This window comes from Larus michahellis, chromosome 1, assembly GCF_964199755.1.
Source record: "Larus michahellis chromosome 1, bLarMic1.1, whole genome shotgun sequence".
Taxonomy (NCBI): domain Eukaryota; kingdom Metazoa; phylum Chordata; class Aves; order Charadriiformes; family Laridae; genus Larus; species Larus michahellis.
The window spans coordinates 92,930,495-93,170,155 of NC_133896.1; the positions used below are offsets into that span (position 1 = coordinate 92,930,495).

General features: G+C 42.0%; 4 protein-coding genes across 5 annotated transcripts; 2 read left to right on the forward strand and 2 right to left on the reverse strand.

Moving 5' to 3' along the window:
- Positions 1 to 39,780: 39,780 nt before the first annotated feature.
- SPAG17 (sperm associated antigen 17) lies at positions 39,781 to 148,649 on the forward strand. Its single transcript, XM_074593394.1, has 48 exons — positions 39,781 to 39,968; positions 48,405 to 48,545; positions 48,940 to 48,999; positions 63,841 to 63,972; positions 67,675 to 67,873; positions 72,141 to 72,335; positions 78,237 to 78,418; positions 81,378 to 81,533; positions 82,252 to 82,333; positions 82,695 to 82,816; positions 83,731 to 83,868; positions 83,951 to 84,064; positions 85,524 to 85,674; positions 87,376 to 87,606; positions 89,935 to 90,023; positions 91,264 to 91,380; positions 92,855 to 93,009; positions 97,966 to 98,150; positions 99,804 to 99,898; positions 101,223 to 101,453; positions 102,699 to 102,810; positions 103,328 to 103,456; positions 105,307 to 105,420; positions 109,435 to 109,643; positions 113,225 to 113,345; positions 116,148 to 116,527; positions 118,136 to 118,265; positions 119,854 to 120,101; positions 120,421 to 120,565; positions 121,716 to 121,870; positions 122,806 to 122,982; positions 123,556 to 123,683; positions 124,659 to 124,789; positions 126,492 to 126,619; positions 127,019 to 127,201; positions 129,232 to 129,345; positions 131,516 to 131,561; positions 132,320 to 132,413; positions 132,864 to 132,917; positions 133,681 to 133,783; positions 134,541 to 134,637; positions 135,927 to 136,025; positions 137,989 to 138,140; positions 138,627 to 138,796; positions 142,026 to 142,086; positions 144,499 to 144,643; positions 145,846 to 145,983; positions 148,263 to 148,649. The coding sequence occupies exons 1-47, from the start codon at positions 39,873 to 39,875 to the stop codon at positions 145,980 to 145,982; spliced, it is 6,633 nt and encodes a 2,210-aa protein (XP_074449495.1). The 5' UTR covers positions 39,781 to 39,872; the 3' UTR covers position 145,983; positions 148,263 to 148,649.
- Positions 148,650 to 151,130: 2,481 nt separating this feature from the next.
- WDR3 (WD repeat domain 3) lies at positions 151,131 to 172,305 on the reverse strand. The gene is made up of 26 exons (XM_074593395.1): positions 171,921 to 172,305; positions 170,163 to 170,372; positions 169,585 to 169,703; positions 167,839 to 167,917; positions 167,402 to 167,497; positions 166,841 to 166,951; positions 165,703 to 165,804; positions 165,472 to 165,569; positions 164,463 to 164,558; positions 163,898 to 164,128; positions 162,956 to 163,049; positions 162,476 to 162,577; positions 161,546 to 161,631; positions 160,952 to 161,087; positions 160,179 to 160,235; positions 159,368 to 159,468; positions 159,105 to 159,216; positions 158,855 to 158,989; positions 157,223 to 157,273; positions 156,485 to 156,550; positions 155,555 to 155,647; positions 154,941 to 154,988; positions 154,060 to 154,103; positions 153,442 to 153,570; positions 152,553 to 152,646; positions 151,131 to 151,929 (listed from the first exon to the last, which is right to left on the reverse strand). Exons 1-26 carry the CDS (start codon positions 172,089 to 172,091, stop codon positions 151,768 to 151,770), a joined length of 2,823 nt encoding a protein of 940 aa, XP_074449496.1. The 5' UTR covers positions 172,092 to 172,305; the 3' UTR covers positions 151,131 to 151,767.
- Positions 172,235 to 195,780, forward strand: GDAP2 (ganglioside induced differentiation associated protein 2). 2 transcript variants are annotated; one of them, XM_074593397.1, is made up of 15 exons: positions 172,275 to 172,408; positions 173,039 to 173,111; positions 174,044 to 174,290; positions 175,838 to 175,977; positions 180,129 to 180,282; positions 181,824 to 181,912; positions 184,346 to 184,422; positions 185,473 to 185,632; positions 187,294 to 187,444; positions 188,412 to 188,488; positions 189,839 to 189,915; positions 190,478 to 190,617; positions 191,192 to 191,246; positions 194,547 to 194,690; positions 195,034 to 195,780. In XM_074593397.1, the coding sequence occupies exons 3-15, from the start codon at positions 174,115 to 174,117 to the stop codon at positions 195,079 to 195,081; spliced, it is 1,488 nt and encodes a 495-aa protein (XP_074449498.1). In that variant the 5' UTR covers positions 172,275 to 172,408; positions 173,039 to 173,111; positions 174,044 to 174,114; the 3' UTR covers positions 195,082 to 195,780. The 2 variants fall into 2 exon arrangements, with proteins under 2 accessions (XP_074449497.1, XP_074449498.1); XM_074593396.1 differs by lacking the exon at positions 173,039 to 173,111 and having other exon boundaries at positions 172,235 to 172,408.
- A 31,793-nt stretch (positions 195,781 to 227,573) lies between these two features.
- Positions 227,574 to 233,097, reverse strand: TENT5C (terminal nucleotidyltransferase 5C). Its single transcript, XM_074593398.1, has 2 exons — positions 233,041 to 233,097; positions 227,574 to 230,296 (listed from the first exon to the last, which is right to left on the reverse strand). The coding sequence occupies exon 2, from the start codon at positions 230,268 to 230,270 to the stop codon at positions 229,098 to 229,100; it is 1,173 nt and encodes a 390-aa protein (XP_074449499.1). The 5' UTR covers positions 230,271 to 230,296; positions 233,041 to 233,097; the 3' UTR covers positions 227,574 to 229,097.
- Positions 233,098 to 239,661: the final 6,564 nt, after the last annotated feature.

The following is a 239,661-nucleotide window of genomic DNA, read 5'->3' on the forward strand; positions in this document are numbered from 1 at the left end:
TAACTGGGACTCAGTCTAGTCCTAGCTAAATGCTTACTTAGCAAAAACCAGCAGCCTGCTCCAAGCAAAAGTAAGAAAGGCACATTTTACACAGCCTGGAACAAAGAGGTTAAAACACACTAGAAATGGTGAGCTGGTTGTCATAGAATCATAGAATCATTTAGGTTGGAAAAGACCTTTAAGATCATCGAGTCCAACCATTATGACATGCCTTTGCCCAGGATCCCTCTAACAGAACCTCAAATCTAACCCAAACCATGGTGTCCCCACAGCACAAGTTCCTTTCCCTCCTTTCCAACCCAAGAATTATCCAACATGTCATACAGGACGTGTTTCAGACGTAAGGATGGTAGAAGATGCCACCTGAAATAGCACAAAATTCTCCATCTAGAAATGATTCACCTACCATGTTACTATCTGCCTCCAGCTGAGGAACATCCATAATCTCTGGTGTACTATGCTATCCAAAACTCTTCTCCAGGCTATCCAACCTGGTTTGCCAAGTGGCAACTCCAGACAAGGCATCATCCTATAAAGCTGCAAAGTTTGGCTATGAGATACAGGACATTGCTGGTTGGCAGCAGCAGTGTACTGGTCTCCAGACAGTATCTTTGCCTGTACATGTGAATCTAATGAAAGCTGGATACAGCTACACCTTCATTGCCATGTCTTCCCTACTTCAGCACCCTACAAAAACACATTTAGTGGTAGTAGGTGGTGAAGTGAGCTACAGAGAAAGTCTACCTGTGAGAGTAATCCCAGGCAGAGGTAAAGATGGAGGGTGCTAACTGGATGGAAGTGAATGATTGTTGTGAGAAAACCAAAGGGAATTCTCAGCAGGAGGCAAGGGGATGTTCACACTCCTGCTCATTATTTGATTTTCCTCACCAAGAGAGCTTGTGGTCCTTCACACAGGATGGACAAGCTGTTTGTGTCCCAGAGGTGCCTTCAGATTCTCACAGCCCAGCTATCCTGAAGGAGCTAAGAGCCAAACCCTCTGAGAGGACAAAAGGTGGAGTGATTGTGAGCACTTCCAGGTGTACCTCAGTTTTTGTCCAAAATAATCCAGGTGTCAAGTGTGCTGCTCTGACACCAGCCTTGGTTTTCATGTGCACAGACAGCATCACCACAGCATCACAATGTCTACTCATGCTCTGCCCCGTAAGCCAATCAGCAGCAAAGCCAAATTGTGAATAGACAGACCAGTGGCTCAATTCTGATGTTCTCCGCTTGGAAAAAAGTTGCCAGGCTTCTCACAGTGGCTGTGGCTGGTGCCACAGACTGTCATGATCCTTGTTCTGATCCAGCTTGTTCTAGAGGGTACTGCAGCATGTGTCTGCTCCCAAAAGTATACTTCACCTCTGCTCTATAGGAACTCAGGGCCAAAGTACAAAGGGCATATGGTTCTGTGTGGCTGGGTGACAGCTGCATGATTCAGGGCAGCAGGTCATAAGCAACATTCCTTAAATCATAGGCAGGTACTTTGAGTCCATGATGACTGATGTCTCCTTGGGAGAACAGCGTGCTGGCCTGGCTGTGTCTGTCCCTGGTTGCATAAGAATGGATGTAATGAACTGAGCTGTTGTAACTGGTGCCAGCGGCCCTGGGTCTCCAAAATAATCCAAAATAAATTATATATTCCTTATGACTGACATGATCACAAAACATCATAGGTGCAGTGTGTGGGGATGCAAATGCCATTCACTACCCCTTCTACCGTGCTGCTGTGAAATCTTTTTTTGGTGAATAGTCCCATTCAGTAGATCCTGACTTGGAGCAGTATAGCTGAAGGCTAACTTGCACCACTTGGCCAGAAGACACTGCTTTTTCTTTTGCATGGAACAATAAATCAACACCAGAAAACCCCAAAACAACAAAAAGGAACAATGTAAATGTAGACAAAATCTCCCAAGATAAGTCTAGGTGGCACATTGCATGAAAATCATAGGCATTAGAAACAGCATAGAACACTTCACCAAAATCATTATTGTGCTGTCAAGAAGCAGGAAATACTAGCTTGGTACTATCCTACGTACTGACTTAGCAATACTACTCTTGAAGCTAGTTTTCATAGAATCATGGAAGGGATCTTAAAGATCATCTAGTTCCAACCCCCCTGCCCTCAGCAGGTACACCTTCCACTAGACCACATTGCTCAAAGCCCCATCCAACCTGACCTTGAATGTTTCCAGGGATGGGGCATCCACAACTTCTCTGGGAAACCTATTCCGGTGTCTCACAACCCTTACAGTAAAGAATTTCTTCCTAATATTTAATATAAATCTCCCCTCTTTCAGTTTAAAACCATTACCCCTTGTCCTATCACTATACACCCTCGAAAAGACTCCTTTCCCATCTTTTCTATGGGCCCCTTTAAGTACTGGAAGGCTGCGATAAGGTCTCCCTGGAGCCTTCTCTTCTCCAGGCTGAACAGCCCCAATTCTCTCAGCCTGTCTTCGTAGGAGAGGTGCTCCAGCCCTCTGATCATCTTTGTGGCCCTCCTCTGGACTTTCTGCAACAGGTCCATGTCCTTCTTATGCTGGGGGCCCCATAGCTGGATGCAGTACTCCAGGTGGGGTCTCACAAGAGCAGAGTAGAGGGGCAGGATCGCTTCCCTCAAACTGCAGGTACACAAGCAAAGCAAAACAAGGAATTCATTCACCACTTCCCATTGACAGGCAGGTGTTCAGCTATCTCCATGAAAGCAGGGCTCCGTCACTCAAAATGGTTACTTGGGAAGACAAACACCATAACTCCGAACATCCCCCCTTCCTTCTTCTTCCCCCAGTTTTATATGCTGATCATGACGTCATATGGCATAGTATATCCCTTTGGACAGTTGGGGTCAGCTGTCCTGGCTGTGTTTCCTCCCAACTTTTCTTGCATTCCCAGCCTACTCGCTGGTGGGGCAGTGTGAGGAGCAGAAAAGGCCTTGAGAGCTCAGCAACAACCAAAACCAGTAGTGCGCTATCAACATCACTCTCATCTGAAATCCAAAACACAGCACCATACCAGCTGCTAGTAAGAAAGCCAACTCTATCCCAGCCGAAACCATGACAACATGTCAGATTTTACTAGAAGGAGCCAACAGCAAGCGAAATTCAGTTTATGATCGCTTCGTTATAAAACAAAATTCACAAGTACCTTCCCCACTGCTTATTGCTTTTACAGACTATAGCCAAGCTACCATTAAGTTGTATGTAAGTCTAACAGGGAAGGCTGTCTCTAATTTATGTTGCTATGAATCATCCAGTAGACTTCTGCTATTGTATAAATACTTACAATGCTAAGGACAGAAAAAGCCTTGAGTTACTTCACTATGCTCAGAGAAACTCTATGCATCTGTTGTGGAAACCATGGGGAGGCCAAGGAAGGCACTGGTCAAAGCGGATGAGACTGCCCATGGAAATGCACCATGGGCCTGAATCAGAGAACCTTCTTTCCGAGTTGTTTTCTTCCTTTCTCTACTTTTTTTTTTTCTTTTTTACAGGCGATTTCTCTGATAATCCTGCATGCTGGTATTACCAGCAGCACACAAGTGTGTCTAAAACCTTGACGACAGTAATTAATGTATTCCATCAGCACCCATGTCTCACAGCCAGCTGTTTTGTTGTGAAATCTGCCAAGCCCTAGAGGCAGAAAACTGTGCCCCCTCCTTTCACTCCATACAATGTCTGGTGTAACTTTCACTTAACGATTAGTGGCTTTATTCAATCCATCAGCATAGGGCAGGGGTTACACTACTCTCAGGGGCATCCAGCAAAACCTGATCTGATAGAAAGCACTCTGCTGAAGGAGAAGTGCCTATGGAAGAGTAGCTGCAGGTGGAGAAATGAGAGAGGAAAGAGGGGAGGCCTTTTAGGGAGAGAAATACCACTTCTGTTCTGCTTAGTTATCAGAGCATACAATAGGATGCCTGGGGAAAGAAAGATCTTGGCTGTCAGAGTAAGCAGATAAGATAGGAGCTATGCTTGATTATTGCAGTGACCACCAGACTGTGCATCTGGGCTTTCTGTCTTATTCTATTCCAAGCAGAGTTTGAGAAACTTGTTTTGTACTGTCAAGACCCTGTAACTTCCTTGTATGGAAAGCTCCATTGTTAATTGCACTTAAAATTGGAATGGAGCATTTTTATATACCATATTTATTTGCCAACCTGCAAACAGAAAAGGAACTTCTGATCATCTATAAAGAAAACCACTTGTTTATCCAAGATTTAGAGGAGCTAGAAATGGAAAACCACCTAAAAAAAAAAATCCTCTTTAAAAAAACCTTTACACTGACTAATGAGTTTATGAGTTATTAAGGTTACTGTTGTCCTTCTCCGATTCACAGCAAGAATGTGCATACAAATTAATTTTCCATTAATATTGTCTCAGTGAAAGCAAAGAAAACTCAGACAAAGAGATGGGACTTGAACTTTGCCCTCAAAACAGGTAGGTTTATAACCTTTCTCAAATCAGTAGTATCAAGGCAGTAGTATCAAAGCATTCTCCACCAGAAGCATTAAATTTTAAACGTGGCAGACATGAATGTTGCATAAGCTCCTGTTTTCTCTGGACCATTCCCCAGCCAAACCTACATGTCTTTCTTGGCTGCTTTAGAAGTCCTTCAAATCCACCACGTATTCCCTTCCTGAGCAGTGCTGCAGACTGCAGTAGTCATTCCTGGTTCCTGCCCCCCGAGTCCTTTGTTTGCAGTAGCCCTCTCTAGCTTAACTCTAATTTAACTTGCATCTTTTGCCTTGTCTTTGCATGGTAAGTCTATGTGCTTTATTTCCACCTTCACAACTCTGCTCCTAATTCTCTCTCATCCATGAATCAGGAAGGCTTCTCTGTTACCAACATTGATTTACTGGGTGGATGAAGAAGGTGTTCATCCTTCCATCAGAGCTGCCTGTTGCTGCATATACACCTACATCATCTGAAACAGTTGTTGCTGCTCAGCCTCCCAGCTCAGAGGTCAGCGCTACTCTGACAAATGCTGCTGATGGCAAATGCCTTCTACCCTTGTGAAGCTAGATGTTTTCCTGTGCTGTTGTTTTCCTTTCAGAAATTTCCTGGACTCCTCATATTTAGGAGCTTTGCTTCTTATGTCCCAAGGTTTTTTTTATTTCCAGGACCCCTCTCTTTTAGCCAGACTTTGGGTCTTCTTATCCTCTTTTATCTAACAAGTAGCAAAGTTAAATTACTTTCATAAAGCCATGGTGGAAAAAAGCAATAACTTTCTAATTTCTAGCAGAAAACTGAGCTTAACACTTCACTGTAAAACAAAAACAAACAGTGATGCTACCGTGTGTGTGTGTGTGTGTGTGTGTGTGAACGTTTTTCATAGACTTTCCAAAGTTTGCCAGACCTGAGCCCCAAGTCCTAGACCACTTTGACCAAAGAGTGTGCAACCTCATTTGATCCACCACTCTTTTGCAGAAAAAGGAGAAATTGGCCCTTACTGATCATTACTCTAGGTGACAAATACCTTCAGTAGACAGGTGCGGTATTTAAATAAAGGTAAAGACTCCCTCCTGTGGAGCTTGTGAACTCTGCAAAACCCTAACAGGTTATGAAACTGCACTGCAAGGGAAGTCGTTAATACTAAACAGTGTTCAGGACAGGCATTAGCTTTGGGAACAAATTCCAAAAATATTTAGGCAGTCAGTCTGTGTCGGTGGCGCCTAAGTCTAAATGTGTTAGCCTGAAAAAACAGATTCAGCTGCTCCCTACATCAGTGGGCAGCTACAGCGAGGTGACTGTGCATCGCTAAGCCATTTTCAGAACAAATAACGATGGCTGCGATGCCGTCTGCCACCATATGTCATGGGAGGTGCAGGGCTGAGGGGGGCTGCTGAGGGCATTTGTGGGCTTCTGGGGAACTCCTGCCCCATGTTCATGCTTCTGATGACTGCTTGGGCCTTCACGAAGACCTTCTTCCAGTCAAAAGGGATAAAGAGCAAAGAGGGCACCTGTGAAAGACTGTGTGAATGAAAACTGGAGGTCTGGCAGATGAAGTCTGAGCTCCAGAGGCAGCTCAGGTTTTAACAAAGTTTCTCAGTTATTTCCAGGTGTGTGCGGACCCTGCTCCGGCACAGCCAGCCCAGCTCAGTACCCACTTCACACCGAAGTCCCCCTCCAGAAACCAGGCACTGCTCCGTACCTCTCCCCTGGTGCTGGTGTTGACAGGCATCCCTTCAGGTGGGCTCCACTCCTGCCCCATGGTGGAGGCCACCGAGTGAGGGCCAGTGGGCCCGGCCAGCACGTGGAGGCCACTATGGCTGCTCTCCCTCTGCCTCACCCCAGGCTGCAGAGAGCTCCAGGGCTGGAGGAGCCGCCGCTGCCTGACCATCCCCACCTGGCAGGCCTTGGCAGCCCCTGTGGTGGCCCCAGACCTGGGCCTTGCCTCTGCCCACTGTGGCTCCTGCTGCTCCTCCTGCCTCAGCCACACTACCACCTGCTGCCATGTTGCCCTGGCAGCCTGAGGGCTGTCGCAGGGCACAGGGACACTCTTGAGGGCAGCCGGAGGAGAGGAGGATGCCACCTCCTTGCTGCCCCTGCTCAGCCTCCTTCCCTCATCCAGGGAAGGACACAGTCTTCAGCTCCCTGGAGCGCAAGTGACCCTCCTCAGGCCGCCTGTCCCACCTGCACTGCCCTTCCTCTACCACTGCAAAGGGACTGCTGCCTCCATGGCATGAGGGGCTGAGGGGCACAGGGCAGCCTGGAGGGGCTCCAGGTGAATCAGCTCGCATCCCTGCTGGGCAAAGGACAAGGCTGCCAGCGAGCAGGGGCACAAACACATCACCCGTGGCTGAGCAGACTCTGCCATCGGTTTCTCCCCTGTCGCAGCCTCGATCAGTATTTGAGAAGAAACATGGGATGGCTACAAAAAGCCATCCAGGATAGCGGCTGAGGGGAGAAACCCTTGAGATTGCCAGGGCTCAAAACAAGGCAGGACGTGAGGGTGGGAAGCCCCCAGGGGTGCTCGGTACAGCTGGGGGGATGCATTTGAGGGGAGTTCAAGACCGGTAGCAAGTGCATGTTGGCAGCCCAAAGGAGCCAGCTTCTTTAACTCCTTCCTGATCCGAGACTGGCCATTTAGTCTTCCCAGAGGCAAAGGAGGCCTTTGTGCATTTTATTTCTCCCAGAAGATCTGCAGTCAGCTCTGCCATACACCTGCCACCCTGCCAAAAATAACGTAAACAAGGTCTTTCTGTTTAGTCTGTAGCCAAGAAAATCTCTGTATATTTTGAACAACTCTGGCCCTGATGTTCAGGGTTTTTTGAACACACCTTTTTTTTTTTTTCTCTTCTTTCCTTTCCTTTCGCTTCTGCTGCATTTAACTGCTTGTAGATGATGTGTTCTCCTGTATTTATGCACAGCCTCCCTTCTACGGGTCCAGTGTCAAACTCTGAAGCATGACTCGAAGGACTGCAATACTGCATTTTGGGGCATCTGAGCTTGAGAGCGAAATGTGCTGGCGACACTAACAGCTCTGCAGCAGTGTTGGTGCTTCATGTAGAAGACCTGAGTAGCTCTGTGAAAAGCGAGGAATGCTTTTACTGATTTCTTCAGCTGCTTTCTTTGGATAGACAGTTATGTGCTGCTATGGAAGGAAAATGCACCCAGTAGGTAGAAGGCTGTTTTAAAACATGGTAATTGCTTTTGCTGTAGAGAATTATTTTAGTATTATTTAGGATTAATGTCACATTTCAAAATTCCCCTATTTTATTTCTTTTTTTTTTTTTTTTAGTATTCCTTGAGCAAAAAGCATCTAAACATATCACATAACTGGAAACTTTTTTCCCTTGCATAACTAAGGAACTTACAATGGGATTGTGGTCAAGCTTTCTAAAAAATTTTACCTCTGGAGCTGAGACCATGCACTGAAATGGGAGATTATAATAAAAGTCCAAACATAACCTTAATGATAGGTTTTGCTGTTTTGAAAGCTATAATATAGGGTAACTATTTGTACCAGCCCAGCATATGGGGGACTTCTTTTGTCTCTGACACTTACAAAAGCTTCCTTTGAGCTAGGAAAACATCTTCAGGTTACTTATTTGAATCACCAAAAGAAAAGAAAAAAAGGAATAAAATTACAAGGAAAAAAGGCTTATCAACTCTGTCTAGTTCAACAAGCTCCCAAAATAGCAAGAGAACTCTGCCAAACCTCTAATGCCACAAAGTTCACTTATTCCCTGACCTGATCTTATGTTTTTCATTCCACACTGGGATAGAAAATTTCACTAGGCCCTTCTGGAGCTGCACGTCTTGTCATGTATTGTCTACTCTTTCCATACTGGGAACACCTATGGTCATAGAATAGTAAGAGCAATGAAGAAGACCCAAAGGAGGGAAAGACGGAGAAAAGGATGGTTAAGTGGAAAAGACAGAAGACGGGAGAGCTGAAGTGATACACAAATTGAGAAGGAAAATACAGGGGATGGAGAAGAGGGGAGGAAGGTGATGAGAGGAATAGGGGTGGCACTCAGAAAGGAAAGGGGATTATGGAGAGATATTTTACTTTCCCATCCATCTGTTAGAAGCAGAGAAAGCCATAGAATTGCACTCCTCATTTCATTGTGTACTTGGTGGAATTCTCCCATCTGGTTTGACATACCAGCTGAATCTACAATCCACCCTGTAGGCTCTACAAATATGTCAATCAAAATGACCTGCTGTGAAAGCTGTGAGAAGGCACTCTTTTGTGTTATCCTCACATGCATGTTAGACCCACACAGAATCCCTGCTGTATCTTATTTTCAATCACAGGACGTTGGAAAGCTCCTGCAGATGTTATTTTTGCCATGCAAGTAAAGGAATATTGTGATGTGACTAAACCATGAAAGATGAGGAAAAGCCATGAAATGGGGTCTGGTGTGTGAGCTAGCAGAAGGGGATCAGTCACACATGGGAGGCTCTGACACAGGACAAGCTCAGCACTCTTTTACATGACTCATTCTGGAACCATGGAGACAACCAGCTTTGCAAATATTGCTAGAGAGCCGATGATGAAATTGCTACAGTCAACCCAGATGTTCCTATAAAGAAGCCCTTCAAGAAACTCCTGAAGCATCAGTGATGGCCAAAGAAAACTTCCCCATTATACCACAGAGCAATTTAAACAAGTTTCACTATCCAGCTGCAGGAGCTTTCTCGGGGTTCTGGTCTTTCTTTCTTTTCCAAGATGTTCTTGGACCCACAAAGTCAGTTTGGTGATTCAATAACAGGTCTAAATCCCTCACCTCACAGGAAGTTTGAGGAATAGCTTCACTGTGTTGCAACGTTAACTTTAGATTTATTTAAATTCTGAGGAAGCTGCCAGACATATGCAGCCTGCTTGGCCTGCCATTGCCAAGCTGCGCTTTATCTGGATACTCACAGTTATATAGGCCAGAGGCCAGTCCTAGAGCTATCTCTTACTTGTGTAAGTAGTGTTCACAATAGGTAAATGAAAATTGTTCAGGTTTGCACATTTCTATTCAAATAACATATACTCGAACTCCCTGTTGGTACTGCAGATTACATGAAACTGTAAGCTATATGAAAGTAATCTGAGGAATTTGCCCTGTAAAATGTCAGATTTTTCTTCTCACCTTATGACCAAGCTTCCAATGGAGAGACAGAGATTTTCTCCCTGAATAACAGCTCTATGTTTTCTTAAGATCATTCCATTCGACTGCCTTTTCATCTTCTGCCATATGATTCCTTCACATTTCTGTTCCCATCAGATATAGTGGGAGAGAGTCCTATCTTTTTATTATTATTATTATTATTATTATTATTATTATTATTATTATTATTATTATTATTATTATTATTATTATTATTATTATTATTATTATTTAAGCAAATAATGCTATTAATTCTAATGCCATGCTGTAAGTTGACCTCAAGTGAGAAATTCTGGCATTTCTGTGAAGCGGATCGAGTCAGTACTTTCATATTTATGATACACAGTGGCACAAGTGAAATCAGAATTATTTTGTGAGCATGCTGAAGGGGAGGATTGTAGTAGGACATCCATCATCTCAGGGAGCAGTGGCAGGGTGGAGACTAACAGGAAAATACATAACAAATACATAATAAGGAGGCATTTGTCCCTCTTTCATAAAGTAAAGTCAGGAGGATAGTTTTCTTGCAAGTCCTTCACACTGGCTCGGAGAAAAGCATAAATGCCCAGTAGCCTTATTAGTTCTGAATCTCCTCGTTCTGAACATTGGATGCTAATGCCTTTTCATTAGTATCGTACTTCTGGTATGTGATCTTCTACAAAAACAAGGTGGCATATAGTTCCGTTTCTGGCTCTTCTGTGAAGAAAGGTGCATTATTTCAGAATAATCAGAACCTTACCAGAGGATGCCTTAGGAAATGTTGCTACTATTTCCTTCTGACAGGTAGTCACAACTTAAATAAATGTGTCTGGGTAGAAAACTGATACAGCAGTGAACACTTGTGTATGATCCCTGATAGAGTCTTTGGATGCTTCACTGATTAATTCATTTCAGCTTTAACCAAGTTGCTTTACTGGCCCTGCTGAAGTTAGTTAAGTTTTCAACTGGCCTGCAATTGGATCTTAATCATCCATCTCAAAGGTATGGGGAGACAATTTGAGCCAACCTGATGACTCACTGTCATGCTAAGCAGGTCACACTTGTCCGAAAGGGTTGCGTAAGGGTGGGGGGAGGGAGTTCACCAGGATGAAGCTAAACTGATCTGTGCTGATCTCCATCAAGCCTCTGTCCAGCAGTAAATCAGACCCTGTGACACGAGTAATCAAAATAGAAATCTGATGTGCTAGTGTCTTTGTGAGCTGAAGACTGTTCCTTTCTTTAGACAGCAGACTGGTAAAATGATGCCTCACGTAAACTGAGGTTGAAACACTTTTAGTAAGGCCTACTGTATCAAGCAGATTTTCTGTTCATAGTGAGAACACTGAAAGTACCGTGGGGGTTGGTGTTGCTGTCAAGTTCTGATACAAAGAATGCCAGCTCTCTCATGCATGTTCTGAGAAAACCAAGAGCCTATTTTTGATAAGAAATACAGAAGAAATGAGAAAAGTTGACTTGGGTTCAGTTTGTGCTTTCTGTACATTGGGTTCTTCAGCATTGGATAAACAGGTTTTCAAAGTCTGAATAAATAAGCAGCCTCTTGACGTCTCCTTCTAGAGGATGTTTCCCTACAGTATCTTCTCCAGGAGCCTTCCTTGCTACCCTGCTTCACAAAATTCCCCTCTTCATTCCCTATCAGATAACCAAGGTGAAGTTTTAAATAGGGGAAGCGTGGGATCAGCTACGTAGCCTCATATGGGAGAACTGCTCTCCCTTTCCTCTTTTCCTGTCATATGATCAGATGCACGGCCACCACATGCCAAAAATGCCAGCATTCCACATCATGTGAGGGGCACACATGAGGTCACATAATGGGGAATAACATTCAGCCATGTGACCAGCTCACTCCTTATCACTTGATGGAAGGAAAGGCTGCGGGGATTTTAGAAAAGAGGATAGCAAAGAAGAAACTAACAGAAAAATTAATCCAGCAACACACTCCCTCCACAGCCACCTCCAAAAACACCTTCAAGTGATACTTTCTCCTACTGACGGGCAGCTGGAAGGGCGTCCTAGCAGAGAATGCCTTGGCCATGTCTTTGTCATCATGTGGCTAAGCTTTAGCAATGTCCTAAACTTTGGAAAGAAGCCTTTAGCCCATAAGAAATTCCAGCTACGTTCAGAGGGGAGCAGGCTATCATTTCATCTGTACAGATTTGTGAGACATGATTTCTGATTCCCTTGTGCTCTGGGTGTGTACTGTAAAGGCATGCAAAATCAGAATCAGGATATAGGAAATTAGGATCGATACCTTCTTTACCATCTGCTGCTCCACATACCTGTCATGCTTTATATATAGTCTTCTCTAACATAAAGACATAACTAGTATGTTCTTCTAACTTTTTAAAATAAATAAAAATTACAATAAACATGTTTCTCCCTAAGAAGCAACCTTTTCCCTTCTTCCACTCCTCTCTCCACTGTTCTGGAATACTTCCTTTGCCCATGCATTCTCTGACCCACCTCTGGTACTGTCTACGGCATGCCTCCTTGGATTCCCATCCCTTCTGTGCAAGAAAAGAGTTATAGGTCCTGTCTGAACAAGGCGCAAGGAGCTGCATAAGCAGTAAGTGGTATGGCTGATGCTAATAAGGCGGAATCCACATCAGTAAATCCACTCATGAAGTACCTCATCTGTCCTCAGATCATGTGATGGTCTCAAACTTAACATAACTAGAGCACAGATAGGAAAGTTTATATATTTGACAATTCATTCGGAACGAATCTTACATAGCAGGATATGAGGACTAGGAGAGAAGCCTAAGCACATATAACTTCCAGGTACCAAGTCTTTGCATCAGATAAGACCCTTCCCCTCCCTCCAGCTTTTTGTCTCCATCATCATTTTACCTGGAAGGGGACTATTTTGAGTTCTTTGTATGACGTTTAGCATAGCTTGATCTTCGTCCCATCACAGAGGCCTCTGAGGTAATAAGTACAATGACAATAGAGATATATATTGAGTGAAATCAATTGTGCCAGTCCCATTGTTTTGCATGTCCCAGGACAAGCAATGGGAGAAGTTTGGGAGCTGCTACTTTAGCAAATAGCAATGTAAGGATGATCATTCCTTTGGGGCCTTGTTATCTGTAACTTTTGCCACCTCAGTACAGTAGATTTTTGAACTGCATTTCCCTATTAGACCATTGCTTCTTTGAACTTACAAGTGTCTGTCCCGTCAATCAAGTTCCCTGCATTACCTTCCTCTTCATGTCACACCATTTCCCTTCTGACCAAAAATCGATCCTCAGGGGTTCAGGTTGGCAGCTGCAATCCAGCCACTGAGCTGCACTCAGAGCTGTGAGGGAAGGGCATCAGCCAAGCAACTCCCCACACATGTACTTTTGTGGGAATAATTCAGTGTAACATGGGTTGATGTTTCACAGAACAAACCATGTCAGTTGACAGTTCAACAAACCAATCTCATCAATTTGAGGGCATGCATCAAGGGTTTTGCTTGGGCAAGATATTAAAAAAATAAGGAAATATTCACTATTTCTGATTCACTTTTTTTTTTTTTTACAGGAGAAGTTTTGCTGGTTGCACATCTGTGGTTTGATTTTGGAACAAAAATGAATGTTGAAATATTAGGATCTCCCAGAATTTCATGCAATGTAGATAACGGGTCCAATTGCAGTTCCTTCTGATGCAAAATGGTTGCTAGCAACCAATTGAAGAGCTCCACTGAATTTTTCTGAAGTGGAACAACAGTCATTATGTCTGTTCCTACTGCTCATCACAACCTGGCATGAAGCATTTGGGCCAAACTGAAAAGCCAGTCTGTGAACTGCAGCATCTGGGAATAGAGATGTTTCCTGTCCTTCCACTTCTGCTTAAAAAGGTTGTGTCTCCAGAAAAGGACGAAGGCAGAAATGCCAGAGAAACGTAGTATCTTTGGCCATCTCAGCAGACATTCAGTGCACTTCGTCAAATGAAGCCCTTGTGCTCGCTGTACTGCTGGACTTGCATTCCAGGAGAGACATCTGATTCCCTCAGGTGAAGGCTATTGCCAAGATATTTCTGTGGTTGGCCTTTGGCTTTGCAACACACATGACAGCCCTCTGCTCACCTGGCAGTGTCTGCCTTTTTGTTCCCTGACATCTGGAGGAACTCTGTGATATGACTTTGTGTAATATAAATGCGATTGAACACTAATAAAAGAGGAATGTGGGTTTGGGTTTGTGTGGACATTCCAGTACTTAGCTTTTAATTTCTGCACAAATGTTTGGACTGAGCTGAGGTAGGGTGCTTCCAGTATAAAAAATACAATATACCTGAAAAATTCCAATTCATTCACTGACAGTAAGCATGGCCTCTTGATATCTGTAAGCTAAAGCTAACGCTGAAGTGTTAATGATAATGATTATTATCTGCATATAAAATTAACTGAACAGTCAGAGTTTATATCAGTGTTGAATCACTTCTCTGTGCGGCACGTTGTGAACTACATTTTTTTTCCCTAGCTGATCATTCTTCTCAACAAATTTTACTGTGATTTTTTACAAAGAAAGTGGAAAAATCTTGATTTGAAGAATACTCACACCTCAGCTGATCAATCAAAACTACCAAAACCAAAAATGAGATTATATGTCCCAAGAAGCTGCATATTTTATCATTTGATTCCATTATATTTTTAAAGAATGTTCATTTAAAAAGTATTCACAAAAATAACTTTTGGGGAAAAAACCTAAAATGAGCTACTTCAAACTCATAAGCCATTTGCTATTAACATTTTCCAATTTGAGATCAGACTTATGAGAGTTAATGTAGAGTGTACTGAGATATCTTAAAGGACAGTATGACAGAACAGTGAAGTAATATCTCTTTCCCACTGGGACACTTAACCACAAACCGATTGAGTCCAAAGTGTTCTCAATGAGCTGATCTTAGAGCTGGGAATGAAACTTCAGGCTTTTGGCTTGAAATCTGCCATTCAAACACTATTAAAATAATGAACACAAATAACGGAGCAATAAATAGTACTGTTTGTGTGCCAGGCATCCCCAGATGATACTTGCACTTAGCAAAAAAGGGAGACATTTAATTATATGAAGATTTTCTGCATTACGAATTTCAGCCCTTGATAGCATCAGCGTCTGAAAGCAGCAGCTGTGCAAGCAGCAGCAAAATCCACTCTCTGCCTCGATGTCTGATCAGAGTGAATTCTAGAAACATTGTCTTTTGTGAACTGTGTAAGGGGCTGAGATTCCTGAAGAAACAATTATGTGTCCAGCACTTGACAGCCTCTGTTCCCAGAGCATGTCTCCTGTGAACAAAGCAAGGTACGTGCAGGCACCGAGATATGGAGATCCCTACTGTGGGTGCTTCCCACCAAGCTGGGAAGCTAACCGGCCTTGCCCAGCTGTCTCTGTCTCACATGCAAATGCCACCAGCACCTGAACAGAGCAAGTGCCTGAAAAAAAAGGGCATCACTATTCTGAAGAACCCCATGAATGAAAGAGGCCAGCACATGACTGCAGACCTTACTTAATAGCATGAGTATTTAAACCTCTGTTTTTTCTGCAGTAAAACTGTTATTATCTGAACCCTCCATCTCGGTTCCAAATCTCTGGATTTTATCAAATTCACCTATTTTTGAGAAATTACAAAATAACAAAATCCATTTTGAAGGAGACAAGGAATAAAATCCTTCAAGAAAGTAACAGTTCCCTTTAAAAACCTGGAATGAGGCTCCGATCTGCAGTGCCAGATTGCAACAATGGCAAAGGAAAAAGTCATCAAGGAAAATGCTGACTTCATATCACACCTGATGGTAACAAACCCAGCTGCAATTTCAAGCAGGGGAACGGTACTTCTCCCTCATTGCTTTAAAGTGTGCTCTGTTTTAAAGTTCCTGCTAAATTTGACAGTTTAAAGGGGCATTTAATGGAATTGCTCCTTGTACCTTCTGTTATGCTTTAGCTCTAGAAGGAGAACTTGCCAGTTTTGCTGAAGTCATGCCAGGAGTATGGCAATGTGCGCTATGCATGATCATCCATTTGGGACAGAAGCGAGATGGTCACTTGCACAGACCTTTTATAGCCATCTGAAGATCGAATGACCTGCTGTGGTTCTAATCAGGGCTCAGCTCTGCGGGAACTGCCAAAAGTAAAAGGCCAAAGGAGAGAGAGAATTCAAAGCTCACATCATAACAGCAATCAAGCGGGGCCATAGTTACAGGCAAACCACAGAAATGAGCAGGGTAAAAGAATTATCCAACTATCACAGGCACATTAAGGCTGGTCGCATTCCAAAGCACTCATTACAGCACTCCAGTGTGGCTCCCTGTACAGCTGGTCAAATAATGCTCATCAAATAAACGATTTGACAAATTTTGCAGAGTTTCAAAAATAAATTATCAAAAAAAAGTGTGCTGTTTTAATTATTCCCACAGCTGTAGTCTTGCAAGTCTAGAAATATGTTCAAACTCGCCTCTTTCTCTCCACTTGCTCACTCTCTACATTTTCTTAATTCACGCTCCCCAGTTGCACTTTCTGAGCAACCCTGTTAAAATAAGTCTCTGGGTGCACATTGCAGCCTTCCTAAGCAACTCAAAATAGCAACGCAGCATACCTTGTCCAGTTCTCCTGCGCACCCCTAAGTTTTAATAATAAATCAGCATGTCCGTGCACATGACAAAGCCCAGAACATCGAGGGTTTCTCCCAGACAAGTTACACATCCAGTTGTACTTCATCAACGCTCCACTGAAGTTAATGGCACCGTGTTGATTTACACTGCGTGAGGATCTGCTCCATCATCGCAATGACTCAGGTCAATGCACATTTGAGAATCAGTCCTGCTTAGTTGCCTGCCTGAGTTTGCTTCTCTGTTGTCTAGCACACTGGATTTTTTAAATAAGTACAATCCTGCAAATTTATGATCTCCCCTGATAACCTTGTTTGATAAAAAATACAGAGGATGTATTTATTGAATTTAATATTTTTTTCCTTTTATTAGCAGAGCCATCAAAATGGCTATCTCTACATATCAGTGTATACTGAGTGCTTCTCCCAAATAACTATAAAATAACATGTCAGCGAATTTCTCCCAGTTCTTCTGAGAGACTCTCAATGACAACCATGTTTGTACAGCCAAGACTGTGCAGTCATCCCTGAATGCTAGACCTGACTGATTCAGTTCTCCAGAGCTCTTGCTTGAAGGCCCTTCAGTTGAGAAACATGTTGGCCAAAGTAATTCATTTTTTCACTATGGTTAGAAACAAAGACACAATGGCAGGAAGATAGTTTATTCCTTAAAAACGAACAGAATTTCAGTTCCTAGCCCCACTGAAACAACTCCTTCCATAGCATCAAGTGTATATTTAATTAAAAAAAATAAGTTAATGTAGAAACAATTCAAAACTATGCAGATACATTTATTAAATTGTTTGATTTTGATTGCAGATTCAAAGTTCTTTTGCAAGAGGTCCCAAATACCTGTCAGATCAGCTCCTGCTCTTGCTTCGAACCAAAGCTTCCTTCTCTTGAACAGTGAAACTGTCAGTCGACAGAGGGAGGCTTCTGACCATGGGAAACAGGAGCCCGGCTATGACCGGGGCCAGGCTGCAGAATTTTACTGTCTGGTGAAACAAATGTGAACGTTCAGTCTTGCCACTTTCAGAATTAAATGCAAAACCCAACTGTTTGGAAGTGTTTGGCTTTTTTTTTTTTTTGTAATAATACTCTTTGTGATGCATTCATTTAGAAAACCAAGCCAAACTTAGCGTTTCCTCATAGCAAAGGAAGAGGATAAATGATTTTTATCACTTACTTACTATAGTCATGATAACCAGGAACATACAAGCATCACGGTTATTAGCAAATTTATACTGGAACATCATATTTAGGTTCAGAAGGAACTTAACACTTCACTGTTGTCCACTAAGAATGTATATTCTGCATATGCGAAACACACATGAATACAAGCCTCTCAAAATTTCTCATCTCTTTTTGACTACTTTTTTTAAACTTGACGAATCGACTGTGACTAAGAGAGGAAAATGGAGAGATGTGCACTATTTCTTTAAATCTGGAGCAGGGGAAGGTCATATGCAATAATAAGCCTAGAGAGCAGATTTGGAGATAGATCGATTTTCCTTAATCTAATAAAGTTGAAGGGCAGGGGGAGGAGGGTGCCTGTACTGATCCATATCATTCTGGTAGTTCAAGCCCCTCACAAATCCTCTATCAAAATGGGTGTTAAGCAATGTTGCAGTCTCTGTGGGAAATTAAGTTGTGGATTGTTCTTTCGATTAGGACAGGAAGAGTGGTGCGTGCTGATGGAGGCTGCATTGGTGATTTTAGGCACATGGCCAATATATATTTGTTAGGATCTGGACAAAGATGTGCCAGTTCACACCATAAAAACTCCTGAGTAGTCAAAGTAGTTCAGTAAAGTCAGTGGAAAATTCAGTGTAAGGAGAAAGGGTTCAGAAACAGAAACCAATAAAAACGAAAGCGTGTGTCTAAAATGGAATCAAAATGTTAAAAGCAGAAGTAAAAAAAAGAGCATTTTGACCTGATTCTGTATGCATTGCAAGAGTTCTTAAAACACAAAATCTTACGCATTTTACCTTTCTTTCTCTTTCCTCAGTTGTGTATTTTTTTCACCTCTTTATATCTTGCTACACAGGAGTGGATTCCAACAGCACTTTTGTTATCCAAGGAGGAGCTTTCAATTCTATCAGAATATTCAGTCTTTAAAATATGGAAGAGGGAGGGAAAAGGAAAAGGGTCTAGGAGTGAGAGATGCCAGAAGGCACCAGACTTTTTTTTTCCAGATGCAGAATTACCATCTATTTTGATTTTTATAGGCCAGTCTTGAAACACGAAGGACATGCTTGAGTCCTACAGGGAGAACAGGGTTGGAGAGACAGTTATGTGGGGCAACGGAGTCAACAGGAAAAGCAGGCAAAAAAGTGTCAAAGGTAAACAAAGCAGAGTAGGCGTGAGCACAGATGCTAGGGAGGCTGTTAGGGAAGAAGACCCCATCGAGATCCTAAAAGGGCTGAGAGGCAAGTGAGGAAGAAATGGAAATAAAGAGAAAGAAACTTAGAGAGAGAACTATAAGAAGGCAGTGCTTCACAGAAAATGTGCCGTAAGAGCAGCTGAGCGGGTGAATAAGTGCATTGGGCCAGTGCTGAAGAGGATGAAAGCAAAAAGAAATCTACGCTCAGATCAAAACATCACTGATGCAAACAGTGAAGTCATTTAACATAAGGACTGGGCACCATAGGGTGAGGGAGAACGAGGTGGACAGATGAAAATTCAGAGAAAGAGACAAACTGGAAAAGGAGCAAGGAGGAGGTTCATCAACAACAACCAACCAGGATCCTCAGTGCAGAAGTTGAGTCAGTCTTTGTCATCAGGAGAGGACTTGGTCCCGGTGACAGGGAGCAGGACCAAAGAGAGATCGCAAGGTCTAAATGATCATTTTAATTATCAAGCAGGGATTTGAGAGGAAGCAAATGGAGGGAAGAGGTAAGAGGCATAAAGCTGGACAGAATACCTTGAGGAGAAGCAGAAGGTGTAGGGAGAGCATGGTATTTACAACCTGCATATTTCTTCCTTGAAATGATGAGGCAATTTATTTTGGAGAGATTTATACTTTGTGGAGGGCAAAGGGGCTGTAGATGATCTGTCTCATGCAAGTTACATTTGAGCCATCGGTGTCAGGTGGCACAGGAAGGGTTAACTTCCAGTCCCACCAAGCGGCTGTACAGCTGGTGAAATGCATCTGTCAACAGAACTATTACTGTCATCCCCAGATCAGCACAATGTCCTTGACCCTGGAGGTCAACTGCGAGGCATTAGCTGTTACACAGACAGAGCTGTCATGCTCCTGTGGGAACCGAAAGGTTACAAGACCAATTGGATCAGCCCAAGAAGTAAAACCGTCCCTCCCTATCCAATAGTGGCTTAGAGGCGCAGGTGAAATGCAGCGTGACGGAGTTTACTCCAGCGCCTTTTCCCCTTGGAAACCTAGATTTAAACACTCCTGTTCAAAAAGGCAAGGAAAGGGACTCCGGTTATAGTCCTTCATAGTCCCCATTTATGGGCATCACAAAAACATTGTGGTTTTTGCTGTGTGCAAAGCCTGCGCTAGACACTGAACGGCTGAAGGCTGGAAGGAGGTGGGAAGTAGATTTGGAGGGGGGCACCCCAGGGCAGGCACAGCTAGGGGGAAACAAGCAGCATGGAACAGAAGTTGTAGGACTGCAAGAGTGAAGAGCTGCAGGACAGGACTAAGATGTTTGTGCTTTCAACCATAAGAAGATGAACACAGGGATTAAAAACTCCTTTTTGAAGTAACTGCTGGCGTTGCCATTGACTTCAGCAATATTTTTTTTTTATCATTTTGTTTACAGTGCAGTCACAGTAACAACTTCTCGTTCATAACAGAGGCAGAGGCTCTTAATGTCACATTTCTCTGAAGGGATGTGAAGTCTTAAGGCTAAGATTTCATTAGCAAACAATTTCATTAAACCTCCTCTGATGATATATATAGGCATATAATCCAGTGCTGTTCATTTGCCAGGCCTGGCAATTACATCCCAGCTTAGCTGAAATATTATCTAAATTGCATTTCAAAACGGGTGATTGACAGTGGAATGGTAGCATTTACCTCAATACTAGAATATGGCAGTGTGGAAGGGAGATGAGCACTACAGAGAGACAGAGGAAGCAGAGAACAAAGGCAGAAAAGATGAAAGGAAAGGGAAAATAAACAGGTTCTCCATTTTTTTTTGTAAACTGATAGTAAACTGTTAATCTGGCAGCCCATCGTTCAGCTTGTAGAAGTGCCTCCCCTCTTGCTCCTCTAACTTACCTTTCCCCTCAAGTTTTGTTTGGTTTGTTTGGTTTTTTTGAGGCAACCTGCATTAGCAAGACATTTTTGCGTTACTTATATCGGGAACAACCTCCCACTGCGTGCTGCGCAGGGAGAGGACTCTACCCTTTTGTTCGTCTCTGGGTTCTGCAAATCCTGCAGCACTGGTGAAGTTCGCTCAGTACACGCAGCAGGTGGAAGCTCCCAGCCCCGCAGCAGCTGCGCACAGCCTTGATCTTCAGGTTTTCACACACAGTCTTCAACCTCCCCTGCCCAAGCCTCCTTCCCCTGTTGGTTTTTTTTTTTTTTTTTTAATGCGGAAAGCAGTAACCCTCTGGCCCAGCTAGCCCCCCCGCTATCAGATTCCACCAGAGGAATTCTGGGCACGAAGCTTCACAGGGCAAAGAGGTCTCCCGCCCTCTCTAAATGTCTCCCCCTCCCTCCCTCCCTCCCTCTCTGTCACTGGGAATCCACCCTTATCCACTGCAGTGGGGATGATATTTTTGAATTGTGTTTATTTGTTGGCACCCTGGTGTGAAAGCACTTCCCATCAACTGCATATTAATCTTGTCAGCAGTTTGTGAACGTTTTCCTCCCTCCCTGCTCTAACTAATTTATGACTTTTGGGTCTCTTGCTCCCTTCCATCCCCACCTCTCACTGTAATTAAAGAGAAATTAATCTTCCTGATTTTTGTTAGAGTGACTCCAACCATGTCAAAATGGTAAGAAAGGGACTACTTTAGCCCTAGGAAGAGTGAACTTAGGAAAGTTGTAAATTAACTTTTAGAAAAACATAGGTGGTGATACAGGTATCTAGCCATTACATGTTTGGATGATCTTTAAAAGTCCTCGGTCATTTATCACTGTACTTCTTCCATTCATCCATAGCCACTGGTTTGAACCTCTGCTGGGTTTTCCTTATCTTGAAAACCCCAGGGACACTGCAAACACACAAAACTGTATCACTATCATCCTGAAATCTTGGAGACCATTAGCTATATTCATTGATACAGCTTTTTATTCACTATATCCTAACTATCACTATTAATTCTTCTGTTACTTGATTATCCAAACATACCTGGGCATTTTTTGCAATCCACCACTCATGGTCCCTATTTCTTGGGTACATAGCCCACAGTGATTTTTATTTCAGGGCGTTTTTGGGGAGCTGAACTGAATTTAGTTGCACTCAGCAATCTTCTTCAGGAAAAAGCACTATTAAAAGCTCTCTGGCTGATGGGGGCAAGTGCAAAGGGTGTGACGCTGTTAGTGCATGGGGACATTGACTAGTTGGAATTATAGAGGAGGTAACTGAGAGTGCCCACCACACAGGGAGTGCACATCCTGACCCCCCACCCCCCGCCATCAGCGAGGAAGCAGGTCTCCCCATTCCCTTGGCAGGGCGGAACTAGCAGTAACCCTGTTCCTTTTTTTTTAACTCATTTGATGGTCGCTTCTGATGAGTTGCTCCAGCCTTTCACTCTCTTGGGCTGGTGAAGACTCACATGTCCACATCAGTGTGGACCTGGTGGTGGTGGGTCCTGGACCCACTACCAGAACACTCGACTATATCTAGGATGGATACTGACAGTTTGAAATAAGCTGTAGTTCACTAAAAGTGGAGCTGATTGCTTATATAGCACCCCAGGCTATATTGACCATCTTATTTTCCCAGGAACCTAGCTAAATAGCCCAACCAAATGCAGAGCTTGGCAATACCTTCTAGTTCCTCTATGGTAAGAGCCCCCGTTACCTGGAAAACTCAGCACATGCAGTCTCAGTCTTCCAGATCTGCAACAAAGATGAGCATAATTCAGAGAAGCCTCTGAACTATGCCCATCTGTGAGCTAACTAAATGTCTTCTGTAGCTGTTTGGCATTCATATGATGGTAGTAACTTTTGCAGGGACCTAGCCACTGTGCCATTACAATTCATAATTTCATTACTTCAGAAGCAGATCATTGTTATGTACTAGGGAGAGGGCTATACTTGAAAAAAAATGATCTGCAGAGATGGGCGCGTGAAGTTGCCCTCTCAAGAAGCATCTTCCTGAAACCACATGTCCCCAGGTCCCTGGGATTTGTACCACATGCCTAGTAGACTTCAACTTTTTCCTTTTGACTGAAAACAGACAGGACAAACCTGCATAAAGCATCCCCTCTTCCCTGCATCCTGTCCCCACTGAAGCTAGAGAAGGTGCAATGACACATCCATACCCAGAATCTCCAGATCTTAATTTATCTTTCCTCCATCATGGTGTCCTAAATTGCCCAGATCTGTCAACCTTTTTGGTACACCATATAAATCCTTTACACGATTAGTGTTTCAGGAAAAGGGTCAGATATAGGATAGAAGGGAAAGAAGGAGCTTTTATCAGGATGAAGGAAAGTGGACAGGGGTTCGAATTTATAGTGTTGGGCTGTCAGATGTTTTGTAAGAATTTGATATTGCTAAGTACTTTATCACTGATGTATTTGCATTTCTATTGTTTTTACAAAGCAGTAAGGCAAACAGACATCATCCCAAACTGAGAGGCCAATGGCACATCTGAAAAACAAGCAACTTGCTTCTTGGGGACTGAAAGTAAATTCTTATTTTTCTCTTTGTTGGCGAGGTTTTTCTACCACACAGTGGAGCTGTCTGCTTCAGGCAAACTCTGCCTCCTTTGGAATATCAAGAAAAATATCACGCTAAGCACTGAAAAGTGCAGCAAGGTGAGTAATCTTGTACTGGTTGAAGACTAGAAATGTAACAGGCAGAGGACACGTGACCCTCTAGATGCTTTAAATTCAACTAATTCCATAACTCAGCCTCTTCTGCATAGATTTCATTTGCTTCCTGTCCAAATGCTCATCTCCTATTTCCGCTAACAACTCTGCTTCCATTCAGAGCACTGCTATTGTCTCTGCTAACAAATTTGCATCAGTTGCAAGTGTGCCACTTTGTTATTTATGTCAGCATCATCCTGCTGGGATTAATAAGTCATTGTGTATCCCAGGGCTGCAGCTATTTCTCTTATTTATGTTAATGAGTCCTGCATAAAAGGTTTTGCCAAAGTCTCAAAAAGTGTAAAATTGATGACATAATCGTGGGAGAGTCTACAGGAATATTAAGAAGGATTAGGATACTATCAACAAATCAGGTTTTAAGTATTGTTCCGCTGGGCAAGGAGTGTTTTCAATTAATTTGTAATTAAATAAGGGAAGCAATTTAGTGAACTCAGAGAGATATTCCAGCAAACGGTTTATCTCATCAGTCTGAACCTCACATTCCTCCAGAACAGGATCATTGTTTAGATCTTGGGCATGTTATATGATCCGACCTATAGGAGTAATTTAATAAAACATCAATATTTTCCTTCTATTAACCCTCAGTGTCATGCTGAATGGAGAGAGTTGCCTCTGCCTCCCTTCACAGTCCCCATTAGATCTGCACCCTCTCTAACTAGTTGGACAGGTGTTATCACTAAGCAGCTTGGGGCTTTCAAACATAGACAAACCAGACACATTCTCCAGCAAATTTGCAGCACAGCAGTAATACATGGATGCATGAAGACGAAGCAAGGGAGGGACAGATAGAGAGGGCAGAGAACAATGAAGGGGAAACACACCCTGCTTTCACAGTGGAAAACATGGTGTCAATTGAAGAGATTTCCAACTAAGATGATGGGATTTGCTTCTATTTTCTCAAAATATTCTTTATAAAATCCTTTCTTCAATCAGACCCAGAAGTATAAGGTAGTTTAAGAGGACCTGAGAAGAGATGAGCAATTCCAGATGGGGTTCTATGCATGAACATATTCAGGGTAGGCAGAGCAGGGATTTGTTGATTGCTTAAAGGGCTTAGTGCAACAGCTGGGCACATTTTGTATATGACGAAAAATAAGTGCACAAATGAATGCTGATGTCCAGACATCTGGCCTTATAGCTATTGTTCTTGGCTCTTCTGTTTTTTTCATAGCCAGAGTTATTCCATGGAGCAGATTAAGGGGGGAAGAAAATTATGACATGAGGGAAGAGGAGCCAAGAGAAGAGATTTAGGAGATAATTAAGAGGTAAAGCAGGAAAGAAAAAAAAATAAAGTGCAAAGGGAGTATAAGGAGACAGAGGAGGAGATGAAACCGGTACAGAACTGAAGAATAAAAATGTTGGGGACAAGGAATTAGAGAAGGGATTGAATGAAGTAGGAGGAGACAAGACAAGCAGAGGGGTAAAGAGAGTACCATAGCAACCATATGTTGTTAAAGACTTACTGCAACCGCTGATAAAGGAAGGAAGCCATAGACACCTTTGGCATAGATTCCTTCCTTTTCAAGTCTCCACTCACTTTGGCTTCTCCTCTCCCTCTCTGTCCCTAGCCTGCCCCAGTCATTGTCATACTCATGATAAGACACTTAAATGGAAAAATCAACTTAAAAAACTGAAAAATGAAATTATGGACTTTTTTTTTGCTCATATTGAACACGTTCTGATAAATTTGTTTATTTTAGAAGCTGTAGTGGTACTAAAGTTCAAAAGCAAAACGTGGTCCTGTCAGAAGGAATGGCTTTTGAGTCAGGAGTGTTCCTCTTTCTCTCCTTGTGAAAACTATCAAAGCTTGGCCAAGTTGAAAAGGTCACATTTTGATATGCGCAGGTCAGAGCTGTGCAGGTGAAGTCACCAGGGATTTTGTGCATGCTCTGCATACATCAGAAGTCAAGTAGGTTGCTTCTTATAGACACTGCTTCTAAAGTTAGTAGTGGTAGGACAGACTCCCTCAGGATTGCAATGATCTGCAGATGGCACTCAGAAAACAGGGCCTACTGAATGGAAGCGGATGTGGAGGGGAGAGGGAAGGAATAAAAATCCAATTGATACAGAGCAGGAAATTGTCTGAAGCATAGAAATTACAAACAGGAGTTGTTTGGATAATGCTCAGGGCAGGGATCTGAGGAAAAGCAAAGGCTACATGCAGAAGAAAATAGGAGGAGGAATCTGAGGAGGAAAGACACAGCTTGAGGAGAAGGCTGGAGCCACAAGCTATATTGGAAACCTGTCAGATGATGAGGTGTGGCAGTAGAGATATCAGTTCTAGTAGGCCTTGTGTTCAAGGTAAAGGAGTTGGTCTAGATCAACCCAGAGGCTGGAGAGGGTGCAGAGTACTGAAGGCAGGAAAGAGGGTGAACGCCAAGGGTGCATGAAGAGTCTGAGAAGCTGGAGTGGTACAAAGCAACAGAGATTGCAAGAAATGCAGGTAGGGAGAAATTATTTGTAAACTTAGAGAGGCAGAGAAACATTGATCAGGGAACTAGTTGATGCTGGTGACACAAATCATAGAAGGGAGTCAGGAACAAGCTGAGCCAAGAAACTGGGGCAGGGATGGGGAGAAGGGATAGAACTACAACATGTATCTAAGGATGGGGAAAAGACAGAACTGCAGCAAGGACCAGGGAACAGAGATGGGGCACAAGGATCACAGCTTGTTTGGAGCTGGCAGAGGGGATCCCCTTTGATCACAGTCCCCATTGGAATAGAGTCCACATCTCACCACTCCTCCCCTGCCATGGAGTCTCTCTGAAATGTGGTAATACGAATTGTATGACCTCATCTCTTTTTAATGCTCATTCACCTACCAAACAGCAAACCTCTGCTGTTACCAGTTACTCCAGTTAGCTCAAGTGACAAGGGCTGCTGAAAGTGATCCTAAATTATCAGTGATGGAGTTAAGGATGTCAGTGTGATCCTACATGACTGGTTTATTTTTCCTCAAGTCCACCTTTCCTTTTTGAAGCCTAGGAACTTAAACTCAGAAAAATATTTTAAGAGAATACTATTAGGCTGTTAAGGTCAAGGGCTTTTAGGTTGTTTAAAATAAGGTCAGCATTGTGAGGCATTGTGAGGTCAAAAGTATGAGGTTATGCTACTGTAAGAATTTAACTCTGTTGTTCTTACAGTTTCTCCTATGATGCTGTATTAATTTTGAATTTTTATCTAACAGTGAGCTCAATGTCCAGTTTGATTTTTAGTACAATGAGACACAGTGCTCAGCATATCTGGAAATGGTTCCAACAAAAAAATAATTGTCTGTGTCCTTCTTCAGCTACACATCCCGCAAAGAAAATGCTTATGACAAGAAATATCTCATATAGCTTTCAGGGGTTCTCTCCTTCTCTAGAAACATCTCCTTTCCCACTCCAGCAGCTGTGGTTCACCCTATCCCTCTCAAGCTCCTAGAGGTAGGTCCCTTTAAGCTATACAGTGGCCTGGGTACTTTAAATACTGCTTGAAGAATCGGATCATATTTTCCAGTTCCCATTTAATAATGACTCCTTATCTGAGTGTGGCTCAAAGAAGCCCACCTTCTCCGCCCATATGTGAAACAACCATGTGCTGCTATGTCTAATTTTCGTCAGAAACCTGGAGAGAGATTGCTTTCCTTCTGGAGAGGCCAGGCAGGACTGGGTTACAAAGCAACATGAAACTTCGGGCACGTAAGAATTGCCTTGGTTGTGGTGCTGGGGTTTTGTATTTATAGTCTGCCCAACTCCAGGCATGGAATGCAGCCACAGACTTGGCTTGTTTATCTTTGTTTTTGTTGCACCAACACCTATAAATGAAACAGAAACCCCACAAAAGGGTTTCTGAGCTTAACCGCTTCTGAGCTTTTGCCCAGCTGTACAACCTCTGTCTTTCCCTCAGATAATTATGGAAGGACCAGAGGGTTGATCCTCAGTCATATATGAATCTTCTTCTCTGCAGAAGGGAAAAAAATAGTTCTTAAGAGGAGCCAAACAAGACCAGAGGATGTGCTGTAGGAAACAACAATGCCTGGAGCCCAACTTATGGCTTAGGCAGGGCCTGGCCAGCATCATTTGCTTTCATTACAGATGATAAAGCCAGAAGAAGCCATTGTGATCATCTGATCCAGCCTCCCGCATAACACGAGGCATAGGACTTTCCTAAGTTATCTTATCTCCAAGCTATAGCATCTGTTACAGGAGGGAAAAACATCCAATCTTGCCTGGAAGCTTTCCAGAGAAGGGTGTTCATCACAAGGCTTGCTAATTGTCCCCAGCCATTAGCTGTGATCCACATTAAATATGTGGGGCCTTGTTTCCAGTCTGAACCAGCCTGTCTTCAGCTTCACCCCCTGCATATCATCATGCTTTTGTTCACTGTACTGAAGAGGTCCAGTCCTTAGTCTGCCTTAAATGTCATGCTTGAATGATAGGAAGACTCCACTGAATGGTGTCATCTCAGCAGTGCAGCACCATGAAAGACCATGGACTTGAACACCAACCACGGAAGACCGCCCCGTCTCCGTATCAAGGGTTGCAGAGCATCGCTCAGAGAGCCCATTTCTTCTAAAGTCCATGGGGACTCCTAGTGGGAAAGACACCATGACTTTCAAAACACTGGAAATTGTTTATAATCGAAGTGATCAATTATAAATAGCTCTCGCTCATTGTCATGTGGCCAGCTTAATTAAGTAGCGCAGAGCGTGTGCGGTCACTCACCTCAGATGATAGAAAAATCTGTATTGGGCCTTTGCCCTAATGTGAATTTCCTGACCTGACAGATGGGGATTGAGTGTCTGTTTATGCCAAGAGGAGTTGGCTAACATTTTTCCTCTAATTACTAATTATACCAGTGAAAGGGGCTTTACGGCCAGAGTCCTGGAAATGTGAAACTCGATCATCAGAGATTTGCAGGAAAGATGGAAGATTGATGGGTGACATCAAACAGCTGACAAGGAGGCCAGGGCAGCCAGACGGACAGCAGCTGCTACAAGGGGCTTCAGGGGTGGGGGGGCAGCTGCTCAGGGTGGGCAGGGGTCCGTGGGGGAGCAGCACCGAGGGGGCTGAGCCATTTTAACAGTTCACCCCCCCCCCCCAGTCATTTCAGATATGAATGGGTCTAATCTCCCTGGGCTTGAGGCTGCGTGTGAGAGTGCATCTACCAACAGGTGATAAGGCAAAGCAGCGGGGCTTGAAGGCAGCTGCCGCTGCAGAGGGGCATCAGCTCCAGCTATGGCAGAGGGCTCCACAGGGCACTGCGAACACCGGACCAAGGAAGAGGAGCCGGAGGACATAAATCAACTCTTCTGGGCCCCAGGTTCCCCAGATCCAAGCCTAAACATCAGTGTGTTCATTCCCTGAGGTCCCAGGAAGCCTACTGTCCCAACCTGCTATGGAGTGAGACCAAGGTCACCACGAAGAGATCCCTGCAGGGCAGTTTTCTTCTCTGAAGAAGACAGGAGTTGCATACTCTCATTAAGCTGCATTGATTCCTATTTAGAGGTCCAAACCCAAATCACCCTGGTGGTCTCTGACTCGATGGTGGGATCGGCACATTGCCTGATTCTCTGAGAGATGTTTGGCCCAGGCTGGGCTGTGTTACCCCCACCCTATTGGCATCTGGCAGGCTGGAGACTGGTGCTGCATCACAGGGCTCATACAAGCTCAGTCTCCAGTGGTCCTGCCACAGCGTACTTCAAGTGGCCTCCAAACAACTGCCGTTTCCTTGGCATTCTTGGGAATCATGTGGATCAGCTTCCAGAGCTTCCTCTATGGGCTCCCTTGTCTAAACTGCAGATCTCCTCCTAATTACAGCCACTCTGCCAGTGTGACTGTCCACAGGGAGACTCCCGTGCTGACAGGAGGCCTTCTTCTGCTGAAGGACTTAAACCATCGTCTTGAATGACATTCCCTGAGTGGACCTAAGAGTCGTGGTGCTGGTACAGCTACTCTTGCTCCCAGCATTATTGCCTGCTCACCGGTGTCACCCTGAAGAGGATTAATTATCATGGCATGAGCCCACATCACTATGCCAGCAAACCGCAGCCCACATCCTGCCCAAACCCACTATTGTAGAAAGACAGCAGAGTGACCACTGGAAATACATAAATTGTGAATCTGATGGGGAGTTGAGAGAATACTGGCTTTCACTGTCCTGGAGCAGTAGGCATGTGGTTGATTTGTGTAATGTTAATTGAACTTTATTCTTGAAAAGGGCCATGCAAATGGTGTTTGGTTTTGCATTTCCCGAATGTGAAAGAAGCATGTAGACAAATAGTGAGCCATCCTCATGAAAACTGATTTTTGCTGGATGTAAGAGAGCACGCAGCAGCAGTAGCATAGGGATGAGCAGCTTTGTGATAACAGGAACTTTTTCACCAGTACAGTGAGATGAATTTCAAACTGGTATAGTAAACAATGCACATGTGTATTAATACATAAATAACCTCTACTGCCACCTAGCCAATAATTGAGGTAGCTACCACGAGCTCCATCTCACGTAACAAGCCTGCCTTTCACCAGATTTGGCAGAATATTATAATAATTATGAGTGTTTTCCAGAGCTCTAGATCATAAGTATATGTTTGAAACAACCAAATGATCACATATTACAGTTTCATGGTTCAGCATGTACAGTGTCATCCCACTGTTTCTGGTCCAGGTGGGTAGCCTTCATCTGAAGTGCAGTTGGAAGGATACCACAGGGGCTAACTCCGTAACACATACATTCTCTTCCATGAAGGAGCCTAGTTATCTAGTCTACCTAGGAAAGGCTGCAGTCTCCCACACTGACGATGTTTGCATTTCTGTGCTAGTACTTCTCATAGATAAAAAATACTGAGCATCTGTTAGCTTAGAGGAGAACAGTCTGGCTCTTTCACTGTGTAGAAGACAACTGTCATCAAGAATCGAGCCTGAGTTTTGCAGCTCCAGCTTTACGAATGCATACAGAACCACACTGAAAATATGGATATTTAACATTACAACTAGTTTTGTATTGTCTTATTCTATTTTTCTTTCTTCGAATTATGTTTTAGGCATACTACTGTACAGAAGTGTCTTATGTTCTTTGAAAAAATCCAAAAAACCAAAAAAACCCACAGGCTTTTTGAAACACCCATCATCAAATCCTCATAAATATCCTAGAAAGCAGCTGGGCAAGACATCCCCAGCTTGATCTTTATCAGACTGATAAGCTGTTCTTTTAAAAAGTCTAATGCAAATGATTTCCAGGGCTTCCCGTCTAGGTCAGCAGCCTTTCAAAACTCGATTAAAACATTCTATTTCCCCACTGACTTGAGGATAACAAATGGATAAAAGTCTGCGCATAATGTTTCCTTTCTTTAACAATTCTTTAAATTCCAAATATGTAAGTGGAGGTCTAGAGCTCAGCATGGGAGGATGGGCAGACAAATAGGTTAAGGCAGGTCAAGGTATCTCAGTTTAAAAAGACATTAAACACATAGCGCAGTCCCTAATGGTAATATTGCCATGCCCCACCAGTACCATGCCCCACCAGCAGTGTATTTGCATGGGAAGAACGGGAATTATTTTCTCCCAGCTTCAAACGCCTGCCTTTCAGTGCCTTCCCACCCTTCATCACACTTCCAGCTGCACGGACTGCTTGTTTGTGTGTAGCAGCAGTGATGCAGCGTGCCCCAGGGTTCTGAGCTCTGTCCCTGCTTTGTTCTCTCCAGGCCTTCACATCCCCTCCATAGATAAAATGAAGAACAGGAATGTACTCATTCTTTCAGAAAACCACGCTGTTCCTGGCTAGTTGACGAAATAATCGATGATGGCATAAATGCAGCCTTGAGGAATGCCTCCCAAAGGCCAAGCTGCATCATCAATAGTCCTTTCTCATGAACACTCACGGGCAAAGAATTTGGTTTACAGCACTGTAAAGCTTTCCATCATTTTGCCATACTTCTGAAAAGCAAAAAGGACAGCACTTTCTGCAGGGAACTCCACTCTGCTTGGCAGTAAAGATCTCCAAGTCTCTGATTTGAACACCACCCTACTACGTTTAGTGGATCAACTGACTAATGTTTCATTAAAATCTATTAGAACCACGGGATGAGAAGTGCTGCCAATCATATCTACTACGTGTTGCTACTCCACTCATTCTAGGCAGAAAAGAAGAGTAAGCCAGCTCAGTTTGCCCTGTTTTGCCCTATTAGACAGCCCTCTAATTAGATGTGAGTATACCTCCAGTGATCCAGGATGTGTGGCCGAAGGTGTGTGAGCCAGGTACATAAGCTCCGACCATTCAAGGTCTCTGGGGAGCTAACTGCCTACAGATCTGGGCCTCAGCCTGTTGTTGGAAGCATCTAGAATTACTCAAACTCTGATGGCAAGGTCTGAATGAGGTAAGTGTTGAGCTTTAGTAGTCAATATTTTCCTTGCTTCAGAACTGATCATCTTTTCCCACAGCTAGCTTACTGCCCCAAAATAACAGTGATATATTTGCACCAGCTTGGAATCCCAAGTACTAAGCTCTAAAAAAGAACATAAAGTGCTGATTGAACCTTTTGTGCAAAAGCTACGTTATGATCTCTGAAATAAAATTCCACCACCTCTGAAATAAAAACTACCCTAGAAGTGATTCAGTTTCAGAGTAACCCTTTATTACACCCAAACTCTCACACTTCTTGGTGGCATAGCTCTGTCTTTCTAGCGTTGTCAAAACATCATTAGACCAGAAGACAGCCTTTCAATTTCAGTTCATTAATTTTCTGTCCTGGAAAGCAATAGTTGGTGTTGCAGAATCCAAAAAAAGTTCAAAAAAATCTTGCAAATGTCAGACTTTTGTATAAGACGAAAGCAGACAAGTTGCACTTCATTGATCCACACTGGTAGTAATGGCACTCAAAGTTTACTGACGGTAGTTTGCAATAAAAATAACTAATTCATCAGTGCTTTCTTTAACTTGTTATTGCTTAGACATCACAGGATTTTGTGGGATGATGAGGAAAAGCAAAGATCATTCAAGGCAAACGGAAGAGAACGTTCAAAAAAAAGCTTTCTGTTGGCATTTAACGTATCTTAAAAAAAGCTAAGAAATTCTGCATTCTTTCTTTTTTGCTTACAGTCTTACTTTGTCATACCTGATGACAGGCAGTCACAATGACTTTATGATGTTCGTGTACTCAGAATATATCCATGTAGAACAGAATTGGGTTTAGACACCACAGCCGGTACATTGGGACGAACTGCCGAGCTCAGCAATTTATCTCAAATCTCTCCACATTATTTTCAGACACTGACTCGTACCTCTCTTAAAAATCACTAGATACAAAATAAGCATTAAGGATGGAATGATCTGAAAACACCGGCACAGGCAGGTCAATACACTGGGAGCATGGCCAGATTTTAGCTAACTAGTGTACCTTTTCTATTAATGGCCCTCAGCATTTTGCAGCCCTGCCACAGTAAATGTTTTGCTTTGTCTGAAGTAATGAGATGGAGAGAGAGGGGAAAAAGGCGTGATTTTTCATTCTGACTGCTGTCAATGCGAATTAAAGTATTCGGCTGATGGGAATTAGTGCTAACACAGTTTGTTAACTAAGAAAAGTGCTAATTAGAAATCCTTTTAAACTCGATCTCTGTAATGATATAATGTAAACACTTGCTGCATTTTCTTTGCTTAAAGCTTACTGAATCCATAGGAATGGCTGGTCATGACAGAAGCTGTACGATGTTGATGGTAAGGTATTACCGATTCTTCTTTGCAACTTTTATTTATTACACAACACCTGTCAGTAGGAAGTAGAGCTTTTACATTAAAGCAGGTGTTAGCATCTGATAGGGATGAAAATATTGTTTACCTTCCCAAAAATTATTTCATTTGCTCTTTAAATAAGGAATTAGTTTTCCAAGAATTTTAAATTAAATCTGCTCTTCTTCAAATAGCTAATTTAAGAAATGCAGAAAATACGACAGAGCCTTGTTTTTGCTGTTATTTGCAGAAAGAAAGACAGCACAAATTCTTTCAACTTCCCGTATTGTTAAGACTCACTAAAATCTTGCACACAGGATAACTATGCAGACTTCAGGGGTCAGGAAACTTTTTTTCTGGTTACTTTTGCATAGTGTCCATCCAAAGAAGCTGAAGAATAATACTCCATTAGAGGTAATTCCACAAAGGTAAGCAACGTTTCATAATACTTTCCATTGCTCACTTACCTTGGTAGGAGGGTGCAAGACGAGGTCCTGGCAGGCAGAGACTGCTCATAGCCTGCTTGTCCCCATCACCTGGTTCTCACTGTGCTTTTCCTGATAATAGCTGGGGCTACAGCACTTGCAGGGGGCACTATATAGGTTCAGGGCTAGATCCCGATGCCCTCTAGAATAAAAAAATTCCCAAATTATCTACAGGAGTTTCTATAGGATGGCTGGCCAAATTTTAGGTTGTGAACTCAACTCATTAGCTATCACAGTACCTAGCCTTCCCATATTCTTTTATTTCTTCTGTCATCTGGGACATGGTGGTAGTGGTGTGCTCAATGAAGTGCGAGGGAGGAGGCACTCCAGCACAGCTGATGAGGAAGAGGACCACATCTGCATAAATACTTTTGTTGGAGCGCTGTGTCTGGAGCTTGCAGGCTGGGGTGCTTGGCAAGTGCGTAACAGACCACATGGACCAGCTGCATCCAGAAGCAAGGACCGGCAGGAGAATGGTGCCGGTCCTTCTAATGTGAAAGACCTGCTCCTGCTGGGAGATGCTGGCTTTGAGTCTTTGTGGTGCTACAGTCTGCTAACACAGGCAGGGCTATGTGCTGGCCAGGGCAAAGTATTTCAGGGGACTGAGGTCCAGCTTGAATTTTGGAGATGCAGAAGAAAAGCTTGTGAAGTAGGAATGACGCAGGTGGAGAAGAGAGAAGCACAGGATGCTGTTCTGGTCTGAGGTAAGGAGATGATAGTTAGACGTCAGGTTTATGGAAGAGTAAAGGATTTAGTGGATGATAAGGTAAGGCATGACGGTGTTTTGAGATACAGTCCTAGGACTGGGAAGTTTAACCATGGCTGTTCTATAAAGCAGATTTTAGGAACAAGTAGGACTGAGAGAGACAGGTGCCAAAATAGGGTAGGAAATGGTCATTACTTCATGTACTTGCCAAAACTTACTCATTGAACTAGATCTACCGGGGAGCGTATGTGGTCAGGAAAATAGACTGGAAAGAAAGGAGAGTGAATTAAAGTTGAAGCGACAGTTTCAGAATTATATATATTGCTGCAATGTAGCTATTCTACAATTTGACATTACCCTCGGAAAATTCAGTTAAAAATCATTCAAATATGAGTTCACAGAATTAGAATATCAAGGTCAAAGAATTGTGGTTCTAGCCATTTAATTACTCCAGTTCCAGTTCAGATTGTATGTATTTTTATAAACAATCTCTTCCCCTTTAAAAAATAAACAAACACACCATGTCCTTCAACCACTTACCATCATTTTCAGTGCAAACTCTGGCATACATTTCAGGTCTGGCTACCCTCCATGGTGTTAGTGTTTGGTTTTAATGGATTAGAAACATTTTTATTTTTGCACCAGTAATGGTATAATGTTTCAGATTCCACTTATTTAGACTTTGCTTTGTTTGGCTGTTGAGAAAGGCTAGTGGTTAGTGCTCAGCACTACTGTGTGAGACTCCCTTTCTTGACAGCAGTAGGAGCGAGGAGTGCTACAGAAGCAGATCACCATAGAGGACCCTCTAGCCTTACAGAAACTACTCCTTTTGTGCCAGAAGAAAGCAACGATACAGGATTTGAAAGTGCAGGGGAATGGGGCGGGGGTGGGGAGTTAAGCTTTCTGCAAGGGTGGGAAAATGTTTTCTGTCGATTTATTTCATTAGGGAAAAGAATAAAACCTTGTGATCTGTTTTGGAAGGGGCAGGAATAAAGACTGAGATATCTGAAATTGGACTATTTTGCTGACTGGCAGCACTGAACTGCTTCCAAAATTCAGTTACCTAGAGACAGTAGAACTACAATACCAAATGCAGAGGGAGTCTTTCTTTAAAGAGACTGTTGCACAGCATCCAGCTGGAATTTGGAAGTCATTTTACTGACAGATGATAATGGATTTCATTTCGAGCTTTGCCAGGAATCCTTATACCATTGGCTATGGAGAAGAAAAAGCATTCTCCTCGCACATACATACACGTAGGAAAGCACAGACTACGAAAGCATCTTTTCCAAAATTAAATGCAGGGCCTTGTAAGTCTTTTTTCCCCCAGTAAAACAAAGTTGGTGGAACCTCTTAAATGTAAATTTATTTGTATGTATAAAGCAAGTTTGATCTGTTCTGCATGTTATGCTTGTGATAAACAACAGAGGCTACATACATTTGTAACTCGGCTTGAAGGGAAATATTTGAGTGAAGAAAAGAAATGACTGGCCAGGCTGACACTAAATGCCAGAGCTGGAGGGAGAAGGGAATATCTACAACTTGCTTTGATTTTAGCCACGTTATGAGACGGGCAGGCTTAAATAGGTTAGTTCTATTAATTTGTGCACATAGTGGCCCAGCATCAGAGGGCAGGCCTTGCCATGTGGCAGATGGACTTGACTGAATTGTGTTGTCTTTAGAGTTTAGCTCTGCCCTTTCTCTCTGACCATCCCTGCATGTTCTCACAGTTCAGAAAGCATCTAGCAACCCTTATCTTATTAGGAAGGCCCATTACAATCTGAGGAGGAGAGTTTATTTTATTGGTTCATTATGGTTAGCACTTAGTCTAATTAAGAAATTACTGACCTTTGGCGCTAGAAAAAATATAAGCGCACCAGGCCACATTCAGAAGTGGAGTGCATTAATGTATTTACACTCAGCTTAACTTTTGTCCCTTTCAGGGCATGTGCATTTAAATTTACTCTTAGAAATAAGCTTTCTAGATCCTAAAGCTAAGACAGATATTTGGTCTGCATCCACAAGGCCAATGCAGTCCATGTGGGAAGCTTTATGCAAATTATATAAATGAATTTAGAGACTGAGAAATAAATTATAAGGAATCATTTGGTGGCCAGAGCAGCAACTGTAGGCAAAGACCTCCTACGTCCAACTTGGTATGTGAGAGTTCAGGGAGGCTGTGGAAACACATGCCATAGCTGCCAAATCTGTGTAACTTGTGAGACAGTTGTGTCCTGGGGGGTTGCAAACTTCAAGCAAAAGCTGTTCCCAGCCCAGATGCTGCAGTGCTATGAAACTGGAAAAGAAAGCAAAATGAGTTTTATGTCCTTCCCCTTCTCCCTTTTTGAGGGAAAAAGGACTGAACGGTGTTCTCTTAAAAGAAAAAAAAAGTGTACATTATTTCTTTTTAATACCTTTCTCCTTCTTTTAGAAATATAAGGAATATGAAGGACTGTTTTCCTTAGCAGCGCTGAAGGCCATGTTAGCTGTTCTGGACAACCTTCTGGAAAGTTTTCTAAAAAGGAAACAGGTTTCTGAAGCCATAATTCAGGAAGTCTCCCCGCTTAAGAAATATTTAAATCTTATGAAAGCAATATAAAGCAATTAAGTGTGTTCTTAAGGACTCAAGCAAAGAGGACTCTTTACTCACTTCTCAACTGAAGGCGAGAAGTTGATGGTTCTTACTGAAAAGATCATTTTTTCCAAATATTTGTCAAGCATTTAAAATAAGCACTTAAAAGAAAAGCAAGCATGATTGAAATTAATTCCCCTCTCAGTCAATTAGGCTTTAATTATTTAAGATCCAAAACTTTTACTAGTTCTTTAGTCAACTGTAGTCCTTCAGGAAATCAACTAGAGAAGACATGACTTTTACAACTAGTTATGCCTTTCCACTCCCCACACTTTACTGGAGAACAGGTAAGTGTAAATGTTCTTTAAGTCATCCTAAAATAAAAGGCAACTAGTGTTTCTTCTTCCTGAAGGAGGTAAAGAGTATACCTAATTTTTAAATATTCCTTTTATATTATTATTAAAAGTGTGGGCATAGGAACATGTTATTGTGTCTAGCTACTCTGCAGTATTAACCGTGCACACTTTACCCTGCTGTGTAAATTCAGAATCCACAGGGTCATTAAACCCTCTCCCAGTGAAAAGCAAGCTACCTTCTATTTACACTGAGGATTATTCAGAATTGCAAGTGTATTGTAAATTCACAGCTTTGATTACTCCACTCTCATTTGTTCATGTATTCACACGCTATGTTTTCTGATAAGACAGAAAATAAAAGGCTGACTTTATGATTTTTAGGTTGCCACTCTCCCTGAAAGTCTCACTATAAATATTCTTGTCATACACAAAGTCATCACAGATTTGCCCGTTAACTCTTGCACTAATGGTAGACCAAATTTCGCTACATGGAAATGTCAGGCTTACATGTGTACATCCGGTTTTTGTGCAGAAGGTACCCCAAACTGTGCATTGTCTCTCTGGAGCCTTAATTTGCCTATTCTTCTCATCTGAGGTGTATCAGTATAGTTGAATTGCATTCAGTTTTGTTAATACGAGTTTTAAGATTGCAGCAACTTCATCTTTTAGTTCTCTGAAGGAAGCTGGTGGTTTTCAGATGGCTCGGAGACTGGGTGTTTTATTGTCCAGACCATTTGGAGGAAACAAAAGATGTAGTTTCCCAATATTTTTGATTTGTCTCCTTTGTCTGTCGGAGGATTTAACCAAGAGCATTTCAGTGATCTGCTTTACAGCTTGGCCTACAAGCATCTTTGGCAGCATGACCAAATGGACAAGGACAAGCAGCCAAACAGGAGACGTCTTTAACTGACTTCACTACTGTAGAACCTATTTCAGGGCTGTAGGGCCCTTTGTAATAGGAAGTAAATAGAATTTCTTCTCCCCTTTGTTGGGGAGAGTAGTGGAGGTCATTTTAAATGAACTGGTATAAGCTCCCAGTGATCGGCTGTCCTACTTCACCTTGACTCACTATTTGCTACAGCATCCAACAACAATAAACAGCAAGTTATCTAGATGCATTTATTAAGACGGTAAACTGCAAAATAATTTCCTTGAAATAATTGTTACTCATCCAAGCAAACACACAATAAATACAAACAGGCCAGTTCATGGTTCTCGCAAGTACTGTTCATGTTTTCTGAGTTGTTTGTAGGCTGATGTTAGTGTTGCTGGTTTTTAACCTTCCTAATGATCCTGAGTGTATACATACAGGCGTGGGCATAATGAAGCAGTTGTCATCTCCCACAGACATCACAGTAGTGCATGTTTCCAGCCATACCATCAGGATCTGGGTGCACAACCCTCTCCCGTTGATCTTCCTAAGCCCTGAAAACCAAGCCATGAAAAAAAAGAAGGGTGATTCATAGTAAGGTTATTTGGCACCATTACCTGTGCATTCTGCCCCATACCTCTGTCCTGTTCTGCTGCATCGACTGGCGATCCTGCCCTGCTCCTCCTTCACATGCTCTCTCAGTGCTACTCAGCAGGCACAAGCTGCATATCCAAGATTTTAATGAAGAACAAGGGTATGGTGAGAATGTCACACTGCCTGTTTCTGTGAACAATTGAAGTTGATTTTTTTTCTGGACAACAAAAGAAAACCTCAAAAAGAGAAAAATGGACACCAGCCAAGAAACAGGGTGGGGGAAAATGTTTATGGATGTTGGCAAATCTACTGTGCAGCTTTCCCATGTTATAAACTACATCACTGTCTGCAAACCCGGGGAAGATACCCGTCTGCAATCTAAGATGGTATGAGACTTGCCTGTTACATCCCCTATGAACCTAAATTCCTACTTCTCCATTAAAACTGTGAAATTAAAGTGTTGTATTCAGCTAGGTCGTTATCATCGCAGAATGAAATTCTGACTAAAGCAATAACGCTCTGCACAGCAGGGCTTTAAGGCTCTGAACAAAATTAAAATAAAAGATTTGGAGGCTCTGAGCAACCCCAGTCGGTACAAGGGGGGGTTGGGGGAAGGGCAGCATGTGGTTTGGGATATTTTCACCAAATGTTAAATCACACAGAATATTTCACTCGTCTCCAGTGTGAGATCACGACATGACTCCTCTGTAATGAATTCTTTATCTTGGCAGCTCTCCTGCTTTCTCCCAACGGTGCCTCCCTCTCCCCTCCTGGTCCCAGGGCCGTAACATATGGTAGTATTTGCACAGCCATGTCGGCCCGGGAGCCGGCCGGCCTCGCCGCCCCACACCTGCGCGCTCCCCCGCCTCGCTGCTCCGCAGGCGGCCGCGGCTCAGGGCCCGCTCCTTCGCCCGGGCTCGCCGGTTTTGAGCAGCCCTTGGGCCGCGGCGTTTCCTTCGATGGCTGTGCGAGGCCCGGGCCCTTCCCGCCCAGCTTCGGCGAGGCCTCTCCTTCGGGCAGCCGCGCTGGAGGCGGCTCTGGGTGGCCCAAGGGCAGCAAGGCCCCTGCCGACCTACCGCAAGCCCCGCCAGGGCGCTTCGGCAGCGGCTAGGCGAGATGGCCGCCGTCGGCGCAGGAGGCGGGCGGCCGGGGCACACATACCCGGGACCACCGAGCACGGAGGCTCCCCCGGGGCGGTCACAGGGCTCAGCCGGCGGAGGGCCCCGCGGGCGGGAGGCACGGTACGACACGAACCGCCCCGCCGGTTGGGGCGGTGAAGGCGCGGCCGGAAGGCGTCGCCCCGCGGCAGCCGGTCGCCACGGCGACGCGTGGGGCCGGTCTGCCTGCCCGCCGCCCAGCACCGCCATGGGCCCGAAGCGGCCCAAAACCGGCGGGGTCGCCTCGGCGGGGGCCGCGGCCAAGAGCTGGGAGGCTGCGCTGGTGTCCGCCCACCTCGAGGAGGTGAAGGCAGCCGAGGGGCAGGGCAGGGGCCGCCAAGCCCCGGACCCGAATGTCGGGGGTGGGTGGGGGGAACCAGGCCTGAGGCGGCCCTCGTCGCTCCTCCGGCCTGGTTGTGGTGGTGTCGCTGCTGGGGGCTCCGCGGGGTCGCCAGGGTGGCCCCGGGGGAGGGAGGCGGATCGTCCCGACGGGCGGTGGAGCTGCCCCTCCGTTGCCCCCCGCCCCGGCCCTCAGCAGCGGCCCGGCGGGTTTCTTGCTTTTCCTCCTCGGCGCTTTTCTTTCTGGGGCGCTGGGTACCAAGTTTTGGCTGGGAGCGAGCTTTTTATAAACTGCTGAACAACGAGGTTTGATGGAGGTGCTGACACAGCATTAACTGTAGCGTTGAAAATGCGAGGCTGTAATTTTCCTGCCCGAGTGTGTGCAGCTAAAAGGCACTTTTCTTCTTTTTCATTTTCTTTTTTTTTTCCTTTTTTTTTTTTTTTTTTTACAGAGTGTGAGGATCTAAAGGCATATTTAGGTTTCCAGGTTCTGTGTAAGCAATGTAATTCTAATAAATCTTGACTTCCAAAGAGAGAATTTGGTTTCAAAACAGGGTAGTAGTTTAGCAAACAATAATATTTATCTAGCATGTGTTTATCTAGAGCTGCTTCTGCAAGTGAGACAAATGACTTCCGTGGCTTCCTTGTTTGGTGGGTTCCTGTTGTGCCCTATTAAAAAAAACAGGGTGGTTTTTGTTATTGTTGCTGTGTTTTTGGTTTGGTTTTTTTAACATGCCAGCAGTTCTGGTTAGGCATGAGGACTTTTGAATTCAGGAGAAGGCTTTTAAACTGATCAATCAGTTTTCCTGAAGATGATGCAGATGTCCAGAAATCTTTTAAATACTTACTTGCTTTTGCTTTTTTATGGTAGTAACCATATGGTACAAGATTAGCCAAACAAAATAATTTTTTGAAGGTGCTCAGCTAAGGCTGTTGTTACCCATTTTTCCCTAGAACGTAGATTTTTCAGCAGGGTTCAAAGGCGCTTGAGCCCTTTCTTGATTGTGAATCTCACCCGTACTGTCGGAGAACCTCCCTGAAGCATGAGAAGGGGGTGGAGGTTCAATCTCCATCACCTACTCAGTTCCTGACCTTTCTCCCGTGCTTACTAGCAAGATGCCAATTAGTGATTTATTTATTTTTTTAATTTTTTTTTTCATAGTGCTGTTTATTGTGGTTGTGGATATTGTCCAGTGAATTCACTGAACAAAGTGCTTTGTTTACTCTGCTGCTTCTACATGTAATTTATTACATTTGTTAAAGGCAAACCATTATATTGAAGTATTCTAAAAGGTAGGAAATAAAATGCTCAAAACTTAGGAAATGCCAGAATTAGGATTATTCAGGACCACACATTGAGGCAGATGGAAAGAAATGTTGAATTTGTTCACTGAATGGGGCAAAAATTCTGTAGGAAAAAATATGAGATTGCCTAATTAAAGGTTATGGTAATGCCTATTCCGTATAGGCAGTTGGAGGCTGAACTAAGATTTCTTGGTTCCTTAATTTTGGTATTGCCCAACTGTTTTCCAGTTAAGTTTTCTGTCTTGCTATTAGCCAGCAGAGCCTCGGGAACATGGGGAAAAACCGTCTCCCTGCTGTGGTCAGCTTGAACTCAGGCTTCTGTGATGCTGGGCAGCTGCTGGAATTTCTTATTGCAGGAAGGTTCTTATTCAGCTCTTATAGTCGTGGGCAGGAGCGTACTCGGTGCAAAAGTGTCAAATGCCAACAAATCTCTTCTGAGCATGTGTGAATCAAGATTCATCAAGTATGGCCAAATGTTGGTATACTTAATGTAAATAAACGCGGTCTGTAAAAGCACATCTCTGACACAAGCACGGCTGTGCTGCCGAATGTATTTCCTTCCTCTTGAACACGGAGGGAATTGAATATCTTAATTACTTAATCACATAGGGTTTTTTATTAAAGGATAAACACGATTTTTTAAAATGAAACGTCATTCTGCAAATAATCTAACCACACTATTCCATCCCCCTCCCCCCCCCTCAGTAATCCTATAGTATACAAGATTTAAACTTGAATATGTAAAGGTTGGGAACCGAAAGCAGCCTGTAAAAGAGAGTGTTGATCAACTTTAATTGTAGGTGTCATGAGACACAGTGCACAAAATTATTTCTTACTCCTCCTCAATATTGTATGTGATATACTGTGTGAATCTGAAATTATTTGGGAGATGACAGGAATTCCTATTAATTAGATTTCTGTCCTTGTAATTAATGTATAAAGAATTTTTAAATCTTTTACTTGTATCAATTTAGAGAGTATTCTTTCCCTTTAGTGGAGTCAAAGGGAATTTACTAGAACTGGTTTTAAATTGTACCAGATAGACTGAGCAATGAAATTTCACATTTTAATGTGTGTTTATGGCTTACAATGTTTTATTAGCCTGATCTATGAAAAGGAGTCATTTTACCAGTGGTGTTAAGATTTTATGGACGGGTATGCTAACTAAAATATGATTTAAATGGTATTTACTAACCAAATAATTGCTTTTACTAAACGCACTGTGAAAACTGGCAAACACACAACTTAAAAACACATACAGCGGAAATATGGATTTTGCAGAGCCTCACATTATGGTTTATATATATCTTTTTTTTGTTTCTAATGTGCTACGCAGAAGAACATGGAGCTGCAAGTTGTATTTGTCTTCAGATATTTGTCAAGATATTTTGATTGGGTTCACTGCAGTATTAAATTACAAAATATAAATTAAGATTCTTAGGTAGTTTTAAACTTTGCCTGCTTTAAGTAGTTAAAGGGCGATATTTGCTAAGTGAAAGGGGAATTCTGGGCAAGTACAGCCCTTAATTGAAATAACTGTTATCTATTATGTGTTCTTATTAGCTAGTATAACTAAGCATAGCAACTGGAAGCCACGTTCTGCTCTGACTTTCCATCTGTATGCTTTCTCTCATTTTACTGGCATTTTAGGGCCTGAAAATTGAACTGAAATTAAACCTTGTAAAACCGTTAAAAATGTTCTGAATAGGATGGTTCCACTTTTGATTACTATTCATACTGCTTCCCCTTCGGAGAGGAATTGACATTCAATTGAGCTTTGAACGTCTCTGACCTGCCCAGATTATACAGCAAAAGCTCAGGCTCTTAAAAACAGAATCTGTTAGTAATACACGTGTGTGTCAGGCAGCAGATAATGAAAGCGGGCTTGAAGATTTCTTGGCAGTAGTGCCCCACACAGTCACTACGTTAGGGCAAGAAAATTGCTGATGAGCAACCTTTCCCAGTAATGCCAGCTGTGTTTACTGATTTACAAGCTCCCTCATTGTTGAAAGCAGAGAGTGTGAGAGGTAATATCGCTCTGAGTGTTCATAAATCACTAATAAATCTCATTATTTCTGAGGCATTACTTAGAAATCAGGAGATTAAAGAACTCTTGCTGTCTGATGCTCAAATGTTTGGAGTTCAAGTTTTCAAATGTTTCTCTTCAGCCATTACAGTTAAATTCGAAATGGTGCTGTAATGAAATGAATCTACTAGTTGTGGCCTTAAGAAAAAAAAAACCAAACCTGCAAAAAAGAACCGCCACCAAAACCCCATCAACCAAACAAAAAACAACCACCAAAAAAACCCCAAAAAACCCCCATTAAATACCACAAGAATAAGTGATGATGCAAAATGACAAGATACTTAGATTGCCTGGAGATGGAGGTGGGGTGAGATGGCTGCTTGGTGCTTTTCCTGGTCAAAGAGAAACTGGTACTGCAAAAATAAACAGCATACCTGACTTGTTCAGATGTCTTTTCTACAACAGCTACCCTTCTGCATCTAGAAAATGAATTAGAAAAAACAAGATATGTTTAAAAGCAAACAAAATTTTGTGACCTACATCTGCTTTTTTCGTCAATGTGAATTGAAGTGAGAGATTTTTTTAACATACCTATGCTATTCCAATACTACTATGAGAAATAAGATATGTAGCCTATGTGTACTATTTTTTAACAGAGAGAACAAAATCAGGAGAAGATGGGACACCTTCTGTGTTTTCTGAAAACAAGGATTTTGGAAACCTGCTAGCTGCTTACGTGGAGCTTTTGGCGTTAGGTGGGATCTCTTCACTTGAGGGACATTCAAGCTTACCGCGTAGACGGTTATTCTAACACTGAGGGAGAGTTTGTTGCGTTTCAACTCTTGACATGGCCAAGAGTTTTAAACAGGGGGGACAGTGTCATTTGTGACAATGATTGTCACCGTTATGTTTTCCAGTGAGAGTGGTCTGGCCTCCCTTTAATTGGAACTTGTTTCAGAATGTTTAAGGAGTATTCCGTTACCAATGCCACATTTCCAGCTTCAATTTTTATTTTTTTTCATTCATGTTTGAATCAGCATCGTTGATCTTGTGGGCTGTCTACTCCCTGCATTTTGGTCATCTTTGTTCACAGTACGTAATGCTAGCGTTGTACTCTCAATGGCAGCCCCCCTAGACTGTTTCAATGCTTTTCCAGTAGTTATTTTTATGGTTTTCTCTATCCTGTTCTTTAAGCTGGGAACCTCATTTGAGGTAGCCTTAGGGTCACTAATCTATCCTCTTTCAGATTCTTTCTCAGGTCTTGCTTCTACAATAACATTTGAAAGAATTAAACTAAGTAGAGGAGCAGTTGTACATTGAGGGAGAAAATATTTTTAAAGTAACCATATACATTTTACTACTTTTCCGTCTCATTTTGATGTTGTGATTTTAGGTGGTGAGCTGTAGAAGCAGGGTCTGTTTCTTCTCTATCCTTCCAGTGCCTTGAACATTAAGAATGCTGTTATGGTATTGATAATATAAGGGCAATATTGCAAAAAGAATAGATTTTTAAGGTCAGAAAAGAGCATAGTCAATTAAACACCTTAAACTATATACTAATGCTGCACATGTGCTGTCCTTTTTGACTTCAGTGGCTGTTCTCAATATTCAGCTTTTCTGAAAAATGATCCTCGAGGGCTTCAAGACTGGTCAGACTAGAAATAGGTGACATGCTTTTAATTACTCTGGGAATTCTGGATGATTATTCCCTGTTAAAGCGTGTGTAGCTATTTCTGGTATTTATCTATCTCCAATTCTCAGGTATTGCACCTTTTATTGCAAAAGGAATATTTTTTTCTTCATTTTAAAGCTAAGGAGGTGTGGACTATCTCTAATACTGTTTAAATTTTTATGCAAAGGACCTTGTATTGAGTTGCATATACTTATGTCGAATTAAGTTAGGTGGGGTTATAAATTTTCACTACCAGTTATCTTGTAGAGGCTGATTCCATGTATTTTATTTTTACTATATTAGCCAGTGTCTTGCCTATGCTATAAATAGTCTCATAGCTGTTCGGTGGAGAAGCTTTAGCAGCTTGTTTCTTTGAAGAAGAGAATTTGGGGGGGGAAGAAAACGTGGCACGCTGATGTCAAGGGCGTACCTTTTGCTGAGGGCATACATTTTTCTGAGAATGTTTGTGTTTGGATAAATCCTAACTTCTTGAAAAATTAATTTTTCATGAGTGGGGCTTACCCTTTGGTGCTTGTTACTGCTGCTGTGAAGGTGGGCACCACAGCGGAAATTAGGAAAATTCTCTCTCCGTTGCTTCTAATGCCTTCCAAGGAATGCATAATTATTGTGAAGGAGAGTCTCATTGCTCAAACATAACTCTGAAAGTGCCTGGGAAATACTAGAGAGGGTAGAGAATAAGGAATTTGGAGAAGGAATCAGGATGGAGAAAACTGGAAGTGGGATCAGATAATGAAACTAGGGACTATCTGGGCAAGGAGACTGAGGATGAGAGCTAGGTGAGCAAGTAACAGATGTGGGAAGTGTTAGGAGAAGTGGCGGAACTCAGATGAGGAAGAGAGAGTGGAAATGGAAGGAGAAATGAGCTAGAGACAGTTGTGACCACGGAGTGGAAAGATCAAGAAGAGACAGGACTATAAGGAAGATGGGTTTCACAGACATCGCTTTTGCAGGATGATGTTAATCAGTGCTAAGCAGGTTTAATTTGTGGGCACCAAGATACCATCATGTTTTAAGGAGCAACTGAAGAAGGCATAAGGCAGAGGTTTTAGAACTGTCTGATGGAGATTTCTTTGCATATCTGACGAACTGCAGAAGCTGTGAGAGCTGGCTCTCTATTGCTGCTGGACCATGCTTCCCCTAGCATCTAGAGTAGAACCTGACATTCATGAGTTTTGCTCTTCTTGAGCTGTCAGCATCTGTCTGTGAGACTTAACAGGGCCTTGTTCCCCTCTTTTGGTGGTCCTCACTGAAGTGGACACTGTAGTGATATCAGTTGCTCCATTAGCTTCAGTAGCTCCATCACGTTGCATGTGGATGGTTGTTCTAAAGGCTCCGTCTCTGCTGGCAAGCCCTGGGAACACCAGGATACTGCCACATGACAGCATTTCAGTCTCAATTCTGAAAGCCTAGAAAATTATGCATTTGCACACACTCTTCAAGGAATGGTAAAGTTTTTGTGTCTGATTCTTGGCAGCTACACAATGACAACTTTAACTTGAATTCAGATCAACTGCAACTCCTGTGCACGTGTTTTGATGATAATATTGGAATACCTAGCTCTTTCATAGTGCTTTGCACTGGTAGCTATCTTGGCAACTTTAGGCAGGAGGAGGTATTGTCCCCTGTCCTACCCCCCCCAACTAGAAAGAGGAAAAAGAAATTCAGTGTACTTGGTGCAGTCCCCGCACAGGCCATTGAGCAGTGCCTTCTGCCCCAGCTCAGCTGGACGTTCTCCTTTCATAAATTCCATCATGTTTGCATGCTCCTAGAGCATCATTGATACACTTGCACTTTCCTGTATTTTGTAATTTTAAAAACGTAAGGTTTATTTTGTGCTGCTATGAAACATCAAGGAAGTTTATGATACGTGGAATTGTAGAGGCCCTTTTGGATTAGGTATCTGCTCTGTAGCTACTTGCAGTTTCAGAAGGTCAACTGTTGCTTTCTCCCATCCCAAGTCATCAGTTACTCAAATTGTAAACATTTAGATAGGCTTTTTTTCAGCTAAGAGAAGGAACAAATGAAGAAGAGTACAGTAAAACTGGAAAAAGAAACTTCTTTTACCATTTACATCTAACTTTTTTTTTTTTTTGAACGGTCCTTTCCCACTACCATGAATTCAGATTTTGTTCCTCTTTTCCACAAGGACTTTGTATGTAATATACACGTATGAAAATATTTCCATAAAAATCCTAAAGTTACTACCCTTTCTTAAATTTGCCTTCAGAGTCTTTACATGCTGTGATGCACGCTGGACTGGTATGTGGCTCTGCTTAGCCTGGTCCTGATAGCGTGACAATGTCTTGTGACTACCTTGATCTCACTGAATCTCCTTCCATATTTACCTTTATGCAGCTTTATTGATATCCTTGCAGTTTACGCATGCAGATTTGCAATGAAAGAAATGATTTGGTGATTCCTGAAGAGCGTATAGCACAACCGTTGGAAGTGCTTATGGTTCAGGCACCACTGATGCTGATAGAGAATACTCTGGAGTGAGATGTAAATTTGCTGGAGGTAGCCACTCACTTTGTGAAAGGGATTCCAGTAGGTTAAAGTAGAAGAAATGGGAAAGAAGGGTAACCAGCAAAAGTTACTTAAATTACACCATTTTGAAGCTTTTGGGGGATGTATATCACTAAATAACATGTTCCAGTCTTCTCTTGTTCTGCATTTCTTTAATGCTGAAATCGGATTTTTTTTTCATAAAAATATGTGTATTTTACTGCAAATGTTTGAAAATGCTAGTGTTTTTCATTTGTCAATGTTGTAGTGAAATATAACTTGACATTGATAAGAAATTTGTTGTAGTTCAGAATACTTAGTGAAACCGTGTAAGAACCACAGTATGCATAAATATACCCTCATAAAATAGCGTACAAATAATGCTACAATTTTCAGAAAACGGTATCTGGGCATACTCTGATTCCCAGGATAAGGGAGCTGAGATTTGTTTATTTTTTTCTACAGCAAATAATCACAATAATGCATATATTCAATGACAGCAATGCAGATATTCAAAATGCATTTCTTGTTTGCTTACTGAACTGTCAAATCTGCAAATGTAATTTAAAAGTTACTTTATCTTTGTGTGATGCTAATGCAGCGTTTGCCTGCGGGGAGGCTTGTAAGAGTTTTTAGTAGGCATTTGTGTTTTCCATAGCATAATGCTGCCACCTGATGGCAGAAAGAATTGGGACAAGGTAGTATGTGCTTTTTGTGGTTGTATACGTTTCGTTCCAGTGTGATTCATACAGTAATGTTTAATATGCCTTAAATAGGGTAACTATCTCTACAGGATTACTCCTTGAAACTGCAGAGAAGCACTTTTGTTTGCTTGGGTTTTAATACCTTAAATGTTTTATTTTGGAAAGTAGGATGACTGGAAGCCTAGCATTGCTTTCGTTGTTGGGACCAAAATTGAGGATGAAATCCACACCAAGGCCCTGTCTCTTGCTGTGCAGGTGCCACAGCGGAAGCTCTTCAGTGTGATAACACATGAAGACATTTTCAGACAGGTATTCCAAGAAGGGAACTTTTAATAACAAACCAAACTCTAGATCTCGCTTCTAGATATTAATTTCTTTGATCTGTTGTAGCTAGAAATTTCATATTCAATTACATTACTCTGTGCAAGTTTTAAAAATTACACTAATTCATAGGGGTTAAAAATGGAAAAAGAAAACCTTACTGCATAATCTGGTCTGCTCCCTGTAAATAGTGAGGTGTTGTTGCAGACTTTTCTTCAAGGTGCTGATGGGAGAAGCTTCCTCCCTAAGGTACAGGAGTACCATAAGATGATTCCTCACTGTTTCAGAGTGTCAGTGTAGTGTTTGCAAAAGGGAATAACAAGTAAAATAATTTGTGTCAACTTAAAATCTTCTCACAGGAGAATGCTTTATTTCCTTGCAGATCAGAGAATCTGGGAATCGAAAGGGAAAAAAGGATAAGGATGTGCCGATGTACTATGAGGTAGGTTAAAACATATATTGCAGAGTCAGTGCTCCTTTACACTGAAGTAAATACAGCTGTGTGATTGTGTTATGCATACCTGAATAAATACAAATCTATTGGATGTAGCTGGTAAAAACACAACCATCTATATACTTAAACTGCTTTCTTTTTGGGATACCAACGGTGTTCTGTTCAACTGCTAATTAAGTGAGGATCGAGATGTCTTTTTAGGGATATGAGTTCTATTATGTTAAGAATGTGTTAAGTGGTCATATTTTTATGGTGGTGTCACAAATTACAGAAGAAAATTAGACTCTGCTCTCTCAGATGCTCTCAGTAATTTAGAGATTTATACCTTCATTCATGGGAATGCAGTCCCATAAATGAAGCACTATTTCTGTGTGTATCCATTGTAATCTCAGTTTGGCGTTAAATTCTAACCTGGTTCGTCTAGTGGGGTATATCGGTGGGGTTAGGAATCATGCTTAGTACAAAGAGTACTTCCTCCTACCTTGTTAATGTTTTACTTACAGCTTGTGAAAGGTTATAAAATCCTGTGATTAATTAGAAGATTGTTTAAAATTTTCTCAGGTAGAGTTTTATGGCCCTACAGACCTGAAGCATAAAGAATTTTGGATCCCTCTAAAAAGATCTTGTTTGTGTTTTAGTTCTGCAATGACTAATAAACTTTTTATATGTCTCAGCTTTCGGTGGACTTTATAACAGGTCTTTTTAGTTGCAGTCTGTTTTTCAGTAATGCCAGACTACTATCTGAACAAGTCCCATTGGAATTATTTACCACTGACATGACTGTGAAATTTATGCAATTAACCCTCTTCGTTTAGGACTAGCCTCCCAGGCAAACTCACCGTTACATTACCTGGTATGTAAAACCTCTTCAGTCCTACTAACAGAAGAATTTTGAAGTCTAGCTCTAAGCAGAAGCTTTGTATGATACCTGTATTTAATTACTAAGAGCAATTTTCCTTGTGAAGTGGATACTTATTAAATTCCAGCTGTCAGTGCTGTGTCTCATTAGCTGCTTACTTTACTCCTCAAAGACATTTTTTTCCTCCCCTCCTTTAACAGAGAATATAAAATGCCTGTTCTGACCTTTTGCTTGGACTCAGTTTCCGTTCTGGCTGTAGCAAATTAAAAGATTGATCATGTTGCCACAAGCATCAAGATCCCGCCTCTCTGGGCAGAATTTGCTCCTGAGCATTCACTTAAAGTCCATGTGCAGTTTGTGCAGTTTCCTGGAGAATTAGGTGTCTAACACCTTTTCTGTCGCTGAAGTGACCTGATGGGAGTAGGAGTCCTGGTTGGTAATTTTGTGCTAATTCCAGCACTTAATAAAATGATGTTAGGCTGAGTCTTTCATAACGATGCTGTGGAAATTATTTTTTTTTCTTTGTATATGGAAGAGAAAATGTTATGCTTCCTGTAAAATACCAACAGATTTCATAATGAATCAGATTAATTGTACAGTTTTTCCAACAGACACCACCTAAAACTACAGTATGTTTGAATAAAATATATGCATTTTATAAGCAAACGTATTTTTTATGTTGTTTTGTCAGCTTTCTATTAAGGTTGGTAATGTCGTGTGTAATTAACGTGCTTTACCACTACTAAATATTTTAGTGTTTTAGTTTCCAAAGTTTGAATTTTGAAAATGTATTCAAGCCTAAATTTTCCATACTAGATTTGTTCATGAGGTTGATTTTTTTAAATTTTTTTTTTAATTGAAAATTCTGGTGAGATTGAGTTCAGGGGTTGTATGGATGGAATTATTCTTTTTTGCTCTGTAAGAGTTGTTTTCCAGTTTTGTTGGACTCAATGGGACAGGGTCAGGAAAGTTGCCTTTGTGTTACCCAGGAAATTTTGAGACGGAGTCTTGTCCCATACTCATAAGGGAACAAGCTGGAGCTGGGGAGTAGTACATGGTGAGAAAAAATTAGGAAAGACGCTGGAGCCTCATGTGGCCCCTTCATGTGAGAAGACTGGAAGTAGATAGATGGTGTTCCTGGAAATGGACAGTTGAACAAGAGACACGGCCAGGAGAGAGAGAGGGATGGAAGGAAGAGAGATGTGCAACCATATTGTGGTTCTGTCAGATAAGTTGAGATGCTTGGGATAAAGGATCGTGGGAAGATGAAAAAGGCACAAGTAGCAGAGAGGAGAGCAGTTTTGTTTGGATGTGGATCCCAGAACACTGCCTTCAAAATGTGTCCTTGTGCTTGTGAAGTCAACAAAACTGAAGTCCTTTCATACTGCTCTGACTTATCTCCAGGACAGTCATTCTGTGTAGCCAAAAAGGCTTACTTGCAATTAAAAATATTAATCTTTATTCCACTACGAGTCAAGAATTAATATATTAATTCTGGTTTGTCATAGCAAGGCTCCTACTTATAGTTGTCAAACTTAATATAATCAAATCAGTTGTCAAATCCAAATTATGGCCCATTCTCATCCTGGAATTTTGTGTTACTGGAGCAGAATAAATCAGTTGTAAATAAGTATTTCCCAGCTGTTAATCATTAAGTAGATAGCCAACTAATTCTACTGGCACCTCCTACATTTTGAGGATGGGAGGCAGCATGAACAGTGTGCACTGCACTCCAGAAATCCTCACTAGACTTATGATTCCTTGAGGACAGGTATAGGTGAATACAAATTACAACAGCTCCTAGGCATGGCATAGTTATATAGAGAGAGATTAAAAAAACCAACCCAAAACCAAACCTAAGGAGTAAGTTAATCTTCTGACAGACTTGTATTGTATGCTGTGGAAGAGTGAAAGTATGCTTTAAGTAGAAAAAATGGACACAACTCAGGGTAAGAGGCCATTACACAAGTGGAGTAAAGTCTGTGATAGCAGAAATTCCCATAACTTGCCAAGGGGTGGGAGGAGGTGGCTGGAGAACCACCTGGAACCACCTGAAGAACCTGTAAAGGAAGAGGTAATGTACTTCCACTACTCCACATGTAGCAGAAGTAGTTGGTGTAGATGAAAAGAAAGTTTCCTGTAAGTGATTTTTTTCTTTTTTTTTTTCTTAATCCTGCAACCTGTCTTCAAAGATGCCTTTTTTCCTCTTCTTCATCTTTCCTTCCCCTGCGAGAGACAGAGCTTTGAAAAGAAGTTTTCCTTCTCCCTTCATCTCTAGTAAACTGACCCAGTGCTCTCTGTGTTCTCAGTCTAGGCTAGGGAGGGCTTGGTAAATTCCTAGTATTTTAGCTTACGTTGTTACGGTTTATGCTGTTCTGGTTTACAAAAGGATTTAAATGGGAGTTACGTTGCTTCTCTGAGAGCTAATTTTTCTGGTCAGGTGTGAAAACTTCAGACTTGTTTTCCAAGTGTAAATGTGATCTGATTTCCCAAGACACCATAGTGAATGCTACATAAATAAATAAATAAATATGCATGAAGTAAGATCATTAAATAGTTTTGATTCTTCTTTTTTTGGTGAGAAAGGCTGCTGTCAAGAAAATTTCTAAACACTGTAGGCCAAGAGTTGGATTTCTTACAGTGTTGCTATCACCAGTTTGTTTTATGTTCTGTGAAATTAGTAGATAGATTTGAATGGCAGAAGAGACTATTGTGACCTGTAGCACAAGTCATGGTGTTATCTTTCAAAAATAATCTACGTGTTGAAATTTTTTAAATCAATATTCAGTGTTTTTTCTAGAAGATTGAAAACACTTGAGTATCTACTACAACTTAATTTGTTTCTGGGGAGGACCTTTCCTGATGAAAGTTACTTCTAGTTTCAATGTAAATGTATGTTTCAATGTATGGCTTACAGACATATTTACTAAATTAACTGTAAGATTTTATTTAATCTTCTCTGTGTAGAAACTTTGAGATTGTGTTCAAATTGTCCCTTAATTTTTCTCTTTATTTAGCAATGTGTAATAAATTCCTTCATGTTTTTGTTTTTTTTTTTTTTTTTTCAATTCTTTAACAATTTCTGTGAATCTTCTCTAACAGACATTTAGAATTCACTATTTTATTTCATGGTGGACACTGAATGGACTTAGTGTTTTTGTTAAATACATGTCAAATACAAGCATAACATAATTCATGTGCTACTATTTGATAGCTCATTGTATAGAAATCTGAAGATTGTGTAAGTTATCTTGGCTGCTAATTTTGGATTCATTGGTTTATCCTTGACCATGGGTCCTTCCCGAAGTTTCCACTTTACAGGTTTTCCATGCTGTAAATTTGGCCTGGCTTCTTTGTTCTGAGATTAAGTCTTGTAATTTAACAAAATGAAATCATACTGCTTTCTTGTACTATGCTAACTACATTAACTAAATGTATTTGTATGAATGAGTTTTCCACTATATTCTTTATATCTCTCATGGTTATTGTGTCTTCTGGAGATCTTAGGATTGAAGACTTTGTGTATTTTCCTAGATCACTGACATACTTTTAAATAGAGTAGTCTCAATATGTTGTGTGCTTCAGACCCCACAAGAAATTCAGCTGTTTGATGGTGACTCTTTGTTTGTAATTGCATTTTTAGATCTGTCAGTTAATGAGCTTTAATCTTTGTCACTGCTTTCTAAATCAATAGTCAAAGAATACTTAGGGAATTCTGCTTTTTGCTATACCATATTATTTATTTCAACCAGAATTGCAGTCTTACCAGAGAGAGCTACCTTCTTTTTTTTTTTTTTTCCAAAAACAACAAAATATATTCATCATCCAAAGAGTTCTTCAGCGACCTGCTTTTAAAAATTCTTTGATTACAATGTCCAGTTCTACTGTTTTTTGGTATGCCTAGCTTTAAAAGCTGCCTTTTTGCAACTTCCTGTTGATACAGTTGGAAATAACTGCTTATTAATGAAGGGATACAACCATATTGTCTGTTGTTTTTCCACATATAGAGCAGAATAATCACTGATTAGCCCTCCATTTCCTGCATCTTTATTGACTCTTCTTCTGTTTCCATTTAATACTAGACCAATGCCATGTTAGTGATATTTTTTCCTGATACAGTTTAAAAAAAGATAATAATCTGTTATTGACTTTATCTCTGCTCTGTCTTTCTCTTATTTTTCTTGCTTTTTTTCCTTAAATCTGAAATAGTGAGGACTTTTAAATCAGGCTATCCAGGATCTTGTTACCCATCTGATTGCACTAAATTATCTCTGATTCTTGCATGTGAGAAGAAAGCAAACAGTAGCTTGCATATCACATGCTGGAACTATTAATATTTAAACAGAAGAGAATATAGAATTCTGATTACAAATTGTTCTGCTTGTTGTCATCACTGGCTGAACGCAGGACCTGTTTGATGCTCCTCTTGACTTGCTTCCAGATCTGCATGGCAAATGGTTCTCATACAAAACCTTGCCTTATTTTACCTCCTTGCTAACAGGGAAGTAGTATCAACTGTGATACTTCAAATTTTCTGGACTGATAAAAGCAGGAGAAGTGCCAGTTTTACTGTCTGTGTCAAGATACGTAACAGTGAACGGGTATCACCAGGCATACTGAGATACCAGCCTAATTGTGCAGTTTCAACAAACAAACCAGAGAGACACCCAAATTACATCTTTCTACTGCCAAGTGTAATATTCACAGTTTTGCCATTAAAATCCAGTTCAGTTGAGTGCTTGCTTAATTAGTTCATGCTTTGTACAGCTCATTTTGAGAACTAAAAGGTTATTGGTTAGAAATAGAATTTTGCATTGTTTTAAAATTATTTATATGGTACATGGGCTTTTTTCTTTGTTTTGTTTTGGTTTTTTGGGGTTTTTTTTTTCACTGAGATTATACTGTCAGAATCCTTAGGAAATTGTGTAATGTTCACAGTACTTCTTGCCTTAAAAGGCAATAGGCTGTAGCAAAGATAGAAGGGTCTTTGGGTTTTCTAGGTGTAACTGAAACAGATTCCTCTCCTGTCACTTCCAACGCAAAATACATGAACCAAGATACTAAGACCTTCTGTAGGATAGTAAAACATAACAATGAACAAGCTGAAGTGGAAAAAATGGAATTAATTTAGCCAGGAAGCAGTTGATGTAAAGCAGTTTATAAGCATTTCTATGAATTAATGCTTTGCTAGCAGTGTGTAGAACATAGACTTATGAAGTGAGGGTTGCTGCTGGTAAGACTATTTGAAGTGCTGGTCACATCATCATGTAAAGAGGTGGTCTGCTTTAGATTGGAACTAAGCATGTAGTTCCTGCTATAGGGGCTCTTACTACATTGTGAAATTTTATACATATATGTATATATTGTGTTATAGATGTGATTATATGATGTATAATTATATCGTATAGTTATCTAATAGATATATTTTAAATATATATTAAAAAATACATGTGCCTGTGCATAATTACTCAAAAGTACCTTCTATTACTCACCCCAGTGATGTGAATTTCATTCAAGAAACCAGTTAAGAATAGCTGTTCTCTTTCTAAATAACTTTTATGTCCTCTCTTCAGTAGGTGTTAAATACCTCATACCTTTCTCTTATCTTAAACCTTTCTATTGTCTTATGTCCCTTTTAGGATGTTATAGTAAACTCCTAGGGTAGAAAAATAAAAAGTTTTGGTTTTAGCTTGATGTGAAAACAAAACTCTTAATGTCACAGACATAACACTTACGGCAAGGAATATTTTCACCCAAAAAGTACGAGTTGTTGTGAGTTGTGTGGCATCTGGAGGAGACCAAAGACTCATTAGTAGCCTGGATATGTGTCACTGAAGAAAAAAGGTTCAGAAATAATGCTAGTCAGGAGTATATTTAAGGAAGCCTTTTGGTTTCTTGTGGAAACATATAATCAAATGTGACATATTTTTATGGAAGTGTATAGTTTTTGAAAAAACACTATCAGAAAGGTAGGCATCAAGAATAGGCTTTCTCAAAAGTAGACACAGCCGTATTAAAACCCAAACTTCTCAGTCTAAAAATGTATGTCAATAGAATTCTATTTTGTAATAAATGTTAGAAAGATTTTGTTTTCATTCCATTGTAGAACAAAATTAATTTTAAAAGTTGTTGTAAAATGGAACAGCGCAGGAGCCAAAACTTGTCTGGTGTCATTGTTTTGATGAGAGGGTTTGACAGTAAAAACAACTTTGTCAGCCGTGCTGAATGGTCAGAATGATAGGAAGATTTAATTTTATTTTTCATTCCAGTGCAGAGCAAAACAAATACTGCAGTCTTAAATGTCGTAATAAAATGGAACAGTCAGCTTTTCTCAAGTTCTGTTGTGTGGATGCAAGTTAAGAGAATTTTGTTGCAGAAGGACTTGGCCCTTACGCTGTATGGCTATGCAGAGGATTAATGCTCAAGAAACAGTTGGGAATTGTCTTTAAATGAAGATGCCTTTTAGGGAGGTACTGGCTCAAGGGAAGCGTAAGGGACTTTAAATCCTGCAGTGAGCACTCTCTGCTCGTCTGTTTTCAGCTCTCTTTTGTTACCAAGGTCCTACCAGGTGTATTGTAGTACAGAATATAGTATGTTTTGTAAATGATCCCACTGGACGAGGTGGTACATTTACCTGAGATATTTATTGTCTTGTTCCTAAGGAGAGTTTAACTACTCTGCCTCCTGGCAGTTTACTTTAAAAGATGATAAACCTAAGTTAACAAATTTTTTCCATAACAAGTTTCACAGCTCCCATTGGTATTCAGCAATTTGTGAATATGAATGAGCCTAATGGAAGACTATCAGTGTCTATGTGTTAGCTGAGGTTAGATTTACCCCCCTTTTTATCACACAGGAGACCTTTACAAGCAATTCTGTTTGCTTGCTCTGCTGCCAACTCAATAGGGGCAATTTATGGCTGTGCCAAACTATTCCAAACAGGCACTATCACACCCCAGGCCACAAGTCTTTGGCATTTTCAGATGAACTGCAAACTTGGGTTTTCCACATTCCTCCTTGATAATATTAAAGTATTTCAAGATTTCCTAAATCTTGAAGATTTTACTAGAACTCACTGAGAAAAAGCCACACGGGCTTCTACCTGTCCTGCTTGCCTTAATTCTTACTTCATAATGCCTTTCACTGGTGGACTTCTTAGTGCTTGCTAAATTGCTTAGACAGACAATGGCCTTGCTAGCACCAGTATCCAAGACAGTAGAATATCATTGTCAAATGCCTTCTTATAACTTGGCCAAATAGAAACAAAAGAAAATGTCCTGACAAAAGAAAAGGCATTCGCCTGGGTTCGGCTGCCTTTCCAAACATGAAGATCTCACTAGTTCTGTGTTCTATATGCCAGTCCAATATGGATGTCTTAATGACCTGAGTTATCCTAGTAGCATGAGAAGTGTGTGTGATCAGGTAGATAATTCTAAGCCTCGGATAACAGCAGAGAGATTTTCATTTTAAATATAGGAAACCCATGCCACCTAAAAAGAATAAAATATTACCCAGAGTAAAGACATACCACCATGTCTCTGCATCAGCCTTTGCCATTGTCAGAGCATCTGATGCCACTGCATGATCAATAGTGACCTGTGTAGTCCTTTGAGTTATCAAATCATATGCCTTCCATTTGGGATTTATTTATTCCATGAGACTGAACTGTTCTTGCTATGAACCAGTCAGTCCTAGAAATTGCAGTTGTTTGCAATCAATTTCTAAAGTCTCTCCAGTTCAGTATCCCTTCCCACAGACCCCTTTAAGGACTTTGTGTCATGTTAAGAAGTACCAGGATTTCTAAATGCTGAAACTGTGGCAAAAAATTTTGAGCTCCTGCAGGAAAACAATCTGTGTCTTCTAATTTTCTGTTTTCTAATAATCTGAGAGGTCAGATTCTATTATTTACATGAGACAATTGAATGTGTTCATCTTTTCTTTCTGTTTCAGAATAGCAATTCTTCTTCATAATCCTAATTCTAGGATTCTAGAAGCAATACCGTCTACATGTATTATTATTTTATTACTGTTAGTTGTAATTATTTGGCCTGAACATTTGGCCTGAAACTACTGAACATTTATTTTCTAGGAAAGAAACTTGATACCTTTTGAAATTCATCTATCTATTTAAAACCTGCTTTAGAACACTGCTGAGACTTTCTAGATTACAAGGTTTCCTGCATGCATACAACTTGGTATAAAATGTACTGCTTTTTCTGTGCAGGTTTTGTTGAAATCTCTGTGTAACTAGAGTAAACAGCAATTATGTCTGTAAAAATGTCATCCTTAAATTGGTAGAGGGACCCTCTGGAGTAGCCAAGGGAAATGCTGTGACTATAATTGGTTAATTAAGGAAATAGAGTGTAAGACATTTTTCTCAAGTAGAGCAACTAATTCCAAAATCCTCTGTTGCCAAAAAAAAAAATATGCCCAGAGCGCTTTCGCAAAGCCAGACCAAGGTGGAAGGGTTCTGCCTAGGATTTTTGTGGTGCCAAGCCTACAAGGCCAATGGGACTTCCTGGCCCATGAATTCTGAGGCGGCTTAGGAGGCTCTGGCATGTAGCTAGATGGAATCTGCCAGCACAAGGGTTGATGAGACAACTTTGTTTCTTAAATCTTTTTGTTCAACTTCTGGGTTCTCTTCCTAGCCAGATGCAATGTTAGAGAAGCGTGACAAAATCATTTAGCTTTGCAACGTTCATTGTGTTGATCCAGTTGGCTGAAATGACTGGAGAAAATTTACTTCTCAGAAGCATAAAATATTCTACTCCACAATGGAAGGACTTGCTGGGCAGATTCATACCACTGAAATGTAAACACTTCAATATTTGATCATAGCAATATATCTCTTCTGAGCACAGATCACAGCAGGCTGGCCTGTCCTCTCTTTTAAAAAAGGTCTAGGTTTTGTAGGAGTTCTTTAGAAATCACTTAAATGCTATTTTAACTATCTCCCCCAAGTCAGAGTGTTAAAAGGAAACTGGTATCTGAAGGGTCACGTAAGAAAACCTTCCCTATCCATAAAACTCCTTCTTCCTGAGATAGCAATGCTACTAACTGATCTTTGGAATCACTGGATATTTGTATTGTATTTTTTCTTCCTTTAAAGCAGTCTGGTTTGTAGCAGTTAGGTGGTCAGGGAGCCATAGGAAGTACATGTCATAGATGGTGAGAGCTTTTGTATGACCTCTTTAATAGAATCATAGAATTGCCCAGGTTGGAAGGGACCTTTCAGATCATCTAGTCCAACCATCAACCTAACTCTGACAAAACCCATCACTAATCTAAACCATATTTCTAAGCGCTATGTCTACACGTCTTTTAAATACCTCCAGGGATGGTGCCTCAACCACTTCCCTTTCAGTGTAAAAATTTTTCCTAATATCCAGTCTAAACCTCCCCTGGCGCAACTTGAGGCCATTTCCTCTTGTCCTATCGCCTGTTACTTGGGAGTAGAGTCCAATCCCCATCTCTCTACAGCCTCCTTTCTCCTTTTGTAGAGAGCGATAAGGTAAGCCAAGGTGAAAAGTCATCCTAATTTTTATGTGTTTTCTTGTTTTTACTTAAGTTAGATTATTCACCTGTTTCTATTTCTACTATTTGAGTACTTGTAACACTAAGACACATACACTGTACACGTCTTAGAAAGTTCTCATTCTGCATTGATGAGATTAAACCAGTTAAGGTATGCCCTCAGATTGCACATTTTCTGTAGAAAGAGGTTTAAAGAACAGACCTTCTTGCAATGGATATTTCTAACTAGATTTCTGCTAACCAGATCAAGCTGATGTGGCAAAAACCGGGCTCACTCATATGAGTGACAACATATTTTTCTAGGGCACAAGGAGCCATTGCTGCTGCTTTGAGAAATGTTCTCACAATAGAAAGGCAGATATTTAGTACATGAACAGCATTTGTATTTGTTCAGTATTGCTCACTAGTCAAAGTGTCCTATTTTTATTTTAGTAGGTTGGTTTGAAAAGGAATCTGAGGGGCAGAAGGAGTCATCAAATCCACTTTAATAATTGTCTGCAATACGTGTTGGTACAGTCTTCATTGATTAACAAAGATGATTAATTGGCTTAGCTTAAGTTTTACGGTCTACCTTGTGGATAACAACTTCTACATGGAGCTCTGTTCAGATATGCAGTTGATTTTACTGATTTACATGAGTCCTTAAGCTCAGTTTGAATTGTGAGTCATTAATTCACCAATGAAGGATAATGATTAAGCAACTGATCTTTTGACATCATAGTTGGGAAGAGGTTCTGAGAGGAAAAATGAAATTAGGTGAATGGTCTGATAGTAGAGACTAAATTGCCTTTCAGCACGCTGCAGGTGTGATCTGAAAGAAGTTGTTTCAGTTACCTCAGTGCCTTCCTAGCATTCTTTCGAAATGATTGATTGTAGTATGCTATAGTCAATGAAATGACATCAGCAGATTCAGAAATAGTATGTGTAAAGAAGTCGTCTTTGGACACAAGAAATTTATCAGTATGACACATGCAGTTTTCCTTCTCTAGTCTGTCTTGAAAGCTGCTTGTGAGGGGATTGTGATACTGATACTGAATGGCAGATTGTAATAAGTGAAGATCACTTTTTTTTTGGGGGGGGGTATTAGCTTGCTCAGGAAGATACATTTGAACAGTAAATAATAACTTGGTTGGTACATGTCATCCATATAGCCTCTTGACTGATGACTCTCCTGCTTCAAATTGGCTTGAACTGTGTCAGCTACTAAGGGATTTGAATTAACTGAGGAGTTCTCCTACAAACTATTATGTTTCTCTTAGGAAGTGTTATGTGAGTCTGAGGTATATGTGGTGGCTTGGATTTCTTACAGTTTCAAGAACAAGAGGGAAAACAGGGCTTTAGAAAGCTCACCCTGGATATGGGAGAACTACACTATGAAATGGGCTGTCCACTGTTCATAGCAAGTGATGCTACTGCTTCCAAGCAGTGATAAAGCTGTGAAAGCTGATAATGCAATTAATCACTTCAAAAGCTTTTCTGATTATGATTTAGCAGCCACAATGGTTCTGTATATTGAAAAGGAGGCCTTTCAAAGAAAGATACCATAAAGACTCTGGCTTTAAATGTTTAAGGCGTGTCTCCTCTCTCAATGGCACTGGCAATAGTATAGTGTCACTTACAAGCACTCGTGCAGTGTTTGAATAGCTTGAAATACATGCCCTTTGCACCAGGCAGCTAAATCTCTGCATGGTTCATACTGCCACCATATGAGATCAAATACTGCATCACTGAAGCCTTTCTGCACTTCGCAAATGAGACCCCTGCTGTGCGAGGAATGCTAAGTTTCCTCTTCTTTTAAAGGAAAAGAGGCCCTACCTAACCAAGTTTGTCCATCCAAGTTTCCATGGTTTCTCACATAAGAAAAAGGTCATCACTGGCTGGCTGAAGTATAGCCAATCTGAAATGAATCCACTTCATAGTATCCCAAAAAATTTCTTCTGTACTCCTACCAAGTCTTTGTCTTCAGTGTTTGTTTTGTTTTTTTTAAATTGTGGCTCTGTGGATTCTTAACTGTTTATGCCAGGTGCCTGCATAATTCACAGGACAACAGATGAAGTAAACATGCTTAAGTGTAATAGATTTAATTTAATTTATTTACTGTGCACAGATTGATCTATGTTCTGTCTTTAAACTAGCAGTGATGAAGGAATGGTTTTTATTTACTTATGCATACAGCAGATTTTACATTGCTGTATGAAAAACTCTTTGCTTCCTTTGTATTGCCAAATGTAGTGTGCTCATTTTATCTTTGTCTTATTTGTCTGACTTCTCTCCACAGTCATGTACTGTACTCCTCTTAAATAGTTTGGTTTATACTTCTCTAATGCTTCACATAAGAAAATTTGTTCTTCCCACCCACTCAGAGTTGTCCAGCTCACTACACACCTTGGAGAAGTCTCTTCATTTCTGCATTCTCTATCTACGAAATAGGAATAGTCATGATGCATTGCTTTTGACTGGTAAAATGCTTTGAACTTCTCAGGAAGAATGGGCTGTAAAAGAGTCGAAGCGTTCCTTCCTTCTTCCATGAACAATAAATCAGGAACTGCCATTGAGCCAGGTTACTATATATACACTTTTCAGGAATCCTTCCAGAATCCCTCTGTTTCCCCTCTATTGTGTTTTTCAAGAAATGTGCAACTCATCTAGATTAGGCAATTGGGAAGCATCCCTTTCCAAAGGCTGTTAACACGACTTCTGCAAAAAAAGCTATATGAGAATTTTTCTCTCTAAGGGATAATATGATGATATTTCTACCAAAGTCTCTTTCTTTCAGAGCACAGATTTGTGCAGCTAGCTCTGGGTGACTGTTTTTTCTTGGAATAGCTAGTAGTTTCTACTGTGCCTACAGTCTGTGTGTGTTTTTAAGTCAGTTCTTAAAATATCCTTGGTTTTCTGCTGTGACTCTGAAGTCAAAGGGAGTCTTTCCAGAAGCGTTCTATGGTTGACTTGTTGAGATAGTGACCAGTAAGTAGTCTTACTCTGAATATGAAAGATGTAAAGCAGAACTGATCTGAACTATGATGTCTTTTCCTATGTTTATGTTAAGGAGATCATCAGATTTATTTGTGTTGGAGGGGCAGGATTGCTTTGGGAGGGTTTATAAATGCAAAGATCTTGGGGTTTTTGTCTCTCTATATGCAATTCGGAAAAAGTCTGAATGTTAAGAGATTTCTTTTTCTGTACCTTGCTTTCATTTGTATGAAACAATAATTCGGTATATAATAGCCTGCATTCCATTTTGGCTTTGTTTTATTCAGAGAAGCATTTTTAGTGGCTACATTTGCTTACCTAGGTTTTACTCGAGAAGTGGAAATTTTTAAGCTGGGTAAGAAGCTATGAAAGCTCAAAGCTAATGGTGGTGTTTGCATTAGACAAGACACAGTTCAGTGAGATGCAGTGTGCACCTTCATTGTCTGAATGCTAGCAAGCAAAATTGACACCATATGTGCCCAACTGTAATTGCTCCAAGAGGGGAAAAGAGAAACATGTCAGAACATTTGAGTAACACCTAATTCAGCTCATGGTTATAAATAAAGCTGATGGTTGCTTAAAAACAAAAGTAGGAAAATATTATGGTTATATTATTCCTCAACAGCGCTTCCTACATAGGTGGACTTTATTACAGAGACAACACGAGTGAAAAGAAACATATAACAACTTTTTATGGTATTTTTATGTTATTTTATTTTTTTCGCAGTAAATAAAGTGGTTATGAGGCTCCAAGGAAAACGGCCCAGATGTTAGTGAGTTGTATGAAATTTAGTGGAAACAAGCTGTAAAAAACATAGTCATAAAACAGCCTGTCAATGCCACACATCTGGACAATGCAGCTGTATGTTCCCGCTGCTGTCATCACCCTAAGAAAACTCAATAGCCTTATTTCACCCCAATTAGTCTGCATACCAACAGAATCAGAATTACACAGCGAGGGGGTGTATTTTCACCAAGACAGACCCTCTCAAATTCCCTTCAAGAAGTTTTTATCTTTCATTCAGGGCTAGTGCCTCAGACACTAGTCACTTTGTAAACAGTACTCCAAACTGTTCCCCTTGATTTGCTATCTGTTAAATGCTTTTTAATTTATTACTTTATAGTAAGTAGTTTCTTAATGTTGCTTCTTTGTTTAAAACCTAAAAAAATGACATTTTGCTGTGAGAACTGTGTGTCTGTTGACCTTTACATAAATCATAGAAGTTTTTCTCCATTCTAGTTTTATCTCATACTCTAGCAGATATAACTTCATCTGAGGTCTTAGGAACCGAAGAATAGCTATGAGTCTACTGAGATGTTTTTCTGAATGCGTGACCATTTTGACCCATGCATTGTACAATGTGAGACAGCACTTCCTCATTTCAGCATGCAAAATATGTATCAAATGCAATATTAAAACTATATAAGTAAAGTTATTTTGTTGTGGTTTTTTTTCTCTGCAGGTGATAGAAGTAGCCAAAGCTATTCTGGATAGGGGTGAAGAAATTCCTATAACACTAATTGGAAAGCTGTTGAAATTTCAACTGCTTTGTCTCAAACAGAAGGACCTTCAGAGAAGAGAAGCTGAAAAGAAGGTATGCCTTAGGGAGGATGCTCAATTAACTGTAGGAAGATACTTATATTCTTTTGCAGTTTCCATAAATTCAGTTTTCTCCTCATGCTTAACCTCCTAAATCTGTAAGTGAAGAGAAGTGGGAATAGAAATTTATCTTTTAAGTTAATTGGAATTTGGGGAAGAAGCTCTTAATTACTCAAATGCAGATAAGACGGCGGGGGGCAGTGGGGTTGGGGGGGAATATTGTGCAAGAACTCTTTGCTAGAGTAAAAACTACGTCTTAGCTGAGTCTTAAGACCAATAGAAAATAGAGCTAGAAACCGTCCTCCACTAAATATATCTTTGCTGAAGTAAAGGTAGGAGAGGTTATTACATGAGAGTTAACAAGGATAGATGCAGAGCAGCACTATGAAGAAGTTATTACCGTGAATCACCTCTCTGGAGGAAATTCGGAGAAGTTATCTATTCCATCCTCCAGCACTAAGGCAGGATAAAATTCACATAAACTATTCCTGGCAGATGTTTGTCGAACCTCTTCTTAAAACCTTCCACTGCTGTGCTTTCATTTTTCTATGTCAATCAGTATTACTACTCAACGATCTCTGCAACGTAGCCATTTGGAAAAGGTTTCTAACCTTATCAACCCTCCTCTAATTTAAATCCATTTACTGCTTCGCTTCTCACTGTATATGGGGACAACAGTTCTTGCCCTCGATTCTGCAGAGATCTATTACATATTTAGCTAAAGAGATCCAAATATATGTCATGATTTCTAGTTTTTGATTATGCTTATTCCTCTCCTCTGAACTTTCTCCAGATAGTTCATATCTTGAAGTCTGCTTCTCAGAACTGGGTACCACATTTTCCAGTGTTCCCAAAACTTGCTTCTGCATATTCTCCGAGGTTGTCACTGCTAGCTCCAAGATTGCCTCAGTCAGATTGCTTATGTGTTTGAGGAGGAATTTCACCAAGCTTCCACAGGGTCACAATCAGACCAGATCTCTACTTGCTTTCTAACATCTGTAATTAAAAAAACCCCACAACTTACTGAACAGATGGTCTTTGCTATAGTCCTTTTCTAGGAAACATTTATGCATCTGAAGACCATTATCAGAAATTCATATAATTACTGTAATAGTTTACCCTGTTAATTGATCAATAATGTAGAATCCGATGGCATGGAGACCTAAGCAGTCTATGCATGTAAGAGATGCACAAAGAAAATGGTTTCATGGTTTTTGTGTAGCTGAAAAGTCTCTAAATTTCTTTATCAATAATTCTATTTGTGGGAATAATTGGTGGTTGAAGTATAGCACACAAGTACAAGAACATTAAATGGTAGGTAATAAACTAAAGTTGTGTCCTGTTCCCATAGAAGTCAATTGCAAAACTGATTAGCAAATTATAATGTAAGCCACAGGAATATATGAAGAATCTGAGAAAAAGAAATGTGTTTTCAATCTGAAGAGAAGTTGAGAGGCTGAACCTATAGAGCAGATTTTTTTATAGTGAAGGGAGAAAAATTGGCTTTTCCCTTTCTTATCAGCATTGACTGATAGCTAAACTGTAAAACAAAAATTTGAAGTTTAAAGATTAGGCACTTCAATATTAAAATGGTGCCCTTGGATTTGATTTTTCAAGATTATTTTTGTAACTATAATTTTATTTCCCTAGAGAATTGGAGGATAGGTGATATTGAAAGTTGAAGAATCTCTGGAACGTACCATTTCTTCCCTGTTTTAGCCAAGCAATCTGGGAAAGTTGTCACCTCTTCCAGGTTATATCTGTAACAAAGCGTGACAGGCAAACACGAGAGCAGCAGCTAAAGGACAAAGACAGCGTCAAGAATTGGGAAGGCTCTTGGCCGTGACGATGCTCTGCAGTACAGAATGAGCAGAAGCTGGCTTTTAATTTAGAATTCTAACTCTAAATTGTCTGCCTTAAAATTTTTAACCCTTTCCAACTAGCTTGTACAGTACAAGTTCCATTGCCAACAACTCAGGGGTTGAAAAGAGGATTTTACTAGCAGATCAGTTCTCAGAAAGCCAACGTAAGTGTCCATTGTTTTTTAGAATAGACACCAATATAAACAAAAATAAACCATTATTTCATTAAGATCAGAAGCTTGTCATAAATTGACAGGTGTATGCATTTAAATTAATATGCAGAAGAGAAGTATCTCTGAATTAGAAAACTGTTTGAGGTAGTAATATTCTGTAACATGAAGCTTAAAATAACAAAATCACAGGGTGTAAAGCTAATGGAAGATTAGAAGCTCCACAAAAAGCTGCACCCCGTAGGGAAGGAGAAATACGACATTGAGAGGAAAAGGAAAGAGCCCTAGAAAGGGGACCTGTTACTTCCTGAGGTATTAAGGTCAACTACTGTTTTTTGTTGAAATCTTGGCAAGTTCTGCTTTTTTGAGACTTAATTATGTAAAATGATGCAGGCGCAATAGATAAAGCCAATTGCGAACTGTGTAGCGTGATGATTGTGTTATCTCTTTTGATGTGTTCATCAGCTTAGAATTCAAAACAGTACTATCAAACTCTTTGGTTTGAAATGTCCGAAGTGGAATAAATTTGAAAGAAAATAATGAAGGCATCCAAATCCTCCATTTCACAGCACTAATAGTTTTAAGAATCTCTTGAAGACATTTCTAAATTTTACAGAAATGGAATGCATGAAGAAGGGAAAAGCAGGAAAAAAAATTCTGCTTTGGTTTTGAATTTGAACTACTACAACTACTACTACAGCTGGAAAGTCTGCTTTTCCAGCTGGATCTAGGGAAAGCAACTGTATAGAGTCAACTGCCCTATTTCATTTGCATGGAGAGCTTCTCTCATTGCTTTAATAGCCTTTAAATTATCACCAGCAGAATGGTAACAGTAAGTTAAGTTAATATCGGTTTATTGTATTTAATTTAGCTTTACGATCATTTTGTCATTCTTGCATAGTAGGTATGTAGTACTGCTGCTGGGTAGAAATAAGATGGAGGCTTTCTTACTCTTACAGCACCTCGCTTTACCTTAATATATTATGGATTATTTTAATTTTAGACTGACTCTGAGCTTTCTGGATTTATAGTGTGAGGCTTTGGGATACTTAAAAAATCTTTTTTCATTCTTTCCTCTTAAATTACTGAGCAGAGCTTAATGTAGGTGTTTTTGTTTGAAAATAATGAGAATAGCTGAGTAATATCCTGTGTGAAATGAGCACAAGACTCTTGGTTCTAGTTTATGGTAGACAGATATTTACATCAAAGAAAAATAGTGCTGGTACCATTTTACACCATACTCAAGAGTGTTAACAGAGATGCTAAAGACTTAACAGAAATTTAATTTTGTCTTGCTTCCCTTCAGTCCGTGGAAGGTTAGTGGCTGATGCAAGTGCTGTAGTGGCAGTAACATAACCACAGTGATTCTTTACTCATCTCTCTACCAGTATGCATTTGATTAATTTTGTAGGTATAATGTCTACCTACCTCTCACAGTTCCTTTTTAATGTGAAGTCTTAACACTATGATTTAGTAAGAATATAATAAACTGAATGGTATGTTGAGAAGGATAAAGCAGAATGTTCAAGACAGCTTCACCACATTATAGTGGCTGAGAGGGAAAAGTATTCAAATAAAGAAACTGAGACACTAAAATTTTACAGCAGTCTGCCCTTTGTTCTGCACAAAGGCTACAATGAAAATTTAGTTTATTCATCTTGTCAGGCAGAAGAAGAGAAACAAAAGGAAAAAGATGGAGGGAAAGAGAAAGCTAAACCTCCTGGCAAGAAGGAGAACGTTCCCAGTGCCAAGACAGCTGAGAAAGAAAAGAAAGGAAAAAAGGCAGAAGTAGCACCAGTCACTGTTGAAAAGGACACCCAATTGAAGAGACGGGGAAAAGTGGAAGAAGAAGACAAATACACTGGTATGTAAAAAATGCAAATATACTCCTGATAAACTTGCTAGAGATCTTGCAATGTAGCTTCTAACTGCGTACTTTGTTTTGTTCCATGTTGAAAGATCAAGATCTATTTGGCAATATTAAAGCATTGCCACTTTGCATTTGAAGAGGGCACTGTGTTCTCCAATTGGGATAGGTCGTGAAGTTCAAGAAGTAGAATACAGATGAGGTGTATGTAGCATGTCAACATCAAAATGTTTTGGCATCTTTAAGACTAAAGAAAGTGGCTAAACAAAGCCTACAGAAAACCTTTCTTACCTAAAGATTTCAGAATAACTAAATGCATTTGTGTCAGTATCCAAAGGTGGCTTTCTCCTTGTATTATGAAGTATAGCAGAGTTCCCTACCATTGTCTGTGGATGAAGCCAGGTTCTGTACAAAGGGCAATGTGATTTCATTTGCTGTCAAAACATGTTGATAGAACTGAGACCTGAAGAAATCTACTCCAGGAATGAGATATACGAGGTAAAGAATAATATGCTAACTAGTGCTGAGAAAATCTTTATTCTTAATACATGGCATCCATGGTTACAAATTTTACTGGAACAAAAAATACTGGAGAATATGCATAGCTCTCCTCATTAGATCACAGCTATATTTAATTTGGACCATAATATGTTTGAGCTACATCAACATAAACAGGATCTTTCCTGATGGAGAAGCACTTGCTGATTTTTTGGATGCATCATGTCTACCTGCTATTCCCTAGGTGAACTGCTGCAGGCTTTCCTCATTCTTTCATCAGACCTCTGTCTGCGTCTCATTCAAGATCAATGGCACTCTTGCAGCATTTAAAAAGCATCAGTTCAGGTGTTTAGAGCAAGTCTGAGTCTTAGTGACGCTTACAAAAGTACACAAGAACAGAACAGTAGTTATCTGTGCGTAACTCTGCATTTTTTCAGATAAAGCTTGGCTATAACATAATTCTTTTGATGATTTTAAGGTTTTTCAGGACCTGAAAAAAGTGTTCAAAGGAACATTCATGCCTTCAGGAATCCAAGCTGAAGTGATGTAGAGAACTCATGTCATCGTACTAAAATTGGTACAGAGTGGCTTTGAGTGGGTAGTAAAGTGCTTCCACTAGGCCCCGTAGAAACAATTTTACCAACTCCAACATTTTTGCTCCCTACTGCCTTCAGGGATGGGCAGAAAACATTAGGTACCTGTGTAAGATATCCATACTCTGCTGCCTTGTTAAACACAGTTAATGAGAAGACAAAGTAAGGAAAACACAAATTGCCTTCAAAAACTGACAGCCAGGAAAGGTATCCTTGTTTAGTATGCTTCGTAGTTCTATATTATGAACTATTAACGCTGCTGTTAAACTATTTTTTATTGACTAGGATTTGTCTCATTAGTCGCAAGGATATTTACAAAATAGCAATAGTTGCAGATTACCTCAAAGGAGAAGTTGTTGAAGTGTTTTCTGCTTGGTCACTTGTGCTGTATTTAATTTTGCAGTCATGACTGTACTGAGCTGAAGCCATTCTGAACAACTCACCACATTCATTGTGCATCCACACAGTTGGGCTTAATAATAAACAAATTGATTCTGGCTCATACAAAAAAAATTGTATTCAGTGGATCGATTTCCAGTCTGAAGGCAATAAGGAGCTAACTAACAATGGGAAAGGTAATCTGACCTTGCAACTTCCTTTAGTCATGCTGAGGAAGACAGTGAGGAGGAACCTCTAGCCCTGAGAAGGACAGCACCCCTCAAACCCTTCACTACAGGCTACAGGAAAAACATAACTGTTGTTTTATGGAGAGGTAATTGTTTCTTCCTTCTTCCTGACAGTTCACCTAGAAGTCCATGCCAAGAGAAAATTAAGTCACGTATTGACAACACTTCTGGAGACCATTCTAAATGAACATTAAGTGTGGTGAAACAACTGTGTCAGGATTTTCTATCTTTCCTCAAGAATATGGCAATTAAGGTTCTCAAGGACTTCACACTGAAGCTTTTGTTTGTGCCTTGGGACAAAATGGTGCCAGCTCTGTTTCTCACTGTCAAGAACACGTAGATCTATGAAACTTTTCTACTCAGAGTGTACTACTTTAAAAATCTTCATGCACATTCAGTATTTTGTAGTCTGAGCAGAAGACACAAAGAACCTTGGGTGATCCTTAAAGTTGATAGAGTGAAAAAAGTTTTCAGCACTCTTGGCCAGTCTAATAGAATCATTTAGGTTGGAAAAGACCTTTAAGATCATCAACTGCCAAGTGCACCACTAAATGATGTCCCTAAGCACCACATCTACATGTCTTAAATACTTCCAGGGGATGGTGACTCTACCACTTTCCTGGGCAGCTTGTTCCAATGCTTGACAACCCTTTCAGTGAAGAAGTTTTTCCTAATACCCAATCTGAACCTGAACTGTTTATATTTGTTTTAATATAGCTGTATCAAGGAAAAAAAACCACAAAACAAACAAACAAACAAAAAAAAACCCCAACAAACTAACGAAAGAGAAAAATGTCACAATTTTTACCCGAGAGTAGTCTGAGCTATTGATTTTATATGTCTTGAACTCATAGTCAATCTGTATCTGTTTCTGGTAGCTAACAGCCATGTTATCATTCATCCCTAGTACATTATCACCTTTTTGAAATGGAATATTTCTGCTTTTGAGTAATCTTGAGATTACTTGCATTGATGTCTTTCACCATTGGAGTATGAACTAGTCACTGATTATTAGAACTGACTGATTGTTATCAACTTGTCACAATTATTAGCATAATCATAACTGTTGACTGGCAGGCAGTCTTCTCCAGCATGTATGCATTGTAATTTTTGGATCTCTGTAAGTCACCGTGCAGATGTCTGTCGTCTTTGTTAGAAATCATTAATGCTCAGTAATTGTATGCACTTGCGCTTTTTCTTCCTGCAGTAACTGAGGCATCAAAATATGTGGTTCGCTTTCAGTACTAGCAGTGATACAATGGACTAGTTTTCTTCTGGTTTTGATTTTGTTTTATGCATTTTATGTACTGGACCATGGTGGCTGCTTCCTTAGTCAGTCTTTCTCCAAATTCCTAAGTTCTTTTATGTTTATCTAATGGTACAAGAACAGGAGAGACAACCATGTTGCCAGCCTGCTGCTCCAGGCGGTGGCAGCACCTGCACAGCCCTGGCTATGTGCCCAAATACAGGAAAAAGTGCCAGGCTACCTTTCTTTCTCCCCTGGATGAATGAGTCCCATGTGCTGAGGAGTGGCTGAAGGACTTTTAAGTGTGTTGCGTTAGTAGGCATAGGAAAGAATCTTAATTCTAAATTGAAAATAAAACTTTGTTTTGTTGTTAGTGCAAGATAGTCTGCACTAATTATATGTGTTTCATAGTTGATGAAAGATACAGGAGCTTCAGCAGGCAGTTTCAGTTGTCTCATGATAAATAACCATGCTGGATGAATTAAATAACGTGGTACCTGTCTGTGGTACCTTTCTTTCTCCATGGGCTGTAAAGGGAACCTATGCAATTAATTTAGGCTAGAGTCAAGCTTCTAGAGGGCTCATTTTTATTTACAGGATGCTTAACATTTTGCTTTGGTACTGAAATGTTGCTATGTGTATTTCTACAGAACTAATAAACCCGAACAGGGCAGGCGCTCAATGAAACTTCTTATCTGCACTTCAGGATGAATTTGGGTATGCCCCTTGCCAACTAAAAGGACTAGTGTGAGCTGGTATTACTGGCTGATGAGGATTTTGACAGGGAGTCCATCTAAGCAAACATGAACCTGTTGGGCAGAGAGCAGTCAGCAGTGAGTCAGCTCATACCTGCAGCTAATCCTTCAGAATTATTACAGCTAATGTAATCTCTCATCTAAGACACAGTAATTTACTCTGTGTGTGCTCCCTGGCCAGCTTTATGCAGGATGAAATAGGATAGCTTAAACTACCATTAGAGCATGTGAATATGTCCTGACACTAAACTCCTTAAAGAGAAGCAATTACAGAAATGCTGCTACAGGTAGCATTCTGGTTATAATCAGTTTTTCTCCAAACAATTATTACTTCTAACTTGTATTCTTCCTGCTGACTTCTAGGTGGTTTGCTACAGAAGACTTCAGTCTAATGCACATAATATTTTGAAACTCGTATGTAGTTGTCCCAATGAGGTTATAAAAGGACCTTAATTTGCAGTACCCCTATATAGTCAAGAAAAAACTGAATTTTGTTTAGCTGTTGAATGTCCTTGCTCTAGTCTGTTTTTGTTGTGTTTTGAACAGATGATGAACCAGATGATGGTGCCCATCATTACTTTATAATTTTGGATTTCCACAACCCTCAGCTGTTGCCTGTGATGTCTGATCTTGGGATTAACATTTCAAGTGTAATTAGAATTTCTTCTGAGAATTATAAGCCGTTGCAGACATACTTTGAAGCAACTAAACTTCAAGGAGAATCTTTACTTTCACCCACAGGTAATCTGGTCATAAGAACAAAATTTGTGTAGGAAAGAGACTGTTTTATATCCAAGCAAAGACTCCTCTTGCTGTGTTTTTCACTGTCTCTGTGCCTTGTGTTTGTGCATGCTACCTGTGAGCAGCTGTGTTTGCCAGTGCAAAAATGGTATTGCCATTGTTTGGTCGCCAAACCAAATGATTTGCCAGTGCAAAAACTTGCCTGAGCTGGACAGTAGAAAGAGGGATTGACTAAGCAGGCAGTGGTTGCAGGCATAGTTTTCTGCAGCAGCCGCCAAAGAACAACATTTTATCAAATGCGTACTTCTATGAATCATTACCCAGAAAGGTGTGTTGCTAAGCAAACTTAGCTCATTTGGTAATTTCAAGGTAATTTCAGTGCACAGCTGGCCACTTTGGGACTGTGGCCCCACCCTACAATTGTACTCAGCTGTCCCGAGGCTGTAACACCTCTCTTGAACTGAGGTCCTGGTGAACAATAAGCTACGTATGAGTCATCAATGAAAGCTGACCATACTGAGCTGTAGAAACATAGCCAGTAGATCAAGGGAAGTGGTTGTTCCCTGTTACTTGGCTTTCATGAGAACAGAGTTCTGGGCTCTACGGTACAAGAAAGATACGAATAAACTTGATTGAGTCCAGCAGACAGCCACTCTATGAAGAGTGGCTGAAGGACCTTGGCTTGCTTGATCTGGAGAAGAGAAGGCTTACAGGGCACCTAGTAGCATCCTTCTGACATCTCTGAGAAGGTTACCAAGAACACAGAGCAAGACTCGTCATTGAGATACATGGAAGAAGAAAAAGTGGTTGTGATCACGAGCGGCCTTTAGAAATCCCAGGCCCCAGAGATGAGGGGAAAGTCTGGAGCAAGGAAGACATACCCTTGGTGGAACAGGATCAGGTCAGGGAATACGTAAGCAAACTGGACATATGTAAGTCCATGTGACCTGATGGGATGCACTCACAAATACTGAGGGAGCTGACTGTGATGTTACTGTGAAGCCACTGTCAATAACTTTTGAATTATCATGGCAGTTGGAGAAGGTGCCTGAGGACTGGAGAAAATCAAGTGTCACTCCTGTCCTCAGAAGTGGTGGGAAGAACTTAGGAAACTAAAGGCTGCTCAGACTCACCTTGATCCCTAGGAAGATTATGAAACAGCTAATCCTGGAAGCAATTTCCAAGCACGTAAAGGACAAGAAGTTGGTCAATCAATCAGCATGGATTCACCAAGAGGAAGTCTTTCTTAACCAATGTGATAACCTTCTATGATAAAATGACTGGCTTGGTAGATGGAGGGAGAGCAGTGAATATTGTCTGCTTCAACTTCAGTAAGGCCTTTGTCACTGAATCCTCATAAAGAAGCTGATGAAGTATGGGCTGGATAAGCAAACACTGAGGTGGACTGAAAACTGGCCTAGCCCAGAGGGTAGTGATCAATGGTATGAATTCTGCTCAATGGGAACAATTAATGATCAAGATAGTAGGGCAGAATATACCCTCAGCAAGTGATCTGATGATACAAAACTGGGAGGAGTGGCTGAAACATTAGCAAGTTGTGCTGCTCTTCAGAGCGACCTTCGCAGGCTGGAGAAATGGGCTGACAGGAACCTCATAAAATTCAACAAGGGCAAGGGCAAAGTCCTGCACCTGGGGAGGAATAACCCCACGCACCAATATATGCTGGGGGCTGACCGGCTGGAAAGCAGCTTGACAGAAAAGGACGTAGAGGTCTGGCACTAAGTTGAATGTGAGTCAGCAACGTGCCTTTGTAGCAAACAAGGCTAGTGGTATCCTAGGCCGTGTCAGGTCAAGGGAGTTGATCCTTCCTTTCTACTCAGCACTGATGAGGCTGCACCTGGAGTTCTGTGTCCTGTTCTGGGCTCCCCAGTACAAGAGAGATATGGAACTACTGGAGAGAGTCCATCAGATAACCACAAAGATGTTTAAGGGACTGGAACATCTCTCATATGAGGAGAGGCTGAGAGCTGGGAATGTTTACCCTAGAGAAGAGAAAGCCCCGAAGGATCTCATCGATGTGTATAAATGCCTGATGGGAGGGTGCAAAGAAGAGGAAGCCCAGCTCTTTTCAGTGATGTTCAGTGATAGGACAAGAGGCAATGGCAAAAACTGAAACACAGGAGGATGACTTAGCCTTTAAGACTTAGGCAATCACAGCACCAACTGGTGGTCTCAAAGAAGTAATGTCATGTTTGAATTTGTATGTTGAGCTATCTTATCTCTGGGAAAAGAATGAAAGGCAAGCATAATTTCCAGCTTCTTATAGGTTTGTTATAACTTGTAAATTTTAAAGATAATGTCTTACTAGAAAATAGTTGAAGTGCAGAGAGCAGAAAGCATGGGTTTGTTTAATATAATTTTATTTACATAGAATTAGAAATAGGCCAGGTCACTAGGAAGGAGAATATATGTTTATTATGAGCCTACTGACATAAAATCAGAAATGCCAAGATACAAGGTGGAGTGCAGAAGGACCAAGTTAAATGTTTGTCTGCTGCTCAACAGAGAGGAAGAACTGACAGGAGGTAATCCTGAGAAGGCGGGCAGTGGTTAATGTTTGGGGGTGCTTTTTGTACTTTTTGTTGGCATGTGTGTTGTGGGGGGGGTTAATCTGTTTTCATTACAAATACCATTGCAGACAGGAGATAGTTATAACTAACCACAAGATTCAGCTTCAAATTGTGGAGGAACAGGTAAAATAACTGAGTACTACTTAGGTAAGGCAAAGAACTTTTCAGATCAGCTGATTCATAGAATCATAGAATCGTTTTGGTTGTAAGACACCTTTAAGATCATCAAGTCCAACCTAGCACTGCCAAGTTACCACTAAATCATGTCGCTCAGTACTACATCTACATGTCTCTTAAATACTTCCAGGGATGGTGACTTAACCACTTTCCTGGGCAGCCTTTTCCAGTGCTTGACAACCCTTTCAGTGAAGAAATTTTTCCTAACATCCAATGTAAATCTCCCCTGGTGCAACTTGAGGCCATTTCCTCTTGTCCTATCACCTGTTACTTAGGAAAAGAAACTGACCCCCATCTTGCTACAGCCTCCTTTCAGGTAGTTGTAGCAAGCGATAAGGTCTCCCCTCAGCCTCCTTTTCTCCAGGCTGAACAATCCCAGTTCCCTCAGCTGCTCCTCATAAGACTTGTGCTCTAGACTCTTCGCCAGCTTCATTGCCCTTCTCTGGGCACGCTCCAGCACCTCGATGTCTTTCTTGTAGTGAGGGGCCCAAAACTGAATATAGTACTCGAGGTGCAGCCTCACCAGTGCTGAGTACAGAGGAATGATCACTTCTCTAGTCCTGCTGACCACACTGTTTCTGATACAAGCCAGGATGCTGTTGGCTGCCTTGGCCACTTGGGCACCCTGTTTTACTCATACTCAGCTGTCTGTTGACCAACACGCCCAGGTCCTTTTCCACCGGGCAGCTCTCTAGCCACTCTTCCTCAAGCCTATAGCACTGCATGGGGTTGTCATGACCCAAGTGCAGGACCTGGCACTTGGCCTTGTTGAACCTCATACCATTGGTCTTGGCCCATCAACCCAGCCTGTCCAGATCCCTCTGGAGAGCCATCCTGCCCTCAAGCAATCAACACTGCTGCCCAACTTGGTGTCATATTCCGATTAACTTAAACTGTATTCTATTTAAAGATTGCCTGCCATTCTCATTTATATTTGAGAACTCATAAAGAGCAAGTGAGATAGTGGAAAAAGCGCTGTGAGGAAGAGGGAAAGGAACACAAATAGCCAAGGCACTGTAATCTGCTTAATTTCTGTTTCTGGAAAAGTACTGGAACAAATAATATATAACCACTTAAAAGAAAAATGGGGAGATGAGTAACAGCTAGTGTATGCCGTTCAAGAACAAATCATATCAGACAAGTTTAATTTCCTTACAAAATGAAGTACTGGCCTTCTGAGCAGAAGAGTAGTTTGTGTTGTATATTTGGATTTTAATAAGGCTATTTCACATGATCCGCAGTGAGCAAGGTAGGTCTAGATTAAAATAAATATATAGCGGGTGCAGTCTCATTCAAAAATCTTGGCCTCTGTAGAGTAACTGTTAAATGTTTACTATCAAATAGAAGAATGCATGGAACGGACTCAAGGGAATTTGTGCTAGGTCTCGTATTATTTGATATTGTTGAGGGGGTTGGAATAAGGGTTGTGATTCAAATGCAAAATATTCTTGACAGAATAGAGAATAATAATCTGGAAAAAAGTTATTCCATTTAATATGGACAATGTAGTATGCTTATACAAGAATAATTAAAGGTACAAATAAAGGCTAGGAAACAGATGGCTACATGACAGGTTTGAAAGATAAGCTGTTATGCTGGCTTCACAAATGAACATAAGTCAGCAATATCACTATGCCGCTAAAAACCAAGTACCATCTCCAGATTATAAATTAGAATATGTCCTAAAAAGATACCCGAAGTAATCTTATCATGCAAATCAACAGTGAGGTAAGACCCTGTAAGAAACGTGTGCCAATCAGAAAAATGCCAAATGATGGAAAGAAAATTATTAGGGATCTCTAAAATTTTACCTATGAGGAAGAAATTGGAATTGTTATCCTTAAGTTTAAGAAGAAAAGGCTGAATGACGTAGTGGAGAAATTATAAACATTTTCAAGTTTGTAAAAGAGTAGGACAGAAAATGAAGAGTTTAAATTGCAATAGAGAAAATACAGTGTAACCGGAAGAAACTTTCCACAAGGTGAGGTTGGCGAAGTACTGATGTAGGAATATTATTGAGTCTTTGAGTCTTTTAAGGTTATATTAAGACAAACATCTGTCAGCAGTGGTGCAGGCGTAGTTAATTGTGCCTTGGAGCAGGCATTAACTCAAGTATTTTGTAGTTGAATGACTTATAAAATAGATTGTAGTTGATCATTTCAATAATGTACAGAGAAACCTTAAGACAGGAAGACATTAACCTGCAAATGGAATTATTTTATAGTGTTTCTGTTGTTCTTAGTATGAATGCACATGAATTGTGGATTAGAGACCACAGCTTTCATGTTCTTTTCCTTCCGAGGTGTTTGCATGGCTTTCATTTTGTGAAGTACCAAGTCAAGCACTGTTAGTACCCTTTCAAAGGGTTGGTTTTGTGTTCCTCTAATCACTCTAGTAGCTATGCTACTATTAATTCAGCTTTTCTGAGAGCTAACAAGAGAACTCAGACCAATCTCTCAGCCTGAAAAAATGGAATTCATTTTTCTCCATTTCTGCTGGAAACGTGTGACCTGACACATCCTAGTGATTCTAGGATTTCCGTTTTGACAGTGATGGTTCAGAATTGATACACATTGTATTAGTATATACTAGATGCTTCTCTTCTGCTGTTATATGATGATAACAGATTTTTTTGTGGCTTTTGGTTTTGTTTTTTTTTTTTTTTTTCAAAATCACGTAGTGTACTGCTGGGTACTGTCTCATTTCTGTTACTGAAAACTTCAAAGTAATTCAGTTCCTCTGTGGAGTTGTGCCAGATCTTCTGCATTGACAGTTTCTCCCAGCTCCTGCACCTTCTTTGGGGGTTACTCATGAAAACTTTAATTCATTCTGAGAGGATTTACATGATGAAAATAGACTTGAGTAAAGAAAAGTCTTAGGATTGTAGGCAAAAGAATGAAGAGGGGAGGCAGCAGTCAAGGGCAGAGCCCTTTTTTTTCTGAAAGAACTACCATGTTTTACTGAGACTTTATCTTCCTGGAGTTTTTTAATCCCAAAGTTGGGCATCAGATTTTTGCTGGGACTTTGAGGATGGGAATATTTCAACAATACTTATGGAAGACTAATACATGACTTGTGTTTTGTGTAAAGGGAGACATTGTACCATGATTTATCTAATGTTTACACATTTTAGTTGTAGAAGCAGAGAAAAGAAAGAAAGATGAAGCTATCAAAGACCTGGAAACATTTTGGAAATACCTGGAGCCAGTTCTGAACAGTGGAAAGCATGGATCAAATCTCTTTGATATTGCCAGACTTCATCACCTAGTTAAGGAGAGTGCCTTTCCCCCTGATTGGTCTGACAGAGAAATGCTGGTCAGTAGATTCTGCTTTCACAATGCATGGCATGCTTTGGGGTTTGTAACATTTAAGACCAATTTTGAAATGACAGGGATTTTAGCTTTGTCTTCTATGAAACAGAACCAGAGTAGTTAGTATATTTGTAATCTTGAACAAAAATTATTTCCTATGTATCCAACAAGTTTATTCAGCATGTATTCACAAGGAGTCCTTTGAATAAAAATACTTGACTTGAAGTTTCTTAATATCGTAGGCCACAACAGCAGAGTTTTAAAACAATCTGAGGTATTAAATTTATGCGGCATCTTTCCATAGGCCCAATTTGGACTTCATTAGAGAATCAGATGTCTGTATGAAATAATACAAAAGTTATATTTTTGTCCTCATAACAGCAAGTCTGCTTACTGCATCTCAGAATGGTCGCATGAGAACAAATTAAAATGCATGCAAGAGTGCTTTTTGATAGTTGTTTTAGCATACGCAGTATTGCTTCTTATCGTCCAACCTGAAACATGGCTCTGGCTTATTACTCATCGTGGCCTGATGAGTCATGACTATTACCGGGCACTACAAGAGAAAGTGAACCATTAAAAATTTTTCCAGACTCATGTATAGTGAGGTAGAAGGGTCCAGTATATTTCAATCCACAATAGCAGCAGTAAAAAATACAAACTACTAAAGCAAAATAAAGCAAAATGGCATAATTTAACCTACTGTATTTGTGGTCTTATATTATTGGGGTTAAAGGACAGACTACATCCTCCTAAACTTATCTGTAGTACAATAAATCCTGTATGTAGACAATCTGGTGAGCTAGGAAGTAGCTTTGATCCTGAAGGGATCAGAACTGAGTTTGGCTAAATCCACAGTGGTTTCCAAGGCATTCACTAAAAATGCCTTAATAGTGGAAATGTGTAGGCTTGCTACTTACGACATTACTTATCATTGTACTCTTGATAGAATCTTAAAATACAAAACCTATTTTGGGAAAGAAGCTTTTTATCTTGTGTGTCTTCCCCATAATCACATTTTATAGGGGACTGTTGCTGCTTGTGAATATCCTGTGAGCAGCTATATTATAGCTGAAATAAAAGAAAAATTATATGTCACTGAAAGCGTTTAAGCAGGTTTTAGTTGTAATTGCATATTCTTGTGTATCTCAGAATTCAGCAGAGCCCTAAAGAAATAGGAACGTTTGTAAGTTTTTAAAGAAACAGATGGGAAGAATATAACTTGTGAAATCATGGGTGGATAGAGTAAGTCTGTTCTGGTGGACTTGCTAGAGAGTCTCCGAGTCCTAGCTTGCTGCAACTCTGAAGTCCAACATATGCAGAAGGAAAACTATTGTGACAAATTTTTAGACATCAATATAAAAATGATAAGAGTATTACATACGGCAAGTAGTCTCCAGATTTCAGATCTTTAGAAAGGAAAATACTTTCAAAATTCTTTTTCATTGTTCAAGAGTCACTAATGGTCAGACGCTGTAAACTTTTGACAAGCATTTGTGTCTGTCCTGAGAAGCAAGGAAATTGAATCACAAAATTGTAATTATACTAAACTTTGCATGTGTCACATTTAGTAATGACAGATTCTGTTAGTTGTGACTTTGTGAAATATCTTCTTTTGTTTAAAAGATTGAGGTTTCAAAACACTCCAGTATTTTAATTAAAATTTTCCTGTGCTCTCTCTTAAGTAATATATGAAAAGAAGGTTTTTATACTAACCCATTCTTCAGAAGAGTATTGAATTGGAAAAACAAAGGTGCAAGAATATTAACTCTGAAAATTCTGTTTTCACTAGTAGAAATTCTCTCCCAAATATCTCCTCTAGTCTTTAAATATTATGAAAACTGAGACGAGTATTCCACAACTGATCAGTGATTTGGCGTACTTGTTTTGAAGTGCCATAAAGAGGGTCCAAGTTGAAGAAAGCAGATGCTTAATACTCCTTAAGGGTCAGTTAATGTATTTAGTGCTTAATGATAATTGTGCTTCATGTTTTATTTTAGGAAACTTAAAATTGAGACATACAATGTTGATAGCCACCTCTTAGAGGCAAACTTCTTAATACAAGAGGCTTCCCCTACTTTCACAAAAGTGACAGAATCACTCAAAAAAGGACTGTTGACAGAAATTGTGTAAAAATTAAAATAATTTCATCTTTTCCACAATGTATAGGATGTACAGGGTAAGAATACGTCCATTAAAGCCATTGACCCTTGAGAGTGGCATGCAGTCTCAGACAGGGTTTTGGTATTTGTACAAAAACATTTCACATTTAAAGTAGCAGTTGCTATTATTTCTTTTATTCCTCCCAAGCTTTGGTGAAAACCACAGTACATCACCTCAAGAACCTTGACTCTTTCCTTGTCAGGCTTTTGCAGATACAGCACTCTCCCTTTGGACATTTAGGCGGTATGCTGACGTTCCTTTGCTTGCACAGCTATGGAATTCAGAATTCAGTTCTTGAGGCTTTCTTTGTTTTAAAAGGGCAATAGATAGAAAATAATATGAGATGACATTGATTACTTGGTTGCGTTTTTATTTTTTATCCTTCTAGGGCAGGAGAATGGTTGACCTTGCAGATATGCTACAGGTTCATCACCAGTAGAAACCTACACATATGATGTAAAACAATTATGTTAAGTTACTTCTCTCATTCCTTCTCATCCAAAAAACTAACCTAAATTCCAGTTGCAAGAGAGCAGACCTTGAAAGGTTACTGTTAAGACAAGTTAGACTTTATAACTGAAGCAGTTAGGCGACGCTCAGTCCATACTGTGGCACTGTTTAGGCAAATAAAAACAAGGTGGCCTTGTTTTCTTAGGGTAACTCTATAAAACATCTTGTATTAGTGGAGAAAAAAAGTCCCTTGTCGATCTGCTGGTCAGAGAGCTAATGACTTATGTGGCTAAGTTACATGACACTTCTGTATGCAGACTTGATCTTTTGTATATGTTTTTCTGTCATAGCTTGCATTTGGAACCGTGCTGTTTGAAAGCATTGCTTGTTTAATGTATGACTGCCTGGACTGGAGAAGACAGCATTCTAACTACTTGGAAAACACAAAGTTTATCAATGTGCCTGCATTATCAGAGAGAAAATCAACACAGCCACCTGTAACTGAGGCAAGGATCCTTCTTTTCTTGTGGAGAATAACTAGTTATAGGCTAGAATTGCCTGTCTTTAGTTCTGCACTCAAAAATTCACCTTGGACCATCATTCCGTGGGTAATTTTCTGTGAATGAGATGGGAATTTTTCTCTTCATCATTTAAAAACTCAAAAATAGAAAAAAAATGACCCAGCACTGGGGAAACAGGAAAAGGAAAATTTGAAGGATCATACAGGCATAAGGTATCACAGGTGTTAAAATTCCTTAAATAGCTTCTGATGACACTTTCTTGCATATGAAAAATCAATATGCCTGCACAGAGCTACACAGAGCTATTGTGTCTTGTTGCAGATCTGTGAACTATCAAAAAAAGATTATTAGTTCTATGCAAGATCAGTTTATGTTGTTCATGGTAGACAAAACTTAAGTAGGCAGAAGAAAGTAGCTTATTAGGACATGTACTAGTGGCAGGGAAAAAATGGGTTTACTCCGTCTGTAGCAGTACTGCTGCAGTAGCTCATTTAAAGCATTCATAAAACTACATTCTTGCTATTTTGTTCCATTCAGAGTTAGGTGGGATTTCCCTCCCCTAATACTAACCATTTAAAAGTTTAGTATCTAGTCTAGGATAAGTAACCAAAGCTAAATGCAATTAATTTCTCCCACCTATTTGTGCAATCCTAATTTGTTCTAATGGTTCTGAGGTTTTTTACCTTTATTTTTGTTCCTTCAGGTACAATCAGCATCACAGATTACACCTTCAAAGAAAAAAGGGCAAGCAGAAGAAATTCTGCCTACAGTAAATTTGTCACAGGGTATGTCTAAACGATTAAAGCACTCATCTGTAGCTGTTCGTTCTGTCATACCGTTCATTCATCTGACAGCACAAATCCTTGAAATTATTTGCACAGTAAGCTGAAGATGTGGTTCAGGGTTGTGAGAGTAGTTTCTTGGTGAATACATTGTGAAAGTCTCTGCAAACTGCAGTGGTGATAACTAAGCTCTTTAGAAAATCACTTTTTCTGTCTATTCCTAGTCACAGTCGGATTTGAGAGTTCTACAGTAATGGGCTTCATTAGTCTTTTTTAAGAAAAATTGTCAGAAGGTTGAACTGCTTGGTAATAGAAATTGTAATTTCTAAAGAAATTGATCTTAATGTTTTATCTCTTATAACAGCAGAGGAAGAAGCTTCTTTTTTTAATACTTCTGTGGACATGAGGTATTACAATGACTTGCTGAGTCAGATTCCTGAGGAATGCCTTTCTGTACCCTTATTGCTGAACTGCATGTTGGAACAGGTAGGAATATTCTTTTTATAATTCCTGTGGCTAGTTCAACTTAGACTTGGTATATTGAGTTGGTCAAAAATCAATAAATCCATCTGTTTCAGCCTAAAAGAAGAGACTGTGCTTGGAGACACTGACCAACGAGGTTCAATACAAAGGAGTCACAACTCAAAAGTGACATCTTTGGTTTTCTTTTGTATTGTGCACTTACCCTGTATATACAGTGTCATTCCAAAATAATGTTTTCAAGACTACAGATTCAGTGCGATCAAATGAGGAAAAAGGTGTAATTTCTTAGCTAAGTCAATAACCAGTTTTCATGTTCTGCAACAATGTTACTGATACTGAACTTTCACTGTTTTACTCAGTACAAAGGTTTTAGTGCAAGCCTAACATAAAAGTGGCATGTATCGATGCTAGTGCTAGGCAGATCTGAATCCTGTTGAGTTCAGGCATAATATATGAGTTATCAGAGACCCACAGTATGATTTGGAAATCCTTATTTTAGAAATAAAATTTCAGCACAATCCTTTCCTTTTTTTTTTACTTCTTTGCAATTTAGTCTGAAAATAGACTCAGGCGAAAATATTCAAAATAAGGTCCAACACCTGATACACAATTGGTTTTTAATTATCTTTGTTCATTAACAGTTCTTAATGTTTCAAGTTGTAAATATTTTTCTTCTCATCCTTCCAAAAGTGAATAATAGAAGAAAACATTTAATTCTGTTTTCCATAATAATCGTTTTGGGCAGGAACTAACATGGAGAACCAACTTCTGCTTGGTAGAAAAAAAATTGACAGTTTTCTTTTCTGGCAAAATTTATGAAGGTGTGTTTAGCTTATAGCAGAATCTGTTTGGTAGTTTTAATGAAGTTAAGCAGCAGTCATATTGTAATGAAAGCTAATATATATCATGTTTGCCAGGTTATTGCAAGTGAAGAAGACCTTACACCACCTAGTCTGGTGGTACCAGAGCCTCGGGCAGATGGGCTACATCATACCATTGCAGATCATATAGCCTCTCTCCTTCCTTCTCTTTCACTTTCTGAGAGTGAAAAAAAGGTTTGTGTTGTCTTTTGTTCATTTCCTAAAATGACAAATAGATCTGATTATTGGGGTTTAATACATCTTTCTTTTTTAACAGAATCTATATGAATACCTTTCTCCTAAATACAGTGAAAAAAAGACTGTCACGCCCAAGTACCCTCTCTTATTTAACTACCATGATACCATGGCTCAACGGTTGCACCTGCTGAAGGTATAGCGCTACCTATCACATATAAACAGTTCTAAAGTCCACAGGCAGAGAATACTCACTGCACTAGAAAAGGTGGAGTGGTGTTTTTACAAAGCAGAACAGTATAGCCTAGACTTTTCCTAGTGAGAGAGACACACTAACACCTGTTTAGTCTGCTTAAGAAGCAGTGAGTTACTGCTACTGACAGAGGACACATAACAAACATAGAGCATTATTTTTATTTCAGTGATCTCTGCATTATTGATAAGAGCGTTTAGCCTTTGGCATAGATGAGAGATATTACAGAACTCTGTTGTTTTACTGTAGTCAAATACTGATGAAACTGTGGAAAATGAGTTACTAACTTGGTAACAGTGATATACCTTGTAGACTAGATTAAATACTTAGATGTAGAGAAGAGTTCTATATATAAGAAAATATACAGAGGTTGTTAGTGAACATAAGAAGCGTATCCAGGTTGGCTAAGAACTTGGAGCATAGTATATAACCACGACATTGACGAATTCTAACAAAGGCAGAAAGGTTCAGCAAATGCAAGGTTTGGGATTATTGCAAAGTAACAGTTCCTAGAGTTTCTGAACCAAAAAAACGCTGTGAATTTCTCAAACTTTTCCAAAGCCAACATGTAGTTTTACCGTTGAACATGGAAAATACTCTGAAGGTAATACAAGTGATAATACAGTTCTTTGGCGACCGTTGATTAAAACACCATTCAGAAACAAATCGAGCCTGACACATTGTAGGTATTCAAGCAGATGGCAGGACTGAGCAATCACCGAGAGATGCTCTTAGCAGGCATGTGCTTTGATGTATTTGATGAAGATGAAATTCAGGATATAGCACAATGTTTGAGGAGTGAATAGAGGAAAAAAATTTGGAAGATACAGTCAAAGAAAAAAGTACTGTAAGTGCATAATACTAGAAAGAGCGAAAATGAAAGATACCAGTAAGTCTCAAAAGAAAAATCCTTAAATATATAGAGATGCTGCTGTCACAGACTAATCAATGCGTTTACAGACTTCATTACTACGAGAAGCAGCACAGACCAGCTGAAAGATACGTGGAAGTACCTACTGCCCATATACTGTATGATCACAAGGGGAGGTTTAGATTGGATATTAGGAAAACTTTCTACACTGAAAGGGTTGTCAAACATTGGAACAGGCTGCCCAGGGAGGTGGTGGAGTCACCATCCCTGGAGGGATTAAAAAGACAGGTAGATGTGGTGCTGATGGTCGTGGTCATGGTCATGAGGGTCATTTTTTCTGCCTAAAATATCTGACAGCATGACTCAAAAACATGTTGTGATCACATGCTCAAATTTAAGTTTATGTCCAACTGACTTAAGCACATGCTTATGTCTTTTGCTATAAAAAGACTTCTTTATTCAAACATAATTTTTAGAAATCCACTAGTGTGAAAGTTTACTTTAACTCTGGTACTTTGGTTTTTGTTCCAGGTCCAAGAGAACTTAAATCCAGAAAAGGTTGAATGTGAAATGATGGATAAACTGCCTCTTACAGAACTGACGCGTTTCACCCTTCCTTCAACTGCAGACAACACTAAACGCTTGGCCAGAGTTCACGAGCTCATGCATTATTGTACCAGTGGTAAAGTGATTTTCTTTTTCATTCATATAACATCCATGTTTTTCTTCTGGTTGATGATCCTATTAAATAGCAGGAATTTTGGAACAAGTTTTTTCAGCTGCCCAAAACCTTTGCAGAATTTCCCATTTTCATATTCTGGCTTATACCTTAGCCTACTATACAAGTTAGGGTTAACTTTAGACCTCAGTTTCATGGTTAATGGAAAAGGCTATATGAGTATTAAATACTGCGTGACTAAGAGCTGAAAGTATGTTAAAACTCATTTATTTGTATTCAGAAACATACAAGCACTTACTAAATCTGACGTAAAAAGAGTAGTTGTACAAACTGCTATTTTGATCCTAGGACATAGAATGCATTTTGGGAGACACTGACGTAAACTGTATGTTTATTTACCTACCAAAACGCTTTTGGTGAAGGAGCATGTGTATCTTAGGTGGAAGATTTTTACTGGGCAATAAATGTTTTTCAGAATGTATTCTGTGCAAGCTGTTGGTGTTAATAATGAAATGGCTTCTACAATAGTCCCTTTGTCAAACCAAGAATACATTCAGTTCTTCAACCATAATCACTTCTGCAGTTACCTTTTCTTGGAGTGTGCGTGCCACCATGACGTACACTGTGAAACAGTCCCAATGACTACAGAAAGACCCTTAGGTTGTTTCGAAAGTTTATGCTAGACTACTAAGAAATATAAACATCCAAATCCCTTTGGTTACATTTATGCCATCATATAAAGCACAGGATTTGAAGGTACTTTCCCAGCTATTCAGTCTTGTAATCCCTTGTGTTGGATTTATTTACGCTCGCTGCATTGTTTCTAGTCATTGGTATGTTCATTTTGGACACTAAGCTATTAAGGTATCCTGTATTGCTGTAGCGTTCCAGCTGATGGGTATCAAATTTGATGGCCTTCACTGGACCATACTATACTGTCAAACTCTCCCAACTGTTAACTTAGCTAGCAATGTCTTCCCTTTTGTCAAGAAGGTGATTGATTTGAACAGGAAATGAGATATACAATATTTTCAAGCTGTCTGATGTGCTTGGGTGTTTAGCTACTGTAAAGAGAAAACACTTCAAACTAAAAATACTGTTTGTATGATTTGGGCTCTGAACTACCTGTCTTAAAATTCAGTCCTTCTCGTGATTACATTATTATATGGACACCAATGCATACAACCATAAATAGGATTTATTATTGCCTTTGCACCTTGCACACTTGTGTGTAAATTATGTGTAAAATTTAGTCTGAAGAGAAAAAACAAATTTGATAATTGGTTTGAGAAGCTAAAGATAATAAAAAAGTTTATGATAATGGAAGCCTTTTCATGAACAGAAAAATACTAGTTGTTAACTGGTTTGATAAAGTCTACTCAGTATTTTAAAATCAACATAATTTATATAAAGTTAATGAGCCAGGAGGTATTCAGATGTAGGAAGCACTTCATTTAAGATGGATTAATAGTCAGGCATATCATTTTGCAATTTGGAAGCATCCAACTTTGAATGCAGTGTAAAACATAGCTCACATAATTTGATCCAATACCATTAAGGAAATTGTTGTTGGCTTTTGCACAGTTGCAATTGTTGCTTTGCACAGTTGGCTTTTGCCAAGAACAATACACTTACATAGTCCTCTATTTATCTTCTTCTGAGCTGTAAGGACATTTTCAGTTCATGATTATAATTCTTTTCTAGAACTTCTGAGTCGGGCTGAAGTAGAAAGAGCCTTTAGAGTGTTTACTTTTGAAAGCCTGAGGCTGACTGGGCTGAGTGACTCTGGTCTCCTGGAGAGCTCTGGATCTATGGTTGGAGGTGATTCTGAAGTGTTTTATATCCCTTGGGATAATCCAGCCAGATTTGCAAGACAGCTGAGACAAGTCTTCCTTATGAAAAAGAAGCTTAACGGGAAATCTCCAAGAGGGTCTGGTAAAAAATTCTCTGTTTACATTACTTCTGAAGAATTTGAATCCACTGTTTATTTCACTATATGATTTGTTATTGTGCAAATCACCAAATTTTCAAGTATTGTATAGTCTGTACATCAAGTATCTATGTAGGAATACTAGATAAAGACAAAACCTAGCTATTTTGTATGACGACAGTAACAGTTTATTTAAGCAACTCTTTAAAATGATATCTGTAGAAAAGTATGTACTAGAAAACTGTATTATTGCTTATAACATCAAATATGTTTTATAGACATAAAATATTGAAGGCATGCTTAAATACCTTTCTGAATACAGGCTCTTGTGAGTTATGATGGCAGCCAAGTCTTTACAAAGTCAGGAGCAACCACAAGGTGAAATCAAAAGTGATGCATGAGGTTAATTAGATGTTTACTAGTGATTAAGTATTAGGAAATGAAAAGAATATGCAACTTACACATGAGGACTCTAGAAGGTGATACAAAAAGTTGAAAATTAAAAAAAGGTGTGCTGTATGTTGTAATGACACATGCATGCATTCCTTTTCCTTTTAAATTTTTTCTTCCACTCTTCCGTCTTCTTTCACATGCAGCTTAATCCAGTGTAGAGTTTTGACATTCAAAATTTTGGGGCAAATTCAGAAGTAACAGGGAAAGAGGAACATATTTATTAGATGCTGAAGAAATTGAGACCAATGAAAAGAAATCAGAATAAGGCTAACATAGTAGAACTGATATCATAAGGTAGAAGTTTAAACATCTAATTTTCATAGTCACATTCGACTCTCTCTGTATTTGGCCAGAAATATGTGAAAACTCTCAAGTTAAAATCATAAAGAATGTCTGAGCTATGTTTCAACTTCATCAGCTTCTCTTACTTCATTTCCAGTCTGTGCAATTAGTATATCTTTAGCAGGTTACTGTGTGGCATTTGAGCCATTATAACTATCTCATTCTATTAGAATGGGGAAGTTTTAGAGAACAAGAACAGAGATGGAGAGGACCTCTTGTAGACAATGCAGAGTGAATTTTCTGTAAGTTCTACATTTTTTCCTGCAGATTCTAACATAAGGAAAAGTTGTTGGGTTGATTAAAGGAGCAGCGTTGGCCAAAAAGTAACATTAAAATCAAGTGATTATTTTTCTGGGACGCAACAAAAGTAGAAATGATGTCAGTGTAAGCAACGTAGTGAAGCAGTGTTTCCCATGCTTTCCTATTATAGATGTCTAGGCAACCAGTTTAGATGGGATCCTTTCCTTAGAAGGCTGGAGCAGACAAAAATGAATCCTGCTTATCTGCCTCTCTACTGAATTTTGGGAACCTTTTTTGAGCATTGTTTTGTTTTACTTTTATACTAGTCACAGTACTAAATATTGCAGTTACAAAACACAGCTGCCAACATTTTAACACTTCTGCAGCACAAAAGCAAATACCAGGAACAAAAAATGTTTGCTTTCAGATTTCTTAAATCTTCTAAAGGCACTCAGTAAGCAGGTCTAATTTCCTAGAGAAGCAAAGCCTAAAGATATGTTTCTGGAAGCTGAGCTGGTTGTAAGCCACTTATGAACAAATACTTTCTGGAGTATTTTCTCCCAGGAAGAGCATTTTTCCTGTACGTGTGAATTTTGATCAAATATTAGTGATATCTGCCCTACCTCAGAGAGTAAAGAATTCTGTGAAAAGGAAATTATTTCAAAAAATTATGAGAATATAGAAGTTAAAGTCTACATGTGTTCCTGTTAATATCAGGTGCCCATTGTAACAATGGAATGGCTGGTCAGATCCTCAGCAGAAGTAATATTCTGTCTGTAGCTTATAGAACTCTATAAATCTAATGAATTTAAAGTTTAAAATTTGCATTTTTAAAAAAATATGTGAAAATATAAAAACAATTGATGTGCCTTCTTTTTTTATGTCATCTGTACCAAGGAATGCTCATTATTGTTTCCCAGATAGTACGCAGAAAAATGTTTCTTCATGTATGAATCTGGAGGACACTTCTTAGAGTATTTTTAATGGTTTTGACCATGCAAGACCAGCATAGATAAAAAGGGTGATTTGAGTGGGTCTTATAAAGTGGTTTTTGGTTTGGGATTGTTTTTCTTTTTTTTATTTAACTGTGCGGCACTTGTCCCTGGATTTTGAAGTGCTCTCTTAGGAAAGAAGCGTAGCAGAGCTGATCATGTATTTACAGAACTAGTGTCATAAAAGAAAACTTCAACTTGATGGCAATCTCATCAGGGAGGCTAAGGAAATTGCATCACTCCCACCTTGGTGTTTAGGGCCGAAATTTCTGGTACACTTCTTAAAATTCTGCTTTCGATTTCCAGGATATACAGAAACAAATGGCAAAGATGGAAGAGATGGTCTGACTGATCCTGTTTTGAACAAAGAATCAGATCTTCTTATTTCTGATATGGCAAGTGCGAGGAACAGAATAAACTGTGCTCTCTAGCATAGAATCATAGAATGATTTGAGTTGGAAGGGACCTTAAAGATCATCTCATTTCAGCCCCCCTGCCATGGGCAGGGACACTTTCCAGTAGGCCAGGTTCCATCCAACCTGGCCTTGAACACTTCCGGGGATGAGGCACCCACAACTTCTCTGGGCAGCCTGTTCCAGTGCCTCACCACCCTCACAGTAAAGAATTTCTTCCTAATATCTAATCTAAATCTACGCTCTTTCAGTTTAAACTGTTACCCCTCGTCCTATCGCTACACTGCCTAATAAGGAGTCACTCTCCACCTTCTCTGTAGGCCCCCTTTAAGTACTGGAAGGCTGCTATAAGATCTCCCTGGAGCCTTCTTTCATCCAGGCTGAACAATTCCAAGTGTCTCAGCCTGTCTTCATCTGCTTATCTTCATGGCCCTCCTTTGGAGCCCCTCCTGTGTCCTCATCCTTCTTGTGTTGAGGACTCCAAAGCTGGACACGCTACTCCAGGTGGGGTCTCACCAGAGTGGAGTACAGGAGTACAATCACCTCCCTTGACCTGCAGTCCATGCTGCTTTTGATACAGCCCAGGATGCATGAGATAGCAGAAGATACTGTTCAATACCAGGACATGTTACTGGGGATTCCTTTGCAATGTTGCATGCAAATGTTAATTTTGTGAGGTTTGGCAAATAGTGACATAACTTTTAAGTGCTATGAAATCACTTTCTTTGAATTCTAAGGTGATGGGTCTTGGTGAAGCTACTAATGACAATTCTTTGCTGGTTTCACTGAATACCAGGGGTCAAATACTAGCATGAGAGTTTGAGAGAAAGTGCCAAACTGTGTCACACTAATAAACTATGTAGTTTGGCATTGTCAGAAAAACCTGCCTGCTATACAGCCCTGGATAAATACAACCATTTTAAAATTACTTCACAGGACATGTTTAAATATTCATAATTGCTTACAGAACTCAAAAACTTACAACCGAATAATAAAAATATTTAGATTATGTTTGCCATAAAAAAGCCAAGACCAAAAACCTTTGGGAGTAACTGTGTTTTTTGTTAAATAGAGCCATACGGATCTACACATGTGCAGCATTATGCAATTAACAGTGATGCAACATGGGATGCTGTCTATTAAGTCAAAAATATTACAGTTAATTTAATACAACTGACACTGAAATGTTGATATTCATTATTTTGTTTTGGTGTATTTTGAGGTGAGTCTGGAAAATGATGGCCTAGGACCAAACTTAGAAGAAATTAAAAAGACACAGAGGCTTTGTTTGACAGACTGGAGTTTTGCTGAGCATTTTCAACCCCATGTTCTTCTTCAGGTATCTGTGAACTGACAATCTTATACATACAGTCACCTCTCAGAATGCTGTACGAAGAATTAGTAGGGGAGTACAGGGTATTTCCTTGCTAGATGATTGATTCAGTTTTATCCCTTTTACATTTTTACTGAAATTGATTGTTCTTTCGCTGCTTTTCAGTTTCTTGTGTGAAATATAGTTTGTAATGGGTTTTTATTTCCTAGTTTGGCCAAAATGCGGCTGTCCTTTTTGGTAGTGAGTCTTTTAGCTGAATGCGTGATGGAGACAAAATGATCTTACCCTTAGGGGTGATCTTCCCTGGCAGTTTTGTGACTCATGAGTGCAGTGTATGTGAAAGCATACTTTGGAAATACCTATGCAGTAGATGTTTTATGGACAAATAGAAAATTTTGTTGTCAAGCTTAATTTATAGAAGTCTTGCAAGCTAAAGACTAAAACTTTTCATCTTGCAGAAAGACAGAACCACAAATGTGAAAGATAAGTTCAAGTGTAGATGGCTTAAGTTGGTAGGCCTTCTCCTGGGAGGAGTGGATTATTAGTTCCTGTGCTGCCTTGAGCTGCAATTCTTATTTCCTCCTGACACATGCTATACGTGGATGAAGGAAAGGCTGGTTGGGCTTTTTCAGCACCACTTCAGTATGGTCATACATTTCAGTACATCGGGAATTCCTTCTTAGGAAACATAAATAGCTAATACTAACTAAACTGTCAATAATTAGTGAACCTGGTCAAAGAATACTGATAGAAAATAACTGCAGCAGAAAATAACATTTTGTAAAAATATTTCCTTATATTTCATATCACATCTGAACATAATTTTTACACCAGCTGATATTAAGGTTTTCATGTTTCAAGGGAATATTTGTTGATAGGAATTATTTCAGTTTTATTTCAGTTGCATAGTTCTGTAAAAATAATAGTTTAAAAGAAGGCTTTCTTCTAGCTATAACTATAAAGTAAATTTCAGCCTGCAGACAATGTAATCATTGAAAATGATGGGGCAGTACAGAACAGGGTGGAATAATGTAGAACACACTAAATCTCAGGGATGTGCAGGTTATAGTATGGCAAATTGAATACTAAGTAAACTTAACGAGCTAAAAGTAAATTTGTTTTCTTTTTATCTGGTATATGATAGTTCTGCTCTTATTTGCTATTTATTTATTTAAATACTTTACTATTTGAATTTGTTTAAGTATTTGTTTAGTATTTAAATTTACTTGTTTATTATTTAGCCAAACTTTTTCATTCATGGTTGGTCTCAGAAGAGGGAGCATAGTAACTGCCTCTTCTCAATATGAATAGCAGTGGAGTTTCAATTTCCACCTGCCTGAATACTTCAGATTGCAGGAATCCAAATGCTTTGCAGGAGGGTGAAGCTCCGAAGCACCTTTTGCTAAAAGCTGTACTGTGTAGCACCTGTTCATAAGCTTCTGTCTGCAGGGAACATGTACCTTTTTTCTTTCCTTTTCAGGTTCTTCATGCTGCATCCCAAGAATATAGATGTATTGATTCCTTTTACCATACCCAAGATAATTCTTTGCTAATGGTTCTTCACAATCCTATGAATCAGTATCATTTGTGCCAAGAGACTTGGGATGTTACATTGCACTCTAATGTGGGATTCAGGTAACTGATTTTATCTTTCATGTCTCATTCACAGTCATTTTCAATTAAAGCCCACATGGCTATGCTTGAGGCAAAGCTTTGAAATTGAAAGATACCATGATGTAGCATATTTATGAGAAAGCAAGTCGCACCAGTGGAAAACAGTGCTATATCAAAAGAATTCTGTTGAGACAAAGCTTTTCCGAATTAGGAGAACCATGCAGTAACTGTATGTGACTCCTTATCACAAACTATAAAAATACATATAATGCACACATAGACTCGAAGTCACATTAGGGATATCCACATCAAGAAAATTATGTTGAGGACGCTTCAGGTGAAGGAGGTTAAAAAGGAAAACTGTGTCTAAGAATTTAATTATCAGGTTTTTCAACTATGTATACACAAATTGGGCAAGTGTCACTGGGAAAGTTTTTCTAGAAAAAGCTAGAAGCCCTTTATTAATAGTGGAATAATTTTTTCACAGAATACTATATTCTTCTTAATTCCTTGTCACTATGTGCTTACCAGTTAGAGGTATTGTCCTGGTTCCGGTGGGGATAGGGTTAATTTTTCCTGGTATTCCATGCCATGTGAGCCACGCCCACCCTGAGCTGCCGGGGGAGGGGGCAGGAAGTTGCTGCTTAAAAGCGGGCTGGGGCGTCCCGGGTCCCGCTGGTCGGCGAGCGGCGGGGAGCGGCGGATCCGTAATCGCGTTTGTATATTCCCCTGTCCGTGTTGTTGTTGTTGTTGTTGTTGTTGTTGTTGTTTGCCTGTTCCCTTTACTGTCCTGTTAAACTGCCTTTGTCTCAACCCAAGAGTCTTGCCTTTTCTTACGATTCTTCCTGTATTAGGAAGGCGTGAGCGAGCGGCACGTGGTTCTTTGTTGCCGTCTGAGGCTAAACCACGACAGGTATGCAAGTGGGGATTTATCCACTATTACGTCTTTTGCCAGTGTACCTATTCATTTTGGAATACAATTTTGCACTGAAACAGCAATATGAATGATGTTCTATTCCAAATAATTGTATGAAAATAGAATATGTGTCCATGTATTGTTACGTAAAGAAGCTACAATGCCATGGAGATACAGCTGAGCTATCTTTAACCATGTCATTTTGGTGGTTTCCAGATCAATAAGATTTGATTTACCAAATAAAATTTCAAGTAAATTATCCAATGGACAAACACCCCCTACATCCCAATTTGTCTGCAGGCATTGCTTTCTAATTACAGTGCCTCATTTATCAGAACACGGGAATCTGTTAATAGCAAATTTTTTTGGTACCTATATATTTGAACAGGGTTTGAATGCTATATAGGCAAAGTGTGCCTTCCTGAAGACATTGTTTTGTATTGTATTTCATATCTTTGCTCTCAGTCAAGGAATTCTGTGTGAGTCCATCTCAGCTTTCCAGGTGCTTGGACTTAAATTATTTGCCATGAAAAGAGGCCAGTGTGATTAGCAATGACTGGGACCAGAGCCAGAAGAGATTTATCAGCAGAAATACACAGTTCCTTGGAGAAAATGCTGGCTGTTTTATGGTTGTTGGGCAAATCCACTAAATGTCTAGTCAATCGACTTTTTTGCATGTATATAACAGATGAAATCTTCCTCAAAAGATAGTGAAAGATAGTGTGTTCAGGTAAACCTGTGTCTTGCATTCAGGTAGACCAAGGCAGGGGGTCAGTGGTCTCAAAGTCTGTTACACAAAAGTCTGTTGGAGCCCAGAGCAATCTTCTTTCCCAGATATTCTTACCCTTCTTTGGGGCACTGGACATTAAGGGCCTGGTACAAGTTGCTTAAACATCTGGTGCCAGTCTAGGTGCCTGGTGTTATCTGAGATGTCTGCACAGGGCTGACACATGTGACATGAGACCCATAGGAGACCCATACTCTTTGGGAACAGATACTGGAGACCAGGTCACATACCCTAGTACATCTAACATGTCACTTGGTGTTTACATACACTGGCACGTCATGCCAGTGGCATATTGTTGTTCTGTTGTCTGTCGGAGCAGATAGTGGGGAGCCAGACCTTCTCGGGAAGCATTTCTTCTTGAAAGAAGAACTCTTCATCTATGGAATCCTAAACCAATTGGCTGGTCACCTTGAAAGGCATTGAAATAGTCAATTCAAGGCCAATTGAAAAATGGGAAGAGCTCTTCCTACCTGGAAAACAAAAGTTGCTAATTTTGCATCCAAAAAGGAATGAAGCAGATTCTCTGGTAGATCCATTATAGTTCAGTTTAGGATGGAATAGCTATATGCTTCCTCCTTCTTACTCTTCCACATACACTGGAAACAAGTCTTGGACATTAAAGATAGCTTCTGCTTGGGGCTTGCCATCTTTGTTCAGTGACACTTCATAGGCTTCTGTTTCAAAGCAGCAAGGAGTCTCTAAAGAAACTGGCATGAAAGCTAACGATAAGGTTTGGCTTTGCTCTTTTTTCATAGAAATACGTCACTGCTATGTATGCTGCTTAGTATCTGTGAAGAGCTACAGGCTCTCACTTGCTTCTGTTACGTGGCATCAATGCCTGCCTTTTCTCTGCAAAGTAATCAGCGCATTTTCTGACCTTATTCAACCTTTTTGCTAAAGATAATTTAAATTTCCAGACAAAGTATCATAAATATTTGCTAGTGTATGTTTCCAAGCAACATAACACTTCTGTGGAAGACAGCCTTTAAATACCTGGAGTGCTTGAAGCTGTTGCCTGCATTAGCTTCCAGATCCTGCTTAGTTGCCAGAAACAGGCACAAACCCTACTTCTTAATTAAGCAGTAGTATTACTAGTTTTTACCTTTATATGAAATAACTGGCTCCTGATGAGTTTAGTAACAATATATTGATTTTCCTTTTATTAAAATTAACTATCATTCTGATTTTGGGAATATATTTAAGAGCCACAATTTCACCACAGGAGACTTACAAATACACAACAGATGCTGTGCTTGACTGTTTCTCTGTTGGGAGTTCTCTACCTGTGTTTACTTGTTACTTCTTTATTGTGATATCTTATAGACCACAGACCCACTTTGTAGGGCTGATCCATACTTCATGTCTGGAATATGCTTCTGTCACCTGCTAATCGGTTGGTTACAGTGGGTCATTGTACAGCAAATTCTCATGCAAGGGGGAAATTAAATTTCTTACGTTGCAGCAATTTTTGCTCCTGCAGATCCCAGTTACCCTTCCTTCTTCTCTATGGATATCAGGTCCCATAGTTCATGTAGAACATCCAAAAATTCAGGAATTGTGCTGTTCAAAGAGTAGGCAGCAGGAGGCTGCATGTGAAATCCAATGAATGCTACTGACTAAAGGGATCCAAAGGCATGGGCACACGTACCTGCAATGATATGTGTGTGTAAAACATTTCAACTCTGGTTAGGATAAGTGGCCACTCTGTCAGGAAGCCAAGTGAATTCAAATCTTATCAAATCTATTCTTTTGCTCAAAGTTAATCTTAATGACATTTGTTTACTGTTTCATAGTAAACACATTACACAAGTTACTGGAAAAGAATAATCCTTTCTGAGAAATGATTCTGAGTCAGACATTGGCAGTAGTGACATCAGAATACATATTAATAGAATGTGTATTTTTGACTTTGAATGACTGTTTCATTGCCCTAAAATATTTTCCACGCGAATAATCTCTTTTTTATTTATAACGTATATTCATTTTCAAGTTATTCCAGTACTGGCAACTCTAGGTTCCAGCCTAGTTTTGCCTTTTGTTTTCAACACCTTTGTTTTTTTAGCTTCTACGCTTTTCTTCAGATACAAGCAGAGTCAACTTGTCCCTACTGAGTGTACGATCAACAGTTTCTCCATGCAAGTTTCCCAAAGCAGGCTCTACCAACGTTTCAGGAGCTGGGAGAGACTTGTATATCATTAAGCTGTACATGAACTTTGTACATCTCCAGTCTGTGTAAATAGCCTACATATTAATTCTCTTGGACATACAACGTAATGCTACAGTAAGAACTTTAAAACTGTCATGGGGTCAAGAATTGGTTGTGCCACCTACAGGTTCGCAACCAAAAACTGTGATGCATACAGAGGTTTTGAATACCATTGAATCATCTTGAACTTATAAATGCAAAACATTATGAAGACACAACAACTGAATCTCATGCATTCTTTAAAAGGCCCTTTTAGTTTTGCACACATGAAAAAATATACTTTAAAGAATTATCGTAGCACTCCAAACAAGGAGTTGAGTGGCAACTGCTTATAAGACTTACAGGGTTCATCCGACGACTTTGGAAGCAGTTGTTCACAATCAAGTAGCAGTCATTTAGCAGTCATTTCAGACACCCTCGGAAGATGAGACAATGCAACTACCAATACCAGATGCAAACTCTGGATCAGTTTGTCATTCAGTGCTCACTTCAACTGCTCATTGTGAATATTGTTAAGTTACGCCAGGCTACGGTGCACTGATTCTCTAATCTGCATTTCAGTGACAATTTCCAAGCACCTTTCTTGTCATGTGGATGAAGAAGAGCTAGGAATTAAATAGAGCAACACCTCCTCAGTTGCTGAACAAACAAGTGAAGTGTATTCTAAAAGACAATATAAATCAAGAGCAACCAAGAAAATAAGCTATCCTGGTGGTAAAACAGTGAGGAGGAGAATTAGTCTCAACCTTTCTTAAAATGAATGTCTCTGTTTTCTGACTTTCTGGATTTTATTTGAGGGCAGGCATTTTTTGGAAGACAAGTTTCTAATATCTCTGCAGATAGGAGGACCAAAATCCCAAACGTAAGATATATTAAGCAAATACCAGCCACACAAAAATACCAGCTCCTCTGAAAACTGAGTGAAACCCTGTCAAACACAAGCCTTTTCTCAAAGGTTATAAAATAATATTTGTATAAGAAACTGAGAAACCAAGGGATCTTGTTTGACCTGAAATCATATAAGTGAAAACTTTATTATGGTAAATAGAGGACTGTCATGCTTTTCAGAAACTATCTCGAGCTGGTGGCCAACTCAATTGAAGACTGGGTGAAAGAGGAAGAAGCCAAATACCAAGAAGAGAAGATGGCTAAGGAAATAGAGTCTCTTAAACTGGAAAAAGCCATCACAGAAGGACCTTTTGCACTGTCTTCATGTGCTGACAAAAATCCTGGCCTCCCTAAGAAAGACAAAAGTGGGTATCTTTTTGTTTTTTCCTAGAAAATTCATTTTTCGTGTTGAGTACTGAGACCCAAAGCTGTTCAGAGGAGAATTGCATCTATTTTTTCATGCAGTAACCTTGTTTTGTCATCTGTATAGACATAAATACGTTTTGAAATTAATTAAATACACATTTAAATATTCTGCATTGTCCTCTGTTCTGAAAACTGAGACCTTTAATGTCAATTTATGTTTACAATAGCTGTGTTTATTTAATGGAATTACTTTAAGGATTACATACAAATATGAATCTCTCTTTAGATGACTGAACATATGAAGAGTGAGCAGTAGTTAAAGTTGGCGACGCAGTTCAGGAAAATTCCTTTTTAAAAGGGCAGGATAAAAGCTGGAAGTCAGCAGCTGTGGGCTAGAAGCTAAAACTGGAATTGACTAGACTGCAGAGCAAACTTTAATTACAAGCAACATTTTGGATAGTGAAAATTGTAAGCAGTTAATACAGTAACACTTGAGCGGGCAGAAAAATCTGAAAATCCACTTTGACAAAAGAGAACTTTTGTCCAATTTGTCTGTTTGTGTATTTAGATGGCATTAACAATGATTTGTTGATATTTAGCTTTTGCTTTTCCCACCTTCTTTGAGAATGTACTTTGAAACCTACTATTAGTAGCAATTAGCATTTACAAAAATAGGAAAGTTATTCCTCAGCCCAATTAACACGTCTGATTATAGTTTGGAAACCGAAAGGACACTTATAACTTCTAAATCATAATCTGTACCTATCTAGCTGTCACGGGAGCTTAGATTTGAGTCTTGCCCGTCTAGTGCCTCATGACAGATATTCATAGAGAAGTTCACTGGCTGGAAGAAGATAATCACCTCTAGCTGGGACGTGCAGATGGGCGAGAGTGTCTTTTTAGGTGATTTTAGTTTCACTAGCACTGCTGTAACCCACACTGCAATTTTTACTTTTTAATACAAAGTAATTTAACCAGAAGTTTCTGACAGTGTACTGTAATCTTTTCTAGCAGGTAAATATTGGGTATCCAAGCATGATATAAACCCACACACGTAGAGGGATATCCTTTTCATGAGTCATAGGTGCTATAAAGCCCTAATAATAAATAGGGGATATGGTAGGTGTTTCTTTTGTGAAGGTTTGAAGGGTCAGGCGGTGTTTACTCACTTTTTTGACTTGAATGGTTGTAATATCTATGATTCTGGTATTGAGCTTGTTCTGGCTTTTGGTGAGCTGGTTAAAGCACTGGATCTGAATTTTGGAAGAGCGGTAGTAGCAAAAACAATAAATACTGCTTGATGTTTATTCAGCATTGCTCATCTGCATAAAAAAGACTTGTTGCAGGAGCAAAGCCTTCAATAACAAGAAGCAGAGAGTCATTCTTTAAATACGTTGGTACATTGTTTAGCATATTTGGTCCCCAGTTATGACAATCAAGTAATACTAGTTGTTCTTCTAACTTGAACAGTCTTTCTATTTTATCTCCAAAAATACTTAACACTTTCATTATTCTACTTTTGTATTTTTACTACTTACAATATGAATTTTTTTATTTACTTGCATTTCTTTGATATGCATTTTTCCATTTTTTAAAATTATTCCATTTTCATATATTTATAACCTCATTTATTCCCAATTCATTTCTCAAAGGTAGCATGTCAGGACCTGAGAGCCTAACAGAGACTATTCCAGAATCTCCACCTAACAATGAAAAAAGTCCCTTTATCAGAGAAGGTTCGCTAAAGGTGAGGCAAAAATATGTATGTTTCTGAAATGAACTAAATAACACTGCTTTCCCAGGAAGGTAAGCCTTCGTTCTTACATAGACTTGACTCAATCCTCTTTGCTATAGCTCTTGGCTATTTTTTGTATTCTTTATTTTATGTTTTCTTTAATTTACTCCATATTGTTTCGGTTATGTTATTTTCTTAAGGTTAGACTATTTGGAGTTAAACTAGACATTCCAAAAGCAATTCATAATTGCAGTAGTAGGAAATGAGAGTTATGGATAATATCCTACTTCTTGTTGGAAGTTTTCTGGTTATAAAGCTATGAGAACATAAGATCCAGATTCATGGAAGTACTTATGTACCCCACTCCTACTTTTACTATCTACATCTCTTTAAAATTAAGGAATATAAATATGGCACCTCAGAGTTTCCTTATGACAGAGATTCCCATTTTATAGATGTAGACCATGGTCATGCACAACAGATGAAATTACTTGCCTAGCGTGACACAGTAAGTTTCTGGCTGAGGTAGAAGTTAAGCACACATAAGATGAGAGTCCTAGCATTGTCAGTATATCTGTTACTCTGCATAAATCTGGCTTAATTGATATTGTACTCCCCTGCTTTTTTGGACTCCTCACAACTATAGAATGTCTCATCTTTCTTATAGTGTGTAATACTCTGCACTTAAAGTACTGATATTGGAATGTAGATATGAAATGGTGTTAACCAATTCCTGGACACTCAACTTGAGCTGGCGTGGCTCAAGTTAGGCTAATGCCTAACTTGTAACTGTGAATTTTTACCATTTCTTTCACAGAAATGCTGGTGCTTTGGTATGCTTAGAATATAAAATGCTACAAAACTCTAAATACTCTGGAAAATCTCACATCTCTCTTGTTGTCTGATACAAGGTGTTAATTCTGGCATCGATACCTCATTCCTCTTTCTGTAAAAGCATAAAATCATTTTATCTCACGGTTGCATTTTTGGAATAAACTAATACCAGTGATGCATTCTGATTTGGTGATAAGTGTTGTGGAAAAGTGCACAACAAAATAATTCTTTTATGATTGAATGTGTAAGATACAAATAATCATCTGATACATCTTCTGTGGCCAAGAATGACTTATCCTGTGGATTGGATGAGTCAGTAATTTTATGCAAAGTGTAGTGTGTAATATTGTAAAACCGTAGGCATGTTTGGAAAACATGGGGGTGACTTAGAACATTGGTTCCTTTGAGTTTGTTTAGTTGCACTCTTTTCAGTGTGCACATACGAAATACCTTATAATACAAAGAGAACCACAGTCAGTTGAATTCCTAACATTTAATGTAGGCTTGGAAGGAGGAGCAGGACCAACTACTAGAGGAAGAACAACTTAAGGAAGAAAAAAAAGGAAAAAAAGAAAATTTGGGAGGTAAAAAGAAAGGACAGGAGATAATACATGAAGAAAGTAAAGGTTCCAACAAGAAATCTTCCAAAGAGAAGTTTAAAGATGAGCCAGCAAAAGCCGCTGAACTTGAGGATCCCAGCATCCCAGAACCACATTCTGAGAAAGTTTACAAGGTAAGGAATCATATATTGCACGGAAGTGCGAACTATTTATATATAGGGTCAAGACACAGGCAAAGCTATTATCCATTGTGAAATTCGAGTTCAGGGCAAATGAAGCCTAAGTCAGTTTTGTTCAACTCCATCATTTTAGCAGCAGATCCTTTCTTAAAAGTTTTGGAAAGCAGTTTCTGATGTTTAAGATTATCCTACCTAAAAGTATTTAATTAACTTGGATGGTTTTTAGTGTATATGCCATGAACACAAAGATAAGTTGATCATGGTTTTTTGCCCGTGGAAAATATAATTATGGGATTAATTTTGCCTGAAAACGTGATTTTCATGGGAGAGAATAGGAAAGGGGAACATAAAGACCTGTTCCAATGCCTATATCTGGGGCCTGCTAGACCTAGTTGAAGTTCTGCCTGTCCACATTGGAAATCAAGTAAAAGGAGTTCACTGTTTCTTCCATTTCCTGATTCAAAATTCATGGAGTACCCTAATACAAGGTATTCTGCCTGTTAAATTAACAGAGGGAGATTTCTTACAGAGGGGATTCTTCATTAGTTTTTGTTACTTATTAGTAACAAAAAGAAAACTTAGAAAAGAAAAACAATTAGAAAACTTATTAGTTTTCTCCAAACAGTTTTTAGGCATTTCGCACTGGTTTATATTTGCAGAGTCTAAGCCTTGCATCCAAAACTTGTAGGTCGATATATTCTAGTCTAACCTTGCTTGAATATAGAATTCAAACTCAGAGATAACGTAACACCAGTACGAACTTGAGTTCGCTCACCTAATTTTTGCCAGTTTTTGGTGCTTTGGAAGGCACAGCAATCTAAGAATCGGATTTAGTGTCTGAATTCCAAAATCTAGAGGGTGGAAAACTGAATCTTTATCTGCCCTTTATCTGATCACATGACAATGTACTTTGTCTCTTTGTGCTTGTCCAAAATTTGTCTTTCCTTGCCATTATGTGTTAAGCCACCAGTCTACTTGCTACTCTTCTGTTTCCATGAGGGTCCATAGCACTGAATGACCAGATTCTGCTCTTGTGTGTACTTCACTTAGTAACTGAGAAATTATTTGGATAAGAGAATAACATGTTATGTATTTGCTAAAGTTTTTATTACATTAGTTAAATATCTAAGCAAAAAATGTTGACCAGAACAGTGGGATCCTGAGAATCTGTCCTTCATTTGCCTTTTTCATAGCTTCTGCCTTTCTCATTTACACATAATCTAAAACTTGTTTTTCCAGTTTCTTGGCTACAATACAGGGGAGGATCTCATTCAAGTATCAGGAACCAATCAGTATCTTTTCCCATCTGATGGAGGACAGATTCATGTAGAGAAGGTAGAGTTTGTAAAAGGTGATTCTTTAATTCTTTATACTTTGCTTTGACTCGGTTACTAACTGATGGCGTAGTTTCTTAATCCATAAATGCTTTTTCATGTCTTAATAGTAGAAACTCAGTTGAAGACATTGTGAGAGTACCATGTAATTCCGTATTAGCCTCTATCACTACTAATATTTACATTTTACTGTAGTATGTTGACAATTGATAAATAAACGAAGTACCAGAAAACTAGAAATGAAGAAAAATCAGTTCATATTTACCTGTTCAATGGCAACCAATGCATGATATTACAAGAATGCGTGTTCCAGTAATTTGTCCAGTCAGGACAATTTTCAGGAAGTTTTTGAATATTTAGTCTAAACTCAGCAAACCTTAATTTTGCCTTCCTGGTCTGCTACTAAGCAAGTCAGTCTACTTCAGAGCAATTTTGGTTTTTATGTGCTTTATACTTGCAAGTGCAGGGTTTTTTTGCATGTGGGGCAGTTCTGAAGCCTGGTGGGAGCAATAATAGTATTCTGTTGCTTTGCAGGTCTAACTTTGGTAAAGGTGAAAGTCATAAAAGACAACCACAATTTCTTCATTCATATCACAGACCCCAAGGAAAACTTAAAAGAAATCGAAGTTCAAGAAATTAATGAAGAACAGAAGATTAGATCAGGTTAGTGGATTGACATCACTGATACAAAGAATTAATAGTTTGACATATTTAGTAATTGAATGCAAACCTTATAAACTATCAGAAAATAAATCCCTACTAATGGCAGACGGTAAATAAGACCAGTGTTCTGTAAATAGAAGTAAAAATCCAGTTATCCAACTTAAGCACCATGTAGAGAGATCTTACTAAGATGTAGAAGCACAGTACAGGACAACAGGTGTAAACCAGTCTCTTTTCCAAAGCAAGGAAATAAATGCCAGGATAAATGCCTGCCCGCAAGAAGGGAATATTACCCCCTTTGAAGTGGGCCTCCTTTTGTGGGTTGGATGACCATAGCGTTAGTGCCTCTTCAAGACCTTTGCTGTGGAAACAGATATTTCTGCAGTTCAGCAACTTCTACTGCTGGTTGACATGTTGCTAACACTCAGAAAGCATTGAATCCAAATCCTTTCTGAACTGAGGTGAGAGTGTTCCCAAGATGAAAGCCAGTCTGTAACAATTTCTGTATATATTTGCCAAAACCACTGTGGAATTGCTGTCACTGAACTGAAGAGTGTTGGAAAAGCGTAACTTCTGGTAGGTGTGTTAGCTCTTTTAGTCTTCACCGGTCTTAGAAAGCATCCTGCTCTTGCTCCTCTCCTTGGCTTCAGGTGCCACCAGTGATGTAATTGTAGGTTGCCTGAATAGAAAATTTCATCCCTTCCGCAGATGAGATGTTTCTTGTCTGCCCTTCTGAAAGCAATCTTGTATCATTCTGGGGTCTGCCAAATGGTACTTTCAATCACCAGTATGCTAGCATCTGAGGCAAGTTGTATTCACTTGGCATGAGTGAGAGGCTTTCCTCCTGTATAAAGAGGAGTACCTTATAGAAAGGCAGTAGGGAAGACAAGAATCAATCCACTCTGATGCTTGGCAGTGGCTGAATGGTAACAGTGGTAAGCTTTTACTGCAGTCAAAATGTCAAAAGAGCATCCTGCAGGTGGTAGTCACCAATGAACATTGCAATAACAGAGTAAATAGGACCAGACGAGGTCTCAGTAGTGTGCCTTGTTGATGAAAGAACTGGGAGATGGCTAGGAGATGGGTGCCTGCCTTAGCCTTCTTTTGTAGCCTTCTCTGCTGCTCCTCACAGTTTTAAGAAGCTGTTCCCCATTTTGGAAATCCCAAGGATTTCCTTTTACCAGCAGAACGTTTCTTTGAGGCAGCAGGAGTTGAACTAGACTCAAGGTAGGTTCCAGTGTCACTTTCTCGAAGGTGTTACCTTGCATAGTTCTTGTGGTTTCCAAGGATGACATGCTCATCACATGACATCTTGTCCTGCACCTCTAAGTGAGCGTGTCTCTTGATCCACTTTCACAAACGCCAGACACATCCTTGGATCTAATTTCTCAACTTTTTCTCCTTTCTTTTACTTTCTCCTTCAGGTACGGTCCCTGTGACAATATCTGACAGACAGTGTCTTTTATTAGTGCATAGGCTACGTGTGATAGAAATGAGCAGTAAGCCAAGTAGGGAACAGAAGTAGGGATTCTTGGCTCCAGAACTAGGTTCTCTTGCTGTTTAAATTCACAAAGACTTTTCACTAGTTGTTGCTATTAAACCTGTTTTTACAAAACTAGCTAATTAGAATGCAATTTCTAGATGAAAAATCGCAGCTATGTTACACAAAACTGAATGTGATATACAACCCTGTGAATGGAATGATAAAGTTTTCCCCGTCCCATATTAATCTATTTTACAGGTTAGTTATCCACATTGATGTGCCACTGTTCACACCAGTCATTGGTTTGCAGGTCAGGTGGTTCTGGTATGTGTTGCTATCTTTAAAATTCATTCTAATTTTTTTAAAGGAAAATTGAAAAATCAAAAGAAAGCTGTGAGCAAGTTTGGATCGTTTTCAGCCACCTTAGAAAATGGAATCCAGCTGTCCCTGAGCTATTATGGACCTACAGGGAAGACAGCAGGTAAAGTAAGCAAATAGAAGAGGATATTTGAGAACCATAGGGGGAATTTGGGTTTTTTTCTTTTTTTTTTTTTTTCTTCATAAACTCCTTAACCCAATAATGTGTTGCATGCAATTCTGCCTTTCTCAGCAGCTGTTACTACATGGTGGGGAATTTTCAGCAAGGCTCAAGATGATATTACGCTGTCAAGAATATTCTATGATTTAAATTTCAAAATGGAGGGAGGTCTCCATGGTTTTTTTACTTACTGTGAAAACATAGCAGTGCAAGGAGAAACTTGCAAGTATTGTTATTAAGTAGCCCAGCAAAATCAGCCAATTAGTTTGAGCCAAAGAAAATGTGATTTGCTGAGAAGTCTTCTTGGCTTTCCAAGAAATAATATTTTTGTAAATTTATATAGGTGATTATGGACTATTTCATTCTATGTTAGGAGTTGGACTTTAGGTTACAGTTGTGCAGACATAATGAGGGATTTCTCTCAGCCTTTCAACAAACACATTCACCAACTGGAAGCAATTGCTTCACAAAACCACAGTGAAAATAGCGTCTGCTTTTACCAAGAGCTTTTTGTTTCCATTACATTTGAAAGGCCACTGAAACCATCATACGGATAAAAGTGAAACCCTCCTCTGATCAGGAAATAATCCCAGCATTTTTCAGCTCCTAAAATACGAAAACATTTAATTGAATGCATCTTTGTGTGGACTGTGGTAAACCATTCAACTATACACTCAGTTTTTGTTATTCAAATACATTATAAAAATTAATTACTAAAAAAGGGCTTTTTAAACTTGGGCCAAGAGAGCATCCACGGTGTAGTGGACTGTGAAAATTGTATTTTGGCATAAAAGAGAGACATGTCTAATTAAACACCTATATGTCAGCTGTGACATTCAGGCTTTTTCACGTGTACCATAAGCATCCTGTTCTACATTAGCATAATTCTATGTTGAGTTTTAGTGCAGCACTGCTGACTGGCATTCTTTGATTGTTTGCAGTTTTTCTACAATGACTTGCTTGTGGCTAATTTCCCTTGTGGGTGTTTGTATCGTAAGAGCTCAGAAAAATTCTGACCAGAAATATTCTGGTTTAGACTATTCTCATATGCCGTCCATTCCTGGTATAGAATGGTATGCCATGTAATCCACAGTTTCTCTGCACAGATTGTTTAGATTGGGTGTGAACTATTCATTTTCTCTGCATTACTGTAAAAAATTTCTGGAACCTCTCTAATACTCATTTTTCTTACTGTTTTTCTCATTTTGTCTCTTCCCTATTCCTTTTAGGGAAGCTAAGGTGACAAAAGGCCTCAGGCTGTTTGCTGGCTTTATGCGTCTTTTTTATTTCTTGGTTAAATGTTAGTATTTGTTTAAGTTTTGAATTGTTTTTCTTTTTCTGCAGCACGACCAAAATCTAATTTCAGAGCACCTTAGAACCAGACCTAGAATTAAGCTTCTCCTCACTTTGTGAATCTGGCACTGCTTGAGCACCTGCGAGGCTTTCGCCTCTGGGTATTATAGGTCCTTTGCACTTGCTCTTTGTGCCTTGATGAAATCATGAGAGTCCAATTCCAAGTGCTAGAGATCTGTATGTGTGTGCAGGAGGATGGAAACCTTCCTTAATCTGACAGTCCTCTGGAATGTCACATCTCTCTCAAGATTTCTAAAGACACTTTCCCTCAGTCTCAACAATCCACTCTTTTTCATTGTTGCCCTCAGGCACTGTGTTCTCATTTTTTAGATCAACCAGATTGAAGTAGTAGGTGAAATCTCTTAAGGGGTCAAGAGCCTATAAGAACTTCTATTTCTAAAATCAGCAGAAAGTAGTGTTGTCTGAAACTGAGCATGCTCCACTTCACAGCATGAGTAGCTGGGAAGGATAGCTCCCCTCACTATATGTAAGAACTTGCTTATATGCAGTTTGCAGTGTTCACATGGATATTTATACTTGCCTGACAAGACGGATTACATTCACCAATTATTTTATTGGACAGTTGCCTCAAAATCCTTCATTTCATCTATCCTACTTCTCTGTGGAGCGTAGCTCTGTCAAAGTTTTAGTCAGCGTTTTCTTTTCACCATCCACCTGGAGATGAGTAATACTTGTTTATTCCATGGCCGTGCTGTCTATTAAATGTGTATCAGAATGGACGCTATGGGGAATTTTATACTTTTCTGTTTTATATAATTAGCTGAGAATTTATCTCTAGTATATTCCAGATAACACAGTTCTGTTCACATTTCCTCAGCCTTCCAATAAGCTGTAAAAGCCACACAGCGTAAATTACAGTACATGAAAGCAGAGCCATATAACAAAGCATCAGATTCTCATGCATCAGGCATGCATCAACTAATGAAAATGGGGATTTCAAAAAATCTTTGTGGCGATCTAAATTTTCCTTTCAGGACGCGGATATATTCAGATATCTCTGCATTTTACTAATGCTGGCACCAAGACAAAAACAGAGATTGAAGGCTTAAAAACTGAGGCGGAAAGCTTGTTATCCATGGATTCCATCACCAGATGATCTAATAGTTTCTTCTAGCCTTAGATTCTTAAATTTTGGGTCACCTTTGCAGTTTCCATAAATCGAGAATCATCCATAAGGCAAATGAACATGCAGGGAGCCTTTCTAGTAGTTTAGAACTTTATTTTTAAGGTGGTCTCCACATTTTCTTATCTGCAGAGACTAAACCATCTGTGTCAAAACCTTTCTGGAAACAGTGGACATAGTAGCACTTAGGCCTACCTTTTATCTTTTTCAGCCAAAAATATACTAACGCTTCATCTGTGTTACAGAAAATGCTACGATCTCACACCAGAATGGTTCTATTAGCATGCTTCCGGATGCATTTCTTTCCTTCTTTGTCTGAATGTGATCTGGCTTGCAATTTGTCAATGAGTTAGTTAACTGTTCTTTGCCTGATGTTACCGGTTTTCACATTAGATAATGATGTTGTTCATTAGAAGAAGCAGAATTACAATGTAATTTTACCAAAACAAAAAAAATAAAAAAGGATTTTTGTAAGTCTTCCTAAAGACATTCTTGAAATGGCTGACTTGTTAAACTTCATACTTTGTAGACTACTAAGCAAATCAAACTTGCTTTATTTATTTAAAAAAGGTTTTCAAAAGATGGTTTCTGAGATCATCACTGGTGTTTTCATTTCTTATCTGTATGGATGTGGTTAAGATGTGGATAAGAAGTTGCTCCATCTGGGTAGCAAGTTCTCCAAAACAAACAAGAATTCAATTACTTAAATTGTCTGCATGGGAAACAAGGTGGTATTTCATGAGTTGTATGTTTTGGACTTAGGTGCCTTCAAGCATGAGTAGGTGATTTTATAAAAATCTTTCCAAAAAGCGTTATGGTTAGAGCTGGCTGGGTTTTTCTGATTAGGCAGAGGTGTCAGTTCATTGAAACAAAAATGTTTTACAGAACATCTAAGTTTGTATTAATTGTATTTTCAAGAAGGCAACGTGACTTCATCCTGTCAACATGCTTAGCAGGCTGCCCTAATGCTTGTCCTTTAAGAATTGGGAGAGTCTTAGCAAGTCTAGATCATCTGTATCCTTCTGAATCATTAGAGCAAAATAGAGCTATGTAGTGCAAAACTGCTAGAGTTGGTCCATGCTGGATCTGCCCATGATAAAGCATAACAACTGTGATAGTTTCCTAGATACTAGACTCAAAATGTTTCTACCTATCTAGGTATTCTGGAGGTAGAAGAGAGTTTTTAAAATTGTATTTTCTATTTTTGAAAGGCAGATGATGACTTGTAGGAAACAATAGGTTCAGGATGTATTTTAGGCTGACAAGTAGTCAGTCTATAGAAAGATTTTCTAAATAATTTCATATATTCAGTCCCTCTATCTGAAATAATAAACTCCCTCACCGAGGCTGTTATTTCAAAGGTAAAATTCAGTGTACAAATTCTTGTTAAAAAATAAAATGTCACCATCTGCATGTATGAAACTTAATTGCATTAAATATATTGCTTTTCCTTTTCTTAGATGATAAAATAGATCCTGTCTTGGCAAGAATTTTGAACATCCCTTCTGTTCATATTCCAACGATGATTTCTCCTGTTACATCAGCTTCAGAAAAAAAGGATAAGTCCATCAAGCAAAAATCAGGAAAATCTCTGCCATCTGCAAAAACAAGCCGCAGCAAAATAGGCCCTTCACCACCTGATGACCCAGTAAAGCAAGAACAAGGAAAGGTGGGAGAATAGGCATTATGCAATGAACACAGAAAAGAAACAAAACATTCAAATACCTAAAGTTACACAACAGGATCATATGTTCTTCTCGCAGGGCTTTGAGCTGTGCTTTAACAAATTCCTAACAACTGATGGTGCTTCAAAGGATATGTTTACTCTTCCAGTTGTTCTCAGATGTACGTATTGGCAGCTGTTAATGAAGCTAGCCTTTACAACTCCACGGTGTAGGGCAGTCTGTCTTCCACAGTCCACGTACTTTTGTCAATTTTGTCTTTACAGTTACACCTGTTACCTTATTATCTCAGTGACTAGAATTGCTCTAGAAATCAATTTTTAGTTTAACCAAGTAGGAGAGCTGTTCTGTGCCTTCCAAAACCTGTATTGGAAAGTCTAACCAAATAGTAAATTAGTGGAGACAGTTTTGCAAAAGCTTGCTCTGCAATTTGGTCTTTCCAGCTGATCATAAGCTAGGGAAAGGACAGTCTTCTGAAAACAGGCATAATCAGAACACAAAGCAATGAGTTCCATGAACAGTTTCATGTAACGCTAATGTTCTAAAATACACTGTCTGGGATAATTCTTTAATGATAGTTATGATAAAAAGCTATCCCCTTTAACCTGATCACATTACAAAAGAGTAGCATTTCTAGATAATGTGCTTGTTAAATGTGGTTCTTAATATCTTTCCAGACTAGCTGCAAAAATATTTAAAGCATATAGCAGTGAGTTTTCATTTTACCCCTACTTGGTTCCAACTTTAATCAAGTATGGCTGAAATGAAGCAGAAAGAACTGCTAATAAAATGTCCCGATTCTCACCCAGAGACAAATTTCTGTCCAATCTGCTGCATGTAATATTTTTCACGACCAATTATTTTCCATTGACCCGGTAATTTCTCCCTCTCGTGTTCTGCTTCTTCCATAGGCTGGTGGATGATATGTAAAAAACATGAAAGGCACCAGGTCTGACATCTTTTCCCGCTCTGTTTTCTCTTTTGTCCTGTTCCTCAGAATTTCTCCATGGAAAATTAACAGTAGTTCATACAACTGTGGTGGCTTCCAATTCCAGAGGCATTTCATGAAACTCTACTTCAGTTCTTGCTACTGTTTTCTAGGGTGCTGCCCTGAAAAGGTTCACCACCTTCTGGTCTAAAGATCTGAAAATTTCTTTTTCAGAACTCTGTCTTGCAAAACTGGTCTTTTGTCTGCTCTGGTTACTTTTGGCCGCTTCTCTCTTGCTATGGCTTTACCAGAGGCTTATAAGTTCTCTTCTCAGTTCCCTTTGCAAAGGAGGTTGAATGGAGATCATAATTCTGTTGTCAGACCTGGGCTGAACTGTTCAAAGTAGAATGGGCAATATGGAAATGAAGGGTTAAATGCAGTTCAGGTTTATTAGAAACAGGAGATAGTTTCCATTACAAAGCAAATGAGAGGAGAGAGTACTAAGAAAGACAGCAATAAGCACATACTGAGAGTTGTAAGAATAGCTTTGGAAGACTCTCTAAACGCAACGTACCTATGCTGCCTCCGTGGTGCCTAGTGGATGAAGTAATGCTGTGGCACTTGTTTCAACATGGATTCTGTCCATATCCACAAAAAGTCCTGCTGACCTAATTTCAACAAGTTTAGCTAGGTATTTAAAGAGCATGAGCATGGAAAGTGGTGTAGGGAGTTGCCAAACAGTGCTCCTCATAACACACAGCACAACATACAAACAAACTCTGTACAAACAAATACCCCTACCATTAACATTCTGCCAGGAGGACATCTAAGTTCTTCCTTTTCCAAAAGACTTTTTACTAGTTGGTTTAGAATGTCTTCGGACAGGCAGTATCCATGTTAGTGCATATAGCACCCAGCTGTGTGAGTCTGCAAGTATTTTGGAGGACAGGATTAGAATCTGGAGCAAACTTGACAAATTCACATGGATGTGGTCTGTAAAATAGGATGTAATTCAGTAAGAATAAGTGCTAGGTTCTACAATTACATGTACATAATCATATGTATTTACAGAATGTGTAACGGTTCTATCAATTACAATTCTACAGAAAAAAGGTCTGAGAGTTGCAATGGATCACAAGCTATACATAAGTCAACAATGCCATCTTGCTGTGAGAAGGGCAAAGACCACATTGAGGTGAATAAACAGGAGTACAGTCTACTAAATATGTGAAGTTATTTTCCATTCAGGGCTGGCAGAGCCTCAGTTGAAGTATTGGGTCCAGTTATGGATACTGCACTGCAAGAAAAATATGGGTCACACTGGAGAGTTTTAAGGAAAGTACCAAGAAAGATCAGAGATCTAGAAAACTTCACCAGTGGGGAAAGATTAAAAGGCTTGGCTTGGGTTTGTTTGATCTAGAGTTGAGAGACAAAATAGCCTTCTGTAAAGAGCTAAAGGGACACTATCGTCTCTTATGCTAGCCCATATAATCAGAAGAAATAATCAGAAATAAACTAATTTTTTGCAAGAGATATTCAGGCTAACTGATAGGAAAATGTCAATAAGGTTAAGCAAGGTAAAGCACTGGTATAGATTGCCAGGAAACCTCCAGCCCTGGAAATTTTTAGAATAGGTTACATTAACATTTTTCTCTAGCGATATAGGTAGACTTGATTATTATTTTTTTTTACCATTAGACTAAGAGAAGTAGGGTTGCTTCTGTTACTTACACCTGAGGGTTACTTCTGCCCTGTTCTGTGACTTGTGCCCAGTGATCCTGTGACTGCAGTCTTAGGGTATTGGGAGTAGCCTTAACTGCCCAGTAATATTATGTAAAGTAACCATAAAATGTACACCATCCTTTATGCTGAAAAACAGATAGCAAAATATCTGCCAATTTTCTATTCCTAAAAATCAAGACTATAGGGTAATACCAGGAAAAGTTCTCTCTGTTACCTTTGTCTGCAACCCAAAGTTGTTTTCATTTTACGACTACTGACATAGTGTAGTTCATCATCACATAGGTTTTTGGGGGGATGACATTAAAGGGTCCATTATTGTATTTTTTCCAAATGTTCCAGGGTCTTCAGACATTCCTTAGGTCAACCTCATCTTTTCTAGTCATCAGAACAATTTCCACTACAGAGCAGTGCAGAGAGGATTACCCATTTTAACTGCCAAATATTCCTTCCTTTCCCCGTCTCAAGTCAGTGCTGTATTTGCAGCAGACTGGAAGTACTGCTCTGCTTCTCTTTTGTGCCCTTTTAACGATTATAGGCAAAGTAACTGATGTGCAACTTCAAGAACTATTTCATGCTCTTCTGCTTCACATTATCTATTTATTGTCATTTCATATTGACACTGTGCACAAGATACCATAATGACTCAGCAAAATTAATAAAGTTGGGAAGGGTTGTTCTTCAAGGGTTAATGAAGAGGAATGAAAGAAGCTAGCATAATCAAAGAAAATAAGCTAATGTTTCCACTTCAGAATCGATGAACTCTCAAAATGTTAAAAATGAGTGGTAGAAAGCACTTTGGTTTTTTTAAATGTTTTGTTACAACTGAAATCTGTACTCTGTTTTTTTCTGTAGTGTTTTAAAATGTGGAATAAAACTAAATCATTTTTCATTCTGTAGATGGAAATGGAAGAACCAGCTTCCCAAACACAAGTGACATCAAATGCTCTTGCTTTCCGAAGTTTGAACGTCTCCTGTCCCAATGGACTGGTATTAACTTTCCTTGGTGAAAGTTTTGGAGGTTAGTTTTCTGAGCCACTGCAAAGTAAGGAATTTAAAAGAAGTTAAAATTACAGAAGAAAAATATTTCTGCCTTGATTGATTTAGATGTAGCTATTAATTTTTTAATGTCTCAGATTTCTAAGTTTGACATAATGTCTGTTTAATAGTATTTGCAACATAAATAATGTGGTTTAATTCAAACAAATGTAAAAAAATCTAGAATTGCAAGTTGTTGGACATAACAGATTGGGGGCAGGGAAGCAGCAACCCAAAAAAGCACATGGAGTCATGTTGAATAATCAGTTGAATGTGCATGTGTATCGGAATACTAAAGAAAAATTAATAAATTCAATTCATAAATGCATATATATTGAGGAATCTTGAGTGCTAACAGGAAGATTGTTATGTTACCTATATCTTCACCTCCTTTGGAGTCGTATGTACTGTTCTTAAGTCCACAAGACAAAATGTTCATATTTTGAAAGATTCAGCGAAGAGTGACAAGAACGATTAAAGCATTGGAAGGTGTATCTTACAGTGAGCTCATGTCACCAGAGAACTCTAATTAACAAAGAAAAGGTCAAAGGAGTGACTGGTGCCAGTCTGGAAGGACAAGGAAACAGAATTTTTGGTGATAGCTTGTAAACACAGTATACAGAGGTATTACAAATTTCAGGGGCTTGAAACTGAAAAGTAGTACTTTGTGCTAGATTTAAGTTGTACTCATTTTTTAATGGTAAGAGTGATTAACAAAACTAAGCCATGCTGTAATGGACTCTCTGCTACTGGATATTTTACAGTCAGGTTTTGTTGCTTTTCTAGAAGATATGATCAGTTTTAAACAGAAATTATTTCACAGAAGTCCTTTGATTTATGCCATCCAGTACATATAGAGAAGATTGTCATAATAAGCCTTTTTACCCTTATTGTTGAATTTCCTTTGGAAGACTGTGCCTGACACATCCCTCTGCAATGATTCCGTTTCCCAGTGTTTTTGAGAATCAGCTTGAGGTTCATCTATGCATACTGTGAACTGTAATAAATATCAGGGGTTTGTAGTCACGCTGTTAGGTTTTGAAGCAAACAAATGTGAATTTTTTTGCTGTCATCTGGTCAATTTTAAAAACAGCCATCTATGGTATGTGATTTAATACCTATGTACAACCAATCTGTCCAGCCCAGACTATATTGGAGATATTGAGTATGTGAAAATAGATCAGCACAACTGCAGAGGTGCCCATATCCAGGAATAAACCAGATTTATCACACACACACCAAATACATGCTAGCAGTAATTCCAACACATCCTATGTGGGAGCTGCTGCATAAAACCCAAGAGAATCATTTCTGTTCCTGGCAACTGATGGAACAACATACCTCTTAGAAACCAGCCAACTGTATATAAATTAATAAAAAATAAGGATTTTTTTATTAAATAGTATTAATAAGTGTAGTATGGTACACAAGGATCCAGCACAAACTTACAATAATTTGAGAGAGGAATGCCTCGATTAATTTTTATTTTTTTTGGCTACATAGACCTGAATTGCTAGCAAAAGCTTCCCTCATTTTTCTTCTCAGACATCTCTTTCCTTTTTATATAAAAATCATAGAATCATTGTACAGCCCAGGTTGGAAGGGACCTCAAAAGATCGTCTGGTCCAGCCTTTTGTGGGAAAGGGAGCTATCTAGCACTCTGTCCAATCACATATTGAAAACCTCCACCAATGGGGTCTCTACCATGCCCCTGGGGAGGTTGTTCCAGTGAATGATTGTTCTCACTGTAAAAAAATTCTTTTATATTGAGATGAAACCTCTTCTATTGTAACTTGAACCCATTGTCCCTTGTCTTCTCCCTGTGGCTCTCTGTGGAGAGAGAGCCTCTGTCCTCTTTGTGGGCACCCTTTAAGTACTGGAATACTGTGATGAGGTGCCCCCTGAGCCTTCTCAAGGGAGAAGAGACTTAAGTCCTTCAGCCTTTCCTCATAGGACAGGTTCTCCAGCACTTTGATCATCTCTGTGGCCCTCCTTTGGACCCTCTCCAGTCAGTCTGTGTCTTTCTTGAATTGTGGGGGCCAGAACTGGACACAGTACTCCAAGTGCAACCTGACAAGCGCTGAGTAGAGTGGGATGATCACATCTCTGTCTCTGTTAATAATGTCCTGGTGGATGCAGCCAGCTTGGCAGAGTTTGCCCATTTAGGGTAAATGTGCTCTGATGTGAAGTAAAGAGGGTGCAGAGGGTTTTCAAATACATAGTTTGTCAAAGCGCTTAAGTTGAAGTGCTGAATAGTTGAGGTGAACAGACGCATGCACATAGTCTCCTAACACAACTACCATACCTATACTTATCAGCACACTCAACACATTTCCATAATTTAATCTAAAAACCTTATTTGTTCAAGTAGACAAAATATCTAACTTCAGTTTCTATACAAACTCAAACTTGGTGAAACTCAGTAACTTTTTTCACCTTTATGGGGCAGTTAGGAAATTCCTCTCAGCTAATGTCAGTCTTCTAAAAGTTCAAAAGTTCAGCATCCATAATAAATCCATCTTCAAATTTCCCTTATTTTAATTCGGAAAGACAGACAGGTCCATAGGGGGATGCAAAATTTCTAAATAGATCACTGCTTTGAATTGTTCTCTGAAAAACATAGTCTGTCCCTTACATTGTGGATTACAGAGGAAGCCAAGGAGGGTTAGTCTTACTCATCTTAAGTTGCATACCTTGTGTAGACACCATGATACTCGGTGTTTAGCACTGTTTGTGTGCTGAATGCGTGCTACATGGTGTTAAGTAATTCAGAATTTCTTTGTAGGTTTGAAAGGTGAAGCCACGACAGCTGAAGCTGAGAAAGAGGTGGCTGAAAAAGAGAAAAGTGAGGCCAAAGCAGATGAAGCCAAGGAAGAGGAGGTTGAGAAAGGTGAGGCCAAAGCAAATGAAGCAAAGGGCGAAGAGGTTATGGAAAGTGGAGAGAAGGAACATGAAGTTACAGAAGGTGAAATAAAGCACGAAGACACCAAAAGAGAACAGGCCAAGCAACCTGCTCTGGAAATTCTTGTAAGGCAGAGTTATCCCCAAAAGGTAAAGAACTCTCATCTATATACATCTGTGGCAAGGCAAACAGAACAAGAGGTGTCAAGAGTCATCACCAGTCAAGGAACTGTCATAAAGTACATGATTGATGGATCTACCCAGGTACGTTTAGCAGAATTCATTGAAAGCAGCCTGCGTGTGTGATTACCCTTGAACTTGTGCTTGTCAACCAAGACAAATGTCCAGTTTGTAGGTGGAGTTAAGTTACCACTGAGTTACACAGCCATGTGACGACTAAAATGCTCTTGCCTTTGTTCAGAATCAGAACTTAAGGCACATAGGGAGATTTAATGATGAAAATTTTAGGCATGTGAAGATTTTAGGCAACTTTGGGATTAAGAAATAGTTGAATATGGTTTTACGAAATACATTTCTGGAGTTAAACATCTAAAGTGTGGATTAGTTGGGCTTTGGGTATTTTTTGCAACACAAAAGTATCCATATATTTTTTCAGTCATCTAAACATTCATATGGGCTCCAGAAAAGATCTGAACTGTTCTTCAGTCCTGCAGACACTTTTGGGTGTCCTAAATTTTCGTCAAAAAGACTTTATATTACTAAGTGCCGTCTTTGTTTACATGTATTAAGGTTGCCCAGAATTCTGGTTCCTTTTAGGTGCTGTAGGCTAGATACCATCTTTGCTGATACTGTAATCAATCTACAAATAACTGTCTTTCTAAAGTCTAATGTTCTAGGTGTAGTTAGCAAACAGACAAAAAGAGTAGTCATCTGTTTTGACTCAGAAACTGTAAAAAAGATTCCTTATTTCCTCAAGGCTTTTTTCTGTCTAAGTAGACCACAACTCCTAGTACAAGTTCTTTATATCCATTCATTGCATTAGATCTTAAACCATGTAGCTTGGATTTCTGAGAAACATACCCATCTCAGAAATATGGAGCTAACTGCTGTATGTCTATATATTCTCAACGTACTGTCTCCTGATAGAAGAACATACATCTTATGTGCCTAGCATGATCGTACCATAGTCTTTGTATAAGCAAATTATGAGTGTGTCCTTCTTTATATTAACTTAGTGTTTGTGACTCATCAAGAATATATTGCATATAGATAAGCATTCAAAAAAGAAGAAATATTTAATTACCTTACAGTAACTCTAGCTCTTAAGATGTTTCTATATGTTTTCCATTTGTTTTGCATATTGTACCATCTTCTCCCTAGAACATCTGTACTGTATTTGTAAATGAATTCAGGGATGATTGTTCCCTATCACATAGGGAACATGCATATCAAGAGTTGAGCGTAATCACAATAGATCTCAGAAACCAGCTATAACATGAATAACCGTGACTTCTTTTTGTTAGCTGTCTTGGTGGCTAAAAAATTAGCAGCAATCCTAGACAAGTGGAATACCTGAGTACAGATCAGTAGGGTGATACAGATGCATTACCATTGCTACAAAAAAAGAAAAAAGTCAACAACCATTCACCACTTAAAAAGTCAAAGAATAATCTTTACTGTTTACTTTTATAACGCCTGTTCATTACTAAGTAGAATCTCCATTAATTATTTTTGTGAACTGCAGCAATTAGGAGTCCTTTCAAGATGGCTTCTTTATTTCTTGTATTCATTCTGAGAGTCTTTTACTTTTTTTCCCTCCATCGCTCACAATATTCTAGTGACTGTTCTTTTGAGACTTTCTATTGGTGTTTTAAGTGATTATAACCTCTGGTGTGTCCTTGATTGCTGTAGATTCTGTTTGCTGATGGCACAGTGAGTAGGAGCCCTGATTCTGGCCCTGTCCTACCACCACCTACAATTTCAGATAACATGCAACTAATACCAGAATTGGAGCCTTCACCTGAGACCAGCACTAAGAAAGGTAACATTTGCAGTGTTTTGGACAGATTTAAAGTTAGCAGGTCTGATGATACTTAATAAAGGGCATATTTCTTTAGTCTGAAAATTCTGCCAGTGTGAAAATGCAATTTTATCTGTACTCAGGTGCTGCACACTGCTAATTTGTTACCTTCATATCAAATCATTTCTCTCTTACTCCGGATTTCTTTTTCTTCTAACATGCTAGGGCTCTAATAAGTAAAAGGGTATGTAAGAATTACATCGGTAGCAGAGTGATTCAACACAAAGTATTAAAAAATAAATCCTTGCAACTATAGTGGTGTCAAATACTTCGTTATGGGTTACACAGTTTTTAGTCTTAGTATTGAGAAATACTTCTGTCACAGAGGATTCACTGTATATTTCTTTATCATTTTATGTATTCCAAGGCACCTACTACTGGCCGTTATTAATTGGGTTGTATGGACTTGCGGTCTGTCCCAATATAACCATTCTTACATTACTTTGTTTGGCTGAGAAAGAACCAAATAAAAGTTTACTTCATACCTCAGAGAGTAGTCTGAGATCAGTCAGTGCTCCTTAGTGCAAAGAATAATTATGAACTGTCATCATATTAACATATAATTTATTGGAAGTATGGGAATAAAAATTGCTGCCAAAGAGAAAAGTTTGTCAAAAAGAGACTTTCAAGTCATCGAGTCCAGTCCTTGTTCATAGGATATTCCTTAGGATAACTGGAAGGATGTTGGAGAACTTACCTGACAAACCACCTATTTTTCAGTCTCAGTATTTGTGGCTAGTGTATATCCTTTATTCCGTATCCTTTATTTATGAACACTTTTTCCCCTCCACCTTTCCTCTCCACTGCTTAGTCTTTACAAATTTGTAGTGAGAAGTTTAATTTCTTTTTGGCTTTGGTTTTTTTTGTTTGGTTTTTTTTTTTTGCTAGGATGTATGTGGTGTAAGCCTTTTAGTCTCCCCTCTGGACTATGCTATTGTCTTTTGCATTTGCATATGCTTAGTCTAAGTTCCTTTTCTTGAATATGGGAGACCAGAGTTCTCTATCACATTCTTAATAAGGTGTCTCCATTAGCTTTCACAATGTGATCTCCCTCCCTTTTCTTCTGGTGCACCATGGGATTGTATTTGCCTTTTTTGTCACTGTATTTTCACACTGATAACTTGTGGTCATTCTGTATGCATGATACCTCCAGGTCTTTCTTTTCTTCTACTGTTGCAAACTTGTCTGAAGTGTAAGTTATTTTATTCCTTTTTGCATTAAATTTAATTCTAATAGGCTGTATCGAATTCCTATTACTTCAATATTCAAGCTCATGGGACAGTTACGGATGCTTTTTTTTCTGTAATCCATTCAGATTTTCTTCTGCATTGATAGTGTCTTCCAAAGTCATGTCATAATCAGATGTCATTAACATGCTGTTCACTGTTTCTGTGTCATTAATGAACATTAAATACGATTAGTTCAAGGGTACACCCTTGAATAACAGCGCTTGTAATTTTCCTCCAGCCTGATAAATAGTTCTTTCAATTCTGTCAAAACCAATACTCGCAGAAACTCTTCACTTTATTGATTTTGTCTTTTGCCTTAGAGAATACCAAGCCTGATGCAGAAACAAAAAAAGGAAGAGGCAGTGACAGCATGTTAAACCCAAACAAGGATGAGTTCTTTGAAAGTACTGTGCAGGGTCTGGTTAATTCTGAGCAACCGAAGGAGAACCAGGCAGGAACCTGGATAACAACAGCTCCATCAGGGATTCGAGTGGGCACAGAGGGAGCAAAGAGAATGGATCTGAAGCCGCTCTTAATGTATCAGGCAACTGACCCAGCTGAGGGAACGGTATTACCATTTTTGTGTTATTAAAGCAATTTCTACTCAACTAAGGGACAGGGCTGCCATCATATAAGTTGTAGGATTTGTTCTTTGAACATATATCCTACAGGTTGTGTAATAACCTGTAGGATAACGTAACATAACACTGTTACGAATACAAAAGCTTTACATTTTAAAGAAAATGTGAGTCCTCGGTCTCTGAAGTAGACAGACTTGCAGTAGTCTAGCTTCATCAGGGTTTCAGTACATAATGCGTTATTTTACTGTTGTTGCTGTTACAAGTATCACAGAGCTAATATAAATGAGTATTCCTTCATTCTTTCAGGTTATGACTGTACGAGATGATGAAGTGATAATTGTTGAGAAGCTGGATGGCAGCAGAGTAGTAGATCATGCTGATGGTACTAGGATCACAACTTTTTATCAAAACTGTGAAGAAGTTTTTGTACCAGAGGGTAGTGAGGAAACAGGTAAAATCAAAAGAGCAGCGCTTATCTCTGCTGTATCTTGTGAAGCAGATAATTGTCAAAATTACCACAGAAGGTTCATACCAGATAATTGTCAAAATTATTAAAGAAGGCTCAGACCAATAGCCTAGATAACAAATCGACAAGTGCAGGCTAGGCTTGGTTTGTCTGCTTGGTCTTTTTTTCCTCAGTATTCAGTGCAAAAATTACATTGTAGCAAACAAGCAAATTTTCTTCTTTCCATGTATATACTTGCATGACCCACCTTCACCATGAGAGCACAGTGCCTGAGTTCATTGCCTGCTCTGCACCTACCCTGATGCAACAAGCAAGCTGATTTGATTCTTAACTGAATAGGCGTATAAGGACGAGGGTATCCTCGTGTTCCCCACCCACATGGACTCACCAGCCTCAGAGGGATTCAAAATTTGATTGAATATGGCAGTGGAAAATGCCACACCTAGTAGAAGTGAAACTCCATTCGCCTGAAATAAATGGTGCTAATAGTCATCTGTGTTTCTTCTGGCTGGCAGTATGTTCTATATACTTAGTTCAGTTGCTGGATAATTCTGTAATTAACGTGAAGTTTATATTTACTGTGTGAGTGTCAGGACTGTTCCATTCAAACACAGTAGAAAGTTCTGGTTGTGGAACACCTCCTTGTGGGATTTTAAAAATCAAAACAATGACCTTGAACTAGTTTGTCTATTAAATGGGAATGCAATAGCCAGGTTAATGTACCAGTTTAATTTGTTTTCTCTCATGCTGAAAAGGAATTTCTTCACATCTTAGAGCTTGTATCACAGGCATAAAAAATTTCTGTGGTCCAACTTGTATGTTACAAATATCCAGATCATTACAGTTGGTACTCTACTTGATAAATTAGGGAGTACTCTCCTAACCGCATCGTCCGCAGATGGTGACAGACATTTTTTGCAGTTGGGTTTTCCTATATTCAGTGCACAGTCCAAACATTTGAAGATTGCTTATTGTTTACCTAACATAAAATTATGTGATAAAGGATCTTATGAAGTCTGAGGGTCTTTTACTGAGGAGATAAAGGTCCAGCCTTATAAGAGAAAATGAAAATTGTGTCTTAAGACTTTTCCATGGTTCACGTGCTCCTGTCTAGTTGTTCTGTATTGATTCTTAGATAAACCCTCAGAAGCCATCACAAGGAAGGTGAAATGTGTGCAAGTAGAGAATCCGGAATTTGCTACTGTTATAACAAATTGTGAGGACGGTACCTGTTGTGCCATCTTTGGAGATGGGACGTCTATTATAGCAAAGCCACAGGGAACATATCAGGTGGGAATTATTTTTAGTTTGTGACAGTGAAATGTTCCTAGTTCCCTGCCATCAGTGTCTCTTACCTTGACTGTTTTAGCTCCCTTCTCTATGGCCTTCACAAATCCTATGACTCCATCTATTTTATACTCTGCCAATATTTAGATATTAGAGGTCCCAGTCAACTGTAAGCTGGCAAATCTCCCACTTTTCAAGAAGGGTAAGAAGGAAGACCCTGGTGATTATAGGCCTGTCAGTCTCACTTCAGTGCGTGGTAAAATTATGATTATTCTGGGAGATACTGGAGAACACTTGAGTGACAACACAGTCATTGGTCATAGGCAGCATGGGTTCATGAGGGGAAAGTCCTACTTAACTAACCTAATTTTCTTTTATAAGATTGTAACCCATCTAGTTGACCAATGGAAGCCAGTAGATGTGGGGTTTTTTTATTTTAGCAAAGCTTTTGGTACCCTCTCTCACAGTATCCTTCTGGACAATATGTCCAGCGCACAGCTAGACAAGTCCATAATACGTTGGGTAAGCAATTGGCTGATGTGTCGGGCTCAAAGAGTTATAGTAAATGGGGTTATATCAGGCTGGCAGTCCATGACCAGTGGGATTGTGCAGGGCTCAATTTTAGGGCCAGTGCTCTTTAATACTTTAATGTTTTTATAAATTATCTGAACACAGGAATCACTTTAAGTAAGTTTGATGATGATACTAAACTAAGAGGAGCTGTGGACTCCCTCGAGGGTAGAGAGGTTAACATCAGCCTAACTCCTGGATCTCATCTTCCTTTTTTCTCTCCCTGTAGTTCCTCACAACTGGGTGATTCAGTAGTAAAGGTCTGAGAACTCTTCTCTTGATATGCATCTGTTCTTCATTTTCATGGTACCTCTAAACTGAAGATTTTGACTTTCAGAACTGAACCTCTTCCCTTCTTACTGTGACAGGTTTTACCCATCAAGACAGGCTCTCTTTTCATTGATGAAGATTGCTCAGCAATTTATACCCATGAAGTTTATGATTTCATCAACAAGAAAGAAGAGAAACAAGCAGGGATATACATTATGAAACACACTTCCAGCACTATTTGTGAGATGACGGATCCTAAAGGAAATCTTTTCAGGGTAAAATACATGGAAGGAAATGAGTTTCTGCATTTTAAGTAATTTTTTCTTATAAATATCTCTCAAACAAGCCTTGTAGTACTTATTCTTAAAGTAGCCCAGCTAGCCAGAAGGAACAGCTCCTGAATCAGATCTTTGAAATGTTCTTGTGGATGTGATGGGTCTCTTTTTTTGGTATTTCCCCTTTCTGGACAGACTGAAATAGAACACATGGTCTACAGTTTCTCACCTCTGAAGTTACCTTAATTAGCATGACTTGTCTTATAGCAAAAAATCATCTCTGCAAATGAGGATTAAAAATGAGAGAGGATATTGGCTTTTCAGAATGTCTGTAGAAACACACATAAGGGAAATTTGTTGGAAAAGGAATGATTCAGTCTTTAAAGTCATGCTGTTTGTGCTGTGATCCTTTCACACCAAAGAGGTATTTTTGAGCTAGATTAGTACTTAGTTTGAGTTCAGGAAACATCATCTGTCTGTTTCACTGGGCTAGGTCATATTACAGTTCAGCAGCAAGTTACTGTTTTAAATGTATCATGTAATTCAAATCATTTTATGTAATTTCTACTATAGGTTATGGCTGATGGCAGCACATCTGTGTGTGTTCCTAGCATTGGCTCTGATGACAAGGAAGACAGAAGTTCAGCATCAGCACTCCCCAAAGTTAACAAACCTATCACTTATGATGAGCATGTCCCCAGGTAAACTGCACAGGATTCATAGGTTTACACTTTCTTTCTTCGCTATGCTGTATTTGGGTACAGGATTTGTAGATTTGAGCTTCCTTTGTTCAGTACTCTGGTTTTGCACGTTATGGTGGGTTGACCTAGACTAGCTGCCAAATGCCCTCCCAGCCACTCTCTCACTTTCCCTCCCCATCAGAACAAGGGGAAATATAAGATGCAAAAGGTCGTGGGTCAAGATGAAGAGGAGGAGATCACTTTCCAATTGCCGTCCCAGCCAAAACAGACTTAACTTGGGGGAAATCAATTTAATTTATTGCCGATTAAAACAGAGTTGGATGGTGAGAAACAAAGATGAAAACTAAAACACCTTCCCCCGTGCTCTCTTTTTCTCAGACTCAACACCACTGCCTCATTCCTGACCCCTCTACTTCCTCCTCATCCCAGCAATGCAGGGGTGGTTGCGAGGATGGGAGGTTGTGATCAGTCTGTAACAGCGCCTCTCTGCTGCTCCTTCCTCCTCACACTTTTCCCCTGCTCTACTGTGGGTCTTTTCTGTTGGCTGCAGTCCTTTTGGTTAAACCTGCTCCAGCATGGGCTCTCCATGAGCTGCAGTTCCTTCAGGAAACATCCACTGTAGTCTCCTCCACAGGCTGCAAGGGAATCTCAGCTCCTGCACCAGGAACGCCTCCTCCCCCTCCTCCTTCTCTGACCTTAGCATCTGCAGGGCTGTTGCTTATACTTTTTCCCTCCCTCCACTGCCTGTATGGCATTTTGCCCTTTCTTACACGCACTTTCCCTGAGGTGCCACCACCTTGGCTGAGGGGCTCAGCTGTGCCCTGCAGGGGGTCTCTTGGAGCTGGCTGGGACTGTCTGTGTCCAGCACAGGGCAGCCCCTGGCCTCTCCTCATGGAGACCGCCCTGCAGACCCCCACTGCCAACACCATGCCTCCTATGGCCAATACAATCCAATGTGTGCGGCTGGCTGCATAGGTTCTTCATCATCTACGCGGATGGTTCTGGAACCGAGCTCCTGCGGAGCAGGGATGTACACGAGTATCTTGCTGAAGTCCGTCGTGATCCCACTGCTGCTGTCTTGCAGGATCCTGTACAAGAGCGTCCAGGTAGGAAAATTTTATTTCTTTTCCAACAAACTAATAACAGAAATAATTACAGAGGTGGGGTCAGGAGTTTCAAAACTCTTATTTGGACAGGAAATTTGAAAATATTTTTCTCCATGTAGAGAGGCGCCCACACTTCTGGCAGTGAAGCATGGGGAAGAAGAAGCTTGTGGAAAGCTTTGGGAACAGAGAATTAACTGAATGACACTGTGAAGGGATGAGTGAACAAACAACTGGCATATCTTTATCAGCTCTCAGACATGCAAACAAAAGCAATTACCAAATGCATAGATTCTCTGTGTATTTACTGTCAAAAAACATTGCATGTATCGCAGTCTTCATTAATCATATAGCTCTATTTATCAATGAAGACTATGATACTCTGATATTGACCCTTAGTCTGGCTGTTGGAAAGGATAAAGAGATGGTATTAAGAAGCTGGAAAAATATGACCAATATAGGGGATGCCAGTAGTACATGGCACCAACCACCTCATAGCAACAATAAAAAAAGTAACATCCTGAAATGATTGGTTATCATTGGAACATTAGTCGGAGATACTGTGTTTCTATAAAATACACTGTGGTGTAACAAGTGGATCCTAAGAAAATAAATATATCTTTAAAAAGACAGGAACATCTTTTTCTGTCAGGTTCGCCTGGATATGGGGGGGATAATAACAATAGTTTGCTTCAAGTCATAAAGTGCTAAGACATTCTTCTCAAAGATTTATATCATAAGCATGGGAAACAACTTTCCTACCTAGTATGTTTATCAGGTTTTGCACATTTTTAAATGCTGCTTCTGTTCACAGTAATGACCGGCTCCCTGTTGTACGAACTGAATGAAATGATTTTGCTATGGGAAAAGGAAAAGAGAAAGGGCACTGAGGGAGATGGAAAGATAGGGAAGGTGGAAAGATCAGGAAGATGGAGAAGATACATAGCCAGTGAAAATCCCACTCAAGAAAACCTGCTCACAACCAGCAGTCATTCATAATAGTAGCACGTCTGCTTTTCCAGACTTCATACTCTACCTTGCTCAATACTGGCTCAATTAGCCTTGACACCAAGGCTCTACAATTTTGTATCATTGTGACAAACTGCCTCAGTGATCGTATCCGTTTTGAAGGCCACCTATCGGGTAGATAATAGTAGATTAAGTAGATTTTCAGGTTGGGTTGGAAAAAACATTTTTAAGAACATTAGAATTAATCAGAACAATAAAAAGAGATAAAGAATCATCTCTAATGGAAACCATCCAGTGATCAGATTGTGAAGTAAAAAATACAGAATCATGCAGATTCTGAATATGATGTACTTCTGAGATTAGTATTCGGTAAATATGGGTCAATGGTCTGCTCTTCTTTGTTTGGGATGCTCCATACACTATACAACCGAGCTGTTACCCAAGACTCAAAGCAAGTAGCATAGACAGTCAGTTAAACATGTAACATGAGTAATCTGAATTTGTCCACTATTGTATAATTACTTCAGTGATCCAAACTCATCCAACTATTCTATAATCAGTTCAGTGATACGATATTATCTGTAGCCACAAGTATTGTATTTTCACATGGAGTTTTACCACTTGACAGTAAGATTTTTTTTATACTTAGGTAAGTATATTTTTCTGGAGGTTTGAGACACTTGTCTGTCATTTTTGGAGTTGAACTGATTCTTAGCAAAATGTGTCTTTGAACCAGGTGTTTTAAGTATTACTGTCCTCCGCCCTTTGGCGGAAGCCTCGCCTTGGGTAATGAAGAAAGAACCAGAGAGTATTGTTCCTCCAAATCTTCAGTCAAGTACCTGGGACACGTTTTCTCCTGTCGAGGTATAATTGTTTCAAAATTGTCCTTTGCTGCTTAAGCAATAGATGTTTGTCACAGTAGGGTGGGAAATGGAGCTCTAAACAATATGGCATTGTTAAGTCCAGTATAGTCCAGTATATTAAGCAGGCAAAGCAAGGGGCAGGCTGTGTCAGCGAAAATGTAGTCACCTTGGGCTTCTTCTACTCTCAGTAAGGTGATATACCAATTTTAAGGGGAGTTTTAGAATAAGTTTTAGAATAGATAAATTGTGCCCAAAGAGTATACCGGCTTTATTGCCTTGATCTGTGGCTCTACAAGGAGAGCATGTGCTTTTCATGTGAGACACACATTGCTGATATCTGCGTTTAGTCAGTAATATAAGTAGCCTCTTGCTCTTTTTTCTTTTTCTCATCCATGTTCAGAGGAAGATCACAGATCCCTCAGTCAGAACACATAGTTGGAGGGGTCTCTGCATTGGATCCAAAGAGCAGACGCGCTTGCCAGTACCCGTGCGAAAATGTCCCAAAAAACTGCAAGTTCGTCAGCTGTTCCAGTATGAGCCACTCAGTGATGAACTAAGAGAAAAGCTGCAGCTTTCCCTTAAGGTAGTACAGTCACATTTATTCATTCTTCCAGTGAGCAATAGAGAATGGACAAGTTGCGTGACATGAATTTGCCATATTTGCCGGAGACAAAAATTATGCTAGTTTTGAAGAACAATCAGCATTTCATATGTAGACAGGTGCTCTAAGAAGAGTGTGTTTCTGAAACAGCTTAACCGTTTTCACTCATCTCTTGTGAAACTTACTTTTCTGGGCAAATACGTTCAGTAAACATCACAGATGATAGTACACTAACAAATAGTTTCCTTTCTGTCAATATTGGTTATCTATTACTCTGCTTTTTCTTTGTTGAGAGTTTGTTTTCCTTCACAAAGGCTTAAAAACTTAAATCTATAAAGTTATACATGAATTTCTAACCCACTATAATTCTGCAGTTAACTTGGTGACCAGGTCACTGAGACACACTCTGTTTTGGTTATGTATTTGTGTTCATAAATCAGTACAGAACATTTCCAGGTTCAAGTCTGGGTATTGCAGACTGAATTTGAAAGTTAACAGCATGTGAAATTTGTGAAGGTAGTAGCATATTGTAGCCAGTTAGATTATTTTCTTCTTCACATCATTACATTTCAAAGAATGCATGCTTGCAATAGAAAACACTGACAGCTGTTCAGCCCTGGCATGTTTGGGACATGCCAGTCTATCAGAATTAAATTTTACCCTTTTACAGTCTATAAATGATTCTTTAATTTGCATACCAGTCTCTCAAGGTAATGCCATAAATAAAAGTTCTACACCAAAATCCCAAGGTGTAAGTATCTCCGTTGACCAGATCTGTTGTTGGCTTTTAGAGAAAGAATGCTGTTTGTTACATTAGGAAGGAAGAATTGCAATTACTGGCGCTGAGAAAACATTTGTAATAATTGCATTAATTTGCAATGTAAGTGTCCTCATTGTTCATATATCAGTATTTAATTAATGGATCTTTCCAGAAAAGAAGTATCTTAAATCTTTAGCCAAATATTCACTTTGTCAGAACTAAATCAAGATCTAAACAAAAAGGTATTCTTCCTTTCTCCATCTCCTTTAAGATTTAAGAGGTATAAAGGAATGAAAAAGAACTGGTATTGCAAAGAGATTGCTTCTGCAAACCCTGTCTATTCATAAAGGTCGGTACTGCATGTAGCTTTCTACCACAGTGGTGTGTTAGGACAACCTTCTGTTAAGGACCCTTTTTTTACATCCAGCTGATCTTCTAAAGAATAAAGAAGTGTGGGAATAGAGAAGTGTTCTTTTCTGTAGCACTTAGTGTGATTCTGGCAAACTAAACATCTGTCTAAAAACAGAGCTTCAGATTTTTTTCTGAACCTAATTTTTCAGTTATGGTGTTGTAAATTTCCTTTTCCCCAATAGGAGATCAAATAGGAGGGAGATACAGATCACGAACAATGCATGTCAGAACACCTTTTCTTCATTAAGCTGACCTTAATAATATAATTGATTATTATTAATAGCAGCTATTTACTCAACATATTCGTTTATTCTGTCATGTAGTTTACTCAAACACTTGCACACTCACTCGTACTTGCTTGTCTGGTGCAACAGTTGGGAGGCCAAACCTACCTGCCTACTGGGAAGCAGGCAGTCACGCTGATGCACCGGCACATCTAGGTAGCTGTTGGATGTGGTCCAAGTCACACTGTTCATCGTGGGTGCTCATGTGTGCTAGTGGCATGGTAGAGATTCAGCAGACTGTCGATGTCCTTAGACTATTAATTCTTGCAGACTCAGCAGTATTGCTAGTCTTCAGAGTTGATTAGTCCTTGCTAAGCTTTCACCTGCTACCTTCTCAGCATGTACTCCTCTCTTTGACCTGTTGGGTTTCTTAAAAACTATTTCTCCATGCAGAACCTTTAGATATCTATATAACCCATTCACACAAATTCACAGAAGGAGCCTTTATGATATTGAGTCCATTACTTCTACAGACTCTTTTCTCTATACATGTGACCCTTAAGTCTACCTCTGCAAAGAAAACGTCTGCATCTTGTTCTTTTTCATTGTTCTACCAGGAATATATAGACAACATTTTAAAGCAGGAAAATGAGCTGGAAGAGATGAATGTAAAAGAACTAAGAACAGAAGAGGAACAGGAGAATGCTGCAAGTCGTCCTGAACTGGTTATGGTGAGAAAGATACAGTTTTTAACTACTTCTTCCAACAAAGCCATTGCATTGCATTAAAAGTGTCAGCCTTAAAACACATCATTGTCTGTGAATAAAATAGCAAATGTTAGGATAGCACAGTGCCAGCTCTGCTGTAGTTTAATGGTAAAGCAGAGCCACACTCAGCCTTCAGCTGAGTGGTGCTACTGCCATTTTGGGGAAGCAGTGCTCAAAACAGTTCAAGAGTTTCGCTCTACAGATTGATATATTCCCAAACGCACAGGCCAAAATTACTGAAATGCATCTATCCACCAACATTAGGACGAGAATGTTTCCAGTCCGTTGTCATTGCAGCCGGGACACTTGTATTTCAACCACAGCCACATCCACAGTGAGAGTTTAAACCCTGCTTTTGGGATAATCCAAAAACAATCTGGAGGGATATTGTTATTCCTGGAAAAATGTACTCTGCTAATTTAAACAGTTAATTAGAGCATGAAATGAAAAGGGAGGGGAATAGGTAATGGGCAAGGTGGGTAAACAGGGGAAGAGGAAGAGGGACTTGGGGTAGTAGTCAGGAAACAGTGAGGTCAGTGGGAGATGAATGGTAAAAAAAATTGGAAAAGTTCAAGCAGCAGAAGTGGGTTGAATGAATTAGGATGAATGAGAGAAACACTGCTTACATCTTATGTAAAGAGTGATCAGTTTGCATTATTTCAGTTCTTTAAATAATTTGTTTCCCACAGCTTCCTTTAAATCTGGTACCTTGCATGATGTGAATTCATGCACTAGATCTTTAGTAGTTATTAAACACTGTTTTCTTTTTTAGCCTCATTTAGGAAATACTTTTATTTCCATTTAATCAAATAACACATATATAATGAATTCAAACATACTGAATTAAAAAATCTGGCATTTGAAAAATAAGATCTATCCATGTTAGTGTAAATTTTCACTTCCAGATGTTCTATCAAACTTTCAAAAGTGAGTGTATTCTAGTAAAGAAGCATCTTCTTAGCCTTAGAGTCTACCTTTTAAACCTTGTCTCAACATGCAAAAACATTAGGATTGAGATCTTTCCATTTTTAAATGCTGTTAATTTAGTTTTCCTAGCTTTCTGGATAGATCTATAACTTTACTTCTTCCCCTCCACCCCGTACAAGCTTAAAAAAACCCCATGTGATTCTAGAATTTGTCTCTGAACTTTTTACCCAAGTTAGCATTTTCATTTGCTGAAACTAAAGCCTATTTTTTTATATTAATTCTTTTGTATATATATCTTTTGCTCGGTACTTTCAAGTGACATACAAGTCTTAATGAGAGTAGAGAAAAGAGGTATCTAGCAAGAAAACAGGAAGGAGCTCACAACTCTTCTGGAAAGAGGAACACAGAGAAGTGAGCTATCAGTAACTCCATCTGCCTCTATCCCTTAGGCACACACTTAATTGCTGTGATGAGATCCAGGTACTGAATCTCACATGCTGCTCTGTTCCAATGAAGTTATCTAGTAACTAATTATTGTTGATTGTCCCAGCTAACACGATTCACGTTGGACAACTCTTTTCTGAGCAGTAGAGTCTCACTGTGGACCGGCTGTGACTCAGAAATCAGTGTCACGCTCGTCTCAAGTCTCCGTTGTTCCCCAGCTTTATTACAGCCTAGACTGCCTGGTCACAGGAGCTCTGGTTTCCATTTAACTGCTTCAGGGACAGCATGAGAATAAAGGAAAGAGCTTAGTTTATAGTGTCTTACGCCTCAAACACTTTACTGTAAACAAACCACAAGAGGGCTTCTCAGTAACGAAGCCTACAAATTCCTCAATGCATTTACTGTTTGACTTCTTGTTGTGACTGTGAGTTTTAGATCTAGTTCAAATCCTTTGCAGAAGGATTCGAGTTTGAATATGAACCGGATTAGTTGTTTTAATAAACAGCAACTGTATAAAATACAAAGCCATCTGTGAAGTAGGTCATCAAGAAGGAAACAAATACCTGTTTAGACCAGGGAAATTGTACTTCATTTCCTTTTTCACCACCTTGTGTTTTCTGACACACTGAAGTACCTCCATTCTTGTAGTCGCATTCTGAGGTAACAAGGTAACGCTTGTTTAGGATAGGAATCCTTTGAGCAGGATGCTGTTGTTGTGAGGTCTCTTTCTCACATGGTCACAGTTATTTCTTCTTCATTGCAGTCCTTCCCTAACTGGGACAACTCATTTGAAGATCTCAGTGATAGAGGTAATAAAAATTGAATATCTGTCTGTCAAATATTGTATTGTCAATATCGTAACTCTCAAATACTCAAATCTCCTAAGTTTTGCCACAGAAATTTCTTTTCAACCAAGGATATTTCTTTGGACTCACAGTTTAGGTGCGAGGCATGAAGGAAACAACACGTTTTATAGAAGACGTCAGGACAGTGCAAGTCTTTAGTAAAGCCCCAAAGCTGGTGACAATCTTAAATATGGAAAGATTGGCTTTTCTCCATTATACATATTGAACTAGTAGTTCCTTCCATGAGAATGTTGATTGTGACTCCTTCACAGCCACAATTAAGCACAACCCAAGTAAGCTAAAAGTAATAAAGGTCCCTGAAAGCCCATATTATTTTCTTCAGCTGGAGACAGAGCCATGGAATGTTGCTCCCCAGTCCGAAAGTGGCTGAATATCAGCAACTTTTCCTATTCACAGGTATTTGATTTGTATCTTGAAAGCACACAAATATATTTCAGGAAATACAGGGTAGGGGTATAAATGTTATCTGCTTCTGGTTCTTTCTACCTTAAATTGAATTAATTTCCTATCTGTTCATGTTCTGAACTTGGTTTTGGAATGAAGTTCTCTCTTCCTCTTCTCTCACACTAATAAAGAATCTGTAGCTTTTCATCAAGTGACAGAAAGATGCATTAAAAATACCTCCTTCTATGTTTATTATTCATTACATTTAGCAGTGCTTAGCAGAACATGCACATTCAATAATACTCTTTATCTTACAGCTCGTGTAACTGAGTTGTACGAACAGGCAGTGGCTTCTCATCACACAGAGAAGACAATCACTACCCAAAGAGAGGACCAAGAGCAGAGGTTCAGGTAGGACAGACCAGTGAGAACTGATGGAAATTGTTAAATAACACGAAGGATGGAACCAAGCACACAGGCATGGCAGCGTACTTTACTGACCGTTATTAAGGACCAGGACCCAGATCTCTAGATACATATAGCAGTGTTTTACTGGCTTTTCCTATGATTATTTTTCCCCTCTGTGCCTCTCATTCCTTATCTCAAAGATTCTTTAAAAATTGTTGGAAAATTATTTTGAGGGTTTCTGTGATTGAATAATATAATAAAAATGCAGATATGAATGAACAACTTTGCTGCAAACCATACAAATCCAAGTCAGGAGTCACCTGAGATGTTAATATAACATACTCTCATAAAGAGAATTTTCTTTCCAGGGTGATCTTGTAAATATTTTTGTGCTTATAAAACATTATGCTAGTGTTCTCATTTTAACTACTTTTTTCTTCCCTGATCATTCAGCCCAGAAGGAGTAGCACCAGTGTCCAAGTGGCAGAGCAGACTAGAAGAGCACAGGTAATGGTATTAGTAGGACAGAAAGTTAATGATTTTAAGAGCCAACTTAAGCCTGGTTTTGGAAAGATTGATAGTGATTTCACCAGGTCTTGGGTAATGGTCCAATGGTTTGCTAGCAAATAATGGGGTGTTTTCTGCAAGAGAAATGCTGAATGGATGGTTTAACACTCTCTCATTTTTTCAAAACCTAGCAGTATTGCTGGTAACTTGCACTGTTTAAAACAAGGCTGAAGTTTGAAATCTTGTGTTCTTTTTTCTGACTCTGCCACCAGCATGGAAAATAATTTATGTTACTATTTTGAAATGCTGATGCTTTAGGTTAAGATTCAGGTATTCTACAAATCCTAGCTGATTTTTCAAATAGAAACCCAGACATGTGTCTCTGAAGCTTGAGAAGCTTCAAAGCTTCTCAAGGCAAAACAGTCCCAGCTTTCTCAGCCTATCCTCATGTGAAAGATGCTCTAAGCTCTTAATAATCTTTGTGGCCCTTCTTTGGACTTACTTCTGTAAGCCCCTGTCTTTCATGTATCAGGGAGCCGAGAACCAGACACGGTACTCCAGATGTGGTTTCACCAGTGCTGAGTAGAGGGGAAGGTTCATTACCCCTGCCTCTCTGGACCTGCTGACAACACTCAGCCTTTATCTGTGCCTTTACCAATTCCATTCCTCAATGTTTTAAATATAACACTGAAAAAGAGGGTGAACTCAGTTATAATGCTTTTTTTCTTTCTTTTCCTTACCAACAATGTTAAAACTTACTTAGGAAAGAACTTGATGAAGAAAAGAAGTTCTTAATGGCAATAAAAAACAAAATAATTCCTCCATATTTTGAATCAGAATTCGGCAAGGAGTTTTTCCTGAAAAAGGTAACGTAGCTGAAAACTGGATGAGTTTGTGTTAGGTCAGGTAGTTTTTGCCATAATCCTACAAAGACACTTGTGGGTTTACATCTCAGCCTCAATGTATCTCAAGAAACCATTACAGAGGGCAGTTGTGACAGAATCAATACTGGAAATTATATGCCCTTGTCAAAGGAAACGTATCTTGGAGACAGTATATGTTTATTGAGTAAAAACTCTGTAGATTCCTTACATAAACTTTGGAGAGAGTCTGATTTAGAGCAGAAGCTGAACCTCAAGTCTTTTCACTTACGCCTCAAAAACCTCTCTCTGCTAACTAGAAAGCACATTAGTAAGACTAACCCTCCTGGGTTAAAGGGTGGCCATGGGAACGTTCCTTATGTAATCTCACCAGATAAATGCTGTAAGTGCATAAAGTATACTCAAAAATGTACTTTGGAATCTGAGGTATACTTATGCATATCTTTTTTTATACTTACCATAGGATCACAGAATGGTTTAGGTTGGAAGGGACCTTAAAGATCATCTAGTTCCAGCCCCGCTGCCATGGGCAGGGACACCTCCCACTAGCCCAGGCTGCTCAAAGCCCCATCCACCCTGGTCTTGGTTCTGCTTATTTGACTCCTTTGCAACTCCCTTCCCCGCTCCTCCTTTTCTTTTTTTTTTTTTTTTTTTGTGGCAGGGGGGAATGAAGGGTGTCTGCAGGGTTTTTTTCTAAGTGTTTAGTTGGGATTCCTAAGCCCCCTTTCTTTCTTTTCTCTAGTTTCCTGATGTGGAAGCACTGTCTATGGAACTTCCTCCAGTTCAAAAAACCCAAAGTGGTAATTTCCCTCTAGAGAAGAACAAAAAACCCAGTAAAGGTAATCTACTGTCTGGCAACATTTTAGTGTCTTCTTCATTGTTTTATCCAGTTGTCTCATTTCACATTGCAATTAAATTTAAGATTACATTATCTGAGCCCATGTATTCCCAGTCGTTTTGACACATGAACTACTTGCACCACAATGGCTATCTCTATTCTGATACATGAAACATACCCAGCAGCACTCCCTGATATTGAGATCCACCAGCATGGAGTAGGCTGTGCAAATTCAGTGTCCCAGAAGAAGATGGCCTTTTCCCTGGCCAAAGCTTGTGTACCCAAGAGTGTTTCTGGCGTGACTGCTAAGTGGCACAGTCGGTATCATACCAGTGTTCTAACAAGTTAACAGTGTAGATTAACATATTCCAGTACCTGGGAATGTTCCTGTTTAATCCACTAATATAAATGTGGTCTATGAGACTTCTATATTTAGTGTGTTAAAGAGCCTTGGCAGACATCATTGAATGTGGAAGCACCATAGGCTTTGGATGCAAAGCTGAAGAATTGTGCTATGAATGAGGGGTGGATGGATGAAAAATGCTCAAGAAAAACTTAATGGAACAGACAATAGCTGGGGGGATGAGCAAGAACCGAGGAGGCCAAGTTTAGAAAAAGACTAGTATGACTGTAGGAAAAAAACAATGTGAGATTGAATTCTGAAACTCAGTGGCAAGAGGGGCAGCTTGGGGACTGGGGCAGAAGCGATATGGAATAGGAAACATGCAGGCTAAGGATAGTTTGGAGGATATAGCAAGAAAGCAGTGACTGGATGATGGGAAGCAGTGAAAGATTGAACCGTCATCTTAGGTCTGAGCTTTACAGCATTGAGAGGAACACTTCAGTTGTTTGAAAAGCAGCCCTGAGAAGTTACTGAAATCACTCAGTGAAATTAGAAGTCATACACAGCAACAAATCATTATCAGGAAAGCAGTACTCCATGGGGCTTTATCAGACCCCCACTAATTCCCATATTTCCTCATTTTGCAATCACCATATTGCAGTCACCGGAAGACCTGTACTGGATTGTCCGTTAGCCCTTTATGGCGCAGTTAGCCAGAGAACAAGAAATGACCAATCGCAAGATACACCTTTTTGATCCCTGCTGCCCAGTGGTGCATAATGTCACATGCAGAATTTACCTAGCCTTTCATGGTTATGTAGATAGAGCTTTCAAAGGTTGTTTAAATTAAAGCGCCAAAGACTTTCTGATTTTTTTTTCATGTGTTTATGAAAATTATGATGATAATGAAAAACACTTGTCACAGTATTCCATTATTTTCCCTTTAGCATCTGAATGTCTCAATACCATGAGGGATTCCTCACTTTCACCTGGCCTTCCGCTGCAGGCTCATTCTAAACAAAATGAAAGTTCCAGCAGCACAACAGGTAAAGCTGCCTTCCAGAATGTAGTTTGGAGCAGGTTAATATCTATTGTCTTAACTTTTGACAAAATATTTACAACAGAAATTTAAATATGCCTATCTCTGTTCAGCATTCTGAATACATCTAAATGCAAGGCTGTCAGAAAAGGAAGGAGGTATAAAACTAACGGAAGAGATTTTCTCCTCCATCCTAGGAGGCTGCTATAACAACATGGGGATAATGGGGATGGTAGAATTGCAGACAAAGCCAAGAAGTAATTCCTCTACTAAAAAAAGTTGCACAAGACAATTTTTGCTGTTCATTAAGGCCTGTAACAGAAGACTCTTGAACGGAGTTTGCTGTGGTTAAATGGTCTTTGCCATTTAAACATCCCTGTTCAGTTTTGCTTTCCTTGCTACGTCTACTGCTATTCGCTCTGCTTATGCATCTGCTTGTGGTGGTCATCAGCCTTGGATGATCACCACTGAAGAGCCATCAGTCTGCTTTAATTAGCCCCAACCTTTGGCTCTCACATAATGCCACACCAGCTGAGCTTTGGCAGTGCGTACTTGCAAAATCTATCCTTGCATCCCATAGTTAGCTTCCTTTCTCCCCTTCCGTTCCCTTCCACGCATACTGGTACCCTTTCTTAGTACCTCTGAAAGACACCATTGCCTTCAACTTCAACTTCAATGCTCTGAAAGAGCCGTTGCCTTCAAACTTCCTAAATTTCCTCTGTTATTTATGCATAAGCCATACACCTTGGGGTAGATGTACTAATCTGTACTTCCAGAGCCACAGGGTATGTAATGAAAGGAACAGCAGCTTGAGGGTGGTGGAGGGAGGGTGTGTGTGGAGAGAGAGATGCCAAAACTACACTAACTTCTAATGTCAAAGCATAAACGTTGCTTACTTTTAAGCAAAACAAGCAATGCTAGTGGTTTTTTCCCTAATGTCTATGCTTAGCTGTTTTTTATGAGCTCTAGGCCATTTGCTGTGTAGATGGGAAGCCCCTCTCTACAGCACCCGCAGTTCTGTTGTCTGGAAATAAGAGAGGAATCTCTCAAATAGCACCACTCTCAAATAACATTTCTGCCTCCTCACAATGACTGACCAGATTTATCATTCCATCTAGGTGATGCCTGCAGTCCAAACTGAGAAAAACAATTCTCTTCCATACAAAATACTGATCTAGAGGTTGACCTCTGGTGAGAAGACAGCCACCATAATTGTCTTGTGTTTTCACTTCAGAGGTTATCAGACTTTACAATTAACTACATGAGTCTTAGGCTGTCAAGCAAAAGAGGTTGTATTTGGATCTAAGTTGCTCTGGCCATCCCTATGCTCAGCCTATCTCCATTCGGCAGTAGAGCACAGTTCAAGGATGAAAAGATAGCTAAGATCACCTTAACCCCAGAGTCAGAATCATACAGGTCATCCGTATGAATGAACTGTTGCATTCAAGACAGTAAATCCTGCCCAGAGACAGCGCTTCCTAGTTGGTTGTGCTGGCAGAGCTGTACTGCTTTGGGGCCCGGATTGGAATTTGTTGTTGTATGGACGTACAGATTTGACTTGACCAGCCTGGGTGTTTCTGCACAACTGATCATTGTGCTGTGCAGGCATGCCTTGGGAATAGTAATGTTCTCAATTTTGATTTTAGTGCTTGGGGGTTTGTACCTCCTCTTCTGTTTTTAATCATGTTCACAACTGTTTCTATCTTCATTGCGAGATGCCACTGAGATGCTTCCGACTAATTTTTTCTAATAAATACTGTACAAATTAACTTATTAGTTACATTTTAATTCTTGCTACTATTAGGGGATTTCTTAAGGATTTCTTAACTAAAAAGTGAGACCAGTTCTTCTGTCCTTGTGTTAATTAAATGCTTTCATAGAAAATAAAAATCTTATCTGAACAAGAACTTCAGGATTAGGCTGAATATGATGCTTAGGTTTTTGTGCTTTTGGAAATCTTTCCTTTCCAGACCTAAACAAGGCTGCAAGATCACAAGAGACACCCTTTCAACATAAAGTTCAGAGCCTACTGGTGAATGCTGCAGGACAGCCAAGAAAAGAGAAAGTGAAATTACCATCATCCCTTCAGGGGAGAAAACCAAATTCCATACCAAATAAAAAGGTAAAATAACGTCTTTTTTTGTTAATAATAATATCCTCTCAGTCATCTCTTTTGCATAAAATCTTCACTCTGGAGCAATACTGGAAGGTATTTTGAATCTGTTTACTGAAACATAGTGGTTGCAATTTATGTGTAAGTTCACTGGCAATTCTGAAAGTACCTTTCCTTTCAACTATTAAGACAAACTCGTACGCCAAAAGCACAGTTCTGCACCAGGCACCCACATGACAGCTCTGATTTCCAAAACAGCAGAGCTTCCCCCGTTCCTCCTGAGACATCTTAATGGCTTAGACTGAAAACTCGAAGCAGTATAAATTTGCAGACAATACTCAAAGTGCTTCTTCAGTTTTTATTTTAATTAGGATGTCTTTTTGTAATTCTTCAGGATGAGTGGACAGAGGTCAAATGCAGGTTAGGTAACTCTGAACCTAACTTGATGGCCACCAACTTTCTCTATTGTCTAATATTTTAATTCTGTTTGCAAAGATAGAGGATCCTGTCGCAGGAAAGGTCAACACATCTTCTCTTGCAACAACAAGACAGCATCTTAGTGGCTTCCATCTCATTCCACCCAGAGTGACGTTTGGAGTGCTAAAGGAAGGCTGTACCTATGTAACCACTGTGATCCTGAAGAATGTTGGTGTGAACTTCTCAAGGTTACTTTGAATTTTTAGTACCTTGGTTTTTAACTGTCCAAATATGCACTACTTGTTAATTGTCAACCTTTTGATCTGATTAACATGAGATAACAAATGGTATTTTTATATTTGTAATCATTTGATAATGACTGACCGGATAGAGGAGAGGCGATAATATTAGAAATACTTCAGCATTATTTGCATATTAGTGTTATTATGAAGACGGAAAGCAGTAAGGAACAGCAGGTGCTGTATGCATAGTCCTGGCCCATCGCAGATGATTTACTGGTTCTTGGTGAAGTTCGCAGGTTCAGGGACCAAAGTCTTTCATGGTAAGCAATATTACATTTGGTTTTGGGAAATGTTGCTGGATGCTGCAAGTCAGACAATCTAAATGGGCACAGGCATATTCAGGCAGACACGTGTCTTTAGCCACATTGAGAAACAGCTCCAGCGATGACACTGGGAACAAGCAGAGGACAAGGATGAAGTAAAGCATTTATTTGTGCACACATTTCCCTGAGTGTCACCCCTGTCAGTGTATGGGACAAAATAGCACCGCACCGTGTTCCAGTGAGGTGAGCATAAGTGAAGTCCATTTCTAGGTTAGCGGTCCTGCAGCTTGTCTCTCGCCCTGCATGACAAATCACAGGAAATTATTGTATTTACCCAGCTGCCATTTAAAGAATATATAAATACAGTAAGAAAATGCATGTGATTGCCCTTCTGTACTAGAATTCCCCTCTTGAGTGTCTGCACATATGTTCATTCGGTCACTCCTGCACCAGCACAGTTCCTGTGGTTTTACTTTAGCAGTATTCAGACAGGCATGATTATGACCCCTGTGCTCCCAGGGGCCATACATGTGACAGAAAAGAGGGCAAAGCATATTTCTCCCACTCCGTTTGCTCAACAGCACTTGCCTCAGCTGTGCTATATGTACTTTGCTTTTTAGCTTAAAGGAGAGCCTGCAATAACGGTCTCTAAATCCTTACAGCTTCTGAGCTCTATCTATGGTTTGTCACTTCAAAATAGCTTCATTTGAATGGCTACAATCCCACCCCATGGTTTCAAGAATTGCAGTACTTAGTGGGAAGCTTTAATTTCAGATGGCTCAAAAGCCCCAAAGCCAAAACCAAGCTTTTTAAATGCCTTTGTTCTAAGATAGCTATTCCCACCAAAGTTTTCCTCTTGCTCCCACCTATCCTCAATTACCTGCTGCAGCTGGAGAGGTTCTTAGTTTATTTAGCAGTTAACTGAAAGCTGCTATTTAGGCCAACTTCATCCATTTGTCCTAATGGACAGTTATATACTGTCCTTTCAGAAACTTAGAGTAAGCCAGGCTTGGACCACTCCTGGGCCTTTTTTCTGCTAGACCCCCAGATCTAGCAGAAAAGGAGAGGGAGACTAACTGAAAGTGTGGAAATAAATGTCCTACTGGCATGTTGGTCTAGGTCATTCAAAAGCTGCTTCCTCTTAGCACTGGTGATAAATAGTCCTTGGGCTTTCCTGCAACATTAGCACTGGATAAGGAAAACAGTTAATGAGGTGAATAAACGTTCTTGAGCTTGAGCGTGCAAGTCTCATGACCCTGATGTGCTGCAGCTTCCGGATGCCGTTTTCTTTGGAGCACTCTTCACGTGAGCAATCACCTGCCAAACTTCCCTTTTCTGGATGTAGGTGACCTACAGTTTGATGTGCTCTTGAAAAAGAGAATTGAGGGAGGTGTCACAGTGACACTATCTCATCAGTCACAGCACCCCTTTACTATGGTACTGCAGTGCTGGAATGAAATAAACATAAACATTTATGTCTGACATTTGTTGTTCCTTCTCCTTGGGTAGCTAATTGTCATCAAAAGAGGAGCTCACAGGAGACTTATCCTGCTGGGATCATCATGATCTCTTGTGAGTACTCAGCCAACTAGCCACTTTAGAAATCTGTTCAAGACCAGCTGAGAGATTACTGTACACCTTCTTCCATCAGGATGGATGTCAGAGATGTTCTTTTTTTTTTAAATGAGCCTAGTTAGAGCTATTTTTTCCTTTAATGCACATTAAAGCATCATGGTGCATGCCATGATAAATCAGCACATCACATACTAACATCCTAGAGCTCAAGTTGTGCACGTTACTTTTTCTTTTTTTTTTTTTTTTTTTTTAAGTGACAGGGTACTATATATAAGCAGTCAAGGAAATCCAGCTTATCTTTTAAGCCTTTTACTTGATGCTTTGAGAAGAGAGCTAAGTGACTAACTAGCTGCTGAATGACAGCAGAACATGCTGAGGGCAGGAGTATGGCCAATGGTGGGCAATTCAGAGCTACATCTGCCTCGTGCTGAAGCCAAAACTTTTCAGTTACAGGGTCGGTAGTTAACTATGTGACTTCCAAACTGTCCATACCGTAGCCTGAACTTGTTGGGACATCCTGTGTTTCTCATAATAGCCAGCACTCCAGAGAAAGTGCAGGAATTCTGACAGCCAGTTTATAAATCTGACAGAGCTTTCCATAAGATGGAGCCATATCCTAGGAATGCCTCTTCTACTGCCTTCCCTTTAACAGCTTCTGGTGCAAATGCATGCTGGTAAATGTTCTTCAGGTGGAAACAAAAATCTACAGGATAAAGTCTAGAGCCATGCAAAAGTAGAGGTCATATCTGCTCTAATGATCTTTAGAGATCCTAACAGTGGAAGTCGTGTGCACGGAAGGCCTGCACAGAGGTGAAACAATCAGTGAGAAATGAAGAAGTGAAACTACTGCCTTAGCGGGTACTGTGAAATTAAAGAAGATTCACACAAAATTTATAACGGTATCATGCCCTCTGCAACAGAATCATACCAAAGGACGTTAAATAAAGATCATTAAGGACTTCTGTGTATACAACACACAGGTGTTTGACAAGAAGATGTTAATTTGTACTTCAGCTTCCTTTGTGTATGCAGGCTTAGAATGCTGATATTTCACATTCTATTGTAAGGACCAAGCAGTGTAACAAGCTCTTTGGAGACTTACTTTGGGCCATTAATCTGTTCCTTTGGGGTTTTTTTTTGTTGGAAACCTGAGTCTTGGCAAGAAGACCAGGAATATCATTGTAGCCCAAGTTGTATATTGTGATGGGAAGGATGAGCTGACAAGGTCTGTTGCTGTTTGCACGAGCAGAGGAAGAGCAGATGGCCTGCTTCCCAGCAGTGCCTTCTGCCTGCCTGAAACAGTTTCTGGCAAACTGATTCTCTTCTCTTTCCGACAGGTTTCGGGTGAAGCAACCACCACCGCACACAGGACTGAGAGTGACGTACACACCAGGACCTGTAGGTTACACATAAGATCTTTTGGGTTTTTGCTAGACTCAGCTGGCTGCTAGGTCATCTAGGGTGTCCTCTCATAACAGCTGTCTGAGAATAGAGATGGCAGGGTACATGATTTGTTTAAAGTCACTGGAAGTGATGCTGCCTTCCGCTGTCCCTCTGCTGCCTTCAAGCAAGCTGCCTGTGTGCTCCAAGTCTCAGAGCCTGCACCAGAATGCAGAGGGAGAAACATGTTAAATTTAGTGGAAAGCAGTAGATCAAGCACTGAGGTTAAAGGGAGCTTTTTTGAAGCAAACAGGATACTCTAACACTACCTCTGAGTTTTCTTATGTTTAGGGTATTTGTTATATCTGTCCTATCTTAGGCCTAGACTTTATCTTCTGTCCTGATAACCTTCAAGAGCTGAACCTAGTAAACTCTTGCCTCAACCGTTTCTTCCCTGCTTGCAACTGTTCTCCACTTTAAGTCTTTTATCTAGCAAAGCACCACGGCATATGAAATTTTCCCATTAAGTAGGAAGCTTTCATGCGTTCTTCTTTTGTTCAGTCTCTCTCTTCACCGGTATGTTGTATCTGAATAAATATTGTGCTGGTCATTATCCCTGCAGCATCCAGATAATATCAGGGAACATCCTTGCCAATGCTTTTCCAGGCATGGAATCAAGAAGGAATGACTTGTGCAAGGAGGCAGTGCCAGAATGCAAGTTAAACCTCCTTATCCAAAGCCCTAGCTACAACTCAGTGCTTAAAATCATAGAATCATAGAATCACAGAATAGTTTGGGTTGGAAGGGACCCTTAAAGGTCATCTAGTCCCTGCAATGAGCAGGGACATATTCAACTAGATCAGGTTGCTCAGAGCCCCGTCCAACCTGACCTTGAATGTTTCCAGGGATGGGGCATCTGCCACCTCTCTGGGCAACCTGTTCCAGTGTTTCACCACTCTGACAAAAAAAGTCTTCCTTATATCTAGTCTAAATCTACCTTCTTCTAGTTTAAAACCATTACCCCATGTCCTATCGCAACAGACCCTGCTAAAAAGTTTGTCCCCATCTTTCTTATAAGCCCCCTTTAAGTACTGAAATGCTACAATAAGGTCTCCCCAGAGCCTTCTCTTCTCCAGCCTGAACAACCCCAACTCCCTCAGCCTGTCTTCATAGGAGAGGTGCTCCAGCCCTCTGATATTTTTGTGGCCCTCGTCTGGACCCGCTCCAACAGGTCCGTGTCTTTCCTGTACTGAGGGCTCCAGAGCTGGATGCAGCACTCCAGGTGGGGTCTCACCAGAGCAGAGTAGAGGGGCAGAACCATCTGCCTTGACCTGCTGGCCATGCTGCTTTTGATGCAGCCCAGGATACCGTTGGCACACGTTGCTGGCTCATGTCCAGCTTTTCGTCCACCAGAACCCCCAAGTCCTTCTCTGCAGGGATGCTGTCAATCCCTTCATTCCTGGCCATATTGATACTGGGGGTTGCTCCAACACAGGTGCAGGACGCTGCACTTGGCTTTATCGAACCTCAGGAGGTTTACATTGGCCCACTTCTTGAGCTTGTCCAGGTCCTGCTGGGTGCCATCGTGTCCCTCAGGTGTGTCCACCATACTACTCAGCTTGGCATCATCACCAGACTTGCTGAGGGTGCACTTCATCCCACTGTCTATATCATTGATGAAGATATTGAACAGTACCGGTCCCAGTAAAGACCCCTGAAGGGACACCACTTGTCACCCATCAACATCTGGACACTGAGCCATTGACCACTACCAATTCCTCATCCACTGAACAGTCCACCCATCAAATCCGTATCTCTCCAATTTAGAGAGAAAGATGTTGTGGGGGACCGTGTCAAAGGCCTTACAGAAGTCCAGGCAGATGGCAGGAATAATTCCATTCTCTTTTCCTCTCCACACATCCATCCCTTTTCTATCTCCTTTTTCTCCCTACCTCTATATTCTTTTTAGAATAGAATAAAATAAAATATTGTATTCAAGTTGGAAGGGACCTATAATGATCATCTAGTCCAACTGCCTGACAACTTGAAGGCTGACTAAAAGTTAAAGCATGGTATTAAGGGCATTGTCCAAACACCTCTTAACCACCGACAGGCTTGGGGCATCATTTGATTCTCTCCCAGCTGTCCCAGTTCCCCTTTTCCCTCTGGAACCTAAAAGGAAATTTAAGGAGAAAAAATGCAAACACATGGCAGTTTTCTTTCAAACTGCAACGTAAAGAAACATTGTTTTATACAGACCTTTCTACTGAAACAGATAGGGGGTAACTGGCAAGCACAATCATGTGTGCTGGGCACTAAGTCTTTAATTTCATCAGACAACTCAGATCAAGAAGCAGCTCCACAGACTGCTGGAGGGGACTATGTACGAAACACGCACCTTACCTCCGAGTAATCCTCTGTCTCTCCTAGGTGGCAGCAGGCTTGCAGGTTGAACTGGAGATAGAGATTTTTGCCATGGTAATTGGAGGGAAAGATACTGGTGGCCTTGAAGAAATTTCCCATGATATTGAAATATTAACAGAAACTGAGACTCTTCTCCTGCCTGTGAGAGCAAATATCCTTTGTTGCCTTACTTCCCACACACACCTTCTAGCATCAACCCTGGGGACCGTCCACTTGTCCAGAGCCTTAAGCATCATTGCTGGTGCAGGCTGCTGAAGTAGCAAGCTTTTCTCTCCTTTTCAGAAATGCATAAATGGGTGTTTTCAAAAGCACAACAAACAAACAATTTAAGATTATGACACTAAAAGCAATTTACATCAGAGTAACAGGTTTTTGAAAAGTGGGGAAAGGAAGAATGGTAAGCTCAGAAAGATGTGGCTTTTAAAAAAATAAATGAAAATAATAGTAACTCTTTTCCCACCACCCCTAATGGAAATCCTCTATAACGTTTTTTGAACCTATCTGGTGGTACAGCCTCACGGGCAACAAAACCATGTATCAGCTTGGATACTATACAGACAAATGAGACAATCCCTGTGTCAGCGGAGGCGCAAGAACAGAAGTGCATGAATGCTATCAGAAATCAGCCCAGTTCAGTGGGCTTTTAACTGAGGATAGAGGTGGAGTAAAAGAAAACAGCAAAGTCAAAAACTACTATTTCTCTTTCCTTTTTGCTCCAGAAACTATAATTATTTTTTAGATAAAATTACAGGCTCATTTTTAAGGGCAAGTTCAGAAGAAAGTGTGAAGTTCTGTTTGACTTTTAACCAAATTTGCACTTAAAAGCCTGGGAGAAGAGGTCTTCTGGAAACCTACAAAAGAAGTAGCAAGGCAAGATGCATCCAAACACACCAGAAACTTCACTCTTGGTAATGGCCGCCTTTACCAAAGAAAGGAGAACTTCAAGGTCCTCTGAGACTCACCAGAGTGCTACCTAACAGCAACTCCATCAAGGCCTAAGATGCTCTGGAAGTGTCATTGGAACTCCCCAAATTTACTTCATAGTGACCCAAACAAGTCTTTCATGACCATTACTGCGGAGCTGAGTGAGACAGGACTGGTGGCACAGCAGCAGAAGCAGACCCTGCTCTGTTTCCACTCACGCAGTCCTCAGGCACGCAGTTGCAGGCCAGCCTCCTAAATACGTGCCCTTCCCCAATATTTTACCTGGTCTTTAATCTTTGAGCTGAGGGCAGTAGTCCAGATGCAAGTTACTTCACAGATTTATTTCGAGAATTTATTCCAGCCTCCACACATATTATTTTAGTTACATAAATGTGCAGGAATGGTTCAATCCTTAACATTATATTCCACCTGTGTTAACCAATGACGCTTATGAGTGCCGCCCACAAGGATACCCCCAGGGTGGGATGGCAGCAACAGTCCGGGCAGTTCCTACAAGCTCCAAGCCGCGGTTCCGGATTACACTACCCCGAAAGCTTTCCAGTTAATGTAAGTACTGGATGCAGTGATACCAGCCGTAAATTAAAATATGTTTGTTTTACCTCCTCTTGGCTTCTGATCCACATCATCAACAAACCTCATGCAACTGACAGCAAAGCTGTCATGCACACACCACACAGACATGACTAATTAAGACAAGAAAAGGGAAGCTGCGGATGGCATTAACCAAAGGACTCACTGCGAGAGATGTACAGATTACAACTGCGCACAGCAGAGCCTCCCCGGTCCTGTCCCAAATCCTTCACTTAACTGTCTCCACATTAAACACATCATTGAGCCTCCTGGCAGCAGGAGGCTGGATTTATTGCAGTTAAGCCCTAATAAATCAGCCTCTCTTTAACACTCTTCACTTTTTAAAACCGTGTCTTGCTGCTGACCCTTTGACACTGACGGCAAGTCTAATAAGGGGCAGGAGTCTTACAGACAGACAGGGCAACCTTAACATAACAAGTTCAAGCACACACAGCCCTCTGCACACATCGTTCCATACAGCACACTTCTGTAGCCTTAGAGAATCAGACTATATGGAGAATGGGTAAGTCTTCCCTGCCAACAAGAAAGCCTTATCGGGAACTTCTCCCCAAGCCACCAGGCAACATACTGAACATTAGGCTGGTGTTTCATCTCACCCATATCAGCTCAGGCACTCAACAACACAATCGATGGTGACAGTTTATAAACAGGAACCCTATGGATGTTTCTTCTCTCCTCAGCTCGAGTCCCCGTTTGCCTCATATAAGTAACACTGACATCATCTTTTTCTTTCAACTTTAACATCTGTAAGTCTGCCATGTTATCTTACAAGTCAATAAAGAAATCCCATCTGTATCTCATTTCCTCTCCTCTGGAGAAAATGAAAAGTGACCACGTCAGTCAGTTCTCAAAAGAAACTTCTTAGAGACACATGCACCTCTGACTGCTGCATCTGCTCTAGGACTGCCCAGAGTACATCAAACATAGCGGGGGTTTCCCTGTTTAAATATCTTCTTACCTTTTCTAGTGGGGAATTTTACCCCGAGAGTAACGTGCAATTATAGTCTAGAAGAACAGCAAATTTAATGCCTTCCAGCTTAGGAAGCGAAGCTCACCAGTGAGGGCAATTCAGACAAACTTCTCTCGCTTCATGTTGAAGTGGAAGAGAAGCAATCACCCAGTCAGTTCAAATTTCAGTGAGACACCCTCTTGTTCCGACAGTCCCAAGAGAAATTCTGATCAGTGCCATCTCCCATTAAAAGCTCCAAAGGGAGAGAAATTAACTACATGGTATTCTCCTCCCACGTGGCTAATCCAGCTAATCATAGTTGCTGTCCCCATAGCCAGATCTGCCTTTTGTTCTGACAAAGTCTTTTTGTGAATTGCTAACACTTACTGAAGCTGGCTATGGCTACACCATGCTACCCAAGCAACTGTACCAAATGCCTCTTCAAACATTCCTCCCCACAAAATCTCCTGGACTCAAAACCATATCCATCACAAACACACCAATGAACTCTGGACTGGTTGGTTTAGTCTCACAAAACATGAAACGCTGACGCTCCTAGGTTAACTCCTGTATTTGGTTAAGTAGTCGTGTTCAACTATCCAGAATAGAAACAGTTAAGTCTTTGCAGAGGCACTGTCACAACTTTTTTAAGTTTGTATCACCTTTCCAGGTGGTTATCACCAGAGCCAATGATTCTCTTACTGAAACCTAGAAAGCTTCCCTGCAATCACAAATCACAAGAAAAAAATCCCCTGACTTAATCACAAAAAAAATAATCCCCTGACTTAATCACAAATTTGCTACACTTCCTAGTAGAGACCAAAAAGCAGAAAATCACTGATGAAGCATCACCTGATGAAACTTAGTCATATCTCATTTGTATTTTCTTAGTTATTTCTCATTTATATTTAAAACATTTCACGAAGATTTTCTTAATACACTTAAATACTGCATAGGAAGCTGCCCATGAAAGCCTTCAGTATTCCTAAGTAGACTGCCCATCATGAACTCCTGGTCATAATTTTTAAGCCACTCGATTTGTGAAATAAATAAAAGCAAACAATCTAGTTGAAGCCCACGTGAGAACCCTTTCTCATGTTGTTCCCTTCCAACAGCAAGAGTTCTACTGAAGCCAGCCCCTAGCAATCCCAGCGCTCACCCAACACTTGCAAAGAATCTGGACATAATTACTGGGTTTGCTTCAGCCACTGTACAAAGGTAGAGTTGGGGTTTGGGTTTTTTTCCCTTTCCTTTCATGTTAATTTTCTCTCCTCTTTCACTACAGGTCAGAGCCCTAGAAGAATAACAAGAAGATCAACAATACTGAAATATCTGAATTTTAGTCCAACGTTATGGAAACATCCCAACCTAGACTTTTTCATTTATTTAACCAGATTAACATGAATAAATATTTTGTCTGTCCCCTATTAATGGGAAAGGTGGTCCAAAAGTTGCACAGCCTTCTGACGCAGCCGTCTGAAATGCAAACAGTGGAAAGATTACTGTATTTCAACCCCAACTTTTGATACTCTGTACTTCAGAAGAGTGAGAAACGGTTCCCAATAGGTTTATTTTGTTTTTAAAAGGGGTTAGGTTTCTATAACCTGTTCTGAGGCACCTGAAATCTTGTACTGAGCATGCAGCAGGTTTCACTAAAGTCAACTGGTTCTTCAAGAAAGAGCTGCTGATCTGCTCTGGTCTTCAAGTTCTTAAGTTTCTGTTTGCTTTCACAATCATAGGCTTAACTTTCTGTGTGTTCACCTACCTTTAATTAGCTGCAGACACCAGATGGGGATTATGAGTACACAAAGGTACACTCGACTGAGAAGAATGGACAGAGAGGGATTCTCTTCTATCCTCTCTCGTTCACTATCAGACACGATCATCTTCAAATGCTCATCTGCACATCTCCCTTCATAGTAGAAGACTGAGCGACTTGGAGATGGCCTTTTTCCCTCTCTATTCCTATTTACACAGTCGTGACTAAAAGAAACATCTCAGTCTCTTTGTGAGACACCGTATTTGTATATCCAAGCACAGTTCAGCTTTCTTTTTATTAATTCATTTCCAAAGACTTGTTTCCTGTGTTTCATCCTTTTACCAGCATGTGACATCCCGAGAGATGGGGAATTTTCCTTGATGCATGCACATGACTTGTTCTCTCAGAACTTTACAATGACTGAGAATCCCATGACTGGGGATTAAATAAGAGCTTTTACCGGCATGAAATATGAATGCCAGTTTTGGACTCTCCTCTCACTGTTAAGTGAGACACATATTGTAACAATACACATTTTAAGTTATCCCTTTATTTGCAAGTGCTTTCCCACTCAGGTTTGTAAATCCCGGGGATTTCACCTTAGAAAGGGCAAGTTGAGGTACCCAAAGATACCACGATTCTAGTATATCAGTGGATTGTTGGCACAGGACAGACCTCTTCCATTTAAAACATATGCTGAGCTCCCTCAGTAGCCATCCGAGTACTCCATTGGTGTTTTCCACTGCCCCACCAGACATGACTATTTGTCTGTCAGCTCTCTGAGTCAGATTTGACCTATTAACCAAAGCCGAAAGCCAGCTCAGGAGTGTGCCAGAACAGACACCCACCCGGGGGCATTGTTTCAGCCTACCCACAGAGGAGAAAACACCGCAAGAAGCAGTGTCAAACTTGATCCAGGATTCTGCAACAGCAGTGATTTTGCTACTGACTCTGCTGATTTCTGCCCTGATACTTTTCAGTTTTTTTCAGTTTTCTGCAGACACAGACAACAGTCCTACATCAGTCCCCTTGGGATTGCATTCCGGGCACGGAGGCCAGCCACTGTTGCTGGTACAGACTGGTCACAAGTGCTACAAATCAGAGAAGCAGAGGGAAAGTTCAATGGGGAAGCCTGTGTCAGCACAGAGAGAGGACAACCATTTTCCACCACCTCAAAGACCTTTTCTTCCAAGGATTCCTCCCAAATCCCAGTGACAGCAAAGACAAAAGTGAAGGAATTCAAACTCCTCCAACTTAGATCAAAGGAGATGCCTGTCATCATCATGAGATAGATAACTCTGCATCACAAGTCACTCTTCTATACCACCATCTACCTCCTTGTCATCAGTCCCTGAGTTCATGTGCACCTGTAGCCACGTTTCTTTCTTCTCCCAGGTCTCCCAGAGCATCAAAGAGCAGCTCATTAGGTAGGTTCCGTAACATTTATCTCCCTACATTCATCATCCTACAGGGCCCCCTCTCCCTCCCACTGCAGTAATCCCTCTTATGAGGGTCTCCTTTGGGAGGAGTAAAGGAATAAAACACACTAAAATAGAATAGAATACACTAAGATGACACAGAACACAACAGAATAGGTCAGAATGGAGACGTGTTTAAGTGAAGCCGTTTGATCACAAGTTTCATACCTATCTAGACAAATATAAAATTATAGGCACCTAGAAACAACTGCCAGAGCTGTATGAAGACTGCTATTTCCATAAAGCGTCTGAGACCCACTTCCTGGAATTAGAGGATGAAGTGCTGCTGTAAAAAAAAAAAAATCCAGAGCCTGAAGAAGAGAGTGAACCATCAGGCCCCTGACAAAGTTATTTACTAACACCAGTTATTCTAAGAGGTGTGGTTATTACACCTGAGGTACTGCCAAAAGATTGACCAACTGGACTGTTTGCCCAATTGCGCATAATTGCTAGTAATAGAGAACCTAAGTCAAAGACAGTGGTCAGTAACAACTGGTAGGCAATTAAAAATCCATATGAAACTCAAGTTAGAAGTCCAGCTTTGTGTACCCGAGTCGGACATGTAAGTCCAACAGTCACCAAAGTACTCAGAAGCAGCCCCCACCACATCCACTAAACCTGTGGTCACTGGTAAAAACAACAGCATGTACTACAAACTAATGATTTACCAACAGCAGCAGAGACTTGCTCACTTTATCCTGCCCCGCTGCGAAAATAAATAATTTTATCTGATAGTACAACATTGCAACAATTCAGGGCAATTTCTAAAAACCGGAGCAAATACAACACAAACAACCCACACATCTTATGCTCAGTCTGCCAACTCCAGGAACAGCACAATCCTGGATGGCAGCCCTTTCATTTGCTCCCAGATTCCATTCTCCGGAAAAAATCTTTTGAGAAGTGAACACACAGGGCAAGGCAGTTGAGGCTTTACTAGAGAAATATCAGGACAAAACTCCATGAACAAAGTTGTCACAGAAAGCATATAAAAATGTGTCTTTAATAGAGTGCAGCCATGTTTTTCCCTGTCCCACTAAAAAGCGAGTGGCTGCAGACCAAGTTCTGACACTTTGGTGGAAGTCATGAAGCTTTGCCCAGAGGCTCAAAGCAGTGCCACAAACCACCAGCAGGTGTCAAAACAGCATAAAATCTTGCCAGCTGCCTTCTCTGGACAGGACATGGTCTCACCAGCAGGTCATGTGCTGGACTCACTCCACTGGGTCAACGCTGCCAGAATGAGCTGATCTCTTCCGCAGCAGAAATCAACTCCATTTCTAACAGGCATTCCACTGGAGGAAAAGTGGGTGCACCTTTGACAGGCACCTCAGAAATAGTTCAAATGCATACATTTGCAGCAGACCAGCGAGTTCATCTCAGAGACAACCATTCTCAGTTGGGTTTATATGCTGGGTTATACCACATGGGGAGGGGACAGACTTGGTCCCAGTCACCAGACATCGCCACAGATGTTCAGCCACAGGAACACTTCCATGGCCAGCACTGAGGTTACATGACCCCATCCAGGTGCTTTGGGTCTTGGGCAGCAAATGCTACAGCACTGCAAGAACCATCTTCTCTTTCTCTTTCTTTTTCCTCTTCCTCTTCTTCTCCTCAAAACGGTCCGTAGCATCAGCAAAAAACGCCACCTCATCCTTGGCCTCTATCTCCCTCTTCAGATACTGGAGCCCTGCCATGTTGAATCCCAGCACATCCTGTAGAGACAGACCAGCACCACAGTTGGGCACATCTCAAGCTTGTTAGGGCCAGAGGCTCCTGCACTGGCCACCCACTACTAAGAAATGATGAAAGCAAGACAATCCACAGATTTAAATGAAGCAACACTATTTAAATGTAAACTTCATCTGAGTAGGACAACAGTCAGTCCTGCACTCTGTTCCCCGCAGTTCTCTCTTAAGAGCAGCTATAATCCACTGTTTTTTCCGAAAGACAAGTTGCTGGCAGGCACCTGAAGTTGCCTCTGGGAAGATGCACAGTCTGCATTATTTGAGAGACTAGCAGCCCACAGCAATGCCCAAGAGAAACAGAGAGCTTATTTACCTCCTACGTATTTAGAAACTAGCGAGCCAAAGCCCAAATACATACATCAAAGAAAATGAAGAGTAAATGAGGGAGGGAGCATGAGCACAGGCTCACCACTGGGCAGTCTCACATCAGGAACATAAGGAAAAGGCAGCCTGTTTGCACAGGGGGAAGGTGAAATGGGCTCAGACTCCCAACCAGCTCTCCCACTGGACACCAAACAACACATGCTCCCAGACAGGAGCAAATAACCTGTTATTCCATATCCTGGAAAAGGGGAGGGTACAACACTTACCCGAGCCTCACTGACTCTGGAGATAGTAGTTTTCTTCAGATTTTCTATCACTGTCACCAGCATGTGGTTGCTTGTGATCTGCCCAAAATGTATCCTGGGAACAAAGGAGGCAGTGATACATTGCAGCATCGTTCTTAGAAACATCAGAAAGCCTCTCTCCTGAACGTCTATGTTCTGGACATAGGATTTTTCTTAACTTAGGTCTCCCCAGACTAGCCTTACATAAAAGGCATGGGCAGATTTACCTGGAAAAGCTATTTTCTGAAGCTTCTCTTTAACATACAGTGGTTCAAGGGGAAGATTTCTCTGAGGGCATGGGCTTTACAATGACGCTGTGTCAGTCAACAGTGCCATTTCAGCCTTGATGCAGGATCTTTCATACCAATGAGACTTGGGGAACCAGAACCAGCAACCTCATCTGAGCATGTCAACAGTCTGCATCCAATCAATGCCTTCCCCTACGCCATTCACCGTGGTCTGCAGTGATTCTTTTATCTCCTGCAGAGACCACCTCTTTATTCCCAAGGGCGCTTCCCAAGAGCTTCAGGCCCAGAGACCTATGAGAAAGCCCAAATTTTCACCACGCTCTTATGCTACATGTGTTCACAGCATGCAATGTCATCTTTGCAGCTCCGAGAAACAGAGTGTATTCCCCAGCTCTGTGCTGTCCCAAGGCACTGACTCAGCACAAGAGCAAGGAGTACTTCTCTGTTCACGTAAATGGCACCAAGTAAGCTCACGACATGCACCAGCATGAGGGGCCCAGAGGACTGGCAGGCCCACTACTGACCAGAGCCCTCTTAGGGCTTCCTCTGATCCAGGTTCTGGACAGCAATAGCAACTGAACTAAGACTAGCAGCAGATCTGTCTGGGCAAATGAAAGACTCACTTGAGCAGGAAGAGGAGAGCTCGGCACAGGAGTTCAACTTCTGCACCCAGGTGAATATATTCATTGAAGAGCCTGAGCAGGTCAGGGACATAAGAGAAGGGCAGCACCAGGAGAGACTCTTCCAGCTCACTGAGGAGAAAGCAAAGGGACAGAAGAATTTGTCTCAGCCACTGCACTGCTACAGATGAGTGGGAAACACTTCCATGTAGGCAGGTTCTGGTTCAAAAGCTGTGCTAAGCATTCATCACTGCTGGTCTGTGGCTGCTCACAAAGCACAGCGTAGCTGTCCAGACTAGGGCCAAGGCCAGCAGACATCATCTGGCACACGGAGCAGACACATAATCTTCCCTCCTCAGAACCCCCAAGCTGCTCTTCACATCTCCAAGCAGCTAACCCGCATACACAAGCTTCATCCAACACTCCCCACGGAAGGAACAATTTCCATTCCCCAATTCCATGCACTCTCCAAAAGAGGCTGCCAGGAACAGTAACTCCAGACTCTCTAGCCACTGCCCATACCCAGCACAAGAGACTGTTCCAGGACTCCAGCCAGTCCCCGGCCCAGAAATTCAGTACTCAGTCACAAACCTGTTCAGCAACAAGGCTCTTGGGACTCACCTTGACTTGACCTTCTTGAAAACTTCTAGCACATATGCAGAAGGCTGTAACAGAGGAAAGACACCAGCTCTGCATATCAAGAAACATTCCAGGACAAACATGTTGCCTTAAGGTCCATTTCACCCAGTTAAAAACATGCAATCACATCTTAGATGGACAGATCAAGCTGAATGTAACAAAGAGGAAACCCCTTCAGCTTTAATCAGCTGCCAGTCTGAGAAGTCCTCCCTCCCCGAAACATAAACCCAGCCTTCTCAGGATACTCTAAACTGGTGAAGAGTATTGTGAAAAATCTAATTTATATTCAACCAGCTAAATCATCTCATATTCAGTTCAATGAATCTTGTACAAACTGGTTAAAAAGCTTGGTGAAACAGACAAATTATACATATAAAACCTTACACAAACTCAGGTATTTTGTGTAAGATGGCACAGCTCCTCTGGAATATTCTGTAGCATGGCAACTGCACCCTCCTGGCAACAGAAGGGTGTGCCTTCAGGCACAGGAAAGGTTTGAACTAGCTTTCCCATATCTTGGAGAATACTATAAACCGCTGGCTCATGATAAGGTATATGATAAGGTCATGGCTACCACCAGCATTATGTTTAACCCTGATGAGTTTAAACTTCCGTAACACACGTGCAAAATAAAAAAAAAAAAAACCAAACCAAAAAAAGCCACAAAACCAAAGCACCCACAAAAACAAAAACCCAAACTGTGTTCACTTTGCACAAGCAAAAGTGCTGAGTTTTCATTTCAAGTTGAACCAAGTAGTCCTCCCTCCCCACAGCAACCCCGTGTTTTGTCTCAGACAGCAAATCACCCAGCCCCCCTCCAGCTGAGAATGGCCCACAGCCTGTGGCCTGGGCATCCCACTTACTGTAATATTTCCATAAGCACGGAGGATAGGATTGGCAGGAAAGGGAACCTGGAAACACAGAATGGGTTAGAATGAGGAAGGTGCGTGTGTGTACAAATGCATATTCACAGAGAAAACTTTAACCCACAGTAGAAAAGAGTTCTTATCAAGTGTCTTCCATCAATTCCCACACTTCTACCCTCCCAGAACATCACTGAAGGCCTCATTTGCAACCACCAGACAATCTCATTCTCAGATATATATGACTAATCCAAACATGTATGAATTTTCTTCCACCTCTTAATTATCACTCTTCCCACTTATATCATAGAGCTTTATTTAGAAAGGAGTGTTGAGATGAAGGCAAAGAATTTGGGATGAATTTGCAGCAGCATGCCCTCCTAGGACAAAACTTACATCCTACTGTGACTTTAAATATAAAGATTGTTGGAAAGAACACACCACTAACTGTGCTCTGGAGCACAGTGACATTTTGTTCAGCAAACAAAAAAGTTTTCAGCAAATCTTTGCTATTTCCAGTTGTCCTGACTTTATCTGCCTGCTGAGCCTTTCCACCTGAGCTGGAAGGATACACCCAACACACCTTGGGATCGGTACATTCCTCAGTCTTTTACCTCTTTTCCTGCAGCTTTGCATATGGCCTTGTGTTCCTTTAGTTTTGCCATCTCTTCTCTATACAGCTCGATAGCTTCCATGATCCGCTCAGCCTGTGCGGCACAAGAACGGCACATCAGTGACACCAGACAAGCCAAGGCAAAGCTCAAGTCCAACTGGACAAATGGAGGTGGAAGCAGAGGGGCTGACACAGAGCATCACAGGACATCTCGCTCGGAAAGGTAACACTGCTCCAGATTGCACCACTACCCTGAGCACATGAATGTCCTGAAGATGTCACACACCATCCACATTCTCCCCACTGTCCCGGGTGCTCTCTGCTGCAGCCTCAGTTGTTGCCTTGGCATTGAATTCCACCCCCAGCAAGCGGGACACCTTTGAGGCACAAGCCAGGGTCGGGCCATTTTGACTATTCAGATTAAGGATTTCCTCTGCACTTACAAGAGCACCAGATTGTTGATATCTGCAGCCATGAAACTACCCACCCGCAAACCTTCCTGCTGTATTTCCCACCACAGGCACTGCAATACACTTCCACCTTCCACAGATGCCCACGGAATTGGGCAGCCCCTTCGGGGAGAGGCCTGATGCCTAGAGAACATTCCAGCTGCCTTGGGCTCCTTTGGGCTGCAAAATCCAAAGGGCAAGAGCAGCCCTGCCTGTCGCACACATGACAGGCAGAGAAAGCTGCAGCTACAGGAACCTCACACCTGGAGAGGAAATAAATCCTGGTGCCTGACTCTCCAGTGAGACCCTTCCCTGTTGGCCATGGAGCAGAACAGACTGCTCCTGCAGGCAGAAGCAATCTGCCTTTATGTGACAGCACAGGTTACTCCTCTTCAAACTGATGCTCCAACCCCATGACAGCCCCCATCCTTGAGAGACTGATGAAGACACAAAGCAATGCTGGTGGACCCACACAATCTTACCGCTTTGATGGTTTCAATAGTCTTCTTTCCTGCCAGCCCCGTCTCTCCTTGCGTCTCTCCAGCCACCTACAAAATACAGAGTTTGCAGCTCCCTCCCTGTGCAGCTGACACATGTAGGCACACCCTGCATCCTGCTACAGTCCATACTAAGAACATCAACCCCATTCCCTAAACTGGTCATTTATCTGGGGAAATACAGGATTTCCCAAGAGCACAGCTCTTCCTCAGGAACAGAGGCACCGTGCTAACACTGAGCTCTGGGAGACAGGTGAACACGCCTCTTGTTCTGCCAACAAAGCCCGAGTGATCCGATTAGTGTCAAAACGATCAGCAACACAACCCGAGCATCTGAGCAAGAGGGATCAGGCTTCCCCACCCATCCTGCACCACACAGACCTGGAAGCAGCTGTCAGAAGGCAGCCCAGCCTTGGTACAAAGCTGGTGTGGACCTGAACTGGGGAGATAGGACGGGCAACAGCACAGCAAGGTTTCAGTGCCCACAACTACTGTGTAGCAATTTGGCCAGCCCCACATGCTCTGCTAAAGTTGTCTGTAGGAAGTACCAGAGTCAATTGCATCATGGGGCAACCACAGCTCCAGCAGCACCTTCCCCCCCTGCACCTCCTTAAAGCAACAAAATTATCGTCCTCTCTGACACCTCTTCTATGCCTCTTACAGAAATAGTTATTCCAGACTTTGTACAGTCAGACTGACACACACCCAGATGGTGCAACTCACCACAGGCTGCTCTTCCTTTGCCACACTCTCTTCATATTCAGCTTCTCGTTGCTACAGCAGATGAGAACACAACATATTAACACAGGTGAGCAGGCAGCAAGCAAGGGTACAAGTCCCTTCCAGCCTGGTTGAGCAAGGGAGCCTGCAGCTTCATGCAGCCCATTGCAAAACCAGGACAAATCAGCAGAGATCAACAATGCCAGTGCAAAATGCCCACGTGTCCCTGGTCCCAGACCCACAGAGAACTCTGGAATCTCCCAGACAGAAAGAAATCAAGGTCTCTACTCTGGATGCAGGAACAGCCCTTAGAAAGCGCACCAAGCTGAGACATAGACAACAGCAATTCAGTATCAGACCTCCCACGCAGCACAGAAGAAACAAGCCTAGAAAAGTCCCTGGGTTGCCCTAACCTACAAGAGGAAAGGACCTACTGTCTGGCATCTCTCACAGGAACAGGACTCCATCAGTGTGTAATTCACTACTGGTATATTCAAGCCCACTATGTTATTCAATTTTCACCCAACACACACTTTTCTGGCATCTGGAAAAGGAGATGTCTCTGTCTTTTCTTTTACCACCATCATTCCTAGCACATCAACTACCGGGCATCAAGATGCTGCCTGTGGGTCACCTCAGCTCTCTGCAAACAGGCTGGGACAAAAAAAAACCCACAACATTTATTGCAGTTTTCTTACCCACTCCTAATTCTGCACACAGTGCTACATCCTTTACCCCACTCTGGTTTGAGAACTACTTTAAGAAGGGGAGACAGAGCCAGACTCCTCTGAGGGATACAGTGAAAAGACAAGAGTTACAAACTGTTCCAAGGGAATTTACAATTGGATATGTGAAACAAATCCATCCACCAACCCCAAGGGTGGTTCAGCACTGGAACAGCTGCTCAGACAGCCTGGAAAAAACTCCTTCCTTCAAGATGTTCATGTATCAAGACAAGTTTTTGAGCAGTCTGATATAGCTTTAAGGTTATTCTGCAGTGAGTATGGGGTTGGACTAGAGACCCCCAGCGTGTCCTTCCAGTTGAAGTCCTTCTGTAAGCCTACAATTCCTCACAATACATGCTCAAAAGGAGTAAAAGGGGCTTCTTCGAGCATCCCTGAGCTCTGGGGCCTGCTACTGAGATAGAACAGAGCTCTCACGTCTGGAAAAGGGGAAAGCAAGACAAACCGAATTTAACAGGAGCAGTGCTCTCCATCACTCCCCAACAGCCACCTGCTGAACTGTCTCCAAAGCACACTTGAGTTGAAAGAAGCACAAGAGACTAAGAGAGGCTCAAAGAACGTAGACAAAAGACCTGTAGGAAATGACAGAAAAATCTGGGAAGCAAGAAAGAAGCAAAGCAGAGAGCGTATTAGCCAGGCATCTGCAATGCAGGACACACAGGAGAGCACCAGCAACACCTCCAGTGCCGTCTCCAGACAGCTTGGGGCAACAGTCCCATCACGTGAAAGATGCCAGTGAACCCTGGGCACCTCAATACCAGGCTGCGGTGAGTAATGAGCAAGTCTGCCAAGTATGGAGCCAGACTCTTCCACAGTGAAAAGTAAGGAATCTGCTTGCTGGCAAGAAAACAGGTCAGGAAGCTGTCTTTGGCAGGAAGGATGACGCTCTTACCATCTCCCTCTCCTCTTCCAAAACAAGTGGCTCCCTTGTCCTTTCCCAGAGGCGCAGGGACTTGTCATGGGATGCTGACACCACGTAGTCTCCATTGGGACTGAGTGCCAAACACCACACCTCCTGGTGATGCCCCTGCATGGTGGACAGAAGAGGTAAGACGTGAACACCACCCAGCTCCCAGCCCCCAAGGGAAGTGCTGCTCATGCAGGGATAATGCTTCCTTTCAACAGCCTCCAAAATTTCCTACCTCCAGCGTCTGGATGTGCTCAAATTTATCTGCATCCCACTGTTTAATCTTGCCATCCTTCCCAGCTGTGAAGAAGAGATGGGATTTCGCGACAAACTGCAGATACATCACACTGGAAGGGAAAAAGGCTCAAATTCACTCACTTGGGGAACACTGCAGACCTCCCCCCACTCTGCGCTTGACAAAAGGGTCATTGCTGGATGACAATGCCTTGGGACATCAAGACAGCCCACAATCCAGAGATGCTGTAGGATTTGACTGACCTGTCATCATGGGCAAAGAGAGAGCGGTGACAGTCCCCAAAATCCAAGCCCCAAATCTTCACATTCCTGTCCGCAGAGCCGGTTGCAATTAGAGTCCCATCCTACAGAGCAGCAAAGAGAAAGGAGCGTTTGAGTAGCTGGCTGGCAGCCCTGTGAGGAATCGCTGCTGAACCAGTGACTAAAGCAGTGCTGAGTAGGCAGATACCTGGCTCCTGAAACACGCCTTCCTGATCCCTCCACCTCCTCTCATCAGGGTGGCCCATACTTGTGGTACTGGCACAGCTCACTGACAGCACCCATGCTCTTTTCTGAACCTCTGCAGGCATTTAAGACCATAGCTATATCTTGACATTTTTGGCTTCCAATGAGCCTCATTCCAAGGACACCCCAGAGCAAGATGCAGACCAAGAATGCACAGGCATGAAGAGGCTGCTCCACCTCAGCACCTGCTCTCTGCTCCCACTAATGAAGATTTCGGATGCTATTCACACTTCAGCAGAGTAACTTCAGCAGAGAGCAGGCTGTACCTCCCAAGATGAATGTAGGGAACCCCCACAGAATTTTGGTTTACACTCACAAAATGCCCAGGTCAGTTCTGTCCGGACTGCTACTGCGTGACCCCTCCCAGTGAGCACAGTGGCATCAGGGGGGTCTTGCTGTATCCTATCAAGAAACTGCTGACTAAGCGAGGAGCAAGGAAGTGACAAAAAAAGCATTATCCTAGAGGCCTTGATGCCAGCAGAGGTTCTCACAGTCATCAACATCACCACAGTCCCACCTGCAGCACATGCACAGCCCTAATGGTACTTACATAGGAGATGTCCATACACAGCACAGGCAGCTTGTGTCCATACAGAGAGAGGAAAAACTGAAGCAGAAGAAAGATGTCTCAGACATGCTGGGTAGCAATGTGCGAAAATCTCAGGCTCCAGGCTAGTTCTGCTCTACCTCAGGAGCTCTGTCTTTCTAGCACTGCCCCACTTTCATTGTTGCACCCAACACAGTTCGCAGCAGGGCCATGATGGCAGAACTGAGATGAGGGTGGATGCACCCAAGGAAGCTGAGCTAACTCTGGTGCTGATCACCACTGCCTATGGAGTTTATCTCTGTTTCTCTTTGTGTACCTGTCAGTGCTGGTCTGTCTTGTGTCATTCCCTAACATTCACATGCTAATACACAACTTGAAAAACTACCACACGTGCTTACAAGGAAGATTCTCCTCCCCCAGGGCTTTGCCTCTGCTATGCCCTATTTAATGCCACATGTGACACATCCATCCCCAGCCTTACAGTGCCTCGCAGCTCTGGAGTACCATCATGCCCACAGGGTTTAGAGTGAACCTCGCCGTCTGCAGGTTCACTCTACACTTTCCAGAGGAAAACCAGATTTTTCTTCCCCAGTGCGGGCCAGCCATGGCTCTGTCAAGTTTGCCAGCAAACAGGCACTTGAAGTGGGATGCACAGTCTCTCTTTGATTCTTACTAGTGTCCTGCAATAAACAGACACTTTTCCTGTGCGTTCCCGATCTCTCAGGCTACAATTACATCACACCCTGCACAGCCTCACAGCCCATTTGGTCCTGCACCTTGAGCGTGTCAACGTAGAAAATCTTCACAGTACAATCCAGTAAGGAGACAGCCAGCAGTTTCTGGTTGGGGCTGTACCGCACACAGAGAACATCTTCATCCAGCTGCAAGATGCGCATGTGTTTCATGGAGAGCCTGGCAACAAGAAAAGGAAAAAAAACAATCGTTATCCCAAACAAACAAGTTGGGAAGAGGCATGAATACAACTCTGACATTGCACCCTGGGAGCAAATTAATTCTAACACGTAGCATCTCATTCCTCACTAGGACTTGAGCAACACAGAACTGGAAAAAAGCACAGCACTGCAGGCTGATAAACTTCACTGCTAAATTTACCACTTAATGATCTGGATGCCCATCATGTGATTAGAGGCTAAACACACACACACAAGCAAGGGACCAGAACGTGGCAAGTGCCCTTCCCCAGCTTAAGCTCAGACCTTCATCAAAGAGCATGAAGCTCGTGCTCTTCTCCACATGTTCCACAAACATGTCCTGGGCACTTTTCATAGTGCACAACAAAGGCCAAAGCATGTTATCAATGAGAACGGATACTGCAGCTGGATGTACTCTAGAAAGGTTTATTTTCTCACCTTTTCTGAACGCTGCTCTCATCCTTCACAAGCTCAAACTCCCAGAACTTCACACATTTATCAGCACCTCCTGTCACAAAGCCACGCTGCAGGGAAAAACCATAAAATTATAGTGAAACCAGTTTTGCTATAACCCAGTTATAGCAAAATTCTACAGACAGGGAATCATCAACACACGAGGAGGTTTTTTGAAATGCCCCCCATTCCCACAGCACTAACATCTAAGAGGACACCACCAGGACCAAAAACAATTTCAAAAGCTCTGGCAGGCAGCTATAAGACAAAGAAGCCAAACGTAAATCAAGGCATGGACTGAAACTTTGGGACTGAAAGCAGCCATCTCAGCCGTAGGTAATGAAGTGCATGTGTTTTGAGGACAAGTTGACACTCTCACTGTTACTGGATTGCACTCACCCTACCACCACCCCACATGTGCAGCCTTCTTAAGGAAGAACAGTTCAACTAAGTGCTTTTACACCAAGAAAAAGGGTAAAATCTGTCCCGTATGTTTTAAGCTGTGAAGTAAATAAATGCCAGGCAGGTTATTACTTGCTATTGTTTTAATTCCACTGCAACAGCGCAGCTTCTAGCGCAACATGACCATGTAAGAAAACTAAGGCAGGCATACACAACAAACAGAAGAAGGCAGAAGTTCACAGAAACTAGTATGAACCTGAACTGTGAAAGTCAAATAGAGTGGGTGCGTGTAAAATGTGAACACAGTAAAAAAGAATAAAATCTCTTTTTAGTAGTACTGACCCATTTCTAGAGGGAAGTGTGAGAACTATTAAACACTACCAGCTGCATCCTCCACCTCCCAGGATGGGAGGGTTTCCCATACTCCCATCAGCAGTGAAAACACAGCACTATAGAAAGGAGCAACATGAAAAGCTGTGCAACGGATGACGCTTAGAAGGGTGGCTGAGTTACCTGGTCTGGTGAAAGAGCAATAGACCACACCGCCCCATCGTGACCATCAAGTGTCTCCATCAGACTCCCAGAAGCCAGGTCATACAGCTGCAGCTTCCCTGTCTGGGGAGACACATCACAGAGGACAAATCAGTCCCTCCGCCTTCACAACGCACAATAGCTCCGAATAGAAAAGCACCCCATGATGCCCATCTCCCAAACCAACAACTTAATTCAATGGCTGTTACACACAGATGGCCAAACACAGATCTCCATCAGGGTCTTCCCAAAGCTCTCCCCAGCTCTCCAGCTCAAGCCACAATAGCTACATAAAGAGTCTGGGAACAGAGTAGAACCTGACTGTCAGAGAGGTTTTTACACTTAAACCAGAGTGCTTCAGGTCAGGAGATGCAATGTATTTTCTGTAAAGCTGCCTTAATGACATTTTCATAACATGTTTCCAGACCTGGGCAGTCTGAAGAGCAGAAGGACACTATTTACCTTGGTGCCAATGATGACTTGCCGATCTCCTGGGACAAAGAGTGAGCAGAGAGCATACTCACAGTCCATTGTCCGGATGCACTGCAAGGTCGATCTGTGGACAAAGGCAGAGCACAAAACCTCTCATCACACACAAAATCTGGCCCACTAAGTGAGACGTGCTCCAGAGCGGCCTCTGCCCACAGCTGTCTTTTCCACTGAGGCTAGAAGATACACCACCACCATCCTATCACCCAAATGCTATCCAGCATTACTGCTAAGAACATTTTCCATAAAATCATGCCATTACACAGTCCACCATCATGACTTATTGCTGTCATGAGCAAGGACAGAGCTCCTGTTCTCAAACAGGAATTCCTGTCATTCACGAGAGGAGAGAAGAACATAAGATAGCACGCTCAAAACGAAACAGAGCTTGGAATCAGCACCACTCAGGAAACACTGGGACAACACGCTAGATCAAAACAGCAGCCTACTCAGTCTAATACTAGATCCTTCAGATAAGATGCCAAGAAACCCACATGTTCCCTAAGAACAGGCAGTAGCTAATTTAGGGTAACAGTTAGTACCTCTTATTAAAAATTAAAATAAAAAACCAAACCAAAACCCACAACAAAATAAAGTCTCTACCTGACTGCTACGTATGACCTTTGTGCTTAGAGATTTGTCTTTCCATACCTGCCACTAAACTAGCCTCAGTGCTGCTTTACAGCATCAAACTGCGTGAGTTAATTATGCAGTTTTAGCTCTAGAGCTTCTCAGTTTCCCTAATAAAGAAAGAAGTCAAATAGTTTTCTATTTATTTCCTTTACTTCATTCACTATTTTGTATTTCTCCATGGCCCCCTCTTCCTTACCACTGCCCCTCTGAACACAGCATCCCTGAGTCATGGGAGACTGACACACATAGAGCAGAGGGAACTGACACAACTGGACTGCGTACCTGTTCCAAATCTTCACAGACTCTGCAGCTGCTGAGAGAATGGCAATGTTGTCAGAGCTAAAAGCCAACGTCCTGACGTCACTGCGGTGGCCTCCAATGGTTATCTTGGATGCACGGACAGCCTGTGGGACTTGTGCTGACAGGTTCAGGTTGTACGACTCAATGATGTTGTTCTGGAGCAGCAGTACGATCTTCAGCTCTCCTTTTGGAGAGAGAATCAAGTCAAATGACCTGTTTGATTAGACAAAATCAGAGCTGTACAGAGCGGCAATAAGACAAAATGTAGGAGGGATAAAATATCAAGAACAACTGAGAAAGAGGAAAATAGACCAAGTCCACGCCACAAGCAAGTGCACACTAAGCCAGAGAGGTGTCCAAGAAGGGGACCATTGTGGAACATAGTTGAATGGACTGGCAGATTGTGGTAGGCCCCTCCCCAACTCCAAGCTGAACCAGATGTTGAGGGGGAAATGTCTTCCATCTCCCCCTGTAATGAGCTGGGGAGAGCTCTCCCCAAGCAGCTCCGTAACCACAGCTCAGGCTCTACAACAGGCTTTCCACTCACTTGATTTTAGAAGAAGCTCTGATGTTAGTGACCCGCTGAATCTCCTCCTGCAGGCTCAGCTCCACACTCCTTTCAGGCTCCTCTTCAGAGTTTTGGCTAGAAATGTCAGATAATAGAGGAGAGTTAAATAACTTGGCACAGGCACCACAAACTAACACAGGGACAGAGAATAACAGAGGGAAACCACTTAGCCTGCTGAAAACAACCACCCTCTTATCCAGCACTGCAACTACGTTTAAGAACAGGGTGAGACAGTGAAGTTCATGCTGGTATGCAGACTACCAAAGAGATAATCTGTCCTAAAAAAGGCAACCCCTCTAGAGCCAAAGCACTTCAACATGGCACCTTAGAAAGATGGGTACAAAACAGACAACAGAAAGCTGCATTTTAAAAAGGGAGATCAGCTTCTGCTTATCTCCTACCATTCACCAAAAGCCGTCAGCCATTGCCGAAGTGCATCTCCAGATTTACATGCCCTCTGCTTCTGTTTCTACTCTGGAGCCGGACCTCTTCCTAAGGGCTGTTATGAGGCACCCTGTTAAGTGCCAGGATACCCAAAGAGAAACTTAACATGAAGTAAACATTAAGAAAGCTCTCACATGTATCTCTGCCTGCTGTAAAACAGGAGATGAGGTATCGGAGTCACCCTGATTTATCAGATGAAACTCTCAACAAAGTCTTATCAAGGATTTTATTTGATGCACCAAGCAGTATAAATATGAACGTCAGGTAGAAGTGCTCAGCTCTTAAAAACCCAGTTTTTGTCCATTCCTTCGCACACGTTAGCTTTTTTTGCAGGGAGAAGACTCAAAAAGAAACGTATTTCCTTAGTCTCTGAGAGCAGTGTCATTCAGACAAGCACAAAGGATGCACAGGAACAGTGACCCCAAAATACAACAGCTAGCACAGGCAGAATGACCAATAGCTTGGAGTTCAACCACTGTGTCATGATGCTGAAGGGCTTTTCTAACAGTTCTCTGGATACAGACAGCATCCAAAAACTGCTTACTTTGCTTTTTTCTTTGCTTTCTTCATTTTCTTTTCCAACTTCTTTTGGACTTCCTCTTCAGAAAGGACAGAGAACACTTCCAGAACAGAATCTGTTCCCTAGAGACAGAGCAAACAAAGTTAAAGGCACGCAAAGCCCTGGCTGGCCCTCACGTAAACTACCCAAGGTGTCTAACAGCTTCCTCTACAGCTCGATAGCAGAGACACGACCCCCCACCGCCCCATTACTTACATGGCAGGCCAAAATCTTGCCTGTTCGGTCTGTGGCAAGAGTAACTACTCGGTCTCTGCCTTCTCGCATGATGGATCCAACTTTGCTGCACTTTACGAGGCGCTACAGGGAAAGAAGGAGAACAACTTTGGTCTGAAAGGTCAAGTGATCTTCTCGAGCAAGCTCAGAAACCTACTGGCAAGGGAAGTCAAGAGGAGAAGAGGAGGAAATGAACCTACAGGGTCCTGATAGCAAGGATAAAACACGGGACAAAACAAGCACTTGTGTGAGCTACAGGATTACTTCCTTATGTTTTGCTGCATTTTAGCTGAAAATAGTCATCAACAGCCTCAGTGGAAGAAAAATTTAACTTTATTGGCAAACTATAGACATATATGTATAGAGATACAGCTGAATTTTTATGCTACAAAGGCAGCAGAGCCCAGTTCCTCTGTCAGAAGAGGCAGAGAAGGCAAGAACAAAGACTCTTAAATGGGTAATTGAAGGGAGAGAAATCCTCTGGAGAGGAAGTTGGAAAAACATTTAAAAAGGTCAGGTATCTACCTTAAACTATAGTCTGACATCTAAGGAGGAGCCCAGAAAGTTCCACTGGAAAGACAGATTCAGTAAAGTCTCCACCAGCAGCACAAATGGAAACAGCTTTCTGCAATCAAATCTCACATCATATTTTGTTATGGTGCAACTCTGACCTCTCAGCTTCTGCTACTGACCTGCAAAGCTGAGCATCGGCACTGAACTCAAGAGCTGCAGACCAGCTAGTAACTATTTTGTTCCCTTGTTGTTTGATGAAAGAGCTCTGTTAGCATTATTGAACTTTAAACATGCGCTAGTCCTCCCCAGAGAGAAGGCAAAAAAAAAGCTTTCACTGGAGAATAACATGTGTATGTGTTTTGGCACAAATACTGCTGCTGATGTTTTGCAGGTAGATGAGGCAGCAACTGCTGCCAAGGAAGATGTTACGAAGAAAGACAAAAATTACTACGTTTTCCCTAATAGGATAAAATTGACACCCGGGGTATAAACCCAATACACACAAGCAACATGTGAGCGACTCAAACTCCTGCTAGTTCTACAAGCAGCACCGTGGAAATGGTGTTAGATACACCACCCCACAGACAGCATGGAAAACTGAGCTTACTTCCTCAGGACACTCATCCAACTCTAGGGTCTCATCCTCTTCAGTGTTTTCTTCTCCTCCAGGTGAAGACCCTTTGATTTTCTTGGATTCTGGTTCATCGGGGTCTTTTACCTGTTCACAGAGAAAAAAATATATAAGGAGTATCTTAAACCACAAGAGCTACAGTGTTCTGGTTCTGTCTCACTTGCACTTCATTTCCCTGGAGGAACAAGTAGTCATCACACACTGCAACAAAGGAATGGCCTACAGCATGCCTGTAGGCACCAAATACTCCACGTCCTCCCCTGCTTATCATCCACCCACAAGACTGTCTTCTCTAGCCTAAAGTCAGGAAGATCTGACACACTCTGGAAATCTTGTTCTGGAAGTGCTCACAGCTTCACTTGAAAGCTCAAAACACAGAAAACCGCAAAATCTATCCCAAGAGCAGCTTCTGGACCCCTTAGACATTGCTTTGGCTCTGTTTCCCAGAACATCAATCAGATCTAACGTGTTCCAGTCCCATCTTAGTCCAAAGACAAGCAGCTGGGCAAGACTGGGATTACAGAGGGAATATCTTACCTCCTGGATGTACGTGATATCCCACACCCTCAGCTCACTGTCAGCACTCCCAGTGATCAGGCGCTTCTCTTCGGATATCAAAGCCATCCCCCAAACCTGTCCAGAAGCACAATGTGAGGAATTGGATTATGGCTCCTTTAACTATCATAAAAACAGCAGAGCATCTTTAATTGATTTATTTAAATGGCAACCAAGAAGAGACTGGATCTAGCCAGGACCTCCTCCGGGGACATCTGTATTTGAATTGCCACCTCCTACACGTTGATGACAGCTCCTGGAACGTTTGGAAGTTTCTCATTTGCCCATCCCTAAAGCCTAATGGCAAGCAAAATGTAACACAGTGCCAGTTTACAGCTCCTGAAAGCACAAAATGAGCCATGACATGTAATCCAAAGTCCCTCCATCCCAACAGCTCCCCACACGCACATCCTCTTTACCTCAGTACGGTGTCCAACCAGAGTTTTGAAGCAGTGCTGGGTGTCCAGATCCCACCACTTCACCAGTGTGTCTTTGCCGCTGGAACAAAGAAGAAAAACTCAAGACATGAGGAAAGACTGCCAGAGCTCACGTGCTTAGAAAAGTTGTAGAAGTACAAAAATCTAAAACATGCCACAACATATTACAGAGCAGCTGCTCAGACATCGAATTTCACAAGGACAAATTATAGCAATACAAAGATGCTACAAAAAGCTACCTAGCAAGTCACTGAAAACTGCTTCCTCCACTGGGTTCAGCTGCAAGCCTGTGTTACACAGCCTCCCTTCCCGCTTATTTAGCGAGAACAATAAGTGCAAAGTGCTCATCAATTCTACAGCTGCTTCTAAAACGCCCCCCACACACCCCGTTCACATTCTCAACCTATGCCACGCTTGTGCATTGACCAGGCTACAAGAAAAGTGAATTCCTTCATTTTGAACAATGATTTGGAACTGCTCCTCCTAACAAAGAATTACAGCTGTTTCGTCCTTCAAAGCCTCCGTAGGATCAGATCTCCTTGAAAACACATTTCTGACTATATTATGACACCCCAATACTACAACAGCACCCAAGAATAGTAATTTGAACATTTATACAGATTCTTTCAGTACATTCTACAACAATTAATACCTTTTTTCTTTTTGGTAACTTTGTTAGAGCCTATTTTCCTCAATAAGTTTCAAATAAATAAAAATATAAAACTTGTTCCATTACTAAGCTCCATCAGGACAAAAATATTCTGATTACAAGTAATATTTATTGTTAATCCATCTCTTTTGTCACACAGGATCCAAAGATACTTGTAAATTGGACATATGAAAATATTGCAAAAAGTTCTGTACACAAAGGACTGTAGTTAGCTTCCTGGGCAAAAAAGCAAGCTAAAATAAGGAAGCAAAACTTTGCATCTCCAGAAAAACAGGATGATAACATCTCTACTCTGTTAATAAAAAAAAAAAAATAGAGAGGAATTTTTTATCTCAATTTAGCTACCAAGAGAATTAAGAAGCATTTGTAAAGCTGAACTGCAAAGACTCAAAATTGCATCATGAAACAGGTATCACCTACAAAACCAACAAAATACTACTTTTTCTATTTGAAACAACAAAAAAAGCATAAGAAACAACATCTAATTTTATACTGATTGCACGCACTTTTCTATTTAGCTATTAGATTACATTAATAAATAAAAAAATTATTGACTGATATTTGAGCAAGTGTACCTTCTGTGAACCATTTATTATTAAAGGGATACTAGCAGCTAAAAACCCATTCAAAGAACATCTATCACCTTTTAGTTAATTCCAGCTTAATTCCAGCTTAATTACAGCTTACTAGGAAGCAACTTTTCTGTTACTTTGCTGCGTGAATTACAAATACTAAAGGTAAGTCTGCTTAATTTTTCAAGATAAACAGCAAAACCGGTTACATATATAGTGAACATATTATCACCATTCCTTGTTATAACAATTCTAAGCTGCTACATTTACTAGTACTAGTACTACACTTACTAAAAAGTTAAACCCTTTTTCAAACGCTGTTTTTCAGGATAGCCATTTCAGTTCCGCTTACCATATTTGGATTCAGACAGTGGACTTAAGAAATATGTGGACACAACAAAATCATATTCTAAGATACCGGTGGGTCTGAGATATCACAGAAAATACAAGTGGCTCCTGATTGACCACTACACTTGGCCGGCTCACCTGGTGACCAATAGGTTCTTCTCCTTCAAGAAAAGGACTTGAGTGACAGCATCCTTGTGTCCTCTCAGCCGGTACAGACCGCTCTCATTAATGACATCCCACACGATGACATCTGTATCCTGGAACAGACAGATCATCTCCAAGAGACTGGCATTTGTCCCTGCAAAATGTCTACCTCTGCTATGAGACAGAAAAGGCTACCTGACAGCAAGCTTTTCCACTCTGAATTTGAATGTTAGGGATGATTAAAGCAAGTGACATTCCTTCCCCTGAGGTACATTCAGACCAACAGATGCACTTCTGCCCTGCTTTTCACTATTCCTGACCTCACAAGCTTCTTCATCTTTAACAGCTCTTCTAGTACCCCACGCTCCTGCCCTGCAGTCCTCGCTGCTCTCCTAGCCCCAGGTTCCCCAACTCCATCGCTGTCTTGCAGGCCCGATTCCTCTCACTGCCATCTTCTGGCTATAGGCAGAGGCCACATAACCCACTTAAAATACCAAACATTTTAGTGCAGGTCAGCCTTCTCCATCGAGCATCTCTATGAAAGGGATGTCCTCCAGATGTACAACCCTCACCTTTGAGCCAGACACCAGCCGGCCACCCAGATGGTCATACTGCAGGGCTGTAACTGCAGCCTTGTGTCCATTGAAAGTGACACTCGCTTCTCCACTTAGGAGGCTGAAGATACGGATTGATCCATCTTCATATCCAACAGCCAAGTGCAACCCGTCCGGAGAAGGGCAGAGGCAACTGACCTCCTGCTTGAGACCCTTAAGGATAAGAACCTGCAATTTTTAGGAGACAAAACACATACAATGTTGATAAATGATATGTCAGAGCCACACGCGTACACAGCAGAAAGAATACACTCTGCTCTTCTACTGAATTTCCAACTGAGTGCTTCTGCCACTTTAGAAGTTCGTTTTTCAGCTTCCTGTGCTGAAGACAGTGTCGTTAGCCCCATTTTACAAGGCAGACAGCAGCTAGAAGGGAAGGAGTTTCTCATAATCAAACAGGAAATTGGTGCAGAATGAGGTGCAGAACTCAGAAGCCCAAACTTCTGCCCCTGCATTTTAAATGTCATAGAGCAAGGAATGTTGTTTAAGAGTAAAGTCTGAAACATTCTTCCTGACTCATCCTCTCTTTCTCAAGTATAGGACAGAGCTGCTTTTTCACAGACTGCACAAGAACTTGAGAATGATAAAAACACCTCCAAAACAACATGCCAGCAGTCACCACTCTAGCAGCTGCTAAAGCAAATCCTGAATTCAGTTTGTAGTGGACAGTATCACTTACAATGATTTCAGAATCTGACAAGAGGAAACATGTGGCAAAGTCCTTAAAGTTGAATCTCACAACCCCACAAGCGGATACAGCTTTCACATGGGAAGCCCAGTTCCACAGCTGAAACACAAACTCCACGACACCCCTGTTTCATCCCAGAATTTTCACACAGTGCTGCCGCTGGTCACCAGCTAAGGAGAGAACAGCTTCCCAGTCGCTGTGGCAGCAATTACTCTTCACCAACTGAGGTATTGCTGGCAAATCTCAAAGAATCAACAGCAAGGTTCGGCCAGGGCACACCCAGAGCTGCACACTCGCACCGCAAGCAAACCTCAAGCTGTGCCCAGACTACAGAAAAGGGGGGAGGGAGAGAAGCTGTGGAGGTCATCCGCTCTAGTCTGCCCTGGTGAGGCCGAATCTGTGTACAATTCTGGGCCCCACAGTTCAAGAAAGACGAAGAACTACTGGAGAGAGTCCAGCAGAGGGATACGAAGATGATCAAGGGAATGAAGCACCTCATCATTATTGAGGAAAGGCTGAGAGACCCGGGTCTGTTTAGCCTGGAGGAGACTGAGGGAGATCTCATTAATGCTTATAATTATCTAATGGGCATGTGTCAAGAGGATGGGGCCAGGCTCTTTTCAGTGGTGCCCAGTGACAGGACAAGAGATAATGGGCACAAACCTGAGCATAGGAAGTTCCACCTAAACATGAGGAGGAACTTCTTTACTTTGAGGGTGGCAGAGCACTGGAACAGGCTGCCCAGAGAGGTGGGGGAGTCTCCGTCTCTGGAGACATTCAAAACCCGCCTGGACGCGTTCCCGTGCAACCTGCTCTAAGGCGACCCTGCCCTGGCAGGGCGACTGGACCAGATGATCTCCGAAAGTCCCTTCCAACCCCTACCATTCTGTGACACCCGCCTGTTTTAAGCGGCCCGCTGACAACGCACGGCTTTGCTTCAGACGGTCCCAAAGCGCCGCACGCCACACCCGCCCCGTGCTTATCATCGCCCCCCACCCCCCGCAGCCCCGGGAGGGCCCCGCTCCCACCTTCTCCCCTTTCCGCGTGTCCCAGACGAAGACGTGCTCGCAGGCCGGCACCGCCACGCAGCGGCCCCGCTCGCCGCGCAGCCCCACCAAGGCCGCGTTGCCCCGGGCGCTGGCCACCAGCCCGAAGAGCGCGGCCGGCGCGTACCGCAGGTATTGCCGAGTGAGGCCCATGGCGGCGGCGCGGCGGAGAGGGAGGGAAGGCGCCGAGGACGCCCCGTGTCTCCTCCCGGTGCCACCGACCGCCACACGTGCCGCGCGCCCGTCCCCTCGCCGCCGACACCGGAAGTGCGTCCGTGTGGGCGGGGACAGCTCCCGCCGGAAGCGGGGCGCTGAAGCCGGTGGCCGGGCAGCCCTGGGCCGAGGGGGCGGGGCTACTCCCGGAAGCGGAAGCGCTCGGCGGCCGCCGCTCCGCTTTTCTGGGTGATGTCGCCGATGCGGCGCCGACCGAGACTCTGTTCGGGCGGGGCTGGCAGCGGCGCAGCCTGCCCGTGAGTTGCTGCGCGGGCGGGCCGGGGGGAAGGAGGCTGCTGTTGCTAGTGGCGGCGGTGGCGGCGGCGGCGGCGGCTCCGCGCTGACAGGGGTTGGGGGGAGGTACCGGCCGCTCGCTGGCCTCGCCCCCAGCGGTGCGGGTTACCGGGCGGTGGGTTGCGGGAGAGACGGCGCCTTCCTCCCGGGCAGGAGCATGACAGCCTACCCGGGGAGCTTTAGGGGCCTCGGCTCCCGCTCGCAGCGCTTTGCTCCGCGTTGCGAGGCCGCCATCCCCGCCGGGACGGCCTCTGCCGCGGGAGGGCCCCGGGCAACAGCCTGGGGAGGGGGGATGTCCAAGGGGAGCCTCGGTGCACCCTTCTGCTTCTGTCCGCCTCGCACCAGGCCCCCGGTTTTGGCTGTTCGTCAGACGAAAGATGCTGCTGTGGCTGAGCTTTTGGTTGGAGCCGCTCTAACGGCTCTTATCTTCTTGTTCGTTGCTTTTCAGCCAGCTCTTCATGGCAAAACTCTTGTTTAGGTGCTCTTATGTCTATCTTTGTCCTAGTGTCCGCCTTTATTACCCCTCAGTTTGAGTTTGGATGTCTGGTTTGGGTTTTTTTCTTAGTAAATATATCTTCTCGTTCATGTTCCAGAGTTACCGCTTGTGGATGCTGTCTTTTCAAAATTGTTATCAATTACGAACCTGTGAAAAGGGTTAAATAGTAGGTGTGTATACAGCAAACCGAAGCCGCTTATGCGAGTGTGCTTGTGCTAGCTTAATTCACTAGTATAGTTTAGTAGTTAACAATGAAAATGTAGTAGCGTAGGCGTTATGTGCTGGTAATTGGAAAGTACGTTTCACCGAGTTTGAATCGTACGCTACCAACCAGTGTCATCTCAGCCTTTAAAAAAAAAAAAAAAGGGTGAGATGGCAAAGTTCAGTCTGCAGGTTCATTGGCCAGCATTCACATTTACATCTTTGCTCTTTCTTGCAAAACCCTTTTGGGTGAAAGTGTTTTGTGCCTAACTGCATGACTGTAAGAACTAAGCAATATAAGTCTTATTTGCAGTGCTTCAAAACTCACTGAACTGCAAGGGTTGTGTGATTTAGTGGAAGAGAGAATGTTTTCATTGGTTTGTAAGGTTTTTTTTGGCATTTAGGGTTTTTAGCTTTTGGGGGGTTGTGGTGCTTTGGGGGTGGGGGTATTTTCTTTTGGTTTGTGGTTTTTTTTTTAAGTATGACCCAGGGCTAGACCAAAACCTCTGATTATACATACCCTGCTACAAATTTGCTTTTTGTTTAGATATAGAAATAACAATTTTCAGAATGAGTAAAGTCCTCTCTACTCTTGGGAATTTGTTTTCAGTGTTTTCAAAATACAGAATCACAAGTCAGTGGGACTAATTTAGTAAAGAAGGTGTTTTCATCTTGTGCTGTTGGAAAAGGCTTGTCTTTGCAAGTATTCCATAAGTATTTGCATTGCTTTTTTTTGCATAGAGATAGCAAAACTAGCGAGAAAGAGAGTGGTTGAGATGGAAATCTGTTTTTCTGTTTCTCGCTTGATGTAATTGCATTGCAGTCTTGTGAAAGGTTTGGCTCCACAGGAATTAGTCTTAATGAACAGCTGATGATCTGGTATGATTTTCTTCCTTTAAAGCACGTGGAAGACTCCAGCAAGAATTGGAGTGTGACAAGTTAGCAGAGGAAAGGAGTTGTTGTTTCCATTCCATGGATCCCTTGGGTGCTCCTTCCCAGTTTGTGGATGTTGACAGTTTGCCAAGCTGGACTGATGCCTATGAGGCAAAGCAGCTGGACTCTCACCAAAATCCTGTCGAAAAAGCTCAAGTTGGTGTTAGATCACCTTTTCCATACAGGAAAGACATCAATGCAAAAATAATCTTATGGTAAGTTCCATATGGCTATCGTGTGTTTGTCATCACTTCTCCATTTGCTGCTGGGATCCGATTGCCTCACATATAAAAATTTTGCTATAGAATAAAGCCTTCAAGCCCTCTTTTCTTGCATCAAATGTTACAGGTCTGCAAAGAAAACGATCTTTGTTCTCTGTAAATCTGCAAATCTGAGATTTGCTCTGCCATACGTTATAAACTCCATGTTCATAGGCTTTCCTTGATGGTGCAAACTGGAGCTGTACTCCCTACTGTCATACCGTATGCTTAATATCCAAACTTAATTGGGCACTTCGATACAAATTTTTAAAAAATATATTTGGTGTCTGCTAGCTTTTTTCTTTCTTTGCTGGCTTTGTTCTGCTTTCACTTTTCTGGTTTACATCAGTATTTCTTTCATGTGGCTCTTATGGCTTGCTTTTGGCTCTCCCCTCCTCCCTCCCCGCCCCCCCCCCCCTTCTGTGTTCTGTGTCCATGTTTTTTAACAAAATCTATTGATAAAATACAGTCTGCTGAGGTGAACTTACTCCCTCAGTTTTTGTTTCCTCTAACTCAGATACTCAAACCTGCTCTCTAGGTGAGTTACTGTTAATCAATATGAAGAGAGAAGGATTTCTGAGGGACACAGATTCAGGGATCAGCCTGAAAGTCTTTCTGGTTAATACATGCAGGAAATGGGACTGTTCATGGATTTCCTGAACCTGATTAAGTAAAGAGAGAGAGAGAAGTAAAAGGTTAAACATCTCTTATGACTTGGGCTTGGGTGTAATAAATGTGTGCAATTTCAACTGCTATTTGAATTTCTCCTTGTGTGTGGGAATCTTTATTTCCCTTCCTTTCCTATGCTTTTTGATCCCAAAATCTATTGGCTGCTGTTGCGATAAAAAGCAGGTCAGATTTCTGCTACTCCATTGTCTTTTGTGCATCTCTGCTTTATTTATCTTCTGCATGTCTGATCCTCGAACAGCAGAATGAACATGATCAAATTGCGGGTTCAAATTTTGGAACTAAAGCAATAAAAACTTGGCTAGCTGCAGTGTCACTTTAGATCCTCAGTGGCCTAGGAAGAGCAGCAGTAGTAAGGTGCCCTGGATAGTGTGTATGCAGACCGAAAAAGTACATTGAAAAAACTGTTGATGTTTTGAAAGTAATACATTATAAGGACTGTCCTCTTCTTTCCAAGAGAAAATACACTTTTTTTTTTTGGAACATATTACACTCCACCAGTTTAACACGCTACTGTACACGTTCCACTGGCTACGTACAACTACAACACTGCCTTTTCTATGTACATCACTAAGTTACTGCTGAGGCTGCGAGTTTTTAAGGAAATGACGGGTGGCATGCAGTCTTTATTCGTTAGAGGCAAAGGATGGTTTTGCATGGTGAGCATGTCAGGGTACGCTACGCTGTGTGGGCACTCGAGTACTATTAATGCTTTTCCTTTAACTTGACATTTCCTTGCTTGTCCGCACTTACTTGAGAATATCCTGCTTAGTCTGACATTTAGCCTGCAATAAACTGTTTCCTTGTTTCCTCAGGAAAGGAGATGTAGCATTATTGAACTGCACAGCCATAGTAAACACCAGTAATGAATCTCTCACTGATAAGAATCCAGTATCTGAAAGTATATTCATGTATGCTGGGCCTGACCTGAAGGATGAACTCCAGAAGCTTAAAGGCAAGTGGCTGGAGACACTTTTATCTTATTGAAATCTACTGTCCTTGCATAGTACAAAGCATCAGGATTTGGCTGTAAACTAAAATCAAGGTATAGCTTTTCCCCCCTAATGTCTAGTGTTAATGTGAAATAAATGGAGGGAACGCATGCCAATCTAGTCTCTTCTCTTTTTGCCATTTGGGTTACAGATCATTGAAAATCTGTGGCAGTGTTCAAGTTGCTGAGACCTCACTTTGTGATACAATAATTCCCATTTTTATTTGAAGCCACTTCGAGTACTTAGCTTATCAGAGCTTTTACTTGAGGGACCAGTCTTGTACATCTTCAGATTTTGTTCTTATCCTGTTCAGCATGTGTACACTGTGGAAGACAGGAACTGAAGTTCACAATTGCAGAAATTCAGTGGGTTCTAATATACACTTTGTGTATGCTCTTTCAGGCTATTAATATACACACACAGTCTTTCAGGAAACCATGGCAATAATAGATGGAATGATAAAACACTGCATGTCTAAATAAAGTATTAGTGATCACTTAACTTGTTTGGTTCCTTGCCTATTCTGCACAACAAATTACTTTCTAATAAAGTTTCAAGATGTTCCCTAATGGAAGGCTATTCTGGAAATGGATGAAGTTTGCTTTACCTAGATTCTTTATTAACAGAGTTTATGGCTGATAATAAGATTTACAAATACTCTGCTTTATTCCCAGCGCCTGTTAAACAAAAAGAAGAGTTTCCTTATTTTGTGTGTGAGGAACAAAGAGTTTATAGTTACCCAAGGTCATACAGAAGTCTAATACAGTTTTCAGTTAAAAGTCCACACTTCTAGTAACTATGGTACTGAGCTGAATTTTGAGACTCAACTGATCCCTGATTAACAATGCTCGCTCTCTTGGGTCACAGCTCTGTTTCTTTATCACAGAATAACGGAACGACTCATAATATTTCTAATATAAACTCTTGGTAGCTTAAACTACAATAGAATAAACATCCTCTGTTTTTATAAAATCATGTTTTTCTGATTCAGCTTGCTTTTTGTGAGTAACCTGGAAGTAAAACAGGAGTAACCATTTCATAGGAGATGGAAAAGTGAGTGTGCATCCTCTGGGTGGAAACAACTATTAAAATGCAGTAGACGTTATAGAATAGTTAGGACCCTGCTATGTACACTAGAACTTTTCTGAAATAAACTTTGGTGTGCACTGTATGCTGAGAAGAGGGACGACATTTCAAGGAGTCCTTAAAATTTGAGATCTGTCAGCTCTGTAGGGAGTTATTTGTAAAAGCTGGGCTTAGCTTCTTAAATTCCTTTTTACCGTGCTGCGTTACATGTAGTTTTGCATCCTTCACCCCTGTGATGATACTGATGTCTTCTCTCTGTAATGCATCGTGCAGGTTCACAACTCCCAATACACGGCAGTTTCCTTTTAATCTTGTGACAAGAGCTTTTCAGAAATCAGTTCTGTGGCACTCTGCTGGCGAGTTGTGTGGGGGGTGGAAAGAGAGACTGTGTTGCAGCTTTGGCTTTTGTGTACCCTTAATGCGTTTCTCACGATAGCAGAAGTGGAAGAGAGCTTAGTTAAGAAATTAGTTTATGGTTCTTCTGTAACCTCTGCCTCTTTGCACTCTTTCCCATTTAACCTTGAACTTTTTTCATAATTCTTGGGGAGAAAAGTGAAAATGTATGGTCTCTACTCTAAAGCTGTAAATTGGGTGTAGTGGCGATTTTCAGTTAGTTCTCTCCTGCTTTATTCCTACTGCTTGGTATAGAGCCATATTTCATAGACTCCAAGGACAAAAAAAAAATCATTATTTTAAACCATGTGATGTGCTGACCTTTCAAAGGCCTGTGCTTTCTTTAAGGCTCAGCTAACTTGCATGTTCCTGGGAACAGTGTGTAGTTTTGATTAACACAGAAATACTACAGCCAATGGTCCAAGCTTGCAGATGAAGTGCTATTGATCCATGCTTGCCTAGCAACACATTTGTTGCAGTCTAATAAAGACCTTCTGTAAGAGCAATGCGTAGTAGTCTTCCAACTCCGGCGAGACTTTTTCTCTGCTGCGTGCCTCATGTGGAGGATTCAGACTTTCCATTTTAAACTTGGAGAGAAAGCTGTACTAATGTTTGAAGTCTCATCGGATAAAAGAAATAAGATCTTGAATTTGTTCCCAGTTTTGCCACAGACCTTGACCTTGTGCAGCTCAGTTGACTAGGTCACTTCATGCTGTACCTTCAAATAGGAATAGTACTTGCTGCTTGTTTTAGTTTTATAGATTTTGTAGAGATCTCCAGGCAGAAGGCATTTGGGAAGTGCTAAGTGCGATTTAAGTATAGTTAAGAGATTACCGATGCCATGCCTGGTTATCCGCATTTATTAGTTTTCCCACTGAATTCACAACTATACCTTGGTCGAACGTGTTTCATTCTGTTTCACAAGACAGTTTTTCCTACAGATCCTTGCTTGTTCTTTTGAAGTTGTGTTAGTTGGATGCATCATGGAGGAAGAGTAGTAACTTGATATCTGGTACATTGTTTCAGTTTTAGCTTCTGCTTTTTCCATATCGTGCTTATATAGTTGCTCTCTTGAGCTGAGGTGTCTCAGAGGATGCGCAGTAATTCAGAAGGGTATGCTTAGTTTCAGTATGCCGTCATATTCCTTGTGATGACCCAGATGAAAGAAGGTGGAGGTCTGTAGAAGCTAATCATGTGATACATTGGATCAAAAATTTACAAGATGTTGGCTTAAAGGCAGTGTGTTGTTGCTGTGAAACAGACATGCTTAAAGTTTTGACTAAGAGAGATTCTCAACCTGGAATGTCTCTTACCACAAAATGTGTTTTCATGTCTGCTGATAGCCTGCCTGAGCACCCCAAGGAACAGTGTAGTGGAGGAGATGAATGCTCCTATTCACTGGGTAGCTTCATGATTGACTTAAGCCAAGCTACTGCATTGCTGCTGCCAGAAGAGTGGTCACAGCCGCTTGATCACATCTCATTCCTTTTTATGGGCACTGGCAACCCGTAAGATCAGGCTGAAAGCTAATCTAGTGAAAAACAATCAGTTTTCAGCCAGATCAGAAAACTGAAGTGCAGCTGTACAAGCAGAAGGAAGAAGGTAGAAAATGCTTGTCTTTGAGGGTGGTGAAAGAGAAAGACTAGAAGTATTTCTTCAGCTGTCCAGAACTGGGGTGGACTAGAGGAGAGTTAGCAGACCTTTCTTCCAGGTGCCGAAGAAAACACAGACTTCAAACACAGTAGCTGTTCCCGGATTTTTCATGATCAGAAATGTACTGACAAACTGAAAGGAATAGGTCAATGGATGACATCGAGGGTTCTGACAAACTGATTTACCTTGCAAAAAACTGCAGGAATTAGGTATGAGTACCTTGCAGGAGATGGCCAAAGAGCAATCAAAACCAAAAAGAGGTAAAGATGTGAAGTATGCTAGTATGCAGTAAATGATCTGACAGTGTGTAACTGGAGGGTGCTGTGAATGGAGCAATTAAATGTGTTGCTTGAACTTCCTTGCCTTGAGACTAGACACCTAGTCTGTCAAGAAAGTATGATCTCCATGAGAATCATACTTCTGCCTTGGGGACACAAAGAAACTTGAAAAACAAAGAAGTGTATGTTCTGGAAGCATACATGAAACAAGTGCTTGATCAATTCATTTTTTAATAGCTTTGCCAACAGCTGGTGGGTTTGATTAAGGAGACTTGTAGTCCTTTTATCCAAAAAGCAATCTCCCCAAACCAACTTGTTAAATTCAGAAAGACTTTTTATTGCTGGTTGTGTAGCATATTTGTGCATCAGTTCTCTGCATATTGTTGAATATGCAGTTCTCTGCATGTATGTTGCATAGTAAGCACTGCAATTAAGACAGCACTTCTAGCAATTTCTGATTTTTCCTTGTAGGTGTATTTTTAAAATTGAGAGGAATGAGCGCAGCTTTCTCACCTTCTCAACGTGATTAGGTGATACTGAGCAGCTGTTATGAGATAGAATGCTGTCCTTAATATTTGATGTCTACAACACTGACTTCTGTGTGTGAAGTGGAGTTGTCTGATTCTGGAGGAAGTCAAGGGCTTGAGTACTTCTAGCTTTCTTGTCATGACATCGGTATTTATCCTTGCGTTTATTTTTTTCAGGGTGCAGGACAGGTGAGGCGAAGCTCACCAAAGGATTTAATTTGGCTGCGCGTTTCATCATTCACACAGTGGGACCCAAATACAAAAGCCGGTATCGCACAGCAGCTGAGAGTTCTCTATACAGCTGCTACCGCAATGTCCTGCAGCTCACAAAGTAAGCACACGACAACTTACCTGAGAGTTTGCCATCCATGGCATATCTGTTCTAGATACTTGGGTCTGCACAAAGGCTGTGAATATCTTCTCACATATACTGGATTTGCTTAAGGACATGAGGACATTAGTGGCTTCATGGTATGCTTCATGCCTTTTGTTATTGGGTTGTGGTGTAGATAAAACATGCAGAGAGATCTGAGCTGGTTCAAGTCCTGAAACAGTGGAGCTAGAGCTGTACAGCATTCAGTGACTTTGAGGAGAGGCAGCATTGATAGTTGCATTGAGCTCTGTGCTGCGAAAAGCTTTAAATGAGCTTGTTCGAGCAGCAACTTCATGCGTCTTCGCAGCCACATGGACATATCCACAGGCAGATCTGACTGCTGTCATATATGTGACCTCTCTGCCTTTGTGTAATGGACGCCTAAAATTCCAAGGCCAAGGGTGCAAGGTTATTTCTAAATCCACAGTTGCTGCAGATGGGTTTGTAGCTTTTCCTCTTTCATCTGTGGCATTTTCTACTTCCTCTTAGCTAATAGGTTTTTTTGATCTTTCTGCTTTCTATTTTTCTGTGTTCTTTCCTGTATTCTGTTGGACAGCTGTTGTGATGGTAGCAGTCACAAAAAATACTGAGCAAGAGCAACGTCAGAAAAATATACTGAACAATTTCTTAGAGTTGGGAAGATGAATTCTTCCAAGTCTGGACTGTGTGTTACAGTGCAATAGTAACTGTTTCATAATCAAGATTACAGCTAAGGTTCCTAGTATGTGCCAGTTTTGTTCTGCCTCAGAAGTAACAATCGAGGTCAGATCTGGATTGTAACACGTTAAAAACAATTAAAAATTCTAATAATTCTGCTTACTGAATTCTGAGTGCCTTTCAGTCAATCTATTCTCTAGAGTAACTTTTGACACTTGTGGAATTGTCTACCAACTCTGAGCTTGCGCAAACTCCTCTGATGACTGTTGGCAGCACCTCTGCTTTACTCTTCTAAAAATGTGTCTCTGCTGGAAGCGTTTTACAGATTTTAAAGTATGTATCACTCCAGGCCAATGATTCTCTAATCATACCTAGGATTGAGTAAGACACCTTGGTCTGTGTCCAGACTTCTAACAAAACAAGCGATAGGTCAGGTGAAGGAACAGGGGAAGGTTTGCAATAAAGAGCACCTTCTTTTCCCCTCCTGCTCCTCACTGTTGATCCAGGAAGGAAAGTATTTTGGAAAAGGATTGCAGGGAGCTTGAGAGAAGAACTTCTTCATTCAGGATATGAGAAATTGCAGGAACAACATAGCTGAGGTAGAAGGAGAAATCTGAGAACAAACACAAGAACAAACAGTGTAGAATCATTAATAGTTCTCTCCTCTGCTTAATGATGGTATGTACGCATCTTGCCAGGAAAGAATCCTTCTGCACAAACCTGAAAGAGGATTACTGCTGCATAGAGGCAGGAAAAAAAGTACTGGTGTTTTCTGCTGTGCTGACAGACACTTGTTCTCATTTGACCTTCTATTCATTTGTTTTTCTTTTTCTGGATTTCAGGGAACAGGCAATGTGCTCTGTAGGATTTTGTGTCATTAACTCTCTGAAAAGATGCTACCCTCTGGAGGATGCAACCCACATAGCGCTGCGTAAGTTTCTTGGAAAGTGATGTAAACTGGATGGCAGTATTCAGCAGATTGCTTATCTCTGACAGACTGCTGTTGATATGAGAAACCTATTTTTTAGGAGGCTGTAGTTTGTTACAGGCTGTAAAAAGGCAAGACCTTTCATGGTTAATCCGGAAATGGAGGATAAAAATGAATGATCTTTCCCCTCTTGAGAGGTTATCAAAGGATCCATGGGAACCTGTGCTGAAACTTGCAGTCTTCAATATATTAATTAATCTGGAAAAGATGCTGAACAGTGAGGTGAGAGAGTTTGCTGGTAATAGCAAATTGTTCAGAATAGTGAAAATGAGGCCTTACTGTTGAATAGCTGTAGATGGACCTCAAGCAATAGAGTGAATTTCATCTGCCATTTTAGTGTCATCAGCATATCCAAATGCAAAGTGATATTCTTTCCCCACTGACCCACCCCTGTATGCTTCTGCCTTCACATGCCAAATGACGGGCTTATTCTAGGGAGCAAAATCTTGAGATTATGATAGTTCCATGAAAACAACAGCTCACTGGAGTTCAAAACAGCAAGCTGAGTAAGATACAACAAAATTAAGAATATTATGCTATAAATCTGTGTTTTGTCCACCCTTTAAAGCTACACATTCAAAAAGAATATAGCAGAACTAGAAGTTGAGGAGGTCAATAAGAATAGGGAAAGGCAAGATATAGTTAACAAAGCTAAAGTCTCTTTTTCAGACTGGAATACGCTGAATTTGAAGGTAGTGTGATAGGTGTCTATAAACTCGTGAGTGATGTGGAAATAGTGAATAGGAATCAGCTGTTCACCGTCTCCCCAAATAAGAGCCTTCAAACAATGCAGTATGAATCAGGTTCAGAACAAACAAGGGGAAATGGCTCTTATGCTTACGCTATTTGTTTTATGTAACTCCTTACCAAAAAGCATTGTAGATGCTAAAAGTTTTCAAACTTGTTTGTGTTCAAGAGGAAACTATTTTAAAGAAAAAAAAAATAAATTGGAAGGCTACTAAAAACAAATCGGAAAACTTCCTAGGCTGACAATACTTAAAGAATAGAAAAGTTCTCAGAGAAGAATATTATATACTTGCCTGGTTCTTACTTTTGCCTTTTCTCTTTTGACTTTTTAATTTCTATTGGCCTGCTTCTGTCTGCTTTCCACCACCACCACCCAGTCCCTGGACCTCCTGCGTGGTACTCCTGCACAATAGGAAAGTTATTGCAGATGGAAGGAGTGGGTTTTCCTCTTGCTGTGCAAGCTGACTGGAGAAATCTTTCTTACTCTCTGTTTAGCAGAGGTGCTGACACCGGAGAAACAGATCTGTCTATAGTTTTCTCTGCTGTCTGCCTGTTGAGTGAGACATGTGAAAACATCTGCTCACATAGGTTCAGAAAACTGTTTGCTGTGGAACTGCACAACTTCATTTGCCCCGTAAAGTAGTGTTGCAAGTCAACCCAATTATACATGAATTCCTGTACAGGAAGTATGTGAACATAGCTTTTCTTTTTTTTTTTTTTTAATCCCCTCTACTATTTCTCGAAAAACTCACTTTGATGTACTCTCTGTAGGTTAGACTTCTTTCCTTTATTGTGCACGCGCGCTCTCTCTCTCTCTCTTCTGTTGTCTCTGTAGGGCTGTACGCTATTTGAAAAATACTGCTAGACCAATCTGTTTGTTTGGATACGTTCTCTCTTGGCAGTCTGACAGGAAAGCACTTGAAAATCCTGACATGTATCAAGATTATTGCAGCTCAGAGACCTCATCTGTACAGTGATATGTCTGACTGGGAGCTTGGTTACAGAACATTTTTTTCCCCTTAGCTGCAAGTGCTTAGGAACTTGATTGTGTCCCTGGATTATTCTGAAGCTTTGGGAAAGTCCAAAAAAAAAAAAGTAACAGAGGAAATAACTTCTGTCATGATTTACAAATGTAACTTTTATATGCCTCTGGCATAGCTGACCCCAGAAGTTTTTTGTGGCTTACTGTCTTGGACCAGCTTCTGCTGTGACTTGCTTATCTTGCTTTCCTGATAACTTAAGGCACAATGACTTGTTCTAGGAATATATGGGTTTGGCCATTTGCATGTGACTCTGTAAAGGAAGGAGTTGGCTTGATTTTGCAGGGCCATAGAATCACATTTCACAGACTGAGGAGTACCTAGTAAGCTAAAATCAGAGAGAGGCTTATTCTCTTTTTGTATCTATCTCCAAAGTGAGAAGCAGGAGAGAGGGGAGATGGAACTTCTGATATGGCCAACAACCCATTTCATGTGTTAAACTACCGCTTAATCTATGCTTGTGTACAGTCTATGAAGCTATTTCATATGAGAGAGATGTGTATCTCTATTCTGCACTCTGACTTCCTTACTTGTAGCTGTGTGTGTAAATTTCTTCTCCTGTTTTGCTAACTACACTTAATCTTTGCAGGCACAGTTAGAAGGTTCCTGGAGATTCATGGAGAGACTCTGGAGAAGGTGGTGTTTGCAGTCTCTGAGCTTGAGGAGGTACTTCCTTGACGTTCATTCCACCAGCATTCATGGGCATGTTTGGTCTTCTCTGCAGCAGTATTAACTCCTGCATTGTAGAGCTGGATTCGGATTTCCCCGTCAAATCACATAGACTTTTGGTGTCACAGCATCCTTCTGTCTCCTGCTAGCATAACATCTTTCCCAGTACCGTTTTGCTCTTAGCAGCCACTATGGACATATTCAGAACCTTTCCACTTCTGGCTTCCGTGTTCCTGAGCCAGGAACAGGAGTCGATACTAGAGGCTGTAGGATGCAGTTGTGCTGGGTGGTATCTGCCAGCCAGAAGGGAAATTCCTCATACAAGTTTTCCTCCTTAGCTCCTCAGTGAGCTTTCAAAAGGCCAGTTTAGCATGCCCACAGATCACCTACCATCATCTTAAATGTTGCTTGCTGGCTTGTTGAAATAACAAACTTGACATTTAATGATCTGTGTTCAGACAGATGCTAGCAGTTCGAACATTGATTTCTCTTTTGTATATTGGACTTGATAATGACTGTTCCTGGGCAGAACACCCCCTGTGTTCAGACTCTGTGGCATCTGGATGCTAATCTAAATAAAAATGCATCTAAAACTGCTAATCGGTTGGAGAGAACATGTGAAGTATTACAATGTTCAGTAGAGATTTTTTCCTCCATGTGGGGAGGTTTTCTCTTGGCTGGCTGTTGCTTTTTCTCTTTTCTCAGTCAGATCAGTAAAGGTTATTTGTATAGTGGTGCATTTTTAATATAAGCAACCTTTGCTGAAGTCTGTCATCCATGCATATTGTAACTTCATTTCTACCTGAGTTCATGTAGGTTAAAGCAGAGTTGGGTCCAGGTCATTTGTCAGTATGGCAAAAAAAAAATATATTAACCTTTATCAAGGTTGTCTGCCTTTATTGCCAGATAGCAGCCCAAAATAAGCCATTGAGGGAAGTGGTACTTTGCCTCCCAACCTCTGAGAAGGTCCTTGCTACAAGGGCAGGTGTTCCTTAACTGAAGAGCAAGGATGCGTGATAGACCTTCACGCATTTTTCTTATTTGTAGGCCACTTACCAGAAGTTGCTGCCTCTGTATTTTCCAAGATCGTTGGAAGAAGAGATACAATCCTTGCCTTACCTCCCTGCAGATATTGGCAATGCAGAAGGGGAGCCTGTAGTACCAGAGCGGCAGATCAGGATTACTGAAAAGCCGGGTGTTCCGGATGGTGAGTTCTTAATTGAACTTTGGAATAAGTATCTCTGTGTGAAAGTCAATGTAGAAACAGGAAAAGCAGGCTATAATGAAGACAGTTGTCAAGCTGCCTTTTTGGCTTCATGTGTTCCGCAGCAGTAACTTCTGCTTTCTGCCTCATTGTGTAGAGTGGTGTGGTTAGAGGATGTGGTAGAGCTGTTGCTCTGTCTTTTTTTTGGGAGGGGAGAGGTGGAGTAGTTCATTCCCTTTGCAGATTTTCTCCCAAGGTGATTAGGAACTTTGCAGAATCTTGTGCAGCCCCTAACTTACAAATGACATCATTGTCAATGGCTTATCTTATATATCAGCAAAATGTTGTTTATATATCGACAAATGTTGTCTCAATTGGTAAGATTCTGTTGATACAGCTTGTGCATCAAAATAGTAGATGCTCAATGAAAACTAGGAGAAACTCCCTAAAAGATAAAGGAACGAGGTCAACCCAGAGATCGCTATTTGGGAAATAGCTGTTAAAGCTCCGTGAAAAAAGTCTGTTTCTAAAGAGGTTGCCTAGATGTCAGGGTTGAGGAGGTGAGATATGTAGGGAAAAACAATTTAATATATAAGCGGGAATAGCTGGCATGTTCTGCCTTATTTGTTAAGCAGTGCTGTGAAAGTTTTACGCTTCTTCAGGCAAAGCCTTAAACCACCAAAAGCAGATAATTTGGAATGGTTTCAAAGGCTTTCTGCTTTTGCAAGTCCAGTTGGGATAAGGCTGAATACGCAATGAGGATACAAACAATTTAATTTTCCGGTTCAGAGTTTGAAATCTGATGTACCTACTCCTGTTGATCAGATACCAATCTTTTGGTTTTTTCCCTGTCCAAACTGCTGGTTAGAGTGGTATTTGCAGCTGTGGCTGATTAATATGAGGTGTTCAACCACTAGCTAATAAATTGTGAAATCACTCATTTTGTATATGTAGAAGCCAATGGGTATAGCAGAATCCTGCGCTTTTGTCCTATTGCTAGCATGTCACTAATCTGGGAAATTCAGTTCCTACCCAGATTGCCCAGAGAAACGATGCTAGAAGCCTTAGCAATGTTCCTTGATGACATTAAGGTCACTGGAGCATTCTGGTATTGTCACCAGCAAGCGAACCTGTGCTTTTCTACTTTGTCACGCAGTCATGTTGTAAACAATACTATAAAAATATTCAAATTCAGGTTACCACCAGCTCTACAGCATCTGTTGAAGCAGTGTCAATGATATAAAAAGTGAGGCCTTTCTACAGTACAGATTCTAAACTGAATAAAGCTGCAGCACCTGTCCTTCTGCACACTTATTTTTCCCCTCTTATGACAAGTAGACACTGTAAAGCCCAGCTCTCTCTCCAGACCTTATTTTCGGAGAAAGTTAACTATTATCCCTTTGTCACAAGCTGATGACTAGGACTTACTCGGTTAGTTTCCAGGCAAGCAATTTTAAGGGAATCTGTAGTTATCAATCACATGCTGTAATCTGTCAGTGGTACTGGTGAGATCTCAGAACTACATCCTGGTATGTTGTGGTTTTCTGTGTTAGTTTGTAGCACGGTGACTGGGTTGGCTCAGTGAGTTACCTAGCGATTCAGCCGCAGCGTTGCTGTCCTGTACTCAGCTTGAACATTTTACGCTACCTTTGTTTCTACTGCAGATGCTTCAGATGAAGAGGGTCTGGAGGCAGATTTGTCTTTCATTGGTTCCCATGCTTTTGCCCGCATGGAGGGAGACGTTGATAAACAGAGACGCCTCATCCTTCAGGGACAGTTGTCAGAGGCAGCACTGCAAAAACAGCATCAGAGGAAGTGAGAATTTCCTTGTCTGTGTGAATGTTTTGGGTTAGTTAGCTCTTCAGAGGACGAACCCTTAAGATTATTTTGTTATCTGTAAAGCCTAATCTTCTGGCAAGGAAATACAGATAAAGCCTGGTGTCACCCTGGATCGCTATGGTAGCCTCTTTTACCTGAAGGGAGAAGGGAAGGGCCAGTATGAGGAAAAGGGAAGCTAGTAACGAATCTATTAGTATGCCCAGTGCGTCCAACCAGATGGCTTGTCTCTTTGCCACGAGATGTCACTGTTTTGTCACCAGTTTTTGTAGTGAGGTCACCTGCATTCAATACTGCCCGCTTGCTCCTGAGGCTCTGGGCAAATAGCAAAACATTTCTCTTCCATCTTTCAAAACAGAAAGATAAATAAATGAATGCTGAGGCTTTTTTCTCCTTTTTTTTTTTCTTTCTCCCTTAGCCCTTATGTGCATGATCACTTTCTTAGAAGCCAGTTCCAAGCTGGAGTACCTTTGAGGCGTGATGCTTGGCTTGTTTTGTCAGATGAGGCACCAAGTTATTCACCATTCAAAGGGGAGGGGGGAAAAAAAAAAGCCATATGTGACACTGGTTGCTGTGTAGTCCTTATTGACTCCTAGACTATTTAAAGAAATTTTTTTCCTATTTTTTTTAAACACTGACACTGAAGTGCCCAAATGCAATGCCACTATAGTTTCTAGTTGGTGCATATTTGTTGCCCCGCTGAAAATCACTAAGTGTGTAACCGACACTGAGATGTCTTGGGTGGTGGTGGTGGTTTTTATTTTCTCCCAACGCTTCTTTCTTTAGCAACTTCATAGTTGCTCCATAGGTCAGAAAACCACAACATTAGAGAGAGGGCTCAGTCAGAAAGAGCTTGTTTTGTCATTCCCTTCCCATATGCTTTTTCAGGCTTCTAATGCTAATCCAAACGGGGATTAGATCTGACCAGGTGTTTTTAACTTTCTAGTTATAATCGCTGGCTGTGTCAGGCAAGAGCTGAAGACCTCTCTGATATTGCTTCTCTTAAAGCCTTGTACCAGACAGGTAAGTTTAAGGTACCAATGACTGATGTATATTGTGTTAAAGTAAAAATACAAAATATAAATATAATATTTTCTTTGGACTGGTATACAATACATGATGTTATTAAGCTAGAAGCCTGGCCAGGAACTAGGCACTATCACTGCAGTAAGGCAGGAATTCTCTCTTGATTGGCTTTGAAAGACTGTGTGGTAAACGCCAAAACTGGTCTGCTCTAACAATCTGAGGATACCTGCATATCCTAAATTATCTGTAGCTTTAGATGTAAATCGGTACTTTTAGATTAAGCTAATGCATAAGGTGCTCTGTATGAGATAAGACCAAAAGATGAACTATCTCCACCCTTTTGTTACAAAGAAATGAATGTTGCTTTCAGATGATTAGTGTAGAGAATAAGCAGTTACCAAAACAACTTTTAACGTAGCTCTCCTGAACAAAACAGCTTGCATTATTTCCTTCAGGTTAGGTATGTGTTGCTCTCCTCTGTACGTGTCTCCTAGTACTAATGGCTGAGTACCATGGGCAGCAGATCTTGCAACCTTGAGCTCAGTATGTGGGGAGATCAGGGAGAGACTCAACAACCCAATGGAGAGCTGAGTGGAAGAAAATAGCTGCGAGGTCCTCGCAGCCTGGGAAGTACTCTTGAACCTGTACTCTTCAGTTCGCTTTTACTCTTTAGGTAGCATCATACTCGGATGTAAAAATTTGCCATAGTCCAAGTGACTTACTGCTGTTTTGTACCATGGCGGAAGAAACAAGGAAGTAGTCAGGCTCTCAAAAGCATAGCTGGGTTTCTGCAGAGAAAGTCTGTTCAGCGCTTTGGCTGATACCTTTAGCATCCTGAAAAATCCAGATACTTCCCTTCATCTTTGTGTGAATACCAAGGCTGTGTGATACCTTCTACTCAGTAGCTGCAATTTTAAATTATTTTGTTTGCCTTAGGTAAGGCTCTGTGGGCTGCAGGTTGTCCATAAGGCATGCTCTGGAAGTCTGTGCGTTAGATTTCGGAGCTTGTTTTCTAGGAAGAAGTTTGCTTTGGTGGTAGAACTGCAAGTGAAGGTTTTCTTAACAATCTGTGTTGTTACTTGAGATTTAAATGTAGAGTATACAGGAACATAAAATTGCAGTCCTTAAAACTTAAGTTTCTGGGATGTGATGCACCCTTCTTTTTTGAACCAGAATAGCTACTGGTATAGTGAGAACAGTAACTAACGTGCTTCCTCTCTTCTTAAGATGGAAACCAGATGCATTGCAAAAATTCTGAGCTGTGGCTGTTTCTCCCTAGTTTGAAAGGGACTGCTCCAAAACCTGGCACGACTCAGAAAAATTTAGAGGATTTTTTTTCTTTTGTAGGTGTGGATAACTGTGGTCGCACAGTGATGGTGGTGGTTGGAAGGAATATCCCTGTAACATTAATAGACATGGAAAAGGTAAGTCTTTGTAAAACTAGAGTTGTGTAGGTTGAATATGAATATTCAGGATGTGAAAGTCTGGTTATAGGGGTAGTTCAGTGTTAATACTGAAAACATTATCTGTAGAAGACTTAAATAGAAACTATTTTTGTCAGCAGATAAAAATTTATTCCCTTATAAAACTTTGTGTATATTGAGGTGGTTTTTCTTGGGGAGGAATTGGACTATTTCTAGAGAAACAGGCCTCACATGGACTCCTTTTTCTTCTCAAGAAGAAAGAGACTTGGTCTGCTTCTATAACTGCCAAGACATGAAGAGTGGAACGTAACAAGTCAAATCAGATTTTCATGAAAACAGCAAGAATTTATCTCTATCCGTGAGGTCAGCTAGACCAAAAAGGCACCTAAATGGTTATAGTAAAGCTGAAGACCTGGGATGTTCATCTTGGTTTTGTAGCTCAAACATGCCACCCAGCTTCATGATTTCTGTTTTGTGAATGAATTAAATGAAGCATATTAAAATGTAATGCAACTGTAAAAGAGTTCTTTGCAAATATAAATTTCATTTCTTTTTGTCTCAGGCTCTTCTGTATTTCATCCATGTCATGGATCATATTGCGGTGAAGGAGTATGTCCTGGTGTACTTCCATACACTTACAAATGATTACAATCAACTAGATTCTAATTTCTTGAAGAAACTCTATGATATTGTTGATGCCAAGTGAGTTATCAATAGGAGAACCATCCCTCTAGTCTTCCCCTGCGCTGTGCAAATGTTTGTCATTCCCTGTATCTGCTTTCCCATTTATTTGTGAGAGAGTTCTGCTGGGACAAAATAACAAGGGCAAGAGGAAGGAAGATATGTTTTCTTTCCTTCTCAGAACCATCCATCAAACCAGGAAGTTCTGTGCTCTGCAGTCTCCCTCCTGGAGTTGTTAGAGGGGCGTACCGGGTGTATTGTCTATCTCTAGAGGTGGAGCTTCTGGAGCTTGGCCTTGTTAAAACTACGTTACTAGGTGTGAGGGAAGAGACTTGAGTAATGTTGGCAGTCATAATTTGTCCATAATTTTCACTGTCCACATAAAAGACTGTAGGCTATGATGTCTTTACATGGAAAAAAAAAATTGTTCTACTTTACTTTTCTAGTATATGGCCTTATATTAGATCTAACTTTGTAAAATTACATCACATCATAGGCATGTAAGCAAAATGATCTGTGTTTTAACTCTTATGTTGTGTAGGTGAGCTTAATTAGAAGTCACCTTTAAAGAGTTTTTTTTCTTTCTTTATACCAGGTACAAGAGGAACTTGAAGGCACTGTATTTTGTCCACCCAACATTTCGTTCAAAGGTGAGGTAGATAGCACAAAAGAAAAGAACATTTTGGGTGTTGGTGGGGTAACGTGTAATCTGGTAGTATGCGGAGCATGGAGGTATATAGAAGACTTCCAAAATTAGGCAGTATCTTCTGGATCCATGGTCAGTACTTGTAATTCATCCCCATCTTTGATCTAGCTGTAGTCTTCCAACCCTAGTGATAAGCTGAACCCCAATGCAGTGCAGCTGTCTGCCTTGTTTTGCGTGTGCTCTTGACAGAGAGAGGTGAAAGCTTTGCATCCTGCTTCTTTCAAGGAGAAACATTTTGTACTTTTTTTTTTCTGCTGTCTGGCTGTCAGGATGACAAACCATGACCAAGAACTCTTAGAATTCTTTTTTGTGTAGTTCATTTCCTGGATGTTTCGCCTCGCCCCTCCTCCCCCCGCCCCGGTCCCCCAAGAGGTATTGCTTGTGTGCTGCATATCACCTAAGGCTTCCCTGGTAAGGGCAGAGGGCAGTGTGTCAAGCAGCAATGAGATTAGTCAGGATTATAGAGTGTGGAGTAGCAAAGAAAGATGAGAGGAATGCATTTGTGCTGGAGTGCAGAAAAATCCTGTTAAGCCTTCAGGAGATGAAAAAACTGAGCTCATCAAGTAGTAAGATGTTACCCTTGGCTATGATCTGTGTTGGGCAACAGAAGATGGAGCTCGCTGTCTTCTGTACTTCATACACGCTACTCGTTGCAGCAGTACAAGTACTTCAGATGAACTGTCAGCAGCAGCCCTTCTTAAGATGTTTGTTTGTCCTATTTAAACAGTTAGAAATGTGATCCTCCATGTTCACATCAAATTAACCTCTGTGTTTATTCTGCTTTTTGCTGATATTGGTCAAATTTGAGAAAATTATATGCCTGGAAAAAAATATCTGTTTGCACACATTCAGCAAGAATTTGTTTGACTGCTGAATTTCCTTTGCGTGTGCACAGCTGGGACAGCATGAGACTTAGAGCTTCCTTGTTTTTATATAGATGAGACCGAGGCTTCCCAACTGTATACATTCCAATTTCTGTCAGGATGTTGATTATTCCCACAGGGTACAGATCTGAGGTCTGAGTGCTAGAATTAGAGCTTCCAGCTCTGATGCTCCTGAAAATGTAGGAGCCAGCATATAACATTACTGAGGTTGCGAAGTTGAGTGGAAAAGTTGAAGCTAGGAAACACTAGTGTTTTAGATTTCCAGGAGCTCTTTATCGCCCTCCTCACTTCCCATACACTTCTATTTGATTGAGAAAGGTTGGGGTTTGCTTTTTTTATTTTTTTTTTTTGGAGGATGAGAACTCATGTTCACCAGTCCATTGCCATGTTCTCTGTCCGTTTGGGAGCTGCAGTGGAACTCGTCAGACCTATGGGGGAAGCGGATAAGTTGCTGGGAAGCAGGGAGGGTGAGAGAATTGGAGCTCTCTAACTTGCTGGAAATGAAGTTGGTTTGTATCCTATTCTAGCAGCACAGCTGGAGGCAAAAGAGGATGTGTGTCCACGTCTTTCTGCCAAGCCTTTTCTCTTAACTGAACAGCAAGTAGGATTGCTGCTGGCTATTGCAGAGACCATCAGCTTATGAAACATGATGGGGGAATACAGCAGCAGCAGAAAGTCCTGGTGGAGAAGGTGGCTGCTTAGAGGGAGTGATTTTTCTTTCCCATCCTTTTTTGGCTTTTTTCGGGCTGTTGTCCCTGTGGAAGATTGCTAGCCCAGAAGCCTCAAATATCTTTAAAAAAAAAAAAAAAAATAATTTGGCACATTCATCTTCCTACTTGGACCATTGACTTCCTTCCCTAGAAATAGTGTAAAATACCCCACGTCTCAAATGTGGGAGGAAGGCTTGTGCATTCATGCAGCTTCCCAAACCCATCACCCTTGTACATGTGTCTCATTCGTAAGTCTTTTATATAAATGGTCCATTTTCCCACAGTATTGAATCCTGACACAGTGGATGTCTGCCATCTGTTAGAATCACATTGCTTATTTCTGGGCTAAAAGGGATCAGGAGGCTTTTCGTCACACCTCTTGGAAACTCCTCTGCCCCTAGAAAACAAGCATAGCGCTGAAAGTGCTTCGTAGCGCCAGCGATGATTCTTTGTTGGATTTCTAGATGTGAAACTTAAATAATGTATATTCGGAGGATAATTGCCTATCTAGAATACATGGTTTTCAGTATGCAGGGAGCAGTTATCCTAAAACACAGGGCATGTCACTGCACAATCCACTTTTGTACACTAATCCGGTCTTCATTCATGCTTCAATGTGAGCATTCTTGTGATCTCTGAAGAACTTGATTCTCTTGTTGTGCTGCTGAAACGTAACTGTTCTTATGATGAAATCGCATCATAGGCAATAGCAGTTTTTTTAGGCTGGCAGCAGCTCTTGCTGTGTGAACACTTCACCAGCAGGACTGAGATTAAGATACCCATGAAGTGCTGTCGCAAATTCTTTCATACTCTTGCATGTAAATATACTTCTGCTGCTGATATATAAATAAAGGAGTTTGGGGGCATTTTTGTGTGAATCCTCTCAGCTCCCCGCTTCTGAGAGCTCTCCAAACAAAGCTTTATAGAATTTGGTGTGTTCTGAGTGACGTGTCAGTGGCTGGATCTGAAACAATCTGATGTCATCTGGTCCAGCCCCCCAGCTCAAGCAGGGTTAGCGAGTCCTGGTTGCCCAGGACCATGGAAGTGGTCCCCAGTAGGTGCATTTGTGACCTGTAGAACAGTAACCTCTGGTTATCACAAGTCTTTTCTTTCCCTTCAGTCTGACAGGAAGAGACTAGATAAGAAATAAACAAAAAGTAATATAATGCCTAATTTTGGAGAAAATGGGTTAAAAAGTAAAAGCTTGTGCAATCAATCTCAACAGGAATATTTAATAACTTGTAGAAGTATCAGTAGTGGCTTACTGGCCTTTGCAAAGCAAAAAGGCCTTATCCTTTTTACATCCAAAAGAGACAGAAGTGTGAATACTTAAAGTAAGATTTTGTAGAATTAAGTTGATGAGGCTTATTCTTGTGGAATAAGTTAGTAAGAAATGTGGCAAAACAGGAGGACCCACGCTCACTCGGCCAACCCAAAGCAGAGAGTAGAGTGCATTAGGAGTGGACCTTAAACTGGCAGTTGGGGAGGAGTGAGTGTGGAGTCAGCAAACACTAGCTTGAAGGCACTCAAGACAGTGCTCGCTAGCAGTCAGTGGTGTGTGCTTCCTGACCTTGTTGTGTTATTGCCATGGAATTAGTGTTTCAAGTAACAGCGCCAACTTAATTTGCTTTTGTTGGGGTTTATTTTCAGGTCTCGGCATGGTTTTTCACAACCTTTACAGTCTCAGGGCTAAAGGACAAAATCCACTATGTGGAAAGCCTTCAGCAGTTGTTCACAGCCATACCCCCAGAGCAGATTGATCTCCCCCCTTTCGTTCTCGAGTATGATGCCAGGGTAAGTGATTGCATGTGGCCAGCATTGGTCTTTGCTCCTAAATGTAGTTCTAGTGCATCTCCCATTCTGCTCTGCAAGAGCTTTAAAGGTGCTGACTTCCAGATCTTAGGAGTACAGAGAAGGGGAGGGTTCCTGAAGAGTCTAGTTGTTCTTCTGTGAGCAACGATTTTCTTAAAATTTTTTTTCCACATAATCTAAGTAGAGGGCTTGGCTCAAAAGCTGATTCCCAATAGAGCTGTCTATTTATTTCTACACTGTTTATTTCTACTGCTGTGAAATCATCCATTGCACCAAGGTATATTGGAGAAGACTTATTCAACTGCTCACTCTGATCTCATTGCAGGAAAACGGGCCTTACTATTCTTATTACCCTCCATCCCCTGACTTGTGATCTGCAGTCCTGTGATGCTGCTGGTTTCCCATGGATCCAACGACCTGATGCCTGCCAAAACCTGTGCATTTGCCCATATACAGAATTCAGAGAGAGGGTTTTCCTTCCCCAGCTCTGGTATTTTTTTACTGATGAGATATTTTCAAGCACTCAAGCAATCAGAGAACTTTATGCCACTGTGAACTGTACAACTATTTCAAATATATTTATCCAATGGAAAAGTTGATTTAAAGATCACTAGATGCATTTTTTTGTTCTTTTTGAAGCTGTTACATTTGTTTCTGAACAGACTTTCTCTTTTCTGGGAAATCCATCGAAAGCGCTTGATCATGCTTTTAGCTATTAAAATTTTCCAGCTCCATTTGTAATACCCATTTCTGACTGGTCTGTACAAATATTGTGCAGTACCAGCCTGAAACACTGCTCATCATGGTCTCTGTGTTTCACATCTGATTACTTTCCCTTTCTGTTAGTGCTGATTACTTTGGTCTTGACCCAGCAAAAGTATCTGGAATTGGGAATGCCATGTCTGCAGGCTGAACAAAGCACTACAGCCAAGCCAAGATTACTTAGTACCATAAATGCTAGGTGAGCTAGGAGCCTTGATAAAGTCCCTGTCGGTCTTCATTGGATGATGTGACATGTCAGGATGCCACTACCCTCCCAGTAAGAATAAAATTGAAAAGCATTTGTGGTTTCTTTTCTCTTAACGATAGTTGTTTGTGTTCTCCTTTGACACGGCCAGATGTGTTTGTATGATAAATGAATGCCATCTGCCTGAAGTATGTATGGAGGGGAGGGGGAAACGGTGACTGCAACTCCAGCTTCTGGTGGCAGAGATTGTTTCTTAGAGATATGGGTGTCTCTTTTATTTCCCGTTACACTGACGCTCACTGATTTTGACAGACATGATACGTGTAAGAGAGCTCAGCCACAGGGTACTTATGGAACTGGAGATGAAAAATTTTTCAGCCTGCCAATGGAAAGCTAAAAGAGGAGGGAGAAGGCTCCCTTGTAAAACATAATTGGGGGGGCCATCCCAAATATAGAAGGATGGAATCCCTGGTAGGAAGAATGTCACAACAGTACTGAATATGAAAATGATGGTATGGTTTTCGTTCTAGCTGCTTACGTGCCCTGACTTGTATCTGCTACTCTGTCTTTACCAAACTTTAGTTTTCCTTGTTCTGCCACTTGTGCAATAACTGCCTTTTAAGCGTAAGCAAAAGTCATTGTGAGATGTCTTAGAAGGTGGTTATTCACACCCATTGAGTTGATTTGAAATAGCTCTTTCTCTCCTGGTCAAAGATACTGTAAATTATTGGGCTGATCAGGAGAAAAAAAAATCCTCCCTTGGTCTTGGCCATCTAATTGCATGTCAACTTTTGTGTCTGCAGTCTGAGAGTTAGGGCTTTTGTGAGTTAGGAGTGCAGTGAAAGATGGGCCATACTGAGTTTCTCTTCTTTCCTACCTTGGCCTCCTGGCTTAATGTTGTGTTTACACTCCAGCATGTTGGTATGTCAGTTACGGATTAAGATAATCACTTGGCTGAGGTTTAGTAGTCATGCATGTACAACATATAAAAAAACAAGTGGGTTTGCTTTTTAAGTGTCCCCCAGGGTCCTTATCTGACTCCATTATCAGATCCAAGGTGCTGCTAAAAGCTGGAAACTGTAGCGCAAGGGAAAACCACCCTGGTGTTAATACTTGAGAGTGTTGCACTTTATGGTCAGCTCACCTGTGATTCTTTCAGCACTTCTCTGGTGGTTTTTGAGAAGGAAGTAGCATGAGTCTGTGCAGAGCAGCTACCACGTGTCCCCACCTCCTCTTTTCACCTACCTGTTCACAGCTGCCCTTGTCTAGTGACTTTTATAGCCAGCAATGAATTTTCCATGCTTCTCTAACGATTTGTATAGCTTTCCGCCCCCATTAGCCATCTGCTGTTTTTCACACCCGTGGCATTTTCAGCGGGGCTGTCGCAGAATAGCCCGTGTCCACTTAATAGGCAGATTAAAGGTGATTCGGAGCATATTGTGAAAACCAAAGTCTCAACTTCACAGTTTTTACATGGTTTCTGTCCCTTTAGCTCACAGATGGCTCAGAGTCATAAAACCTAAACAGTTCTTCTTAGGACTCAGTCTGCACGTTTCTCAAACCCTAATCCAGTCATTTTAAGAAATTACTTGGCTCAGTGAAGCACGAATCTGCCTCCAGAGCATTTGCAAAGGAAAAAGGAGATCTTGGCACTGTGCATGTTATTGTGTGTATTTTTCCCTTGAAAGACTTTGCTTTAATTTTTATTTTTTTTAACCCGAGTCTCGCAAATCTCAGTGGAAAGACAGACCTGCATCGTGCTGCAAAGATCCTGTATTTTCCAGTGAGTCTGGAGTTGTGGCAATTTACCAATTTGGGTTTGTTTTTTTTTTTTTTTTTAATGGAGGCTTTTAAATGTAATATGCCAGTGGGGAAAAAAAAAAACCAAGCAAACAAAAAAACCAAATCATTGAAGTGCTTGGGATACTCACTGCTATTAAAATGTTTGATTGTTTTATTCTAATATGCAAAAAATTGCATTATACCAGCTGAACTGTGTTTAGTTTAGGCTGAGGTAAGCGCTGGCATGCCCTAGTTAAGGGTGGATCCAATGCGTTCCTCTTGAAGAGGCCGGGGAGGCAGCCTGCATTTTAACACCTCTACCCAGTGCAGTCACTGCCGAATTAAAAGTTCTCATGAAGGTTTTATTGCCTTGTTTAAAGCTATTTCACACCAGCTGTAGGCTCAAAAGGGGAGTCTTTGTAGGGAAGTGTATTATGGTAATCATGAGTGTTGTTATTGCCACTGCAACATCACCACATCATCACACACACACACACACACTGTGTGATATTGGCAGTTGAGTGACGTAGTTATTGTCAGTAAAACTCAGATGTGGTGCTTGGGCACTCATTAACCGCACCTCTCTTGAAAGCATCCTGTATTCCCTTGCTGCCACTGCAATTAGATGTCTTAAGAGCCAGAGTCTGTCAAGCTGATGTCTGACCATGAACAGCTGACGCAGTATTTTGGCTTACCTGTTGTCATTCGGCCAGGCCAGAGTTTGAAGCAAATGCCAAGGCAGTAAAGTATCTAGTGGCTGCTTCTCCTGTTGCGTTTCGTGCTTGTTTCTTAACCGGAAGCTGTTGGAAGTAGGAAGCGGCAAAAAGTTGTAGGCAAAGTCAGAATGTCAGCTTTCTACAGGCCGTTGTGCCAGTGTGAATTTGCTGCGTACACTTGAAGCTGAGCTGCTCTCTTCCGGCGCTCTCCTGCTTACAAGATCCTAGAATGAAAACGGAACTGCTGAGTTTCTCCATCATCTTCCCTTCCCCAGCAGTAGCCTAAAACCTTGTATTTTTCTATCGTGTGTGCCTCTTGTTGCCTCAGCTTTGTGCTGAATTAGGCCTTCTCCCTGGTCTGTCCCTGAGCACTTCGGTGGCTGTAGTGCTGCAACGGATTAGCGTCCCACTGCTGAGACCAGACACTCCATGTGAAATTAATTTAGATGGTTCTGCTATTCAACAAGCTGCTATCAGCCTTTCCCCTTTGTCAAACTGAAAAACAAGAGCAAAAGGAATTATCCCCTTTCCTTGGCCTCCCTGGGATGAATCTCCTCTTACATCTGTGACCGAGCAACTGAACGAATAGTCCCAATCTGAAACTTGTTTGCACCTCTAAGGATATTACAGAAATTCCTGAATATGTTGATTCTGGCTAAATAGGAACTGATCCCAGTGACTTCTGTTAGCAAGTGCAGTCTTGGGAGAGTCAGGGAAGTGTTTCAGCTGTGTTTAGGGAAGAGGGTAAGAAGTCTACCTGGGACAACTCAATTTGTGATCCTCCAGTGCCAAGGAGAGCAAACACTAATACCTGGCCCGTACTCCTAAGGCAGCTGGCTCACTGGATTTTCTTCAGTCTCCCATGGGAGAGGAATCAGTCCCGAGTTAGAAGGATAAATGACTGAGTATGTAGACCGGCAACGTGCAGTCTCTGCTGCAGGCTAAGATGAAGGATGTGGGTGAGCTAAAGCATCCCTGAGCCACACTGGAGCAGTGGGAGGTGAGTGAACCTGCTGCTGCGAGGTGCTGTCTCCTGCCAAATGTTTTATGCCTCAGCATTGGGATGCAGAGTCCTCTTAGTTCATATGCTTAAAACTAAAGCAAAGTGTGTGGGGAGTGTGTTCCACCTCTGACCCCGGAGTAGATGGAGCTCTTTTCTCCAGGAGGGAGAAGGGGGGGAAAGTGATGTGTAAAGGTTAAGGACTGCAGAGATTAAAATGCCCTAGGCCCTCTGCAGCGTGGCCTCTGCCTCCTCTGAATACCAGGTGGGTTTCTGACAAGCAATCAGCTGCTTGACTCTACAGTCTCTCTAAAATATTTTAAATGGCAAAACCACTCACAACATGTATAACTGAAAAAATGCCAAGATTCCTAATGCAATGTAGACATAGCTATGGGGGAGGTGGCTTTGCTTGGAAGGACATTATGTACCAAAACGAGGGGAAGGGGATTGTATCAGATGATCCACAGCAGCCTGTCTGCCAGCACAGCATCTGTTTTTAATCGGCTAATCAGATCCTGTTTGAAGCCTTTCTCAGCTGTGCTTCCCTTGAAAACCAGATTCCTTGTCCAGTTGATGCAGAGCTGCTCGTGATTACAGTGCGGTTAGCACAAGAGCAGCAAAACTTGATGTAGAGCATGCTCAACGCTATCACCAAAATGTTACGAGAAGGAGCCCTTACTCCAAGGGTGCTGTAGGCAGCAGAGCCTCTTCTCCTTCACTCCTCCCATCTACTGGAGGAGTCTTATTCTCCCCTTTTTGGGGGGTGAGGAGAAAAAGGAAGGTTGTTAAATGCCCACTCCCTGTGCTCTGGAAGGAAGAGTAGCCTGAGGCTACTTATGCCATTACTGGCTCTAGAAGCATCAGTATTAGAGGAGGCCCCTGAATTGTTGCTCGATGCAGTTCAGTGTCCTCCTCTAAATACTGATACTTCTGGGTGGAACTGGTTTTGGGAGTGAGATGTTGCTTTGTAGCCAGGGAGTCAGTAACAGCATGAGTAGCCTGAGCCAGGTTCTGGGGAGATGGTCTGGAGAGGCTGTACCTGGACTAGAAACCCAAGACAGCATACGCACCAAATCTGCATTGTGTCTACGTTAGTCAGCGTGGTCCTGATTCATCTCTGCCTGGTGCCTGGAGTTGAATTGCTGCCTACATAATGGGATTTCCAGATCGCCCATAAGGATGGGGAAATGTGATGGGCTTAATCTCAGTCCTTTGGGAACATCCTGTAACTCCCTGAATACTAACATGAATAGCAAACACTCAGAAGAAGGGCTCAGCGTGATTATTTTGCTCTTGATGGATTGTTTGGGGTTTTTTTCAGAAAGCAATGAAAAGCACTTTTTAAGTAGTTGCTAAGGAGAATGACTGACTTGGTTGTTGACCTTTTAATGAAACTCAGTACCTCTGCTGGGACCAACTGTGTGCCCTGTCGCAGAGCAGTAGATGTTGTGCATCTTTTCCCCATAAAAACCTGTGTGCCTGGTACCTTCAAGAAAGGTGGTTCCTGAGTATGACTGGGGAATGCTTTAGGTGGGATGGTCTTCATGGTTACTATAAACCTGAGCTGCTACCCAAGCTGCGGTTCTTACCTGGCATGTGGTTACACCATCTCCCGAGTAGTTAGTGCAACTGGTCTGTAATCTGGCCTTCTGCTTGGAGACAGGGGGTGGAGATGAAGTTTCCAATGTGGCTGTAGTGCTAAGTAGAGCTACTTTATCAACAGGATGAAGACAATTGAGTCTTGTTTGTAGGACCACTTCAGTTTCTAGCATGACACTGTAACAAACTCACCCCTACCATAAAGCAACACTGCACAAAACCAGACAGATGTATCGGTACGTGAGTGTCCTGCAGTGGGGTTAGGTACACGTCCTGCAGAACGTGCCCACTGTTGTCCTTGCAGTTTACCATGCTTATTTCCTAGAAAGTGCTGATCACAAACTCTCTCTCACCAGAATGTTTGCATAAACAAGGAGCTTGTAATTCATGGTTTAAAAGATTAATAACAGCAGCTGGCTGGTGTAACGGCTTGGACACACTCAGACATTGCTAATGGTTTGGCAGGGAAAGCCGTATTGACATCATCTGAACAGGTTCGCTTCATTCGCAAGTAACAAGTTACCCTCTCTGCCCGGAAAGGGCATTTCAAAGGTGGCTTTGGATATCATAGAATTGCCCAGGTTGGAAGGGACCTTTCAGATCATCGAGTCTAACCATCAGCCTAACTCTGACAAAAACTATCACTAAACCAGATTGAAGACTAACACTAGTGAACATCATCATGAGAACAGGGAAGGTGCAATGTGGCCCCTTGACTGAATCAGTAGTGACAGTAAAGGAAGTGCCTGGCTGGCACTTGTTGGCTCTGCTGGTTCTCTGGCTCACTGATCCATCGGCATCCTCTTCATTAGATCTTGCCGAGTTGGGTTTCTTCCGGAGCAGTGAGCCACCACGTGCCTGCTGGATCGAACACAAGGGAAAGGGCCAAAGAGCGCAAGAAAAAGTGTGCAGTTTGGGGCAGGTGGATCCGTAGCAAATGAACCTACTCTTCTCAGTAGCAGCCAGCAGCAATAACAGGTGAAGTGTAACCAAACTCTGCCCTCAGAGTCGCATACATCCTATGTTGATTCAGGAGTTCCTAAAAACCTTTGGGCCACCTCCTCAATAAGCTGCAAGGACCCAGAGATAAGCCAGCAACAGGGGATCCCAAAAGAGAGTCGCTGCACCAGCCTGGCAAGTGCTCATCCAAGCACAGAAGAGCAGAGAAAGAAACCTCTGACCCTGAGGTCACTTGAATCTGCAGGCAGCAGTACGTAAAGTCTAATCAGAGCAGCCCATCAAACCCTTTGAGTCTGCAAGGGGGGGAAAAACTGACAGAAAACTGCTGGGCATAGCTGAAACTCTCCCTGGAAGTGCTCCGCACTGCAGGGCAGGGGCACTCCCCCTTTTCTGGTCCCAGTGGGCTTCAGAGGGCTCTTCCAAAGGTGGTTGGACAGTAGGATATTTCAGGAACGTGAGCCTCTCTGGTTTGTTATGAAAATGCATCCAGAAGCTCGTACACACTGTGACTATGAAATGTGAACTTTTTAAGAAGTCAGCCGAGCAGAGACCAGCCGATGCTCAACAGCACAGTCAGAACGACAACACTAAAGAATTTCTGTAAGTCCAGAGCCGTAAGGAATATCACTAAGCAGAATCGTTGCTCTGTTATGAGACCAGACAGGAGCATTTGAAAAGTGCAAACATATTTTATGGTAATGGTAGGATGGCTTATTTTGGCAGATCCCGATTAAGTAGTTAACGTTAAAGGGAAATGCTCCATGTCCTATCTCGGTAGTTTTGTTTGCCCTTGAGCATCCCTTTGAACTTAACTCTGTTACAGCAGTATATCAAAGCAATTTTGAGGGACTGATCCAGGAATTTAAAAAAAAAAAAAAATAAAATTTTAAACCCCAACAGATTACGACCCCAAAGCACAGCACGTAGACACGTTCTGCAGCGTGGCTGATGCAGTAGCAGCCATCAGTGGGACTTGCTGATGTCCCAGCTCAGGACAGCAGAGCCTGGAGGTGTGGGATGGGTACTCAGCGCAGCAGAGCGTACCGAGACCCAAAGAAGATGGTGGAGTTTGTGCAGATGGAGTGGCTGCGAGCAAAATGCCCTTTCAGACATTTTCAGAGCCATTGATGCAGTTAGGCAAATTCTCCTCTGCTGCATCACATTTAAATGTTTCACTCTTATGTGCTGCGATCGTCACTGTTATCATTAGTGAGCAAAACCAGTTAAATAGACATTACAGAAGCAACGGTGCAGAAATAATTTCACAATTAGCAATGAGCCTCCAAAGCAAGTCACTAAAAACAGATTCTGGGGCTGGCCCCTGCAAAACCCGTCGCTCCCTCCTGCCCCATCCTTCACTGACTTCTTTCTAAGGGGCTCAAAGTGCAACAGAAGAACACCTGGGTTGGAAAGGCACGTCGGTGCTTGCTGTTGGATGCAAGTTATTTTATTGATTCAGACAGGCGTCAAGCAGTAGAACTAGAAACAGTCCTTACACCTGTGGAAATCACATTGCAGAGTCAGCAGCAAGGGTTTCTGATGGAGGACTACTTCGGGAGCCTGGTCGTACCCAGACTCCCTGCCCGAGGCAATGCTCATCAGCCGGTCTGAACAAATACACTGCAAACCCGGAGCAACCAGCAAGGACGACAGGGGCAGCGAGCAGTTCCAGTGGCGCCCCATCCCATAGCGCGGCTCGGTGCAGTTTTAAACAACCATCACCACTAAATGATGTTGACTCTAGACGCTTCTTGAGGTTTTGGGGTTTTGGCTTGGGGTTTTTTGGGTGGGGAGGAACAAAGCTGTTTAGGAGCCCCCTGAACTCTTCAGTCGTTCTTTGATGTGTCACGGGGTCCATGAATCGAGTGTGTGCCTGCACCTCAGCACCGCGGGAGAGAAGGGTGCCGTGCCCAGGGCAGCGCGGCTCCCAGCCCTCCATCTCCGGCTGCCAGCACCCCGCGCAGGCTAAACAGCACGGGGTTTGCTGTGCCTGGCAAATCCCAAGGGAGGAGCAGCTGCAGCAGCTCCAGGACCGCGGTAGAGGGATGTGCACATGAATCCAGAGAGAAATATTCTTTTCTCCTGGCACTATAACAAGCCTTAATGAGAAGCAGCCCACCCGAGCTTTTGAAGAATGAACTCACCAGGAGACTCCTCTGCTCTGATCAGCCTCCAACCCTCTCATCCGCTTAGGAGAAATAATAAACTGAGACATACGAGTTATTTTCATACGCACAGTTGAGTAACCCCAGGACCAGGCAATGCAACAAGGAGCCTGCAGGGCCCCGAGAAACTCTCCTGGTCCCTTTGGGAAGATGTGGGAGAGGGCAGGGACAAGGGCACAGGGTGCTCTGCTTCCCAGGGCCCAAAACCAGGCACAGCACCAGCAGTGCTGCTATGGCAGAGGCAGCCAGGTCCTGGGCAGCTTCTTGGCACTACCCAGAAAACCAGGCAGAAAGCACAACTTTGAGAATGTTATTGGATGACCCAAGCTATGACACTGATGGATTTTTCTTTCTTTTTATCTTAAATTTTAAATATTTCACTTTTTGAAATGTTTTTCCTTTAACTTTTGCTTTGCTGCTGGCAGGCACCTATTTGAAAGGTCACATCCAGTCAGCTTCCTCCCATCCTAGTCTTTTTCCGCTTTCCAAGCTAAGTAAGGCAGATTTGACTTTCCATTCTTAATTAAAAAAAAAAAAAAAAAAAAAAAAAAGAAAAAGAAATTATCACAAACCCATTTGTTTGCCCAAGGACACCAGATGCCAGGAGCAGCAGCACAGTGAATGGAGAACCGTGGTCCTGAATTTGGTCCCTCATCCCCGCCCCGGCGCTCCTCTGGCCAGGCGCGGGGAGCCGTGGTACCAGCTGGGACAGGCTTTGGCCCCTGGGCTGAGGCGGAGGGAAGCCAAGCAGCTGCTGCCGCAGGGCTGCTTTGGGGGGGCAGCGCTGATAGGGGTGACCCTGAGCCCGGCCATGCCTCAGAGAGGCACCGAGCTGCGGAGGATGGTGGAAACGGGCCACAGGGGCCCCGTGGCAGCCAGGCTTTTTGCAGATTTCTGCTCAAGCTGTTGGGCCCATGGCGTGCAAATGCAATTACCTCTTTTTTTCCAAGACCATTTGAGCAACAATATAGCTATCCCTTTTCTTTTTTTTTTTTTTTTTTTTTTTTCACAGCAAAAGCTCTGTTAGCATTTTGCAAAAGCTCCCTCGGCCAGGCAGAGCCAGCGGTTGACCATGCAGAAGGTTTTTTGAGGCAAGTTTCAATCTTTCCCAAGATACAAACTGTATCAGGTAAGCCGAAGTGTCCTCCCCAGGTAGAAAAAGGGCTGGTGCTGCAGAGTGAGTCAGCCCTTTGCAACGTCACTCCCAGGGGCAAAGATGACAGTCGCTTAAGGTCTCCAAAAGGTCACAGGCGACTTGTGGCTTTGTCCGAGTTTTATTTGTTGTAGGGCTTTTGCTTTCTGGTTTATAAGAAACCCAAAGTAGCCAAGAAGGGGTTTGGGTTATGGGGGATTTTTTAATCCCGAGTTGGGTTCTCTTTGCATGACCAGCTTTCCCTAACATCCCCTTTCTCCCTCCTGTTTCCCACAAGAAGACGGTTAGATAAGGACAATCAAAGATGGAAACCTTCTCCATTGCTGGCTGAAGCAGCAACTACTCTTTGAATTTTCACATAAAAAGCTTCTTCCGACCACTTGCCAGACATCTGGAGACAAACGGCTGCTAAAAGGAACCAACATAAAACATGTATGATTCGAATCGTTTGGTCGACTAAAATATTTTTGCCTCTTGGTTGCTCTTGTTTTTCCCCCTTGCTTGGGTTGTGTCAAATCCATCTTCTACACCACCGGTACTGGGCAAAGTCTTCCAGGAAAAATGAGTGCAATCAAGACCTAATTTCCTAAATCAAAAAAAAAAATAAACATCCAAAAAGAAGAAACCCAAGTCTGCCAATGTTGCAGATATTTGTGTCTGCTTCTAAAGAAACAAACAACCGAAACCATCCCCCAAACAAAGCGACCGTTCTTCCTCCTCCCCCTCCCAAGACAGGCTAGAAAGCCAACTCTCCTTTCTGTTTTAATGCTGCTTTTCAAAGAAAAAGGACGTTTTCAAGTTGGAGACAGAATGAAATGGGATAATTTATGCCAGCATTTTGCACTGAGACTTCCAAAAAGCTTTAGCCCACCATTTTAGAGGAGCTCAGACCCATAGGGACTATGCCCCTATCTGGCAAATCATGGGAGGCAATAAATAAAGGAGAGGCAAAGACACATTTAGATAAAACGTTAACCCACAGACTGTTGCCCGGGGGTGCCTTCTACAGAGCACATGCCATCATCTCACGAACATGCAGTTCCTCTTCGACACCCCAGCATGTCCCATGCTGTCACAACTGTACCAACCCCTTCCAGCCTGGGAGCAGCACACAGCAGTTCAGCAGACCCTTTTTCTCAATTATTTTTGGCGCACTTTAACTGACGGTCCTAATTGCCCGGGCCAGGGGCACCTGCCCCAGCCAAACCTGCCCAGCAGGCTCTGCCGCAGAAGCGATGCTGGTGGCGACCAGCAGAGCCGGCACGTTCGGTGGCAGCTGGCAAGTGCCTGGTTGGTGCCACGGCCCGAGCAGCACAGGCACAGCCCGGGATGCTGGTGCTCAGGAGAGGGGCTGGTCCAGCTGCTGCCTCCCTGGGGACACAGCTCCTGCAGCATGCCGAAACACAAAGTGACTCTTGAGCTACGGCATAAGCTCGGGGCTTGTTTTGCCTCCCCTTTCTGGGATAAACGCCCGGGTCTCGCAAGGCCGGGGACGTGTGCCAGGGCAGCGAGCGTTGCCAGCAGCCGGATGCACATGCTAAGGGTCTCTCCAAAAAGGCTGCGGCTGGGGAAAGGGTCCCATCCTGGCACGGAACCTCACCTCACTGCTTCCTCAAGGTCTTTTCAGGATCTTTTCCTCCAGGACAAAACATCAACAACCTTGCGCACAGCTGATGTTTAGTCTGACCTCCCTGCTATGTCTCCAGCATGCTGCTGCTGCTGCCTCGCGGGGATCGCTCCTCTCAGGCATTTTGCATTGCAGAGCTTGCAGGCAGCGACTGAGCTGCAGGGTTACAGCATGCTCTTAGCTCTAGCACTGGCTCCCCTGAAAAGCCAAAAGTGATTGCCATTGAAGCAGCTCCTGGTGTCGCCAGAGGACTGGCACCTGGCGTGGGACAGAGCAGCCAAGAGGCTCAGCCAGCACTGTGAACTCGATCAGATGCACCATGGCTGCCATCCATAGCTGCCAAACTCTGAAAAACTCTAACTTTTCTTCACAGAGTCCATTCCTGTTGCAAAACAGATAGATCAGCCCAGTGAGCACGTTACTTGTTCCCTCCACTGTGCTGTGCTACTCAGACATGGGGACACAAACCTGCCTGGCATCACAGAGACCTTTTGGTAGGATGACGAATTGGGCTGTTCAGCATTCCCAAAGGATCAAGTGCCTCCGGGGGCCACATGCACTGATATTTCAGATCAGGTACTGGGATGGACTACGAACAGCTCAAAAACTTCCTAAGCTGGTAACTAGTTCAACCCACACCCACACATTGTTCCTCCAGGGTGGACAGGAACCCAGCCACCCACTATGCCAGCCCAAGGCTCCCCAGGGTGGGACAGGGATGAGCACCACCAGAGCAGGGTGTGGGCAGCACTGGGCACATAGAGGACTGGATTCAGGTTTGGGAAACAGCACAGTCAGGCCACTAAATAGCCGTGCATGAAGCAGGTGCTGCATGAACCACAGACCCCCTTGCAGGACACCGCTCCAGCAGTGGGCACCCAGACAGCACTGGGATGGTGGCTCAGTCCATCAGCAGGCTGACCCAGGGACAGAGCAGCATGTAGAATCATAGTCTCATAGAATAGTTTGGGTTGGAAGAGACCTTTAAAGGTCATCTAGTCAAGCCTCCCCTGCAATGAGCAGGGACATCTCCAACTACAGAGCCCTGTACGACCTGACCTTGAATGTTTCCAGGGATGGGGCACCTACCACCTCTCTGGGCAACCTGTTGCAGTGCTTCACCACCCTATTGTAAAAAATTTCTTCCTTGTATCTAGTCTAAATCTACCCTCTTCTAGTTTAAAGCCGTTACCCCTTGTCCTATTGCAACAGGCCCTGCTAAAAAGTTTGTCTTTCTTATAAGCCCCCTTTATGTACTGAAAGGCTGCAGTAAGGTCTCCCCAGAGTCTTCTCTTCTCCAGGCTGAACAACTCCAGCTCTCTCAGCCTGTCTTCACAGGAGAGGTGCTCCACCCCTCTGATAATTTTTGTGGCCCTCCTCTCAACCCGCTCCAACAGGTCCACGTCCTTTCTGTGCTGAGGGCTCCAGAGCTGGACGCAGCACTCCGGGGGGGGTCTCACCAGAGCAGAATAGAGGGGCAGAATCACCTCCTTCCACCTGCTGGCCACTCTTCTTTTGATGCAACCCAGGATATGGTTGGCTTTCTGTGCTATGAGCACACAGGCCTTGGTCATCCCCAGCTTTTCCTCCACCAGTACCCACAAATTCTTCTCAGCAGGGCTGCTCTCAATCCCTTAATGTGGGATTTTGCTGGTGTGTGGCATTTTACTTGCAAGTCAACCACCAGCTCCCTGAAGAGCTGGAGAGTTTGAAGGCATCGTAAGCCACCTCTACTTAGAGACCCTCACCCAACTCAGCTAGCCACCTGGGTGCAGGTCCCTTCCGCCTGCCTGCATCAAACCCTGTGACTGCAGGCAACCACACTGATCGGGATGGATGGAGACGGAGCACAGCCCCACTGCAATGGACTCTCTGCTGGCCACAACCCCCAGCTACCCACTGGTGCTCAGGTCAGAGCACAAAACCAGAGGAAGGAGTGATTTTGTGGGGTGCAGGAGCAGTGGAAAGCAACACGACGCATTTCTTATCTCAGTGGTGCAGAGGCAGCTCCACTTCCCACGCTGTCTGCAGGCACAAGGGGAGAAGAGGTGGAAGATTGAGACCAAAGCATCTTGCAGAAATGAGGTAGCTGCAGAGTCCCCCCTCACTCGCGCCCCCCCAGGAAACACCTGGTTTGGGCTTTGGTCTGGAGCCTGAGGTGCCGTGCGTGTGCAGGAGCATGCGGCTGGTTTCTCTCTCCTTTCCTCCCTCCCCTGTTCAGTACGTTATCAGCACCTGGGACGCTACGAAAGCTTTCGCACAGGCTGCACCTGGTCCTCTGACTTCGTCCCATTTTAGCTGCCGTGTCCTCTCACAGACCTGCTGTTCTGAGTCAGAAAAGGGCACTGAGAGAGCAGCTATTTCCAGACACAAGACTTGTGGTACCACCACCCGGGTTCAAAAGCAGCCAGCCCGGCTGACTAAGCAGGTCAGGAGAGAGATGTGTTTCACAGGACACTGACAGCTGCCAAGTGTCCTTGCTTCGGTATAACCAGTAGGCCAGGGTGATGGCACAGCCACGATGGCCACGGTGCCTGCTGCCCATGCTGCTGTCACGCCAACAGGAAAGCCAAGCATGTGTGATGCCTCTAACAGAGAGGATCTTCTTCTGAGGCTGCTGATGTTCTGGTGGTCCCTACTTGAGCACGAGCCAGCTTTTGCCTAGATCCAGCCCTAGGAGAGGTGTAAACCTAGCCCTAGGTTCAGAGGTTCCCCTTTCCATTTTCTCAGGCCATGCCCAACATACAGCTACCTCATTCCAAGGTGTGCCCAAGCCTACAGAGAGCTACAGGTGGTTCTCCTCATGCAGCCTGCCTGGGATGGCCAGGGAGCCCCAGCTCAGCTCTTACAGCAGCTCCCTGTGGGCTCAGAGGGGCAGCAATCATAAGCACCGACCCTGTTAGCACTGGGGGGCACTCAGCAAGCCAAGCCGTGCCAGGGAGGGAATGCTGGGCAGCTGCCACCCTCCCCATAACGTCTTCCACGGGCTGACAGAGAGACTGAAGCCTCCTTGGCTCACACCATGCTTCACAAAGCCAGTCCTTCCACTGTCTGAAAGCTGTGGCCAGACCTGTCAGAGAGGACAAGCTGGGCTGAATCTGGCCAGTAGCTGTGTTGCAAGCAGCGTTACTCATCCCCTTGCTGAAGAAGCAATGGGCTGGATGCAAGCCGAATGTCACTGTTCATAGGAACTCCAGCTGCCTAACTTCTTGATGTGGAGGTGAGGGGGAACCTCCAGGCTCCAGAGCTTTATTTCAACCCACTTCACCTTTCTCCTGTGACAGGAGACTCCTGTGATATGGGGAGCTGGCTTCCTTGCTGGACCTCCATCTCTGCTAGCTCCTTCTGCAGAGCAGGAGGAGGGGTTACACAGCCCCTTAACTGTTGGTCCATGAGCCAGCCGCGAGGCTGCTCCAAAATGCCAGCTGGGATCACACTCGGCTGTTTCAGTAGCAGCACTGGAGCTAGCAATGGAGATGGGGAGGAGGTGGGGGCTGGCTGCAGCAACTCTGCCGGAGGAAAAGGACTTGCACAGCACAGGGACGTGCCACCATGCAGGGCACTGTAAGACTCCTGTCCTGCATAGCAACAAGCTCTCTGTGATGGGCTGTTTTGCTACACGTAGTCTAAATTGGGCCCTGTGGCCAGCACCAGCTTCCAGCTGAGAAGCCAAGGTAAGGGGAAGCGAAAGCCGCAGGGACCGTGACACCTGCTCTGCCTCACTGTTCTGCTTGTCTCTCTCTCTCAGGAAACCTTGAGTTGCTATATTTAGAGCACAGATTACGTCCTGGCTTTGTTCTTATCCTTGTTTGTGAAGTTTGACTGAGTTCACACACTCCTGTGTACACAACGCGCCAACATCCTGCTGCCAGGGAGTGCTCACAGCTGGCTGGGATCCCCCCACACCGCAGGGACACAGGCTCCCAGGGAGGATGCAAATGCTGTCCCCGGGCTTTCTGCACCACCGACATACCGGCACACCCACGAAACTGGAGAGGAGCTGCTGAGAGACCAGGCTGGGCACAGGCACACCACTGGAATCCCCCCTACGCTGCATGGCAAGAGGTCCCCAGAGATGGACGGTATTGGCCCATGTCCCGCAGAGCAGAGCACCCCTCTAGAAAAGTCAGGGAAGCCGCAGTGGGGAATCTGCAATTGAAGAGGGAGAGGACAGGGCTAAAGTCATCCCAGATGATGAGCAGTCCTGCAAAGGGGTGTGAAGGGACAAGCAGAGGCCATAAAGGTCAGTGTCTACGGGAACAGGAAGGAAAAGAAAGGAAGGCCACGAAGCCACAGGCCATCGTGGGTGGCTGTGCTCCTGAATTCCCTGTTTTCCCTCATCATCAGCATCTTCTTATTCCTAAGGGCAGTAACAATGATTTTTCCACTCTAGGAGTCTTGCCAGCCTGGGGAGGGCTCTTCTGCAGCGTGAACCCTTGCCCTCTTCTCTTCAATCCCAGACCACTGGCAGTTTTTCATCTCCGTCTATTTTTCTACCATTTAAGAGACCTTTAATTCTCCCAGCTGTCAGAGGGCATGCAAGTCAACTTAGTGACTTTCAAGCCAACACTCAAGTCCCCTCACCCTTTTTCTCCCCAGTGAGAGTGAGACACACTGGAGGGAGGCAGATGAGTTGGGCAGTTGAGTCCTCTTTGACTGGGTGCACATACCCCAGTTAGATCTTTTTCTGCAGCAGAAGAAAAATCATCTGTGTATCCAGTTCCTTCCTCCCACTGACATTTCCATGGTCAGGCCAATCTAGTCCTGACTTCTCTATCCTTAGTTACTTATCCTCCCTTTTGATATTTTCTGTCTTTTACAAACTGGTATGACGCTCTGCCCTACAAAGATCTACACAAGAACCCATACAGCATGGCCTACCCATTATTTTTCTACCACATGTCAAGGGGATTAGAAGTTACATGTTGACGTACTGCCCAAACACTGCTCTGAGCTCATATGTGGTCTCTGGCCCCAGAGAGCAAGCAGACTGAAACAGGGCAGGGAGATCACACTCTAACGCACCAGAAGAGAAAGGGGAATGTGCTATTCAAAACCAACAGCCAGGTAAATGTTGCCTTTTAAATGTTCTCAGCTGGCAGTAAACAAGTCCCTACAGACTTTTGATTAGCGTACACTGAGCGTTAGGTGGGAGCTGAGGTGGGAAAGCTTTTCATCTCATATTTCTTCTATTATAGCCCTAGTCCCGAGTTATCTTTTCTGTGTAGCTGCCTACTATATAGGATTTGCCTTGAGACTTTTAGTTGTCTGTGCTTTCTGAGGAAGAAGCGAAGGAATCCTTCCAAATACATGCTGCAGAGGTGAGCCTGAAGGGAAACAAAATAGTAAGGTCCCAAAGAAAGGGACTTCACTGCATGACTATTTCAATTTTCTTCTCTTTCCTTCTCTTTTCAGGTCTCCACCAATAAATCTGGGATTAAAATGCTTTCTTCTCTCATGGCAGAAGGCAAATTAATTGATCCTTATGTGACTTTCACAGTGGAAGGATCCACATGAAAGGGTATTAACCATTTGTAACTGAGAGACTAGTATACATGTGCCATAGCTGTGAGTAGGTGGATGTGCCAGTATTTGTTTATGTGACAGGTACAACAAAAGCCCCGAGATGGGTGGAAATGAGCCTTCATCTTCCCTTTGTACACCATCACAGGAGAATGTGAGGTTGACCTGCAAGCTCCGGAGAAGTTTCATTATAGACATGCTTTGAATGGAAAGTCTCCAACTTCAGTTGTTCCATTAGTTGTAGGCTGGTGCTTGCTCAGCAAGCAAAGACCCAGCTTCAATCACTTGCTGCCTGACCAGTGCCCTCGCTGAGCTCAAGAAGGAGGCTGTCTTCAGAAAGACCAGTGGGAAGAGGTCTTGGAGAATAAGCGCTCCCTCTCGAGCTTTCCATTCAGATCGGGATCACAAGGAACATGGCAGCTCAGCTTGCTGAGCTCCCCATCTTCTTCCTCCCCGGCCAACCATCCCCACAGCGTCTCTGCCTCATTTTTTTGAGATTCCTCCATCAGGAGCGGAAGCTCTTCGGGGAGTTAATTAACTCGAGGATGTGTACAACACCCAAACCCCCTTCTCCCCATCCCTCCCACACCTTCCATACCCCACCCCCGGGGGGTGGCGGGGCCTTCCCCGCCGGGAGGACCGGGCGCTGTCCGCGGTGCTGAGCGCCCGCCGCCGCCGCCGCGTCCCGGGGCTTTCTGGGGCGCTGGCGGGGGGCGGGACGGGACACCGGAGGGCACCGCCGGCCAAAAGGAAGTGTCCGCTCCTTGGGTGAAGCCGGGTGACGGGGGGGGGGGGGGGAAATCACCACCCCCCACAAATAAACACAAAAACCCTCAAACCAACCCAAACAAAGAAACAAACAAACAAACAAAAAAACAGGAAAAAAACCATCAAACCAAAAAAAAAAACAATAAAAAACCTAAAATTAAAAAAAAAAAAACACAAAAATTGTAATTTAACATTGGAAAATGAGTTTGAGGCATGACTTTCTCCAATCCACAGCAGCTCAGGGGTATGGTCATCTTCCAACCCTGAAGGTACAAAATGATTACGAGCCAGTCCTCCGTGTACTTCACGACATACTCAGTCTGTTTTCCAAACCAAATTCCCTAGCCACTGAAGGAGAAGGAGCCCTGATGAACTTTGCAGCAGCCTGAAAAGCAGGGGGAAAGTGTAAGGGTTGAGGAGTTTCAGAAAACTGCTTCTGCAAGGATACATAGTTAATTGCCTTTACAGATTTCAACAAGCCGGCCTCTTTACAGACATTTCCCATTACAATCCTTCCAGGCGTCTCTCTGGGAATGAATACAAACCATAAAATGAGACACATGGCAGGGGTGGGCCATTTATCAATGGCCCAAACAGGCACATGCAGCTGCTGAACAGGTGTGTGGTGTGCATAAAAGGTGGCAGGGATTAATAGAAAATGATTCAGGGATTCGCCCAAAGAACACAGCAGGCATGCACAAGTAGAATGAGTCACTGCTCGTTCATTGAGGCAATTAATCAGAGACAAAATCAGAGGGGAATGACTTATCGGAGCCCAAAAATTGGCTTTTACATGCTTGCCTCTCTTCTCTCTTACCTGTGGAGCCCATGTTTCTCCAAAATGAGAAATTAAAGCCAGAAGTTTTCCTTAATAGCAATATTTATTTAGGATGAAGTGAACTGGGTTTGGTGGTAGCAGGAACTGCTTTAGAAACTTTGGGGGATAAAGTTTATTGGCTAAGTTGGGCAGGAGTTAAATAACAGGACATACGTTCCCTTTTACAGACAGCATCACAGATCTGAACATCAGTGATGAATAACTTTGTTTTGTTTACTCTTTAAAAAAGCCTGCATCATCAGTGACATTTAGTACCCATAGCACTAAACACATAGGAAGAAACCTTTTCAATACTCTTTGAAGACAAAAGTTCAAGAACGAATTATTTCATGTATATTTCCTAATGGGAACACTGCCTTTACAGCCTTGAGCTACATTCTCCAAAGCATTGTGTCAGTCTAAAATACAGATAGCATGTACATGAAGCATTTTCAAAGATTCGTGCCTTACAACATTTCAGAACTAGGTTTTCTGTGCTCCAAATCCATTTTATTTCTCAAGCAGGCAGAGAATGCCAAGCGTGTAAAGCAAAGTCTCTCTCATGTACCAGCCTCATTGCTCAGTGCAGTGATCTACCATGTCCTGTTTCTTCTATGTGGGGCAGGGAAGTGAGAAGAGGAGGAGAGATGACACCAGAAGAAAAAGTTCAAGCAGTCCACCACTGTTTTAAGTTCTGAGGCCAAGGTGACTGAAATTCAAGGAACTACAGTAACACACTCCCCCTCCCAACACACATTATGCCTCACCTTCCCCCTTTCCCAGCACTGAAACCTTGCTGTAGGAACAAAAGAAAAAAAGACTCTCAGGTATAAAGATGGTTCTAGAAAGCTCTTCTGCAAAGCTGTAATTATTTAAAGCTGTCCACATAAAACTGTTCTAAGGAGCACTTCCCCGTGTGGTTTTTTTTTACTACCATGTAAAAAGTAGAAAGTGTGCACAATCACCTTTTCATTATCATAAAGGAAGATTTCTTCTTTATCAATGTGACTTGTTTGAGCTATCCAGATTCACAGAATCACAGGATGGTTGAGGTTGGAAGGGACCTCTGGAGATCATCTCATCCAAGGCTCCTGCTCAAGCAGGGCCATCTAGAGCCAGTTGCCCAGGACCATGTCCAGATGGCTTTTGAATATTTCCAGTTGTACAAGCCACATTCAAAACTGGAATCATCACACTGGGCAGCAAATACTGCGCCAACACCATTTGCATGTGAAAGTCTGGCCTCCACCAAGACACTTGTGAGGGTCCTCAGATGTCACAGTTTTATTCAGGATGGTCCATCTGAAAGATGTTGTAATGAGTTGGGTGTCAGTCTCAGTTCCCAAAAAGCGACAGGATGAGAGAAAATGGCCTCAAGTTGCACCAGGAGAGGTTTAGATTGGATATTAGAAAAAATTTATTCACTGAAAGGATTGTCAAGCATTGGAACAGGCTACCCAGGGAAGTGGTTGTGTTGCCACCCCTGGAGGTATTTAAAAGATGTGTTGACGTGGCACTTAGCGACATGGTTTAATGGTGGAGTTGGCAGAGTAAAGTTAACAGTTGGACTTGATGATCTTAAGGGTCTTTTACAACCTAAACGATTCTATTACTGTTTTTCCCCCCCCATATCTAATATTCTGCATATCTGCTTCTACTTGCTGCCTTTGTCGTAGTTCAGTACAATGGCTTTCAGTAAAACCTCTCTTGAATGTGAAATATAGCTCTTTGGCTATCAAGTGTATTTTCAAACAATTTTCCCCATTTGAAAACATTTTTTTTTCCTCCACAAAGTTTTCTTCCCATCTTTTTTACTCAGGATTCCCTCCTGTTGGGGTATTAGGCTTTTAGAAACGTCACATCAAACCACTAGCAGGAACACCCCATCTCACATCCTGAAGACTTTTTCTTGGAAATCCCTTTCCAGACCAGCTTCCAGACCCCTGAACCCCTCCTGGCTGAACTAGTCTCACCTGTATGGTCACCAGCCACTTCTCAGCACTGACTGGTTTTCTCCTGCTGGTTCCTAAATGTTTTGGAGTCATTTTGGAGTAATTGCAGAGTCATTTTTACTTGGAAACAGGGGAGCTGTTGAAGTCCACAGGGCTGACAATGACTTCACCCAACTGTGGACCAAAGATAATTGGAGAAAAATTATTAAGAGCATGGGTTAAACAGGCTCAAAGTATGTGAATCATTCTCCTCTGATAGAGCTCTGGTCTCTGAGTCAGACTTTTCCCCCTGAACCCTCTGCTTCTGCCATCGCAGCAGGGATTTCTGGCACATGCACAGGCGTGGAAAAGACAAAAGCCGAGACAAGTGGGTCACTCAACTTCAGGGGAGAGTGGAAGACAGATGATGTAAAGATTTGTCTTCCCTGCAGGAGACGTCTCCACCCTGCTCCCTGCAGGTCTTTGGCTGGAAGAGTTGCTAACACCCCGCTTCACACAGAGCAGAGAAGGGGACTCAAGCAACCTGCAAGAACGGACCAGTGATGTCATCACAAAAAAGGAGTCACAAGAAGGGAAGAAATGCCTTCGGTGGGCTGGGAAGAAAATTCCTGGTATTTTTGTCTGATTTCTGGCAGTTTGAGGTAAGAGTCTACTTGACCTTTTTCAGTTGTCTGTGGTGTAGATATCTGAGCCAGTCGCTCCAGCATTTCTTCTTAGTCACAGGAGAGACATAGACAATTTTAGACCCCAGTGATCTCACACTACAGCACAGCTTGTCAGGAGAGGACAAGGCTGGACACAGGTTTCCAAAATGTATTCCCAACAAAGAGCACGTGCACATAAACCATCGCATTCTTACAGCTTGTTCTGGTATGCCTGACACGACAAACAACAGCTTTTCTCTTTTCTGAACCTCATACCCACCATGCCATTTTGACCTCAGCCAATGCATGGGTGCACCAGCCCCTTGTAGAAGCAATGCCGTAAATACTAACCAGAGGCTGCGTTTGGACCCCAGCTAGCACCAGGCCAAACTGTTGACAAGTAAAAACGCACCAGACAGGTTTTGCAGCCAGGCACCAGCACCACAGGCTGCCTTGTCTCACAGTAACCCCCTGGGCTCAGGACACAAGGCTGTATGAAATGCTATCAGCAACTTATTTTAGGTGGCCGTATGTCAGGAGCCCTCGGCCAAAATAAACTCTTAGGCTTGCTCCAATGCATTTATTTTTAGAAAAGAATTTATAGAAATGATCTTTCATGAAAGCAAAATATTGCTGTGAGCCTGTGCAATATTTCACCATGATTTTTCTAAAGAAAAAACGGTCTTCACAGTGGAGCAGAAGAAGCAAAACATAGGCCTGAATAACGGTCGTACCTACATTTTGCCGCATTCATCACCAACGACCAGAATCTCCAGGTGATAATCTGGGAGCCAGGGTACAACTGGCACCTACCCAAAGAAAAAATAAAATGATAACTATGTAATAAAAGTAAGATGCTGGTTCTTTAAAAATATTTTCCATAATGAGAGTCCTTTGAGCTTTAAAAAACTGTTCTTTACACGTTTGTTTACAACATTTATACAATATTTACACCTTATTTTCTCAGTGCTTCAGTCCTCTGCTAACTCTGTACTGTGAGAATGAAGATTTGGTTAAAGCCTAGGTAATGTGCCAGCGCTCCGGCATGTCTGGATTCTCAAGAATCCATTGCTACGGAAATAAAAAGGAAATTAAACCACTGGAAAAATAAAAAAAGGATGTTAGGTTGCTGTGGAGCCCGAGTAAATTTGGAGGTAAGGTTTAATGTGCCGCTTAATTCATGTCGTTGAGGTAAGATTTAACTTGATGCTCAATTCACATCACTATGCAGTGAATACAGCAGGAGACTGAAGGGCCCCGCGCTGCTGCTCAGCGCTGAGTGCCCCAGGGTCCTCTCTGAAATGGTCCGTGCACAGAAATCCTCTCCTCAAGATGCAGAGCAGGCACCACCAGCTTCCAGACAGCTCTGGCCACCCGAACCTTAAAACATCTTTCTACAAGTTTCTCAGTCCTCTGATGTCATTTTTAAAAGCAATGTCACTTCAATGGGTATAAAATGGAGCCGTTTACGTCAGGCTGTTTCAAACAGTTCCACGAGCCAGTGCTATTACATTGCAGCCTATTTGCGACATATTACAATGTAATACATATAGCAATGAATAGCCTCCTCTGAGATGGTCCCTCTTATAAATCAAACATTGTTTGTAATCTATCAAGCATGCCTAAAACAGCCCCCAGATCAGTCATCATAAAGAAACCAGGTTTAAATTGCTTTTTTCTATGGTTTTTCTCTTTTTCAAATACAGACCAATATAATGGATTACAGCAGTACTGCTACTACTTTTCCGTGAAGTCTGTGATCTGGAGGGTTTGCCAGCAGTGGACATAAACTCTCTGAAAATGAGCTGGTGTTATAATACTGCAAGTCGGTCAAAGGATTCCTGAGATGAACTGTAGCCCCTTTCGCTACTCATCTATTCTTTATTAGCAGTAAGTCAAACCAGTAATCAGATAGTAAGTGCCTTCAAAGTAAAAGCTGCTGTTCTGGAATTAAAAGTCATAACATCACAAGCAGTTTTACAGTTAAAGGCAAGACCGCTTCTGTCAAATATCACATTGCTAGTTAACGAACTCTTATTTATGAAAGATATTTCATTTTTTTAACTAAATCTATGTTTCCAACTGGTATTTCAACTAAAACAAAAATTCAAGTTCTGGTCAACTGAAACTCCTGACCATAGCTGCAATTGTACTCATACAGCAATCCTGGATTTCTAACCAGACAACAAAAATATGGCTGAAAATACCAAAGGCCAGACTTCACACCATAACTGCTGAAGAGAGCCATGGGTGTAACACACGGTAACAGAACAGTAGGTTTACCCCCGTTATTTTCTATTGCAATTGGGTATTGCAAGAAGTTACAAATTACATGTGTAGAGCATCTTAAACATGGGCATAACACAGCCCCTCTGCAAGTTCTGCTGGCACGCTGCTGCAGTTTTAAATCGGACATGACTGTGAGAAGATGGTACTTCAAAACTGCGGTTCCCCAGTTCATCTGTGTGGTTATTTAAACACCCGCACCCTTCTATTCGATTTCTGAAATGTCCCAGTACCATTCACCCCTCCCCTTCCCTTCCCACCCCACCAATACGCAGGGCTTCCAAAATACCTACTCCTGGCCCTGCCAGCAAGTCCCTGTGTTACCTAAGTGTGCTGCTTTCCCCTCTTCAGGGCTCATTTTTTTGGTCCAGGAAATGGTAGTAAATAGGAATCCTCCTTCTATCAGAGAAATGCTGCAAGGAAGGAGGCTAATCACCTATTTGAAGCATGCAGAGACTTAGCTGGAATATTACTCCACATTCAAAGTTTCCTCTGCTCCAAAACAGATGCCGTGTTTCATGAGCAGCACTTCTCTGGAGTAACTCCATGAATTTGCTGCCAGAGGCTGAGACCCATCTGCACGTGTTGCTCCCACCGATCGAACAGAGCTGTGGAAACACTCCAGCGCAGCTGGGCAGCCGGACTGCTATAACACAGGAGCCATAGCCACTCGGGTCTGCCAGGCTATTAGCAAATCCCTCGTAGCATTTGACGAACTCCCACCAGTGTCGCAGGGAATTTGGGCGGTGGGATTGATGGCAGGCTCTCTTCCCCAAAATAACTTACTTTCCCCTGTTCTTAAGAAAAGCTGCCCAGGAAGAGAAAGTGGAAGGGAGCTCATAAAGTCTAGAGAGCTACATCAGTCCTGGCAATTAGTCAGGGCTGCACAACATTTGGGGAGCCCCACATGAGCAGTAAAACAGACAGGCAGATGATTGTGATGACTAACAGATGCGATGGCAAGAGCAGAAACATGGAGTTCTTCACTTCAGTCATGTTGTGAACTTGTGCCCCAGGGATACTTGTCACCACAGTGTTTTAGATATGGGGGTGCAGAGGAAAGGACGGAGGAATTGCTGTCAAGCCTTCTCTGCTCTCTCTGTCCTGTATTTGCAGGGGGAAAAATATTCCCAAAATAGCCTGCGTCCAGTACCTTTGTGGACTTTGTGCTGACGCTGGTTTTAAAACACCTGCAGGTTTCAAAGTGCCCCCAACAACCTTGTGTACCCTTCAGTATGCAAGAACAACGCAAAACTCTGAGTACTTCTGTGATCTCCAGACACCACACAACACTTAAGGCAATACGATAATAAATAGTGAAGAAGACAAGTTACTCCGTCCATAAACATTGTGACTATTTGCCCATAGGATTCAGGCAAAATGTTTTTCTAATACCACCAAATGCAAAATACTACATCTGGAAACCAGGAGCACAGATGTTGTTGACACCAGATGGGAGAGGCTGCCTCAAGAAGCAGCAGACGGACTTTGATATCACTGTGAATAACCGACCTGGCATGAGCATTCAGCATGCCATATTGCCATGGCAAAAACAGTGGGCACGGTTTGTGGACACAAATATCAAAAAACTGAGAGGAAATCTTAGCGCTAGTTTTTATCCATGGTACGTAGAGCACTGGGCCAGCAACTGGTGCTGGGTCATGAGATGCACAGGAACAATGAAGTTCCAGAATAAAAGGTTTCCAGCTTCCGCATCCAATATATACAACATAAAGCTTCAAGCGCTCATTTTCCGCAGTTCATCCAAGAGCTGAAGGGATCAGTGGATATCATGAGACAGTCTGGGACTTCTCAGCCTTGTTGATAAGGGTGCAGCAATCCACAGCTCGAAGATGCAGTTCAAAGACCAATGTGGAAATGTAAATGAATTTCTCAGCAGTGACCACAATCAAATATTAGAACAGATTCTCCACGTACACGACGAATTGCCACTACTGAGCACTTTTAGGGCAAGATTGAATAATTTTCTGTGAGGCACACTGAGATATAGCTTTCAGAATAAGTTATTGAGGTAAGCGATAGAGAGGGAGTAGAGAAGGCAATTGTTGCAGGTGGATGGTCAATTCTGAAGCGAGAAGGACATCCACAAAGGGACCAGCCTGTGGGTGCAATTTGTGTGCCACACATCCGACACACTGAGACGAACTGCTGCATGAGGACAGTGACTGGATCCATTCCCTTGCAGGGGAGACAATTTTCCCTTTGCTTGAGGTGCAATCAGTATAATCCCTCAGTAGCACACTTTTCTGAAGCAGGTTTCCTACATGAACAGGTAGAATTATGTTAACGTATGTTTCAGGGGTATAAGAGCCCACGAATTGCCTGATTATGTCACTCACATGCTGAAACACAGACCACAATAAACCACCTAACATCAGCAGGGAAATTTTCCAGCTTTGGCAGTGAGACCACCTCTACAGCACCAAATTGTCACTTGCCCGCTGGGAACACATAGGGACAGATTATTTCCCCAAAGCAGTTCAGGCCTTGGACGTTTGTTGGGGGTCTCCTAAAGTACGCAGGCTGCCTAAAGGGGTTTATCAGTGACAGGGGGGCTATCATTATGGATTAGATTAGACTGGCCAGCTTCCTTGTGCTCTGTCTTGTCCAGACCTCTCCAAGAGTTTGCACTTCTCCATTCTCCAAACAGTGAAGCAGTCATGGATTGTCTCCTGCTCTACTTATCAGTGATGAAGACTCAGCACAGTATTTTGATGGATAAGCCAGCCTAGACCACTAGTTCCTGTGGGTTTACTAAACCACCCAGCCCAGAGTCAACGCGATAACACTGGAGTAGGTAGTATAGCTTTCCTTAACGTATGTGTGAACCACCAGTTTAGTATCTAGCAGCTGCTTTGCACACAGTTCTTGGCAAGACTCTCTTTTTCCAGCATGATGACTCAACTCTTTCTTCCTAGGAAAATTACTAAGGTTTGGCAGGTTAACTGCTCCCTTCACCGGGCAGTCTTGCCTATAGGATACGGAGTTCTGTTTTCTTGTTGAGATGAAGCAGAACAGATTACAGCACTGCTACTGCATCAAAACACAATCTCTATGTCTAACACCCACACTCAAGTGACATATTAATATTACACCCTTTGATAAGTCTCCCTTTTAAGTCGCTGGATAAACACAAACCCTATTTTACTGCTAATAATAGCAACTTTGGGTAGTTAGCATATTAGTGCATTAAACACATAGTAAGCAATATTCAAAATAAGCAGGCGTGCAAAGAAACCTTTGTTTCTCTCACAGGAGCATCTACTCTGCCTCTCTAAGGGCACGTTGAGTACTCTGATTTCAAAAATATCAAATATGCCATATTCCATCACGGAAGAAAGCAGGTAAATAGGTGCATCTGCCAGAACAATGGCAACATTTTAGAGTACCATTTGCCCAATGCCTCTCACTCCCCCATCACAGGACTGAGTTCATCTTGCACAGCATGGAGAAGGCTGGCTTCCAGCAGCACAACAGAACAGTGCACTTACAGTTGAATTTTCACTAGCAATACAACAGCGATAGAGTAAGAACATCTTTCTTTAGTTCCTCTCAATTTTTACCATTATTTAAGTTCCTTATGGAACTGAAAGAGTACATACTGCCACTTGCTTAAGCATAGCTGTTTTGCTGTTTCAGTATCAAACCCTGCAGATCTAAGTTTGGTATTCTAGAAACTTAAGGATGTTACCCAAAATAACTCTGAAGCTTTTATGATGAGACAAACTGAGGAGTTGATGTAGGGAGTTTCAGGTGACAAGCAGATGGTTTATGCTGACCAGCTGCATTATCAGGTCTCCATGTAAGTTCAGAGGGAAGCAACTACATCTTGAAAAGGGACTATACAAGCTTCATGATTACTTCCATGGAATCACTGCCTCTGCTAATCTCTGAAGTTTCCACTGCAGGTGCCACAAGGTCCTGAAGACTGGAATTTCTCCAGCATTGCTTATCTGACAGGCTAGAGCTTGTCTGAGCTCTGAAGAGGACTAGAAGCAAGCACACTTTTTGCAGTCCGTTTATGAATGTGCACAGTCCTTATGAATATGCAAAGCATTTGACGCTGCCCCGCACTACATCCAGATCTCTAAATTGGAGAGACCGGGATGATGGATGGACCACTCTGTGGATAAGGAATTGGCCGGATAGCCACATTCAAAGAGTTGCGGCCAACAGCTTGATGTCTAAGTGGCAACCAGTGACAAGTAGCATTCCTCAGGGGTCAGTACTGGGACTGGTTCTGTTTAACATCTTTGTCAGCAACATGGACACTGGGATTGAGTGCAGCCTCAGCAAGTTTGTCAACACCACCAACCTGTGTGGTGCAGTTCACACACTGGATGGAAGGGATGCTGTCCAGAGGGACCCGGACAGGCTTGAGACGTGGGCCCATGCAAACCTCACAAAGTTTAACAAGGCCAAGTGCAAGGTCCTGCGTGTGGGTTGGGACATCGCCAAGCAGAAATACAGGCTGGGTGGAGAACGGATTGAGAGCAGCCCTGAGGAGAAGGACTCGGGAGCGTTGGTTGGTGAGAAGTTCAACATGACCAAGCAATGTGCACTTGCAGCCCACAAAGCCAACATCATCCCGAGCTGCATCAAAAGCAGCATGGCCAGCAGGTCAAGGGAGGTGATTCTGCCCCTCTACTCTGCTCTGGTGAGACCCCATCTGGAGTACTGCATCCAGCTCTGGGGCCCCCAACATAAGAAGGACGCGGACCTACTGGAGTAGGTCCAGAGGAGGGTCACAAAGATAATCAGAGGGGTGGAGCCCCTCCCCTATGAAGACAGGCTGAGAGAGTTGGGGTTGGTCATCCTGGAGAAAAGAACGCTCCATGAAGACCTTATAGCAGCCTTCCAGTACCTCAAGGGGGCCTACAGAAAAGATGGGGACAAACTCTTTATTGGAGAGTAAAGCAACAGGACAAGGGGTTAATGGTTTTAAACTGAAAAAGGGGAGATTTAGATTAGATATTAAGAAATTCTTTACTGTGAGGACGGTGAGGCAGTGGAAGAGGTTGCCCAGAGAAGTTGTGGATACCCCGTCCCTGGAAGTGTTCAAGGCAAGGCTGGACAGGGCTTTGAGCAACCTAGTCCAGAGAAGATATCCCCCTGCCTATGGCAGGGGGGTTGGAACAAGATAATATTTAAGGTCTCTTACAACTCTATCAATTCTATGATTTCTGATGCTAGAGCAAGAGGAGCAGCAAGCAGAGTGCCACATGCTCCTAGCTTTTATTTAGCTTTGACCTGCTCAAGTCCTATTGACCATTGGTATGTAGAAGCATCAGCTCTTAGTACAGAGTGAAAGCAGAGATTTCCAAACTGTAAATAACTTGAACAGCAATTGCTGACTTTGTTTCACACCTCTTTGGCTCATGAGTTGAGTTATGCAGAGGGCCCCTGTTTGGGGGGGGTGCATCTATAAACTGGAGTGCATCACAGAACAGACAGGGAGGCTCTAGCTCAGACCAGACACTTGTATCTAACAGGCATAGGACTGTGCCTCGACAAGTTTTAGAGTCAAATCGAGACCAGGAAATAGTCAAGACTGCAAAGATGGTTCTCTAGAAACTGTCACTATAGTGTCAGTGAAAGCTGAATCATACCTCGCTTAACTGACTAATTTTCAGTAAGTTGAGGCAGGTGTATACATTCACAAGGAAGAAGAGCTAACATCTAAACATAAGAGTAACATCTAAAAACCAAGCATCACTGTGTACTCCATCTCTATTTCTCCCTCCTCAGTGTACCTGCACACACATTGGCCAATAAGCTCCACAAATACTTTTTCAGCACTGTTTAGACACAAGAATTATTTGAGGCAAACAATGTTTAGCTTAAGTTTATTTGCACAAGAATTTCAGAATCATTAAGGTCCAAACCCCAATTTCCAAGAATGACAAGTGAACACCACAGTGAAGAACAGTAGACAAAGTTACTGTGACCAATCCCTCATTTGGGCTCATCACAAATCCAAATATTTCTAGTACCTTGTTTTGCCAGCTTAAAAAAAAACCAACAAAAAACTCACTTCATCCACAGAGGTATGAGACAGACTTTTCAAGAGCTGACTTCTTTTAATAGTAAAAAAATAATATAAGAGAAAAATAGAAAAAAGGCCTTCTAAATTTCAACAGAAAGTGCAATTTTATTCAGAAAGAGACAAGCCCAATCCAGACACTTCAGTGAGTGGCTTTCTCTTCTAATACAAGTGAGAAAGACCAGTGTTCCAGCCATTCCCCCCAAAGCTTCTACAACTATAGCCCAGCATCTCACCTTATAACTAGTTTCATTGAAATTAAAGAACATACATGAAATATACTTCACCATATTTAACAAATGGTCGAGTAAGACTTATATGCAAAGGCTAGAAGTATTACTATCCATTTGGCTCTCCCAATGCCCAAATTAGACCAAATTGCCAGTGACTGTGGTCAATTTATTGTTTATTCCTGTGCCTAACAATTATGGCACCCTGACTGAATGAGTTGAGTGAGGGGGACAGTAAACAAGTATCATCAGTACACTGACAGCTTAACTGAAGCAATCTGTCCAAATTGTCTAAGATGCTTTTTCCCCAAGCACTCATATAGTGACAAGCCAAGATCACTACCAACATCAGTAGTTATTCTAGTGATCAGAAACCCACAAAGCCTAGGCACAAAACATACCAAATGCTGAACCCTATAACTCAATCCCAAAATATGGGTCTTTGAATTTCAATAAAAAGTTTTAGGTATTTGGACCAGATTTAAATACTACCTACTGCTTTGCAGACAAGATATTAATGTTAAAATAAAGTGTGAGAACCTTTTGAAAAATGGTTACTCAAACGCAAGCAGTAGTCTTCAACCTCCAGCTTAGCTATTGACTGAACTAGCTGAGGACAAACACAGCAAGAATTAAATCTTGAGCTGAGGGAGTATGAAGTATGCTTTACCTTACAACTTTTCAGTGACCATGGATCAGCATAGGGATTTTACCAAAGTGACTAAAATCCAGTATATTACTAGGTCTCTTTGGTAGCATCTTTATTAAATTAAAAAAATAACCTATCTTACAATGAGGAAGTCACACCAATAAACAGTAAGTCAAGGGGGACTTGGCAATAAACATTGAAAACAGATGCTTAGCCTCAGACTGGCTTAGCCCAGCAGAGCTTATGAGCTACAGGAAGAAAACAGCTGTTTTAAACTGCACAATCTAGTTTACTAGAAGCCTAGTCCTGAGGAATGATGCACTGATACAAGACTTGCAGTCTCGTGTTACTGCAGCTTTGTTTTGATGCCACTGCCCAGCGGGAATGTGTTAAGCTAATAGTGTGAAGCAGTCTTTCTCTAACCTCCGCTTGACACACAAGTGAGCAAGAGGATAGAGCAGGTTTGCAGAGGCATCATTAAGTACTGAAGGGAGACTGAATCAATCAAGCAGGCAGTTTAGACTTGGCCTAGGGTCATCACTATTAACTTTTACTTAGCAAGGAGTAACATGAGAATAAGCGCTACAAGGGCCACCATAAACCTGAGGGATAGGAAACATAGCAGTCCTGCAAAGCTTAAACCCAGGAAGCCAGCGGTTCATGGAGCAGCCATTCAACATAAAGTTTCCTTAGAGGACTCAGCAACAAGCTACCTTACCAAAAGCACAATATTTATGGCAGGAAACTTAAATTCTCCATAGCTCCATCTCAGTAGGAATCTGTTAGACCCTTTTTTCTATCACTTCCTTTTCCATTAGATGCACCTGGCCTGATATTCAGCAGCCAAGGCATTCAAAGACTAGTAAAATATAAGTCTGTCTGAAGCTTGTGAGGACGACTCCTCCTTGGCATCTGATTACTTCTTCCACATGAGCTGGTGCACAGGAACAGTTTTTAAAGATAAGCCATGAGACTACACAAGACAGATACATGAGTCTAAGCTATTTGATATGCAAATCAAGCATGTCCCTCTAGGCAACAGTTTACTTCTGCAATGGGTATAGCTTAGGTTGGGTCTAAAAACATCTATTTAACAGACGATAGCAATTACAAATGCCTAAGCAAAACACTTCCTTCTTTCTAGTAACACTGTATACTAAGCCAAGTATTGCCTTGCATGCAGAAGTTAGTTATGCCTAGGTCTGCATTCCAGCAGCAAGCTTGCACTAAGTTTAACACGCATGATAACACTGGCATCATATTAGTTTTTAAAAAGCCTTCCAAATAGTCAGTCTTGGGTGAGAGATGCCTTGTCTGTAATCTACAGCAAGTCCAAGCCACAGTTAATGAAAAAGGCTGGGTTCACTTTCAAGTTTAGCTACTTTGGCTGACTACTCAGGAAGCCTTTAATAAAAAAAACACAACAGAAGACACCAAATTATTTGCCCATTTGCTACTGAAGTTGCTTACAAAACTATTCAAAAAGTTAAGCTAAAGCATGCTTGGCTACAGTCTGCTTTCTGGATTGTATCCCTCCCCACCTTCCCAAGCTAAATGAAGAATTCTGAACAAAAGGGCAGCCTCGCTGCTCTATTGAGGCAGTCTTTATGAAGTAGTTATGAGAAGTGAGAGAACTTGCAATGTAACTAGAAGGTTTTGGTCCTACAAGGAACAGGCAGGTTTTTTTACTGCCATTTAAGTGCTACACTGCTATTGTTTCCACCTCAAACAGCAACCATGCATGGGTGTTTCACCTGCTTTCTGTTTTACCTTCTAAACTTAAGTCATTTGTTTGATCAGGTACTTTGGTCTCACAAGCTTGCAGAGACAGCTAGAAGTCATTAAAAAAGGTTTAGCAAACAAGTATTCTTAAACAGTGCATCAGTACATATTAAATAGCTCTAAGATTTGCCTTTCTAGTCTACTTCTCTGGTTAAGCAAAGGAAACTCAAGATCATTTGCTATATGTATTTTACTAATGCAATTCAGTGATAATCATCCAGTTAATACACCAGTTTCTAACACCGCTATATACATAACTAGTGAATTTTTAACCTTCCTTATAAAGCACAGGAATTTCAAAGCAGCAAGTTCAGCGCATACCCTTCAGGAAGGTCAGCCCCCCACACCTCCAAGGGAGTTCTTACTCTTCCAGAGGCTATTCTGAAGACAGGGGTAGACTTTCACCACATACAACCTCTGCGAAGAGCTCTGCTTAGGGTTTATATACTTCTTCAAGTGTAGGTTAAGACAAGTAAAGAGGAAAAATTTGACTCTAACCACTCAAAATACCATCTCATGCAGTGACCAGGTGATAGTGACAAACCAGTAAGCTCAACCCTTAAGTGGTGATAGACACAGGCCTTCAGGACCTGCCTGAAGTTGTACAAGAAGAAATTAATTTTAGGAGGCACTTTAGGAATTTATACTGTGGCAAGAGTGCACATCATCCTGCAACTTACAGTGGTTCAGGTTTTTGGGGTTGGATTTTTGTTGGAGGGGTTTTGTTTTTTTTTGCTTACTGTGGACCTGTGAGGAAGAAAGTTGGGCCAGACCTCAGTGTAAGAGCTGTGCTACTTTCCAACTGTGCCAAAAATTGTTTTGAAAGATGCACTCGGAAAGGCTTTATTTTGAGCCTGGACTTAGCAGTATTTTTCCATCCTAACTATTCAAACTGTCGTTCCAATTCTATTTAAGACTTCAGTTTCTCATTTCAAGGACTTTTCACATTAGCAAGTTTTAGATTGTGTTTTGGTGCATGTTTAGAGATGCCAGCTTCCAAATTTTTGTATTCAAGGAAAAACTTAGACAGCTTATGCCTTAGAGATAGACTTAATAATCCATCTTCAACTTGCAAGAAATTAATCTTAAACTTGAAGCTGGAGCATATATTTCTAGGTACTACAGGGAACAACATTTAGGCCCTCTAAAAGGTAGGCAGTATCTGTACTGTTACCAGTTCTATACAGGCAGAAAGTAAAAGCAGCCCAAGCATGACACGAGCCCACGCTTGCACAATTGGTTCAATAGAAAGTTGGCCAGAACTTGAACTGAGGAAGTATAGAGTAATGAGGTTAGGCAATAGAAAGCAGAGTCTTGCTGCTATTCCAAGAGTGGCTTCTGCTCCATCTAAGATATTTTACAGTCTTTCCTCTATTTACTAACCCAGTTTACTGAATACTCCACTTAGATCATGTTAATAGCCACTTCCAGAACTAGTACAGAGTTTTGTAACTACTCCTCTTAACGTTTGTCTGCTGTTTCTCTTCTCCTAATGAAGAGATAATAAGGCTTCTTGGCATTTGTAGAGATATACTGAAAGGTTCATAGCAGGTCACCTGGTTACATAGTCCTACTGCACACCAGGAAATGGACAGTCCAATGCAGTCATGCTTCCATTAGAAAACCTCCAACTGACAGTTAATTTCTTGTCTATATACACTCAGCATCTTGGCCTTCAGTAGCCTCCATTCAAGAGAAACAATCAATTGCAAGGCAACCAAGTGGGGTAGGACTGGCTGTATGGCAGAGGAGCATTTGCAAGATAGTAGTTGCTGAAGTTTACATCACTAACATAAGGTGCTGGCTGGTAATAACAGGTAACATTAGTGGCATTAGGGATGATGTTTTGTTCTGCCAGAACTTTGAGAGCTAGCAGAGAAATTAAGTTGAGAGTCTGCCTTCGCTCATGTCCCATTAGACAGACTGTGCTCTCATTCACCACCCTGCGCAGAATCATGAGGTAGTCATATTTGCTCCTTTCTTCTTTGGAGAAGTGGTTCTGGAGGTAGGTCTCTAGTTTGCGCTGCTGATCCAGGATGTCTGGGAAGTCTATGAAGAATCGGGAGCACATGTAGCGCTCTAATGTTTTGATCTCATCCTTATCCATGGGCCTGAAGTCCCGTACTAGGAGGTTACTGTACTTCAGAAGCCCACCACCTCGGATCTCTTCAGGATTTTTGGTAGCTATCAGCTTGTTCTGGAGGTGATCAAAAGCTGCTTCAAAGTCTCCATACATGCTCTCCCCAATCACAGTTGGATGGAAGTGCTCCGACATGGGGGTTTCTGAGTAGTCATAATAAAAGAGCAGGGAGTCCAGTATGATTTGGAAAGAGTCCACACTGAACTCAAACTGTCGCCTTATACAGTCTACAAACTTCAGCTCCACATTCCTGCCATGTTTGTTGGAAAGTGATATCAAGCTCCAGCGGTCAGACTCCGTGTACACTTTTACTAGTTTCTGGATGTAGGCTTCTTTCAGTGTTACTGGACTGATTTTTAGCTTGCTTACTCCTTCTGGCAAGAAATTCAAGAGGGATCGCAACACCACATCTCGAACTAACTGAAACTCTGCCTCGCTTGGAAGAGAAACTTGAAAAATGAGATCCAGGTCTTTGCATCCCAGCCCATTGTCCTTGACCAGGACATGACCAGCTGCAGAGCCATTCAGACGGACATCATGTACCACAATGCCCGCTTCACTCAGCCTATTCCGAACAGTCTGAACAATGTCCTTCAGAGTTATCTTCAGTGTGGGGAAGTTACCTCGTCCATGGATCGGAACCACCTCTGTAAGAACCTCGTGCAGACGGCTGACCTGCTCCCAGTTCAGTACACTGCATGACATGCAGTCTGTGTTACTTCCTTTGTCTGCCATCTTAAGATTTTTCTTCTCCAAAGAAACTGCAGGGAGATGGAATTAAAGAAAACCACAAGTCAGACTTTGTGTTTATGCTTCCTAGATATATCCTATGCTCTGCTTTTCTGTCTACACACACAAACTAGAAAGAAATAATTCTATGTACTAATGATTATCAGCAAGCCTTTCATGTGAAGTGATACTCAGCTTCTCTACTGCTTCAGGCACAAAATTTTTTTGGTGAGGTAGAGTTAAGTACTTCAGCAAAGCAGTTTGTGTCAAAGGGAAATTATCAAAGACAATTTTAAAGATTAGCTTTACCTAAGTTAAAGATCATCCACAACACCAGCTGAAGCCAGAGGAGCCATAAGTGCAAAGCACTTCCGAAAGTTAAGCTTTGAACTTGTTTCATTATACATGGAGCTCAAACTGCCCTCTCCAACTAGCACAACAGTGGAAGACACTCAAGTGTTAGTTTCAGGGCTTAGAGATCCAATCCACTGAAAACACTTTAATTATGCCAGAGACACAAGATCTCTTCCTTTTCATAAAAATCTCTCCTTAACCATCCAGCATCTACCACTCATAAGATAAGGGCTAAGTACACCTTGTTCCTCCAAAAAGCTCCAGCACTTCAGCATCCTGGACAGAATTTCAGCTACAGAGTCAGATAACACAACTATTCAATTTGTGCTCCTGTGTTCATAAGCAACTTTTTACTCTTCAGACACACTGCATAATCAAACTACCTTTTTGGAAATATTTATGCTTGCCTCGACCTTTTGCTTGTTTTTGGAGGGCAAACAAGCTTGTAAAAGCAAGCATACACTCAGATGAGGTTAAGGCACACATCATGTTAGCTTTATGCTTTAACACAGGACTTAAAAACCTCACTGATGAGACTTGCTCATAGCCTCATCTGAACTTCTGCACTTTTTAAAGAGTCTTGTCACAGTTGACCAGATCATTCTCTTGTGCTGAAGTGGCTTGTGTTTTGAAGTATGCAGATACTTACATATGTTCTACAGTCACACAACTCCAAGTGGTATTAATACACTTTTCTCTTTTTAAGTGTTCCAGGTTTCTATTGTGGCCAGGTGCTTCCTGACAGCTACAGACTAATTGAGGACTCACCTTCTGCCCCAAATACTTGTGAAGACTGCAGCTGCCAAGGTCAGACTAGTCAGACTTAGGGTAGTTAACTCTTGCCTACCAGGAGTCATTTAAAACCCAACCATACTGTTTCCTAACATTCATCAACATAGTACACAGAACAATTTTTAAGCAAGATTCAAAAAGCAGCTATTGTCATTTCACACCTATCCTCTTCTAGCTTTTAGTTTTTGAATAGCTCATTTGACCTGTCACCTCCTCTACAGAAGGCAGTCAAATCCTAGATCAAATATGCATTCAGGTAAAAACGCTCCTGGGGAAGCAACTTCTGCCCTTGAGCATGAGCTGTTGTGTTACAAGCTTTGCTGCTGTGGGTCACATCAGCTCCAACAGGCAGGAAACAAACCTGTGATTCGCAACATGAGTAGTCCAGGACAAACCAAGGGGTTCTTCAAACTCTGCCCTTAAGGCTGCAGTGCAGCATAAAACCAGAGGCATCAAACCTGCCAGCAGTTGCCCTGAAGCACTTCGAACACATTCAAGTACATTTTCATCTTAAAACCACTATATTTCCATTAAATCCTCAGATCACTAAAGAACATAAGAGTCTTTTATAACTTCTAGTTTAAGGTGCAAGTGTTTTAAGCTACCACCTCTGAAAGCATTCCCTCTCCTCCCTCCCATTTGTAGCCTTCCCAGCAGCTAAGAAAACACAGGCAGCCCACCAAGCAACAGAAAGGACTAGGAACAGTGCTTCCCACCCCTCCCACACACACTTGGTTCTGCTTGGTGAACCAAAGAGAACATCTAGGAAAACAACCTGTATTGCTGCCCTTGCAGGGGGAAGATTAAGTATTTAATTTCCAGTTTGGTGGAGGTTTAATGCTCAGGCTGTCAGCCTATGAAGTCTCACACCCCTAAATCACTCATGTGTTTGCCTACTCTGCAAGATTTATATTAGTGAGAACAGGATCCTAACGACTTTAATATACTTGGGATGCTAGCAGTTAGCACACCTCTTGTTTCTATCACAAGATAGATCTTGTTTCTATAAGATTTTCTATCACAAGAAGATCTAACACCTGAAGATGCTCACTCACTGGGAAGAAAACAGCTCTGAAGACGAGACAGGCACTACCGATCTTTAATACTAAGAGGAAAGAGTGCTGTCCTTCACTTGGACGCAAGCCTCAAATCAGAGGCAGAAGCAGCAGGGACAACACACCTTCACCTTTGTCATGATGAAGTACATGGAGATTTCCCTCCCAGACGTATAATTTGACACGACACCTAAAAAAAGTTCATGCGACCGCACCTGCGGCACCCCCTATGCCACAAGTCCCCTTCAAACCCCGGCCGGGGAGGCTCGGCTTCCTTTTTCCAGGCGTTTTCTCTGGAGAGGGGAAGCTGAGCGCGCTTTACTGCGCCCTGAGGGGCAAACGCCTACGGCGCACCCGCCGGCTTGGGGGCCCGCCCTCACCTTGGGGGGGTAGGGGCACGCGGAACACTCGCCGTTAAACCGCTATCAATAACAACGACAGCAACTCCAAAAAGCGTTACTAAGCGCTTCTGCCTCGAAGAGATTCCTTCACGTAAGCGATCCCGCCCGGACCGGACCCCCGACCCTGCGTCTCTTCCCCCCTCCCCGCGTCCCGTCCCGGTCGCCGCCGCTCACCTCAGCCGCGCCCGCGCACCCCCGAAACAACGGCGCCAGCCTCACGCGCGCGCGCCCACCCTTGCCCCCCGCGCCCGCCCTTTATGGACGCGCCGCCCGCCTCGCCCCGCCCCCTTCTCCCCCCCCACCCCCCCACCGCCGTGAGGGAACCGGCGGGCGGGGCGCGAGGCAGTGGCACCGGTAACGGCCGCCCCCGCCGGAGAGCGGCAGGCAGCGACGGGGCTGAAGCTGCGGATACTGGGAAGAAATGAGAGGCACTGGGAGGGGACTTCGGTGACTGGGAGGGGGACTGGGGTAACTGGGAGGGATGAGGGGGAGAACTGAGAGCAGCCTCAGCCAGCGCAGTCAGCGACGGGGCTGAAACTGGGGATACTGGGAGGGACTTGGGGGCACTGGGAAGATCCCAGTACTGGCCCCTCCCACCCCTGATCAAGTTGGGGGACCCAGGCGTCCGGGGACCTTCCCTTCCCGCACCACAATGGAGACCCCCACCCCTTCCCAGTCCGTATTGTGAGCTTCCCAGTTCATACTGGGAGCAGACAGCCCCTTCCTGGTATGGACTAGGAGCTGTGATCCCTTCCCAGTCCGTACTGGGAGCCCCTGTCCTTTTCCGGTATGGACTGGGACACCCTTCTCCAGTCTACACTGGGAGCCGCCGCCTCAGCCCTCCTGCCGCGGGGGAGCGGGGGCGGGTTTGGCCGCCGTTCGGGCCGCCGGGCGCTCGGCCCGGGAGCGCGGCGGGGATCGGGGTGGGGAAGAGGCCGGGGAACGGCCGCCCCCGCCACCGAGCCGTCACCGGCCTCCCGCCGCCTCCGGGGGCTCGCCCCGCAGCCTCCCCCTCGCAGGTGGCGGCGGGGGGAGCCCAACGGTCGCTTTCCGCACCCCCCTCCCCCACTCACCTCTATCCCTCCATCCCCCTCGTACATACAGGACTGCACAGGGAAGGGAGAGCAACGGCCTAAAGATTTCGAGGGAATAACAAGATAGGGAAGTAGGCATGGCTTTCCCAAAGGTACCTTGCCCCGGCCAGACCAACTGTCAGCACAGATCCAAGATTTCCAGGCTTCGCCTAAAGAGTTTACTACGGTGCCACATCGGAAACAAGCCAAACTAAGGAGTTCATATTAAAACTGCATGGATGTGCTGGCAAGGACGCGACGAAAGCGTTGAAACAGCGCCCTACTGAGAAGGACAGCTGATGGGCTGTGGGAGGCACGGGGGACATGGAGGAGGACGGAACTATTAGACAGGAAGCAATGAATAACTTGGACATACAGAGTGATAAAAATTGGCTGGTGTTTAATAGTATGCAGTGCAAAATCATGCACCACAGGGATAAATTCTACAATTTCTGCTGTTTCAACGTTTCAGCAAAAGAGAAGAGAAGGACCAGGGGCATTTGCCTTTTGTAGGATAACCAGGACTCAGTAGAGGGGGGAAACAAGCAAAACTTCTCCTAGGACAGGCCAGTTGACATATTTCTAGTAGAGCTAAAAAAGTATTTATAAAGCATTGGGGGAAAAAAAAAGCCCAACACATCTGTTAGGCTCTTTGGTCATACACAGTCAAGAAAAATGAATTGAAACCTTTGCACACACGGAGAAGAGCTGACCTTGTCAGAGGAAACTGCAAAGCTCCTCTTTGCCGAGCAAACACAAACAGGCTTTCCTTGTTCCACCAACAGTGCCAAAGATGAGCAGGAATATGGGTGGGTTGGTTTATTTGTTTATTTATTTTTCTCTGGTAGCGCACCATTGGGATAAATAACAGGAAACAAAAAGAGCTGTTTAAATTAAAGGACAACATTGACACAAGAATCAGATGCCAGGCAAGTTACCATCTTTTTGTCTGATGAGATAGTCATGAATTCAGAGCATCGCAGGAGGGAGGGGAATAAAACTAACTCATTTCAAGACGGAGCTAGAAAAGAAAATACGTAATATGACTGTCTATGGTGGTACGGAGTTGGACATGAGGATCCAGATCTCTCTCAACATTTTTTTTTCCTGTGTTTCTAAAACAAGAAAGAGAAATAGGGAACTCAAAAAGAAGTTTTACCAGAAATGACGGAGCCATAACCACCAGTAAGGAAACGTCTCACTTGGAGGTTAAAACAGTGAATGGTCTCCCCTCTTAAGAATATTTCTGCTTCAAATATTATTGTCTTTTGACAAAAACTGATTATTTTGGACAGTATCTTTTCTGTTGGACAAACAGCAATCAAATTACATGTTGAAAAATATTGTGTATTTGTAATATTCATTAGAAACCAATAAAGGCAAAGATAAACTGCAGGACGTACTGCTATTACAGATGTTAAAGTATTAATAAAAGGCTCACACTTGTTTCACAAAAATGTTTGCAAAAAAAAAAGAGCTGTCTCAACTGTATCTTAAAGATCGGATACCCGAGGTGTCTTCTGCCTCCTCTGATTTGAAGACCTTGAGTATTTGTCAGCAGAAGTGCAGCACTCTCTACAGTAATTTAATACACTTGGGTTTTTTAATTGCTTTTCATTGGTCCTACAGAAGGGATCTGTGGGACGGGATTTTGAAATGACATTTAAAGCCTGCGGGACCAGAGTCCTGGGTAAATTGCAGGAATAACGAAGAGTCCATCTTTGAGTAACGAACATCTAGGAGAACGAGCCCATTTACCCCTGAAAAGAACCAGCCTTCTGCTATCCATCTGCCTGGGTCTGTGCGGTGGATTACTGTGCTGTGGCAATGGAACATGTGGAAGCACACAGCCCACTGGCAAGACAAGAGATTCAAAACCGTGAGTTACTGCTCAGGTGCTGTGGCTGCCAAGGGGAATCTGACGCAGGCCCAGACCCAGCTCCAGGGTACAGTCTTAATGTTTCAACATTTATTTAGGACTGACTTTCCCGCTGTCAGGTGTAACTCCGAGTTTGGGAGGGAGTAATGGATGATCCCAATCTTTGCAAGCCGTCCTTTCTCTGAGAGCAACTGGGATACAAATTCCTGCCGAGAGGCAGTGAGAGGTGGCAGCCACAGCCCCCCTCTGCCCTAGGACAACCATCTTCTCACCCTTCTCCCACAGCTGCTCCATCCCATCCCTCATCTCTGCCCACATCCCCAGCACCTCCTCCCAGCTACAGTCCCTCCTCTCCCATCCTGGGGTGTACCCCCCTTTGGGATACACACCAATGGGACCTGTTTCAAAGGGTTTTCAAAGAGAGGGTGGGGAAGGAAGAAAGACCAAATGGCTCCTGGGATGGCAGTGTGACAGGGGGAAAAAAGAGTCTGGGAACTGCAAAAACAGAGGCAAGCCCAGATTTTTATGAACACAGTGCAACTTGTTCATTTTAATCCAGTAAACGGGGCAGCAAATTTGGCAGAAGAAACACACTTAAAAACTTGTAAATCAGCTCAGTGACCTGGCACTGTCAGATTAGTTTCCTTACGTGATGCATTGCTGAACGTAATGTGTCATTATAAATCTTGGTTGCTACAGCTGCTAAAGCCATAAAGTGAAGCAGAGTTATTAATACACGGTAGTAGTAGCTGTCATGCTCCATTCTGTAATTGAGGATCAAACCTGCAGTTGGGAAACTCTTCTTTTTTGTCTGACGCGGGGTAACTGCATGTCTGCAGACACCAAGAGCGTGGAGACAGGTAGGAACGTCCCACCCACGCGGGGCCATGGTGAAATCCTCCTGCACAGTATCAAGAGTGAGCCCCTTTCTCTGTTGCTGGGTGCCTTTATGAGTCCTTGAGGTTTCCCGCGGGGAGATACAGCAATCCTTCCTCCCAATACATGGATAAAAGTAGAAAAGTGAAGTCCAGGATAGATATGCGGATTGTAATAATGCAGGGAACAGCAGTCTTCCAAAAATCTCAGGTTAAATTGGCCACTAGAAGCAGAGCGACAGCTGGGAAGTTCCTGCTCCAAGGGCTGAGATGCTACTGTGCAGGGCTTCCCAGCTCCCACCAAGTTCTGAGCTCAGCAAAAGCCGAGAGCCCTCCGTCTCCAAGAGGCAAGAAATGCCACCAGGCCCCTTCCCCAGCAGGACCTGTGCGAAGTGGGAGCTCCAGGCTCCTGCTGCGTTTAGACACAAGGAGGACACAGAAACCCAGAGTCGCTGTCTCTCACGAATGTTCTTTTGAAGACGTCCCCACCCATTATCCCTTCCACTGCTTTGCTGCGTGCCACCTCTGGCAACTCGGGCTGTGGCCTGCAGATTCTTCTTCTCACGAGCCCTCTGATGTATATGCCTAAAACTGCTTAAAAGCCTGAAGGAACGGAGCCACTCAGATGCGTGACAAAGTATACAGGCCAAATTCTTCCACACCTCTGCCCAGGCCACCGGCAATTTTTCTTCGGCAACAGGAGACTCAGTTTTGTCGATCCGGTTGTGCTGTGAGGCTCCGGAGTGGGCAGCCCAGGAAGCCCGACATTTTCTTTTCCCTGACGAAGTAGCAGGGTAGACACACGCTGAGATGGAATGCACTCGCTGGAGCGAGTGGGCAGCGGCTTGTCATCTGACTTGTTTTTCCCTTGCACCTGAGCTCGCCCCAACTGCTTAATTAGTCACACGGTTTCCTGGAACCTGGGGGAGAATGAACTGTCAAAAATTTTGGTGGTACGGAAGGCTGATGGGGAGAGGCGGAGGTGGGGGAGAGAACAAGGGTTTGCAAATCAGACTGCAGAAAATATTTACTCTAATTTGGGAGTCATGAGCAAACTCAGCACACATCGCCTCTGGGTGCAGGGGGCAAACACAGCAAAGGGGGATACAGAGAAACAGCGAGGCTGTTCAGGGAGTGCAGCCTCAGTCATGCAAAGCTCTTAGGTGCCAAGCTGCCCATGGGCTCTGCCCCACAGATTTTGTACTTTCCCCAGCTACAGGTTTTCACTTTGAAATCACATCTTTTTCACGTTCTTTCATCATCCACGGCTCTAGGAACTGGTGCGGAGGAGTGTAGTGGTCACACCATGACTGGCCCGACCCCTTGGGAGTCTGTATTTGTGAGCCCTGCTGCTTGACTCTGCCACTGGTTTCAGTTGCAGACGGTACAGTTTGCCCCTGCAAATTCACAGATTTGCAGGCTAACAGAGATGATTAACCACCTCTTAGTGCTCATAGAATCCCTGGACAATCTCACCGCAAAACTCATAGCCCCTTCAATAACTTGCACTTGCCTGCAGACTTTCTCCAGATAGTTCAAAAGATGGATAATTCTGTTTTAAACCATAGTAGTTTGCTGCAGTTGTTATCTGCTTTCACAATTAAAGGTCCATACAGTTTGATCTGGTTTTAATTTCCACCTGCCTTTCTTTTCAGTATGCTTTTTTCCCCTGCTAGATTATAGGGGCTGTTATTGAAAAGTTGTCTGCATTCTTTAATGCTTTTTCAGTAGAGGTTTTATTTCTAGCTGGACAAGGAGGTTTTGCACAGATAATATAGTTATGTAGCTTAAAATAATCTGAGAGCTGTCAGAGACTCCCTGTCCTCAGATACACAGTCACATCCTTTTCTTTGGGTCAGGCTTATGCGATTCAAAACAAATCCACCCAAAGAGGGGATTTGCCTTTGGCTGGAGCAGCTTGCCAGCCAGGCCACCGCACGATCATACAGGCACTCGGGCAAGCAGGGGGTGAGGCAGGATGACAGTAAACTTTTAAGCTGCGGTGGACTGGCACCCTCAGAAGCCTTGGGACCCATCTCAATTGCAAAGAGACGTCTCGGTCTGCTCGGTGGGCCACCAGCACCACACGGAACCTCTACAGCTCTGGAATCCGCTGTCCTGCTGTTGGTCTCCCAGCACGATGCTGACAACTGGTGCATGCTCCCTGCTGGCACTGGTGAGGGAGTCCTTGAAGAACACAGGGACAGCATTCCCAGCAGGATCTCTGTGGTGGCCATCCCTTCTGCAGCATGACAGCTGCTGCATCCACCTCTCCTGTGGGAAGGGGATAATAATCTCCCTTCCCACCAGTTTTCAGTCTCACCCTATCAAGCTGGAGTCGACTGCCAGTCTCACCTCCTCCATGGCCAGCTGGCGTCCTGCAAGGATCCAAGAGGCGCTTGAAGATGGGTTTTGCAACAGTTTTGCCAACAGCTGTACGGTACAGAGCTGTGCTACAACATTCCTCCCAGTGACAGATAATTGGGGCTTTCAGGTTCTCTTATCTCATACAGGGGAGGTCGGATAAGGTTACACATCCCACATGAGGATATAGCTTTACCATGGCTCTTTCTAACAAAATCTGACATTTTACCTCTGCTCAGAAACTTGCAAAGTCTGGCCAACGCTGGGGAAAACTTGCAGCTACATGGCACAGATCCCTTTGGACAAAAAGGCTTGAGGAGAAAGTGAAGTGTTGGGGTCTCTGGAGACAAGATGGAAAAGCAAAGTCTGGTGATGTGTTGGGTGGTAATGTTTTGCACAGGCATCCTGCTAAGAGATAAGGGAGAGTAGCCTTATCTACAGGAGGAAAAGTGAGTGCTCTGTCTCCTTTCGGCATAGAACAGACCTGAACCTTACAACGGACAGAAAAAAAGCGGCTGCACCAAGATTTCTGCATTGCTCCCTAAGTCTTCAACAGTGTCACACATAACTAACCTTGGAGTCAAGGAACATTAAGAGAAGATAT

What these genes read in the sequence shown, in the direction of transcription:
- TENT5C (XM_074593398.1), bottom strand. Translation starts at nt 230,270, where the DNA reads ATGGCAGACAAAGGAAGTAACACAGACTGCATGTCATGCAGTGTACTG.
- WDR3 (XM_074593395.1), bottom strand. Translation starts at nt 172,091, where the DNA reads ATGGGCCTCACTCGGCAATACCTGCGGTACGCGCCGGCCGCGCTCTTC. An exon ending in TGGATGAGTGTCCTGAGGAA is followed by an intron (nt 165,805 to 166,840) that starts GTAAGCTCAGTT and finishes CTTTCCCTGTAG; the next exon opens with CGCCTCGTAAAGTGCAGCAA. An exon ending in AGAGCTTCTTCTAAAATCAA is followed by an intron (nt 164,129 to 164,462) that starts GTGAGTGGAAAG and finishes CTAATCAAACAG; the next exon opens with GTCATTTGACTTGATTCTCT.
- SPAG17 (XM_074593394.1), top strand. Translation starts at nt 39,873, where the DNA reads ATGGGCCCGAAGCGGCCCAAAACCGGCGGGGTCGCCTCGGCGGGGGCC. An exon ending in TGATTGATGGATCTACCCAG is followed by an intron (nt 116,528 to 118,135) that starts GTACGTTTAGCA and finishes TGATTGCTGTAG; the next exon opens with ATTCTGTTTGCTGATGGCAC. An exon ending in AGCTGCAGCTTTCCCTTAAG is followed by an intron (nt 127,202 to 129,231) that starts GTAGTACAGTCA and finishes TTGTTCTACCAG; the next exon opens with GAATATATAGACAACATTTT.
- GDAP2 (XM_074593396.1), top strand. Translation starts at nt 174,115, where the DNA reads ATGGATCCCTTGGGTGCTCCTTCCCAGTTTGTGGATGTTGACAGTTTG. An exon ending in AATGCAAAAATAATCTTATG is followed by an intron (nt 174,291 to 175,837) that starts GTAAGTTCCATA and finishes TTGTTTCCTCAG; the next exon opens with GAAAGGAGATGTAGCATTAT. An exon ending in AAAGCCGGGTGTTCCGGATG is followed by an intron (nt 185,633 to 187,293) that starts GTGAGTTCTTAA and finishes TTTCTACTGCAG; the next exon opens with ATGCTTCAGATGAAGAGGGT.